The sequence below is a fragment of the Gadus morhua genome, chromosome 16 (genome assembly GCF_902167405.1).
Source record: "Gadus morhua chromosome 16, gadMor3.0, whole genome shotgun sequence".
Classification (NCBI taxonomy): Eukaryota; Metazoa; Chordata; class Actinopteri; order Gadiformes; family Gadidae; genus Gadus; species Gadus morhua.
In genome coordinates, this window is record NC_044063.1 from 5,623,816 (window position 1) to 5,911,194 (window position 287,379).

Here is a 287,379-nt window from a genome sequence, read left to right on the forward strand (position 1 = left end):
AGTTGGGGATGCGAGGCCAGGCTGGACCTTTCCATCAAAGTGGGAAAAACCACTTTAGGTTAAAACCACAGAGTGTGGGCTGCGTTTCAATTTAGCCACAGTACATTTTTGTGAAATAGGGGTGGTAAGTCAGCGGTGTGTGTTTAGCTGAGGCGCGGCGGGTGAACCACTTGATATCTGAAGTCTAGCAGCTCCAGCTGTGCCGCGCACCGACACTAAACTCATCCTCTCTGGAGAGGAGACGTCTCCTTCCCCATCCCCCCCCCCCAGCGCGATGAAAGCCTATCGGCCATCCCTCAGCACGCCGCCATGGCAACCGCATCTCAAAGACATCTCCAAAGTGGTCCAAGGTTCTGCACAAACAAACAAACTAACAAATCACAGCCTCTGGGGGAGGGGGGGGGGGGGGTTTGCGCTCTTATCTTGAAAAACTCCCAGCTTGACCTCCCGCTATCTGAGGCAAAACGGCCCCTCTTTGTTTCTGGATAACGTGTGTGGACAGAGGCAGCCCAGCGGGGCGCTCTCGGACAGGCAGGCGGCCGTTGTTAAGCCCCCGAGGCTCCGAGGGACCATCGTTCAGCATGACAAAGTGCCGGGGTCCTCAGAGGACTGCCAGGACACCGCTGTGGACTCCACCAGTAGGGATCGATGCCATCGTTTCATAACAACCGCCCTGTCCGACTACAAGCCAGCCCTCTCACTGCGCCTTAAACCCTATGAATATTATCGGTCCCTCACTGCATATTAAATCCTCTGACCATCTTGCCCATACTGCCTATTAAACCCTCTGAATATCCAGCGCCAGCTGCATATTAAACCCTCTGAATATCTAGCCCCCGCACTGCATATTAAACCCTCCGAATATCTTGTCCGATCAGCTTTTTAAACCCTCCGAATATCTTGCCCACACTGAGTATTAAGCTCTCTGAATATCTATTCCAAACTGCATATGACTCCTCTTGACATCTAGTCCACACTGCATTTTATAAGCTCTGAATATGTAGCACTGCATATTAAACCATTCTAATGTCTAGCCAACACTGCACATTACACCAACTGAATATCGAGGCCACAGGAAATAACGCCCACTGTGTGTCCAGTCCACTGTATTTGAAGAGAAATACATATCAAGCATCTTTGTAAATAGTGAAAGGTTTGTTGAAGTGAACTGTGGGGAAAAGAGGTTGACAGAGGCCCATCCATTCCTCTACATTATCATTCTTTCTATTTATATTGCTTAGCAGGGTTTTGCTTATAGGGGGTTGAATGATGAAAACAGACGCAAGTTCACCCAACTAACTTACTAATCTGTTTTCATTTAAACAACTTAAAGGAAGGAAATGAGTAGGCAACGTCCAAAGTCAATTTCCGTTTCATGATCTTAAATCTCTGTTGACATGTCCCCAATGCATCCGTCCGTCCGTCCACCCATCCAGCCTATATCATTTGCGTATGGGTTCCTAGTATGGGAATTTTTGCGTCGAGTCTGCTCTGAGTGGAGGCGCCGGAGGGCATCAGCCCCTGAATCTGTGCGGGGATTATCCAGCCAAGACCCTGGGGGTGAAGGGGCAGGCACTCTTTGACTGAAGGCCATACACTTACGTAACGAGCACCAGCAGTAGCTACGGCCATATAGCGTAGCGGACAGGATGCTAATGGTATCAGGGGCAGGAAATTAACAGGTACAGGAAATGTCTCGGAGGGAGCAGTGGGAGAACGTGGGGAGAGAGCTGTAGTCGGAGCGAAGCGTATCACACGACGCTGAGGTTGGCAGAGCCCGTTAAACATATGTGCCACAGTGCTTTTTTACGTTTTTTTTTTTTTTTTTTTCGTTGGGCGTATATAATCTTCTCCCACGTCGTCGGCAGGCAGCAGCCAGTCCTCTGGCGTCGCCACGGATATACGTGTTAGCGAGAAGGCCGGGATGGATTGAAACACATTAAAAACCTGTTTTTATTTAACTACGAAGTTAATAAGGAATGCGTGAATAACGCCCATATTTGAATTTGTTGTTTCACGGAGGTGATATTGAGGTAAATTAAGGACGTTTTATGTGTGTTCCACATTTTTATAGCCAACCAGTAGGATTGAGTTTTAAATCATAATCCTGCTATAAAAATAGCAGCAGTTGGTCCACAAACCATGCTCGTTTTTTTCCCCAATGATTACATAACGGTGTTTGTCTTTTGTTATGGTAATAACCCAGCTAGAGCCTTTCCCAGATTTCCTTAAATCTAACCAGATGTTGACTTTTGTTGTTATTTCCCCAAACCACCGTCCCTGCTCATACTGGGACGTTATGTGATCAGCTAATGAGGATTGATCGATTATTGATTAAAAAACTATTGATGCAGAACAGACAGTGTTTGCTAGGGAGGAATGCCCTTTGCAAAACAAAGCTACACCCTTTCGCCTCTGTTCTGCCTCCTTCTAGTGTGGAAAGTGAATCTAACCTGATTACCCTCTGCAGTATCGCTCTGCGTTAGACAACACATGAAAGAGAATATTTAATTTGCTTTAATATTAATCATGAATACATTACCATGCAGGCCTGAGCGTGTCTGTACTGTTACACATTTGAGTGGAAGCATGTTGGTTCAGGAAGAGGTTACATAACATGGAACACTTTAAAAGGCGGCGTAAAAGGTTCCTCCTCCGAGTAGCAGTTTGTGCATGGATTTAGTTTGATGTTACTCTCGTTGGTCTCTACTGGTGTTAGTCTCCTATCAGGCCGGGAACATAAAGGACCACTGTTTCACTCTTTTCCCACCATTTTCCCTGCAGTTGCTCTGTTAAAGTCAGAGATGTGAACAATACAAGTACAGTTCTTTGGCTTCTGATGAAGTTCTGGTGTAGGAGGAGATGAGAAGGCCTGTTCACCCACCAGCTGAGACGAGGGGTAACAGAATCTAAAGCTCCTAGGACACCTTGGGAAGAATCCATCTTTAATTGGCTGAACTGAAGTGAACTGAGCTGAGCAGATGTGATGGGGTTTGGGCTGTATACATAGAGATGGCTGTGAATTGGACTTGACGATAGCATCTTGGTTTTACCATACATTAGTCAATTACAGCACGGCAACGTTAAAAATAACATGAATGGCAAGTTACGACTTGTGCAAACATGGAATAGAGATGGGTTACATATTATTTTATTTTGATGTTCCTCATCCTCATCGTCATCCGCTTATCCGGGGTCGGGTCGCGGGGGGAGCAGCTCAAGCAGGGGGCCCCAGACTTCCCTTTCCCGGGCCACATTGACCAGCTCTGACAGGGGGATCCCGAGGCGTTCCCAGGCCAGTGTTGAGATATAATCTCTCCACCTAGTCCTGGGTCTTCCCCGAGGCCTCCTCCCCACTGGACGTGCCTGAAACACCTCCCAAGGAAGGCGCCCAGTGGGCATCCTTACCAGATGCCCGAACCACCTCAGCTGACTCCTTTCTAAGTAAAGGAGCAGCGGCTCTAATCCGAGTTCCTCACGGATGGCTGAGCTTCTCACCCTATCCCTAAGGGAGACGCCAGCCACCCTTCTGAGAAAACTCATCTCGGCCGCTTGTACCCGCGATCTCGTCCTTTCGGTCATCACCCAGCCCTCATGACCATAGGTGAGGATAGGAACGAAGATCGACCGGTAGATCGAGAGCTTTGCCTTGCGGCTCAGCTCTCTTCTCGTTACAGTAAAGCGAACGCAATACCTACTTCACGGTAAAGCAAACGCAATACCGCCCCCGCTGCTCCGATTCTCCGGCCAATCTCACGCTCCATAGTACCCTCACACGCGAACAAGACCCCGAGGTACTTGAACTCCTTCACTTGGGCTAAGGACTCATTTCCTACCCGGAGTAAGCAATCCACCGGTTTCCAGCTAAGAGTCACGGCCTCAGATTTAGCGGTGCTGATCCTCATCCCAGCCGCTTCACACTCGGCCGCCAGCCGATCCAGTGAGTGCTGAAGGTCACAGGCCGATGATCCAATGAGGACCACATCATCTGCAAAAAGCAGTGACGAGATCCTCAGACCACCGAACTGCAACCCCTCCCCACCATGACTACGCCTCGATATCCTGTCCATGTTTATCACAAACAGGATTGGTGACAAGGCGCAGCCCTGGCGGAGACCAGCACCCACTGAGAACGAAACTGACTGGCTGCCGAGAACACGAACACAGCTCTCGCTTTGGGAGTACAAGATTGGATGGCCCTGAGGATAGACCCCCTTACCCCATACTCCCGCAGCACCTCCCACCGTTTCTCCCGGGGGACCCGGTCATACGCCTTCTCCAGATCCACAAAACACATGTAGACCGGATGGGCATACTCCCAGGCCCCCTCCAGGATCCTTGCGAGAGTGAAGAGCTGGTCCGTAGTTCCACGTCCGGGGCGAAAACCGCATTGTTCCTCTTCAATCTGAGGTTCGATGATCGGCTGAACCCTCCTTTCCAGCACCTTGGAGTAGACTTTACCAGGGAGGCTGAGAAGTGTGATACCCCGGTAATTGGCACACACTCTGGTCCCCCTTTTTGAACAGGGGAACCACCACCCCGGTTTGCCACTCCTTTGGCACTGTACCCGACTCCCACGCGATGTTGAATAGGCGTATCAACCATGACAGCCCCTCAACACCCAGAGCCTTTAGCATTTCTGGATATTTTGATGTTTAAATCTGAAAATAAACTGCCAAATACAATTATAACATGATCGACTCTATATAAGACGTTTTGGCAAATGGGTAGGTTCACTGATTCGTTTTTTTCTTCTTCTCTCTACTTTGTATTGTACTTTTATACTTCTAGATATTACAATTTTATATAGTATTTTTAAAGATTTCTTTATTTTTTTCCGTTTTATATCTTATACTTTTACCAACGAACCATTTTGCAGAGGGATATTTTTTCCATTTCAGTCATTTTCTAGTACTTTTCCCACCGAGCGGAAGCGTGAAACCTGCTTATTTCCCACCGCCAGTTGTCCCATTAAAAAAGGTAGCGCAGACAGGCAAAAAAAGTCTACAGAGGATGGAGTGAAACGGAAGATAGATAGAGCAAGGCATGTATCAATGCCAGCGTCCTCCACCCTCCGACAGTGTCCCCTACCTCTACAAACCGACAGCGGGGCTAAGCCAGGGCAAACATACTGAAAGAGATTACGCTAATGTACAGACTTAAGTCACCTCCCAGGGGCTGCCCCCCCAAGCCAGCCAGCTTCCAGGGATGGCGCTCCCGGCAGCCACGCACAGCCTGTCAGGGCAGCCCTGGCTCCCGGTGAACGCCGGAGATATTAATCCTCGCTGTAATGACCATGGCTAGTTATTAGCCCTGGCGGCTTCGGCGCGCCGGCATAAGTCTATTTGATCGCTAACACGAGTCATTTCCCAGAGGATTCACAGCATTTTACTGTAATTATTGGAACATAAAATGCTTCATTCTGCCGCTGAGCAATTGCCAGGGGAATTTGCATATTCACCCGCTGCTGTTGATGAGCTGTTTGGCGAAGCTGCACTTTTGCATATGCAATTATAAAAAATACATATAAATAAGAAGGTGGATGATTTGTGGGAAATCACAATTGGGGCATTGTGTAAACAAACATCATGTGGCTGTTCTGTTGGTTAAGGAACATAATAGAGAGTGCACTAAGCCGACACAAGGTATTTGCTAATTTAAGAAGACAGAGAGCTCCTTTGTGTGTTTGTGTGTGTGTGTGTGTGTGTGTTTGTGGAACAAGTAGAGACTAGAAGGTCTCTCTGATATCCGCAAACAACTGGTTGCAGTACAATCCTCCGCCTGAATGCTGACGTGCGTGTGTGTGTGTCTCTTGTTCTTTCTCTCCAGGGCTGCTGATCGGCTCGGGTTGTGCCCTCTACCCCCTGGGCTGGGACAGCGAGGAGGTTCGACAGACCTGCAACAACAGCTCGGACCAGTTCCAACTGGGTGAGTTAACCATCAAATCTGAAATCTTGTCTACCCTGCAACAAAACACAAGAACAAGCTTCCCTTAAACGTCTGACCTCTATTGACCCCCTCCATTAACATACCTTGGTGCTCCCTAGCCCTTTTTGGGCCTAGTACCCCCTTTTAAGGTCTGAACTTTCTGAGACCCAAACCTTTTCCTGTTACCAACAACACATCGTTTTAACCCCATCAACACCCGCCCCATATATCAACATTGCAATGAAAGTGTGTGCATGGTGGCCTACTGTGAACCCGCTCACTGCTGGTATCTACATGACCTTCACGAGACCTTTTAAACCGGTTCAATTATGCATCATCAAATATCCACGGCTTATGAGTCAGCCCTCTCCCGTGACCCGGGGTTGGGGGTCTCGACCCCCCGAGGGGGGGGAAAAACACAGACCCGGCTCCAAGTGCCGCATCCATGCGTCCTCCGGGGTGTGACATTAAAGGGATGAACAGTAATCCATAATTGACTTCTAACTATGTTATTAGGAGTTATCAAGGTGTGAAGGAAGCATCGGAAAATTGTGTCGGGTGAAATCCATTGCAATCACGCGTAATTTCAGCCTATCGATTTCCTTCTATGCCTTCAACTCGATTTAATGGGTGGAGACTATTTCCCTCATGGCAAAAACAAAGCCAAGCGGTCGACCAATTATCATGAACTAATGTGACCCGGCCAGGCCACTCACATTATGGGATCGGTGCCGATTGTCTTTTGATTAGGAATATGAGGAAGTATACCACACAAAACAGCGAGGAGGGGGAGTAAAGACCACACCCCTAAAATCCTAAGGCCCAATCCCATTTCTACCCCTTACCCCTTCCCCTTACCCCTCCCCCTTGTTTTGAAGGGGAAGGGGGAAGGGGTAAGGCTTACCCCTTCCCCTTACCCCTTCAAAACAAGGGGGAGGGGTAAGGGGTAAAAATGGGATTGGGTCTAAGAGTCAGTCCCTAAGTGGCCACTGTATGCTCTCCCCTCTCCAAGACTACGTTTATTAGCTGACTTTGGGATCTAGGCCTTTATCCATTTGACATTTTCCTTAAGAGATATTTGGGAGGCTTGTGTTTTACTTTAAATGGAATAATGGCTAGTGTACTAACCTTTACAACGGTTTTACTTAATGGCTTTCAGGGAACAGATGGATTCGAATAGCTTAATTCAGCGCTAATGTCGGGGTGAGATAATCAATACACGCCTCAAGCTACTCCGGTCATCATTTCCACATTACCAATAATTGTTACCCAGGCATTGAATTTGCATGAGGTGAATTCTTAAACGCTTGAAAGCAGAGACATGGTCAATAAAAACATCCACTGATCAATACCAATGATAGATAGGACGCATGATAAATGATTTTGTCAATATCTGTCAGTTTATACCTCCACTGAGGTGCTCTGGCTTCGTTAGTTATTCTTTATTCATCCTTTTATTGATCCCTGAACGCCACCTGTCTCTTGGTGTAATTGGGGCTGCAGTGATGCCTTGCTCAAGGTGACATGGCAAGAGATTTAACCTTGCATACACACCAGGTTTTCACCTCGGCTCATGGAAGGTCTTATTTCTGTTGAAAACAAAAGTTCTCACTCCGAAGAACAGAGGTATACCCGTGTGAATGTGGAAACATAGTGTGTTTATTTCTCTCCCTTTTAAACATGCCTTTGACCTCCTAACATTTCACTCAATGCCAGAGAACAGCACTTTGCAAGCTGGCTGCCAACGGGATGACATCATCAGTTTGGCATTTTGAGGGAATTTTGGAAAAAGTCAAGTCTGTTTTCACTGTAGAATGTGCTGGATTGCTCCAGAGTATTCTTTCAAAGAGTAACCATGTAGGAGATTTACTTGATTTTTGCTTCATAATCTTCACATGGCTGCAATTCTCTTGGCTGTTAAATGTTTGCCTGATATTATTATGCTACACTGTTATGCAATATCTGCAATATCAGAAGCAACAGAAGTGTTTTGTATTATTATTATCATCCGTTTAGAACTCCCAGTATTTGCACAAACCGTTCCGAATTTGATAAATGTCAAAGTAAAAATAGTCTGAAAAGATTATTTTTGCTAAGTAGAGATAAAGAAGATACCTTATCACAGCCGGTGTATGTGGATGGCCCCGGTGCCAAATAAGCTTTCAGTTTGGAGAAGAAGCTCCACTTTTTAAAAAAATGTATGTGAAGCATGAATACCAAATAGCTCAGGAAGCCATCAGAAATCCAAGGCTGGAGATGTGACTGAAATAGCAGTCATCAAGCCTCTTTAAGCTCTGATAGGAGTCTTTAGGCCAGGGTGGTATCCATTGCAATGTCTGCATGATTTAAACCTCATATCTCCCACAGTTCGAACTGACGATTTAATACCCAGCCTCCTTTCATTCCTCACTTCTGTTTACACCGTCTATCAATATGACCGGATCACACTCTTCACGAAACTGTTGAAAAATAAAATATCATAAAAATCCGCAAATCAGCATTCTGTATTTCAGAAAGGACAGTACTTTACTAATCCTGGTTTGTGGACATGTGCAGCCAAAGTATGAAATGTTCAACAAATTATGGATGGTGTGTGTGTGTGTGTGTGTGTGTGTGTGTGTGTGTGTGTGTGTGTGTGTGTGTGTGTGTGTGTGTGTGTGTGTGTTTGTGTTTGTGTTTGCATCAGATGCATGTTGGGGTCTAATTGGATTTCCGATCCAAAAGAAAAAAGGTCAAAAAAGGTTGTGAACCACTTCAATAAACACGAGGCCTATACAATGTCATATGACACCCAAATGAGATCAAACTCAGTATAAACCTGGATGCTTACAAAATGGAGTCCATCTATTATATTGTTTCTGAAACTTCTGAAACAGTTGTGAAACATAATTAAGGTTGGTTTATAGTCGGGTAGTGACATCTTCTGACATGAGAGGGTATTTTCTTCACCGATGTGTGTATTGGCCAGTAATGTCCAATGACTAGAAGGTTTTAGAAGGCTGTTCAGCGAGGCCTGGCGCATGCTTTCCCCACCTAGGCTTGCCCTTTTTCACACAAGGAAATAAAATGTTGAGGCTCGGAAGGGAAATGCTAAGCAGCTTGCAAGATCTTGGAACACATTCCTAGCATGCCTATGCTAAGTGCTTACTGCTATAGGCTTCTCAGCTAAACGTATAGGTCTAAAGTGCAAATGCTTATAGTTTCTAAGCTAAATGTATAGGTTTACAGCAGCAACCGAGGCCTTCAGACTTAGTTAAATTAATATTATAGTATTATCAACATCAAGTGGAAAGGAGGAAATGGATGCAATTATAAAAAAGTGAAACCAAATTTATGCTTGCATTAATTGACACATTTATATCACAGGACTGCAACAACAAAAACCCACTCGTTCATACACACGCCATACTCTTTCAGCTGATGAGGTTGCTTCAACCTGACCCCTTCTCCCTCTGCTCTCCCTCCCTCTGCCTGCGCAGGGTCGTGTCACATCGGCTGGGCGTACTACTGCACCGGGGCTGGGGCGGCCGTGGCCATGCTGCTCTGCACCTGGCTGGCCTGCTTCGCCGGGAAGAAGCAGAAGCAGTACCCGTACTAGAGAGGCGGTCCCGGGTCCAGAACGACGGACCCAAACGCTTCCGGATTGGAGAGAGAGAGAGAGAGAGAGAGCGAGAGAGAGAGAGAGCGAGAGAGATCTCGGCTTCCTAGGAGCCCGTAACAGAACCGTATAGCACAGCGAGGCCCCCCCCCCCGCAGCACAGAACCCACCGGAACCCCAGGCGCCATGGCAACACCGTTACCCCTGGCAACAGCCGGGACAACCCCTGGATAAGGTTCCCTTGACAACCCTGGAACTCTTTCACAGTGTAGCCCAAGTTAACGGTAATACTCCGTATCCCTGAAAACAAGTTGGACAACCCCTTATCTCCGTTTCTCGGGGAACCGCGGGACTGTGTCACGGTGCAGTGTACTGTAAATACACTCAGTTACCCTGGCAACTACTGGGACCACCCCTTGATAACGTATCCCTAGCAACCCCAGGGACTGTTTAACAGCGTATCATAAATACACAATCCACATCTTTTCCCTGGCTGTACCCTGACACCGTTCCCGTGACAACCCCATGGTACCGTTTCATAGTGTAGCGTAAATACACTAGCTTTACAAAAAAGGTACGACTCCTGAGGTATCTTTTTCGAAAGAAAAACTGAATAAAATAGACGGACCAATCCTCTTTGTATAATGGCTATGTAACTCTTTCTGTTTTTTTCGAAGAGGGAATGATCTTTTAGTGTCGGAGCTGTTGTGGATGTCGTGATGTTGTACCCGCCCTGTGACAAAGCGAGTGCCTGCGTGGCTTCAGAGTCTATGTGTTTCTGCATTCTCCCCATCGGCTCAGCTTTGCCTTAACTACAGACTGAAAAACGCAATAAATCTCACTGATAATCCACCCAGCACACAGCCTGCATCTTAAACAAAGCCATTTGGGATTATATACAAAAAAAACTGATTAGTTTTATTTAACTTTACGTTTACTCTCAAGATGTGAGTTGTGTCTGATATTGTATTTTATCCTATTAGCACATGTTTTGTATTCACACACTATACTTTGACATTGTTTTTTTGTTTTTGTAAATAAATGTTTATGGGAATACTGTCTTGCAGAGTTGTTCTTTCAGTGGGAATGCAAAGGAGCTCTGGGACCGACATTCCTTCGAAGGGATCGTTCCCGTGACCTCTTGACCCCAGGGTGGGGTGGTGTGTACATGCAGGAGCTCCTCCTTCTCCTCCAATATCTTCTCAATGCCTATGGTCACGTTGATGTGTGTTATGTTGTCACTACGCATTATGGAACCATTACATATTGATTTATGTGGGTTTGATATCAGTTTAGGCTACACATTTTGTCCTAGGGGATAGCATGTCCCTCCTTCCTAGTACTCTCAGTACCCCATGCACACCTTGATCATTATAAAACCACGTTTTATAATTGTCATAGTTTTCGAATGAGAGATGAAAGCTGTCTTTTAAAATGTACTAATTCCACTGTCAGGCAATACATGCTGCAACTGGGTTCAATTGTAGCCAATATGCGTTCAAAATATAATTAGAAAATTAGAGAACTGACCGTTGACAGATATAGAGAGACCGACGGATGGATGAATACTTTATATATTCTGTATCCAGAGGCTTCGGTCCAATCTAATGAAAAAGCTTATTTTCAGTAAATGATTATGGTTAACTCCCAAAAGGTGCAGGAAATGAAGAACACATACACATGATTTATTAATTAAAGAACTGCATGTAATGGGTGAAAGTAACCACCACTATTGGTTCTACTGCTTACCAGTGATTCATGGAAACCACTTGACTGACCAGCACTCATCAACAGAACATCAGATGAAGAGTCTGATGCTCTAACATCTGAACTATCCAGGCGCTGGCATGACTTAAAATAAAAGATTATTAAACACAGATCATAGTATATTACAGTGAGATTGAACTTAATACATTTTCATTATTGTCATGGGGATAAATTCAACTGTAAATGAAAGAAAAAATTCACAAGAGTAGTGACTGAAGTTCTCCGCCCTAAAGGCGTTGTTCTAGTATTCTGTGGTGTGTTTACCTGTGATCTTCTAGATCAAGAGGGTAAAGATGGGCTGGGGTTTTTCATCTGCCTTTTCCCTTTCTTTGAGCACTTTGTTCTACCTTGTTTGATCATAATCTTGAAAGCACAGTTCTTTAGATAAGCTTTATAAAGGGCCTTGCTTCCATGTGTGGTGTTGATGAACCTATAGTGACCTCTCGAAGGTGGGCACGTCCTCTCCACCCAGATGTACGACGACAGATCGACGACGACAGATCGACCCATCGGCCCTCCCAGTGGAATGTACCAAACGACCGTTGATCTAGCCATCACACATCCGGGTGGACACTCCCACATGTGATGTCACTAAAGGATGGATTTTGAAATGGGGGGTCATTGTCTCAAGATCACACCTGGTGGGGCAAGTAGGTATGGGAACACAGTGGCAACATCGACGCTGAAAGCTCATCATGTGTGCCACACATGTGTGTGCATCGATAGTGTTGTGCATCAAGGCACGCAGTGTACACACCACTGCATTTTCTATTTGTGGTGTAAGTCATATCTCTCATATCACTCACTCTCCACTCTCCTTTGATGAGCTCACGACGCTCTGCAGTCACTCAAGACGCAGAAGAGTTCAAAGACGATCATAGCTGCAGCTGTTCTCCGGGACAGCCGATGCCATTCGTTAGCGGAGGCTCAGGTTCCCTCAATACAGGGGGTCCTTAATAGCACCCCACCCACGCTGTGAACTAAAAAGCTTCCTCTTTTTCTCCCTCGCTGTCTCTCTCCTTTCTTTCTTCATCCCCCTCTCCTCAAGCACTCCTCCCCGCTTCATCCCCCTCTTCCTTGTCACTCTTGTTATCCTCTTTCACTCTTGCTCTCTTCCTCTTCCCTAAACATTTTCGTGTGCCATCTTCTCTCCCTCTTCTTTTTCTTCCCCCATCTTTCTCTCCAGCTCCCTTTCCCTCCCTCTTATCTATATCCCTCGCTCCCTCCCACTTGCTGAATCTTCCCTTGACCTTGTTTTCCCTCCCATCTTTCCTCTCCCTCTCTACCTTCTCTCTCTCCCTCCCATTCATCTGCCTTCCGCTCATTCTCCTCCACCCTCTCCCTTGTTCTTTCCTTCACTGTCCCATCTCTCTCCCGTTTCCCTCGGCCTCGTCTTTCTCTCCACCTCCTCGCTCCTCCGTCTCGCCCACTCTTTCTCCTCCTCTCCCCTTGACTGTCCGGTCTCTCCCACTCTCCCTCTTCCCATCTTTCACACCATCTCCCCCTGTTCATTCTCCTGTCATGCCTCATCTTCTTATCTTTTCCATCTCCACATCTTTTGCTCCGCCACCTATTCACCCTCCCCTCCCGTAGTTTCTGTCTTTCTCCCCCTCGCCCCTCCCTCCTCGCCTCACCGCCTTATCTCCTCTTCCTCATCAATTCCTTCTCTACCTCCCTCCTCTCCTCCCCCTCCTCTATGCACTGGTTATGTTAATAAGTCAGCGAGGCTGCTCAGTATTCATGGCGGTGTGTGATCTGTGAGGTGCATGTTTATGTCACCTGCAGCAGTTGTTACCCAGATGTCAACCAGATGTTTAATCAGCCAACACTGATGTATTCAGGTCAGGCGGAAGGGGTCGGTTTTGCCCACAGAAGCAGTACCCCAATATCACACACACGCACACACACACACAGGCGCGCGCACGCACGCACGTACGCACGCACGCATGCACGCACACACACACACACACACACACACACACACAAACACATTTGTTTAGTGACATCACAAGTGGGAGGGTCCACTCAGATGGATGATTTATAGATCACCCTACCAGCCTACCAAGTGGACTGTACCCACTGGTAGGCTGATATATTGTATGAAATGCACACATGGTGGGGATAATTTGTGCACAATACTCTACATTTCTGCGTCGGCCTAAATACAATTTCTGGTTTACAACAATTAGGTTTGTATTTTTTCAATTTTCAAAGAGTCTATTTCCATATTCAGCTGTGAAGTGTAATAAAGTTGCAAAGTGCATTCAACAAATTTATTATTATACTATGTTATAGTACTAATGTTGTATAGTAGTATTCTTATTGAGGCTTAGACCAGCTGTTCATATACATGCTGAACTGAACCAAAACAATAGACCCAACTCTTGATGACATCATCGTTCCAAAGTACACAGTCTTAATCATAGCTTAACTATAACCACACCACATAGCTTAACTATAACAACCACACCACATAGCTTAACAACACGTGCCTTGGTGAAAGAGCAGCTTACGTTCACTTCCAAACCACTAAAGTGTATGAAGAAATAAATACTGTCTGACTTTAAAAGTGAGTCAGTGAGAGAAGTCAATGCAAGTAAGAATAGCCGAAAAAGTCAATGACAATATCGTTCGAATTGACTATCAGTTTGTGTTTTAAATTCTTAATACCAGTGTTTTCTGATATTTTTTTGTCTGTTATTGTTATCATCTATTGCTGTTACGACTCCATTTCCCATTGGAAATTAATAAAGTATTGAGCTATCGCTCATCAGGAAATTGTCAACCGCAACCTTCTACATTTAGCCGATCCTAATTTCACAGTGCTTGTTTAGAAGCGAATAAAGGACAATGTATGAATATGTACTGTACAGGAAGGGCTGGATGTACACTGAGTCTTCTGCATAGTGAAGTACTTTCGTGTTCTAAAAGCTGTCCGCCCGAACAGGGACTTGAACCCTGGACCCTCAGATTAAAAGTCTGATGCTCTACCGACTGAGCTATCCGGGCTCCTATTGACCCAAAGAACAGGTTTTTACTTCTCAAATCACTTCTGGAGAAAACAAACAGTATCTGCTGAGTCATATTTACACAGGGCTTCCAGCACATGCAACAAGGCACAGTAACGATTAACATAATTTAACGTGTTTATAGCCGGGGTTGGGGTCAGAGTTAGGGCTAATTGTGGTTTGTAAGAGGTGGGGAGCTTCAAAACCAGACTGTATAAAATAAAACCACTTATTATGTTACATTATACCATGGTCTGGGGGAATACTCAATTCTGAGTAGCTGCAGGGTGTGTATTAACCCATGATATACGGACACCTGGTTAGTAGTTCCAGTCAAATTGTCTGTTCAAAACGAGAGCTGGTAAATTTTGAAAAATGCATGAAACTCTAATCAGAAAACGCGGTTATATGTTATAGACCCTATAGTATCTGTGGTATAAAGGCTTGGACAAATTTCAAGTTATAAATATGTACACTTTATGTTGAAAGTATAGACCGTCGCGATTCCCATTGAAACTAATGGCGCGGTGATTCGGCCTTCAAAACAAGAGCTGGTAAATTGTGAAAAAATAAGTAAACTGTAATCAGACAACGCGGTTATATGTTATAGACCGTAGAGTATCTGTGGTATAAAGGCTGGGACGAATTTCGAATTATAAATATTTACAAAGCATAACGTTAGTACTCTGGCTCATAGCTGAGCGGACTAGAATACCTCCCGTTGCCGAGTCGTAGCTAAGGTCCGTCCTATTTACTGGAGAAGTGAACAACGTTTCCGTTGCATAAGAACCTTACGGGAGGGTAATGATTGTTCCTGGTATTAGTCAAACCCTCAGGCGTTACCAGGGAAACAAAGTTATGGCTCGTAAAAAACTTTATATTTGGATTGTAAAACGCATGATAATATAAATGAATAGTCTTAATTTATTTTCAGGCCTCCGCGTCTTCTATTAATTCCTGATAATGGATAACCTCAAGGGGCATTATCCCTTACTTATTGTTCTTATAAACATGAACTTAGTTCATTTAGAAGTAGGCTATATATATTATATAGTTTTAGTGGCCAGTTTTAGTTCAGCGTATGTCTTTATGCATATCCATATTTATCACATCACATCTTAATACATATACTGCTATATATGTGTGTGTTTATATAGCATATTATTAACTTCTTACCTGCCTAAACAGGTGCACAGTTTTAAGTGTTGTAATACCAAACCAAGTAGTTTACTTTTTAATTTTGTTAGTTTATCAATTCTGCTGATTTGGCTACAAGACCATAACCCATGAAAGTTTTGGCTTAACCCTTTTTAAAGCAATCAAATATTTCCGTCAGACTGAGGAGTTCAACATTTATCCATTATAAAACTTATTCGCCCGAACAGGGACTTGAACCCTGGACCCTCAGATTAAAAGTCTGATGCTCTACCGACTGAGCTATCCGGGCTCTGGAAGTACTCCTGAACAACGGTCATTAAAAAAATCAGAGACCCAAGAAAACTAAGACGTTGTCCAGATGTGTTTAAAACAATCATCAACACGCTTTTTTGTTGCGGTCACGCCCCCCCCCCCCCCTCCACATTTACTTATCTGTGAAGCATCAGCTCGGCGTTGTGTTGAATGCCTTTACAGTCTATGGTTGTCTGGTGACATCTGGTGGTCGAATGAGATGACCACAGCGCGGGAGGGCTCGTGTCGACGCTCTAGTCTAGTGGAATGTATTTTATGATCTTCAACAGAGTTTTGAAACTGTTAAAAAAAATAAGACCGTCAATTAGAGAAAACAGAGGTCAATCCTTGTTTTTTTGCCAGTCTCCTCGAACTTGTTGCATGTGAACGTTGTACAACGCTCCGACCTCAAGCTGCATAAGACACTGTGACGTCAGGACCGGTTTGGTAAGACACAAAACATTTTGATGTATTTTGGAAACTCACCCTTTAACGTGAATTTTGAAATCTACTTACCCAGGTTTAATTTCTAGGAGATATCCTACCCAGCCGGGAATGTTCCCGGAGTAAGGAGGTCAAATAATTCGTTGCACCTTTCTCCATAGCTTTCCAAACAAGGGATAACACACAAGTATTTCGAATTGATATATCACACGATACAAATCTTGTTACAACATGACAAGATGTCGTCGCAACCCTCCCCCACCACCTTTCTCCGCTCCAAGTCCCGTAAATATAACACATATAACACATCATTTCATTTCGTCAGTCAGCAGCAACGTCAACGTGTACATGCACATATATACATGTCAAAATGACCTGTAAGGACAAGAGGTGCAATCTAAAACATATTTGTAGGATTATTGCACAGTTAAAAACATGTTTTAAAGAAAATACTCACCATCGGCCAAAAAAGTAGCACTAATTAACGGTTGTGGACGCGGGATCGTTATTCACGGTGCGCATGCGCAGAACCCATAGGTAGCACAATTTCATAGGTAGCATAATTTGTAGAGCACCGGCGGAAAGGTTGATGAGGCGAAAAAATGGGCTAAACATGATTGCCATCAGAAATATGGGAGAATATGGCAGAAGGTTCCGAGACAGGGGAAAATGCTTACTGTTCAGTTTTTTTTGTCAAATTCTAATGATAACAAGTCATCAACCCTCTCCGTTTTTCACTCTTAATTAATAAGGTCCGTGGGGAAAAAAAGCTTTCTCAGGCTTAACTGAAATTGGTTAGGTAGATCGAATATACTACAGGCCTTTATGATGTATTTTGTAGAATATTAAGTGGGGCCTTTACCAGGGTTAGACTGCCATCTAGCGGCCACTTTGCACAGTGCAGCGCACGATTATTTACTTAACTCACGTCAGATAATGGAGGAAAACTGCTCAGGCAGCAAATGTTTAAGCTTTGTGTCTTATTAACTACAACATACGCATTAAATATTCGACGATGAGGTGTTAAAAGTATAGCATTATTTAACGTTGATGTTAATGCGACTTCCACTCTAAATTCTGATTCTAATCTTTTCCTTACAAAACGTGTTGTTTAAACCCTGACCAATTTGAGAATTCCTATCTCCTATCTACAAGGAGTAGTGAATTTCTTATCTGTGTTTAATGTACGCCCAAGACATTACTAATGTCTGTCGTTTTGTGTGTGGTTGTTTTAATGGGTGAGAAGGCAATGTGTGTGTGTGTGTGTGTGTGTGTGTGTGTGTGTGTGTGTGTGTGTGTGTGTGTGTGTGTGTGTGTGCGTGCGTGCGTGCGTGCGTGCGTGCGTGCGTGCGTGCGTGCGTGCGTGCGCACACACACACACACTCCTCCCAACCACACACACACAAATTCCTTCCACACTCAAGCACACATTTACTATTCATTCTAGTACACTCTTGTATATTTTCTGATCTTCTCATGTAACAATTTTGAAGCTGTCCTATAGAAACATCAGCTGCTATCTCCGCTTCATCCCCCCACCCCGCCCTCTGTGGTTCTCATAGGCTCACATCTGGCATGGTTGTCTGTTTAACTTAGTTCCTAAAGAACCTTATATTCTAAGCAGCAGCCAAAACCCTCTGGCTTTGCAATGTCCTGATATCCTCAAATTGATGCCAGGTGACAGGTCATTTACTATTCATTTTCCTTAGAAACTTTTATCCAAAGCAGTTTACAGTGAATTCTAGATCAACTGTATTAATGAGCAGGTATGTGGCATATTAGAACAAGGAGGCCCACAGGTTGGCAGCGGAGATAGGGGGATTGAACACAGTACCTGGGAATGGAACACCATTACCCTAATACACTATCCTACATCCTGATCATTTTAAATAGTAGCCAAACATCTCTGTCTTTGCATCATCCTGATTGGCTGAAGTTAGTATCGGGTCATCACGCACAAAGTTATGTGCACAATGCTGGGATCTTTGTTTGTTTTGTTGGTGTTTATGTGTTTCACGCATGTTGCATGCGTCACAACATTACTCCCTACTATACTACTGAGTCCCGAGCTAATATTCTGTTGTACTTCATGGAAAGAATTTGGACGCCTGTCATAAGTTATTAAGGAACTTAGGAGGTGAAATGCAAAAATTGTGTGCAATGAAAAAAAATCATGAAAACTGATAATGTTACAGTGGTAAATAATTTCATACAACTGTTGAGAGTATAACTTATTAACTTTTGGCGCATAAGGTAATACAGTAATACATTTCACAAAAGTTATGACATTATATGTCAATTCAAAGATGTTTGCCTTAATAGTGTAATAATTGTATTACATTATTATACAGTTCATTATGAATTGTCAAGGTCATTGATTCAGTAGATGGTAAGAACACAATATAATCACTATTTAATAACTACCTCTCTCAAATTGTGACGTGAATCAGTGTACCCTTTATCTGACTAATGAATGTACCTCACACCTTCACAGTCACGTATCTGCAGTCAGATTGAGCTGCAATGTGCTTTGATTCTTGAAGATTTGGTGGTTGGAGATTCTTAGAAAAGACCATCAAGCCCCTTTCACACCGCCGCAAAATCGGGGCCGGTTCCGGGCCAGTTCGGAGCTAGGGCCAGGGCTTTGGTTTCACACCGCCAAAGAACCGGCTCCGGCCCCTAAAAACCGGTTCAACTCTGGCCCCACTTTAGAGCTGGGCTAGAACTAGAACCGCTTTTACGCCGGGGGCAGGGGGCGGAGTTATCCGTACCTTCATAAACAGGAAGACCAACGAAGACCGGCATTTTTTAAAACACCGAAGTAAACAATGGACGTGAATCCGTGTATGGTTCTTTTTTGTTTTTTCTGATTTTGTTTTAAATCGGAATATTCAAAGAACGAACCATACACGGATTGAATCGAAGACGAAATTGTTGTTGTTGTTGTGTTTGAAACTGGCGCGAGGGTTCTTCTGCGCGCCTATTGTGTGGTGGTTCAACGCGTCAACGCGCCAACGCAGCTAGATGAGTCCATGTCCATGCAAGTGAACGGAGCGTTCCCTCTTCGTCATAACTATCAAACCAAACATCCTTCACATTCACCGAGCGAACATTATGAAAGTAAAATGCACATTTCTCGCTAAAAATGTTTCCATAAACGCATTTGATGGCGTAACTATGTTACTATTTCCACCCAGAATAAAGAAAGATGTCGGCCGTATGCTTCTGTCCAAGCTCACTAGCCGAGACGTTTGCAGTGACGTCATGACGTTGCTCACGCCGGCTCCATGGCTGGCTCTGGCCGGTGTGAAACCAACCGGTTCTTAACTGGGGTAAGGCTGGAACCAGTTTGGAACTGGCCCTAGCACCAGCCCGGAACTGGCTCTCGGTTCTTTTTGGTGTGAAAGCGGCAAATTCTTAAGCCTGTGCAGGCCTCTGGGTGCAATGCAAACCCGTATGCAATTCAAGCAGGCAAGCCCTACACTGCATTAAATAGGAAACTGCTAAGTTACTAGGCAACCATTGTTGGTAAGCCGCAACTGATCCCCCTTATCATACAGCCATGAGTAGCTTTCTAACACGATTTAAGCAAGTGGCACCAAAAATATTTTTAGGTCACAACTCAACTTATCGCAGGTGCACATTGATGCGGATTGTTATTATTTTTTTAATATATACATACAGTATATATTGTGTATCTCCAATATGCTGAAACATAAACACATTGAAGGTACACATTAAAGGTGCAGTAGTGCGATTTGAGAGTTGCAAAGAGAGAGAGACGACTAGGGCAGAAGATAACAACATTTTAAGCTAAACAACAAAAACGGTCGATCTCTGATCCCTCCCTCCCAGTTCTCTCCACCATTGAGGAGTGCTGCATTTTCATGCACTTGTTATTGAAAGACAAGAGGGATTCCCCGAACCAATCATAGACAAGATGTCGTGGTTGGTCAGAAATGAGCTGGGAGCGGACTAAAATCAAATAAGCTCATACAGAGGCACTACAGACCCGTTTTATCTAACCTTTCAGCAAGTTGTGAAGGCCGAAAATATGTTGCTTACTGAACCTCATTCAGATGAGGGAAGGGTCATTATCAGTTTTTATAAAAATACAAATAAAAGTATAAAATCTGAGTTATTCAATTTTGTGTTGTTAAACTGTTTTTAAAAGGCCTCCCTCTTTCGAGACGTTTACCTGACTATCTCTCTACCTGTGTCTATTTCTAATGCCAGCGTAGGCCCTGCGTACTCTGAAAGAAAAACAGGCTTAGGGTAGACACATTTCCCTGGAGGAATAAAGGGTGAAGTGATTATGGATCAAGCCTTCTCTGTACCAATGATACTCTTATTGATATTAACATTTAATTAAAACACCTAATTTTACACCATATTGATTTCAAACAAATTTGAGCGATCAATGTTTCATGTTGCCAGTATTCAAGTATCATCTGTATAAAGGGGGTCGTGACATATTTTGCGTTGGTAGTCACCATGGCAACAGCACTTCAGGGCCGCTTTCCGTTTTCACACTGACATCAAAGGGCCGTGTAATATTGTAAAGGTCTTTATTAGGTTGTGTGGTTGCGTGCTCGAATAAAGTATTAAAACGTGCATCTCCAAAGAGACACCCTACCCACACACGGCACGGGCACGCAATCACCCACAAGTGCACACTTAGGTGTTTAGCTTGTTTCTCTTGGCTGGGTGACCCAAATTCAGAATGAAAAGCAGAAGAAAAAACATTTTTTTTTAAATGGTGAAATAAACACCTAACTATAACAAGTCAAGCAGAAATAACAAGAGCAAAAGACTCTGTACTCAAAGCAGGTTAAAAGCAGGACGTTCTGCAGTAGCAGTAGTCCTTCACTTGAAAACGTGTTTTTCAAAAGGGTAAAGAGATCCTGTGGATTGTACCAACTGGTAGGCTGATATTTTCATACGCATACATCTGGGTGGACACTCCCAGTTGTCACATCACTAGAGGGTTGAAATGGTTTGCTTGTAACCGCACCTGGTGGTGAAATGGGGGATCCTTTAACATAGCACTTATTAATCATCTACAAAATATTCATGTTAGGTTGATTATGAGTTAATCATTAACTAACAGCTCATAAATGAAAGTATGATGATTAGTTCATCATTAACGAAAGGCTTAAAATGACTTTATAAATATAACACATAAAATATAGATGGTTTTTTGGTGCTTGCTCTTCTTTGAATGGATAAGTAGGTGTTCAAAAAATGCAAAATCATTTGTTTTGCTCAAACCTGGCCTAATGACAGACCTTCTAAGTGCATAACACACACAGGGCCCTATTTTAACGGTCTGAAACGCAAGTGAGAAGCACCAAACGCAAGTAGCTTTGTGGGCGGTTCTAGATTTGCGCCCGGCGCAAATCTGAAAAAGGGTTGGTCTGAAGTAGCCTAATTACCCGTAGGTGTGGTTTGGGCGTAATTTGCAATAAACCAATGATGCCGCTTTCACACCAAAAAGAACCGAGAGCCAGTTCCGGGCTGGTGCTAGGGCCAGTTCCAAACTGGTTCCAGCCTTACCCCAGTTAAGAACCGGTTGGTTTCACACCGGCCAGAGCCAGCCATGGAGCCGGCGTGAGCAACGTCATGACGTCACTGCAAACGTCTCGGCTAGTGAGCTTGGACAGAAGCATACGGCCGACATCTTTCTTTGTTCTGGGTGGAAATAGTAACATAGTTACGCCATCAAATGCGTTTATGGAAACATTTTTAGCGAGAAATGTGCATTATACTTTCATAATGTTCGCTCGGTGAATGTGAAGGATGTTTGGTTTGATAGTTATGACGAAGAGGGAACGCTCCGTTCACTTGCATGGACATGGACTCATCTAGCTGCGTTGGCGCGTTGACGCGTTGAACCACCACACAATAGGCGCGCGGAAGAACCCTCGCGCCAGTTTCAAACACAACAACAATTTCGTCTTCGATTCAATCCGTGTATGGTTCGTTCTTTGAATATTCCGATTTAAAACAAAATCAGAAAAAAACTAAAAAGAACCATACACGGATTCACGTCCATTGTTTACTTCGGTGTATAATATGGGTTTCTAAGAGCCATTGCGATACATCCACCGTAAACAGAGCGCATGGTACCGTGGCTACAAGCTGCTCAGGGCCAGGTGATAATATATATTATATATTATATGATATAGATATCTATGTATAATATGGGTTTCTACGAGCCATTGCGATACATCCACCGTAAACAGAGCTCATGGTACTGTCAGTGGCTACAAGCTGCTCAGGGCCACACCCCCACCCCCCTCCTTGACCTGCCTTGACACGCCCACCGTATACAGAGCGCATGGTTGTGGCTACAAGCTGCTCAGGGCCACACCCCCACCCCCCTCCTTGACCTGCCTTGACACGCCCACCGAAACAGCGCGTTTGGGGGAAGCTCAATGTGCGACTGTTTCGGAGTGACTGTAACTCTGCACCACGGCTGAATTTCGGGGACGTCTTTGAATACTGTGTTTGTGGCCCACTAATACCTATATTAAAGCATCATAAAATAGAATGGCATGGGATCTTTAAAATAGCATCGGAACAACGCGCCACTGACTTTGAACCAGCTATTTCATGGTTTGTGGCGGAATTGTTTTTCTGAAACTACAAAATAACACCACGCAACGTTTGCTCAAGAACACGCCTCCTCCTTTCGCCGAACCGCCCCTTGGGGCTCAAGATCATTCCCTAATTTACCGACCCGTGGCGGTGGAGGGAAAAGACGGCTCTGCGCCAGTTACAACAAACTAGCAACGACGCATGCGTCCGTGTAGAAAGTCAATTGCGCCGGATGCAAGATAGGGCCCAAAGTGTCTACACTTCACACAAGACCCTGCCGCTTAAACAGGATGTGGGTATTACATAGTTGAGTCCTCGGCGCCACAGCGATAGTGGGGACATGCCGACGGTTGGAGCCGGGGTCGGCTATTCTGGAGGCCGAGCTGCCCTCGGGGGATGACGTGTGTTTAAAAGTCACAGCGCGCGCTTTATTAAGGAAGCATGTGGCCGGTTGGAATCCTTTATCGGAGAAACACACTGCGTCTCCCTGCGGGTCTATGACTAATAATGAGCTGGCCCCCCTGACAGCATTCAGTTGTCTTCCTAGAATAGGTTTGCTCCTCTTGTACCTTGCAATGCGGCCCTCGTGAAAGGCAGCGGAGCTGTAGATAAGGAGGTCTTGTGGGGGTCTGGGTCCCAGGAGATAGATGGGTCCTCTGTGGCCGTTCATTATGGATTAGACAGGGAGCTCCTGTCATTGAATTAAGCCTTGTAAATAGAGGACTGCCAGTTAATTAAATCATTTGGCAATTCTGCTGTCAGTGCTGGTAGTTTGGTCATTGGGAACAGGAAGGAGAGGATTGGAATTTTAGGCCAAGCACATTTTTTATTTTATTCTTCATTAAAATGAACACAAAAAGGCATAGCTATATATAGTTCTGATATACTTGATGAATGTCTGCGCACGCTTATTGACTTACCCTATTAAGGCAAGTCAACACAGCCTGCAAAATGTAGCAGAACCTAAGGGGGGAAAAAGGAGTTAAGAGAATAGTTGGGAGTGCAATGGGCGCCATCATTCACATATAGTATTACAGGCATTATTTTAAGTCAAAGGAAATAGTTAGAAATGGAGAATGGACATTGTGCGTTGTGAAGAAGGATCAGGATCAGGGACACACAGGGAAGCAGGCAGCATTAAGGGGTGGAGGGGCAGACACACTAAAAGACAGATAGATTACTTCCCCTGCGAACGGACCTGAAGCAAATGTAGCAGCACTTAATGGATATATAATTTGCCTCTAATGTCCTTCTGCTGAAATGCAAAGGAGATGATAAGTAGATTAACGAGCACTTCCTGCTCTTGCAGGAAGGATGGGGGGGGGGGGGGGGGGGGGGCAGTACGCCTACTGCAAAGTATATCAAATAAGTGATGGAAGGCATTGTTCTTACCGGACAATAAAGCCAGACACAGTGACAGAGACAGAGACTTGGAGCAGGGTGAAAATAACGGTGAAAACAAACGGTTCAAAGTCTTTCCAGTCTAAAAATTCAGTATGACAGGATCTTTTATTGCCATGTTCTAACCTCATTTGTTCCAACAGCTGTCGCTTCCTGAAAGAAAACCCCCACGACAGTTGGATTCTGTTATTTTTCGAGGCACGCTGACACGGTTTGAATGTGGGAGATTCAATCAAAACATCTGTCGTTCTCTGTGTCTTGTCAGTTGCATTCCTATCAAATGAAGGCTAGGGTTTCTGCCACACATGTTGTTTTAACCAATATTCGTTTTAACATGCAACATGTACACACACACGTAGATTTGGTTTCATATTACATACCATAATCCTCATTTCAGTGAACCTTTGATCTGGGGAGGCATGCTTGCCGCCTTGGGTCCAAGGAAATGCATAATATACTAATCTTAACAATAGATGATACTCAATTATAATAATTCATATAATTACAAATTAGATAGATTGTTGTTTGTGTTCCTCCCCTCACACGTCATTTAGTTTCCCCCATCTAGTATATACACTCCCCAATGTCTCTATCGGAGGAAATCCCCTTTGAGTTTTGATTTGATCTTTATATTATATTGACCTTGGTTATGTTTATGGTCATAAATGTCCACTACCTTTAACATTTATTGAGGATTGTAATAAACCCTTTTTTTTTTTTTTTTTACCTGGGCTGAGAACTTGTTGCAACAAGCAGGTGTTACTTTTGCTTTAGCCCTGCAGTACTGCAAGAGCCTCACACAGTATACTTTCACCCCAGTCTAGTTCCTGTGTCACTTCCAGACTCCAAAACCAGCTACTTTCTTATCCTGCATCAATTGATTTACCATAACTGCACAGACACTCTGTGTATGTGTGTTGGTGCACACATGTGTCTGAGTGTGTGTGTGTGTGTGCATATGTGAACGAGTGGGTGTGCGTGTTTGTGTGAGTCGTACGCCCTTGCTATCTGTGACAGTTTTAGATTTGAAATTCCCCATTGTGTCTGGCTGTCACCATGTTAAACAGCCCCCTGCCCCGGCTCGCTCCTCCTCATCCTCGCGGTTCAGGAAGCCCCCTGGTGCAGATGCTGACTGACCCCCCCCCCCTATTATCTGTAGTCTGCTCGTGTGAGTCTGGTCCAAACCGGAGTGGGAACGCCCACCGCTCTCTCCTGCCGTGCTGAGCTCACAGTGGCACCACAGACCTCGGCGCTCTGCTCTCTGTTCTCCGCGTTTAGCTCGCGTGACTCATGGTTGAAGTTCAGGGCGTTTCAGTTAAAGGCATGTGTGTCAAGAGACAGATTTGTGGGTGCTATGGCTGGCACGCGGCGGCTATGTGGGCAGCCGTGGATTTGACTCAGTGGGCCTCAGTGTAGTTAATGTTTGTGCGTCATGGGAGCAGTGCTTCCTGTTCATAAGAAAGCACTTGGCCACTGCACTCTCTCTCTCTCCTTCCCAACTCTCTCTCTCTCTCTCTCTCTCTCTCTCTCTCTCTCTCTCTCTCTCTCTCTCTCTCTCTCTCTCTCTCTCTCTCTCTCTCTCTCTCTCTCTCTCTTTATCTCTCTTTATCTCTCTCCCGGCTGCTGTAAACACTGGATTTGAGCGTGTTATGACTATAAAGCCGCCAGCCATCGCCGAGAAGAACATCCATTGTTGAGAGGCCCCCACAATAGAGACAGGGGCCCAAACCAGTGTGGGGTCGGTCGTGGGGGGGGGGGGAGCGATACATCAGGGGCCCCGAGGTGACGCGCGACAGGAAGTGGTGTCGGTACGAGAGACTAGGAAGAGGAGTCACCTCCGGTGTTCTCTGATCTCCGACCCTGTTGTTCTGCGCCATTGACCAAGGCAACCCGGGGTGTCCGCCATTTTACGGGACACAAGTACAGGTCACGGACCGTCTACGTTGACCTGTCGCCCCATAACCCACCGCCCCGCCTCCTGCCTCCCCCTGCTTCCTTCCTTGTGTGGAGTCAATAATAGATCAATAGCAGACAGACCTGAGCAGACAATCCAAGATTACACGCAGCACTGTGAGCCCTGGTGAGATGGACGTACATCCCAGGTCAGGAGTGAGTCACTGATTAGCTTCTTGTTTGTTTGGTGTTTGTCTGTCTTTTTGAGACTTTAAATGGACAGATCCTTGGGAGTTAGATTCGATTTTTTCTGTGAAACCCGCATGGTGCTGACATAATTATGGTGAACTGTCCCCCCATTCCCTGGAACAAGCACACGCCTTTAACCGTTACACGACTCCCTATTCATTCTGCCTGTTATCCGTCTGTGATTAATGGGTGCGTGCATGTGTTTGCCTGCTTCTATGTGTGTGTGTATTCCTTCAGGAAGGGGGGGACTTCTTCATAAAGCATTCTGTTTGGATACGGTTGACAAAGTTGGGAAATGAGATGTTTATAAGTGCAGCGCTTCATCACAATTACCTTGTTAACATGTTTCACGCCTCCTACTTACTAGGCAACTAGGCTGAAGTCTTGGCATTACACACTCGATTTCAGTCTTGCCTTGCCGAAAACCCATGTTCTGAGACCCCTAAACTAGACGACATTCAGAGCCCCCCCCCCCCCCCCCCCCCCCCTTCCGACTGAGTCTACCAAGTCAGATGGCCCTCGTATCGGCCTTTAGACCCCGCCTCTGACCCTTGGGCCACACACCCTGACCCTACAACCCCAACAAGAGCCAGATCCATCTCCAAAACATCTAGGGGTTAGTCCAGAATACATGAGTCAGTAAACGTTAGTCAGTAGTACTCCACATTCCAGACGGAACCACAAGAAGATGTGTGGTATGTGGTGGTGGCCAGTATAGCTTACCGCTGAGCTCTGGGCTAGCATGAAGTAAAAGGCGGGAAGTGGTGAACCACATCTTCACGGAAAGCACCCGATAGCTGATACTGGACATTATTCTGGTGCTGAGGACAACGTTTTTGTTGACCCTACCAAACAGTCACACACAAGAAACTATTGCCATAAAGAAGGCCTAAACACAGAATCAAAAACACTAGCTGCCTTAAGATGCAAAACATAAGCTTTATTGACAAGGCTGCTGACCCAAAGGTGAAGGTAGCTCAGAAAAAGGGCATTCAGCTCTTTTGTAAAAAGCCCTTTTAAATAAATCTTTTTTTAAATAGTGTGTGTCTTGGTTTTGTTGTTTGTGGTTTGAGGGTGGGTCAGGTTGTCGGAGTCAGAGACCAGATTGTTTTCTGTTGAGGAACGTAGGGGAGGGTGGAGTTATCTTCAGGGAGGAACCCTGAGGCAGAATAGGATGACCTCGGCACAACCCTGGGCCTGGTCTCTCTGTGTGTGGTAGTGAAGCCCCCCGTGTCCCGTCCCGTCCCGTCCCGTCCCGTCCCGTCCCGTCCCGTCTCTCGTTGTGCTTTGTTTGGTGTACTCATTAACAGGGGCGTGGTGATTTGGGGACCTGGGCCGGTACATCCCCCCCCACCCAAAAGAAAAAGGTATGGGTCTTATTCAACTAGCAGCCACCGTGGTTCTTATATCCTTATATTATATTCTCATATTGGTTCTAAAGGCTGTTGATTAGTGTTAAGACCCCAATATGGACACTAGGCGAATAGCTCAATAAGTATACATTCCCTGCAGAGCTCTATAAAGGGTTGGGTGTAGTGGTCGGGTCCTGTGTTAATCTACGCCACTCCTACGTAACAATGACCAAATCAAAGTCTGGACATGTCACTGGTCATTGAGTAGCAGTCAGAAACCATGGCCTTTATATCGCCGCTCAGACACTGGTGGTCGGTCATGCTGAAACGCAGCGTAAAAACACAATTATATCCCCCCTCCCCACACCCGCCCCCTGCTTCTTGTTCTAAAGCTGGACTCAACAGCTGTATGGTCCACACCCGACAGATGCACATGTTCTCATATCACCCAGTAGAATGAAAAGGAGTTGGGCGGAAAAGGGGGCTCCTGTTACCCACAACCTATGACCTTTGCTCTAATGCCTCGGTGGAAGGGGGGCGGGGGGTGGAGGAGTTTGAGGAGTGGTCACTTAATTTAAAGAACACAATATTCCTTTGGAAGTCCCCAGTGGCAGTTGTGGCTCCCGCCCTGAAGGAATCCGTTGGCCAGTGGTTACACCCACGCCCTCCCAGGAAACGCACTAGGATTATCTGGCAGGAAAAAGCCATGTTTAAAGCCATGCTTAACGACCTAACAGCTTCACATTGCAACACCATTTGTTTTGTCTCCTGACCTGGATCTATCCCATCGTGTTCAAACAGAGAGCCAGTGTTGTCAGTGGGTTAGCAGAAAACAGCATGTTCTCAATCACTCGATGTCTTCCAGCATGCACAGCGAATAGATCAAGAGATAAGATGTTAAAACTCCTGTTTAGGGGTCCTGGTAGGGGTGTGTCTCCCAAGGCACTCGGGGCGCTACCACTGCGAGACAGCTGTCCAGCCTCATCTGAGCTCGGCCAGACAGCCCTGCGTGTACAGCGAGACACCCGTCGGCCACGAAAGTAGCCTTAGGCCTCTGGTCTCCGCTTTGGAGCGGGATTTTTTATTTTTTTTGGTCAAGCTTGGAGGGTAAGGGGACAACGTTGTTATAGGGTTGCTGTCCTATTATTTATGCTATGGTAATCCTGTTCAGAGTCTGGTTGTTGTTGTTTTTAGGTAAGGTTACCGTGTTAAGAGTCAAGGGAGTCAAGTCTATCGTTTTATGGATGGGGTCACGGGTCTCTAGGCTGCGGCTGGCCATTCTCCCCAGCCTTTGTCAGGCGTCGGGGCCAGAGTCAGACTGATTAGACTCTGGGGATAGGTGAGGTGGCACACCTGTTGTGCATATGGAAATGGTTGAGGATTGTATTCATTGTTAGACAGATAGATGTGGTTTCGCCTCATGCTGTTTCCCCCCCTCCCTGCCAGAGCCCCGTCTCTGACCCCCACTGTTGGTTGATAAATGCCCCCCAGCTCTACCGCCGCTCCCTGCCGGATCTCTTTCTCGGACTCCCAGTTTTAGTTGATAAACATGTTTCACCTTCATCCTGTTCTCATCCTCCTCCCTGCCAGATGTCCGCCTCTAACCCCCTTTTGTTCTTCGGTGACTCGATCAACGAGTAACTGAGGGGGTTGGCATTCGTATCAAATGGCCTTTATTTTGTCGTACAGCCCAACAACAGATCCCTGTCCCTGACCCTCTATATTTAGCTGATTAAATCCCCCTCCCTTTTGGACACTGGTTTCTCCTCCCCCCACTACACTTGAGGAGTTAATCAAACTATTCATGTGTACACACCTTCAACACGGCAAGAATAATGGAAGAATAATGGGAGAAGTAAGGTAGCCATGGAAGGACTCTGGTGGGTGTTTTCGGTATCTTGCGGGAGCCCACGAATAAAGTGCATAACAAACAGTGGCGTCACAAGACTGTTTAATTCGGGGCTAAAGCCCCGGATTTTGTTTAATCAGCCCAGAATCTTATTTTTTTGTAAAGAAAAACGCCCCTCGTTTACCGAATAACACCAGAGCAGGACACCAGGAACACTGCATACTTCCGCAATCCTCCAGTGCTCAGCGGCCAAGTCTGGTAGTGCAGCTGTTTTAGCGGGCTGTGGACGGGTCCCTCGATTCATGGAGTCCCAGAAGTAGATATCCCCATTCACTCCAATACAAGTGGGGAACAGGAATGTGTCTCCGCAAAAAAAATCTGGATATCAATCAAAGGCTCATAATTATCTTTATACCATGTACTAATAAAATGTAAGTTTTCTATTTTCAGAACGCCACCTCAAGCGTTTTATTTTATATATGTATTTTTTGCAGGAGAAGGAGGAGTGGGCAGCTAAAAGGAGTCGTAGTGAAACAAATGTTGTTTCGGCCCGGCAAAAAAATGATAAATACTAATTGTTGTCCAGATGGCACGAGGAGTGTAATTTAAAGATCACATATAGAGAATCATTGGGGGGGTTATTAACTTATACTTCCATGGTCGGTAAACAATGCTGTGCTCGCTCGGACCTCTCGTGGATGATGCTACAATGCTAACAATGCTAGTTAACGAGAACATTTCTGCATCCGGCACGCCATGCACGAGGGAGAGGCTAGGCGCCCATGATGCGGAAGCAAATCTCTCCTTGATGTTCCTTTGCGCCATTGAGCAGTTTTCATAGGAATGAATGGGCGGCCATGTTTTAGTCCACTGTCCTTCCTTTGATAGGACCATGCAACAGAGCCACGGGTGAGTCAGTACACTTCAGCAGTCGGTCTCAGTGTTTACAACAGGTTAGTAGTGAGCACAAGCTCTAGATTTCACTATGTCTTTATTATATGTCAGCAATTCTTAGATTATGGGAAAGTATGAACGGTTTGCCCGAGTCAGACCAAGGAGGTAGGCCTGCCCACTTATGCTCAAAGGACAACGGCCCAAAGAATGGAGCAAGAAACAGTCAGATAGCAACAGGGAATGAAGAAAGGCAATTGCAGAGTGAAAGTAAAAAGTTAAGTGCAAACAAGAAATTAACAAAGAAAGACAATACAAGGTTAATAAGAAACGAATGAAGAAAAACATGTAAAGAATACATACATGACTGTGTGACTCACATCTCAATGTACTTTTGCTGAATGTGAATGTTTGTTTGTGAATGAGGCACCTTCGTGTTTGGGCAAAGGGAAGTTTGTGAAAATTGGTTTACATTTTTTACCATTGGTATTTATTAATATTTACCGGTAACCATGGAATGCATTAATTTCCCCGCTGAGAAGAATCTCTTTGCAGCTTTTTTTTTTTTCCTGTTTCATATCCTGATTTCAAATGAGATGTAAAATTATATAAGTATGATTGCAAGATATGAATAAAAAAACATTGTATCGTATCGTATTGTATTTCAATTCAGACTAGAAGTGAGGAATTATTCTAGTCACTAATGGTAGTTAGTTATTAGTTGGATGTCCCGTGTGCTTTACACAGTAGAAACAAACATGTGGATTCCAGGGGCATCTCAAAATAAAGTAGCCTAGTCCTTCTAGATAGTCCTTCTGGCAAGAGAATAAACGGGTTTAAAAACATAACCAGACTGTTTACCACCTCCAGTGAATTGACCTATCCTATCCCCAGTCATATATATATATGCTACACGTGAACCTCCTAAAATGGTTCAAGTGCAATAAAGCATACAAAAAAGAAATGCCGGGCTAAGCCCCAGATGCTTCAGAAACCTAGAAACGCCCCTGGTAACAAAGTATTGACTTGGCATCTTCCATTACCGCACACACTGGTGGAGGTGCTCTGATGCCAGCATTGAACATCTTCTCTACCTGGAACTGCTTGCCAGTGCCTGATAAACTGGTTGGTACAACAAAAGCCTGTGTGTTAAAGGAGCGCAGAAAAGTGGCGTAGCAAATCAACTTGAGGCCATTGGCGTGTCATAGGGCCACAGCCCCAGTATTCAGTTATGCCTTTTCAATGTAATTGCGAATCTTGTAGCTGTTCTTTAACAAATGGGATTTCTGAGTGATTGCATATAAGGTGATATGGTTTGCGGGAACTCTCTGGGTGAAGTGAAATTAATCAGTTCCTAAATGAAAAGGAATGTACATTTGTCTTGACACGTTTCCTTTTCTGACATTTCCATAATTCCTCAAATAGGCCTTCAGGCAGGCTAATCGTAAAATGATTGGAGTATGCACACATGCAGTTACTTCTGATCTGGTGTTGTGTCACTATTGCCCAACCAGGGACACTCAAACAGGAAGCTGTCTCTGTGAGTGGGCCTTGGGCGGGTATAACAGTAAGGGTGCACAATCCGCCTCTCAAGTTATGGCCTGAAACCGAAACTGATAAACCATCACTTTATTCAACAGGTTTGTTAACACACAAAAACACGCAGACACATGTATGCACCCACCCACCCATACACAGAGCGCACAGCGAGCCGTGTGCCCGCATATCACCTTCCTGTTTGTCTTTGCACCGGCAGCAGCGTTACCAAGGATACACGCCATGCCAATGCAATGAGACATCAACACGTTTGGTCTCACCTTACAATCTTAAACTTTATTCCAATATGTTTCTTTATAGTTTTGTCCTGTTTCAATAACAAGCATTGTGCTGGCTCACCCTAAGGAACAGTATTTCTACACCACAGGGTTTGTTGTGGGAGCACGGAGATCAAGTTGTTTGGGCTTGAAAACACAGTTATTATGTGTGCATATATCTGTAAAATGTAAATGTATTTGTAAAGCACATTTAAAAAACAACAACAGTTGACCAAAGTGCTAAAAAACAAAAACACCAAAAAAACAAAAGCAAAGATAAAAAAAAAAAAAACAACAACAATAAAACAATAGGTAAGATAAGATATATAAGATAAGACAGTCCCAAGAAATGTCTCAGTGGTGAGGTACCCTTAAGGTTGCAGATGGTCAAGTTTAGGGAGCCGGTAAGAGATGGTTTAGTTTAGGTTCTAGGTTGCAAATGGGTCTAGGTATTAGATAAAGGATGGTTGATATTTGTAATTAGACTAGAGATGGTTGTGGTGAAGGTGTGGTGTGGTAAGGGAAAGGTTTACGTTTATTTGGCAAAGCGATGCATCATGGGAAAAGGGTATGTAGTTCTAAATAATGAAACCAGGCAAACCTCAGTCCCCTGTGTAAATAGTAAGTAAGTAAGTAAGTAACATTTATTTATAAGGCACATTTAAAAACAGTTTTCACTGGCCAAAGTGCCGTACATGGTGCAAAGAGGCATATAAAGGAACACATACCACATACATAGACATAGGAAAAAAAATAAAAAAAATACAGACGAGTGGATGATGGAGGATGGAGTGGGCTAGGCTGGGGACAAGAGGATCGGACTTAGTTAGCGCTGTGACATCGTCAAGCCTGTAGTGCAACGGGACATCATCAATCAGTCGATCAAGTCCATGCCAACGGTATGGAGCTTTAGATTTAATTTTTAAATTATGACTTATCACAATAGATGGCTGATTGATTGAGGAGGCATTCATGTTCTTGAACAAATGTGATTCAGGAGTAGGAATGAGGTGACTTGGATACTGGTTAAACATAAAATATGTTTTCCTGCAACCAGTGCAACCCTTAGCGTGTGCACACATGCACACATTGTTCTGATGTTTGTTGTGTCATGTCATTATTTCACAACCAATGGCACTCCACACACCGCAATGTGTGTGTGTGTGTGTGTGTCTGTGTGTGTGTGTGTGTGTATGTGTGTGTGTGTGTGTGTGTGTGTGTGTGTGTGTGTGTGTGTGTGTGTGTGTGTGTGTGTGTGTGTGTGTGTGTGTGTGTGTGTGCCCCAGGGTTTATAACAAGGGTGCACCTTCCACAAGTTATGGCCTGAAAACGAAAGAAAAGCGAACTACGCCTCCCCCCTACACACACACACACACACACACACACACACACACACACACACACACACACACACACACACGCACACACACACACACACACGCACACGCACACACACACGCACACACAGAGACACATACACACACACACACACACACACACACACACACACATAAACATCCACACACACAAACACACACACACACACACACACACACACACACACATAAACATCCGCACACACACACACACACACACACACACACACACACACACACACACACACACACACACACACAAACACACACACACACACACACACACACACACACCAAGCGTTAAACCCATCAGTACTACTAGCCCCACAACCCTAACCACCCAGCGCTGTCCTTCCCCCCCGGCGGCTGTACCTTGTGTGCGCTGTGCCCCAGGGCTGCCAACAGGATTAATGCTCGCCTCTTTATCCAGTAAACAGAGAGAGCTTTATCAACACACTGCCCCACACTCCCTTCACCATTCCAAAGTCTTTATGTAACAGAGGAGAGTTGCTGGTCAAAGTAAGAGTTGCTTACAGTGTGGAGGAGAGACAGCATCAGACAGGGCTGCATGTGACTGGAGCTGTCTGTGTGCCTAGCACTTTCGTGGGCCCTAGTAGGCTCTAGTAGGCGCTAGGGCCTTTGTACGCCATTTAATTGTAGAGTGGTGGAGAAGCAGCGTAAAGACAGCAATCTGAACCACTGACAAGGTATAGGGAAATACAGTTCAGTACAATGCAGCGTTATGAAAGCTTAAAAGCTGACTTGAATGAAAACACGTCTACATCAACAATGAGGCCTAGGTTTGACCCTATGGGCCTTCCATACTAGTGCGGGCGCTAGTGTTAGCAACAGTGTGGGCGCCAACGTGGACGCTAGTGTTTACACTGACTAGTGCGAGCGGTGTTTACGCTTAGACACAAACTCACCGCTGAAAACGGGTTATTAATAATTTGATGGATGGTGTGGTTGTGTTGGTATGAAAAGGGTTGCTATGTTTGATGGTGTGGGACTAAGCGGTTGTATTTGTGTCACTACTGTAGCAGTATTTCATTGACTAGGTTTTATGTGTCTGGGTTTGATTACAGTGGTTGTTATTGTGTTTGCGTGGCTGGGCTTGTGTTTCCATAACAAGAGGCTGTGCGCTCGATTAGTGTTGTATTTGCGCGAATAAAGCGGTTGTTGTGAACCTGCGGTCGTGTTTTACGACTAGGGGGGTTGTGTTTTGTGTAACGAGACGTGTTTGTTTTTTTGTGTTACCGGGACTAAGTGGTTGTTGTGTATGTGTGAGTAGGGTTGTGTTTGTGTGTACGGAGAAGTTGTGTTTGTGGAACTAGGGGCTGTGCGCGTGCTTGTGTGTTCGTGTGTGTGTGCGTGTGTGCGTGTGCGTGCGTGCGTGCGTGCGCGTGTGTGTGTGTGTGCGTGTGTGTGCGTGCGTGCGCGTGTGTGCGTGCGTGTGCGTGTGTGCGACTAAGCCGCAGCTGTGTTTCTGTGGCTAGCGGGAGGCGTGTGTGTCTCCAGAGCATCCCGACCGGCTCAGCGTTGAAAGGCGACGATCAGGGGGTCTCCCACACCGCCCAGCGGGTCTCCCCCGGTCCCTGCCGTGCCCACGGACCCCCGGGGCCGTCGGCACACAGCCAGTCTGGCTTCTCCGGGCCCCTCAACGCCTTTATAGACTAATAAGACATGTTTCAGGAGCCCGCTGGGCCCTCTCCCAATTGAGGGGGGGGGGGGGGGGGGGGGGGGGGGGAGATTAAGAGGAGGGACGTGGAATGTGAAGGAAGTATTATGGGTCTAACGTGTGGGAACAGACAGTTAAAAGGCTCCGATCGGCCATATCGTTCTAATTAACGCTATTTCCTCCCGAACAGCTTCCTGTGAGGCAGAGAACATGGGTGGGTTAGGTACGGTAATGCACACATCCCCCCCCCCTACCCCCCACACACACACACACACACATACATACACACACGAGTGCGCAGACACACATGCATGCACACCCTACATACACACACACACACACATCCGCACACATACACACCCGCACACAGGAGACATACAAGGTATATTCCCTTGTCATGTGATTTAAGCTGTGAAGTCAATTTCAAGTGGAAACCACACACACAGGCATGTGCACACTCACACACACAAACACACACACACACACACACACACACACACACACACACACACACACACACACACACACACACACACACACACACACACACACACACACGTTGGGGTCTAATGCAGGGCCCCGGAAGAGATTGATCCGGCCCCGAGTTTGTGGACGCGCCGGTGGGTCTGTGGTCGGTGAGATCTTCAAAGAACCTTCCAGAAGCACGGTTGGATGATCAGATACACGCACTGACAGGGAACAGCAGGTCCAGTCCAGTTCAGTTCAGTCCGGTCCAGTCTAGGAGAGTCGTGTCCAGTCCACTACAGTATAGTCCGGTCCAGTACAGCACAGTAGTCCAGTACAGACCATGAGTACTGTATCGTACAGTACAGTATAGTACAGTACACTGTATCTAGTACAGAACTGTATAGTACAGTACGGTATAGTACAGTACAGTATACTGTATCCACTACAGAACAGTACAGTATATTACAGTACAGTATAGTACAGTACAGTATACTGTATCCATTATAGTACAGTACAGTACTGTATACTGTATCCAGTACAGTACAGTACAGTACAGTATACTGTATCCAGTATAGTACAGTACAGTACTGTATACTGTATCCAGTAGGGAATTGTTAGAGTTTAATGTATATTTATATATATATATTTTATAATTGTACTTCAAACACAAAAGATTACAGTAAATGGTACTTATTATTGTATTTATGGCTGTGACAACCTAAATAAAACGGACTTACTTGTTTAACTGTCATTGGTGGTGTCATAAATGTAATATTTTGTAAGAATTATAATATTTAAAGCTCTCTGCTACCATCATATCTCTCAAATAGCATACTGATAACAAACGTTAAAGGAACACATCTCCAGTTCTGCCATACATCACACGTAGGTTCATCTGCTACACTCTGAAATGTTTTCGCAGCGCAACATGAGAACATATGCTGGCGTCCTGCGGGGAACGGCCTGTGTTTTCTCACGCAGCGCCGCTAACTTAAAGGTCGCGCTCATTAGATAAGAGTTGTGTATGCACACAGCAAGGAGTCTGCCGGCCCCAGGTGAGGGGCCTTGGGGAACGCAGGGGTCCCTGGGTAAAAAGATACGGCGTGTTCCCCTGTAGTATAGAACTACAACATCGCGTGAGGCGAACGAGCCATAATGAATACACTGACAGAGATTTAAATACAATGACATGGATTCAGTTATGCTTGCTTGATATAAAGTGCTCTTATACGTGTATTCAGCTGCACTGACATAAATTTGTGTGCACTGACATTTAAAATGCACCCATATGGTTTCACTTCAGTATCTAATTTAACTAACCTGTATGCCAAAATGATGTGTGGTTCTTCATTGATGAGGCCCTGTCTCGCATGTTCCTCGTTTCATAAGAGGAAGTGCCGTATTTGAGGAAGCAGCCACTGCCCCTTGATGGCAACATACAGATTTCAGGAGAGACGGAATCATCCGGGTTTTAGGAGAGATGGCAACATACATTTTTTAGGAGACATGGCAACAAACAGGTTTCACTGCCTCCTTCCTGTATTTTGTGAGCCTAACCTCTGCTGAAAACAGCTTTTTTATTGTTGTCATTGTGGTCAATATGTTCCTCGTGAACCTGTGCTACTACTAAAATGTATTAGTGATATAATAATGTGTTCATGCTTGCCTGGGCTAATGTTAACTCGCTACTTGTGTTCGTACCATGAATTCTTGTTTCTCTTTTTCCTTCCCAGTTGGACCTTTGACCCCTAGTGGAGGGTGGACATCATGTTCACGTGATGGACCAGATAACCCGTCTCTCCGGCTCCGAACGCACAGCCAGCCAGATGCCGTCTCACGTGACCACGCTTGTTTGTAATGCAGCCTCTGCATAAGCATAGTCTGATATTCGTTTGCACTCTCTGTCAAAACACTTTCATGACATGTGTGTGACATTGTGAAATTGACCTTGAAGCAAGTGTGTTTAATTCTAGACACCAGGAGTCTCGCACCTATCCCCTTTAGGTCAGCGCTTTGACAGGAGTTAGACGCTGCGTCGTGGAGTCTAGATGTGTGCAGACCGATGGCCCTCAAGCAGATGACTCTGCTGATAGTACATGTCGGTGGTGGAGCAGGCAGTTGGGGGAACGCGACGGGGGGCTGTTTCTTAACCAGACGACGACACGTGAAGAACACGCCTCCACGATGATCACCCGGCAGCTGTGGCCCTGACCTCCGACCTCTCTCCCCGACCCTCTGTGTATCTCCCACCCCATCTCCCTCGCTATCTCTTTGATTTCCTCCCCCTCTTTCTCTATGCCCTACTCTCTGTACTTTGGTTTCTGTCTCTCTCTCTTAATCCCCTCTTCCTCTCTGATTCTCCCTCTTGTTTTTATTCTCCTCCTCTTCCTACCACTCTCTCTCTCTAGTATCCCCCTCTCCTTAATCCCCTCTTCCTTTCTCATTCTCCCTCTTGTTTTTCCTCACTCTCTCCTCTTTCTTTCCATCCCCTCCCTCAAATGGTGTCGAGAGAATGAGAATATATACGGTCTCTCTCTCCATCTCCCCCACCCCACTTCTCTCCCTCTTCCTCTCTTTCCCCATCCCATCTCTTTATCTCCCTCTTCACCAAAATGGTCTAGGAGAGGGATTTATGTAGCCCCTACCTCCCCTCTCTGCCCCCTCCAGAGGTAAGGAGTTGGAGTATGTAGACAGGGACAGGTTTGACCTCCAGTCTGTGTAAATAGCAGCGTAGTGACATGTGCTTCATGTTATCCAGTCTTGGACAGCCGTCCACACAGCCCAGAGCAAATCTTAGCAACACACCGAGCAGCTGAAACGCTCTATTTCAGGGAAATGCAAAAAAAATCATTTATATTTAACACAGATCTTTACCACAAACATGCAAACAGCCCTGCCCACAATTTCCCTGTGCCTGTCAACTGATGTAACTGTCAACTGATGTTTACATCTGATGCTTGGGTTGGGGTGAAAAGCAGATTGGTGTGTTTGTACGTTGATTCCTGCCAGCGTTTTTTTTTTTTTCCTTTTTGCGGCGCAACGACACAGAAGGATCCCCTTCCTTCTCCGAAGGTGCACTTTAGTGTCGTTTTTTTGGGTTTTCACTGACTGCACTCGTCTAGAAGTCGCGGCTCTGTGGAGAAGAAAGCCGTCAAGCGCTGTTTGTTTTGTCAGCAGGGGAGGGGGGCCACCCGGGGTCACTGGGGCATCATTCTGGAGACTTGCCTTGGGTGTTAAGGTACTCATCATGTCTGCTGCTGTAGTTGTACTAGTAGAAGTAGTGTTAGTGGTGGTAGTCGGAGTAGTAGGGGAAGTAGTAGTAAGGAAAGTATGCAGTTTCTCGTATACGCTGTTCATAATTTGTCTGATAGAATCTCCATCATCCACCACCATTCTACAATGTATTTAAGGGTGTTATTTTTAAACATGTGAAAATATATTTCTGTAAGCTCTCTACAGGTTTAGTTTTTGGGAATATTAGAACATATTTAAGGGACCACCAGGGCAGGGAAACCAGTCATTTTGGCGTTTCCTTGGCCATCCACCGCTGGTTCATCTCCCGCTAGTCAATCTCCCGCTGGTTCAAGAACCCTGCCTGGCTCAACAGACAGAAAGGAAGTCAGACACTGCTCCCTGCTTTCACTTCCATTTCTCTGTATTCACCCTCTACCACAACATTCACTTCATGCCCATCCCTCTCCTCTCTGACTCATGTTTTGACTTCCTTTGGAAGAGTTGAAGGAGAATAAGAAGATCGTTGAGCAGGGACAGGGTACTTTGGATAACTAGAAGTAACGAAGTTCTGGCCTCAAACCCCAATCTCTACTATCTACTAGTAGGCATCCGCGAGCAAGATGCCCAAACCCCTAGCTGCCCCTTAATGACATGTATCTATCATAATTCACTGTAAATCAATGAAAAGCAGTGCTAAATTACGCAAGAGTAGGAGATAGGTCTCCTTCCTCATAAAGGGGTGTTGATTGTTGTTCGGTAGCATGAGACTTAAGTCCATCCCGATGACGTGGCAAGTCAATACCTAACCAAATGTAATTTCCATAACTAGCGGTTGATTTACATAGACCTGGTTTGTGTTTAGACAGAACATGAATTTAATTCATTCCAGTGGCATGAGTGCAGTATTTTCCATTTTTATGTCAGTGCATTAATCCGCCAAAAACATATGACATCCAATAAACAACAAAATGCCCCATAATGGGTTCCACATACAAGCCTCGGCATATGAACCCAGACTAATGTCAGACCGTAACATGACATTAATTAATGTTAACTTAAGAAATACTATTTCAGTTAGCCTCATCGCTTACAAATGTACACATTTATACACGTTGCACTCATACAGGACACTGCATGAGTGACATAACACTCTCATTCGCCATATTATTCCATCTTTCTATATTATTCAACAAGCTGGGATTCATGTTATCAAGTGGTCGTTTACACTCAGATCCACTGTGGAAGTTAAGGAGTTCCTTGTCAAAACATGGCTCCATGCGCTGCAGAACCGATCAAAAGTCAGTGCTTTCGTCCTGAGAGGAAGAGTTAAAGTCCTAATACTTCTTTGGAAGGAGGGGCTACGACGGGGCTCCGACATTAAGCAGAGCCCAGGTTGACCTTTTGCAATGGCGTCAAAACAGCAATATTTCAAACGGAAGACTCGTTGTGGAACACCTTGGCCTTCAGGCTGCGCAGGCTGCACTGGAGGGCCGAGCTGGACTCGGACTGCAGGGCCTCTGAGAACTTGATGTCGTAGGAGCGGCCGACCTGGGACTTCCTCTTGATGGAGTTCTGGATGGTCTCCGAGGTGAAGTAGTAGACGATGGGGTCGAAGCAGCAGTTGGACACGGCCAGGCACAGGGCGATGGGGTATATCGTCCGCACCACTGACTCCGCCGGGCAGCCCGGCAGCGTCTTGGTGCGGACGAGTGCGTAGAACACCAGGTTGACGTTGTACGGGATGAAGCAGAAGCAGAAGATGGACAGGTGCACGACGATCATCAGCAGGATCTTCGTCTTGTTCAGCTTGCTGCCCTGGCTGAGCGCTTGAGGCTGGCGCAGGGTCCGCAGCACCATGACAGAGCACACCACGTTGAGCAGCAGAGGGATGAAGAAGCCCACCGTCTCGATGAAGATCACCATCTTGGACAGGTGTGACTTCCACTGTTTGGACGAGAAGTTCTCGAAACAGGCTGTGCGGTTGTCCTGCCTTGACGTGGACTCCAACTTGAAGCCCGTGGGGAGGCTCCCGGCCAGCACCAGCACCCACACCGCCACGCACACAATCTTGGCGTTGCGCTTGGTCCTCAGCCATCGCGAGCGCAGCGGGTACACGATGGCCAGAAAGCGGTCCACGCTGATGCAGGTGAGGAAGAAGATGCTGCCGTACATGTTGGTGTAGAACAGAGAGACGGAGAGCTTGCAGAGCACGCTCTTAAAGGGCCAGTTCATGTTGATGAAGTAGTACACCCGCAGCGGGAGGGTGAGGACGAAGAGCAGGTCGGACACCACCAGGTTCATCATGTAGGTGGTGGTCTCGTTCCTCAGCTTCAGGGAGCACGTGAAGATGTACATGGCGACCACGTTGGTGAGCAGGCCCACCACGAACACTATGCTGAACACGACGCTGTACAGCGGGTACTTGAACTGATCGTTCTTCACACAGTCGGCTGTGCCGTTGTCCGGCAACAGGCTGCTGTTGCTCACAGCCCACGGAGGGGTGCCCTCGCCCCAACGCTGGGTGATGTTCCCCGCAGGCAGAGTGGTGTTGAACATGTTTGGTGGCACGGCGGTGGAGAAGGAGGAGAAAGGTCGGGAGGTGGGGGGGAGTCAGAGAATGGGCATCCGTTACGCAAGAGCAACACAATAACGACAGCTGTCCCACACTGTGGGTCTCTCATGAATAGCCCCCCCGGATGCGTCAATCTCTCCTTTCAAAACTCTGTACTCGTAAGTAAGTCAGTGTTCCTCGAGCGCTACGGGTTCTCCTGCGCTCTGAGCATGTGGTCCGCGGGGGAACAAGGCTCACTCTTGGTGGGCCGGCACGCTGAGGTTTCCCTGAGCCATAACAGGGTGGGCTGATGACAGAGGGGACGAGGGGGACGGGGGGGACGGGGGGGGTGGTGGGGGAAGCTTATGCTCTAAAGAGCCTTCCCTTAGGACTCGGCCCCAGGCTGGGGATTCCTCCCCTCCCCCTTGTCCCTTCCACACCACCCACCCAGCACCCCAGCAGCCGCGGGGCAGAAGCCGCTCTTACTCGGTTCACTAAGGCACAAACAAATCACCTCCCTTTGTGTGCGCGCTTGTTTCTCGTCGCTCCAATCCAATTCACCCGTGGGCTATATCCAAAACAGCAGCCCCAGGTCCAGACTGTGAATCCAATCCACAAATGTCTTTCATTGCAAAGAAAGAAAACCAAAAAAGAAAACACTTTCCTTTGTCCAAACCTTGATCCACAGCTTAATCCGTCATGGGTTTTTTATTCTCCTTAGTATGGTTGCTGAGAAAGCAGCAGCGTCCACCTTGCAGCATGTAGAACTGAGGTCCCAGCATCCAGTGGGCTTCTCCAGCGTCTTCAACACAACTTCTGCTGTGCGTGTCACAATATAACTGTTACTTTTGTCTGTCTCTCCCTCTCTTTCAGGGTCTGCTGCTTCCTGCCCCCCCTCCCTTCTCTCTCTCTCTCTCTCTCTCTCTCTCTCTCTCTCTCTCTCTCTCTCTCTCTCTCTCTCTATCTCCCTGACTCACACCCGTTGGGTACGCACTTCTCCCTGTCTGCCCGTGACAGCCAGAGGGCTTTCTGCTAGAGTGAGCTCTTGAATAACCTCTTACTGCTGGAGCTCTGCGCACCGGCAAGACGCACCGTTTGTTTCAGAGTTTGAGAGGAGGAGGAGATTGAGGAGGAGTAGGAGGAGAGAGTGTAATAACTCCTCCCTCCCTTTCTCTCCAGGTTCCTCCTGGTCCTTTGTGGGTAGGTGTTAAAGGGATAGTTACCCAAATGCTAGGACATTATCTGGTGTGGGTTTTACCAATGAACTGCGTCTTTAAATGCAGTAGATTGACATAGACGTGATACTATGTTTATTTCTACAGCACCATAAGTTTGTGATCAACTGCAATACTAAGTATTTCAATCATATCTAAATATGTGGTAAGATATCTTTTCAACAAAAAAAATGCTAAAAAAAATAAAATACAAAATAACTTTCATGTGAAATAAAATTATATTCAAATCAACTACCTACAAAATGCCACTGGTCAATGGATCAAAGCATTCTTTGATTTTGGTTAAACGAAAAATAACTTTTACAAAACGGAATTAAAGGTTACAGCACAACAATGATGCTGAAAGTGCCACCTCAACATAGAATAGTCTGATATAGTCTGATATAAACATAATAGAAAACATTTTCAGATCTATAATTTCATTAGATTCTATCCTTGATAGGTCAAAGGGTGCAGACATCCTTAGAATGCATTTTGAAACCGGGCCCTTAAATGAGGTCAAACATGACGTTGAATGATGTCACTAACAACATTGTGCACTGATGCAGAATACAGCTCTGAGACTCTGATTGTGTTTGAAAACAATGGTTAACATTAATAATCACAGAGAATGCCAAGTGATTGCTGTCGTCCGGAGGTTGTTGTCGCAAGTTGTGGTTCCAAGCGCACAGAGCAGGCAAACTCAGAAGCCCAGCTGTCACAATCATCAACAACGGTCGGTTTATTATTAAAGAGTCTTTTTGATGCCCACAGCATCACATGATTTATAACGCATTTCCTGGTGAGAGAAAAGCCTCAGAAGGACTCAGAAAGAGAAAGTGTCCTCTGTCTGATCCAACTGTTTCTGTGGCTGTCTTTGTCAGCGCGCTCTCTCTCTCTCTCTCTCTCTCTCTCTCTCTCTCTCTCTCTCTCTCTCTCTCTCTCTCTCTCTCTCTCTCTCTCTCTCTCTCTCTCTCTCTCTCTCTCTCTCTCTCTCTCTCTCTCTCTCTCTCTCGCTCTCTCTCTCTCGCTCTCTCTCTCTCTCTTTCTCTCTCTACATTCTGTCTTTAATGGGTTCTGTTGCTCTGTGTGTTAAGACATTGGGCTCTTTGTGATGAATGAAGCAGGAATTTAATAAATAAATAGACCCGTGGAACCGAGAGGGCCGTCTGTATCTTTATCAGCAGTTCGGCAGCGGAGAACTGTAAACTGTTTAAGTTTCCATCCAGTTCAGATATCACATATCTTTTTTTAATTGAGGGCCCCTGCATTTATGGATCTGTACACACGCACACACACAGACACAATTAATTAACATAGAGAAATATACACGAACACACACACGTAAACATAGATACATACACATAAGTATACAGTATTCTTGTTTTTGTAAATTTGCAGACGTATTCCCGTGTTTTAGTTGAACTCTCAGTCCCAGAACGTTATTGGGCCTGGGACTGAATGTTTTGGGGTTCAGTCCCAGAACTCAAAACATACCTCTGCTATCTCAAACATAACTTCAAACGTAACTTTTTCTTTTGAAAGAAACCCCTCCACACATCCATGTTGACTTCCCCGGTTGGTGCATCAAGGAGACAGCGGGGAGGGCCACCCTCCACGGCCTTGCCTTTGTCGGCCCCGGCGCAACAAAAAGAAACAAACACGAAAGCGCTCGAGGGGGAAAAAAAATGCAGAAAGCACGGAGCTATTGTCTCTCAGCGTTTCCATCCAGCACATAAACATAAGCGCTTCACATGCAAGTATGTGTTCGCTAAACAAAAACATGCCACTGGAATCTCAGGACTGTTAAAGCGCTACAATGCCAGGAAGGAGTTAGCTTCCCTCGAGGCCAACAAGCTGCATGACATAACGACTCGCCGGTCATTAGGATCAGCGTGTAAACTACTGCTGGTAGACGCAAAGAGATCCTGATCTCAAGTGTTAATGACACACAATTACACCAGCCTCAATGTTTCTGCTTATTGGCCTTGTTTGTACATAGGTGTGGGCGGACTTTGGTGTTTAAATATTAATTGTAACTATAGTATACAATTATATGCAAATTCTATAAACTGGTTTATAGGTTCCCTCGTAGAATCATGTACAGCCTTTGTCATATTAAATATATGCTTGGTAAATTGCTGCCTGTATCTTCCAATAATCATGCTCCAAAATTAAATCACAAAATGAAATAGGCTACTTCTGCTGTCAAGAAGAGTCCAAAAATATGTTGCTTATGCATTGGTATTTATTTTAAATGAATCATATGGTTTTAAATAATCTGTTAGATTATACGTTAATACTGTATGAAATATGTTATTACTATTGCAAAAGTCTGGTTTTGTGTGTATAAATATGAAATATAGTATAGGTATGAAAGGTATTTTTGTGTATACTTCTATTCATAAAAAAACTATTACATGAATACAATGAGATTAATCAGAACTGGACCATAATGAGGTAGGACTACTCTCATAGTTTCTTAGTTTATGATCAACAGCAGTTTGTTTTGTTAAACGATGAAGCCGTTGCTATTGCGTAACAGCATGGTTTTCAGTGTTCTTAGGGAACATAAATTATACTATATAGAGAAATTGACGAGCAGCTTGGGGAAAACAGAATTAATTACCGAGGGAAAAAACAACAACAAATACTGGACGGTTCCAGGAACAATTTAGCCGACCAAAGAGGCTATAGCCACCAGCAAAAAAGAGCCAGTCAGTCTGCTCTCCTTGACAACTGTAACCACGCAAAGAAAACTTGAAGGAAAAATGCCCAGAATAACAGAAAAAAAGACAGAAAGAAAGGGAAGGAAGAGGGAAAGAAAGAGTCCATTGGAGGGCCACTTCAGCGGTGGAAGTGTTTCAGCACCACGAGGTAAATCTGGCGGCCTATTGGTCGAAAGCTGGTGGAACACCACCAGACATGGCAGTGAAGCAAAGAACCCCCAGGATCTCTGCAGCTCGCACCAGTAGAACCAGCTCAGGACAGACTGTCTTCGGAGGCTTGGCTCCACTGTTTTGATAGCTGCTGTTTAATTTTGTAATTATGTTGTAAGATTATACTTTAACAGCATATTGACATTTTGAAAATGAAGGATGGAGGGGGGGTTAGGGCAGAGTAGTACGATTTATGTTACTACTCTGTACGACCAGCCGAAAGGCAGTAGGTTTGAACCCCCACTACCTACAGCGTATCTGTATTTCTTTGAAAGCTATGTATCGTGGATTAACTGGAAACCAAGCCGGGAAAACAAATCGTGCAGGTGTTGAACACACCAGAACATACAGCAGCTTTTCAAAGCAGATGTATAACTTAACGTTCAATGAATCAACATCAACTGGTTCGATTTTGTGAAATACAGTATAGAAATCCACTTTTAATCCCAGTATAAAAACTGAATGAGGGTACATTATGTGCCTTCGTTCTGTATTCGCTCTGCCGGTATTTATGCAGTGCATGTTGATCTTATTTTATGGTTGATATGGATTGTTTAGATAGGCCTCCGCAGGGTAAAGGGGAGGTGGGGGTAGGTGGTGTGGTTGGGGGGGGGGGTTCAGATGGACTGATAGCAGGAGGTCTGTCACAAGACCCCCAGAGGTCATGACCCTTACACTACCCACAATGCAGCCTACATGTCCCCTGTGTGTGTGTGTGTGTGTGTGTGTGTGTGTGGGGGGGGGGGATTTTTTGGGAGGGGGTATGATGATCCCCTGGCTATGCTCTTGTCTCCTACTTTTAAATAAAGATATGATCCATTTGAAGCCAACGTAAACACTGGCCCCACCGTTGGTCAGTTTTGGAATGCTAAAAATGTCGTTTCAGATGAAGGTGTGCTGAAGATGGACCGATACATTCTGGAAGAGAACATGATGCTTAAGCTGAAAGTCAGCGGTGTGTCCAGAGTTGTAGCGGGGCCGAGGAGTGGCACGTAACAAGACGCTCTTCGCTAACATTGAAGATCGGTGCATAGAATCATTAACATTGAGAAGTTAAAGGAGAAGTGAACTGTTTCCGCTTGAATAAAAATACTTTACTGTAAGATAAAATATTTAGATATTTTGGAGAGGTCTAAGAAGGGGGGGGGGGCAGGGGGGGGAGTGTTACGACCTACAGCAACTTTGTCATACTTCTTTCTTTGTACTGTTATTCTTTATGAGCCTTATGAGCGATATTGTATATTAAATGCATATAAAGTGTCCAAGAAGCTTAACCCTTTTTCCGGACGTGCCCATCCACCGCTGGCAAGGGGGAGCTCCCTGCACACCTTTGTCGTGACGTCAAAGTGCGTGTGCATGCATAAAATTGTATTGCTTACCCGACTTTTTGGAGTTGGAAAAATATTAATTAGGGGGGGGGGCATGTGCCAACCCAGACCCTACCATGGACACGCCCCTGCTTACAGTTAGCCTGACAGTATGTCATCGTGGGCTAGCAAAGTACAGGCCGTCTGTACATGTGGTTGCACAGCTTGTCTATTGTTAGTAGGCACTACAGTTTGCCTGGCAGTTGGCCTCATCGTGACCTCACAGGTTTCAACAAACAGTCACACTTCAGCGACAAGTTCCCTTTTACTGGCTCTCTTTAGTGGAGGCTAGACAGCTGGCGCTGGTGCCAACATGATTTGTGCTGTGTGATAGGATTCTGCTTAGGATTACTGACTGACATTGTGTGGAAGTGAACTTTTGTGGAAGTGAAGGGAACTAGTTACATCTCTCTAACTTTGTAAAAAAAATCACTGTTTTCTTATAATTAAACTAAGGTTTCCTGTTAATATAGATCCATCATCGTTTCTCAGAGAACCAAACCATACCTTTCAGCGAGAGCTGTTTTTATGTTTATTGGGTTGAGGAAACACAATGTAATTGCGTTAAACTGCTGGATAATGACCTTCAGAGTAACCAAGTGTGGTATTTCCGTGTTGTTTAGTTTGAGAGCACAGGATAATTCCCATGGGAAGGGAACAGGAGATCTCTGGCTTGTCTCAGACCCCAACAGCACAACAAACTTGTCTACGGCTGCCTGAGAGGGTCATTTATGGCCAGGGAAAATTGATAGTGACCATTAGGGGAAAGTTCATAACATCATCAAGCCTTACAGTAAAAATTCAACAGTGTTATTTTACTTACAAAGCCTTGCATTTTCTTTACCTTAACTTTGAATAAATAATGTTCCAACAGACCTAAACAATGGTTAACACACATTCAAAACTTTCCCACTAATTACCTGAACAGGAAATGATTTACCTGAACAGGTACTTTATCGGTTTTAACGGTTTAGACAGACAAGGCCGCCAGTAATAAATCCTGTTGATCTGGTTGAGGTGTTGAGGTTTTGGGGATGGGTTTGATCAAACAGTGGTGCAGGTTAGCCCGGCCCTACGCCTTATTATGGACATGAGGCGTGTGTGTGTGATACATATTGGCAAGAAGCAGACAATGGAATGTCCTGTCATTGAAGAACTCATCATTAAATATACTGATAAAGAAAACTCAACAAGCTAGGACATACAGGGAATGATTTCAGCTTTATCAAAAAGAGACAAAACAAACAACAAAAACACAACATTGGCTGCTTAAAATATATCATTATCTTACATTCTACTTTGTACTATGACTAAAGGGAGGAATTGGGTTTGAAAACACTGATTTCTTTGACACATGGGACAACAAACTGGAAATTCTGTTGGCAGGAACACGGGAGGGGAAGACATTTGCATAATCATAATAATTTGAATAGCAGAAGTTCTAATAAGGAAGTTTTGAGGTGCAGAAGGGTTCACCAAAACAGAATGTTAGCGGAAATTATTCCCCTAACATTAACTGTATGCTAAAATCTTAACGCCTAAAAAAAACAATACACAAATTTGTAAAACCAAATTGCAAATATATTAAATTACAAAAGAAAAAAGTTTGGAATATGGTGAAACACCTCGAATGATAAACAGTAAGAGAAGGTTCTATAGAAAAACTAAAGTTGGTCGTTAGAGAGTGATATCTAGCAATAGGCAAACTGGACGTCTTTAAGAGAGCTCTCCATATCCCGGTGAACCTCTGCAGAATAACCCGCTTACCGTGTAGAAAACAATTAATGAAACTTAATTTGAACTGGAAAGATAGCGAACCTCTAATTTGTGGAAAATTACAATTTCAGTTGGATTATGCTGAAAATATTGTAATCGCCTATATGTTCCCATTAACAAATGGACAATGCTAATTTGGTAATTAGCCTACTAAGGTAGCATTATCGAGTTAGCATCATCGAGTTAGCACTATCGTGTTGGCGTCACCACGTTAGCAATCACTGCGTTCGAACTACCCCATTGGCGTCACAGAGTTAGACAGTGTCACTGCGTTAGCATCACAGAGTAAGCACTACTGAGATAGCATCACTGCATTAGCATCAACGAGTTAGTAGCGATCCATGCTTAGTCAGTGGATAAGTACCTGACCACCCATGGTAACATACAAAAAGGTACATTCAGTGACACTTCTACCATTATTATTTCAGAAACTTTACTTATTATGATTCATCACATAGATTATAAAATATATCCTGTTTACAATTGGTCTGTTCCAGCAACGACAGCAAACAGCCCTGTATTGCCATAAATGTAAACTACTCTCACATGATTAAACTCCTTTTACACATTCAAATCAGACCCTAAGCTCATCAGCCAGTGAGGAAGTCAATTCACTCAGCGTAAGAGGAGCCTATTCGGAGGTGCCTCCCCTGTTTGCTTTCTGCACTCCGTGTGCGAGGAGCGGAACCCAACACCTCCGCCCTAGCCTAACGAGCCGTGTTTGGGTTAGCTTCGGGACACTTGATCTTCAAACCCACCGAAAGAAGCACCCCCCCCCCCCCCCCCCCCCCCCCGACTCCCCCTTTCCGTGTTTCCTGCCTTCACCTCCCCAGCTGCATGTCTTTGAAGCAGCGATTGACTCAATGTTGACTTAGGTCAAAGGTCAACTCTTGAGCTCCGCCCGGGGGGTCCGTGCCGCCGTGGTGCTGCTCAGAAGAGTCTCGGTCCAAACGGCGGTCTCTGCACAGAGCCGGTCAGTTTTTAAAGGCCCCGTAGCGGCTTGCTTTGCTGATGAAGTTCTTGAGGAGTTCGTGGTCCATGTCGGTGAAGGCCTGCGTCTGCGTCACCGCCGTCAGGTGGTTCACGCAGAACTTGAAGCAGAACTCCTCCAAGTCCTACAAAACCAAGAGCGCCAACCGGTAAGTGCCAAGAGCGCCACGGTTATCATGGTCACAAGATGATGTTCTCCCACTGTGCTCCCTGCGACCACGCCCGAGATGGGCGGGAACCATTCTCCCTACACAGCCCCATCGTCCGTGGGTCAGCTGCAGAAAGACCGTCTCATCTCACCGCCTTTACGGACTTCAAAAAACCTTTCTGAAGGTTTTCGGAACGGAATCTGATTGTCGTCTTTGAACTTGAATCCTCCATTTTCATCGCTAGCTGTCCGGCTCTGTTCTGTGTCAGATTTTGCCCCTCATCGTGCGCTGCCTGGATAGTTAAAGTGCTACTAGCGAGGGGCAAGAGTAGGGGAGGGTCGCCGCGGCGGTGACATCATGGCTACGCTGACCTCTGACCCCCGTGTGTAAGAGGCAGTGAGCTTACCCGGGCCTCGTACTTGACGGCGGCCGACAGCAGCTTGACGGCGTTGTCCTCGGCGATGCCCCTCTTGATGGTTTCCTGACACAGCCGCTTCAGACGCGCCTCGCGGTAGTACGTGGCGAGGTCCAGCAATCCTGACGGACACATCATTAGAGACGCTGGCTCACTCCCAGCATTCAAAGCCCAATTATCTATATCAATATATGTTGGTGAACATATTTGGTAGACAGATAATTTTTTGTAATTGAATGTAAAGTGTCCGTTGGTCATGAAATAACCTGTTGGACCTGAATAAAGAAACCTGAATCTACAGACGTCTTCGGAGAGAGACTGCACACCGGTTCACACTTAAGAGTTTGTGCTGCCATCTCCAGGACACGACGTGTAACAACCACAGTACCCTTTGTATAATGACAGACAGGAATCATCGGTCTGGAAATAACTGACCCTCTAGGTAAGACGTTTATCAGTACACCCGGATCATGGGACCTTGATCAAAGCTGTTCCGTCGAGGCTTGCATCACAGAGTAAAAATTCACCCAGTTATCAGTTCTTTGCTTTTAAAATAAGAACTCCTGAAATAAATATATGTAATATGGGTGATTATTATATATAAGACAGTCTTATTTAGGGTAAACTTTTTATGGTAAAAATTATAAAAAGGATGCAGAACAGTCTCAAAAGTATAATACCTGTTTAAAAGGTAATGTTTAGGGTGTAGTGTCTGTGTGTGGCGTGTGTGCGCTTACCGATGGCGTCTTCGGGTGGCAGGTTGATGGCGTCTGTGTACAGGTATTCCAGGAAGGCGCGGTAAACCAGGTAGGAGAACTGGTGAATCTCAATGGCCGCCTCATCAGAGTCGTTCAGCAGAGCACGGAAATGCTCGCACCTGGCAGAGGGGCGAGACGGCAGAGTTTGGGCCTACGACGGCAGGGCTGTCCCTGATGGATACAGCGATGGAGACTTTGTGTATCTGACAGGACTTGTTCTTGGGGGACTGAGCGACACCACCTCTGAGATAACTAACAATACATTAGACTCTTGCTTGTACTTAGTCCTCCATTAAAGACATGAATGTGATTTTGAAGTAGTGGAGAATAGTGGATAGGAGTAGAGCTGCAGAGTACAGTGAAACATTTATAGAATCCTATTTTGATTGAGCTACACAAAAATACCATTATCCCATTTAAACTGTCATCGATGTAGATAATTATAATAGACTATTTCGTGGAACAAGATGCAATGTGTTTTTGTTTTGCAGGGGAAGAGAGGATTTATCTACTTAAATTTCATTGTACGCTTCTTCTCCATTGTCTCAAGCAGGCCCATAAATAAGTACAGAGCCCAGAGGTCAACACCAGGAAGCCCACTGAGATGTAAGACAATAGAGGACACATGGGCCACGTCTGTGAACCTTCAGAACACAATCGGACCCGCCACAGGAAACCCAGTCTAAAACAAGCAACATTCAAAAGGTATGCACACATCACATGGTGGGCGACTTTTTATTATTATTTTTTTTTACTTTAAGCGCAGTATTCTCTCTACTGTGTGTGTAACTGTTTGTTTATCGATTCTTTTTTCTTTGACTCTGTATATCCTGTACGTATTGACTGTTGTGCTTATCTTGTTAAACTTGTGTAAATGTTTATATGTTTACAGGCCTCTGGTGAAATAGTAGATCTGGTTTCAATGGAGATTTTCTGTTTGAATAAGGATACATATTCAATAGAAATGTGATAAAATTAAATTAAAAATAATCAGACGAAAACTGTTGAGGTATAAATATTTGTGCTACATTTTGCGTTTCAGGTTTCAACCACAGTGGATTAATGGAAGACCTATTCCATAAAACACGTTTACTTTAAAAAAAACAACAACTTGTTTTATAAAGACGAACGATAAACGTGACACATGGACTAACCTGGCCTGACCTCACACCTGTGGTAATGTCAGTGTGCAAATGTGTGAAAATTGGGGATATGTGTATGGGGGAAGGGTGATGATGTTTGAACATTTCTGCGAGTAAGCCTGTGAGTACGTATGTTTAGGTGTCGGTGCGTGGTTAGAGTGTGTGTGTGTTTGTGTGTTTATGTAATCATGTAATGTGGGTCTGAATGTGTGTGTATGTATCTTAGTTTGTGTGTGCGAGCGTGTAAGCGCGTGTGTGTGCGAGCGTGTAAGCGCGTATGTGTGCGAGCGTGTAAGCGCGCTCGCGTGTGCGTGTGTAAGCGTGTTTGCGTGTGTGTAAGCGTGTTTGCGTGTGTGTGTGCGAGCGTGTAAGCGCGCGCGCGCGTGCGTGTGTAAGCGTGTTTGCGTGTGTGTAAGCGTGTTTGCGTGTGTGTGTGTGTAAGCGTGTTTGCGTGAGCGTGTGCAGCCAGCCTGGCTCCTTCCTCCTGCCGGCGAGGGGTGTCCGGATACAAGGGGTCTGAGCGTGTTCATAAAATGATGTCGAGGAGGAAGCTATATCTGGGTCTGTGCTGTGCAGAGACAGGAAACAGACGGTCGACTCACAGACAGATGTCCCTCAACAATACACACCAGTGCCAGAAACCCGTGCCATGTTCCAGTTGGTCCACTTCTGCCCTATATACTAGTGCACTATCACAGCTTTCAACAAGGTACTTTAAGATTATTATTTTTTTTACCTTTTTAAGACTATTATAAAAGTTATTCAGGACTTATTTCAGGTCTATACGGATAAATAAGTACAACGGATATAAAGGGAAAAACAGTCCTAAAATGACTTCCAAAGTATATATATTTTTTCGCATTAGAACAGAAAAAGGTCTTTGCAAAGCCACAAGTTATTTGCAGTGACAGCATTATTAGTCAAAGAATAGTTTGAACGTCATGGATATCAGCTAATGTGACTTTGAATGCGACTACAGATTCTGTCCTGGCTGACGACAACTTTCACCCAACATAAGCACGAACAAGACCTCTAAATTGTGTAATAATGCATGACGTCTTGTCCTTTCCACACTTGAAGGCTACAGCGATGTCAGAATCAGGGAACAGTGTTTTAAACTGCATACCCATGTCTTCATTGCTTTTTTTTAATGACCGATGTTTACATTCCATGTGTATACCACATGGCGTCTAACACGGACAACTTGTTTATTTCACCGGTAAACATCACACTCATAGATTTCGGCCGCGTTTCTGAATCCCACTATATGCGTTCCCTTAACAGTAGACTATATAGTGTCAACTCTATAGTGATTAGGAAAGAAGGGAACAAATGAGCCGAATCAAAACACATTCCCAGACTGGAGGTGAAACTCCCCAGCAGCCTTGTTAACAGAGGCTTCCCCATACGGCCAATAAACCCCGTTTAGGCTTCAATCCCCAGACAAAGACCTCGCGCTGGTGCATTGGGTTCTGGGACCACTCGAGGGTCCCGGCTCCGGTACCTTATTTTGAGCAGAGCCTTGTGAACGTGGATGGACTTCCCGTCCACCATGAACTTGAGGTCTGAGATCTCGGGACTGTCAAACTCTCTCTTCAAGGACTGGGCCACCGTCAGGTAGTCGTCGCCGTCTGTAGGACGGTAACCACAACAAAGAGATCAACAACAACGAGACCCGAAAACCAACAAGGGTAACCGTTCTTATGCGTTTTATGAATCACAATATGCAGACCAAAGATACTATAATGGAGGATTCCATAAAATACAGAGACAGAGCGGCAAGAAAGACAGACAGAAAGGAAGGAAGACGACTGGAAAGACAGACTTCAGACAGCAGATGCATGTGCAGAATGTGGCCTGTTCAATCAAGGACACGATGGTCGCTGTATGAGGTCACAGGTCACCCACCAAAGGTCGTAATTTCTACGAGATAACATTAGGGTTAGGGTTGGGCAGGGCGGGGGCGCGGCCCGCTCTTACCTACTGTGAGCAGGTGCCAGGTGACGGCGGGCGTGGCGAAGCAGGCGAACACGTCGTCGGTGGAGCTGAAGTGGGTGAGGTGGGGGCTGGCCACGGCCTGGCTGCGGCACTGCCCCCACATCATCACCTGGCCGCTCTGCGTCCGTGCCGCCGACGTGTGGCTGGTGTGGCACGCCGCCACCTCCACCATCCTGCAGGGAGGGCACACAGACCGGCGCCCGCTGAGTGACGCGCGCACGCAGGGCGCAAGGCCCGGAGAGTCTGACCACCGAGAAAAGCTTTAGGACCGACGGCTTATAACCCCCAGAAGAAATCTCCCAAACAAGCTGTTGTTTTGAAAATGTTTTACGAGCCACTAGGGCTGGGTATTACCAGGTACCTCACAATTCAATTCAATTTGATTCTGTAGGTCTTCATTCGATATCGATTCGATTTGATATTGACCCAATTGCTTCAATATCGATTCAATAATACGTGCAGATGACAAAAATACCTAAATATTATTTAGAATTAACCATTTCATAATGAATTAACCATTTCATTGTGCTTTAACTAGCAAAAAGGGAATACACCATTGTATAGTATTGTTCCTGAGCTAAACTCGCAGCATAAAAGTAATAATCATAATGTAAATGATTATTACTTTACTTTATATTAAAAATGTAAAAAGGGCATGTACATTTAGGAATACTCGCTTCTAGATTACAATGACTGAGTATGTTTCATTTTTTATGGAAATAATCAATTTCAAAAAAATTCTGAATCGAAATTGAATCGATAACAAATAAATTGCAGTGCATTGATGAATCAATATTTTTACCCAGCCCTACGATCCACACTGGTTCAATCCACCCACCATTTGTTGATGACAGGTGTTCATTTGAGTCATTTGCATGTGTACTTCCATGTGGACAACGATAGCTTAGCTCCACAGACTCTTTTCTTTAGCTCTGAAAAACTTTTGCAACAGCAGAGAGAGAGCGCAAAGAGGGTTGAGGGTTGTACTGACGGGACAAACCAGTTCCCCATTGGAGGCAAATGTATTGGCTGTCGTCCTTACTCAGGAACAGCTTTTTTTCCCCCCGGGATAAAACTGATCCTGATTGTTATAAGTTCTGATAAATCATGGATTTCAATCCATGTGTTGGAAAAACACAATGCATACCTAATACACAGGACCGCCTCCATTTTCTTTACACAAGGTATTGGAAGCTGTTGTGCATTCTCCTCTTGGGGGACGGAGAAGGTACACCCGGCATTTCACAGCCCTCTGTGAACCAATGAGGAAGGGTCCCTCGGGTCCCCCCGCCAGTTTGACCCCTCGTGACCCCTAATTAGACCCCGTGTGTGTGGGGGGGGGGGGGGGGGGGGGGGGGAGGGTGGTACTACCAACCTCTCTTTCTCCGTGTTGATGAGAGTGGGCAGAGCCTGGTTGCTCTTGTTGCCCGTGCCCAGCTGGCCGTAGGAGTTGGCCCCCCACGAGTACACCATCCCCTCATCCGTCAGCGCCAGCGTGTGGGCGTAGCCGCACGCCACCTGTACACCGCGTCATCACACAAAATTAAAATCAGGAAACGCCTGAGCCCTGACCAAAGGCTAGGACCACCCTGGGATTGGTTATTGATAAAGCACTGTATGGAGTTATGCAACAATCTGGATCAAAACCTAGTTTTCATGCGTTGCCTCACGTCACAGGGCACACATCGGCCCCGCCGCACGGGGTAGGAAAGAGGGGGGAGGCCGTAGCACTTATTCTGTCATCTGTGGATGCTAGGAGACTTCCGGAGCTACCTGGATGATGCTGGCCCCCTGGAGGGCAGCGATGCGACAGGGAGTCTGCTGGTTTCCGTTGTTTCCCAGCCCTAGCTGGCCGTTGCAGTTGTATCCCCAGCCGTAGATCTGCAGTCCCCAGGGGTCAAAGGTTTAAGGTTAAAGGTTGAATAACTGCCTCGTAACAGAAAGAAGGATATTTTGTTCATCCCCGTGGGGGGATTTTGGACTTAACAGTAATGTAGTTAAAAATAAATGATTATAGATCAAAACGGGAACAAAGTTCACTACATTGTTTTACTACTTAGAACGTGATGGTGATGGCGTTTGTCTTCTACAGTTAATCGACCCTTAAAAGGGAGACCATTAACACTAAACTCAACCAGTGTTTTGATGCCACCCAACAGCAGTGCAATCGCTAGTTCTCATTGGTCCAAAAAAAGCCAGTGACTTCACTTGGCCAATCAGAAAACACGAGTCGAGGATGACTTTTGCCTATTGTGCTGCTGTCCAGCCCCACACTAGTGCGTCATTTCAACAACAACAACCCGCGCTACTCATTTATGAAGAGACCCAGTGTTCTTATGTCCTCCAAACTTCCCAATCCAAACAGGAGGTAAACGTCACCTCGCCGTTGTCCAGCACCGCCATGGAGCACAGCTGTCCGCAGCCGATGTTCACCACCACCTTGTTCTGCAGACAGCTGCTCACCCGCCGCGGCGTCGGCTGGTTGGCCGTGGACCCCGAGCCCACCTGGCCCGAGTTGTTGTAGCCCCACGCGAACACCTGGTTTAAACAGGAGAGGGGGACACAAACACCTGGTTTAAACAGGAGAGGGGGACACAAACACCTGGTTTAAACAGGAGAGGGGGACACAAACACCTGGTTTAAACAGGAGAGGGGGACACAAACACCTGGTTTAAACAGGAGAGGGGGACACAAACACCTGGTTTAAACAGGAGAGGGGGACACAAACACCTGGTTTAAACAGGAGAGGGGGACGCAAACACCTGGTTTAAACAGGAGAGGGGGACGCAAACACCTGGTTTAAACAGGAGAGAGGGACACAAACACCTGGTTTAAACAGGAGAGCGGGACACAAACACCTGGTTTAAACAGGGGAGAGGGACACAAACACCTGGTTTAAACAGGGGAGAGGGACACAAACACCTGGTTTAAACAGGAGAGAGGGACTCAAACACCTGGTTTAAACAGGGGAGAGGGAAACAAACACCTGGTTTAAACAGGGGAGAGGGACGCAAACACCTGGGTGTCACATGATACACAAGTTCGGAGCAGAAAGGTTTCCATCTCCGGCATCCCCAGCTGCATGAACAAGTATTCTTGAGGCCAGTAAGCCCTACCTGCTCCCTAACACATACCAACACACTACTACATGCTACTATACATTGACCAGTCCGCTCTTCATAAATATTCATTGTAGGTAGCATTGGTATTCTGATAGAACAAGCAAGAACCGGTCCTCAGCATCTTTGAGTTATGTTTCCTTTTTTTTTTAATCTTAATCCACAATAGGTTTGATCCATCATTATATCTCATTGATTTGTTGTGACGTCGAGCCTTTTGGGACTCTTTTGAACGGAGCAATGGTTAAGGGGCGAAAGAGTGACATGCCTCTCCATCGGTGGTGAGGGCGATGGTGTGGTGGGAGCCGCAGGCCACCTCCATCACCTTCTTGTTGAGGAGGTTGGTGGAGACCAGGGCCGGTATCAGCCCGTGGTTGGTGGTCCCGTTGCCCAGCTGGCTGTAGCCATTGTGGCCCCAGGCAAACACCTCCCCATCTGTATGGGGGGAGAGGAGCTTGATACACCAGGTTGGCATGGTGGTTGTGGTTAACGTAGTGTAATGTTACACTATATATTACACTTAGATTAGGATAGTGTGGTGTGTCTTTCTAACATTGAAGTACGGATCAAACTCTGGTCGGAACAGGGGATTCCTAAAAGTGTACAATCAAAAATGTATACATCCAAAAAACATTGATATATATATATTTTTTAAAGGCAATAAATAACATACAATCAGCGGACAGGTCCGAAAAAACACTACGCTAGACCCCTGCTCTCTAAACCTCAAGTCAGGAGGACCCTAGCCGGGTCGACCGGCCGCATACCCGAGGTGGCGAGCACCACATGGGGTCCTGTGCCGTAGCTGAGCGACACAATCTTCTTCCCACAGAGGATATCGATCCTGCGGGGCTCGATGGTGCTCTGCACGTCCCCCAGCCCCAAGCAGCCGCTGCAGTTGGTTCCCAGAGCGAACACCTGTGGGTAACATGACAACCAAGCCAGGACCCATGTTAACATCACTGGGGGAGTTATGGCCAGTTCAGGGAGTAGCTGTAGGGGGGACGGAGGTGAGGAGGTGGGGGAGAGGACGCCATTGACGTGGGTGGGTCACATGGGAATAACATGCTACTCCCTAGAGGCCTCCGCCCAAAACACCTTTTTTTCTTTTTTGGATTGAAAGCCTAGAGTTGAAACAGGTGGTTCACTTATGATTTAAAACCCAACAGTAGCTTGACCCGAGGGACAGTAGGACGATGGAGACTGGAACTGATGCGCTTCTTATTTAGACAGACTATGCCGTGATTTGAAATACAGTGAGCAAATTGATATCCTTCCCTTTACAAACCCCAGAGCTACAAAACAATCAGACAGGGAAGTAAGTAATTTGCAGACATATTTCCCAGTGTTTATCAGTACGCTGGTAAGGACATTATGTAGGCTCTACAAAACAGGTGCACGCACACAAACAAACACGCATCACCGACACACAATTAAAGATGAATTATTAATTATTTTAAATCCGGAGTACGTCTATTAATTTAACTCCGTTATGATTTTTTTAATTCATAATGTAGTGCAGTCAATATATACATTTGGTCTTCCCAGAGGCGCCGCATCCCATTAGGCATACCAGGCAACTGGTATGCCTGGGGCCCCGCAATAGTTTGGGGCCCCCTAGAGCCCAAAAAAAAAAAAAACAATCCTCTGCCTAGGGCCCCCACACTACCTAGAATCGCCCCTGGGTCTTCCATAGAACATCTGAGAGTTAAGTATCAGTTATATTAAATGTTGTTATTCTTAAGGACTTGTTATAAGCCTGTTTACACAACACTACGGCGAGGTTAACGTTGGCCAGACGAAAACAGCCACACACTCCAGGTTGCTATCGGATGAGAACAGGGCCTGCCCAGGTATTAGCCTACATGGCTAAATATATCCCTTATATCTTCTTAGCCGTGCGCCTGGGGGAGTGACAGACACTGCACCACTAAACAGGAGCACTGTGTTATGTCTTATGCATTCAAATGACTCTGTAGTCCTTTGGCAGAGGCCTTGATCCAAAGTGACTTACAGGGAATTTTAAGGAGCAGGTAGGGGTTAGGGAATCTCCCTCAGGGATTCCTTAGCAAGGATCACTTCAAACGTTGGGGTTCAAACCCATAACCTGTAGTCACCCTTACCACTATAATAACCTGCCCTAATCATGAATTATGATGAATTATTAAACTTCTACTTTCCTTCCCCCCCACCCCCCAACCACCATGTGATGTCATCTTGTAGAGGAAAAGTGATGTCAGTGGTGGTTACCTCGTCGTTAACGGTGACGTAGAGAGCTTCATTTGCGGCACTCCCGTAGACACATGCCTGCCGGATTAGCCGGAGCTCCTCTGGAGGAAGGAGGGCAAACACGGGCCACTTCCCCACGTCCAGCATGCTACACGGCTAACACACACACACACACACACACACACACACACACACACACACACACACACACACACACACACACACACACACACACACACACACACACACACACACACACACACACACACACGTCAAAGGTTGAGCAAAAACAACATTATGACAGCATGCATTCACGAGCATAGCACTGACTCATTTCTAGTGACTCCTTCCCTGCATCTGTGCAGTGAAATGTAGCGGGATTTAATACATCTGCAGGCATGGTGCTATATTAATGTAGACTGGGTAGCCTCGCCCATTCTACCGGCGAGTTCGCCCTTCTTTGAGTTCGCCCTGCAGAAGGAGCTGGCTTTTCCCCTTGGCGCGCTATTGGCTGGTTTAACACAAGGACTACAGGGACGCGACGGCAAGCAGCTAATTGCGTACAGAGTCATTTGAACTAGGCCCATTGATCACACCTCTCATACTGAAGAAAATGACAGCAGCTTCCCCAGACCCACGTGCAATCTACGATTGAGTTTGATCTGGCAATAGCCAGGCTAATATTATTGATTTATTCAGTGGCGGTTCTACGTCCAGTTACGCCCCGGGCAACGACGCTGAAGTTGGCATCCGATTCACAGCATCCGATTCGGCTTAAAACCACTTAGAATCTTCAAATCGGTCCTGATTGAAAACCACTACACCTAGACTCTTCAAATTTGGATTACATTATCACAGTGAGGCTATACATTATGTAAAACATAGTTTCAGATTCGTGAAACCTTTACCCTATTTGTGAAAATGCAATACAGGCTTATTTGAATGCTTTTTAGGGGTCCAGACCGCATTGCATTTTCACAAATAGGTTAAAGGTTTCACAAATCTGAAACTATGTTTTACATAATGTATAGCCTCACTGTGATAATTTAGTCCAGATTTGAAGAGTCTAGGTGTAGTGGTTTTTAATCAGGATCAGTTCTAATGCGGTCTGGACCCCTAAAAAGCATTAAAATGTGCCTTTATTGCATTTTCACAAATAGGGTAAAGATTTCACAAATCTGAAACTATGTTTTATATAATGTATAGCCTCACTGTGATAATTTAGTCTAGATTTGAAGAGTCTAGGTGTAGTGGTTTTCAATCAGGACCCGTTCTAATGCAGTCTGGACCCCTAAAAAGCATTAAAATGAGCCTGTATTGCATTTTCACAAATAGAAAAAAGGTTTCACAAATCTGTAACTATGTTTATTATAATGTATAGCCTCACTGTGATAATTTAGTCCAGATTTGAAGAGTCTAGGTGTAGTGGTTTTCAATCAGGACCGATTTAAAGTGGACCAGCTGCTGAATCGGATGCTGCGAATCGGATGCCAACTTCAGCGTCGTCCCCGGGCAAGACTTCCTCCAAGGGGTTTGTATCATGACCCTACAGACTTCAGTGGGGGTTTAATTCCGTCTGTGATTTGGCGCCACCCACAAATATTGCGCTATTTCATTGTTTGTCATCATTTTGACAAACAATGAAATAGCCCATCTGATCTGTATGAGCATGTATATGTAGGATTTGTGCAGTGTGCTGTATGTAAAATACTGCAAAATAGCTCGTAAAAATAGAACCAAGCAATAAACATTTTAGATTGTCATTCCCTACAGCTTAAAATAAGCGTGCCTTGAATTTCTGGTTGGATCGTTGTGTGCATTGGCCCCATAAAGGCCACTGATCTAGAACTCCTCCTCAATGATCCCCACCACTACCTCCCAAGGCAGGGGAGTGGAGTTGCTGCTTGTACGGACTGTCGAGAGGGAATCGAGAGGGACACTCATCATCCTGCCATGGAATGCGATCCATGGCACTGCAGTGAAACCCACTGGTCATGCATTTATTCTCGCTCTCTCATTCTTAAGACCATGACAGGTTCTTTGACCCGCTTATAAACAGTACAAGAAGGAAGCTCTATCCTTCATGCATTACTTTTTTTATTTGAAACCCCAACTATTTCAGATTAAACAGTCTCATTATTTATAAATTGCCATCTCTGCATGAAAGGTTTAGTCTAGATACATCAGCACGAACATTCAAGGCACTAATAGGGGGAGGACCAGGCAGCTATTAGCAGCTATTATCAACTAGCCAACATAACATCAATTAAGTAGGCTGAACTGTTCGTCATGCAGCAAATAAAAATAATGGGAAAAGGCAATGGCTTGCTGGCATCCAAGGCACAGTGAACATGATGTGTACCAGCCCTAAATTGTACGTGCATTACTCATTCATTATGCGAGTTATGGTAAAAATACAGAAAAAGTTGGGGGCTGAACTAGGACCCTAGACTTCATTCGTATCCAGATTCCCTTCCACCACACCCTAGTGGTCTGGTAGGAAAGAACCGCCCCAAATCCGGTTTGGATAATTCAGTACGACACGTTTAAAAAGAAACAATATTATATAATGTTATAACTATAATGAACATAATATGATGTCGATAGATAGCAGAGAGGAAATGAAACTTGGTTCTTACAAATCCAACCCCCAATCTAACTGCACGTACTTAAGGTATATTTATCATTCAACACTACATATTTGCCAAAAGCTGCCAAATAAACAAAATATCCTTTAGTAATGGCCCAGATAACTCAATCAATCAATTAACGAGCGCAAAACAGACTGCAACATGAAAAACTACCACTACCTTGTTGTGGTAAGTAACTAACTCGTTATCCTTACCTTGTTGTTGCTGATCTTCAATTATGTCGAGTGTGATTTAACATTGACCTTATCGTTCTTCATCTTGTCATGGTCCGGTTGAACAACGTTTGTGGTTAAACCATCTCAGCCGTGTTGAGTGTGAGCTTCATTTGTGTTGTCAAGCTAACTCGAGTGACTGATGCAGACTAGAGCTAGCCCCCCAGAGCTAGCTCAAGCTAATGCTGCGTTCAGGTAATCAGGGAAATTTCCCCGCTCTAGAAATTCCAATTCAGGACGTCATTTGTTGGGAATACAACATGTATCTCAGAGGGAGAGACCACCAGTTACCCGTATATTTTTGCCTGCTCTTCACTATTCACTACTATTCACTATTCACCACCGAGCAGAAAATATACATCAAAAATAAGTTATTAACCAGTCAGAGGTGGGTTATTAATAGTATGACTGGAAAGCAGCATAGCCATCGAGTCCTTGCATACGCATCGTCCGGGCGAAAATTGCGTCTGGGCTATGCTCGGCTGCGATGGTACCCAGATTATTTTAAAGACAGTGAAGTATTAATTTCCGTCCGTCCATCTGGACGGACGGACCGACAGACTCCATTCGGCGCCGTGGCCTGCGTCAAAAAGTTGAGAAATGTTCAACTTTTCAGGCAACAGCGGATCCGTCAGCCAATCAGATCGCGGAACCTTTTGCAAATACACTCCAAGTGTCTGCTGGATCGATTTTGCAATAACAAGCAGGAAGAGCAGGGAAAATCAGGCGGTCACATATTTTTCAAGAAATGTGGAATGATAGGATTGTTTTTAGACACCTGTTGTTGGTGTCATCTTTTGTATTTTTATCCACAAATTGGCTTTGTAGCGGGAAGTGATTTGATTGGCTGCAGTATGCGTCTACAAAAACTAGTCCCCTATATGTCAGACACGCCCCCGGTCATCCGTCGACGGACGTATGTAGTGTGAAGACAGACAGACAGACGGACGGACGGACGGACGGACGGATAGATATACATATTGGAAATTGTTAGTAATATAACAAATATACCAGGAATGAGTGTGACGGTTACATCTGTGCGCAGGTCCTAGTGTACAGAATGAGAACTATGCAGTAATTACTTGTGGCCACTTGGGGGAGCCAAAATAATATAGCCACTGTACGCTCACCTGACGGACGCCACTATTTGTTCATCGTACTCGTTGATTAGAATAAAACAACGTAGTTCAATGCCACACGCAAATTAAAGGGTCTCTTTTTTGTTTTACATATTTAACTAATTCAGTTATTCTGATTCTGTGGCCACTATTATGGAAGTAAATCTGTGCCATCGGATTTTGAAAATGAAATGCCATTGAATTCTAAGAACTGAATATTTAAAAAATTCAACTTATTTCCAACGTCCCCAAATTCAATATGCAAAATTCAGCTGCAAAATTCAATATTTGAAAATTCAGTGTTAACATCCGGGGACCCAAGGAAGAGCAATCGATCCTAGATGCTAGATCGCGGTCAAGCAAGGAGAGCGGGGGATAAGAGCGTCACTAGCTGGTTCTTTCTTTCTTGGTACAAACGTTATTTCTAAACAGCATTTTACACCATAGCCTATAATAAGAAATGCTCAAAGGTAAATCAACGTCATCAAACACTGACTGTAGTTTTTTTTGTGGGGAGAGAAGCAACAGTGGTGGACCTTGCTCAATGGCCTAACCATTAAATCGGTCTGCAAAATGCTAATCTATCAAATCAAATCAAATGTATTTAAGAACATTTAATAACAAGGTGAGTGTGTGTGTGTGTGTGTGTGTGTGTGTGTGTGTGTGTGTGTGTGTGTGTGTGTGTGTGTGTGTGTGTGTGTGTGTGTGTGTGTGGGGGGTCTTATGTCTTATTTATGTTTTGTTATAATGCACACTGCTTTTTGTTATTTTTACTGCAGTATGAAAAAAACGATGAACTAATGAACTGTATGTGAAGTGTGTGTGTGTGTGTGTGTGTGTGTGTGTGTGTGTGTGTGTGTGTGTGTGTGTGTGTGTGTGTGTGTGTGTGTGTGTGTGTGTGTGTGTGTGTGTGTGTGTGTGATTGCAGTGACTTGGGTGGATTTAAATTAGGCCTACATGCAGCGTAAGGGTTGTAGTGGGTCAAGGAGAGAATTCAATGGCTTTTTATTTTCAAAATCCGATGGCACAGATATAGCCTACTTCCATACATTTGAATCATGGTAAAATGGAGGTACAATAGATGGATGGCCATACACTGTATAAATTGTACATTCTGAAACATAATTCATGTCTACATGTTGAAAGTAAAGCGTACATATACTTTTTCTATTTTTTATTTGCCTAAATTATGTGTACATTTCTGTTTTATATATTTATTTATATATTTTCCCATGTATTTTATTTTCGATGTCTAATAAATCTATACATTCAGCAGAGAAACTAAAGAATAGGGATATAATGTGTATCTGTTCCTTGATCCCCTCGAAATGACTCATCTCCATGGATTTCTCTTTCAATAAATACGTCTGAAATAATAAAGTAAAATCAGGGAACATCCATAACTAAATACATCCTATGAACTATTCCCTGTTGGCTCCTTGGCCTCCCTACCGATGGCCCATAGATATGTCCCGTGGATGTATGTCCCTTGCATGGGATGTATGTCCCTACCATGGGATGCGTGCCACTATCATGTGCTGTCCATAGTCCATAATACATCCATGATGTATTACTATGCCCGATCACCTACTTGCGCACTGAAGACGGAAATCCTGTCACTCGTAGTCTTGGAAGTAATCATGATCTGTTGTGACGCGCATGCGCAGGTGCAAGTCTTGTAAGCGATGGCGACATTCCAGCCTTTTCTGCTCGGAGCTGGCTTGGATGGAAAGTTACTCGATAAAACTGGAACAACAGTCACCGTTGAGACACCATCCCCACTCGGTCACTAGAGGCATTACTTTCGCTGGCTTTAGTCGAGGTTGTTATATCTTTTTCAGGGGGGTCGGTCTATCTATCTGATGAGAGTGTGCGACGTCGTGAAGAGGAAGAAGAAGCTCATCTTAGCATTAGCGGGTTAGCTTTAGCATGTGACATTTAGCCTTCTGTGGTGTTTAGGTTAGGCTATCCCTCTCAGGTTGTGCTAAACAAGTCACTCCTTAAACCCCACTACCGATCACTCTTTCTGGGATAAAGTGTCCTCGGTTCCTACCCTTTGTGAGAGCCAGTGAGGAGCGCTGCAGACTGAGTAAGTACACAGCTCACTGCTATGTACACTCTACATAGCTCTACCAGCTGTCTATAATGTTTACCTTTATCAACCACTCTATTTCGTTTTTAATATGGATATATTTTCCGTATGTTTGTTGTGTTTTATATGTGTTTTATATCCATATATTCTTATATGTATATCTATTTTTAAATCTATTTATCTTATGTATTATTATTATTATTATTATTATTATATTATTATTATTATTATCTTTGTTGAATTCCTATTACATTCCAAACCGTAAGCGACATTTTTGTCTTAATTCCTCCCATTGAGCGCCCTATTCATTACAGGTTAAAGGTAGTCTTATCTGTCAATATATGTCAAGCATTCCGTTGTTGAAAGTGTTAAGAAGTGATTGAAAACTTCACACTTAATTGACAGAAAGTTCCTCTTACAAGACAAACGCACATTTGTCTAAAGAAGAAGGCCCAATGTGCAGTATTGGCCAGTGTATCGTCATTAAATAAAATCTGATAAGAATTGTATGTTCAAGAATAATTTATTCCATCAAATTATGGTGACTGGCGTGGACAGGCTATACAATAAACAATACGTAATCTAGCCTGCTGCAAACTTTCTTCCTGGTTATTTTAGTAGTACATATTCTACCTTGCTCTGCATGTTGGCTGGATTCAAACTCTGGGTGGCTTAAAAACACACCTGCAGAGTAAATATTTGAAACGCAAGATATCAGATGGCTGTCAAGACTGGTAGACGGTTGAGGACATTATAATTAGTTCATTGTCGGAGCTGGCCATTTTCTTGTGTCGTGCTTCTTTTGTGTAATTATTTTATACGACTACATGAAAGACTAATAACCATGAAGACAGTTTGAAGTGACAATCACTGTCAAAATAACAAAATTGTTTTCATGATCATTTTTAATAATGCATATATATAAACCTAAGTGTATTGTAATATCATCTTTGGACACTTGATGGATAAGCCCTTGTTGAAATAGATACGTTTTACTTAAAACACTAGAATAGTTGGTGACACTAAAGACAATATATATTTATTACCTGGGTAAAAAAAGAGAACAAAGTGTCACTTACCATCATCATTTCTAAATCTCTGTGGTAATTCCCCTTCACACCAAAACCGAAAAACATCTGTGTTTCATGTTGTCATTTGCACTTTTAGTCACATACAAATTCGCTGCGCAGTGAGAGGTGCTGTCTTTTAATACTCCACATAGAGCAAAACAATTCAAGTTATTTAGCTTCAATGAATAAGGATTTTTATGGAAGTTTGTTCCTTCAGCCACATGTGAGTATACCAAAAATATTATTTGTTCACTAATGACTTTGAATTTACCAAATGTTAATGATGGATATTTTGGTAACAGCTTTGATAATATCATGGGAATTTGAGTAGAAATTCCAAGGTGTTCAGTAACCCGATACGTTACTTAACACCCGTGAGACTCCTCTTTGTTGTAAAGAATTACAGTAAACTCAGCTGTATCTCAGAATGCATGTTTATCTCCGAAACAAATGTGTATATCATCCTGTAAAGAATTGGCCCGTATTACATGGTTTCTCACCAGACCCACTTGTTTTTCTTAACAAGAGCACCTGCGTTGTTAATTCTACAACGGTGTGTCCCAACTAAAACCTGTTTCTCTCGAGCAACTCTTTTCCATATCCTAAACCACTTGTGGCTACCCTTGGCCCGAGATGAATGGCGGTATTGTTTTGTGATTAAAGTGAGCTGTTTAGTGACTGGCTGTCTCCATGGGCCTTAAGGTAATGGCAAGAGAAGAGCTCTGCTCCACTGGCCTCCTCCAAATGCATCATAAAACACCATGCTAATCTCCCACTGTGCTCCCCCTCGCTAACTGCACTTCAGTCCAGTTCATTGACCACCGTGCTGTAAACTGACTTTGTCTAAGCTCAAAGAGGGGAGTGGCTAAAGCTAGCAGATAAGCCAGATCACAGCCTGACTCCGGAGCGCATGCGCTACCTCCTAATTACCTCAAAGACACGTGTGCCATTTCTCCCTCGCTCACTGCCCTCCCTCTATCGCCTTCTCTGTATGTCACTGCCTCTTTCTTGCTCTGTATTTCTCTTCCATCGCTCTCGCGCACTTGGTCTCTCCGGTGTCGATCAATCTGTCTCCGTTCTTTCTCTCTGTCTCTCTCTTCCTCTCTTACATCATTCTCTCTCTCTCTCTCTCTCTCTCTCTCTCTGTCCCTCCCTCTCGGTTTTCAAAGTAACCTCATCATAGATCTCTGAAGAGACTGTGGTCATGGGGGCTGATGTATTCACCCAGCCGTTTAATGTCCATCTTTGGGCCGTGGCGTTAGACCCACACACCGATACCGTCATGGGGCCCTACACAGGGAGCTGCTTCTGCTGCTGCTTCTGCTGCTGCTTGAGAAAGGGCCGGATGACATTTTCTTCACAATCATTCTGAGTTTAGTCCATTTCCACCCAGCCACGTTCCTCTCCTCCTGCAGGCCCTGTCGCTCCCAATAGTGTAAAACAATCAACACCATGCCTTCAGCACATCGCCTGTAGCCTCTTTATTTCCCTCTGCCTCTCTTTTTAAGTGAGATGAATGGCTGAACCAATCATCTGCGGAGCGGGGTCATTCGTCTTCTCCCACACCTCATTTCTTCAGGCGGTATAACATCAGCTCATCTCCGTCGGTTGATGCATTGCTTTGGGGAGGGCGATTGATTAGTCAGAAACATAGACTGAACTGTTGAACTCAGTATGAGTTCCTATGTCATACTGGAGCATTTAGTGCACTGGGTCCACCTGATCCCATAACGTAGACGGGTGCTGTAAATAATAAAACCAAACCACTACACAGCACGGCAAATGTTGTTGTGCATAGCTAGATGCTAACGATTTTCAAATTGTACACTTTAACAACACATAATAAAGGAGCTTGGCACATGTTTTTCTGGGTGGCCCATTAATTAGTGAATATAAAACATTTCAAACAGTACTACAGAGTATAGCACAGTGTAGCCTACTACTTCCTGCTTCACCAGAAACCGTCTCGGTTGCAGGTTTAAATGGCCCTACGACAGAAGTTGCATAACTCATAAAATGGTGCCCAGGGAAAAACATCTGTAGCAGGAGCACTAATGCCAAATGGATTGTACCCGGGAATTGATGCACTATGTAATATCCTTAATTTCCCATCATGCCATCCAAAATCACAAAGTGCCAGCATGTGCAAGAAAACAAAACGCATGGCAAACCGCATTGGACGAGATTATTTCCCCTTGACAATTCACATTCCATTCCAAAATGAAAAATACATTATTTTGCACTGGCTGTTATATTTGACTATAGCTTTGCACTCCACAGAGATGTGGTCATGGTTACAGATAGACTATATACTGTACTTGCCTCCATTAGCTTGACTAATGTCCTAGCCAATACCAATAGCTCCACATTGATCTATGATTATTCTGTCTAATTAAATTGAACGTTATATTCTCTCTGCGGCTTAGAGAGCTATATCAGGGTTCCCAGTGGCCTAAGAATCAGCAAAACGAATTACAGCCATTGCAAACAAATATCTGTTAGGTTAAAATACCTATTCTCCCCCAACAGTTTTTTTGAATGCATCATGAGTTCCACCGATCATCCATAATAGGGATGGGCAACGGTCGTCGAATAGTCGGAGTCATGTAGAAAATTGATTAATGAATGTGACTATCGTTATTTATTACACGGTTCTTCTCAATGCTGTTGAACGCTCCGTTTACTTGCATGGGCCTTCACAACTTCCGGTGGTGAATACTTTTTTGACTTTTTTTTCTGTCGTAGCACTCCGCAAGTAGTCCGGTAACTTATCAACCCCGGCGTCCTTGGTTGCTAAGCGACGTCAACCTCTTTGGCTGACTATTTTTCTGCTGATCAACACTACGAATGCTGGTAACAAATAAATTGTGAAAAGACACACCATGTGAAGTTATTTTTTTGACCATAGTTTCCATATGCTAAAGATGTGTCTATTTCACCGTATTTCACAGGCTTTAGCGCATGTAGGCCTATACCTAAGCCCACGTTGAAATAATTTTGATGTTGAAGGTTGATGGCGCAGTTGTTGAAATAAACAGATTGATTTCCTACAAATCATAAAAGCCTCCCCCTGTGTCATTGTGTGTGTGTGTGTGTATACGAGGCGCGTGCGTAGTCTGTTCTTGATTGACTGTATTTCGAATATTATTCGAATACTTCTCAGCGAATATCGAATAGAATTTTTGCCAAAAATGCACATCCCTAATGCATACGTTGTTGCAATTTGTCCAATAAATAAGTGGGAAGTCTGCATGCACCATGCAGATGTCCAGGATACAATTTCTATTTTTTTGTAAATTATTTGTGCAATTTATATGGATTGCAATGCAGTATCTGCATTTATTCAGGCAGAAGCTGCAAGCTGAAAATTACTTGAAATAAGTGAATGTACTTATTATTGCTAATATTGTATGTGTTTCACATACAACAGTAGTACTTAGGAGAGGCGTAGATGCTGTATGACTGTTAGGTACATAATACATGCACCTCTCTATTTAATACTTAATCCCCTTTGAACAAGTAGTTTCTACAATTTGTAAAAGGGAAGGGAATCAGAAGGGACCTCACAATAAGTTATAAAACGGAGCTTATACGATAACTATTAGGATTCTTTAAATGCAAATATTCGATAATACATTGCGATTTCATATTTTATGGGATTTAAAGTTTTTAGCTTGGTGTTCTCCAGGTCTGGAGTACTTTTATTTATATGAACGGATGGAACAGAACAAATTGGATGGAAGTCGACTATTGGCAGATAATACACCATTTATATTCCTAGTGCTAACCCGTGTACCTGTGTTCCAGGAGTTCCTGCTCGGTGGTGTGAATGAGGGAGGCATGGCAGACCATACCCCACCTCTGGAGTCCGGCCAGCTTCTCAGCCCTGATCACCCCCTGCTGGGGTCCCCACCACCGCCTGCCATGGTAAACGGAGAGGGCCCTCAACAGGTACGGCCTCCACTCAACGTCTCTGGCCTGCGCAACGGTAGCCGACGTCGTAGGCTTCTTGCGTGCCAAAAAGTGTAACGTCATGTTAGGGTGATGGACGTCCCGCTTCCTTTTTTCTGCTTCATTTTCTGGTTTGTTGATGATATAATCTTTAGCATCAACTCCACTTCATTGAGTTCACCAAATGTCACCGAACAAGGGAAGAGGGACCGATGCAGAAGCATACCTTCAGGAAATGGCACCGTAGGCGTTTATGCTGAGGTTTGATTCATCCTTGAGGCCGTGTCCACACCACAATGGATAAATGTGAAAACAATATATTTGTGCAAAGAGTTTTTCCGTTATGCCACTTTAACCGGCTAGGCTGGTCTGAATCACGATTATGTCATCATTTTCAGAGATGTAAGATTTGATTGTGTATACCGCGGCGTTGCACAATTTATGAACCCAGCCTTTTCCATTTCAATAACCGTTGGAAACTGTTTTCAGTGATGGAAAATGACGTTTGAAGTTTTTGCTGAATTCCAAACGCTGAGAAAATAAATAGCTCATACATTCATCCGGTGTACCCTGGACATGGCCAATAAAGACTCAGGATGTGTCGTGCTTATGAGCAGCATCCATAATAGTGGTGACTTAGAAAGTGTCCATTGGGACAAGATAATGGGAACCATTTTATTGAGTCAGCAGCTGTATTTGCTTCTACGGTGTATCACTTTGACTCAACGATGTTCGTACATGATTTCAAGGAAATTTTAATTTGCGTCGCATACACGCTGGTTCGGGAGTACTTACAGGTAATGTGGCTGTCCAAATGCTTCCAGTGTGACATATTGTCTGGGCAGTGCGGTGGCTTACTCGAGCCAGGATGAAATCAGCAGGGGAAATCTAAAACCATTAGCTGCTTGCTGGTTCCAAAACAAAACGAGCACAGATTTTCCATCCATGGTAGATTCAAATAATAATTGTTGAAAGTATAAAGTATCAATAGTGAAATATACAGTACAGTATAAAAAACATTCAACTGATGCATTCATTTGGTCTTAATGGTTTCAAAGCACAAATACCCACCAGAAGGTGGCGCTCCCGAGGCGACTGCCTGTATGGCCTATGCCTTTAGCCGGCCCTGAGAGCTCATAATCCCAGGTGTGTGGGCATGTTCCCTTTGCCCCTGAGTAGTACTCGGTTCATCAAGACAATAATGCATTTGTCCAGATCGCCCAGCACCGGGTACTGTGTTGTTGGATGCTGAGGAAGTCTGGATGCTCTCTATGATTAAGTGGATATGATCCGATCTCCCCTGGTGTCAGACAGAGAAGTCCTGACATGTCTGTCGCTGTGATGGTCATCAGTGAGTCGGGCCTAAGTGTGCGTGTGGACCTGTGGACCTGTTAAGATAAGACCTGCTAATATTAGCTCTGGCCCCATTAAACTGGCCTTTCCAGCCTGTTTTTTTCCGTGTTTTTTTTTTTTTTTTTTACAGTGGAAAAAACCCAGGTTGAGGAAGGCTTTGTTCCGCACAAAATCAGATTTGGCTTGTTTTGTTGGCTGGCCTGTGAGGCGGCCATTCCTGTGGAATTCGGTTACCTTGCTTCGTTCCCCTGTGGTTACCTGGTTACCCATTGTGAGGTTGTGTGTTTGGAAGAATGTGGCGATGTGATATCGACCACAATACTGCGTCTGTGGTTTGATATACTCCTGTACATTGGGGTTCCAACTGTACAGGTGCCGTATAGTTGTTATAGAACCGCATTACAAATACAACCCAGTTACACAACAAACGCAACAAAAGACCACTATGGTATCAAGTTCATAATATTTAAATGGTCTTTATCTATGCTTGATAAAATCGGGTGTTCTGGCATTTCATAGAGATAAGATATCGTTAAGTACTTGTTGCATAATAAAAATGTCTGCTCTCAAATGCGGGTAAAATAACAGAAGTGTATTTACATTTGGGGCATTTAGCAGACGCTTTTATCCAAAGCGACGTGTACACATATAACCCTTAAAAATTATGTCTCCACGTTTGCTTGAGGTGCGTATTTCAGGTCGGGCAGAACGGTTGTTCTCTCCTTGACCGTGGATTGCAGTGTTGTTTTGGTGCTGTCTGGGATTTGCATTGCTGTGGGTTTCATTAACCTTTCAGCTACTGCCTATTTGTGCATGGGAAAGCAGGGCTGTGAAGAAGCCTCTTCCTGACAGCAGTGTAATGAGAGATTTGTTGAGCTCTGAAAGGCAGATATGGCGTCAGAGAGGGGTTGGGTTACCGTGTTTGTGTGTCTTTGTGTGTGTTTCCCCGAAAGTGTTAAAATACATATTTTCAAAGAAGTCTACTGACGGTTGATCATATTCCCCGCAATGAATAAGCACCTTATTTTGTTATTGTTACTTGGGTTACTTGTCTTGAATATGAATTTACAACGACCTTTCGCTTTTTTTTTTTTTTTTTTTTACTGCCAAAAAGTTGACGCTGACAACATACAACAGTGATGTGGTATATGAAAGGAGCCACACACCGTGGGATGATACTGAGCTTAACTCTCACGCAGATAGCAGAATAAACCGCTGCTCCGATGGAGCCCGATGCATCCACCCACACCGTAGCGTTATGCTGAGATGCCCAACCCTCTCTGGGACGTCAACATCAAAATCAACAGCTGTCCAGAACAAGCCTCACATATCCGCACACTAAAGACTCTTTTAACTTGTTTGAGATTCGCTTTTCTTTCAAAAGATCACCTCTTTCGACGTCAAGCAGGGTCAGAATGATGGAAAATAATGATAGAAACGATAGAGAAATATAACCAACTATTAGCAAGCTAGACAGACGCAGCTGGACAGAAGCTATCAACTATAAGCGAACACACTTACTCCCTCTGTAGGACGGTACCATTAATGTTTAAACTGACGCTTCAGACTTACGTCGTCATTTCTTTAAAGAAATACGTGTTTTGAGTCAACCCGGCGATACAATTAACCTGTAAGCAAAGAATCCAGATGCTCCCATAAATAAATACAATTCTCCATCCCACGGTACCTAGACAATATCACATATGAAATTCCTAGACCTTTATCCAGGGCTTTGTCTTGGGCAGAGCTGTGTGTGTGTGTGTGTGTGTGTGTGTGTGTGTGTGTGTGTGAGAGAGACGGTGACGAGAATTTGCAGTAGTGGTTGACCCCTCTCCTTAGCCGACCCCTTGACCTTTTCAGTGAAGGAAGCGACAAGGACATCCGATTCTTTACTTCCCTTTCTTCCTCCCCCCCCCCCCCCGCTGGTTAGTGACGTTGTGTTGTGTATGATCTATTGGTCTGAGTCAGAGAGGGAGTTGTCATCGGCAGAGGGAGGGAGGGAGGGAGAAGTTATTACCTTGAGACTGTTCGGGATTGGAGATGACTTGCTATCATTTGCTTATTCCATTTCTGTTTAATTCTCCCCACCTCTGTTGTCTGGGTTTCCGTGAGCTCCTGAAAGTTTTCCATTAGCCCTCCCTGCCAATTGTGCATTGATTCCATAGTCAATGTCATGGATCTTTGTAGGATGATACATTTTTGGCCGTGCAAGTTTTTCATTTTCAAGCTCTGACTCAAGCGGTACTTAGCGAAATGGGACGTGTGGTTAGCCGGCCTACTGTGCCCACTCATTGTCAAATAAAACCCATAATACATTTTGTCTGCTGCTCATTTTGAGTCCTTGGATGACATCCACGTCTCATCTAAAGCTTGACAATGACGTGATTTATCGACGTCACAGATTACTCCCACACTGAGAATGCTTCTAAACTGATATTTTAATTCAACATTTATTTTCTTAATTTTTTTTACTTTTCTCAAACACGATTTCGCCTTTGCTGAGCTGCTCTCTTGTGATTCGCCTTGTGTTGATTCGCTGGGCTTAAAGTTTAAATGTTGCAACTTGGAATAACGGAAGACAACGCACTTTTCTGTGGTCGGCCTCATAACAAGTGTAGTTTTCATGTTAACAGTGTTTCCCCTGTATGCATTCAGCAGCGGCTGAAAAATAAAATTGCAACACCATGTTCAAGGCACATTTGCACAATGATCTGGTCTCAGCAGATAGATACTAGGGATGGGCCGATAGTCGATTCTATCGACGATAGATGGATTCCATCGTCGATCGTCTCAAGTTGCCAATAAGAAGGCGATTTTTTAATAATAATCATTTTCTTTATTTGTTTTGAGAAACGGCGCTGTGGTGGCTATTTTTACGACTTAAAAAGCCCTGCAAATTGTAATTGGAGTTAACTGGCACAGGTGGAAACATAATATGTAGCGCTGACCTGCCGTATTCACTCACTGCTACGAGGAGAGGGGAGGAGCTCGAAACCTACTGCTCTGCTGGCACGGCGAAATTACCTCATACCGCTGCACATGTCACTTTGAAAAACTTTGAAAAGAAGAAATAAATAGAAAAAAATCTGCTTGAGCAGGGGAAAATATTTCAAAATTCATTCTCATTTGTATGGGAAACACTGATATGTGTATCTATACTCAAAGCCTGTGTTTTCTTTCACCATATTAGCCTACCCTGCAGCGCAAAGGCAAAGGCTGCGCGCACAGCTTACGGGGCGATATATATATTTTTGAAGTGATTTAGGAGTTGATGATATCAGTTTATATGATCAAACTAATGAAATATTAGAAGAGACAATTTCATCTTATGTCAGTGTGTATTAGACAGTCCCATTGACGTTCACATAAAAACATCCCAGTCAAAAGGTTTCGGGTTTATTTGGAACAGAAAAATAAGACATTTGTTTCAAAGTAGGCTATATATGTAGGCCCACGTACAAAACGCTTTTAAAGAACAATCAAAAACAGAATATTGAACATAACTCAAGTATAACAGATGGCGAAGTCTTCACGAAACTCTTTTAAAACGAAAAAAAAATTCTGGCAGAGCAAATAAAATAAAAGTGAGCACAAAATTGGCTAGGCCTATTGCAGACTGCAAAACGCAGTCGAAAGAAAACCTAATTTGGATTCAAAGGAGCGATATAATCCAATATATGCCTAAAAGCCTATTAATAAATACACATTTTAAAGTGTGCCTACAGGTTTCTGGACAAGTACACCAGCATATTCACCTTTTCTGGCTTCAACCAGCTCCTCAGTGGCGTGACAACATTGCCTGCAGTGCTAAATACACGCTAAGAAGGTGAACTAGTAGCGCATATACAAAGATATTTACTCCTAATCTTGGCCATTAACGGATAGTGGTTCTCGTTTGCCTTCCACCATGCGAGTGGGTCACTGTCCCCATCTAGTGCATCTTCTTGCAGGTAGGCTGTTACTTCTGCCTTTGCCCGTTGCTCCTCAGTGAGTGTCACAGGTTGCTTCGCCTTTCTCAAAAGGCTACCCAGGGAAGGTTTGTTTATCTTAGGTAGGGGTGGTGGTGGAATAGGTGCCACTGGCTGCTCCGTCTCAACATCCTCCACTCTGACCCTTACCTGTCCGGGGTTTACAAAGCCAACATATCGGCTAGTTGACGTCTTTAGGTTCACCTTTCTCATTTGGCTTGAATCCAAAAAACGTCCATATGGGCGAAATTGCTGTCGTCTCACTAACTAACGGCCTGATTCCACCGGACGCGTTACGTCAACGTTACGGCAGCGGCACGTCTTGGCCGCGGTCACCGCAGCAGATAGGTTCCACTCTAATCAATGAGACCATTTCCACCGGGCGCGGCTGCGGAACGTCTAAGCAGCGTCCCAGGAGCGGCGTGCCGCGCCGCAGCGCTATCATTCCGTAGCATTCCTATTTTTGCCGCGAGCCGCTGCTGAACCGCGTCAATTTCAACAGAGCAGATCGATCAGGGCAGGAAGTGAAAAAGTAAAAGCCATAGAGCATTCCGCTCAATTTTCAAAATAAAACACAATAAATAAAACACCAACATTATTACGTCATGACCGGTGGCACCAGGTCAGCAGTCAATCAATCAAAGGGTCTCAAATCATCCTTTTTATAAGAACAATGTCAGAAAGGACAAAGCCTGGCATTTAATTGCAGTAGTTTTGGGAGTGGAAGGTGAGTACATTAGGTTTAGGATTATCGCGGGATCTCGTGATCTCGCGTGAATACGGCTGGCTCGCAAGGCAGCGTTGCGCTGCCGTAACGCGCCCGGTGGAAATGCAAGCAGGGCAAAGTCGCGGCCAAGACGTGCCGCAGCCGTTTTTAATTTTATAATGTGATCAATTATTATAAATTATTATTATTATAAAATTATTATAAAGTTAGTATCGCCGATAGTATCGACTATCGGCGATCACTAGGGGGCGCTATCGGACGATGGAAGCTTGTAGACGATTGCCCAACCCCAATAGATGTTACCTCTGTTGGTTGTTATTAGGGCCCGACCGATATTGATTTTTGAGTGCCGATGCCGATTATTTTCAGAGAAAAATTACGATTACGATTTAATCGGCCGATTAAAAAAAACAAAATAAAAAAAAAAAAAGCATATAAAACGTAGTTTTTGATACCTTAAATATACTTTAAACACTTTTGAAGAATATGTGAATTGAATTCAGACCTTTGAGTGCTTTAGAATACATTTACAGTCAAAAATTAGTGTAATTTAAAATGTAAAATAAATAACTAACTCCCAATGTGCTGTGCTCGTGAGCAGTGACTAACACGTGCGTGCTGAGCAGTATGGTCTCACCGTTAGTCTACAGTATAACAAATTATAATGGCCTGGGACCTAAAGAAAAACAGGCACAACCTGCTAAAACAACGCGTCTTGTGTACATTGGTGAGGTGAGCGCGCAGCTGCCTGAGCGAGCGTGCTTTCATGTTGTATGGTAAAATTCAATCTCCTCTTTTTTACTCCAGCTAAAGTTGTTAGTTAGCTAGGCGAGTAGGAGCGCAATCTGAAGGATACTAAGCGCAATAACATTTCTAAAAAAAAAAAAAATCGGTTGTAATCTGCGTCTTTTTGGCAGATGTCGATTATTTTCAAAAAGGCTATAATTGGCCGATTAAATCGGCAGGCCGATGAATCGGTCGGGCCCTAGTTATGTCTAATTTGGAAGCTCAATCTGTACACTTTTACCCCCCATTTTTCCCCTTCATTTAAAGGATTATTTTTCTACATTTTCTTCCGGGGGGGGCATGCCCCCGGACCCCCCTAGCGTTGATAGGTAACCAACTCACAGCACCACTGCTACAAAAAAATCTAGGGGAAACACTGTTTATAAAACAAATTACCAATGTTGGTAGTAGAAGTGAGAGCTGTAGCCATTCTGGCTGCGTTGTTGTTGGCAAACTACCTTATCTTTTTCGATGAATAAGTGTTGATTAGAACATGTTTATGGTAGAATCTGGGCTCATACTACGTCGATTGACGGGGTGTGTGCGTTGGGAAGAATAGAATCGTTAGTGGCAGCTCTAGACAGGATAAAAAATTATGTTTTAATCAATTTGTATTATGTATAATAATACAAATTGTATAATAATGTAGAGCTGTTACTTTTAAAAAACGCAAAATTCGTATTTTCAAGGATCGTACTCATAAAAACGTACTTATGCATATTATATTCCTTTTCTATCAAGTCTGTTCCACTTGATGCTACTCAATTCTACACACTGCCCCGTTAATGTGTATATAGATGTATTTTCTATAGATTATTTCTATGTTATCGTTTTCAATTATCTTATCTTAGATTATTGGTGTACAGGGCTGTAGAACTTTCTACCTGAGCATAAATTATCCAATCCCAATGCAGGCAAACCTGTAGTCAATACTTTCATGTTCTCCTGAAACAAGAGGGAACACAGAGAAAGGTAAGGGCACAGAGAGATTAGATGCAGCAAATATGGTCCATTGCCCGCTGAGACTGTGGAACAGGCACAAAATGTCAGGGCGCACGATGGTGCACAACGTTCCACAATAAGCATATACATGAGAAACTCTAGACCCAAGGCAGCCCCAATAATGGCCTCTTTTTGTAACTCACTGGAACATGAGCAAGGTTAATACAAAGCCTCATGTCTGCTCTGAATTATACCTGTGAAGTAAGCAGAGTGTGCAGTTAGAGGCAGTGCAGGAGCGTTCAGAGAAAGTTCAGGTCATCAATCTTCATGGGTTTCCAAGCGTACACACCATCAGCAGCTCTACATTGCTTCAGACTGCTGCCCGTTCAATGCTGGCTTTGATGTTATAGAAGGAAGCCCTTTTTGGTAAGCCTTTCAGCTAGACAGACTATACATAGGCTAGGGCTGGCCCGAATTATTGGAATATTCGAATACTTGTTCGGAAAATTAGTATTCGAAGATTAAATCAGTATTCTGAGCTTCTTACTTTATAACACAACATTAGCGGGATATCGGGAGGCAAGTAATACTTAGCAAACCTTAGCTTAGTTGTTTGTTTATGTTCGCTGTACAGCGCCGCGCCAACTGTGATTGGCTTGCTGCAGAGCGTGAGCGTCTTGGGAATACCCGGTCAATATAATGGATATAATATGGAGACATAAGACAATCAATATTCGGTATTTGTTATGGATTTATTGTACAAATTCCCTGAAAAGATGCACGTTCCAGGATGAATTGAAAAGCTCCCGTAAGGGCTGAGATGGCAGAGGATAGCTGATTTGGAACGGAACAGCAGCTGTTCGCTTTCACGGGGAAAAACTAAGGAACTTCAACCTACTTAGGCCTACTAATTAACGTTCAAAAGCTATTAAATCTTCCACAAAAAAAAAAAATCGGTTCCAGGTGTATATAGGGATTATTAATGTTGTTTTTTATGGTGTTTTTTTCTGGAACGAGTATTCGAATATTCGCTCGGAAAAACCAACGAGTATTCGAAGCCTGAAAAATGGCATTCGGGCCAGCCCTAACATAGGCAAATCATACGTTTTCCCCCCCGTGACTGTGTACGTTGCGTGGGCTACAGTCACTGTCGGCGTGAACAGCACAGCGGCGACACAGCGCTCCTGTTGACGTCCTTAACACTGGCTGTGTGTCATCAGCCCCATACATGGGAGACTAAGAGCTGGGCCATGCGATCCCCATCGCGATCATCTTCACGCCTCACCCTCGGGGGTTTTGAGAGTGTGGCAGAGCCGTGGCCTACTCTTCGGGTCTCCGTCTAATCTCACACACTCTGAATCATCCATCACAGGTCTGGGGGCTTCAGTCTGAGGGCCTTGGCAGATGGGGCGTGGATGAGGCTTGTGAAGGTGTAGATAATAAAGGGACTATTTTCAATTTGTATGACACATACAAATTGCTTTGATGGTCTGTTGCTCGTGGTATCAGAACCCATCTCCTTATTAGGATGTTGTCAGTTGAGATGAAGGGGTAAAGATCATTTCCTTTTACTACCATTTAGTTCTCGGCAAAAGCCAGTATCCAAAGGGACCACATCAGAAACAAAATTATAAGTGCTGCTGGTTTAGAAGCGGGTTTTCTGACACACTCCTCTTTAATCTGACATCTGATTTATAGCCAAACTTTCAACACATTTTATGGATGGCTATATTCAAAATGAGTCTACAATTTAGAGGCATGTGGCTGCAGGTCAATGTACGTCATCCAATTATAAATCATTCAATTAATTAACTCATGCTGTCGTCATATTGTATTTTTGGTCTGGCATAAAAATGGATCAGAATTACGTAAGGGATCTTGTATCAAGCACTCTTCCAACAGCGCACACAATGAATTTGAATATGACCTTCAAATGCTTTTATGTTTCAAACTAGTACTTTTCAATACGGTTTGACCACATCAGGAGGAGGAGCAGCAGCTTAGAGAATGATTCTTGATGGCAGTTTCCGGTTTGTGGATTGTACGCAAACTACTCCAAAACCACATCACAGTTGTAACATGCAGGCCTTTGATTTAGCTGGAAACACTAGCGTATGGCTTTCAAGCTTGCATATTTGGCAAGTGCGATGGAGACGTATTGGACGGAGTTTGTGTGAGTGTTAATGGTTAGTTGGAAGCGTTGTATCAGGCGAGGGAATACCACCCTTGTTTGATAATGACGAAACTACTTAAAATAAACAATTTCACTAAACCATTTCAATGCCAGTATAACAAAACTCTGACTGGTGTGATTAAGAACATCCAGTAATAAAATGCAGTTGACATTTGGTCTACACTAAATTTGACATGCAACCTATTAAATAATCAAATATTTATTTATATTTCGTAGCAAATTCCTCGGCTGGCTTGACAACACACAGATGAATGATTTCCTCTACGCTTGGATAAAGTAAAAACGCGCTTATCAAATATCTTTATCATTCAAAGCCGAGGTCCTTGCAGTGTTTCGGAGTGAGTGTTTATGAAAACTAAATTACTCTGCGATTTGAGGCGAACGGATTCGTTGCAGATCATGATCAGATAGAGGGCTAACCCTACAAATTGAACGGTGTCATGGGGTAGCCACACATAGCCATTAGAAGCCCATTAAGCTACAGGGGGCTCATGATAAGACACTCCAGCTTATCAAGCTAAATGTCTGCCCCTCCAAGAGAGGCATTTGAATATATAAATGGCGTACAGTATACAGCCTTGTTTCTCAGTGCTCCCGGAGTTGTCTTAATGTGTTGCATTAGGCGGCGTCTTCTGGATGCACAAAGCAAGGTTTCCATAGAGACCCTCTCTCCCACTGTGTCTCTGTATTCCTTCTTGTTCTCTCTCTGTCTATCTGTCATTGCCTTTCTGTCGCTCTCTCTTCGTCTCCCTCTTTCTCTCTTCCTCTGCTGTGGTTGGGGGTTGGAAAATCAGTACGTATTGAAATCCAAACTGAAGAAGAATGCTAGTTTTGTTTGAAGGTACTTTACCTTGCTTATTATCATAATCCTACCGGTAACAGCATTATGTCTTGTTTTTCGTTCGTAGGAAAGTATACTTAATACCTCAGTTCTGATTGTTATTGTTTTAACAAGAAATTTTCTGGCTTGGTCATTTTTTTCCGTGATCTGTTGGAGCTGTTTCTTGATCCAACCACACGTGGTTCTATCTCGAAACAGAGTCAGGAATGGGGGATGAATCCACCGGCTGCATTGGCAACCATTAACAACAATATTCTTTAGGATGAGAATTTTGAACTGAAATACTGATATGCCTTGTGGAGGTGTACTGCACCGTTATCATTTGGAGAACAATGCCAGCACCGTATACAGAACAATGTAATCGTTCACCGACTTTCGGCCAGAAGAGTTCCCCCTTTTTTATTTCTTTTTTTTCAAGGACCACAGATGCAGTGAGCAAAACACGCCTGTGTTTGTGTTTCCACTGGCAAAACACCAGACTGCGCTTTGGGTTTTCCATTGTGCAAGTGATCCAGCAATATTTACAAGCAGTAAAACCCGGCTCCAACCATCTCTCTCTGCCTCCCTCCCTCCTTCCCTCCCTCCCTCCCTCCCTCCCTCTCTCTCTCACTCTCTCTGCCCTGCTTTCTCACTGAAGTATCCCAGGGACCCAGGAGTGTGGGTCATCACATTTCTTTGACTGGTACAATCGACTCGCTTATGTCGTCAGCTCCCGCCGAGTGACTGCATTAGCTCCTGGCTGGTTCCATCGCTGCCCCCCCCCCTTTCCATTCCCCCCTTTGCCCCCCCCCCCCCATCAAATTGCTCCAGCTTCCTGTCAGTCCAGCTGCCAGGCCCCGCTGGTACACGGTAAACAATTAAAGAGGAACAAATCGTGAGGAACCCGAGCCCTGAGTCACCGGGTGAAAAAGCCAGGCGCGTCGGATCACAGGCCTGGCCTCCTGGGCAATAAAGCAGAGCCCCCGCCGCCTGCCTCCGAGGTGGCCTGCTACTCATCCATGCGCCTCGCATCGACACGGGCAAGGACCTGGCCCGGCAGCACATTAACCCAACGGGAACACTGTTTTATTTATTTTTCTAACGCATTCACTTAGCCTTTCTCTCTGCTTGATTGAGGACAGACGTCATGCTGCCGAAGAGGGGACACCGCCTCTGGCATGAGGCGTCCACTGAATCCAACGTTCGACGGACAGTTAAAAACGGATTGTTTGGATGCATCCAACCACATCATGCAAAGTGGTATTAAGTGAATGAATAACTTGGTGGCTTTTTGTAACTTCTTCTTATGTACACAACTGTTACGACGTACGTGAAAGTGGTCGGGGAGGAATTGATTTGTACAACAGAGGGCCGCAGGTGCTAATGAAAACCGTGGTCACTATAAAGTCTGTTGCCTACGTAGGCCTGGTCGGTACACTAGCGGTTTTGAGTCCCTGATTTATTTTGTGCGTGACCAGGAAGACAGTGCACATAAGACGCGCTCAGCCATCCATGTGATATCTAACCTTTACTGAGTCGCCATGGGGATTTAGAGTCCTCAAATAAGGCTTCATGCTGTTAATCTGTTGCTGCCGGTCCTGTTGCTTTTGCGTGTTCCCTTGTCATTCTTTTGTTTGAAACCACAGTCTTTTCTGTGTGAAAATATCCACCACTGCTGCTAATAGACTTGGCCTTTCCATCGCCGGTCAGCATGATGACAACATCACAACATGTCGACAAGTTCATGGCAATTCTATCAAGAGTTTCTCAAAGACACATAGAAACTGTCTGTTATTCAAGGTATATTTTGGTTGATTTGATAATGTGTTTGTGTGTGTCATTTCGGCATTAGCTTCCATCTTTGACATTATTACACAATTTCAATCAAACATCTTAATTCAGCTCCAAAAGAAGGTTCTGTAAATTTTCTTCAGTCCTTCTCTGAGCACGGTTGAAGGGTGTTTTCCCACTGTATAATGCTCTATGCAGTGTGGTGTTTATTTGGCCATGCAATAAATTCTACAGCCAGTGGACGTCCATCTCTGCAGGGTTCCCGAACAGGTCCTCGTTGGCAGGTTTTTTTGATCTCTACAGTAGTAGTACGGGAGCTGCCATCGTTTGGTGGCTCCCCGTGCCACCAAATGTATGTTGCTTGATGTTGAGGGCTTTGGCATGAGCTGTTGCCAGGAGATGTTATTTATTAATCCATTGAGGGGAAACATTTGAAAGCTCTCTTCCCTGGTATTGGTGTTTACAAATGAATAACCAGGCACAAAACCAATACGTTTGAACGACCGTTCAAACCAAAGTCTCAATAAGTTTAAGTCAAATGAAGTCTGCTGGTGGTATTGGTTTTGTGCCTGGTTATTCATTTGTAAACACCAGTTTGTTAATGTCTCGTATTGTGACATTTAAGAAAAAAAATTGGCAGTTGAGGGGTATTTTCTTTTACTCACGCAGGCAGTTTTCTTTGGAACTCTGTCATGGCTGGTCTCTTGGAATGTCCAACTTTCATTTCCTTTTATTCAGAAAACGTAGCAAGGTAGACATTTGACTCGAATAACTTCCAAAGGTTGTATTGTTTATCTGCGACAAACCATTGACCACAGGAAGTTTCGGTGTGTGATGTTGATCACACTACGATCAACATCATGTTGATGAAAACAAAACGCTTCACGTTTAGTTTTGTTGCGAAGGAAGCTGTGATTAATGTTTAGTAAATGACTTAATTACGCTATAAACTGCAGCAGATTTAATGGTCTGCTGTGCACATTTCTAAGGTTTTATGATATTCTTATGGCTCTGTTGTGTTTTGATCTAGTTAAAGTAATTTCATTTGGAGTAAGTATCATATTTTATGGGAATAGATGTTGAGAAAATTAATTCAGACTGTGGTGTTGAATTCTCATGGTAGTGCATTAGGCAGCAGTGGTGCCATAAGTAGAAATAAAGAGAAATGGCTCTCATTGAGTGGGAGCAAGGGAGAGAGCCTGCCACATCTCGATACGGAAATGCAAATAGTCATGACTCTTGAAACCCTCCCGAAAGTCATTGTCTCTTAAATGCATCTTCCAGTGGATTCCAACACAGAAGGCGTTTCAAAAACGGTATTGTGTAAGTCCGTGTCCATGGGGAGCCTTCTGTGAACTCTGGTGCTCTGTTGTTAAACACTGCAAAGAGGTAGACAGTTTTTTGAGCGAGGCACTTTGAGGGTGAATGAAAGATGACTGGTGTCGGGGAGTGAGATAATACTTGCAACCTCAGCCCTTTTACTGTACTCCCTCATGGAGAAACTCCTCCTCTTGACTTCTGAGGACGCCAGCTGGTCATTGGAGCCTGGAAGACAAGCCTGCAATGTTCTGCTCTTTTTTTTCCTTTTTCTCTTCTGTAATGGTTTTTGAACTGTGCTGTTGAACTCTGATGAAGAATAAATTATTTTTATGACACCTCAGGCATCGATTTAGCTAGCATACAGTCAGTGAGCCAAAAAGTGTACATGATACTTGGGGAAATATCATGCACAGATACATAGGGAAACTTTCACGTCGTGGGTAGTAACAACAAAGGAGAGGGAGAATGACTATCACGCAGAGTTTAGGATTGGCCATTGCTGAAGTCAGCCATAGCGGGAGAAACCAAGTTCATTTGTGGACATGTCTGCAAGGCTGCAAGTAAGGCTGCAAGACGGTTAAAGGAATCGACAACAAAGAAGTCAGTAGATTGGCATGGCCTCAGTATCCAACTTCGTGGCTACGGTGGCAATGCAAATGCAAACTATCATGACACTTTTCAACATTAGCGAAGATGGTAGAGATCTCTAGGAGGAGAAAGTATACAAATTCCTGTTCAATCGTCTAGTATTTTTGTAAACAAGGTTTATATAATTTGAACATAATTTTACACTAGTTATGTTTAATATTTCCAAGGCAAATCAGTATTAATAGGGTATCCCTGTAGCAGTAGAGTATCCCAGTGTTACAAGAATATCATATTCAATCTTTTATCAGGAGTAATAGTGGATGAAGATCAGTATGAGTATAGATTATGCAAATATTCATAGTGTATCCCAATATTCGCAGAGGCTGTGCTAATATTGTAGACGTGTGTTTAATGTAGTAGTAGTCATTTTACAGATGTGTTTTAGAATAAATGGTTCTAGTATTTGTAGGTGGCATCCAAATATTTAAAGGGCATACTGGTATTAAGTGGGTATCTTGACTATTGGAAGATGGTATACGAATATTAGTATAATAATAGTATACTAGATTCGATTTTCTTAGTATTAATTTATCAGTGTTTGTGTTTATATTACAGATAATGTTACGGATTATAGCCGTATTAATAGTATATTGGAAAATTAAACATGCAGTATTTATGTTAACCGATCAGTATTAATAGAATGCATGTGTATCGGAATATTGATAAATTGTTTTTTTTACATTACTAATGTTATTAGACCAGCATTGGCCAGTATTGACATAGTACATCCCGTTATATGCATACTGTTATGTATGCATACTGTTATATGCGTAGTACATACTGTTAATACTGGTGTACCACAGTATTAACAGAGGAGTGGATTGGAGTATTAATAGAGGTGATGTTAATGGAGCAGTGATAAGTGTATCACAGGATTAATAGTGTGTATACATCAGAGGATATTGGAGTATTTATCGAGTTAAAGCCGGTTGAGCAGTATTGCCAGAGGGTGTGTGTGTAGTCTTGTGAATGAGACTCACCTAACCGAAACCATAGCTGTGTTTGTGAGGAGGTGGAGGGGAAGTGGGGGGGTGCCAACGCATAGTCATCGTACATGTCAGCCATCATCAATGCGTGGGATCTTTTGTTGTCTTTGGGGAAGAAAAAAGCAGAAAGAGCACCCTATCCCAGCCCTCCTACTCCTGCGCCCACGTAGAGCATGACACCCCGTTTACCTTCTATTGGTCTCTGGGTTGTAGCGTAGCCACACTTAGCTCCCCCACCACCACCACCGCCTCGGCCAACGCTGCCAGGGCTCTGTAGGCGGCGCGGTGGAGTGCGCACAAACCTATCGGTCACTGACACACAGTCAACAAGAACACAACAAACAAGAACCACAGAAACCGACCGGGGGGATCTCCCCGAGACTTCTCTCGCCCCCTCTCCTAAACGGAAGAGAAAGAGAGGGAGGGAGACGAGAGCCGCGCGTCTGTGCTTTCAGCTTCCTCCTCGACGTCGTTGTCGTCGTCGTCGTCGTCGCAGGGGCTTATTTGTTGAGGGGTTGCCGTGGAGACTGGCGGGGTGGCTGAGGCTGTGGCGGAGCGAGCGAGCGAGCGAGCGAGCGAACAGAAAGGAAGGAAGGACGCGTTTTCACATTCATCTTCCCCGGGAGCCGGCAGCCGTGGTCGGCAGCGGTCGAGGCTCGCCAGGCTGGGAGACCGTAGGAGCCGGACGCGGGCTGCCACTTCTCACCTCCAGCCCCGGGGACCAGGAGCCCTCCGGCCAAAAGTCACAGCGCCGGGAGACTTACCCCCAACTCCCCCCCCCCTCCCCCCTGCACGCCCCCCCCAGAACGGTGCCACTTCCTCCTGGGCACCACGGGTCCGTTGGCTGCCTGGGTCCATCTGGCGCTGGGCTTTATTAGTTTTTTTTTTGCTTCTGTAAAAGCTAGTTTGTGGAAGCAGTGTGGGCAGGCACACGCTCGGCAGCAGTTTGAGCCAGCGCCAGATGTGCTCACATCATTAGAAGGGTCATGTGGTTTCCCATGAGGCTTTGGGAGAGGAGGGAGAGGGACTTATAGACTCGGGAGTGCCGTCTTTTGTTTTTTTTTGTTTTTTTTTTGTGACCGCTTGAATAGCATCGGCTGGATGAGAGAAGGAGATGCGGGCAACAGTAAGTACTAGTCTCATAGAAGTCTCTCTCTGTCCCTGTTTGCTTCTCTCCCTTCTGCTACCTCCCTCCTCGTTTCATCCCTGTTGTAATCGTTATTTATCTAAGGGACAAGAATGGCTTGGTATTGATTTTTGGATTTGAGTTCTGAGTTGGGGGTGGGGGGGGGTTGTGTGGAAGGGAGATGAACAGAGAGAGGGACTGAGAGGGGGGGGAGGGAGGGAGGGAGGGAGGGAGGGAGGGGAAGATGAAAGCAACACAACAAAAGAGAGGTGTTTATTTCACACAGAAACAGGGTGGGGGTAACACAAGCAGCCGGCCGGGAGAGCTTTGACTCTGATTCAATGAGATCTCCCGTGGCCACCCACCCGCCTCGTCCCTCCCCCTCCTCCTGCTCCCCTCACCCCTCCTCCCGCCTCCCTCGCCTCACCACTTCCCCTCCTCTCCCCCACCGCCGTCACGCAAATCACAGCCCCTGCTCCGCCACGCCGGCTCTAGTGCTGCCATTGGTGGTGGCGTGGGTGTGCACTAGCATGTCAGCGCGAGTGTGTGTGTGTGGGGCAGTCAAAAAGGGGGCTCTTCCGTTCCGTCCGCAAGCCTCATGAATAGAGAGCCATGTCCGACATGGAGGTGCTGACGATTGCTGTGCTGGGAGACCGCCGCAGCCCGAGCCCCTCGCCGTGGGAGGCCAGGTGCTACGACGGGGATTTCTACAAGAGCGAGGTAACGGGCGCGGTGGCGGGTGGTCCGCGTCGGGAGCGCTGGGGTGTGCTCAGCGTTGCGCGGATGCGGCCAGATAAAAGCATTAGGATTAGCCCCGGGCGGAGTGGAGAAGCTGCCTTCTGGCTGCCTTCAATTACCACCGGACGGAGAGAATAGGGATTTGATTGTCACTGTGCTGCTGTTGACTTCACTCCCACTTCCACGTCGTCTGGGTCTATGTATTGTTTCTATTTAACCAAGGTTTTCTTTTCTGCTTCCGAGAGACAATGGCTTGGGGATGGATTGGTTGGTTGGTTTGAGGCTGTGTAGCCACGGCTGCAGTGTGGAACAACCTGTGGATTTTCTTCCTTTTTTTTCTTATTTCTTTTTTCTTTCCTCCTCTCCGTTTAAAATCCATACCGAGCTAACGCTAGTGGGGGGATTTGAGTCTAGTACAACGTTTTATTCAACTGATGTTAAAAAGCTTGCTGTCATTTTTATATGCGTACTTTAAAAGAAATGTCATAGCTGAGTGAATCTGTTCTTTTGTGTTGCCTCTTGCCTTCTGTAAGGCGAGGGGAGAGGGAACCACTTGTAGATCTGGCTGCCTTTCTCTGGTAGAAACCGAACGGAGCCTCCATTATTTTAGATGGAACCAGGCAATATAATCATTCTGGAATATGAGACGAAGAGTCCCCTGGGAGCTTGGTTATTGTAAGATGGTAATATAGGTTTATCGTCTGAAAATGCCGCTGTTTCAGTAATGCGATCTGATCTCTGAATGTTATAAGGCTCTTTCAGATGAGTGAGACTGAATGAATGCCTTCTCTGCCTTCCCATTCCCATTTGTAACGTGATGTGCGGCAATATTGTCAAATACCGGTAATAACGTTTGATCCAAATCAACTATAATTTTGTCAATATAATCACTTTCTTCTTGCCTATTATTTGTGTGGAATCATATTTGTATTCTTCGCATCCAAAATATTTCTCTGTTATTATGTATGTATTTTACATATTTCTCATATTGCATTAATTTTGTTAAATACCGTTAACATATCAATATGAAGACACATTTACTTTTTTTTTTACATTTGCAGCGCTGTCGTCACACCCTCGTATTCTTTTCTTCTTTTTTGTTATATGATTGCGCTTTTTGTCATCTGGTCAAATAAAACCTTTCACGAAAAACCAAAATGCCACGTTAAAAAAGCAGCCGGTAAATGTGGCCGGAGAGGGCAGGTGATGACGGCAGCAGCCCGCTGTTGACACGGTGGAGACACACACACACCGTATGTTAATGACGGACCCTGGGCTGCTCCTGTGTTAAAGTCCTTATTGTCCTTATTGCTCCGTCATCACAACTCTTCCCGTTATAAAAATAAGCGAAAGCAGTTAAGAGCCATTTCGCCTTATTGCAGGCAAATAAAGAAATAAAATGATGGAGAATAACCGACCCCTGTGCAACACAATCCCTGGGCTGGGTTATAAAATGTTATATTTTTTTCTATTTTTATTATCCTTGATAATTCATATCCATATAGGGCCATATAGTTTTGCCAGGGGGTTGGTTTTATCAACTACTTATCTTTTTTATCCATCCCTTTTACTATATTTTCATGGCAAATAAAAAGCAGATGCTGCCATGAGTAAACACAGTAGTGCAGTTCCATGTAACACGCGTGTGTGATTTTGAAATTGAGAAATTGGTTTCTTACCTGATTGCTTTGTGTCCACAGGTAATCCTGGTGCAGGTCAACCCAGGGGAAGCCTTCACTATCAGACGAGAGGATGGTCAGTTTCAGTGTATCACAGGTAAGCTACCCGTTTCTTTCTGTACTGACCCTTCTCAATCCGATCTCTACGGATCTCTAAGTCTAACCTCTCTTCCAACTCATCTCTACTGATCTGTCTGTTCTCTCTTCCAACTCATCTCTACTGATCTGTCTGTTCTCTCTTCCAACTCATCTCTACTGATCTCTGTCTGTTCTCTCGTCCAACTCATCTCTACTGATCTCTGTCCGTTCTCTCTTCCAACTCATCTCTACCGATCTCTATCTCTAACTTCTCTTCTAACTCATCTCTAATGATATATTTATCTGTGCGCATCCTTTTGTTCCAACTCATCACTACCTAGTTATATCTCTACTAAACCTTCTCTAACATCTCATCTCTACCTATCACTATCTATACTAACCCTTCTCTTCCAACTCATCTCAACCTATCACTATCTCTACTAACCTTTCTCTTCCAACTCATCTCTAGTACCAATCATTATCTCTACTAACCCTTCTCTTCCAACTCATCTCTACCTATCTCTACCGACCCATAAAGATAAAATATTAGAAAATATTAATCCCAGACAGGAAATTACGGAATGTCTACCTTTTAAAAAGGGTCTTAACGTTGTTAGACCCTCGTTATCTGTGGGAAGCAGACTAATAAACAAAAACGCGATTAAGGTACCATGTGTGTTGTCACTATGGAAACACGTTGAAGCCTGAACAGATGCGAATAAGCTGAATGTCCGTTCGCCCGCTAACCTCCATGCAACTCCTGTGCAATGAAAATCTAGTCGTTAGATTAAATGCACTTGATTAACATTACCTTGCATAACATTAGCATTACCTACAGTACATTAGTAGGACGATCGCAAAAAAGACAAATGTATGTAAATATATACTGTATAATGTCTGTATTGGACCGATAGTCGGCCACTCTGGGTTTTGTGAGCAGTCCATAGCCATGTCTAAGACTGGGATTGTTAATTAGAATACATTGTGACGAGTATGTTTGTCTGTGAATCTCTGCAGAATTATTTTATGTGGTGAACAAAAAGAGAATCCAGGCAGCCGTGACGTTTGTTTTCAAAAAACAACATCATGCTCCTATTCATGTGCCATTCAGCCCTCTGCTCAGCAAACAATATGAATAATAAGCCGACATGATGAAGCCACCATGTCATTTAAACTTAGCAGACTTGGTTATTTATTTATTTAAATCATTTTCCTTTCTTTCCTTTTCTACACTTTATTTTTGATTTTTTTATATGATACTGGCAATATGTTGTCCTTTCCCTTAGATAGAGACAGACAATGTACAGTCACTGGCCGGGGTTTTCTAGAAGCCATTTCGGTATTTCCGATAGTCAATATGCGACTGGGTAATACTAGGAGGATTCTGGGTGGATTTAGGAGCAGGATAGTAGTTGGTGTTAGTTTGACTCCTACCAAAGGGTTCTGGATTTGAACCCGAATGTTCGCATACGTTGCACTTGAGCAAGATGCTTAACTCCAACCAGCTCCTTAAGGACGTGTTTCTATTAGAGCTGTCAAGCGATTAAAATATTTAATCGTGATTAATCGCATTTATGTCATAGTTAACTCGCGATTAATCGCAATTAATAGAGCCTATAGTGCAATTAAACGACTGCTTTGAACAAATGTCATTTGAACATAGCAGTCAGGCTACTGCTTCTTTGTTTTGAGGCAAAGAAAAAAAAAAAAAAAATATATATATATATATATTTTTGTAAATAAAATAATTGCGTTAATCGCGCGATAATTTTTTTAACGCCGTTAAAATTGGTTTGCGTTAACGCCGTTAATAACGCGTTTAACTGACAGCTCTAGTTTCTATGGATGAAAGTTTCCACTAAATATAAGCAAATACTGGCAGCTTCGTTCATTGAACCACCATCTGCTGTACAGACCAGTAATAAACGGCTGATAACCCCATAACAACGTACCATTTACCGTTATCCTTCCATAGCATTGTCTTAATCCTGAGTATACATACACACACCCACAGCCTATTGTGGTTCTTCTTTGGTTCCCCTGCCAATAAATCAGTTTGGTCTGTAGCACCGATACCATCTCCCACTGATATTCAGCCACCACCTATCCTGCGACATATCCAGCCTTCACCGGAAATGCAAGAAAAAGCCAACGCAAATCGGTTCATCTGCCATCTTCGGCGTGCGCTGCCGATAATGTGACTTGGCATGCGTCTGTCGCTATTTAATTTGACAGATGACTGAATAGGAGTCGTGTTTGCCGATATGTTATCATCACGAGGAATCTCTGTTTGCCATAATTACAGTGTTGATTGTGGGGATTCGGCAGACGCCCCGTGTTTTTGACTAAGATGTGTTACACATGCTTATTTTTCCGGATGGCTATCGTTCCCTTTCTGCCCCGCGATTGTTCCTCAATTGGTGATTGCGCTGGCTTTGTGACGGCCAACAATGAGCTTTGTGGATCCATAGCTCTCCAGGCTTTGTGAGCCCCAGACAGCCACAGCAGCAGCAGCAGCAGGAGGTATCGCTGGCAGGCCTGTAATTGTAAATGATTATGATATATTGTGGTCGCCGCAGAAGGGTATCGATCTCCAGCCCAACTTGCTTTGTTAGTATTATGACTTGTATCATTGACATCCGGATCGATAGCCCCTGCAGTTCACTCCTTCACTTCATTTATTCATTTATTTTCACTCACTTTTATTTCCCCGCCCCCCCCTCCAGCCTGAGTGGCAGGTCATTTGATTTGAGTAAGGATGTCAAGGATATGAAAGTCTGCCTACCGTCGGTGTGTTCGCTCTGTCCATTGGGACTGGCGTAGTTGGCAGCCAGGTAAGCCAGCTAGGAAGCAGGCAGATGAACAGGCTAGTTAGCCGTCTAGGTAGCCTTTGTTTGGCTGCCAGCTTGAATGGCTAGAGAGCAGTTTAGTTAGCTGTGTGCTTTGCAGCCGGTTAACAGCAGGGTTATTAGTCTAGTTCCAATTGTGGTTAGCGTTCAAGCGAAGCACTTGCTAGAATCCCACTTGCCAATGATCAATTGTTAAATACCTAGCAGCCTACAAGGTTGCCAATTCTATACTTATGGAGCCTGTGAAGGATTGTAGTCATTCTAGCGTAGCTAGCAGTGCATATAATAGCCTAGTTATAGATACCAGCCTAAATAGTAGCATTTTTTTTTTTTCTACTTTCCCTTTTCTTTATGTCCATGTTGCAAAGGCTGTATATCGCTCACCAATCCTCATGCCCTCAGGTTAATACCTTTGTCTCTTTTGTCACTACGTCTCTGTGATCTAGCTGGGTGGAGGCTTTGACGTAGCGCGTGCGTGGTCTGTGACACAACACTGTGATTAGCCTTTGGTTATGGAGGAGGCTCAGGTCAGTGCCCCGGGAAACACCGCCATCCCTACCCAGGCGTCCGAGCAGCGTCCTCGTCACAAGGCTTTGGATGAAGAATATATGGGCGATAATAATGGACGGCATTACGATTGTTGCATTGGAGGAGGCGGCCTGTGCCACCCCAAGCCCCTGCTTTGGCACTCCCCTGCTGGGGAGAGGGATTATTGTGGTGATACTGGTATCGGGCGCTAGCCATGACGCCCCTGAACCATGAGTCCCTTCCTCCCGAGAACGCGTGCACAGCCTCCTCTCGAAGGAAGACAAAGGGCCTGCCGTGCGCGGCTGTTAACTATCCTGTCAAAGGCTGCTCTCATCCGTCTGTGACGTGAATGGAGAGATGACTCATCGTGGTGCAAAGAGAGGATGTGTGTGTGTGTGTGTGCGCTCTTTGAGGGTCGGCTAGGTGTCTGCTACGCGTGCTTCACTGTGCGTGCGCGTGACGCTGTGCGTGCACGTTAACCCTTAACCCCGGAATGTGTCAAGGAGACACAAGCTGAAGGAGCTGGCCAATCAGGATAAACTCGCTCACCCCGCCCCAACACCCCAACACCCCAGCTTCCCCTACCCCAGACCTATTTGTCTGTTTAGGCATGTATTTTTAGCATCTTGGTGTGCGTAATTGCTACGTGTTAGCGCATGACATCCTGCCCTAATAGGAAGCCACTCTTTAAAAGAAATCGGCGGAAGAAAAAAAAACACATTAGCCTTGGTAATAACCGGCTTGGGGGGGGAGGGGTGGCGAACATCAAGTGGGGGAGGCCAATTAGTGTGTTCATTAAGCACTTAGCACGCCACCCCTCCATGTCGCCCACGCATAAAGAGGGGAGGTCCTAACGCTCGCGGCCACCGTGCCCCCACTCGCAGCCTTCTGTCGTCCTCCATTTTTAATCCCCGGGGGGGTGGTCACGGTGAGTGATGACCTGTGAGATGGGTTCAGGGAGTGTGTTGGACGGGCTCAGCATCAGGACAGTTGAGCTGGTTTAAGCCAGTCCTTTATCTGGCTCCGTCCCTCGTCCGAGTCACTCCGGATGATTCTGCCTCCCCTTGGTAGTCAGGGTGTGCCGTGGAGCTCCTCCAGAGATAGGGTCCCTCTCTCTGCCGACGCCATGACGGGCCCCCCCATGTCATGCTGACATGGCCCTGAAGAGCCAGGAGAGTGTGTGTGTGTGTGTTTGTGTGTGTGTGTGTCTGTGTGTGTGTGGGGGGGGGTTTGGCCTCTGTCCGTTTGAGGCAACAGCGAACCTCTTACGTGTAGATTCTCTATGCAAGATGGTGGTTGTTGTCTTTCTGTGCTCTCTCTCTCTGGTTGAAATCTCTATTGAACCGGCATTCGGACCACACCAAACCTTCTCTTTTGTCCTGGACGTCATGGAAACGGAAAGGGACTAGGTAACTGAATAGCTCTAAAGAATTTGGCGGGGTCTCTAACATGACCACAAGGTTGAAAGCTACTTCTCAATAAGAAAAGCTCCATCGTCCAAGTTTTACCTCGCCTTACAGTGTGAGGTTTTAACTATTTCAAGCATGGTAATCATTTTAAATCATGCAATAATAAAATAATAAGTGAGCAGACCATTGTGATCGTCATAGTGCTTGTGCTGGACACAGCCACTCAAAAACCCCTTCCGATACACCCACGCACATACCAGGGTCGGGAGCTATGCTCAGAGGCACACCAACCCTTTTAATCAGGAGTCGAGGGATTGAACCGGCAACCTTGCACCTGCCAGACGTTCTGCCCTCTGCCATGGTGGCTGAGAAAGAATCGGAGAGATTGATTTTGACAGTGATTTTTATCGTAAGCCTGGAGTCTGTCCCATAGAGAAGAGAACATTGTTGCTCCGTTATACAGCCCCAGATTCAACCTCCTTTCCCAATATTCCCTTTTTAAATGTACCTCACTAAGATAAATGACGGCAAAATGGAAGCATAATAAAAAGCAGCAGGATTTTTGATAAATACCAAAAGTAATATTGAGGGTTTAAATATTGTTGAGCACCACAAGCTGCTCTCAGCTTTCTTTACAGAAAGAACTTTAGAAAAAAAAAACATACTAATCTTTCAGTATCTGTGACTTAAGACGGACAAAGTCTCTAAAAATAACTTATTTAATTTAAGCTTTTTTTGAGGACCCTAAATCTTGCATGAACGCATGAACACGTGCACACATGCACACACGCACAGAGATGTAGATGTTGAATAATGGGAGCTTCTCAATTAACCACTACATGCTGGACAGGCCAGTGATGTACGTCTAATAAATCGGTATGAGTGTGTTTTGCCCTCTCTGGGTCACATCACTTTGCCACTATGCAATAAGCTGGCACTGGCTGAAGATGAAAGCATAAGACCTCTGCTGGTTAAGCCGTTGCTTTTCGGAAACCACACACTGGTGTACATGGTCCTCAATGAGCAGATGCAGCCTTGGTTTGCGTATGTCCGTTTTCTTTGATTCTGAAAACTACACACAGGAAGAATGGTCTTCTTCTTTCTAGAATGACGCCGGCATGTTTTTTTCTTTGGGTTGTGTGTGTGTGTGTGTGTGTGTCATCTGTGGGTGTCTAATGCTTGTGTGTGTGTATGTGCGTGTCTAATGCGTGTGTGGATGTGCGTGTCTAATGCGTGTGTGGGTTTTCCAAGCAGCCATGCCGGGAAGCCCTGCAGATTTGATGAAAAAATTAAAAGTCCACTGTTTACTTAGTTCCCAACCCGTAACATGCAGCTCCTGTTGTTTCCTTGCACCGTTGTTTACAGAACAGCGTCCTACGTCAGCCTCTGCTCATTCACACACGCACGCATCCCTAAAAAGATGTTTAAAAACACACTCACAAAAACACACATCTCTGGCTGGGTAGTTTCTGGTTTCGATCTGTTTATAACGATGCTGAACAAAATGCAGAACAGAAAGCTCACCAAAACAATTCCGCACAGTCGGGGTATATTTTTTTGTGAATCTTCCATTCTTCGTCTGCAGAAGTTTTGTTCTATTACCCCCCCCCTCCCACTCAGTGTCTTGCTGCTTTCGAAACCCTATGCGAGCCATCGTTTTCGTCACTGCGAGCGGAACCCTTTCATGCCTCTGTAATCTGGTAATGAAACCTTAGTCATTGCAAATTACTACCCTGGAGAGAGCCGGCCGAGCTTTTCCTCACCGCAGGACGGATCAAGGAATCATGCTATTGGCGTCCTGCATTAAGAAGAAAAACCAAACCCCCTTCCTACTCCACGCCAACTGTCAGCACCACAGCTTGGTTGAATAAGGATGTTTTGCTTTAATTTAGTGTGTGTGTGTGTGTGTGTGTGTGTGTGTGTGTGTGTGTGTGTGTGTGTGTGTGTGTGTGTGTGTGTGTGTGTGTGTGTGTGTGTGTGTGTGTGTGTGTGTGTGTGTGTGTGTGTGTGTGTGTTCACCTGCCCGGGCGGTCATTGCCAAGGATCCTGGCCTGGCCGCGATGTAATGATTAACCTCTGTCAGCTCCTCCGCCTGTCTATTCTCCCCCTCTTCTCTCTGCCTTTGTGGATGGGGACACTTTATCAACGCTAATTAATAATCCAGGCATCTGCTTCTGCTCTGGCTCAGGGTTTAATGGGGCCAACCTGGCCACCGGCAGCCAGCCACGCACCTCCCCCACCCCCTTCTACAGCTAGACCACCCTGCAAACATCCGTCCCCTACACCCCTCTTAAGCTCTGCTTCTTGGTACTTAAGTCGTTAAACCTAAACCTGCTGATAAGGCATCGTTTTTTTTTTATATCTGGATAATCATAGAAACATATTTTTTGGACTGGTTCACTAACGCTTTCCACGCCTTCTGCTATTCCCCGCCTCATCTCATCCTGTTACATTAATGTTAACATAAATGCAACAGTCTATTTACATGAGCTACATGATTATGTATGTACCTTGATTGCTGTAAACACGTTATGCATATTAGAAAACTATATATATATATATATATATATATATATATATATATATATATATATATATATATATCGTTTTTTAATATAGACGATCCAGATGGATGGTGTGGTGATGTGATGCTGGGAGTCGGCTGCACTGTTTTTCAATCTAATGGGATGATGTGGTCCCATGGTTAAATTGTTCTGGTTTCCTCTGCTCATTACTGATGAGATAATCCCATGTTCTGATCCCATTAAGTCTCCCGTCCCACAAGCGCCTGGTGACGTCACTTGCTCGGTCGTCATGCCTGCATTATTGAATTCATAATGGTGGAATTATCATGCGTAATTATAGTGGCAGTGCATTCATTGTTTTTCTTCGCAGCCCAAGCTTCGCATAGGAAAAGACTCGCCTTTCAAAAGGAGGGCGATGTATTTTTTTTTAGCTAAGAGAATACGCAGGTCACTCATGATACAACACTATGATTTTTTGCATGCGATAGGATATGTATATGTACCGTAAACGTTGTGATTCTGTACAAATGGTGATACAATATTTTGATTTTTATTATTTTTAATCTTTTGTGTGGTTTAATGCTGGAGTTTGGGTTTAAATTTGAACGTAACCGAATGGAATGAAGTTGATGCGAATACAATAGCTGAACACAATACAGCAGCCTCTTTAGGGTGGGGGCACTAGGGTATCCTGGAGAATTAAATTGGTGCTTATGGCTTACATTTCTTTTCTTCTCCTAGCTCTGGTATATTTTCGGATTGAGTCCTGCCTTAGCTTAGTGGGTATTGTCTGTCAAGTGTAGGGGAGATCAACTTTTAACTTCAGGTTGCTTTAGTCTTGGGTTGTTGTTTCTGTTCCAAGAAATACATAAAAATAAGTCACAGAGCTGTCTGGTTTGCTCTGGCCCACGCGATCGATACCTGCGATTAATCTGACCCTCACAGAACACGATTGGAATCTGTGGCAGCCGGGGGACGCATCAATCTGTCCATGCCAGGGCATACTTGCAGAGCAAAAAACAAAACATGTTGTGTTTTTTTGCCAAGGGAGTCGGCAGTAAGCAAAGAAATGCTTAATAACATAAATGTTGTCACACCATTTATTGTCGAAGAGCCGAGATCAATATGTTTGGCCTTCCCACCTGTTCAGCCTTGGCCCCAATTTATATAACTCGTACACATATATGAGTATATATATGAGTAAATATTTCGTTGTACGACCTTGAATTTCGATTTTTGGAGTACATGTGCCATAAAGTTATGTCAGGAGTTGGATGCTGTTGATGCACCGGCTCACCAGAAATCGAAACACAAGTTCCAGGAACTGTATTTCACCCGGAGAGTGGCTAATGAATGATAGCGTCGGCTTCTTTGGCAACTGATGAGAAACTATTTTTTTCACTTGCATTGTAAGATGGCCAACAGATGGGTTCAGAATCGAAACAGGACTGCAGGACAGGATATTAAGCTTATAACATACTTGTGAACCCAGCATCAGCGGAAGCTGCTGATGCATTTCTCCCGTTCCTCCTGGTCAGTCCGGGTTAAACCCTGAACCTGGTGCGCACTTCAAACCAACCGGTTTGTTCACAACATTACAGTACTGTAACATACTTTTGCTTGTTTCCAAGCTTGGAAAGCTCCTGGGAAAACAGATATAGTTGCGATTTGAGTTTCTGTCTGAAATCTGTTTAAGAACATCTATTGTTTATTTGTCAGTTAAATACAAATGGCAGCAGCCCAATAGAAAAACTTCATTGTAAGAGTCAAATGATCGCCTTTTTTATCCCTCAATCTTGACTTGACTTTTTACTGTATTTTATTTAGGTGTGCCCCTACTTTTGTAGCCTGATATCGCCAGACCAATTCGCAAATGAGTACAAGGCTGCAACCTTGCAGTTCATTATTGATTTCAAAGGGGCATTATCAACAGGCGCAGACCCAAATCCCCCTTGACGCAATTGGATATACCTCCAACCAATCAGAGCAACAAATCATGTGACTAATCAGCGACAGCCATCTTGGTTGTGTATGAAAAGTGCTGCTCTGTTCAGTCATCGTATTAAACTGCTGCATAGAAAAGGTCTATTTGTGATTGTGCCGATCCAGGTCAGATCTGCAGGAAATCTGAGTGAACGGCAGAGGGGCTAGACGCACAATACAACATTAGCTTGCATATTGGTCTGGTTCCCAGGACTTTAGTGGCCTGTGGTCCTAAGAAATACAGAGCAAAGTGCTTGCATGGTTAAAAGTCCATAGATCCCGGTCATCCACCAACCTCCCCCCCACCTCCCCCCCCACCTTCTGGACCTTCTGTTGACTCTTCCCAGAAGGAGAGTGGTGTTGTTTGTGGCTATTCCTGTCAGGGAGGGGTCACCCGTACACACTGACCAACTGATGTTTGTTTTCCCCCTGGGGTCGGCTTCCTCTCGAGGATCGCCGTGGTAACTACGTCACTGTAACCAACGCTCCACTTGACACGGGGATGAGATGGGAATACAGAGGGGGTTGGAGGTAGGGGGAGCTGGGGGATGGTCTGTGTTTTTTTTTCTTTTATCTGATCTCTGTCATCACTTGTGCGTCATTCTGATGTAAAAGAGTGGGCTTGTCCCCGCTCTCCTCCACCCCGTCTACCTCTTTCTCTCCCTTTCCCCCTCACTCGCTCTCCTTCTCTTTCTCCCTCGCTCTCTACCTTTCTCTCGCTCTCTACCTCTCTCGGTCTCTACCGCAACCTTTCTCTCTCTCTCTCTCTCGCTCTCTACCATGTCCTCTTTCTCTCTCTCGCTCTCTCTCGCTCCCTACCTCTCTCTTGCTCTCTACCTCTCGCTCTCCACCTCTCGCTCTCCACCTCGACCTTTCGTAACTTCCGTCTATCTTCTCTCCTTGTCTCTCTGTCTCTCCGTCTGTCGGTCTGTTTCTCTCACTCTCGCTCACCTCGACCTCTTAAACTCTACCCTTTTTATTCTGGTTCCTATTTAAAACGTCCTTCTCCTATCCCGCACCCCATCCCCACTCAGAGTCCTTCATATTAATGAACACAAAGCATCCAGTCTGTGTTCCTATCAACCAAGGAGAGCACTACCGGGACGCCGTACAGCCTTCTCGAACAAAACACGTCTCAAGTTGTATGGCGTCTTCTGCTCTATTCTCGTCTGTTTGTGTAGTGTCTCGCCTCTAGCAGTTTACAAGGCGAGAACACCGTGTTTGAAAAGCAATACGTGTCTGAAAGTGACCTTCTCTGCAGTCGTAGTAGGCCCGGGCGTGCCGTCGAATCACAACGTATTTACCGCTCCTACGCCAACGCCGGCTTAGCGCTTTTAATGAGCCACACATCTGAGAGGGAGAGAGCGAGGCAGGGCAAACCGGCAGTGTTTGGTGTACGATTCACGCGTTGAACATGCGTTCCGTTAAATAATGGGATGACCCTGATTGGCGTCTGAGGCGGCTGTGCTAGGCTTCAATCTATCCAATCCAAGTGATACTCTGAGAGCAGTTACGAAACATGACAAACCGTCTGAAGCCTAAACCTGTCGGTGTCCCTGAGCAAGACATTCTGATCCCCTACCAACTCCTTAATGTCTTTGGAAATGATGTTTTAATAAAAAACATCAGCTTTGTATGTAAGCTCTGTTTCTACGTCATCTACTTGTATATAGGGATGCACCGATCCGCTTTTTTCACCTCCGATACCGATACCGATATCTGAGGTTTAGTATCGGCCGATACCGATCCGATACCGATATAGAAAAACAGCGCGAAATTATGGCTACAAACTAAGTTTCATTGAGGGGAAAAGACTGGGATCATGAGACTTGAATTTTTGGAGGTGCTTTATAAGGTTTGTGGTATTAAAGCTAGAAGGTTTAGTACCACCTCTCGGGACATTTACTTTGCATATGTTGCATGTAGCCGTGGAGCTTGCTGGCTTAGGTAAAGTGAAATAGCTCCAGATAGCAGATCCTTTTGCTCGCTCCATTTTGCAATCACTGTAGGCTCCGCACGGCGTGTTGCTTGTTTATGACGTCACTCACAGCGCACAGCATAGAAACTGAATAGATCAGCCAATAGATAGATAGATACTTTTATTAATCCCGTGAGAACATTTTCGTGGGAAATTCAATTATCAAAGCAGCAAGGTAGTAGGAATAGGATTCAAGTATGTACATAAACGTAATTTTTATTTTTATTTATTTATTTTTTTTAAATATGGATCGGCCCATTTGTCACCGATACCCGATCTAGAAATGTCTTCAATATCGGTACCGATACCGATACAAATATCGGATCGGTGCATCCCTACTTATATAAATGTTAAAAGCTTAAAGCTAAGCAAACTCTGAGAATTTGAAACAAAGGATGGTCGCTATGTTCAGTCACCTACCAGATATCTTGGTTCTGAATGCTAGGTGGGTGGGGGGAACTGAATACGGTACTGTGCTTTCAGTTCCCCCCACCCACCAAGATAGAATAAAGATGGGCGCTTGCTTAAGATCGGCCCGTTAAATGATCTTGGTGATGCCCGAGTAGCAGAGAGTCGGTTGGCGGTTGATCTAAGGAGTCAACAGAAAACAGTTTGAACTCCCACTTACTGGTCAGTGTAATCTGAAATCAATGAACAGGGGCAGGTGAGGTGGGCGGGAGGGGGTGGGTCACGTTGGCGTATCGGTCTGTTGGCTCGCTCTCTCTCCGTTGCTTGGTCTCTTTCCCCCCGCCCTCTTTTTTTATTCCCTTGTGCTTTCAGTCACTACTTGGTCTCTTAGTCTTTTGATGGTCTCTCTCCTACGCTCTGATGCTTTCTGAATGTAGATTCCTGTTCTCACTCGACCCGTGTTCTCAGGTCAACAAATGTACCCTGACTCCTAGAGAAGAAATGTCTTGCCGTTAAGATTGGGGAACATAAATATTTTGAATTGAAGATGATATATATTTGAGATGGTGTGATGTTTTCAAATTGCAAAGTGAATCCAAAGATGAAACGATGCATGATCCAACCGAAAAAGGGACCAAAACATATGAAAATTACAAGGAGAATATAATTATCTTGAAAAACGAGTGGAAATGTATTCTGATTGAAATGGAAATACGTGCGTCATTGCTGGGACCAGGGCGACTACCGTAGCAGTGGTAGAGCGATTGGATGGCCTTTGGCAAAGGAATCCTGTATACTAGGCCTATCTTGTTATGCGGAGCGTTGCTCTGTGACTCAGCCTGTGACGCAATAGTCCTGGTCCTGGGCAGACTGACCTGGCGAGGTCACACCGTGTTCACCAGCCCCGAACTGGACGACCACACGGACCGCCTTGGATCTCTTCAAAGCTCTGGGTCACTGTGGTCTAATGGTCACAGAAATACTCACTGAGTTTGGTCCCTTAACACAGTCTTTTCCGATTATTATTGTTTTAAAGTACCGTGACATTGACTTGCGTGCCGTGCTGCCGGTTGGAAATCACAGATTCCCCTGCAACCTTTTGGCTGGGAGCCAAACCCCCTAACCACTTGACCACTCACGTCGCACTGACCAGGCTGCAGTCTATTTATCCATTTCGCACCAAGATGACGCTATATATTCAGTTCACGTCAGTATGAATGAGCATGGGACCTGCCACGGCTGGACTGGATGATGAAGAGGAGTCTGATGATAAAGTCACACTAGCCCCTCAAAATAGCTTTTCAACAGAATTAAATTGACTGGAGGCGATGGCTCTGTCAATCACTCAAACCTCATTTATGTTGCACATTTAATAAAACAGATGCAGCCAAATATGCTGAACAACAGAACGAGCTCTTGTGTTATGAATATGTTTAGAGATTGGAAAAAGGATGGCATCATAATAAGCATATCGTCAACACATTTTTTGGCCAAAACATTCAATAAATAGGTTTGTTCAAGTAACAATCAGTAGCCCTCTTTAATATTTACAAACCAACCTCACCATGCAATACACAGCTTTGTTAATAACAACAAAAAGAACAATGTATGTCCTTGACCCTACTTCCCACCCATTATAGTCCTCTCCCTAGGGAGATTGCTTTTCCTATGAACCCCTTGGTCCATAGCAGGTGTTCCCAACCCATGGCCCGTGACCTTTTAATTAGATCCGAGATTGCTCACAACCCCAGCTCAGAGTTACATCCCGACTTCGTCTCATCCCACTCATCACATGCCTGTAACGTCAATGTTGCGCTGACGTAGTGGATGGTCATTTGATTGTGGACATACCATCCAGTATCTAAGGCTTATCTAGTCAATACGCTTAGTCTAGTCAATGAGTCTTTTAACTTATAGTGCATTAATTAAGACACATCCGATACCAAAAGTAAAAAATAGATGAATGGATCATTCTGAAACGAATCAACCTTCAGTCTGAGTCAACGTGGGCTGCAAGGCTCCCATGGTCGCCAGTATGATGTGTACCTAAGGCCGACCCCTTTCGGCCCAAAGGAAGGGGCTAGGAATTGGACGTGTAGCCTGAGAGGTAGAGCATTGTGTGGGGAGAGCAGGGCGGAGGCTGGGTGTTGGCCGCGGGCCGCCACCGTCCCACAGGCCAGCCCCTTGTGTCTCAAACGGCCAAGCCGCCGGGGGGCTCGACGGGACAGACCGGGTCAGTCTCCGTGCGTCTGTGTCTCTGTGTTGCCCACAACATGAACAGCCAGTCCTTTACAGTGCAACGACCGGGAGGTTAGTGTGAGTCGAGGGCTACTGCTGCTCTCTTCACGGTGCCATGTGGACATTGGCTCGGCCGAGCAGAGGGACGGAGAATGTGTGAATCTGTGAGCGTCTTGGCAACGGACGCTCTCTCTTTCTATCTCTTCTTCTGCTCTCTCGGTTCTTATATTGCCCTCCCTTGTGCGGTCTCTTCCTCCCCATTATTCTCTAATCCTTTCGCCACTCTTCCCGTCTGTCTTTCTCCCTTTCCTTCACTCATCCCCCGCTCTCTTCTCCTCGATCCGTCACTCTGGTTGTCTTATCGTCTCCTTCCCAGTCCTCTTCGTGTCTCACTCTCTCGCTCTCGTTCTGGCTCGGGTTCCCAGGCTTTCTGCTTAGCTAGCTCCTCTCCTCTCTGAGCCTTGGCTTCTCATTGGCCACCAGTACTCTGTTGTTGTGGTTTTCTCTGTTGTTCCTCAGCACTTTTCTCTAGTTCTCTCTCTATCCTGCGCGCACACTCTCTATCTCCGCTCGTGCCAAGACTGTACGAGAGCAAATGCTGTCGTGGATTCAGTCAGTCGTTACTTAAAGGAGGACTGTCACGCACAGCCGGTTTCTAATATAAGAGAGTACTCTTGTGAAACAAGAGTCTGCAACATCCACTCTGTGTTCGCAAAAAAGGACCGAAAAGTTGGACCATTGACCATTGACCATTTCTTTTAATCCGGTCCTACTTTTTCCAAATGGCGAGTGTGACATTACCCTTTAACCAAATGGAAGTATGTGTGGAGACTGTGTTCTTCCTCCTCCCTATTGCAAATAACACAGCTCCCAGTCACCTGAAATCCCCATGTCGTTTGTTATGGATTGTAGTTGTAAATGCACTATGGCCTTGTGTGACTTGGCAGGATTGATTTGAATGTTGCCAAAATCCTTGTCATGTAGTCCTGTTCAAGACCTTCACAGTCCCCATGAATGCGGTTTGAGAGTTGTATTTGAAGAACCCTGAACAGGTGTGGACGGTTAGTCGTTAGTTGTAGGGTATTAAGTAGCGAATTAATAAAAAAAATCAACAGACAAGGAACTTCCAGGGTCAACAAAGTAAAAGTCCTATCAAGTGATTTGACTCAACCAGCTGCACTTACTAATAATTAGCACATTTAACCAACACTTAAGCTAATGTAGACCAATGCAGTTCAGGTAATATGATTTGCCTCCAGTGTTTGCTCATGATTCTTTCGTGTATGTGCTAGGGCTTTGACTTTTGCCCAAAAATCATATTTGAAGTTTGTTTGTTTATTAATATTAATATTCAAATATATTCGAATATTTATGAAAAATATTTTGACCATTAAATGCCTTCAGTAAGACCTGGATTGGGCTTCGCGAGGTTTGTTTACCGGCGTTGCTATGGTTACCGGTCTTGCGTGTTCAAACGGTTTATTAGGTTTCTAATAAATCGCTGTCTAATCAATACTTCATTCACTGCCTCTTCCGTGCATTACAATATTATGAATAGACTGCGTTGGGTTCTCCAACGTCTCTCCCTCTTGGCCTGCCCATAACAGGTTTGAATATTAAGGGCTGCCTAATATTCGCTTGAATTTTGTTTTTTTTTTTGATATTCGAATAACGAAGTTCAAAGTCAAAGCCCTAGTATGTGTGCATATTTTGTATTCATCATGCATCATAGGTGTTTGGCAGTTGAAACAGTGTATTCTACTCTCTTCTGTTCTCAGGTCCCGCTCAGGTTCCCATGATGTCCCCTAATGGTTCAGTGCCTCCAATCTATGTGCCTCCTGGATATGTTTCACAGGTAAGTCCTAGTCATGGATGGGCCACCGGCTTCAGTAACCATACCTCCATGTTTTCATGGCTCCTATTATGCACATTACGGTCTCAGGACTATATAGAGAGGCAGATATTGTTCAAGTAATGAATTTCCCTTGGCAAGGGAATTGGTTTGAAGCCAGGTTCACATAGAGGTAGAGATTTGTCTGCAGATTATGTAAACCAATGTCAAACATCTTAAAAAGATTTTATTTTACATATTTTGATTTTACTGATATTCATAGGGACATGCGTTCCTGACTTTTGTCTGGCTGTTGATGGACTGCTTTCTAAATTTTGGCTGTTGGGACGACTATTGATTGACTTCTGTCTGACTTTTGGTCTGACTGTTACTGCTACTATTAGCCTACTATTGGCTTACTGTTGACCGACTGTTGTCCAACTTTTGCTCCGACTGTTGACCGGCTGTTCATTTACCGTCTGTTTCCCCCCCCCCCCCCCCCCCCCCCCCCCCCTCTCGCCCCCACCAGATCATCGAGGAGAACGGGGTGCGTCGGGTTCTGGTGTTGCCCCAGCAACCAGAGTTCCACCCCGGGGGTCACTCTCCCCTGCACCACCCCCCGCCTCCGCAGCATGCCCACCTGCCTGCCTTCATCCCCCACCCTGCCATGATGCCCCCGCCGCCCTACCTCCACACGGGCATGGCCGGAGGAGTGGGGGACATGGGCTCCCAGTACATCTCCCAGTATCACCCCGCACACATCTACTCCGAGCAGGGTGAGTCCCGGGGACCACTGCAGGGGCGGTCGTGTTTTCGCGACCTTATCGGACAGGCCGTTAAGGAAAGGCAGGGAAGTGGGCCGGCGGTAGCTCAGGAGGTACAGCGGGTCGACCGCTAACACAATCCCCGGCTCCTCCTGGTGCCGAGGTGTCCCTGAGTAAGACGCCTGACCCTGTCTGCTCCTGACGAGCTGGCTGTCGCCCTGCATGGTTGACTCCGCCGTCGGTGTCAGTGAATGTGTGAATGCATGGTTGTAGCTAAGTCGCTTTGGATGAAAGCGTCCCCTAAAATGTAAAATGGAGTGAGTTGAGGGCAGTATCTGAACAAGTAGCAGGATAAACAGTGGGTATGTAAGGTGCTCCTGTTTTGGGCAGCTCTGGGCCCAGTGTCTCAGTTCTTGACCTTATCTGTGACGTGTGTATGCTGACCTGGTTTGTGTTGTTTGGGTGCGTCTTCTCATGGTCCGCCCCTCCGTCTCCTCCCTCAGTCTCCACAGATTCCCACCCCCAACACGGGCGTCCACAGTTTGTCCACCGGGACGACCGGATGAGCAAAACCTACGAGCGCCTGCAGAAGAAGCTGAAGGAGCGACAGGGTGGAGGAGGAGGTGGGGGAGGAGGTGGTGGACCGTTGAAGGACAGCCCCCCGTCCTCGCCGCAGAAGAGCCGCGGCAGCACCCCCACCGCGGCTGATATCCATAACGGAGTAGGGGGCAAGGGGCTGGAGTTTGACGCTGGGCTGGCCAGCGCCGGAGCTGGAGCCAACGGTCTGGGTGGGCGAGGCATGAGCAACCAATCAGAAGGTACGTAATCAAAAATGTTAATGCTTTAATGGCCATATAAGGAGATGGATATACAGGACGTTTACGTGATTTAGGCCATGGGCAAGTTCTATTTAATGCCATCAATTAATTTAACATCAAGCAGGAGCAGTTGACCGTCAACGAACAATGTGTAGTAAATGCAGAATTTCAGTAATTTAGTACACCAAGTTATATACAAACCCACAACGGTGTAAAAAATTTACTTTTATCGGCAGCCAGTAAAGTGATATCGGAATAATATGCATTCAATAGTTTTGACGTCTTGTGGTTAGGTCGGAATTTGAACCCCATGTCCACAGCCTACCCTGTAGGCGTCCTTGTGCAAGATGCCCTAAACCTACTTAGGCCCAATCCCATTTCTACCCCTTACCCCTTACCCTTACCCCTCCCCCTTGTTTTGAAGGGGTTAGGGGAAGGGGAAGGGGTAAGGGTAAGGGGTACAAATGGGATTTGGCCCAATCCCATTTCTACCCCTTAACCCTTACCCCTTCAAAACAAGGGGGAGGGGTAAGGGTAAGGTGTAGAAATGGGATTGGGCCTTAGTCCTTAAAGGCTAAAAAAATCTGTTTGCTTGTGTGCTTTATGTACGCTTTATGTACCAATAGTGCAAACACCAGACAGTTCAACGGACTGAGCTGGCACAATGCTCGAGTGTTTGGGAAAGGGATAGTTTGTCCTGTGTTCCCCAAATAGCCAAGCACTAAAGTCAGTAACCTCGGGGACAAAAGTGATCACAGAAGCAGATGAACAATGCTGTGGTCGGGCTGTCACCTCCGTTCCTCTGCAGGGCCAGTCTACCGACTGGCTGTTCAATCCCCAGCCAAATGGTCCTCTGAGTAGTTTGCCTCTCGAGAACTACAGCTAGTTCTGTGAGCATCAGCGCTGTGGGGGACCGACCAGAATATCACTTTGCGGTATAACCAGCTGCATTGTGGAGGATGTTTATTCTCGGATATAGAAAACGTCACCTGAAAACTTCACTGGTGAAGAATAATACCCGCGGATACGTGCACATCGTTGTTTTTAAATAGGTCCCATCCATACATTTATAGATGATGTGGAGCTATTTCCGCCAGAGACTCTTCATGACTCACGCGCATCAGGGTGAGCCGGGCTGCCTCCGGCTATTATTAACGTGGCTGTAGGGGAGAGTCGCACGGAGCCAGAGCAAGATTCTGAAACAAATAACGCAGCCTCTCTCTCTTCCAATTTTCCTTACCTTTTTCAGAAGTGTTGCATTCATACACCTGCAGCTATGCTAATGCCAGAAATGAACCAGAAGCTGCTCTAAATCTTAGTTTGCATAAAGCCTTTCACGTACCAATAGCTGATGGATGACCAATGCTTTTCTAAAAAATGACACTGAAATAATCGTTCTCAAAGCTTACCTTTGGCATCTTAAGTTGTGCAAATAAGTGAAGGATGACAACAATGACTTGGATTCTCTTGTTATGCAGTCGGAATAATTCATGCAGAAAAGAGGTTTGATGAGGAGGTCAGAACAAAATGAGGGTATTGCAGTGAAAAATGTACAAAGGCAATCTTCGCCAAACTCTCGCTATGGTAATTCTTGCACCTGCCAACATTTCCGCTGATGACAGCAATGCCAACAATGTGTGGAAAAAAAACAAGAAACTGTCATTAATTTTAGCTTATTTCCGTCTCCAAGGAGACCCCAATGGTCTTAACTAATCGAGTTCAGTAACCAAAACATAACCGCATTGAGTGTAGACAAGTTTGCGAAGAACTTCTTCAGTCTCGGACCGAATGAAATGTGATAATTTTGTAGTATTTTGCCCACTTTAGATTTGTGCTTGTTGCTGTCCCTGTGATATCAAACTAAAAAGTGCTGTTTGTGTTTCCTTTAGAACTGGAGCAAGAGGTCAAGGCCCTGCAGACTCTGTTGAGCACCATCAGCAAACCAGTGGTTTGTACCGTCCTATTTCTGGTTGTGTGAATGTTACTCTCTCCTCTCTCTCTCTCTCTCTCTCTCTCTCTCTCTCTCTCTCTCTCTCTCTCTCTCTCTCTACCTCGTTTATTCTCTCTGTCTCACTAGTGCTCTTTCTGGCTTTTGGCCTATCGCTTTCTCATGTGCACTGCACATCCTTTTTCTCTTAAAGGACAATATTATGAAAACAACACTTTTCTTGGGATTTGGGGTGTTGTTTTGGGTCTCTGCAGACCAACTTTGAAAAAAGTCTGTACATGATTTTTTGGAGTGAGATATGCATTTCTGAAAGTACCCCGCCTACAGTTACCAAACGATCGGGTAAGTTTAGGTGCCCCCTCCTGCGTAGGAAGGGGGCACAGTTGAATATTACCTCCCACTTCCCCACTCCCCTCCAATCAGAGCATAGCTAAGATTTTGTGGACCAGCAGACGAGCAGCTCCGGCGGGGGGAACTCGGCGGCAGCCCGGCAGCTCAGCTCCGGGAGTACAATCCCTTTCTCTGCCTGACTGCCGCCGAGCTCCCCCCCCGCCGGAGCTGCCGCCAAAGCTTCGGCGGCCGTTCAGCTCCCAGAGTACACCGCCGGAGCTGCCGGACAGCCGCTTCGGCAGCGGCCGGAAGCGGCCGGACTCCCGGAGTACAATCCATGTCGTGGTTCATGGACATCGGAGAGTCGAGGCTAACGTTCCTTTCCCCCAATTCTTCTCGACCATGGCCGTTATAACCCCCACTATGAGTCTTTACTTGTTGTGGAAGTACCAGAGACGTCAGACGCAGACTTTACTCTATATGATTCATAATATCTTCCGAGGCGCACATAGCTTTTGGCCGTGATATTAGATATAATATTATATAAATGCCCGTATATAATAATATTATTATATTATATTATATTATATTATATTGAGTCCGTAACCTTTAACAATCCCTTCTACTCCATGCTGTGGTTCAGTCTGACAGCTCATTGGTCAATGAGCAGCAGCTCATTTGCATTAAAGCTACAGACACCAGAAACAGCGCATTCTGACGGGACTGAAACAGAGGGGAATAGCGGTAGGCAAGATTCTTTTTCCTAAAAGCTATTTCCAGCAAACAGCTTCAAAAACATGTCTTCTGGAACTCAAATACTATGTTTACTTGTTGGGAAAAAACCATATTACGTCTCCTTTAAGTGTTGCAAAGCAACCAGCATGTTTTCACCTAAACATTACGGACTCTTTTAACTCGGGGCGTGCAGTATACTCCAGCTCAAATGTGAGGCGCCATGGCAGAGTAAGGTGAGGCTCTCAGCAATTCTTTGTGTTTTGCAAACAATAAGTGGTTCCTATTACTAACCATTACAAAATAGCTTTCCCAAGCTGTTGAATCACATTTAGCGTGATCGGGCCTACAGAGTACATACAGAGGAATCAAAATTGCGTTTATCTGCGACCCATGGTGCAATAAAATTTGGTAAAATAAGAAAGGTGATATTTACAATAAATAAAGTCTAAATAGTGCAAAATATAAGGCAAAACAAAGTAGTGTATAAAAAATAAGGAAAGTAAATAAATTGAAATGTGCAACATGAGGAACATTATTTACAATATGTGCAATATGCGGGAACCTGAGTAATCAAAAGTGTACATTTTAAGGCCATTGCGATGTTCTTTCTTCTCTACTCTTCTCTCAAACTCCCTCTCATTTTCTGGAGCTCTCGCCTTATCCCTTTACCCCTTTCTCTTTGTCATTCCATCCCTCTCTCTTCGTGTGCATGTGATGTATGTAGTAATAGTTATGTATTGAGAACAGCGATGGTTTTTAAGCATGCATTGATAGTGACAGTTCTTCATTCTCCGCACAGTGATAACCTTACCGCACCATTAGCTCCCTCGGAGCTCAGCTCCTTTGTAGCGTCTTCTAAAACCCCCCAGCATTATGAGTTGTGATCATCGCGGTGTCGTTTCTTTCCTAAAGCGTCCCGATGCGCCCCTGTCGGAGCCATTAAACATCTCATTACTGTGTGTGATGAATTCCCGCCGACTGCTTCTCAGTGTAATCAAACCAGCAGGCGGGGCCTCCCCATGCTCCGTACCACGGTGGTTCTATCGACTGGTGTGCCATCGGACGCTATCCACAGCATGTGATCATGTCGCATTAGGAGCCTGGTGCTGGAGAACCCGAGACGTTCCTGGTTCTCATCGCTGGTCTGCTTCGGGCTCTGCTGGGATGGTGTCCAGGGAGGCACCGCCACGTTTTGATATCAGTCTAAATATGGAATGTCTGCATTTGTCCCGTACTGTTTTGTATGCAAAACAACACTGTTGGTGATGTCCTGGGGACATATTTTTTATCGATATTGATCGATTGGAACCGTATCGCCCAAAAAGGTCAGGTTGAAGGGGGGGGATTCTAACGATCAACTCCTCCTGTTAACAAGAGATGTGTTGGTTGATCCATTATTTGGGTTGACGGATGAGAAATTCAATTTTAATAGCTGACTAAGTAGCATCCATTACCGTGCGTTTACTGGACACCTGCTGCTCTGGGTTTCACAAATGCAAATCCTTGGTTGCTTTTCTCAGTTTCATACTATAGAATTCGATCCTCAACGGGGGTTTATGCCAGCTGCTTTTAAAGATTTATAAAGCAAGAAACTTCGGTAACTTGTGGTGATGGAGCATTTGCCAAATGATTAATGCATGAATTTATGACTCAAATCCATTTTATTTGTACAACCCTTAATCACAGTTCCGGCCACAACAGGCTTCATAGTCCACATTTGATTAGCCCTTTAATAATCAATCGATTATATGATTAATTAACATTGAAAATAACCATTAGTTGGAGCCTTGAACAACTATAACCCACTCCTTGTATAACATCTAGAGAAATCAGGAATTACAAACGTATAATCCTGTCATTCGAAATGTGTGATACAGTATGGCTCAAAACGTAACGGCAGGAGTGCAAAGCGCCAACCGTGATGTCGCTGTGACGGCCGTCAGGGTTGTGGAAATAAACCACACACAGGATGTCCTTCACCTTAAAGACGGGATGCCTCAAGCAGCTCTGAGCTGCTGCCGCTGCTGCTGACAGGAAGGGAGAACCGGGCCCTGGGAAAAGGTGATGGGCAGCATCGATGGAGCGGCTCTGATTACACAGAGGGACTCTGCTTCAAAGAGGCAAACACTGAGAAGAGGCTCTGTCTCACCGACCGCTCCGCCGGGGGCGTGGGAGGGGCAGATAAGGCGGGCGCGCACGTGCACGCGCACGCTGCCGAGCGCCTCGATCCGTTCGCCGGGACTATGAAGCTACGCTCCATCTTGATTGAATGGCTTGATTGTTCGTGGCCTCACTTGTAAATGTCTTGGGAATAAAGCGTCTGGTAATTGACTACGTTTATATGTCAGGTAAATGTTACCCTCACAAGCACGGCGAGCAGGCCCCATGTTCTAGTGTGAGTTTGATTCGTTTATTTTTTTGTAGGTCTCAATTTAAACAGGCCCGAGTTTCATTAAAGCGCTCTGGTATTGGTAGACGCCAGACTTCAGTGGAGGATGTAAGATTCGGGCCTCGCATGTCATGCTTCAGGCTGAATGCGTGAGGAATGCTTTTATCGTAGGAAAAACCAGAATGGAGTGGAATATACATTATATCGATTGAAAACTCTGTTGGCTGATCTAAATGTCAGCAAGAGCACACCCTGTGGTTTATAGACTTTTGTTTGACATTTTGGGCACCTCGAGCCATTTAACCAAACAGTTTTTGCAATGAAATACAGCTTATGCTTGCAGCATCCCCTACATTCATCCAGTCCCTCTCAGTCTGACCAATAACATGTACCCCCATGGCCCCAAGTACCTTAAGTACCCCTTCATCCTTACCAATCCACAAATACTTTCCTCTGAACTGATGAACTTGATTAATGTAATTATCATTAAGCGTCATTAAAATAATTAATTGGCCTTTGCGGTTTCAAAAAAGTAGTTGTTGTAGGATTCTATTTCTTGTATAAATTTCATCAGCAGTGGAAATTTTAATCGTGATTCTATAAAATAGCTAAATGTTTTTTTTATTTTTTATAATTTTTCCCTCTGACACCCTCATATATCCCTAGGGTATGGTTGCACCCCCGGTTGGGAGTCACTGTTGTATAGGGATACGCGTGAGTTCCCTGGTCTGTGGCGCTGACCCAAGTGTTTTTGTTAATGTTAACCCCAGGTGACAGACATCCATGCCAGGGGGGCGGTGTTGAGCTGGAGCGCCCCTGTCGGGACACCCGATAGCCAGGAAGGAGGTGTGGAGGAGGTGCCAAGCCTTCCAGAGCCAATCAACTACGAGGTGTCCATTTCGTTCAGTGGCAAAGACGGGAAGTACAACACTAGCTACAGGTGAGTGGGAACAGAGACACAGGGTCAATGGGAGTTCAACTTTTAACCTGGGGAGTTAAGGGATAGTGTAGAGGCTAGGTACTGCGTTTGATCCCTTATGTCCTTTATCTACCTGTAGGTATCCTTACGCCTACCCGCTCCTTACCTGCATCCGATTGCACTGTGTGGCGCTTTTGATAAAAGTGACTGGTACTAAATTAATAAATCCCAAACTAATTTTAAGAGGATAGATATCAGGCATCTTAAGCTCAATTAAGGGGTGCAGGATATAAGCTCACTTGGGTAGCCAAAGCGGAAGACAGGTGGATTTACATTCTGCACTGTATCTAATGGTGTTTTATCTTCTCCTCAATTTTGTTTTGGATTCAGTGGTGAAGAACTAAGTGCAACTTTAGAGGACCTCCGACCAGCAACAGACTACCATGTCAGGTAGGTGTCTTCACTCCAGGATTTAATTGTTTTTAGTTATAATTTTTACTTTAAACTGTATCATCTTTATTCAGGGTGTTATTTTAACAATAAAACAAACGCAGAACTAAAATGTATTTGAAACTTATTCCATATAATCATCTTCTTTAATGTATGCAATCGTTAAATTGCTAAAATAACCCCTAAACATAGAAGATTTTAGTTTAAAGAATAAATGATGTATATATTTTAAAAAGCAGTACATCACACAGACATTTCAACTTAAGACGGTGGTCAACACGCTAAAGTGTTGAAGCATTTGGTGTGATTTTAACCTTTTAAGGTGACAGCTCAATCACGTAACAGCTCCAGAGGGGAGCTCCTGTCTAACCTCCCTCCCCTCCTCCCCCTCCTCCCCCCCCCCAGGGTCCAGGCAGTGTGTAAGTGTGTCCACGGTGGCCACTCCGAGTCGGTCGCCTTCACCACGCTCACCTGTGAGCCGGAGCCCCCCAACGCCCCCAGGAAGGCCAGCGGGACCAAGAGTGCTCTCGTCCTTCAGTGGAAGGTAGTCTCTTCATGCTATATGTCTATGGAGGTAGCTCTGTACGTCATCCTTCTGTCTATACAGGGTCTGTCTATAGGGGTAGCTCTGTATGTCATCCTTCTGTCTATAGAGGTAGCTCTGTACGTCATCCTTCTGTCTATACAGGGTCTGTCAATAGAGGTAGCTCTGTATGTCATCATTTGTCTATATATCGTCTGTCTGTAGAGTTAGCTCTATGCCTCATCTTTTTTTATAAATATAGTCTTTCTAGAGGTAGCTCTTTACGTCATCCTTCTGTCGGTCTATAGGTAGCTCTTTACGTCATCCTTCCGTCTATATAGCTGTCTGTCTATAGCAGTAGCTCTATAAACGTCATTCATCCTTCTATCCATCTTCGTATACGTGTCTGTCTATAGAGATATCCCTGTATATAAGTCATCCATCTTTCTATTCATCTTTCCTTCTGTCTATCTACGTCCCATATGATCATCCATCTGTCTTTCTATTTTTAGCTGTGAATAGTAATAATATATAATTGAGATGAATACAAAGTATAACGATTGTCTGTATGGCGGCTCTCCAGACACACGTAAACATATGCTACAGTAATCCTTGGCCGAGAAATGTGTGAAAGGCATAAATCACTACTGTGTTTACATCTACCTTCCCTTACATTAACAAACCAGGCCAGGCTTAATAATGATCTCACAATATGGGGGAGGGGCTGATGCATATTTAGCTTGAGCTATTTCTGCTACAACAACAAACTGAGTCATTGGCTGGAACATAGCGAAGCAATGTCTGACGTGGCTATTTCCGTCTCGGACAACATTATTGATGTCTCTCTTCACACACTTACTTGGTGCGTGAATGCTTCAGATTAACACAACTCCTGCAATAAATGCATCAAAGCTGGCTTTACAAAAACATTGACGCCCTTGACAAAGAAATTACTATTCTGCAATCTAAGCCTGTTTTTGTATTTTATCAAGTCAAAACGCTCAAGGTTAGATGCAGGCTAGTTGAAGGGTTTTGAGCTGAAGTTCCCAGACTGTTTGAGGATAAAATAAGGGAGAGACCTTCAGCAAGGCACTTAACCTCCAGAGACTTCGTCAAAGTTGCATAACTGCCAGGTAAAGGCTTGGCCCAATAATGTCCCCATCTCTCGTTGTTGTCACTGCGAGCAGTGATTGATTGGCAGTTTAATTTAGAATTACAACAGAGAAAACTAATACCGTTTAGTGTAAATTCTGGTTTTGATTTACACAAATTAAAACATCCATCAATTGAATTCAGTAAAACTAAATGACGCGCAACAACTTTATTTGCAAACTATCACAGACAAAATCAGAAACACAAACTAATCGGTACATTTTGGGCCACAATATTAAATGTTACTTTTCGGCCAGTTCACTTTCCAATCACGTTTGTTTATTCACAGGCGCCATGTGACAACGGTTCCAAAATCCAGAACTACATTCTCCAGTGGGATGAGGTAATGTTCATTTCATCTTGAATCAATGAGTCTTAATTATTGAATATTTAATGTGTTTCCTATCAGTTTGCCTATGTAAACAAGGGGTCATGCTCTCAACACATATCATACCTTTTTGTAACGGGTCAAATATTTGACTTTAGAGTTTTGGTTCGGTGCCAGATTCTTATCAACATATATCAATTCATAAATTCATATAGATTCAGGTTCTGTGATAATCATAATTGCCTCTTTTCCTTGAAATCAGGGAATGATTTATGTGACCCCTTTTATTTATCTGCAAGAAAATTCAGGCGTCGAGGCACCCAAGAGAATTATTGTTGACACAAATGTAAATGAGGCAGGCTTTTGAGGCTGTGGTGCTGCTTGCTCCTCAGGGTAAAGGCACCGGCGTGTACGAGCAGTGCTACTACGGGCTCCAGAAGCAGTACCGCGTCACCAAGCTCTCTCCTGCCTCTCGATACTCATTCCGCCTCGCCGCCAAGAACGACATGGGCACCAGGTAGGCCACACTGACCCATCACCGCTCCGGGCTACAGCCAATACCCTCTGTCCGACCAATCACAGCTCAGGCCTTTTGGCCCCTGCCTGTCTCACCATTGACCTCATCTCCTTGCAGTGCATTCAGATCTCATTGCCTCCCTGATGTGGGTGTCTTGAAAGGCGCCTCTAAATTAAATGTATTATTATTATTATGTATTCTCTTACTACTTTATCTCTGATGCTCGTTGCCTCCAGATTATCTAATCCTCTCTCTCTCTCTGTCCTTGGTGCACTCGGCCTCTCTCTTTGCCACCCACACCTCTCTTTCTCTTTGTCTGTCTGTATTTTTCTTTCTCTCCCTCCCTCCCTCACCCACCTTCTCAGTCTATCCCTCCCTCTCGTTCTTCCTCTCGCTCTCGCTTTCTCTATCAATTGAAATTCAAAATAGTGCTTTTGGACTGGCATAAAAAGATGAACATTGCCAAAGCAGCCATGGAATAAATACTAAGTAGTAGAATATAAAAATAACATGCATTCCTTGGTAAATTTATTAACATCCGTTACAATGAATTAATGTGAAGTACTCAGCATTCTGTCGTCCCTCTCCCAGTGAGTACAGCGAGGTGGTGGACCTGTTCACCTCCTGCAGCGTACCCTGCCCCCCCCTGCCCCCCGAGCTGGTGAAGGCGGGGGTCACATGGCTCTGCCTGCAGTGGCAGCGGCCCTGCTCCTCCCCCAAGGAGGACGACGTCTCCTACGTCCTGGAGATGGAGGAGGAGGGCTCGGTAAGACCCCCCCCCCCCCGCAGACCCCCAGAGACTGACCTAGGGCCCCGTGGCGGGTGGGGTGGCGGTCTACTCCCCTGATAATCCAAGGAGACCGCCGCTGAGCATACAAGAGGCCCTGACCCTACCCGCTCATTAATGGCTTGTATCGGAAACAAAATACAAATATATACCTATTGGGTAAGAGTGTCCGGTAAAGGGTTAAGGTGTTTGTTAGGGCTGGGTATCGCCAGGTACCTCACAATTCAATTCAATTAGATTCTTTAAGTTTTATTCGACTTAGATTCGATATTGATCCAATTGCTTCGATATCGATTCAATAATACGTGCAGAAGACAAAAATACCCAAATATTATTTAGAATTAAGCATTTCATAATGAATTAATGATAATAATAGATTCACTTTATATAGCACTTTTCCCACGCTCAAAGCGCCTAACCATTTCATTGTGCTTTAACTAGCAAAAAGGGAATACACCATTGTATAGTGTTGTTCCTGAGCTAAACTTGCAGCATAAAAGTAATAATCATAACATGGACAAATGTAAAAGGGCATGTACATTTAGGCATACTCGCTTCTAGATTACAATGTCTGAGTATGCTTCTTTTTTCTTTTCTTTTATGGAAATAATCTATTTAAAAAAAAATCAGAATCGAAATTGAATCAAGGACAAATAAATTCAGTGCATTGATGAATCGATATTTTTACCCAGCCCCAGTGTTTGTGTCCATCCGTCTCCGTCCAAAGAAATGATAATTGCTTTATTGTCATGAAATTCCACAGTGACAATGATATTGCCAAGCTACTAAATTAGAAAGAATTATTAATGAATAACCATGAACAAACCAAAGAAAGTCTTCCAGTGTAAATCAGGGATATTTTTCCCACCTGTTGGCCAAAAATGTAGCTTAGCATCAGTGACATTTCGTTACACCTTGTTGCATATCCGTGCGGCTGTCAGTCAGTGTGTGGCTGTTTCTATCCGTCTGTATTTTCATGTCCTTCTACATTCAGCTACTTGTAGTATCTTTCAGTGTATTGGAAACACTCCCGTCAAATAAGACTTTAAATGTCTGGTGTCTGGTTGTGACTCCCCAGGGCTATGGCTTCCAGCCCAGCTACGACGGAGAAGACCTGTCGTGCACCGTCAAGAACCTGCATCGCAGCACCAACTACAAGTTCAGGGTGAGTGCTTCCTCTGGGGTGACCAGCGAGTGTGTGCGTGTGTGTGTGTGTGTGTGTGCGTGTGCGCGTGCGTGCGTGCGTGCGCCTAGCTAAGTAATCTGCAGTCTTAATTAAGGCTTTGGCCTGGCTGTGTTCTGGGTGGGTGGTGGAGGGGTGCTGGAGCGACCCAGTGACTCATCCTCTTGGCTGGGTTGGCAGCAGGGGTTCGGTGGGAGGGGGGGCTCCAGGGTGGAAGATAATGCAGCACGCCTCTTACGCTTCCTAGTCAGGGGAAGAGAGGAATTATTCATAATTTGCACTTTGCGTCTGAATGTTTTTTCTGAATGGATTCACGTGTTTTGATGTGGATGCCTGGCAGCAATGCCGTGACACATGCACCGCACAGGAAGAGATGTGTAATGAGCGTTTGACTCCCAGCCTCTATCCCAAATGTCTGCAATCTCTGTAAGCATCCTGGCACAAAACGCACTATAACCTTTACCGTGCTCATTCATGCATCTGAAATGCACCGTAAGTCGCATTGAAGATAAGCGTCCGCTAGATGACTTGATAGTCGTACATAGTGGTACTAAACGGTCAATTGTCCTCGCCTGCCAACTGTTGAATATCCTAGGCTGTATTTCAGCAACAATAGGTTTCCATAAAGTTTAATTAAATGACTATTATACATTATGTGCCATTGTGGATTACGTTTATTTTCGCGACCGAGCGTGGACCGCTGCGGCTGCTGCAGCATTAATTCTATGTTGCAGTCGATAATTTCAGAGTAAAGGCATCAGGTTGTCCCCCTGCGTTTCTTTGCGGTCTGTTATCTGCTGTGTGTAAATGAGAGAGGTAACCAGGTCTGACAGTCGGGTTGTGTGGGAGCTTCCATGGCAATCGATCTCCCCACCACTGTCAAGGTTGTTAGGTTTTACAATATGATAAATCCTTCCTAATGATGACACAGGATTGCAGTTGGATGAACCTGTTGGAGTCCAGTATATTCCCTCCGAGAGACTAAGCAGCAGAGTGCGGTGTGGACTCTCATCAAAAAGCACGGCAATGTCTCACTCGTCTGAAATATGTCTAGTGGTTTGGTTTCTGATTTATTCTTGCTTTATGACTACTATCACACAACCAGTCAGATCACGGATGGGAATGTGTAATTGTGACTCTTGCTGTCGTGCTCCTGCCAGCTCAATTCACTTCTCTAAATTTCTCTCCCATTCTGCTCTCCCTCCCACGATATAAGGGGACAATAGCCTTACTGTTGCAGTTCTCTGGAGTCATCGTTTGTTAAATATTAGTATAACAATAAAGTGTTTTTTCAGTAGCCTACTGCAGTAGTAAAACTAGAATCAAATATATGTCCCTGTAGATCCCATTTCAACACACATCTTTGCATATTTACTTAAACCTTGACTCGTACAGTGTAAATACGGTGAATGTTCTGCCAGTTTTTTCGGAGGCCAAGTAAACACCGCTGTATTCAGAGTACACCCTAAAGTACACAGTAGGCCTACAGTCTTCATTGCTGTCACATTACACATGCTACACTCACACAGCAGTAAACACCTCACTAAAGTACCATAAGCCTCTAAAGGACTGCATTGTGCCTCGGCTAAATATTTCACTGCTTTAGTTTTCGCTTAGCTCTAGTGGTTCTGTTAGCTGAAGTGCTTCTCTTGGAGCTAGTGGTCAGTAAACTCCAGTGATTCAGTAAGCTCTAGTGATTCGGTAAGCTCTAGGGTTTCAGTTCTCTCGTTCAGTTGGGGCTAGTTGTTCATTTTGCGCTAGTCTTTCAATAAACTCTTGTGGTTTGTTTAGTTTCAGTGGTTCAGTTAGCTCTCGTGGCTCAGTTATCTCTCGTGGTTCAGTTAGCTTTCGTGGTTCAGTAAGCTCTGGTGATTCAGTTAGCTCTGGTGGTTCAGTTAGCTCTCGTGGCTCAGTTAGCTCTCATGGCTCAGTTAGCTCTCGTGGTTCAGTTAGTTCTCATGGCTCAGTTATCTCTCGTGGTTCAGTTAGCTTTCGTGGTTCAGTTAGCTCTGGTGATTCAGTTAGCTCTGGTGGTTCAGTTAGCTCTCGTGGCTCAGTTAGCTCTCATGGCTCAGTTAGCTCTCGTGGTTCAGTTAGTTCTCGTGGCTCAGTTAGCTCTCGTGGTTCAGTTAGTTCTCATGGCTCAGTTAGCTCTCGTGGTTCAGTTAGCGCTCGTGGCTCAGTTGGCGCTCGTGGTTCAGTTGGCTCGCGTGTTTCAGTCAGCCTTGTGGTTCAGTTTGCTCTCGTGGTTCAGTATTAGTAGTGTAATACCGGGTATTTGTAAGAATGAGTTGTGCATGGTTTTGTAAACGTACTGTATTGTTGTGTATTTTCCATCTGATAGGGTTAGACATTGTCTGGTTCTACAGGTCCAGTGTGTGAGCGTATACTGGTTTAACCGAATGCAAATTGCAAACCGGCTGTACCGGCAAGACCTGGTATACTGAAGTCGCCATTTCAATGTCACAATCCAACTGGCTCAAAACAACCTGGACATATCTGTTGTCAATGCTTATCGATAGTGATTTCATAAATGTTATCAATAAATAATATCCTAGAACTGATGTGTTTACAAAAATCCTACAAAGGACACAAACCCCTAGCCTGGCAAACCAGACCCATATTGGAAAGATATTGGCTGCAAATTAAATTTGCTGCCGCTAGGGGTGTCTAGATTTCTAGACCAACAAACCCCCGTTCTAACTAGTAATCACAACAGACGCCATGGCAAACAAAGCGAAAGTGGATGGATTTGTAGTCCCAACTCCCGCTGTAATATGTATAGTCCATTTTCAGGCCATGTTCAAAATAATGTTTGTACCTTCAACTAAAAATGACACAATTAATATACACTCAATCATTTCACATTTGATTAGCAAGATAATAATTTATGCCCATTGCCAATACATGAATAGGCCTACATACTTATTACAAACGCCTTGGATGTGGAGGCAGTGGGGTCAGAGGACATCCCCCCTTTCACTCCCACCATCATCGACCGACCTTCGTTATTGGCGAGGGCCAGCTCCTCCGAAGTGGTGAAGGGCGGTGGAGCGGTCCCCCTCCCAGTCGTATTCATTTGGTTTACTTTTTATTTGCTACAGGTAATCAACATGAGATTAAAGGTTGGAGCCTAGGCCATTGCCAAGCATAGGCTAGATTCACCTGAAATTATTCAAATGGATGCGTAGCCTACAACTTACCATTGAATATATATTATTAAATATATGTGCTGGCACCACATCTATGGGGGTAAAAGGCATGATGATACATGATATTTTTTAGACAATATGTAGAATCTTTTCACTTACGAATTAACACGGTCGGCTATTTTTTGCCAGCACGCCACCCTAGCCATATTATGGGCAACCGTGTACCCCTTGGCTGTGATTTGGACTTTGAATTCCTCGTAGGAATTCATAATAATACACTGCTCGTCTGTGGTGAAATACACCGCTCTCGCTCAATTCATTTTGCATAAGGGTGAGTCAAATGACGCGATAAACGCCCCTTTTATGTGAACGCGCATTGAACCTAAAGCGGAGAACCTGGTTCGACTAATTGAATCTAAAGTGAGCGTCGTGGTACCATTTAACTCTGATTGCGAGTTGCGTCTCGGTCGAGCCAGGTTTTCCCAGGAAAGCCTGGGTATGTTCAGCGAGGTTTGTGGTATACCCCCCTGGTATTTCCGGTTTTCGTTTTTTTTTTGGACCACAATGCAGATTAGCGCTGCCTGTTGTTTTGGAGACATTACATATCGCTCAAGCGCAGAACGTACGGCGTCGGCTGTAATCGCGTAGGTGTGTACTTCCCATTTCGATTAATCGAGTCGGCCAGATAAATAGCCCGACTTCATTTACCGACGGGAATCGGGCAGTTGTATCGCTGCCTTAAGAACCACTGAAATACCAAAAGTTACATTGATCGTCATCTATCCTTCGTTAGTAGTTTCTATTCTAAATTCAGGATATAGTCTAATGTGTGACGGGCACACAGAACTCATTTAACTGCCTTTTGGAAGCGCGCCATCTTGTGCTAAAGATCAATATCCCGGTGCGATTTGGCGTCTGTCTAATTATCAAACCTGTTTGAAAAATCTTACACTGCCCAAACCTAATGAGTGATATGTATTCAGGAGCAGATCTTGCTCTCTGGGATGCAAATGTCATTCAGGGCACCCGTCATCTATTGGCTGGTGTCGCTGTGTATCCGGGGGCAACGTATGGATGACGCATTCTATTGGATATGTCTATTTGCGATGGGTAATTATATGGAGAGAGGGTCTCTCGGATCCCTTCATTACCCTCCATGTCGGTGTTCAGTCAGAGTTTGTTATCTATGACCTTTATGTTCACCGTTCCCCCACCACATACACACACACACACACACACACATCTACACCGACTCACCCACAGAAGCATAGAATTACCCGTACATATGCATACACAGATCTTCACACACATAAACAGACATGCACATTGATATTTGTATACTCACACACACACATGTAAAGTACACATCCACACCAACACACATCTACAAATATCACACAAACATACATTAACACGCTCACAAGCAGACATGCAATCGCACTTTCACACATCCACACAGTAGTCTAGAAACTAATTGACTCTCTGCCTCTGATTCATTCACACTCTTACTTGCACACAGACACAAACACACACCTTCTCCATTACACACACCCAAACCCACATGCTCTTTGCCTCATCGACACACACACTCCCTGCCCGCCAAGCCGAAGCAAGCAGGGGCCGACCATTCCAGTCCACTCAGACCCTGTGGTATATTTCTGACGGATGGTTGTTCCTCTCTCTGCCTGCAGGTGGCAGCATACAACACGGAGGGGAAGAGCAACCCTAGTCACGTGGCCGAGTTCACCACGAGTCCAGACCGGCCCGGCTGCCCCTGCAGACCCCTAATCAGAGGCCGTGTGCTACCCAACAGCTTCAAGATGGCCTGGGGTAAGCCTGGTTCCCGACCCAGCCCTAAGCTGCCCTCAGAGTTCATAATGGTTGTGTTCTGATCACTGCATACACTTGCTTCTAATGAGTACCCCTGCTAGCTGACACATGGTAGTTGAAGTGTTGTCACAGTGTATTTCTGTTGTATACCCTGTGTGTGAATATGAAAAAAATATATTTATATCTTTTTTTTTTTTTTATTCAACAGAACCTCCCAAAGACAACGGTGGATCGGAAGTCACTAAATACGTGGTTGAGCGGTCAGAGGGTTTGAGCGGTACGTATCCACAACCACATCTATCCCATATCCCATCTTTAGTCACTGTCCAACCCCTACCAGTGTCTAAATCCACTGTCTAACCCCTACCTGTCTATATTAGGGGCGCAAACGTATTAACATCAAGCTAATTAGAAATAAAAAAGAAAGAAGAATTGTTGTTTTTTTTTGCCATTTTTCTGACGATATGTTTATGTAATTTTGGCAATGTTTTGAAGCAGGATATGTCATTACGTGTTCAAAAGCACAGTCATGCATTGTTGTTGGGAGGCTGTATACAATAGGTTAGTTCGCCAACGTTTAGCAGCCAGCCAGTCTAGGTGGGGTTATATATTTCACAAGCTTTGGAAATAAGGGCTGTTGCCAGGAAGGTCCTGACATCAAAAGTGAAAGTGAAATGTATAGCAGCACAGCGCTGCTGGGGTGGTGGATTAGAAAAAGCAATCATATATCAATAGCATTTTATTCAGTTTGAAAGTTCTTTGTTGTAAGTCAACAGATATTGGATCAACAGATATACCAGTGTGGCTAGTATCCAGGTGTGGCTCGCGGTGTTTACCTGCCCAGGGTTCCTAACAAAAACTCCTCCAAAACCACTACTCTAGTACTCGTTCTGGACCTGGTGTTTGTCTGTACATTTTCTGTGGATACACCGAGTCTGTATCCACTGTCCAACTCGACCTGCCCCTTTCTAACCCTTACCTGTGTTGGTTTTAACTGTCGACCCCCTCCCTGTCTCAGTATTGTCTAACCCCTACCTGGCGCTGTATTCCCTGTCTTACCCCTACTTGTCCCTTAATGACCTAGCTCAGTATGAACTGTCTAACCCCTACCTGGCGCTGTATTCCCTGTCTTACCCCTACTTGTCCCTTAATGACCTAGCTCAGTATGAACTGTCTAACCCCTACCTGGCGCTGTATTCGCTGTCTTACCCCTACTTGTCCCGTAATGACCTAGCTCAGTATGAACTGTCCAACCCCTAGCCGTCTCTGGACTAAGCGTCTGACCTCCCCACCGTGCAGGGGTCTCCTGGGAGCTGGTGTACACGGGGCCAGCCCTGGAGTACGTGTGTGAGGGTCTGAAGCCCGGCTGTTCGTACCAGAGCAGGATCTACTGCATGAGCGAGGGGGGCCAGAGCCTGGTGAGTCATCATCTCACACACACCCTAGCTCGCAGGGACACGCACACACACGGGTACACACACGGGGTACGCACAAACATGAACACGCTGGCATTCAAACACAGACACACAGGTGCAGACACAGGGGTGCGCACACACTCGTGCAAACGCACTTGTATACATGCAACCGTGTGTGTTCAGCCGTGCCTGAGATGGATACACAAAGATGAGCGCACAAGCACATGCAAATGGAGTGCAAGCACTCAGTTGGATACGCAAAGTTACGCTGACGAATGCATACAGCCCGCCCTACTCACGATGTAGAGGAAGAGACGCACATAGTGTGCATGCACGCAGACAGACAGATACGCAATTACAAACGTTCGTACACACTTATAAAAAAATGTACACCGTCTCCTACAAGTGTGCTCGCATCGTCATATCAGTGAGCACAGATCGAACCCCAGTCAAGAAAGACCAGCAAGAGGACTTCCTGTGACTTTCTCCCGCTCATCCTCCCCACGCAATCGTGTCGTGTTTACAGTCGTACCGCCGCACCCACCGCCAGCTAGCCTGGGGGGCTCGCCGCACCGCTGCTGAGCTAGCCGCGTCATCCCCGAGTGTCGGGCAAAAGCAGCGATAACGACGTCTCAAAGCCGCGCTCCCTGCGGCATTCACACCCTCGAGCCCCCCCCCACCCCCCCCCTCTCCACCGGGTGACTCTGACAAACTCGACGTGACTTCATTCCTCATATGTGCTCTATTGCTACAGATGATAGTTGTCTTTTTTTTTTCCTTTTTTTTTTTTTGTGGAAAAAAGCGGAAATTCTCATTCAGCCGGAGTTCTTGAGAGACGGCAGCAGTTGTTTTTTTTGTTTTTTTTGCAACACTTCCTGGCGCATAAGCATACACCAGATGCAAAAAAGGCAAAACGTGCTGTTCGATTAACCCTCGGCACGGCACGAGGCGGACGCCAATTTAGTCAAATTAGCGGAATATTTTTTGGTGGCGTTGGCTCATTAGCGTCTGGCGTGTATCGCGGGTGCCTTCCTATTCAGGGCGGAGTACAGCTGGGGAGGGGAGGGTGGGGTGGCGAGGAGGGGGGGGAGGGGGGGGTGACTCATGGTGTTCTCAACGTGACTGAGCGCGCACATGCTCGCTGATTCCTCTGCCAGGCAGAGAGTCTGCCATTTAGTTTTATTTATTCATCTCCGCGGAGCGGCTCGCCGGTCACATATGTTCCCGTTGCGCTTTCCCAGAGAGAGGCGGACGACGGCGTCATCGTGGTCGGGCTCTCGGGGTTTGATGGACAGGGGGGAGGGGGGGGGAGGGAGAGAGGGGGGAGAGGGAGAGACGGGGGAGAGGGAGAGACCGAGTGGAGGAGACGGACACGAGCACGAGCGCCACACGGACACGCTCAATGAGACACGCACACACAGAACACACGTACGCGCACACACAGATAAACACACGCACAAAAAAACACACAGGCGCAAACACAGCACCCGCACGCGCACAAACACAGAACACACACGCGGACACACAGAACAACACACGTGCGCACACACAGACGCAAACAAACAAACACAGAGAACAGAACAACGCACGCAGCTATGTCGTTTGTTTGTTTGTGTTCTCATGTCTTTAATTGGGGTGTTGTTGTTGTTGTTGTTGTTGTTGTGGTTGCCAGCTGTCGGAGACCCTGCAGGTCCAGACGCCCGCTGTCCCCCCAGGGCCCTGTCCGCCCCCCCGGCTGGTGGGCAAGGCCAAGGCCAGAGAGGTGCAGCTGCGCTGGGGTGAGTCAGGAACCTTGGTCCCCCACGGCTCTCTCCCCCGTGCCTTTGTGTTCGGATAAATGGACAAACTGGAATGGCTGTATCTAGATGGAATGGTGCATGCAGACGGTCTTCATCCTAACATTGAACTCTATAGCTCAGCTATCCAAATTGCGAAAAGACTGAGAAGTGGCTAATGGCATTGAGTATCAGTTATACAGGCGTCATATTAGCGTTTGATTTGGTTTGTTTCTATCTACTGTCAACCAAAGTAACCCGAAACCTAAGCAACAGCGTCATCTTTTGTGGAGCACATTGTTGCGACTGCTATTCCGTATCAGCCAATCAGAGAGCATTTGCGATGGACTTTGATCCTCGCTGCCCCTGTGTTTGCACTCTTTGTCCATATTTCCTGGCCTACATTGAATAATGAATAATTGATGGGCTATTGCTAGGCTGACCTACACCATACTACACAATGCCGCATGATGCTACGCAACAGCAGAGTACACTCTTCCACATATAATGCTACACAACACCACATAACACCATCGCACATGATGCTACGCTAAACCATATTAGAGCATGCTACATGATGCAATGCTACACCATAGTGCACGACGCCACATGATGCTACGCTACACCGTAGTGCATTATGCTACATGATGCTATGCTACACCATAGTGCACGATGCTACATGATGCTACTCTAGAACGTAGTACGCTATGCTACATGATGCTACGCTAGAACGTAGTGCATTATGCCACATGATGCTACGCTACACCATAGTGCACGATGCTACATGATGCTACGCTACACCGTAGTCGCTATGCTACATGATGCTACGCTAGAACGTAGTACGCTATGCTACATGATGCTACGCTAGAACGTAGTGCATTATGCCACATGATGCTACAGTACACCATAGTGCACGATGCTACATGATGCTACGCTACACTGTAGTCGCTATGCTACATGATGCTACGCTAGAACGTAGTGCACTATGCCACATGATGCTACGCTAGAACGTAGTGCACTATGCTACATGATGCTACGCTACACCGTAGTACGCTATGCTACAAGATACAACGCTATACCAGACATTCACACAGTGATGCTAAGCTATGCTAACGTGTGTGTGTGTGTGTGTGTGCCCGCTCCAGGCCCTCCCCAGGTGGACGGCGGCTGCCCCGTGTCCTGTTACAGCGTGGAGGTGAGCGGGCCGCTGGCCGAGGACAGCCGGGAGGCGTACCAAGGGGCGGAGCTGGACTGCACCGTGGGCAGCCTGCTGCCCGGCCGGACCTACAGCCTCCGCCTGAAGGCCGCCAACAGAGCCGGGGTGAGGCCACACACACACACACACACAGACACACGCGCGCGCGCGCACACAGACACAGACACACACGCACGCACGCACGCACGCAGGCGCGGGCGCACACGCACGTTGCTCGCCGTTGTTGCCATGACAACCGAGCAACCGCGACGGCCGCACCACCTACACCGCCGGCACCGACCGCCAGGCAAAACAAAGGCAGCCAAAGACTCCCGGAGCTGGGCGGACTGAAGAGTCGAGCTCGCCGAGCTGGGCTTTGTGGTGGTGGTGGTGGTGGTGGTGTTGTGGTTGTTGTTGTTCTTTCTTTGTGTAATGTTCTGAACACTTTGGGATTCCGAGTTAGTCATCGCCGCTGACTAGGCGCCCACGCGCTGTTAGGTCATCACGCGCGGCGATCACCGCGCACCGAAGTCACGTATAGCAAATTGTTGATCGTGCATTAGTCTTCCCCTGTAAATAATTACAGATGGATGGAGGGCTCTGAACCTTTTAACTTCGTAATTCTCATTCCCAGGTTAGGATTGTAATGCGTTAGCCTGGTGGTTCTGCTCTTTGACTCCTGCCAAAAGGTTCTGGGTTCGAACCCCAATGTATACACAGTCTACCTGTAGGGGTCCGTGTGCAAGATGCCCGGCCCCTAACCCTTCCTGCCCCTTAATCTGAAGAACCTTCACTAGGTGAATGGCTGACGGCGTGTTACCTGTTACCTTATGCTTAGTGTGTGTGTGTGTGTGTGTGTGTGTGTGCGTGTGCGTGTCTAATGCGTGTTGTTCTCCCTCCAGTTCGGCCCCTTATCGGAGTGCTGTGAGGTGACCACAGGTCCCGGGGCCCCGGAGCCCTGCAAGGCCCCCAGCACCGTCTGCAGGTCCCCCAGCTGTGTGGTGGTCAGCTGGGAGGTGAGACCCCGACCGACCCCGACCACGCCTCCATTACCTTTACAAAGCCATCACCTTCAATTACCAAACCATGACTTCAATTACCATGCCATTACCGAAACCAGGGGCCAAACTAACATACAGTTATCAAACCGTGACCTTAATTATGTTGTTTTTTTTCCCTGCGAGCACTTTGCTCTAAATTTGACATTTTTAAAGGCACAAGCCACATAAGTAGTATCCTGGCAACCAGATAAATCTGCGAGCGAGTGTTTTATTTGATCTTGTATCGGGGCCCCATCCCGTTTGGACTGGTGGGCCTGGATCACAACCCTTTATCTATCACGGGTTGGGTTTAAAACAATGCCTGTACAGTAGCAGGAGCAACGTGGAGGCATTTGCATGAATCACCAAGATAACCAACCATGACCTAATATATCATACTGCTACCAGACCATGACCCGAAGCAACCAAACCATGACCTAAATGAACGTACATTCCCCCAACCATGACCTCGGTCGTCCTCATTCTCAGATTTTACGAATCTCGTAAAAGAAGAAGTCCAAAAATAACCTAAATCTATAAATGAACATATTGCAGACATACGTGTGATTACCCGGTGACCCGCAGAGTACAGGGTCCAGTCACAGAGTGCTGATGGGTGTGTTCTCCGTGGGGGGTGTTGTTCAGGTGCCCCTGGGGAACGGCGCCCCGGTGACAGAGTACCGCGTGGAGTGGGGTGCCGCGGAGGGAACCATGACGGTGTCCTACTCTGGCCCCGCCCTCAGCACCGAGGTCAAGGGGCTGCTGCCCGCGACCAACTACTTCTGCCGGGTTCAGGTGAGAGGAAACAACGTCCGTCCGTCCGTCTGTCCGTCTGTCTGTCTGCGTGTGTGTCTGTCTGTCTCCGTGTGTGTCTGTCTGTCTGTCTGTCTCCGTGTGTGTCTGTCTGTCTCCGTGTGTGTGTGTCTGTCTGTCTCCGTGTGTGTCTGTCTGTCTCCGTGTCCGTCTCTGTGTGTGTGTACACCTGACGGGGGGCGTGTGTGCGTGCCTGTGTGGTTTCAGTTTTCAGCTGTATTATTAGGAACGATGAATTCTATGTTGTCAGTTTTGCTTTGCCTGTGGATTTTCATTCTGAAATCCGGGGCTGCTGACTCATCACACCTTGGGCCAAGTAGAAATTCTTCCAGAGTTCTGGAAGCTCTAAGCAATTTTGATCTGGCGGCCAAACAGAAAAGTCAATGCCAGGTTTTTTTTTACCAAAAAAAAAAAGAATGGTACATATATAGAGAATGAGACTGCCACCCTCAGGACAGTAGGTGCCACTGCATCATGAATAACATCAACACTGCCCCCTTGTTGTTGGTACTATTCACTACACGCGTGTTTTATCTTTGTCAGTGGAGAGCTGGCCAAGCAAGGCCGCAGCACATCGAGTAACAACGTGCATGAAGCACGACATACAAACACAGCAACATGACAGCGGGCGACCATCGAGAACACCTCTGATCTCCTGTCCTTTGTGCGTCGCTGCGTGTGTGTCTGTGTGCGTCCAGGCGGTGAACGTGGCGGGCGTGGGCCCCTTCAGCGACGCCGTGCGCTGCCAGACGCCCAGCTCGGTGCCCGCCGCCGTCACCAACGTGCACGCCCTCAAGGAGTCGGAGATGCGAACGTACGAGGCGACGGCGCACGCACGCAAAGCCCGTCTGGGGGACGACGACGACGACGAAGACGAAGAGGAGCCGGAGGAGGAAGAGGAGGATGATGACGACGAGGAGGAGGCGGTGTCGTCGCGGCGGGCGACGCGGTACTCGCCGTCCACGTGCCTGGGCGTGCGGTGGGAGCCCCCGTGCGACCACGGCGCCCCCATCACGTCCTACCTGATCGACCTGGGGGACCGCCAGCCGCTAGCCGTGGGCCCCGTCACCCGGCACGTCCTGCAGAACCTGCAGCCCGACACCAGCTACCGGTACACACACACACACACACACACACACACACACACACACACACACACACACACACACACACACACACACACACACACACACACACACACACACACACACACACACACACACACACACACACACACACACACACACAATAGGGCTTTGACTCCGAACTTCGTTATTCGAATATAATTCGGATATCAAAAAGTAAATCAGAATTCAAGCGAATATTAGGCAGCCCTTAATATAACATCCTATGGGCAGGCCAAGAGGGAGAGACGTTGGAGAACCCAACAGTCTATTCATTATATTGTAATGAGCACGGAAGAGGCAGTGAATGAAGTATTGATTAGACAGCGGTTTATTAGAAACCTAATAAACCGCTGGAATGCGCAAGACCGGTAACCATAGCAACGCCGGTAAACAAACCTCGCGAAGCCCAATCCAGGTCATACTGAAGGCATTTAATGGTCAAAATATTATTAATACATATTTGAATATATTCGAATATTATAAACAATCGAACTTCGAATATGATTTTTTGGGCAAAAGTCAAAGCCCTAACACACACACACACACACACACAGGGGAGGGCTTGCCCATCAGCCCTTCGTCCACTCGTACCGTATATGGGGGTCAGGGTCAGGAGGGTCTATGGGTCGACGGTGTTTGACCCCCAGTCGGAGACCTTTGGGTTTGAGAGTCAACGGCCACAGTGTACCGGCAGGCATACAGGCCCTGACGACCTCCGAGCTCACTTCAAGTGTGTGTGTGTGTGTGTCTGTGTGTGTCTGTGTGTGTCTGTTTGTGTGTGTCCGGATATTTTAGTCACAGAAATAAGAAATGCATGGCCACTAATATTGTCCTCGTAGACAGAGCTCATTAAACATGAGTAAATGTGAGGGCATTATCCTCTTTACGTGCCTGTGTGTGTGTGCGTGTGCGTGCGTGCGTGCGCGCATCGTTCCGTTGAAACCGATTGGACTGCCATAATGTGTACCGTCCATACAAGTATGTCAACGTGTGTCCATCATTTGCGTTATCGTCCCCAAAAGTGGTCTGTATTGTGATATCGTCCCCAGACGTGTGTTAACGTGTGTGTGTGTGTCCAGGATCCGGATCCAGGCCCTGAACAGCCTGGGGGCGGGCCCCTTCAGCCACCCCTTCAAGCTGAAGACCAAGCCCCTCCCGCCGCCGCCGCCGCGCCTCGAGTGCACCGCCTTCAGCCACCAGACCCTGAGGCTCAAGTGGGGCGAGGGGCCCGGCAAGGCCAGCGCCTCGGACGCCCTCCAGTACCAGCTGCAGATGGAGGACCGCAGCGGCCGGTGTGTACACACACGGGGGGGGGGGGGGGTCAGCAACGAAAGGCTGCTGGGTTCAACAAACAAAGAGGTCGGAGACAACCAAACGCTTGCTCTCTCTCTCTCTCTCTCTCTCTCTCTCTCTCTCTCTCTCTCTCTCTCTCTCTCTCTCTCTCTCTCTCTCTTCAATGATCCCCTTCGAAATAAAACACAAACTGCGTCTGGCACTCTGAGAGTGTGTCAGACTCAGACCCGACGGAGTGGGGGCCCCCGAGGCGGGGTCAGGGGCCCCCGAGGCGCTGACACCGCCTCGGGGGCCCCTGACACCGCCTCGGGGGCCCCTGACACCGCCTCGGGGGCCCCCACTCCGTCGGGTCTGAGTCTGACACACTCTCAGAGTGCCAGACGCAGTTTGTGTTTTATTTCGAAGGGGATCATTGATCATTGGAGAGAGAGAGAGAGAGAGAGAGAGAGAGAGAGAGAGAGAGAGAGAGAGAGAGAGAGAGAGAGAGAGAGAGAGAGAGAGAGAGAGAGAGAGAGAGAGAGAGAGAGAGAGAGAGAGAGAGAGCGAGAGCGAGCGTTTGGTTGTCTCCGACCTCTTTGTTTGTTGAACCCAGCAGCCTTTCGTTGCTTCCGTCACAATCAGTTTACCGCAGTCCTTTTTTCCAGAAGCATGTTCCGAGCCGTCCCGTGTGCCTTTCTTTTTCGTAAACAGCAGATTTTCACACTAATGGTAACCGGTGGTAGCAGGGAATGGTAACAGGAACCAAATTCAATCCGTTCGACCTGAGGATTGGACCCATCCATTTGTGTGAAAACTGTAACCGATCCACTCCTTTTTACAAAAACATCTTCAGGGAAACTGAGGTCTTTGACCTCGAAAAGAATGCGTCTGTTGTTTATAACGCCTTTCCTGCTCTACTTGTGCTTGGGTCTCTACTTGTGCTTGGGTCTCTGATCGTGTCCATGTCTCTGTCCCCCTGCAGGCTGGTGTCCCTGTACAAGGGGCCGTGCCACACCCATAAGGTCCAGAGGCTTAACGAGTCTACCTCGTACACCTTCCGCATCCAGGCCTTCAACGAGGCGGGCCAGGGCCCCTTCTCCAATGTTTACACCTTCACCACCCCCCGCTCCCCCCCGGCGCCGGTCAGAGGTACGGTCTCTCTCTCCGTCTCTGGCTCTGTTGGTCTGGGTGTGTGTATCGCGCTCTCTCACACTTTATTTAGTTCTTCCTGCCTGACTCTTCAAACATTCTCCCGTCTCTCTCACTAGACTGGTAAGGGTTTAATCTCTCTCTGTCTCTCTCTCTCTGTCTCTCCGTCTCTCTCTCTCTCTCTGTCTCTGTCTCTCTCTCTCTCTCTCTCTCTCTGTCTCTCTGTCTCTCTGTCTCTCTGTCTCTCTGTCTCTCTGTCTCTCTCTCTCTCTCTCTCTCTCTCTCTCTCTCTCTCTCTCTCTCTCTCTCTCTCTCTCTCTCTCTCTCTCTCTCTCTCTCTCTCTCTCTCTCATGGCCACCAAAGCACCTTTTACTAGCGTTTTCTTCAGCAGCTAAGAACTCGGCCATGTGATTCCCTTTGTCAGTCCATCTATTTGGCAACGCTTTAATGCCCCCTTGTGTACACGTTGATGTGACACGGAAGTATAAATGAAGGCAGCTCCGGGAAAGATCTGCGTCGAGTCTTTTCCTCGTGACGTGGATCTATGCAGACACGCTGTAATTCAAGCTGAAGTCAATCAGCCAGTCAATCAGTGTCATTTAATGAAAGTGCTTAGTCGACTCAGAAGTGCCCATACTGTCTTCTCTCTCTCTCTACTCTCTACTCTCTCTCCCTGCCTCCGTCTCTCTCTCTCTCATTCAGGCCCCCGAGTGGAGCACCTTGAAGACCACGCCTGTGAGGTCTCTTGGGAGGCCCTGCCCCCCATGAAGGGAGACCCAATCATTTACACCCTGCAAAGCATGCTGGGAAACTCTGACTTCAAACAGGTGACAGGCTTTTCTCCCGGTGTAGCTTATCTTATTCACGAGAGGGGAGGATGGGGGTTGTGTGCATGCATTGTATTAGTCACCCTGGGCCTTAATGACTCATCGTTTAAAGATCATTGATCCATAGGAGGGCTTCTGGGAACGGACGCATGCAAGTCCTTCCTTTTATATGTCTTATGTTTTCTATGTAAATGGACTGCATTTAGATAGTGCCTTTTATCCAAAGCATTTCACAATATTGCCTAATATTCATCCATTCATGCACACATTCAAACACCGACGGCGGTGTCAGCCTTGCCAGGCGACAGCCAGCTCGTCAGTATGGGTGAGGCGTCTCGCCACTCGAGCCAGGAGGAGCCGGGGATCGAGTTAGTAACCTCGCGGTCACCAGCCCACCCCGCTCCACCTCCTGAGCTACTGCCACCCTATGTTGGCCATGACCACCACCCCTCCCCAACACTCTGCCCTCTCTCTCCCCCCCCCCCAGGCCTACAAGGGTCCCTCCACCAGCCACGTGCTGCACGGCCTGCAGCCCAGCAGCGACTACCGCTTCCGGGTGTGCGCCATCCGGCAGTGCGCGGACGCCCCGGAGCTCAGCGGACCCTACAGCCCCACGGTCACCCTCTCCCCACCGCGCGGCGAGGCGCAGGGGGGCGGGGCCGGCGGCGGCGGCCTCGGCGCGGCGGGGGCGGGGCTCCGGGCGGGCGGCGCGGAGTCGGCGCGGCCACGGCGCAGCCTCAGCGACGAGCAGTGCGCCTTCCTCCTGCTGATGGCGTTCGCCGTGATCGCCATCCTCATCGCGTTCGTCATCCAGTACTTTGTCATCAAATGAGCACTTTTCTCTCTCCGACCCCTCTCGCTCGCAAACACACATACGTGCACGCATACACGCACGCGCGCACACACACACACACACACACACACACACACGGTCACAGCTTTACTTTCTTTGTCGGTTAGTTCATTGTTGATTGTTTGATATCTGTGTTGTTTTGCGCACCCTCCACCCCCCCCCCCCCCCCCCCCGCCCCCCCACACACACACACACCCTACCCTCATGGTTAATTATTCATAAGAAGTAGAAAGAGGATGGGACGGTTTCAGCTCCTTTCCAATTGGCCGTCCTCGGGAGAGGGGATCATGAGAGAGCCGTGATTGGCTGAAGGAGGGAGTGGGGCAGAGGGGGGGGGGGGGCAGCGGGTAGATACTCTTACTCATGTTCTTGTTGATTACAGTATCTGTATAAACGTATATTTATAGAAGTTATTATTTATATTTGCATTTCTGTGTCCAGTATAGAAGCGTTTCTGTTTTTTGGTTTGTTTCGTAGTTCCAGTAGGAGAAGAGAATGTAGATGTTCTGGTAGCCGGTGTGTTTATGGAGGGACCTAGCATGGCCAGTGTCTGCGCCAAGCGGTGCAATCCGATGCTTTCAGAGTGGTGACTCACCCCCCCCCCCCCCCCCCCCCCCCCCTCACTCCCTACCGCCGCGAAGAAAAACGCGGTTACACAGACGTGATGAATCATGAAATTGTTGTGCGCGCTATAGAACATTCATTTAGCACTTTCCAAACTTTTTGATGTTCAGAATGTCTAAGGATGCAAAAATGACTGGAAGATATGTTAGTATATTTTTGTACAGCAAGACACAAAGTTTGACAGAGGAAATTCTGGATTATGCTGGTTATAAAGATTAGGAAGAAAAAAATATAGGAAAAACCAAACTAACACAACTACTTGTGATTATTTTTTACTGTCTTATGGTTGAACTGTAGCTTTGTTGCTATGGACATGCGGCTGCTTCACTATGAAATCATGTTGTTCTGCACACAAAATGGACGCTTTCACTTTCGGTTTATTTTTCCTTTTCAGTTGGGGGTTTCCCAGCTAGCTGATTTTGCACCTTAGTAAGAAAAAAAATGAAAAAAAGACAACCCTTTGACTTGGCTGTGACTTGGTCTTGTGGCGCGTTTTTAATCCAACACGCTTGTGCGATTGTGCGAGCCCTTCTTGTGCTTTGGGTGTTTTTAAAGTCGCCGTACCACAGGGTGTGTCGGAGTCTGGAGAGGCAGCCATTTTCAAAGGCTCCGGAGGGAGAAAAATCAGGATGATAAAAAAAAAAAAAAAGCTAAATAAATCACATCAACACGACGGCATAGAAGCGTGTTCTGCTGTTTCTATTTGTTTTTCTTAGTTCCTATTTATTTTATTTTTTTTAGAAAAACACTAAAAGAGTGTTTTATTCCACTTTAATTTTTATTAGTTATCTTAAGGAATTAATTTGTTCATAATTTGATATTAGTTCATAATCATGAGATAATTTTCTTCTCAATCCTAGGTCTATGTTTTACTTCTCTTTTTATCTTGATTTCTTCCGTCTGGTCATATATGTGTGAAGTATATTTTTTTATGATATTGAAGTAATATAAGTGAATACTCTCCAGAGAAAAATACAACAGGAATGTGGAAACGCAAAGGCGGCAGATTCAAAAACGTGTTATCTCATGTACTTCCCGTGAATTTAAATTTGCCTTCTTTCTCTCTGCGTGTTTGTGTGTTCGTAAAACAAGTTCTCTAGCGCTGCTGCGTCGGTCCTCTAGTCTGTTCTTGTGTTCTAGTGTTGGGTTGCGGGCAGGCCACTGTCCGTATGATATACAGGTACCTTGCAAAAACGTCTTGGGGTAATTACATGATTTGGTCTTTTCAGGCATTTCGCAAATGTCTTCTCTTTGTCCTTTAAAGAATTCAAATTCCTATTTTTGATAGTGATTGCAACGTGTGCCATTTTAACACCTCTTCACCCCGGGGTCTGCTGCCCTCGACTGGAGAGATTAGCAAAAACGCTACAAAAGAAAATCATAAAATATGCACAAAAAAGACCATTTTTATGTAATTTTAATGTTTGCAGTTACCTCATACACCGTACATTCCAAAATGAAAATTTGTTATACTATACATACTACCAGACATATCACTTTAAGATGTTGGTTATGATGAAAAAAGTATAATCATAGATATGTATCTGTATAGCCATGATATCTACAAAGAATCCATGCACAATAAAAGATTTATAATTCTTTATCGTCTGTTTGTTTTTGTTTGTATGGCTGTCTTAATTTTTCTCAGATTTAATAAAGTTGAAATCATTGTGTCAAAAATGATATATATTGGGGGCCCCCACAATGTGTAACCAGATGAGGCCATAAAGTAATTTTACTCCCCGTAGGGCTGCTGTTTTGCTTGTGTTTTGTTCAGACTTCGTTTCAAGATAGGTCCATTCTTATCTTTGGATTTGACTTTTATATCAACCACCACCGAAATAAGTGCACTAATCTGACACAGACTATAATAAAAAATAATATAGAGGGATGGATTGACTCCATATGGGCGGGTTTTATTTTTGAGAAACATTTAAGTTCAAGACATTTAAGTTTTAAATGGAGTTAAGTTACCGGGGGCAGGTTTTACTCTTGTTTAAAGACCCATTATAAAGGATGTGTTGCAGGAATACTGACAGCCATTTGGCTATCGTTCACTTTGGGGATGCGTCCTTCAAACGACAGCCAAACAAAACCACTGTTAATCTGACATGGATAAACATGCACACACACTGTATGAATTAAAGTGTATGGGTTTTTCACATGGTTGTATTATAACAAGGTTTTCAGGTGGTTTGTTCTAAAGATAGGTTCGTTTCACGGTTAATATGTGCTACATCTACAATGTGACTGACGATCCGCTTGGTATTATATAAAAGCCATTCATATTCGTTGGTTAAATCAATAATCTCATACACCATACAATCTGCTCATATACACTATTGTTTATGAGCAGAATGGTTTTAAAACCACTAGCATTGACAGTCGAGAAATCTTGATAAATTGAGGTTTAATCAAATAAGCTATGCCTGTTATTGTCAAATGGCTTTTAATTGAGATCCAGTTTTAATAAACTTGACAACCATTACATCACTTGTGCTGTTTATAAAGGATAATTGGCATCCATCGAGACTGTTTTAAAGCTTTGCTTCAAATAAATCATATTTTGGCCTTTTATGTTGGGCATATTTAAACCTAATGTTAACTATCTTGAAAGCGATGGTCTGCATTCTCTCGTCAACTAATCTTGGAGGGGGAGTTGCTCCCGTTCTAATCCTGCCATCCATCACTACCATCATTTGGTTAGAAATGTAATTATTTTAAAATTACATGGCACCCACATGTAGGCACACACACACACACACACACACACACACACACACACACACACACACACACACACACAGAGACACACACCCCCACACACACACACACACAGACACACACACATACACACACCCAGAGCCTTGGAGGAGGAGGAATAGGAGGTGGTGGTTGTGGAAGGGAAAGAGGAGAAGGAGGAGGAGGAGGTGGTCTCGTCATTGTTTGACTGGGGACTCTCAACACACAGGACCGTCTCTGCCAGCCTCTTCATTTAATCGGCGTGCTCCCACAGACACGCACACACCGCAGAGGACATCACCAGCACCACGCACAGCTTCTGTCTCCACAGGTAAACCCCCTTCCCTTTCTACCCTGCGTAAAGTTAGTATCATTTTGATGACGTTTTTTTTACATAAAGGCCACGTACTATACTAATCATTTAACAGAAGGTTTTATCCAAAGTGATTTAGAACAAAGAAGATTATGGAGATGTTGAAGATGAATAATGTTATAATGTTGTGGGGGACGGTAAGGATAAGGGGCATGATAGTCTTGTGGTTAGGTTGTTTGAAAAGCAAAAAGGTTTTAGGGTTGAGTCCTAATGTCGGCATTCTACCTGTAGGCCATTGAGAAAAATACCCTAGCTCCTACCTGCTCCTCAACAACTTCTGAATACACATTAAAGTCATGTTTGGATGAACCATTGGATCAGTAATTCCTAACCGGGGACTTGGGTAAGCAAAGGGGTACAGTAGCAGGTTCCAAGGGTGACTTTGCTTCATTAGACCAACAGAACCTGCGTAACATCAAATATTAATATTTGTTTTATATTATGCTGATTGATCAACTTAGTGTCAGTTATGGTTATGGAATATACAATATAAATAACAATCCTAAATTATATTGGTAAAATATTAGTTGAAGGGGATTAATCTGTAGTTTTGTGTTGGTGAAGGGGTACACGAGACATACTGACAGGGCTGTGCTGGTCCATAAGAAGAGGTTGGACAAAACTGTGGCAAAAGAATAGCAAGTCCAACAATCTTTTTTACCAATTTATCCAAAAGGTTTCGTAATTTGTGGTACCTATTCATTCTCGTATCATGTTAATGTGTAAGTTCTGTTCTCATATGTATCCATATTTCTTTGTGTGTTTTACTCATTTTTTGTATGTTTTGTTCGGGCGGGTCTAAAGCCGTCTGTGAGTGTACAACGTCTACCTCTATCTACATTTCTTAGTTTTTATGTTTATTTAGATTTTGTGTTTTCTAGTTCCAGGCCTAGGTCTAGACCTTCCTCTAGGTCTCCGGGTGCGTCCTCGTGGAAACCTGAGCGTTGCCTCATGGTTCAGTCCTCCGGCACCATGCCTTGGACCAGACCCCAGGTGGAGCCCCACGAGAGCGTGGACCAGTACCCCGCCGACCACCACCACTACGAGGGCTCCCTGTTCCCCACCTCCACCCTGGTCCCCGTCACCGTCATCTGCATCCTCATCTTCGTGGTGGGCGTGGCGGGCAACACCATGACCATCCTCATCATCCAGCGCTTCAAGGACATGAAGACCACCACCAACCTCTACCTGTCCAGCATGGCCGTGTCCGACCTGCTCATCTTCCTCTGCCTTCCCTTCGACCTCTACCGCCTCTGGAAGTACGTGCCCTGGCTGTTCGGCGAGACGGTGTGCCGGCTGTACCACTACATCAACGAGGGCTGCACCTACGCCACCATCCTGCACATCACGGCGCTCAGCGTGGAGCGCTACATCGCCATCAGCTTCCCGCTGCACTCCAAGGCGCTGGTGACGCGCCGCCGCGCGCAGTACGTCATCCTGGCCCTCTGGGGCTTCGCGCTGGTGTCGGCCGCGCCCACGCTCCTCCTGGTGGGCGTGGAGTACGACAACGCCTCGCACCCCGACCTGAGCACCGGCCAGTGCAAGCACACGGACTGGGCCATCGTGTCGGGCCAGCTGCACATCATGCTGTGGGTGTCCACCACCTACTTCTTCTGCCCCATGCTGTGCCTGCTCTTCCTCTACGGCTCCATCGGCTGCAAGCTGTGGAAGAGCCGCATGGAGATGCAGGGGCCCTGCGCCCTGGCCCGCGAGAGGGTCCACCGGCAGACCGTCAAGATCCTGGGTGAGTGGCGAGCGGTCGTTGCGGAGAACACGGTTTGCCGAGTATGGGTTAACTGCCCTCAGAGCCAGATTGATCATCGGCGTGTGTGTCCGACCGCGTCATGTGACGTGCATCTCTGAAAGGGTGCAGCTCTGTGCAGACATAGTGTCTGGTCGGCGCCACCACAGCAACCTTACTGCGAAACGGTGACAGTACATGTCACGGCTTGAGGTGTGGATTACCCACGCACTTCACTAACGGCACAACACAGCGTCTTTAAATTCAACTTATCACCTTAAACAATGATACACTACTAACCCTACTCATAAACCAACACATTAACCATTAAAACCCTCGATCCTATCTCTATTCCTAATACCTCTTCATTCACTTATTTATGCAATGCCATTAAGATAATTAAGTGAACTAATTTAAATGTCATTAGATGTAAATAAATACTTCTGGTTGAACACGTCACTGTCTCAGTAAGTCTTAACAAACGCACTTAAATAGCCTACCAAGGTTCATCACCATAGAAACAAGCCCATGTGGGAACCAGAGAAATGTTGTGTAACTATCCCATGGTAAAAATATATGTATAATATATATATTATATATAATATAGGCTACATCCCAACTTTATCCACCGCCTTTATAACACAGTAAACAGCTTGAGGCTGTTGGCAGTGGAGGGTTTCAGATGTGACTGCTACTTCCACGATGCTTCCTCGTATAGTCCTGTTCCTCTGTAGTCGGAAATGATGGAGCGACGCCAGGCTTGTTTTGAAGCCGCTTCGCGTCTGACGGCTCTGATTCCTTCCTGATGAAGGATGATGTCATTCCCGGCCGCAGAAGCACAAGCAGATTGTCATCATTGGATGGCTCCGCCAGCCCGCGCAGAAACCACAGTTTAAAAGGCCGTAACCACACTAATCCGTCTAGTCCAAATATGTCATGTCGGCGTGCTCCGATTAATCCTGTTCATTAGGGGGCCGCCGGAGTCCATGTCGCGGGCCCCGCTGCCTTTTTTTGTTCATGTTTGTCGGCTCCCTAATTGGATTCTCATCGAAAGCCATCATACATCAGCGCTAATGGAAGTGTGCATAGCCCTAGGGAACCGCCGCTTTTTTTTTTATTCTGTGTGGTGCCACCCGTCTGCGAGGGGGGCTTTAATTCCAGCTTTCCCCACAAGCGTGATACGTTGTGATGGCAATTCTGTCGTCCAGGAAGCCCTTGTAAATCCTAGTCAGTGAGGATTTTTTTTTTATTAACTAATTAATTATTCATCCGATTCGCATCGAGTTGTAGTTGACATTTTACGCCTCTTCCCTCCTCTTGCCTCGTGTTAATAAGATTGCCAAAGCCCAGAATCCCGGGAAATAAGCCACAGGGACGGGAGCTGGGGTGTAATAATGGACTTTCATTGAACATATGTTTTTTCGAGATGAAAAGGGTTATTAGTTTAATATATTGTTTATGATAGCTGTTTCCACATTTGGACCATGTTATGAGTCATAATAACCCCAACATTTACATTATAAGGTGAGTGCTGCATGCAGCGCTCAACTATTGTTCTTCATACGTTTTATTCTTTCTTTCTTTCTTTCTTATTCTCTACAAACTTTGGGACCTATCTCCTTCCTCAAATTTTCACCTACTCCATTCAAATTGTAAAATAAATCTGAATAGTTTGGAGTCGCGCGCTTCTTTTCAGATTTTTTAAATATTTTATAGGCCTACTTTTTAAAGGTTGGGTTTTTGAAAATACACAACTCAAATGGTCCTACCCCCTCTCCTTCAACGCTGACTCTGACTCCACCCATTCCAAGTACCTGGACGCGCAATCATGCACGAGCGCAAACACAGACGCGCGAGAGAGAGCCAGGCTAGCGTAGATTTTCGTTAAACAACATGGCATTTGGCAACATTAAAAAAACAACATGGGGATGGTGGCGTCTTGTCTGCCATGGAAATTGTCTTCTACTGCTAGGTCCAAATGTGGATTAAATAGTTCCAGTAGCTACCGCAGGATAACAACAAACAGGAGCTTGCTCTGGGTCACGAGCTCTGGGTCACGAGTACTGCACGAAGGGGTCGCGCGCGGGGGAGGAGGAGTGCAGTACGACCGTTTGATTGACGTACTTACTGTCCAATGCAACTCGGTGGCTCTGGAAATCATTGGCTGTAGTTTTTCGAGCCCTGCCCGTTCCACAGATGATTGACTTGTTTAATTTTCATGTCAGTACTTCTAACTCAGTGGCTGTAAGTGGGTTATGATAAGGATTTCAAGTAATTCTGCAAAAATGGCCAAAAAAGCGGATTCCATACCCAACCTTTAAGATATTCTACTTTTAAAATGTTATCATTTTTTTTTAACATTGGAGTCAATGGGAGGACGGCAGAGACGTCCTCTGGTACTTCAACTGTTTAAGACGTACCTAAATCAATTTTCAACCGTTTTACCATTTAAAAAAATCTACACACTTGTATCTTCAATAATATCCAAACGGAATTTCGATATCATACACACTTTATTCAGAATCACAGTTTTAGTTTAATACCGGCTTCGTTTTCAGTCGGTCTCATTGATTTACGTTGACGTCTGAGCGTGATGCGCTCAGCAGTGTTGCCAGATAGGGCGATTTTCCTCGACGGATTGGGGTACCTTTGGAGGACGTTCAGGCAGTGTTGCCAGATTGGGCGGTTTTTCCCACTCTATTGAGCTACTTTTAATCACGCACAGGCTCGCCATGTCTTAAACACACACACACACACACACACACACACACACACACACACACACACACACACACACACACACACACACACACACACACACACACACACACACACACACACACACACACACACACACACACACAGTGCAGGGCAATACATTTGACGTTTCAGATTCTTCAGTTCAATTCATTTTACTTTCTGCATTTTTATCTATGCTTTGCGCTTTTCGTTCAGCGGTCACTTTATTTGTTTCAAACCATTTACTTTTTCTTAAATGGTGTGCATGCTTACATTGTTTACTCCATTAGACTTTGAACTTTTGTTCAAATCCCTTCACTTGATTTAAGCCATTTAACGTTTCTTTATGTCTTAATATGTGCTTTATTAAAAATTATTTTCAACCTCGCTTTGTACTACAGCACACCGCATTTTCTGCAGGAAATGCATTTTCTAGTTGTCAGTTGCCAGTGCCACATAATCGAGTAAACTCCCATTAGGGGCCCTAAAACAGTCCTAACTTTTCTCAATACGACTAAAAGGCGTTTAATTTTCTCCCCCTCTTGTGCGCTACAGTGGTGGTGGTGCTGTCCTTCATCATATGCTGGCTGCCCTACCACATCGGCCGGAACCTGTTCGCCCAGGTGGACGACTACCACACCGCCAAGCTGAGTCAAGACTTCAACGTGGCGTCCATGGTGCTGTGCTACCTCAGTGCCTCCATCAACCCGGTGCTCTACAACCTCATGTCACGCAAATACCGCGCCGCGGCCCATCGACTCTTCCTCCTCCACCGTCGCCCGCGGCGTCGAGAGCTCTGTGGCCAGCCGCAGCTCAGCGCCATCGACGACATCACCACCCTCCACGAGACGCTGACCGGCGTCTGAGAAGAGATTGTGGTTAATTTGGAACGGCTGCTTTTTGATGGGAAGGGGCTCATCGGTTTCAGAATAGTCTAAAGGGGTGTCCGTTTTCTGTCCAAATAAGGGCATGGCGGTTCCGCTTGCCGAAACATCAAAGGTTTACATAATCTAAAAAGAGTTAAAAGTTGATTGGTTTTATTTGTTTAATGCATAGTGTAGTTAGCGATACTGGTAGCTATGATTGATTCAGCTTCGTCATCAATTGTACTCGTGTTTGAAAAGTTTGATTAGCGTTTTGTAGCCTACTCGCAAAGTCGTAAAACAAAAACCGTAGACCTACTGCAAAAAATATTTGTATAACATAGGCCTACTCGGCAAAGGTTTGTTTCGAAAGTAAAAAATAAGGACAGTTGCTTTTGGTACTTTATGGTCTAGTTCTAAAGACTCCTCTGTTTGTTTGTAGCTTATATTCTGGCTACAGTAAGCCTTTTGTGAGACTATTTCACGATTAAAGATTGGGTTAGGGTTAGGGTTAACAATTGATTATTATCGCTTGAGAGTAAGGAATTCCCTTTGTGCATTTAGAGCGAATATATCCGTTTGATTAGGTTTGAATGTATTTATAATTGCCCATGTGTCTGTTGTACCAAATATTCCCTGCTTCACGCTTTAATAGCTACAACAACGGGGGCCCCTTTCACAAATGAAAGGTGCTTTGTTTAAATTGCCTGATTACTTTTTCTGTGTAGCTGTAATCGTATTCTGGGGTTCAATTAGTGGCGTGGTTATCAATTGTATTGCTGAAGTGTTTGGTTGTCATTTGTCTTGGGGGATATGAGAGAAAACATATTAACTGTTACATTTATGTTGCCTCGGCTAGAGCCCTCTTGCTGTGGATTTACAATTTGGGGTTTGTGTGTGTGTGTGTGTGTGTGTGTGTGTGTGTGTGTGTGTGTGTGTGTGTGTGCGTGTGTGTGTGTTGCTAGTGTGTGCACGGGCGTGTTTGTTTTTTGTGAGGCTATTGTAGTCTATATGTGTGTGTGTACACATTTGTGCATATTATGTGTGTTTCATTGTGTGGTCCCCCCCATCTCTCCAGATAACTCCCATTAGGCAAAACAGATTTCAATGAACACAAGGTAAACTCTGTGTCTATGCAGGTCTGATGCCAGGACCACCTGAGCCCTGCGGTTGTCAGGGTGCGTACGTGCCTGCCCCCGGATCTAATCGGACGCTAATATTACATTACCTGCCTTGATCCCTACAGGACGCGTCCCGGCATCACCATATATTCAAAGTAATTGTGGCACTAAGCACATTTCAGGGACATCAGGAGAGATTGCCTATGCCAAGCGGGTCGGCTCTTCATGGACGTTATTACATCCTCTGCTACAAGAGACCATTCTCCTCACCTGAACAAGGCCCTCTTAATGTTTTCCCCGGTTTAAAGGTGCTGTAGGTAAGATTCAAGAGCAGTAATTTGAGGATAATGTGTTCGAAAAGGCCTAGTTATCTATCTGCTGTCCATGACATGTGCTGTGAGAATACCCGTTTCGAATGGACCTCGCCTCACTCTGTATTACATCGATTCTAGAACATTCCCGGCTAATTTCTAACCAATCAGGACATCTCTTCCCTGATTATCTTGGGGGATCCATCTTGCATGTCAATCACAGCTTCGTGGATGCAACACTTCCCAATGACGTGTAATGAAAGGGCATTGGAATGTAGGGATGGAGAGGGCAGAGGGGGGATACATTTTTGGTTGTTTCGTTTCAAAACATTGCTCTCTTCTGCTTTTTCCTGCTCTCTCTATAACTCTCAAATCTTACCTACAGCATCTTTAAGGGGGCACCCACACTAGGCCATCTGGCCGTGGCCGTGGCCGCCAGATGGCCTAGTGTGAGTGCACCCTAAATATGCAAAAAAGCAATTTTTGTACTATCTTGTGCCAAACATAATATTTGATTGTCTTCATCCAAGTGGATGACTCGCAGATGAGCCTTCATCTCCCGATCGTGTCACTTGCGTGTTGTCCTCCCATATGTTACACCGTCGGAATGGAGGCTGCATGGGACACAGCATGACTCACCCTGCCTCTAGCGTCTGCACATCGCTGTGTCTCCTGTTGTGAACCCAGGATTGGATAAACAAACTAGTAGACCGTGCAATGAAGTCTGACATCTAATCTTCTGCTCTCGTGACGCTTCCCAGCATCCGGCACAGTGACATGTACAAACTCTTCTTCTGCGGCTCTTAGTTAAGCACAAACTCCATCAATAAACCGAACTCACCGATCAGTCACCGATATCAAAGACTCCCTGACCTCTCTCGCTTTGCAGGATATTTGATATTTTATGCAGGTTACACTGGTTTTCTTTTAATGGAAAATTTAGGACCAATTGTTGTGGTATGTTTTTACTGTTGATTTGTGTATATTTATGTAGTGCATTCTCTGTATGTTTCTTAAAATCCGCAATCGGTTAATTCAAATGGGAAAATCATGCATACCCAGGAGTCCAGACATACTAAGATGGGGTGGCCTAGGAGTGTATAGTATAGTATGCATAGCAAAATAAATAATGTCACTCAGGGTGGCCAATTATTTGTTTGCGGGGTGTTTCCCCCAGAGCCCCTACAGATACGGCCCTGCTACCCCAGCAAAAACATCACCCCTGTTGAGTCCCTCTTGCTATGTTTTATATCTGTGTTTGTATCCATCCATATAAAAGAATGGTCAATGCAAGATGAATGTGTACATGTAAGATAGATAGATTGGGTAAGTTGTAATATTTGTATATGACTTTACGTTTTATTTATAGTTCATTTTAATTGGAGTGACAGACAATACATTTACATATTAAGTTACTAAACAGTTTAATAAATCTTAACCTTAAAATCTTGAACATAATATGGACTTCAGCAGCATTAGTCGTGCTTCGGGCATCATATTTAGACCTAATCTACACAGGCCAACTGTCTTGAGTGAAGTAGGATATGCTGTGAGATAAAGACAACCAGTAAACATCATATTTATTTTTGTTTTAAATGGGCTTGTGAGACGAGACAATTTATTTTGCAGGTTCTGCATGCTGGTAAATGAGTGTGTGATGGATTTATTTTCACCAGAAGGGAGAGCCAAAGTGTAACGTTGAGAAGGCATATGTATTGCAAAATACGATTATTTATAGCACATTACACGTACATACTATTTTACGTTTAATTGTTTCTTTTCAAAATTGAGTGACCCTGTGAAAGGTTTTTAGAGAGTTCAAGGCCTCTTCCACTGTTATCCAATGAAAACATAAAAACTTTTTGAGTTCTGCTTTTGCTTTGTGATGATGTTACAAAATAAAAAGACCTATTTATTTGACAGGTTATGTAGGTTTGGTTTTAATGGATGCTTTACTCAATGAATAGGTACTCTAATGATTTAAAAGCAAACAATAATTCATGTAATTAACTACAGTCCTAATTAATTAATCAATTACAGCCGCAATTAACGTCATGTCAAAAGAAGATGCTCTGAGAGGAGTCGCGTGTGACTTTCTCCGAGTTGAAACTTCCAGCGCGCGTCCCCGCGGCATGCTGCGCGGCGGCGCGGTTCTCCACTCCTCCAAGCAGTCTTGGAGCCGTTTGGCTCCAAACATCCAAACAGACCAGCCCCCCGTCTCAACCTACCACTCCGTCTGCCTCAGAGCAGGGACTTTAACTCCAAGTTGAACTCCTTCCAAAAGAATCACCATAACCACTTCGTCTCCCCAGGATGGAGGTATGTAGCCTTGTCTGCCTGTTGTTGAATTCCTTAAAAGTTCTGCTTTTAAGGAATACAAGGAATTAAGTATTTCCTTTGCGCTTTTCTAAGTTTATTTACAGCTGAAACAATGCACCATGTTAGTGGCTGGCTGCTAGCAACATCAACAAACAATGGAGTTACTACTGGTCACACAAGGCGGAGCACATCACAGAATGGTTCTGCTATGAGTTGTTATTGTAATTGAGGGGCAGCGGGTGGTTTATGTCTGCTGTCATCGTTGCACTTCAGTGCGAGTGAGAGGAAATAGAGATGACGGCCCATCTGTCATCCGAACCGCTCCGCACAAACCATCAATCAAACCCTTTAGTTTACATCGTGGATAGTCGTTAAAAGGGACGGTGAAAGGATGCAGCCTTGCTTTGAAGAATGTTTTTTTATTTACAGTAATCAAAATAATAATTATAATAATAGGTATATTAATATTAATTTATTGAATTTGCATATCGCAGGTAGGCCACGCCGAGTGACCACTCAAACTTCATGATATAAAAAGACAAATTACAGGAGTAAAAGAGAAAGAAAAGATCAATAAGAGGTTACATTTAAACATTTAAAAGCATACGAAATAATAGGCAGAAAGAGGGAAAGATAGAAAGAGAGAAGTAAACAGTCAGAGACTGTTGATCAACTTCATATCGACTTAAGTGAAGGGTAAATCTTTGACAGCCAAAACCAATGTGCTGATTCGAGACATGTGTGTGTTTCTGCATGACTCGAGGTTAGAGTTGCAGAACATACTTCACCCTGTAACTTTCAAACGAGTCTCAAGCCACTCGTGTGTCACGTGGGGAGAGAAGGAGGAGGAATGTCGATTTTTCCGTGACTTTATTTTGAAGTGAGCCAAGGCGCGTAATATGAGGTTATACATAAGCAGTGGAGGACCTTATTACACATGCATCCCTGTTTCAGAGAAGGGCCCAAACGATTTGAGCACATATGTGTTTATGTCTGTGTGTTTTAGAAACCCAAGAACCGGCAGACAATCGGTTCAGCCTGGGCACCTTGTAGACAGGTTTGTCTATTGTGTGTGTGTGTGTGTGTGTGTGTGTGTGTGTGTGTGTGTGTGTGTGTGTGTGTGTGTGTGTGTGTGTGTGTGTGTGTGTGTGTGTGTGTGTGTGTGTGTGTGTGTGTGTGTGTGTGTGTGTGTGTGTGTGTGTGTGAGAGAGAGAGCGAGACATGGCAAAGAGAGAGCGAGAAATATATACATATATATGTATATATATATATATATATATATACATAACATATATATAGAGAGAGAGCAAGAGAGAGAGAGAGAGGGGCAGAGAGAGAGAGAGAGAGAGAGAGAGGGTGTGTCCATGGTTACACACATTTCAATAAAACTGCTTTGTAAAACCACATAGTGGAGGCAGAGGGTTGCATAAGTCTGAGCCATATGGCATACAGATTGATCGATTATGTAATGCACGGCTAGGAAACTCTGACACCACTGCGTAGTAATGACCTGTTGTTTTCCTGCTCTCGGCCTGCCACACATCGTTACTATTGCTGTCATCGGTGTTGGAATATATGGTGGTGTAGGCCTACAGTAAGGGAGGGGAGAGTACAGTGACCATTTCAGATTACTACCTCAGAAAGGCAACATAAATCTTGTGATCGAGTTCCCCGAATTGTTCTATAACCCATCTGAACGGTGCATTAGGTACTAATCACTAAGTAATGCACCTTTCAGGGAGGTTCCTGCAGGCTTAATGTATATGGGTGACCTACCTGTACCGTCATACAGGCTAAAGCATTGGGTTGAATGGTTTCAAGTTAATGTCTCTTGCCCACACAAACCATGAGGCCGGACCCCACCTCTCTAGGATAGTTTCTTGTGTTTGGGCTGTTTGAGTCCCAATAAAGGTTCAGTTTTCAAACCACAATGTCCGCAGTGAGCAAGAGGCTCCCTAAGCCCTATCTGCTCGTAAATAGCATTTATCAAAACCATTTCACTGTACGTTTTTTAAAGTAAAAGCATCTACTCAAACCAACAAAATAGTAAATAGTGTTTGTTAGGTTGATCCCTCTGTGGCTGGTCTACTGCGTGTGGGGATTATCTCCTGCCTGCCAGCCGCGTCGTCCTGCTTCCAGCGATGAAAGTCGTGCCACGTCAAATGCTGCTTCCTGTGAGGGATAGTGCCCGGTACAGGCCGATAGAGAGCATGTGGGACAGGGAGATAGAGCGTGAACTGGACAGGGGGAGAGGGTGTGGGACACGGAGATAGGGTGTTGTGATCTTAAGACGAACATTGTTGTCTGACCGTGTTGCAAGACGAACATTGTTGTCTGACCGTGTTGCATCGGCTGCTGTTTTGAGCGTTTTCTTACAACCGCTCCTAAACATTGAGTACAGAATACACACATTTTAAAGTGTTAAAGTGTAAAATCCTATGTTTATGCAAGTCTCCGCGTACCAGTATGTGAATGTTCTAGTTTGCTACGAACTCACGTCATGTTCTCATGCCATGTTTTCTTGAAGAAGTGAAAGTTTCTGTCTGGCTGCTAAGGTTGTTGTTATGGGGTCAACATTAAACGTCATGAACGTTAGAACTTTAAACGTTAGAAGGTGACTTTAAAACAGGTCTGCTGAAGTCACATTCTTACTGAAACTCACCTTTGCCCTTTGACACAAGACCCGAGGCTCTCCTGTAACTCACAGTCCGATCAATAGGTGGATCAATGAGTAATAGGTTTTACTAAACAGAACCTAAAGCTAACTGTTGAACATGATTTCATGTGGCCAAAATACTAAAAACCTTTCCAACATTTTCATGTCTCAAACTCTCAAAATGCATGTCAAATGATATTTAGTTCTCCATTAAACCTTTTTTAATAATCTACTCAAAATGTCTTGCTGAGACTGCCAGAGTATTGCCTAAGAAATGCACACCTCAAGTGCTTCAAGCGCCACGGTAGACATATTTTTCATATTAAAATTAATTAAGCAACAATTTCAAAGCAAGGGTAGGCGATTTTTTTTTATATTTCACTCTTCATATTTGTTTTAATTATCTTTATATCAAATGATCTGTTTGAATGTTCTCATGATTTTTCTAATAGATTATTCTTTGGTGTGGGTATGTTAAGATTGTATTTTACTTTCCAAAACCTGATCGGGGCAATAGAGGCCACTGCATCTCTCGCTGGTTTCTCCAAGTTGCCTACCCTTTTTTTTTTAAAATGCATTTAATTACTTAATAATCTTCCTCCTAGATTAAAGTAAAAACATTTCTATGTAGTGTTTCTGATCCAAGTGTGTTGATAATGATGTTGTTAAAAGCCTGCAAAAAGTTGTGGTCAGTGAATGGTCAGTACATTCCAGTCTTTGATATTTTCGTTTGTTGAGCATTTTCTTTATTCGATTATTTTAAGACTCCTAACATGACGCAGCGAATCGTAGCCGAGACTCACAAATGATCTGTTTTATTGGATCCTAAAGAGAGTACTCCACCCACCAAATAAACACACGCACAGATGCTCCAACACATACACTCATACACACACCAAATAAACACTCACGTACACACACACGCACACTCAGTTCTCCCCAGACAGAACGCCAGGGAAGCAAGTGGAAAATTTGATTTTTCGGATCACATCATGGTTTCCTGAAGACACCGTGTGAGTGTTTCTAACAAGTGCGGCATAGAGCCTAGCACCTGTAGCTCACCCCCGCAATCCACCCCCAGGGCCTCCCTCCATAGCCTACTACCCTCAGGGCCCAACCCTGAGGTGACCCCCCTGTAGCTAGCCACCTGGAGCTCCTGGCTTAGGGACCATATCCCCAGAGCTCTTGTTGGACTTCTTATGGATAGCTCCACTAATTGAATCAGAGCAATATGCTGAGATTATCAATATCTTATTCTATGTTTATTTTATTTTATTCATTCATTTGTTCCTATTTTTCATTTGTATTGCTGTGTAAAAAAAATATGCATTTGAAAAAAACGTATATACGATCGTATAAATGTCTATACAATGTCTACTTTTTTAAGTAAACATAGATCACCGCAGGGCTTGTTACAGCACTGACTATAACAGCACTAGCTAACCCTAGCAGTAGTGCACAACACCATGCACTATCGGACCTTATTACACGGGTCTTTTCAACGATCCGTTCACTTGCATGGGCACTTCACAACTTCCGGCGGTCAATTATTTTTTGATAATTCATTGGTAACGAATGAATAATGACCGCTGTCAAGGTAAACAATATGACTTTTTGCCTTTGGTAACACTCCGCACGAAGTCCGGTAACGTCAATGTAATAAGCGGGATATGTATCAACCCAAGCGCTGTCGGTTGCTAAGCGACGACGTCAACGTCTTGGGCGGACTACTTCTCTGCTGATCAACGCTATGAATGCTGGTAACAAATACATTGTAAATAAATTGTTTCGTTTTGGCAATTAGCCGTGTAATAAGCGGGATAATGTATAGAACTTTGCCGGTCATTATCGTAAAATAAGCCCCTTCATGGCGAAGCAAGACACCTCCGCTGCGCGTCGGTGTCCTGTTTGCCCTGTCGGGGCTTATTTTCTCGATAATGACCGGCGTTCTATACATTATACCTTACATAGCCACCGCTAACCAACACAACATGCTGTCTGACCGTGGCGCTGGCTCACCCTAACTAACCCTTTAACTGAACAACTGCGGTGCTAGCGCTCGTGGTGAAGCTGTAACAGGCGGTTACCGGTCAGTTCTCAAAGACGTGTCGGAGGGCGTGTGGTCAACGTCACGTTCAACAGCTCTGTGATAGATTACACAGCCTGGTGCTCCTCCTCCAGCTGCTCACTTGATCCCCAGTGGTGTCATGTGCTAATAGGTTAGCATGAGGCCGGGTCAAAGACACTCTGAAACGAGTACACAAGAGCAGACATCATCTACAGCAGTGTGGTTATGTTCTGCTTTAATTCCATGCCTGTTAAAGTGCCACTGAGTGTGGATGTATGTAAACCGCTTTCTGTCCGTGCAGCAGCGCCTCAGTTAAATATTTATATTTAACCATAGTTTTATTGTTTCATGGTAAAGACAAATGACCGTTTGATTGTATTTCTCTGTATGTTATACCCCTGTGAATCACAAGTACATGTACTGTTTACCCACTGTGTACTGATCAAGTACTTAGCCAAAGAGCTGTTGACATCTGTATACATCTGTACACAGCCTCTATTAACAGAGGCATAAGGAACAATTATATACGCACATTCATCTAATGGATGTAACACGTTTGACCTGACTGATTGACTTCCAAGAGAGGCTGACAACAACAAGAACATCACTCCTGTTGGAACCACGGTATTGGAATCACAACGTCTCCTCCCAACAACAAGAGCAGGATTTGTAATTATTATATCAGGTGCTTGTGACTTGATCTTCAACTATTGCCTAAAAGCTTAGCATAGAAGCGGGTTAGCGGATCAAGCCATTCCAAGCCAGCCAGCCAGTCGCTGAGAGGCTCCTGGAATTGATGGAGTTGTGTTTTATGATCATTGTAATAACCAGGAAGAATTTTACACAACATTGATACGTTTATCACCAATACTTCACATTTACTGTTTAGCACACTTTTAAAGTGTCTTCTCACTGACTAAGAGTGAGGAGGCATCTGTGTCAAGGATGGTTAGGCCTAAAAAAAAAAAAAAGTTTGGTTCCTGTTGGTTGTCAGTTGAGGCCATGGGTAGGTAGGGAATTTATTTTATTACTTTATTTTATTTTTTCCAGCGGCAGCGAATGATAGGTAGGTTGTTTTCATTTAAAAACGAGAAAATTTGCTCATCCTTGTACAGAATGAAGAGGTGCTGTACAAAAACGTAATTATAGTTTGCATCAAAAAAAAAAAAAAATATATATATATATATATATATATATTTTTTAAAGATCCTAAAATAATTTGGGTCGCACATAAATTGACAGGGTCGGTCGGAAACCGGAAAGAAACTTCTTCTTTTTTTCGGCCTTAGGCTAGACTTACATACCCACAATTTGATTTGTAGCATTTGTATTTGATCTACTACACATTTACAATACGTGCATGTACAGCCCATATTGTACATGTATATGCATGAGTGTATACTACACATGTAAAGCATGTGTACTGTATTGTGTATACATCACATGTTTACATAAGGAGCCATCTTCCTAGTTCTCAGTCGCTGGTGCAGACTGCCCCAGATGTTCCTCAGGCTACACCGAGGGGGATGTCAGTCCCTGGTTGGCTGTGTGTGGATCTGATTGTCTCTCTATAGCTCCAGGGTGAAAGCTTGAGTGGAGGAGCACCCAGGAGGTCCCTCTGTCTGCCTCCAGGCCGGTTCCCAGGCCTGTAGCCCCAGAAATAGAGCCCAGCCTCTCCCCTCCCTGCCCTGGAATCCACCCCCACACTCCCCCCCCACACACCCCTGGGGTCCCAGTCGAGTCTTTCACGAACATAACTGGTACCCAGGCCTGGTTTCACTCGAAACATCTGCTGTGGGACTCTGGAGAGATGCACCGAGCCCTGGTGGCTGTTTTGGGAAAGTTGTCCCGTATAATGCTCTTTTCTTATGTTGTGTTTACTTTTCCTGTCTCATCTCATCTCATCTCTCCTTATTCAATCTTATTTTATCTACATCACATCCCATCTCATCGTTCATCTTAATCCATCTTATTTTATCCGATCTTATCTAGGTTATAGGGAGCCGCACTAAGATTTAAAACAGAACAAAACAAACATTTTTCCATTCTATGTCATCTGTTCGCATCTTATAATAATTGACAGTGTTACTAGATTGCACCATCTTGAATATACCCAAAGGCCCAAGTTGTGCTTTCATTGAAAGAGCAACTTCCACCTATTCTTGTTTCACTATGTAGTCACTATGTTCACCGTCATTCTTTTGAGTCAGTTCGAAGGTTATGTGAACGAAAGCATTGTTGCTCACACTTCCTCTCACTCTGTCTCCAAATATACATGACCTTTAATTTTAAACCAAATAAGGATTACGCAACACTTAATAATTGGCAAGCAGGGTTTTTGTGTGCGTGTGTTTTTGTGTACATGTGTGTGTGTATGTGTGTGTATGTTTGTGTGTGTGGCACACAGTCCTTTGTCATCGGGAGAAAAGGAAGCAGGTATATTTTTCGCTGACGTCCAGTTTGTGAGAGTTGATTGCTCCTGACCAGGAAGAGCTTCCTCCGTAGGCTCAGCCCCGGCCAGGGACCCTGGCCACTGGCCACCATGCCCTGGTTTCAAAGGAACAGGAAAGAGTTAAACAATTAGACACCTCAGCAAATAACGGCTGGGTGGTCTCGGGCGAATTCACCATTGCAGATCAGAGGAGATATGCTTCTGAAACGTTGTTTGTTCTCACGTCTTTCCATGTCTACATACAAGGACATTATGTAGACGTCTTTACACGCTGAAATCATACAACTAATATATACATAGGAATACTCCAACCACATACACCGTATTTGCTATGTGCAGGCTGTGTACATGCTACACGTCATTTGATCTCAGTGGTGGAGAGAGAGAGAGGGAGAGAGAGAGAGAGAGAGAGAGAGAGAGAGAGAGAGAGAGAGAGAGAGAGAGAGAGAGCGAGAGAGAGAGCGAGAGAGAGAGCGAGAGAGAGAGCGAGAGAGAGAGAGCCAGCCGCCAGCAGCAAAGAGGGCGTTGAAAGTAACGCGTATGGAGCAGAACTCCAGAAATGTTGGAGCTGGTGGATGTTGTCATACTTTAGGGTGGAGGCGAGAGAGGGGTTGAGGTCATCATGGCAGTGTTGGGGTATATAGGGGGGGGGGGGGGGGGGGTCTGTGATTAAAATGTGGAATGCCTTGAGTTTGGTGGTAATATCGGTGGAGTGCGGTGGTTCCCATGCTCTGGAGATGAAGTCCTGCAGCAGCAGCAGAGAGGGGGGAGTGGGTGGGAGGGGAATATCTGTTGCACGTACACACCAAGTTAACGTTGCAGGTTTTCCAGCTAAGGCCTGATATGTAGGATGTGAGAGAGAGGGAGAGGGGGAGGGAGAGAGAGAGAGAGAGAGAGAGAGAGACTGGAGGGCCATCAAAATAGGGACCCCTGGTTGGCTAGGCTTTGAACCAATTCCTTTTTTCAAAAGCATAGTTTCCCCCTGATTAAACCCTTAACCTTACCAGTCTATTTGATTTTCGTCAAATTAAATGTCCATAATCCAAAATAAAGACATTTGGTTTGGTTGTCTCTCTCTCTCTCTCTCTCTCTTTCCCTCTTGCTTTCCCTCTGTCTCTTAACCTCTCACTGTATATCTTGGTTAAACGATAGACATTTCTTCAGTCCGTCTGTGTACACAGACTGTGGGAAAGTCTCAAACCACACCAGACCCTTCGGAAACAGGCTTGCTATCAGCTCTGGTGCTGAGATGGTGAGCTAATGGTCATAGGAGAGGAGGGAGGAGGTTTGGAGGAGAGGAGAGGAGAGGTAGATTAAGAGGATGGAGGAGAAAGGTAGTGAGAGGACAGATGGAAGGAGGGAGGAGTTGGGAGGGGGGGGGAGGGGGGAATTGGTGAGAGAAGAGGATGGAAAGGAGAGATGGGATGGAGGAGAGGAGGGGGAAGGAGGAGAGTAAGGGGAAAAGAGGAGAGGAGTGAGGAGGAGAGAAGGGAAGAGAGGAGATACCGGAGGAGAGGACAGACGACAGGACGAACGAGGATTGTAGCGAGGAGGGGTGTGATGAGGGGTGGCGGAAGAGAGGAGGTGGGGAGGAGGAGAGGGAGGAGGAGGAGAGCTGGGGAGAGAGGAGAAGAGTGGAGGTGGTAGGACAGGGAAGAGCAGGAAAGGAGAGAGGAAGGATAGAGAAGTTGGGAGGAGGTAGAATAAAAGGGAAAATAAAGAAGGAGGGTTAGCGGTCGTAGGGAGGAGAGGAGGGAGGTGGGAACAAGAGGGGAGAGTGAGGGGTCAGGGGGTGATAACAGTGATAAGGACAGGCCACCTCGGGGGTTGTGACGGTTAGCAGCTGTGTTAGCATTGGGGGTGGAGGACATCCGGTACCATATCTTCATCTTCTTTGTGTTTTTTTGTGGGCCGGCGACAGTTCCCCAGATGTCTGTGCTCTCCACATTACCATGTTGGGTATATTTCACAATCCCACAGTCCATTTCCAGGCGAGATAAGGACGTGAAAGACTCTCGCTTTTTTGTATTTTAAAAACACGAACGTGGTGATACTAGAGAGCGGTTGAATTAGGACGAGGGTTAAGGCCAGGGTTAGACTTTATGATGACTTCTTCAAACATTGCAGTACATTGTCAAATGCATAAATCTTGGATTGTGTTTTAGTGTGAAGACTCATGGGAATTGTAGTTGTTGCATGCTGGATTTAGGTTCAAACAGAACAGAGATGTAGAACGATACTATGGAGACTATAGAACACAGAATACAGTAAAAGGGTCTAGCACAGAGCTAAGAACAGAATACACTATAGTTGAACCAAGACTAGAACAGAGTCTAGACCAGAAGAAACTATAGTAGAACAGAGTCTAGAACAGACACTAGAACAGAAGAAACGATAGTGGAACAGAGACTAGAACAGAGTCTAGAACAGAAGAAACTATAGTGGAACAGAGAGTAGAGAAGAGAGTCTAGAACAGAAGAAACGATAGTGGAACAGAGACTAGAACAGAATCTAGAACTGAGTCTTGAACAGAAGTGACTATAGTAGAACAGAGTCTAGAACAGAATCTAGAACAGAGTCTAGAACAGAAGAAACTATAGTGGAACAGAGACTAGAGAAGAGAATCTAGAACAGAAGAAACGATAGTGGAACAGAGACAAGAACAGAATCTAGAACTGAGTCTTGAACAGAAGTGACTATAGTAGAACAGAGTCTAGAACAGAGTCTAGAACAGAAGAAACTATAGTGGAACACATACTAGAGAATAGTCTAGATTCTAGAACATAAAAAACGGTAGGGAAACAGAGAAGTTTATAGAGGATGGAAGAGGGGCTTTATTGGGAGTAGGAGTTTTAAAACAAAACAAGAGTTTTTCAATTCTAGTGAAACATTAATTTCTGTTTTACAGGAAGGTTCTCCATTCAAGTCTGTGGCGGAGCTGGCGGGAAGGTTCCGAGGTCATACCATCGCATCGCCGACCTCCAACGAGGAAGTACGCTCCTCTATTATTCCTCAGACGACCAACGTGTTGTTATATCAAAGCATTTAGAGAATCTGATATCCTATAATACTTGATGCAAATTGATGATTCTAATTTGTTGCACATTCTAAATAAGTATTACTCCGGTAGTTTTGGGATTTTGGTTATAAAGTGTGGTTCTAGGGTTTGGTTCCTGGTTGTGATATATAGTACTATATCTTCTGGTTGCGCTATAGATTGTGGTAACTATCTCCTGGTAGTGTTAAAGTGTCTATCTACTTTCTGGTTGTGTTATACTGTTGGACTAATTCCTGGTTGTGTTATAGAGTGTGCCACCTGGTTATATATAGAGTATGGTAACTCCTGATTGTATTATAGATTGTGGTAACTATTTCCTTGTTGGTTTAAAGAGGATTCATCTAAGGAAAGTACCATGCGCTCTGAAGCTGAGCAGCCCGAGAGATGAGAAAGGGGGGGAGTCCCAGGTATGTTGGGTTAAATAACATGACGCCAAACTATACCATGATATATTGAAACACAGTATAATTCAAAACACTCTCTGTTCCTTGTGTTTATGCAGAAACCTGTGATTCTGTTGCCGAAACCTTTCAAAGTGAAGATAAAAAAAAACTCAATCATTGAAAAACTGCAGGTAAGCGAAGCAATCAGGGTTTGATTGCATGATCAGGGTGATCGGGATTGTTGCAGTGTATCCATGTCACCCTCTTATAACCCCTATGTCTGAGTTAACAACATGAATATGTTAAAAAATATACTATTTTTGGGAGGAAAATAAAGTCTGAGAAAATTGCTTTGAATTTCGAATGAGTTGTAAAAAATAAAAAACAGTACCATTATTTTCAAGCCCACAATAACAAATTTGGATATATCTAAGATTTTATTATCGCTTGACAGGATACAAGTGCTGTTATTAATTCACACACACACACACACACACACACACACACACACACACACACACACACACACACACACACACACACACACACACACACACACACACACACACACACACACACACGGCGGAGTCTACCTCTGAGCTAACCCGACCCTGCAGGTCAACTCCCCCCACTGCTGTACCCGGGCCAGGGCATTAACATCTTCATGTAGATACCGTCTCTTAACCTAAAGGTGTTCCAAAATCTCTCCTAAAGCAAACTTTTACCTGTTTGCCCAAGGAACCAACTGTACCTGCTTTCAGATAAAGAGGATTGAATGGATGACTGTGGGAAAATATTAGTTCCAAAACTTTAGCCTTGCAGTAACATAAAAAAAACTCACTTCCTCTTTTTATCATATCTCAGTTGCTGAGCATAAGGTAATGTTTCTTCAAAGTTCAAACTACTGACAAAGATGTGCATTTCTACTTTTAATTCAAACACAAAAACCAAGCTTCCTCAATTATCATTACAATTATAAACATTATCATCGTATAATGTCTTACAATCACATCAACATAACCGTTCAAACAGAGTACAAAACTTGAATAAAAAAAACACCTCAAAACAATCACAGAGAGGCGGCTTTAGCGACCCTGCTGCCATCTGCTGGTGGAATAGTGTCACTGCACTGGGGACTGCGCTGTAATGGTAGGGGGCGGGGTTGTTCCCTCATTGCGGGACAACCTGCTCAGAATGACGGACTTAATGGGATCAGGGCCCGCTGATCCCCTGGACGGATGGTAGCTCTCATCAAGCTTTATTTAACCAGTCGTTCAGCGGACAGCCATGGGACAGAAAGGCTGCCGTTTTTCACTCTTCTTCTTCTCGCCAGTGCAGGTAGGAGGGGGGCCGATTATGAAACTTTGCCATGAGATTTGCGAAGGAAATTTGATGGGGTGTTGCTCGGGAGACATGGACTGTGTGTTGTCATAGTAGCTGTGAGGGCCATAGGGGGCTTGTATGTGGGTAACCAGCGTTCAGGAGGCGGCAATAATCTCTGTGACGCAGACTAAACGGTTTAATGCGCATAGCTTTTTAAATAGATTCAGCTCGTGTTGATTTAGATATTTTACTTTATTCAAAAAGGTTTTACAAAAACACATTTGAAAAAATCGGTCAGTTAAATAATGGTAAGGCCTATAATTTAAATAAACGTCCCTACATGCATAGCTATCGGCTAATTTATGGTTTTATAGTTACATAAAAACAAGTAACATTGTAAAGGCCTATCTATGTTTTGGTCATTTTAATTTAAACTTAAATCGTATTCATATTACTGTCCAATTCTTTCTGCTGTGAGCTGTGAACAAGTTTCCCATCAGTTATCAATTCAATTCCAACTCAAGTCGACGGATCAAAGTCAAGTTTCCAGAATATTCTCACAGTCCGTTCTCTCTCTCTCTGTATGACAGCTATACTATCTCTCCTTCTCCATCCAGGCCAACCTCGCCCTGTCCCCCAGCTCTCTGTTTCCCTTACCGCGGACCCCCGAGGTTAAGCTCCGGACGGCCTGCGCCCCCTCGTCCCCTACCCCGGTGCCCAGTTCCCCTGGCACCCCCCGCAGCAGCCCCCCACCACCACCGCCGCATATCCGCCAGTCCAGCGAGGAGGAGGAGGCGGTTTGCTTCGAGTCCCCGCCAGAGGGCAACCCCCTCCCCAGCTTCAACAAGGTAGGACCTCGGCCGAGCCTCCAGGCTGGCAGACGGGTTGAAACGGGTCGAGAGACCGAGTCGACTTCCTTCCCTTTTGTAAAGCCCTTCATCACAGTTTCGGAGGGCTAAAGATCCCTGTGGAAAAAAACAACAATTGGTGTGTCTCAGAGTGATACATTTGGACCACAGTCTCCAAAAAAAACATTTATAAGATATAAAGACCCAAGGATGACATGGTTTCAAAGTATTCTGAAGTGAATCGAACATCTTGATGATTTTATAGATCTGCTCAATGACATAGCATTATACAATGCCACAATATCCTTTGCCTGGATTTACTATTACTATTTAGTCCTTCCGCAAAAGCGAATCACAGTGAGTTCAGATACGACAATATGGAGCAGGGAGGGGATACCTAGGTTGAATGCGGACATTCGGGCAGAACCCAGTACCTTTCAGCTGGACGTCAAACCGCCTAACCACTACTGCAACATCCTGCCCCCACTTCCTAAAAACCAACCTGCTTTAGTTTCTCTAGCAGTGTTTGCTGTTGGCGGCACGCAGGCTGTGAGCGAGGATAACCCTCAGTAAGTGGAGCAGTTGTCACACCATCTCCTCGCTGTGACATCACGCTGACATCACACGCTGCCGTGTCCGTGGACACATGTGGCCCAGCAGGGGGGGCCCTGCGTCTCTGAATAGCTGCAGATAATCTGGCAATCTGAGGCCGCCACTCTACCGAGTGCTAAAGGCGCTAAAATGGGTGTTGGGAGGTCGATCAATAATCCTGTTAGCCTTGTTAGCCTACAGGCAGGTAGCCTCGTTCTGCTCCACAGAACCGTCACTGGACACTGACCATTACTCACTGTTCCCTGTGGTCCACCAGAAAAATGACAACAACTCAGGGTTGAGATTAAATGAGTTTCTTATGTTATTCTGACAGCCTTTCGGCATGTTTGCGACAACATATATAAAGAATGGAAACCAATGCTAATTCAAATATATATTTTGTAACGTGCACAGTAATGTACGTCGACTATAAATTCAACGTAAGATACGCGAAAGGTTTACACTGACGTACTAGTGACGTCCTTTATTAAGTAGCAAATACAATTTTAAATGATCCAGTACTCTTGTTGCCAAGTTACATAAACATTTTATGTTTGTAGACGTGTGAATATTTACACAAATATATTTTAAACTACAAACGTAGTGTTCACTAACCAGCCATTTGAGATCTTGAAAGTTGTCAGTATGTAGTTAGGGACCATTTTTGATGAAATTCTAATAATAATTATAATTTTCCTTCTGGTTCACCCAGACACGTGCACGCCTGTCCGTCAAGAGGCGCCCGCCCACCAGACGCCACCGCCAGTCCCAGGGAGAGGAGGGGGCGCACGGCAACGGCCTGACTCCATGGCAACCGGAGCCGGCCAGTCCTGGACCGGAGCAGAACGAGGGGAAGGAGGCGTCGGAACGCATGTCACAGGACCCTACCGCTCCCCTGAACCAATCAGAACGCAGGGAGGAGAACCATGCACAGAGAGTTGGGGATGAGGACACGGCTGAAAACGCTGAAGGTCGCGAAGCAGATCTGGCAACCCTGGGGGGTTCGGATGCTTCGGAGGATGAACGGCGACCCACTGCCTCTGCTGGCATTTGCAGTGCTGCGGGGAAGGAGGAAATTACTGCCAAGAAAGCATTGCAACAGGAGGAACGGGAGACGGCCTAGACTGCATAAATGTTTCCATGCAGTAAAGGAACAGAAAATACATCAGGGTTAATAAGTTATTCGATAGTTCAAAGATCCGTACACAGATGACAGAACTACAGATTACAATATTCAAAGAGCATCGAGTATCATCAGGCAAAACTATTTGTTGAAAAACTAAAATATTGGTTTGTGTTTAAAACCACTTGAAAGCCTTAGGTTTTGATGAATTTGCCCTGAGATTAAACTCTTATTGCCTTTGTCTCCATCTACCGGTCTTGTTGGGAAGAAGTTTGTTTGGAAATACAATCGTGGGAAATGACACGGAATCCTGTCAGTCGTATTGAACATTTCCAAGAAACATTGGTTCTTTGCGCGGAATAAGGAGGAGTTATGATACAGTATACAACACATTTAGACTTAACTTAAACAGACATTAATGTACCTACATAAGTCTTGAACACCAGAATCAATAATAATAAAAAAAGTTTATAACCATTTAAAGTAATTTAATAAAAATGTCAATTTTCTCCTATATCAAAGATTTATACATGTGTGTGATAGGAGTCATATAAAACAGAAATGAAAAAAACATCGCAACTTCTCGCTTTTCCTGTAAAATGAATGGGTGATGTTCGTTGAAATGATTTCTTGTACTGTCGTTAAGAGGGTATTTTAACATGAGGATGACATTATTTTGCAAGGGAAATTAATGCGCGCGCACACACACACGCGCACACGCAAATAAGAACATAGCGTTTTGCTTATTTGTGTTGAACCGTCCAAATAGCGGCAGTTTGAATAGATAAAGGGTTTATATGGTCTTCATAACAACACTCAATTTAGTTTAGATGCAAAGTGTCACCTTTTCTATTCCTCCCCGATTGACCTCCCCTCACCTCCCCCCTCCTCCACTGGAGAGACAACGCCTTTGACGTAGTCAGTGAAACTTAAAGGAATTCACCTGGCTGACCTGAAGTGTGAGAGGAGTGCTCTGTCACCTTCACAACTTTACTACTAAAACAGTGTCAGAGGCAGGAATTAGAAACTCTGAACATCTGATCGACGCGAGGAGCAGAGCAACAGCCATTTACCTAACAATGCTGTAACAATGCCCTGACACTTCTGGGAACTTATATCGGTGACTTGGGCAACAGGAATAGCCTACTTTCTCGGGGAGTTCCGGGTTTATGTAACACTTCAACCAGCGTATCGCCCGAAGCATGAGCATGGAACTGCAGTCCTTAGGGACGAATAGGAGCAATGGCGATGGAGCAGATCATGTGTCCGCCAGTGAGCAGGTGGGTCCAATTGTCCTCATCTGTATACAAGTGCTATCGAGAGGGGTCAAACCATGGGCCGAGCGGTGCGCCGCTCCACACGCGTGTTTGGGTGCACTGCGCTGAATAGGCTGTTCAACCCTCGGTCAGACAGTATGGACTCATAGTTTAGTTTGGCAAACTAGTCCTTGTATATTTATATTTACCCTCTGTCCGACAGTTTGTCATAGTTTAGTTTGGCCTGCAGAATAGAGACGTATATTTACCCTTGGTCCGACAGTATGGGCTCATAGTTTAGTTTGGCTTCCAGACTATAAAGACCTTTTATATTTATTCGTATTGGCCTACTCGATGCCCCCGTAGTGTAGGCTACTCAGGCCACGCTTTAGTGGATTAATTTGGTATGATGTGTGTTGGTTGTTTTTGGTTTGTTCTAAGTAATATTTCGTATTCCAGTGGCAGAGGTTTGGTTTGAACATTGAATGTCTGGTAATTCATCTGGCGCGTATGAGGGTCTGGTTTCCCCCCCCCCCCAAGCAAATATTTGAGCTTCATAATTTCCTCTAATGCTGGAAATGACTTTAATAGGTCTACGTAAAGGGAAAAGGCCAATGTTCAGCCCCCAGGTTACAATACAAAATATAGCCTAATGGAATAATCTGCAGCAAAGCTGTCAACACACCTATAGGCATTTTACTCGTCTACTCTGTCCTCTTTGTTTCTTTCGTTTTGGGAATTGTGCATGTGTGTTTTTGGGATTAAAAAAAGGGTTAGGTAAAGACCCGCAACTGTCGGGCAAAGCTGTCAACACACCTATAGGCATTTTACTCGTCTACTCTGTCCTCTTTGTTTCTTTCGTTTTGGGAATTGTGCATGTGTGTTTTTGGGATTAAAAAAAGGGTTAGGAAAAGACCCACAACTGTCGGAGAAATTGTTGAGTCTTACGTGATAGTAACGTTTTAACTTTTTGATTGGAGGGGACAAATGCACGGCTTCTAAAAAATGAGTGCGCTTTACCCAAAAGTAAAAGTTTGCTTGTTTATTTCTCCACACTAAGGGGTCGGTACCTCACACAAAGAAGTGAAATAAACATGTCGCGCATATTTTCTTGTCTGCATCACACGCATACACTTATTTGAAGTAAGCAATGTTTGGATATGGTGTTGGAATGAGACGTAATTTTAATGGCGTATTTTTCTTTCCGTATGTAGGTTCAAAATGGATCGACCCCTGCCGAGCAGAATCCACTGCTCTCCCCGGTGAGCTGCTCATGCGTCATAATAGTGTAACATATTCCCCCTCATTGTTGTAAAAAATGTAAACATTGGTGTTATTGAAGGACAATCCCTGTCACGTTGTGTGTTGTTATTGTTTTGAATGAGGAATGTTCACTTTTCCGTTTAAAGGAGACTGGAGGAATTTAAGGCATTCATTTCGTTTCAAGCTTAGTAAAGACATGTAGGAGTCCAAGGGAAGAGCTGAGCACATTTTAGTATGTTGACTCTTTCTCTTAAGGTTATACTTCTTATAACTTCTTATCTTGTTGAACCCCCTCTCTTGAAATCCGTTTTGTTCATGTGGACACCAAAGAACACACTCTTTATTTTCTAATGTGTTGGAGACAATCTACAGACAACTGTGGAAGAATCTTTAGAGAGGTTGTTATGTTCTGGTCAGTGACCCAGACAATATCACAAGGTCTTGGCAACACTGCACTCCCTCGGTGAGCGAGGTCAGACCTCAGCCCGCAGTTCCTCTGAAACCATGTTGCTCTGTCTTTAACCCTAACAACGAGGGTCAGCTGTGTGGGGGGGCGGAGTCATGTGACGCGATTGCGGGGAAATTACCCGTTTGTTTTTTCTTCCTAAGTATCCTGAGAACAATGGAGACACCATCATTCAGGTCTCAGAGGATGTCTCAACCGAGCGCCGCAAGAGAAAGAAGAAAGTGGTCCGTACTGACTTTTTGCTTCAAGTATTAAGCGGCCTGCTATTAATATCAGGGCAAGCATTTTGCATGTTTGGCGGCTTGGGAGTCACCCGAAATTGTAGTTAACAAATATTACCCCATTGTTTTTTTTCATTTGTGTAACAAATAGTCTTTTAATTTTAATGAAGACTGAATTAAATTTTTTCCATTGAATGCGACAGCCCCTGTTTATATTCTAGGGCCGTAGTAATGAACGGTTTGTTGGGGGTCAGTACGTCTGAATGTTGTGTTGTGACGTAGGTTCGCGAGGTGGAGCGGTTGACGACAGCGCTCAACGCAAAGGTCTTCTGGAAGTGCAGCGTGTGGATGACCATCCTCTTCCTCCTCTTCTTCATCGCCGCTGTAATCTTCATCTCTATAGTCCTGTGCTCAGGTAGTTACTCAGTTGATAACTTCTTTAGAGTCAAGGGAGAAGAAGAGGGTGTTTGACTCCCGGCCTCATGGTTCTGGGGGTCGAACCCCAATGTCTGTGAGGATACCTGTGGCTTACCCACATCCTCCACTCACTCCATTGGCTTCCGGTTTCCACCAGGATTGAGTACAAGGTTTCCCTCCTCACTCACCAATGTATCCATGGACATGCCCCCCCCCCCCTACCTCAAAGAACTTCTCAACCAACATACCACAACACGCTCCCTCCGCTCGACTCACTCTAACCTCCGCCACATACCCAGAACCAAACTGAGGACCATGGGAGATAGGGCCTTCAGTGCTGCCGCCCCACGCCTGTGGAATGCCCTCCCTGACACCTTGAGGGCACCACAATCCACTGATTGTTTTAAAAAAGGTCTTATTTTTAAGAAAACCTTTGGCTCCCACACTTAGATGTTTTTAAACCCCCTTTTTATTTTTTATTTTTAAAATAAATATAGATTTTTTTATTTTTAAACAACACTGCTATTAACCTGTAGCCCTTTGAAATCTTCGGAAATTGTATATCTTCTAAAAAATTTCGCCGCGAAAACGCTACACTGACTTCTCGCTACTCCTACCACAGTCAAATCCTTTGTATCCACAGGTTCAGGGTAGCGTTTTGAACACATCCTCCGCGTTGTGCCGGCGAAATGCACATTTCTTGTCGCGTTGTGCCGGCGAAATGCACACTTCTTGGACCCCTGCATAACTGCTTGCAGTTCTAGTTATTATTAAGATGCCTCAGTCATACTGATGAAACTCAGGGGCTGATTTAGGCTGCACACCTGGATTGGGAAATCAACGCATTGGGAAATAAATGCACATACAGGAGGTATCAACTTCTCCTAAAGCTGCGCTAGCACAGCTCTGTAATAAACTGGTTTATACATCCTCAATATTCACACACTCCATAGATAGACCTATATGTGAAATAATAACTAATGCATTTTGAATAAGAAAGTCTGATGGATTTTGTACAAGGGTGAAGGTTTTGGGTTTTGAAACTTGATTTGTGTCTTCTCAGTCTTCCGTAAGGATCCGGACGATACATTTGACCGTTCATCCTATCAGATTCCTCGAGACTTCAATGGATCCTTTCGGCTAACCAATCAGGTGTCGGCAGAGGAGCTCCTCACCTCCTCCAATCAGAGTCAAGTCCTGGCCTCGCAACTTCAAAAGAAGGTTTGGCCTAACTGTACAACAAACAGTTAACATGAATATCAGTCACACTTTGGTGTGACTGATGTATAAAGAGATTTCTATCTGTGTAGATTGATTTCAACCGGTCAACAGAAACACTATCGGTTTGTTTGAAGCAGTTGAATTGTTATACCGGCTGTAATGTAAATATTATTATGTGAGGAAAATGAAATTGCACCTGTTAAACCGGTTTCACGGCCTAACAGTGTCTTTGTGTTTGCCACAGCTCTATGGTCTCTACAGCGACTCCCCTGCTCTCGGTCGATACTTCTCCAACGCTGAAATCTACGACATCAGGTGAATGTCTCACAGCTCTTCAGAGCCAGATTCCGTATCTTGCCTTAAAGTGTTTGTCTCTGTGTGCTGTGTGTGTGGCGGTCTTTGTCTTTTTCTGTGTGTGTGTTCGTGTGTGTGTGGTTGTTTGTAGGCCTATGTCATTGCGTGGCAGTGTCTTTGTGTGCGTCTGTGTCGTTGTGCGCGCCGTCTACGTCTTTGTGGGTGTCTGAGGTGCGTGCGTATGACGCCCTCTCTTCCTGTCCACCAATAGGAACGGCTCGACGGAGGCCGTGTTCGGGCTGAGCTTCCTGCTGCCCCGCGCGGACCAGGAGCGGCTGAGGAGCTTCACGCTGAGCCGCCAGCTCGTCTACAACGTCCTGCGCCAGGCCCTCTACGACCAGGACACCAACCCCCCCGGGGCCCTGTACATAGAGCCCGGCAGCCTCCAGATGAACTGAGGTCTTCAAAGGGGGCCCCAGGAACACCACCGAGACTACTGTGGGTGTATGTGTCTGTGTCAGGTTCAGGAGAGATCGGCAGCCAACAGCTTCTCGTGAAAGTGTGAAGGTCATGACATCACTCTGCTTCGTCATGTTACTGTGGGTGCCTTCAACTCTAAGGAAGAGGAGCCTCTCTCTCTCTCGCTCTCTCTCTCTTCTCTCCCCAAAACTCCCCCCACACACTACAGGGTCGTATAATCCCAATTGGGGCCGACTGCCTCACTGGATTGCGACTTCAATAAATGATGTAACCACTACGCCATGTGCATCCATACGAATGGTGGCAAGGCCGGGCCTAGTAGCCCTTTGATTTGATTCACGTGATTGTAGTCAATGAATTGGACGTCAAGTACAATGCAGATGAATTGTGTTTTTGCACCATGTTCCCGACCAGATTGAATGTTTATGTTTGACTCTCAACCCAAGTTTCTGGATTTGATCCCCAATGTCCACAATCCTCCCGTAGACATCCTTGAGCAAGGTGTTCTACCTGCACCTTAACGACAAGAATCGGAATACACTGGACGTCACCTTGGATGAAAGTAGCTGGGTTCGAAATTGTTCCCTATCACGGATATAATGCAATATATAAGGTGCTCGCCATTTTGCAGTGGTGTTCGAATTCTCAGTGGTTAATTTAATTCACTATATAGCAGACAATAAGATACCCAGAATTTAAGTGAACATACAATGTTCCCTACATGTTACTCCCGTATACCACAATGCAATGTGGTCGGTTCTCTAAACGCCATTCACTGACGCAAATGACATTTAGAAATGTTTAGCGTAGTGTCCGAATTCTTGTTTGTTCATTCACTATATCATAAACACTATATAGGGATTAGTGAGTGAGTGAATAGAGAACGATTTCGAACCCAGCTAGTGTCTGATAAATGTACATTGGTAAATGTAACATGGGTAAATGCAATGAGGCTCAATATTTTATATTAAATGTTTTATACAAGAAAGCGTTGTGTTGAATTGTTTACATTTTCTTACAAGAGAAGAGAAACAAATGCAAAATATTGTATCTATTTTAAATATAGCCATTTTATTAGTCTATCAAATTATCGTGCATTTTAGAACCAATACTTTGGTTTTTTTAAAGGGCTTACATAAGCGTGTTCTTCTTGTGCATTGTACATTCTTACAGAAACCAATGCGTGCCAAACTAAATATGGCTTCCAGTGCTTAGAGTTCCTTCAACAAGACAGCAGTGTTTCTAATTTGTTGGGGCCGTTTTAATGTATTTGGTAAAGGCAAATTTCAAGGAATGAGGAATGCCGCCATCAGGTGTCAACCAGTGGTAGCGACCACGGCCGTGTATCAGGGTAATAATTACATGCAGGTGGGCACAACGAACAGTGAATGCCAGAGAGCCCACGGTCTTTTAGTACTCCCAACAAACTTTGAATTTTTGAGTATCCAATCCACACAGCCTACCGGACAGACTGCGTCAACTTCGACAGGCCAAATGGATGCAGGAAGGAAATTGTAGGCAAGTACAAGAAACCCTCGAAGGCATTAAGGCTGTAGCATGGACCTATTGGGCTTTAGCTAGCACCAAGCCAAATAAGCTTCTGACATAACATATTTATTGTATATTCTTTAGACCAATTCGATTATGTAATTTTCAGTAGCCTACTCACAAATATTTTCTTATCTTTATCTCCTTCAAAACGAACAAGGATGAATAAACGAACAAAACTGTTAGTAGGGAAGCTTGGAGCAGCTGTTTTTAGGGTGGTTGAAAGGTAACTTTGAACCACTTGTTCATCCAGACGCAACCTGTGGTACCTACCCGACCGTACCACTGGTGGTACGTGCAGGACGTAATGCAGGTGGTGCGAGTACCGCTGGTGGTGCGTCCAGGTACTGCAGGTGGTGCGTACAGCAACCGCAGTTGATACGTGGGATTTTATTCTTGATACATATGTACAATACAAATGTACAATAATTAGGTATAGGTAATACAAAATACATATATTATAAATAATGGATAATGGATTGTTACTATTGAAAAAAATAGTTATGGTTTGTACATTCTATCGCGGTTTCCATTGTAATGTTTCCCATTGATGTTTTGTATGTTATTTTATGTTATAGTGTTATTTATAGTGACCATTAGCAACGTTTCTGAATTTTTTTCACTGTTTCCCACTGGTCATGGCCTTCCTGCAGTAATTATTGCGCATAAAGGGGGCGTTACCACTCTCCATTGGCATTGGGCGTTGAGCCAATGCCAATATTACAAATATATTAGGGTCTACATCTATCTGTCTCTCCAGCTTTTCTGGCCTCTTTGCCCCATGCTTCTACACATTCAGGTGTTTGCATGGTTGGTTTAATTTTGATGGTTGTGTAGACGTACAAAAATAATCATAATGAACTTATAAACTAATAATTAATAATAAGATAATTAATCGCAATCAACTCATAATTGATAGATAATGAATAACATATTCACAATATATCCTGATAGACATGATCAATAACTGATGTATCAACTCCAAATCAATACCTTATCAATAACAGATTCACTAGATCCTACTGGGCACAATGCCCAATAAACACCTGAGCTGTGATGTGACTCTGGCTGAGACCGCCTTAATGCAGGCTTCAGACCAGGTAATCTTCTGTCGTTGGCGCTGCTAAAACGAGCATGCTAATCGTTTGTGGGCTGGCTGAGTTAAAACGCTGTCCGCTGTGTGCGGTGGAAAGCATGCAGGGCTTTCAGGGCGTGATCTCGCATCACGGGTCAGACAATCAGGTCACGGAGGTTAGGATAAAAGGTAGAACGTAACCAGATCGTAATCAAAGGGAGACACCGGGCCAAGCCGATGCTTCACAGTTCACGGTTCACGTTGCTCAAATGTCGTGCTGTGTAGAGAGCGGCAAGAGAGTGCCTTTTTTTTGGGCTGCCTATTTTCTGCTCTATCTCCTTTGACAACTCAAATTAACCCATTTCTTGCATTTAGTTGCATGAAATGTGCGTTATAATATTTGATTGAGAATCTGGTGGCTGGAGTCAAGGCTCGTAACGGATGTAAAATAATCATTCAAGGTTTTAACCCCTGCAGTAAATTATAATTGTTGAAGTTGTTTGTATGACTTTCTTATCGTCAAAAATGACCCACTAACATGAACATTCAGTGAAGCAGACTTATAAATTCAATTATGGAGCAGAAAGGTGTTGGACAGGGTTCGTTGGGCAGTGAGCACAGGTCACTAAGGAACAAGTAGGTTGTTGGATAGTGAATACAGAGACGGGTCACTAAGGAGCAGGTGGGGGCCACACCCTGAACACAGACACGTATCACTAAGGAGCAGGTATAGGGGATTAGATAGTGAACACAGAGACAGGTCATTTAGAAGCAGGGCGGGGTTAGGCGGGGCATACTCCGATGGTGGAGTATGCAGATAAAGGGATGCCTATTGGTTGCCCTATTTAGATGGCAACCCAATTTGACCCTATTGGTTTGTGAGTGCGCTTCAGATGCATCTTTTTAAATTAGTCCTCCAGTAAGATCAGCTGAGGCAGCACGTGTGGCACATGGTTTCACGTTCGAGTATTTATTAGTTTCTTAAATTGCCTTAAATGTTTATCATTTGAAAGAGTGAGGCCATTACAGAATGATGGAAAGACATAACCTTTTGACAGTTTTGTTATTCCTAACCAATCTAAGGTCAACCACGTCTCGTTTGTTGTGGTTCTACCGGTCAGGTTGTTTCTACAGATATCCTCCTCCTTCCTCTACAAACATGATCCCTGCCTCCACAAACATGATTCCTTGAAACAAATTAGAGGCAAGAGAAAATGAGCTGCTCCGTTCACTCCGATTTGAGCTTGTCGGCCAACGTACTTTAGCTGTTAATCTAAAGTCAGATTGGTGAGAAAGACTTAATGTAAGTAGAATTACATTCTAATGATGATTACACACCTGTCGTACACAGAGTGTTGCTTGATGGTTGATGGTGGGGCTCCTCCCATCCCCTCCTCCTCCCCTCCTCCTCCCCAGATGATGTGAGGCTTTGGGAGGGATTACACTTTAGAGGAACTCCCTAAATACCTTAGGGTTTCCCTCAGATCTAATTAAGGCACAGTGGTTGTTGCTATCCATATCTATAATTACAGTGTCAAGGAAAGTACGTTAACATTTTGGAATTAAATTATTTTCTGAATAAATTTGTCAAAAAATGTGATCTGATCTTCATCTACGTCAAGGGTATTGACAAACATTTGTCTAAAGATAATACAAAAAAAATATTATCTTTCATGTCCTTATTGAACACACTCATTCAACATTCAAAATGGAAGTGGAAAAAGTAAGTGAACCCTATGCTAACAATCTACAAATGGAGAAACTTTGGCATTGTTGCTACTCTACCAAGAAGTGGGCGCCCCTTCAAAATGACACCAAGAGCACAACGAAGACTAATCAATGAGGTAAAGGAACCTCAGCTGAAACTGTGTAGAAGTTGGGTGATAAAACCAGTTATTCATAACTGTTGACTGGTGAATTTCTAAAGTCTTTGAAATAACTTTGTAACCCTTGCCAGCTTTATGTAAATCCACAATTCTTCATCGTTGATCTTGTGCCGAGCAAACTCGAAAAGTTTTAGTGTTTTTTATCTGTCAAAGTAGCTGTAGTCCACACCTCCAAACTTATTATCTTAACAAGACTCCATTTGTGCTTAAACCTTACTCCAATTAGCTTTCTGAGTTCATTAACTCAAGGGTTCACATACTTTTTCCACAATCACTGAGTTTTTTTTGGTTGTTCTCAATAAAGACATGAAAGTTCAAAGAAATGTGTGTTATTATTTTAGACACATTTTATTTGTCAATACCCAATATTTTTATATTTGAAGAAATACAATAGAACATTTGAAACATAACAATAGAACATACAAACTTTGGGCTAATTTAGAAACGTAACCCTTAAATCACTGAAGACTTTCCATAGTATGGATCGAGTTTGAGCAACCCATCCACACATACATACAACGAATGCATGTGTGAATGGGTTTATACAAATGGCTCTACAAACAGTCACTGTTTGGAGGAGCCAAAGGTACATACAACCTGGCCTGGTGCCCTTCCTCCAATACCACGTATTCTGGAAGTGGTTCCCACCCCTGAAGCTGCGTGCCAGGTAACACCAAGGCGTTCCTGGAAGACTTATCCCATTAGAGGGGTTTATTTCCCCCTTGAGACGCTAGAAGACTAAGAGATCATGCCAATGACCCACCACCGGCTTCTGTCAGTCCCCTAGCACTCCCTCTCAGGTGATCTCCATCTATCCCTCCGTCCCCACCGACCATCCCACCCTGGTTCTGCTGCCGCCGCTGCTCTCCGGGGACATCCTCAGCTACCGCCGTCAGCAGAAGAAAGGTGTTCATCGATCGAGAAGCAGACGATATGGGTGCCCACGGCTCGAACCTGGACGCCATCTTGGAGGAGGACATGCACCACTGGTACAACAAGTTCATGCGAGAGTCGCCGTCGGGTCTCATCACCCTGTTTGAGCTGAAGAGCATGCTGCAGATGAAAGGCATGACCGAGGAAGCCAGCAGCTATGTGGACCAGATCTTTTTAACCTTTGACATGGATGGGGTAAGAGGACCACGTTATACATGCTTGGGGGGCTACTCTATTCTGTAGAAGGCCCTGCACAGGTGATGGTGAAACACTCATCGGATGTCTATGGAGGTTAAGGAAGAGCGTGGAGCAGCTAATGTCATGATCTAGCGGCGTGTGTTTTTCACTTGGAGATGATAGCCAATACTGCAGGTTATTCCAAAAGAAATTCATATATATATATATATTATGAAACAATTTTTGGAAAAGTTCAAAAGCAAGTCTAGTGTAGAGTATATTAAAGGTATAAAGTGTATTGCAAGGCTTCACCGCAAAAAAAAACAATACTTTTTTATCTTCCAGTAGTCAAGTTTCATTGTGCATTCCCTGCTTTGTCATTCTCTACAGGACGGATACATAGACTTTGTTGAATACATTGCAGCAGTAAGTTTACTGCTCAAAGGGGAAATCAACCAGAAACTCAAGTGGTACTTCAAGCTCTTCGATCAAGATGGGAATGGAAAAATCGACAAGGACGAAATGGAGACTATATTTAAGGTGTGTGTCCTATTCAACGGTGTGAAGAGACCCTCAGGTGTGAAGTGCAGTTCTTTGTCGGTAATCCTTCGCTTGTGAAGCTTAACGTACTAAACGGGGGAGTTAACCTGTACATGAACTAGACTATTACGTGTAATCTCTGTGATCTTGGGTCTTCTTGTAGTTATTTATAGCTTTACTTTCTATTGCTTTCTTGCGGAAGACGACTAGGGGACACATGCGATGTGAATAATAATTCAACTTTGTAGTCCGATTCCGAGTTTAAAGTCACAATTATTGATGGGGACCACATGCTGACCTACGGAAGATAGAGAGGAGGAGTAGGGCACACATGCATTTTCTTTATAGTGCTGAGATTAAAGTCAGAATTCTGAGAATTAATTCAGATTTTAATCTCAGAATTCTCAGAAAAATCACATGTCACCTACATTTACATTTAGGGCATTTAGCAGACGCTTTTATCCAAAGCTACTTGCAATAAGTACATTTGTCATAAGAAGTGAAACAATATATCGCTGTCGGTACAGAAAGGATGTTCAAGTACAACAATCGCTAGGCTAACCAATTCCCTGTGTTACAGCAATGATAGCATCTACTGCAGTTGCTACACAGTTAAGTACTATAATACAATACAATACAATACAACACAACACAATACAGTGTACAATGGTGGCCAGAAGGGGGAGGGTGGCTATGCAGAGTCGAGGTGGACTCTGAACAGGTGAGTCTTGAGTCTTTTTCGGAAGATAGTGAGCGGAGCACCTAAATCACAGATAGGAAAAAAGGCAGCTGATGAAGGCCTTTAGCTTGCATTTAAGTTACCTCGTCATGGGGCGTGATCTGCTTTTAAGTCTTTGTATGTGATCTGCTTTTAAGCGCCTGTATCATAAGTGACAATCAATGGATTCAGCGACATGACTTTAAGGTGTAAGGGCATCTTGCTCCAAGTTGCTTACAGGTAGACTGGAAATGGGGTTCGAACTCAGAACGTTTTGAGTCCAACACCCTAGCCACCAGCGACTAAACTATCCTGCCCCCCATGTGATTCATTTTAATCCTCACCATGTTGCAATGGCGGTTCTCCAGCTGAAAAGTGGATTTACTTGCATCAGTGATGCTACCGCTAACCGACGGTGTGGTTGCTCCTGTAGGCAATTCAAGACATCACTAGGAGTTACGAGATCCCACCTGAGGACATTGTGACTCTTGTTTATGAGAAGATTGACATAAATGGAGAAGGTAAGCAGCATGAATGCGCTTTAGAACAAGAGCAAGCCACACATATTGATGTTGGCCCAATTCTTATTGGCACATGTATATACGACGCTGAAGTTGGCATCCGATTCGCAGCATCCGATTCGGCTTGAAAACCACTTAGAATCTTCAAATCGGTCCTGATTGCAATGCGGTCTGGACCCCTAAAAAGCATTCAAATAAGCCTGTATTGCATTTTCACAAATAGGGTAAAGGTTTCACAAATCTGAAACTATGTTTTACATAATGTATAGCCTCACTGTGATAATTTAGTCCAGATTTGAAGAGTCTATGTGTAGTGGTTTTCAATCAGGACCCGTTCTAATGCAGTCTGGACCCCTAAAAAGCATTAAAATTAGCCTGTATTGCATTTTCACAAATAGAAAAAAGGTTTCACAAATCTGTAACTATGTTTATTATAATGTATAGCCTCACTGTGATAATTTAGTCCAGATTTGAAGAGTCTAGGTATAGTGGTTTTCAATCAGGGGACCGATTTAAAGTGGACCAGCTGCTGAATCGGATGCTGCGAATCGGATGCCAACTTCAGCGTCGTCATGTATATCATATTTATACCTGGCACATATAACAAGAGGACTGTAGACTGTAAAATTAGTCTAGTGTCTATAATTTTCTTAAAGCCAGCTAGTACAGAACCTCACAAAATGTATGGCAACAAAGGCCTCATCTAAAAGAAGACACTGTCTATACACGTGCATATCTTGTATAGCTCACATGTATACAGAAAGTCACCAATATCTAGATTGTTCGAAGGAACAGGCATTAAAACGCATTGACCGCAGGAATGAATAGTCACATCACGACGAAACGAAGATGACTATTAACGGTATCTTTCTCCCTGAAGGGGAGTTGACCCTGGAGGAGTTTATCAGCGGGGCCCGGCTGCATAGCGACATCATGGATATGCTCTCCAAGATGATGGACCTCACCCATGTCCTGGAGATAATCGTCATGGGGCAGAGGACCACAGCTGTCAACTGACAGACCTTTGTAATTCCCATTACGGGGGATTAACCAATGGAAGAGAGAAGGGTTTGGGAGAGCTGGAAAAGGCTGAATTTCGAAGGCAAACTGCATTGTGTTCAGAGAGCTTCAAGTGCCAAGTTTTGTTTTTGTTTATCTCTGGAGATGGATTTTGGATGAGTTGACTTTGATCAGTAGTCTGAAAGATAGGTCTCTGTTTGTCTCTGAAGTTTGTAATGCAAAGCATCCGGGACAGCTTCAGTTCTTTTTCAGGTTGCATTGATACCGTTTTAAACGGTAGTTCTTTCAAAGGTACGAATAGATCCAGTAACCCATGTCTAATATGATGACGCACAAGATGTTTAGTAGTTTTGATGAGGTGTTATTTCAAATGGACGAACATGTTGCCTTATTCATCAATACAATCTGTTTTTGATTTCATATTCACTGCAGTCTTGTGATCTTTCCTCAAAAGTTAGATGGGAACTATTGGCCAACGTATTCCCTACCACTTATAAATTATAATGCTAGGGAAATACACTTTTGCCATCGCAGAATGTTATTTGGCTTTCTGTGACGCACAACAAATGTACTTTCCTGAAGTATGAGGCAGCTGTTAGGCATACATTGATGGTAAGCCGTCCTGTGTGAAATGGAATATAGCATATGATTTATTGAGGTAGGAGATGTCACCACATTTTTGGAAAAACAAGTGTGCTTAGTGTTCAAGACGTTACATTAGATGAATCTACCTATCTTAGTAACCCTAAGCCTCTTATCAACAGCTTGCTAAATGGTTTAACATAATGTCTAACAAGTCGAGGAAAGGATTTCATTTATAGTGAGCCTGCAAAGGTTAGTGTCCATGCAAAGGTTAGTTTCCATTAGTAGTTTGCAATTGATGGCAATATTGCTAAATACACACGCATGCAAGCGCACACACACATCCAAATAAATCCTATTTATTCCCAGTTTTCTTTCTCACCCTGCAGTATAACAGCGAGATCACCCAGACCCAACAAGTGTTCTGTATTTAGATTTCGGAGGGCTGCTGAAGTTCAATCTACCCAAGTTCAAACAAGTTATCTGTGCCATGTTTCATGCAAACATGTGAGCTGAGGACGTGCCATTTTTAAAACATCATGTTCTGGGCATGCCCTTTGGTAAAGACCGAGCCAAGCCCCCCTCTAGACGAATCCCCACAAAAGGAGGTAATTTATGGAAATGATCCATCTGTGTAGTTAATGATTTAACGAGACATGCAGTGAGTTGCTGGACTTTCAGACACTATTTCAAGCCTGGAGAAAGTTCAAATGAAGTAAATCAAATATAGATAAGAACTTGACCACACATACCCTCCACAATGCACCCCAACATCTAATCTGACCTCAAGAACCACTCCCAGAACAGGCCACCTTCTGCATCCTATAAAAGCAGCGCTCTGTGCCCTTGATGCTTTGCACTGCACGCAAGCTTTCCTTCACCACCGCAGCAGCAGCCAAGCCAACCGCACTCACACCGTAACCATGCAGTCGGCCGACAACAGACTCAACAAGAACAGCATGGTGCTGGCACTGAGGAGGTACAGTGCTGCCGTGAACCACATGGAGCACACGGTCCTCCTGCCCACCCTACTGCGGGACGTCCCTTCCGACGACATCTCGGACGGAGAGGTGGAGGAGGAGGCGTCCCAGGACCTGTACCAAAACTATCTGACCCTGAAGGCCATCAAGGTCACGGTGGAGAGTGGACTGATCCCGCTGGACGACCGACGGTCGGCCAAGAGCAGAGCGGCGACCCCGAGCCCGAGCCTGACCTCAGGGTCCCCGGTGGAGGCCGACCAGGAGGCCCTGTTTCACTTCCACCTGAGCGGTCTTTTCTCTGTGCTGGGTCACCTCACCAAGAAGTCCCAGAGCCTCACGGAAAAGTACAAGGAGATCATTGGAGTGGCGTACTGAGACGATGAAATGTGGACTTTGACGCACCTTGTCGAAAAGCCTCAGAGCGGGGTTCATATGTTGCATATGATGTAGAATATAGCTCAGAATGTCTCGGAAGAAACTGTTAAAACTGTTTACATGTAATGGTAAAACTGATGCCGGCGGAATACGGAAACTGAATAAAAAACGTGACCAGAAATGTTGTGCACTGTATTTTGTGGGGCTTTTGATTTATACCTTTTCCCTCTTTGCATTCAATGTCGCAATATCTGTGTCATCTGCAATTTTTCCATATTATTCATGATGTAATCCAAGAGCACACTAAATCCAAACTAAAAGCAATTTAATGTTTAGTTAGTAGCATGTTTGTATATTTGTCTTGATAGCCTATTTTTTCCTAACTTTTAAAAGGAATAATAAGTAGAAATTAAGAGTACTTTTTAAATCAGATTTTTTTTAATTTATTTACATAGATATTTCACAACAAGTAATAGAACATGTTAGCATCACAGAGTGGTGGGTGGGAAGGTGTTTTTCAGCCAACTGTTCTGCCTTGTCCTGTCCAATCGATCGCCGGTGTCTAGCGGACAGGGTGGAAGGGCTCCATGACCTCGGCTAAAGTCTTCTTCTCTGATGGGTCATAGAAATCAAACACATGAACAGCGTGATTACTATTTAAATCAGTAGGCTGCTCAATGCTCCCTCGATTATTCATTTTAACTCCATAGCACTACCATTTTATTCAACCTTTAACTGAATGAGGGTACGATAGGTATGAAGTGCTGTGTAATCCAACTCTAGAACAGGGGGCTAGATCTACATTAGACCATTATCCACAATTGTATGGAGGTCACCGCGTAGAATTATGACTTAAAGTGCAGAAAGACCTGAAGGAAGACACTACCTTCTAAAAAAAAAAATATATATATATATATATATATATGGGACTTTTTTATATTGCTAAATCACCATAGCAACAGCATACATGATAAACCGAGGAATCCATCTTACATAATCAATATGTAAAGTAAACGTTGAGTTTCTTTTTTTAAATATATCCTGATTTCCCATTTCCAAAATTGTAGACTTGCAATGGATTATCTTAAGCATTCAGAGAGGACATTTCGCTACACTAGAGTTAGAGACATATTGGTTGAAGTGAGAACCAAAGCCTTAATATCTACCTGCCCTGTTAAAAAAATATCCTTAAAATTTGATTTGAGGGTTGTGATTAATGTCCCAAATAAGGTAATGTGTGTAATGAGACCACTGCTGTATAGTTTTGTGATGTGAAGAAATGTTCTCAATAGCTTCTATTCGATAATAACATGTTTGTAACACGTTTGACTTTTTTCTCTTAATTATCTTTGGCTTCTCTACACTAGCTGTAACTGGAGACCTAACTGGCATTTTAAACACCATTGATTTACTTTAAGGGGTAGGTATGCTACTTCATTTCTTCTAGAGTAATTAAATAATGGATTATCCTTTGCACTAACAGGACAAACAGTTTAAGTGCAAAGTAATGTGTTATAATAGTACATGCACTACTCAGGCCCAACCAATAGGATAAAGCTGTTTACCACTTCTTGGAAAGGCGTCTGGGTGCAGGCTGATGTACTTGTACATGTCTCGGTCGAGTTTAGAATAGATGTAGTTCTCGTATTTGGAGATGTGGTAGCCAAGGAACCAACCAATGGTCGAAAATAAGACCTGTCGATGGACACCTTTAAAAGAGGAAGAAAATGTAAATTTAGCAATTTTGCGATGAAAACATTGCTGTTCATGTCCGCAGGTTGAAAACAGATCCTTGTGTGTTGTTGTCGGATGTTCCCAGTACTGCGGTAACCTTTAGAGTTAAACCAATAACAAAGGCCATTCACACGCCTGCTTGGTAAATTATCATTATATGTACATCTGGAGGACTTCTGTTTTCAGTGTCCAGAATATATATATATATTTTGCACACTGTAGAAAACCGAACAGACGTCTCACCTGATTTGAGAGGTGGCCTGTGGCAGAAGGCGTTATGAAGCATCGCTGTACTCCAGCCGACAAACCCCAGCCACACCGAGTTCCTGTTAACAATGGCAGGGGGCGGCAGGGCCTTGGCCTCGTCCGGTACCAGACCCATGTTGAGACGATAACCTCCCGGTACCGAGTTATTGATATTAGAGTATGATCTCCTCTCCCGGTTACAAGCTCTCGACTCAAGGGCAATAGGGTGCAACACGGAAGCTTCGCCGGCGTAAACACGCAGCCGCTTGATGGGTTCCGCTCGTTTATTGTTTGGATTTTACTTTATGCGATTTATCTTCTTCTCTTCTCTATCTACTGTGTGTAAACGTGTATATTTATGAAATTAATTCAATTAATTACAGCTTCTTTAAAACGGTTACATGAGTATGCCACTTGCATATTTAGGCTATTTCAATTAAATTGCTTCGGGATAGCAACTTTAAAAACAAGAAACATCATCTAAAAATATGGCGAATAAATAAATATATCTGAGCATAATTTGACAATATAGCATAGAATCATATATTTTTTTAAATGACCATATTTTATTATCTATCTGATCAGCACAGTCTAGGCAAATCAGGGACTGATGACATCATTGGAAACGCAGTCCTCGCTCTCTGACTTCGGAGAAGCTGCAGATGATGAGGGATACGCCAAGCCCAGCTGTAGCCGAGCCTTCTTTCATGTTTTCACCGATGCATACCAAGTAACGTTACAATTGGGGAGTGTCCCCCTTGTTTTGGTGAGTAAAAAACGAACGATTTACTGTTGAATCCGCCCAGGGTTGAGGTTTTATGATTTCTTCTCTTCATGCATTTCATTTTCTCCTAGTGCCAAAATGGCCAGTGGGACGGTAGCTCTCTAGTTCTTGCTCCAATTGCTATCTCCGTGGCTCTTCCACGCTGTATTAGACAGATTAGATTAAACATAAAGAGTGGAATAACTACAAATATTTCCCTGCATGAATGTGTGCATCCTCGTTTAGATTCTAAGTAACGCCTCGTCATGAAATTCACTTAATTGGGAAACAAGGGGTTTAAAGGCGATCCTAAGAAAGCCACACATTTCTATAGGCATACGTTAGATTGCATAGATTTTTCAATCTACGTTAATGTAAAACAACATAACCCCCCTTCGGAAATGTAAATTTATTTATGCTGTTTTATCTGTGGTGGAAAATTCTAACTATCGCTATTGTCATGTGATCTGGTTCGGTTATTGATTCGACTCGATGGATAATGTCATCATGATCATGTGTCAGAATAACAGACCTGGATTTGTTTTCACTGAATCAGACCCCGCATTTGTCTTTACATTGGACTTATAACGTTGTTATAATGTTGCAATTTTGGGGTGTTTTCTCTCGAAGCACCAGGTGCCATATGCAGCCCTAAACCACAGATATAGTACACTCTCATACATTCGTTAAGCATTTGCGATACAGCTTTGTCATTAAAGTCAGAACATAAGTTTGTTGAGCACATTGTTATAGTTGGGAGAAAAAAAGGAATGCTTTAAGCAAGGCTGGATAATAAACGGTAGGAGGCATTATATACTCACATCAAGCTTATTTCTGACTACCAATGTCAACGGCCGGCAGTTGGTGAACAACTTACATATATATTGTAGATGACTAATACGATAGTTTAAATAATGCACAGTAAATCTAGAATAAGTAATGCAGATTGTAACATTATCAAAAATGTATTGCATTAGTATCACTGTAGAATATCTGATACCATATCATAACAATGTGATTGTTAATGTAAGTCACAACCTCATATTGCTAATAACAGACTAACACCTATCTAATGTTATTAATAAACTAGCTAATGAACTTGTTTCTGAAAAAGACAAGGTAGGCGGTAGGCACTGTTTTGCATTATTTGATATGGGTACCATATAGACTGGTTAGACTGGGTTGGACTGGCTGGATTATTTCAATTAGAATTAAAATGTATTTTTTCATCAGATGGTGTGCGTCCAATAGGCCTATATAGCCAACCCGGCCACCCACAGAGATTGTTCACCCTCACATTACTGTAAAGTGTTTTTAGCTAAATGCATCTGCGAGCATATTATTATAATGGTAGACAATATTACATGGCTTTGTCATTTCGATCTGTGTTGTTTTGAGTTCTGAGAGCTCTTGCTGTTTCCTTGGTCTGCACTGACTCTGTTCGTCTCGGTTGACGCAAGCAAAATGATTCGTACACTAAGAAGCTAAGATCGTGTGGCGCTGTCTCAGATGTGAGGAATACAATGTAAAATGCTGTCCACTAATCATGCATATTCGAATGGCAATTTCAGATGTTAATGCATTTTTGCCTAACTACTACCTGCTAATAAATGATCTGTGTCTGTATTCACTGACTTACCCCTACCTGCTCCCGAATGACCTCTCTCTCTCTCTCTCTCTCTCTCTCTCTCTCTCTCTCTCTCTCTCTCTCTCTCTCTCTCTCTCTCTCTCTCTCTCTCTCTCTCTCTCTCTCTCTCTCTCTCTCTCTCTCTCTCTCTCTCTCTCTCTCTCTCTCTCTCTCTCTCTCTCTCTCTCTCTCTCTCTCTCTCTCTCTCCAATCAATACCTTAACCTCTTAGAGTCGGACCAGAGGTGCTAACATGCTGCCTGAGCAAGCAGCCTGAGTGTTAAATTGAACTGAAGTGACAGCTTTCCATTCAGAGGTTTTCCATTACCTTTGTTAGGAGCAAACATCATATGTGCTTGCCTCTTTTACATAGTTATTCAATGACGATAGTTAACAAGACGGAAGATAATCGACACAACAAATCCATCTTGATAGTGAATTTGTGATAACGTTGCATCATTCCAGCTCCATCTATTCAACATCTGGGCCCTCAAGGCCATTGATCTAAAATGGCTCTTTAATTCACCAAGCGTCCTTTCTGTGTTTCTATCCCTCCTTCCCGCCCACAGCCCCTATCCCTCTCCCACCCACAGCCCAGCCAAGATGAGCATGGAAGACTATGATTACCTGTTCAAGATCGTCCTGATCGGGAACGCCGGCGTCGGAAAGACATGCCTCGTCCGACGCTTCACTCAGGTCGGTATCCGTGGCAACTAGGGCTCAAAATGTAGAGGGTAACGTAAGTCAGTCATTCCGGCTGACTGGACCAGGTTGCCGGTTAGATTCCGCTGCCCCTTCTACTGCTGTGAGTCCTGAGGTGTCCTTGAGCTAGCTGTGCAATTGGACCCCCGATGAGAAGGGTGTCATCTTGAATAACTGTCTTCTCTGAGTTCTAGTGCTACATGGCCAGTGGCCACATAAGTTATGACGGGCTTTGGGTGATCCCAGCGGTTCGCTCTAAAAGTGCAACTCACAAGTTGTACTAGATCTGAAGGGCAGTTTTACCACAAGTTGTGATGTTGATCATCCATGACAAGCCTTTTTAACCCTATAGTGACATAAAACATGGGAGTGTATGATGTCACCATATTGTGCGATGGACAGGTTGGGATTCACCAGTTGGTACAGTCCACCTGGAAGGTGACTGGTTGGTCTATCCCATCATATGTCAGGGATGAAATAGGGAACCCTTTATGTTCCAACCCATCTTGAATGACCCAACCCTTCACACGCAATCATTTCTCTGTGGTTTCCAGGGTCTCTTCCCTCCGGGCCAAGGTGCGACCATCGGAGTGGACTTCATGATTAAGACGGTCGAGATCAAGGGGCAGAAGGTGAAGGTAATAGAATCTCAGATTGCTCCGACCAAAGTAATGCCCAGTAATGCCAAGTGAAGCTCCTTCGGTAGTTCATCATCTGACTCTTGCACTTTGTTTTTTTTGGCTTTTGGAAATTACTTTGTTGCTATGCTTCGCTTTGATACACTACAAGAGTTAAACTAATTGTAATACAATAATTATCAGAAATTTGTGGAATGGTAATAATAAGTATCTATTTTATAATTAGCCTTGACTTTCTGGTTTTCTACTGTGCACCCTTGTCTAGTTAGAAAACTAGGTTGTTTAGCAATACTCCAATTTTGGTCGTGGTTGATTTTTTTCCACATACTCACTTGTCGGTGGCTTTGGATAAATGCTGCGTGTGTGGCTAAATGTGGCTGAATGTCAAACGCAAATCTCATTTCATCCAGGGTGTCCGCGACTCCTTAAAAAGTCTTAAAAAGTCTTAAATTCATGTTTCTAAATTTAAGGCCTTGAAAAGTCTTATTCGTTCCAAATGTTAGATGCTGGTCTTAAATACTGTAACTCAAGGTCTTAAATTTGTCGGGGCATTCTTTTTCTCGTTGGACTTTTCAGGAAGGACATATAGAGAGGCTTCTTTCTTGCTAGCTGCATATATAAATGATTATCTGCGTGCTTGCTAGCTAATCTGCGACAATGGGTAGGTGAATGAGGCCCCGTCCACACAAAGCCGATTTCATGGCGAAACCGCAAAGGTCTTGTACGGTTCGGCCTCCCGTCCACACGAAGCCGGCGAATCCGCTGACCGAAACCGCAAACTTCTGAAACCACCCTCGGAGGTGGTTTCAAATCTACCCGGTTTCGTTTTGGATTCGTGTGGACGCCTGAAACCGACTGAAACCGTAAACCATGACGTCATCGCCCCACCCCTCGACCCTCTAGCCAATGACTGTTAAGCCCGCGGAGTCTCAGAACTCACAACAACAAAGATTTCAGTAGCAGAAGCAGCGCCCCTTATGGGCCTGGAATGTGTACTACAGCGTTTCTACAGATCTACCCGGTTTCGCTTGACTCCGTCTTTACGGAGATACTCCGAAACCGGATAGATCGAAACCGTAACGGTTTCGCCTGTTTCGGCTTCGTGTGGACGGGGCCTGAGTCTCATTAAGTGACACACATGCTATGCTTGGGTTATAATACAGCAGGATCACCCCCACCATCGCGTGTTTTGGGTCTTAAATTTCATTCAAGGTGGTATTAAAAAGGTCTTAAAAAGTCTTAAATTTGACTTGCTGAAATCTGCAGATTTCCCTGATTTCATCTCTCTCTTCTTCCTCGACGTCTTGGCTCCCAGCTGCAGATCTGGGACACGGCGGGCCAGGAGCGGTTTCGCTCCATCACGCAGAGCTACTACCGCAGCGCCAACGCTCTCATCCTGACCTACGACATCACCTGCGAGGACTCCTTCCGTTGCCTCCCCGAATGGCTGAAGGAGATCGAGCAGTACGCCAACAGCCAGGTGGTGACCATACTCGTCGGTGAGGAAAGCAACGGCAGCGCTTTGGTACTCTCTGGTCTCCTGGAGGCAGAGTTTCAGTGTTAGGTCAGGGGGAACAGGAACAGGATAGGTTGTTTACCTCCCGGATGAAAAGGTCCCTGGTCAATGTTGGCAACCTAACCAAAGATAAGATGCATTTTTATAAAACATGACATATTACGGTGGTGCAGCATAAACACAGATGCATAAAAGCTACAAGAAATATAGAGAAAATATGAGCATATACAAAATAGGATAAGTAAAGGTGTAGATGCAAAATTGTACGTACATTATATCCAGAGTTGAAGTAGCTAATACTGACAGTATATGCTACATCACTGTAACTACATTGTAGTGTAGTTTAGGGATAGTGTTCTCGTTAAGGTGTTTGACTCCCAGCTGAAAGGTACTGGGTGTGATTTCTGTCCACAATCAAAGCTGTGGGAATCCTTGAGTAAGATATCCTTACAAGCCCTACCTACTCCTTAATCACATTAATTAAATTCACTTGTGAGTCACATTGTGATCAAAATGTAAATGTCATCATGAGAAAGATGTAACGTGAAGAACAACGGGCATCTGTCTTCTAAAATAAATACCTAATTAAATGTAATCAAATGCATTGCTCACAAGAACGTATGATCCTTAATGCGTACTGCAGATTACAGGACATTAAAAAAAGATTTTTTTAGCATGCATAAATAGAAAAGCAACCGTGTTTTGTTCCTCTGTATACGTAGCTGTCCCACTTTAGGGACCGATTTAGGGTGAAATAAATGGAGCAATCGTCAGCAGCTGAGCTCTCATGATGATGAATGCAAGTGGTCATTAGCTAATGCGCGCTGAAGCAAACAGCTAGAAAACATGGGCAGATTTAGGTTCACCTCACCAGGTAAAATAAGTTCCAGTCCCATATGCACCCACCTCAAAATGTATTGGGAGATGGCATTCAGGTGTTATTTGTAATTTCGATGGGATTTCTGTGAATGGATTTGTTCCCTCCGAATGTTCAAAATACTTGATAGCACAATGTAAGTTTCATATACAACATTCATTTGAGGTTTTGCCTCATACGAATGATGTTTGAATGTTGTGCTTAACGCCAAATGTATTTGATTCATTCAAATTATATGTATTGTTTTATATTATAATCATATATGATAATTATATATGGACGAGGATGAAGGATGAAACAACAGCCTTTTTGCTACAGAACCGACCCAACCGATCTACAGAGTGTAATCACCCACTTCCTGTCCCCCAACAGGGAACAAGATCGACCTGTCTGAGAAGCGGGAGGTGCATAGACACCGGGCGCAGGACTTTGCCGAGTCCCAGAGCATGGTGTACCTGGAGACCTCGGCCAAAGAGTCGGACAACGTGGAGAAGCTCTTCCTCGACCTGGCCTGCGAGCTGATCCGGGAGGCCAAGCAGAACAAGCTGGACAACAGCGATGCCGCGCCCATGCTGGGCGAAGGCAAGAACATCAGCTACCTGAGCTGCTGCAGCATCAACTAGCAGCCCCAGTACAGCCCTCCTCAGGGGGTCGGCTGGAGGACAACATGGTCTGCCATGGAGCAGTCAAAACACGCCCACCAACAACCGACTCCTCCCCCCTCCCCTTGGGGGCGAGATGAGGCTTGAAGCATCTAGGTGTTATTCTATCGCTATTAAAATCCCACCCTGCCTTTTCTAGAACCTCCAAATTCTACCAGGGATTGCTGGTGGTCTTCGATTGGCCAGCCCGGGAACCAATCTGTCATGGTTTCCTCGTTGGGGAAACAAATTGAGTGGCGGCCATTTTGGATAACAACAATGTGTCTTGAACTGCAACAGGATGCAAAAACTTCAGGATAATTTGGGGTTTCTCCGCATGATGCTTCGAAGGTTTCATGGTTGGACAAGGTTTACAGACGTTCTGTGCGTGTGCATGTGTGTGTGTGTGTTTGTGAGTGTGTGTGTATGTGTTTGTGTGTGTGTGTGTGTGTGGTGTAGGACGATTCTCTGGTGCTGCGGCTGAAATACAGCACCTCTCTACTGTAGTTCAGAACCAATCGCAATGTTCACCAGCAGTGTTATGAGTGCTAAACGCAGGGGAAAGTATCATGTGGTTGAAGTGTTTTGATGGGGGATGGTTTTAAACTGGGACGGCCATCAGTTTATTCTGACCTTCCAGTCCTTGGCTGTGACATGTCAAGCAAGATTGGGATTCAAAAAGCGAACGTTAAACCTACGCTACTTAACCTTTTCGTCTGTAGCCAACATCTTTTGTTCGACGTTATTTTAGATTATGAGCATCGGAAAAAAAAAACGAAACCAACAAAAGATTTTCTTCTCGCTAAATTAATGTGTGGAGGTGGTGTAACATTAGGGGGGGAGAGGGTGTTACATTAGGGGTGGAGGGGGTGTTACATTAGGGGTGGAGAGGGTGTTACATTAGGGGTGGAGAGGGTGTTACATTAAGGGTGGAGAGGGTGCTACATTAAGGGTGGAGGGAGTGTTACATTAGGGGTGGAGGGGGTGTTACATTAGGGGTGGAGGGGGTGTTACATTAGGGGTGGAGAGGGGGTTACATTAGGGTGGAGAGGGTGTTACATTAGGGTGGAGAGGGGGTTACATTAGGGTGGAGAGGGGGTTACATTAAGGGTGGAGAGGGTGTTACATTAGGGGTGGAGAGGGTGTTACATTAGGGGTGGAGAGGGGGTTACATTAGGGTGGAGGGGGGGTTACATTAGGGTGGAGGTGGTGTAACATTAGGGGGGAGAGGGGGTTACATTAGGGTGGAGGGGGTGTTACAGTAGGGGTGGAGAGGGTGTTACATTAGGGTGGAGAGGGTGTTACATTAGGGGTGGAGAGGGTGTTACATTAGGGTGGAGAGGGGGTTACATTAGGGTGGAGAGGGTGTTACATTAGGGTGGAGAGGGCGTTACATTAGGGTGGAGGTGGTGTAACATTAGGGGGGGAGAGGGGGTTACATTAGGGTGGAGAGGGTGTTACATTAGGGTGGAGAGGGTGTTACATTAGGGTGGAGGGGTATTACATTAGGGGTGGAGGTGGTGTAACATTAGGGGGGGAGAGGGGGTTACATTAGGGTGAAGAGGGGGTTACATTAGGGTGGAGAGGGTGTTACATTAGGGGGGGAGAGGGTGTTACATTAGGGTGAAGAGGGGGTTACATTAGGGTGGAGAGGGTGTTACATTAGGGGGGGAGAGGGGGTTACATTAGGGGTGGAGAGGGGGTTACATTAGGGGTGGAGAGGGGTGTTACATTAGGGTGGAGGGGGCGTTATATTAGGGCTGGAGAGGGTGTTACATTAGGGGTGGAGAGGATGTTACATTAGGGGTGGAGGTGGTGTTACAGTAGGGCTGGAGAGGGTGTTACATTAGGGTGGAGGTGGTGTTACATTAGGGTGGAGGTGGTGTTACATTAGTGGTGGAGAGGGGGTTACATTAGGGGGGGAGAGGGGGTTACATTAGGGGGGGAGAGGGGGTTACATTAGGGGGGGAGAGGGGGTTACATTAGGGGGGGAGAGGGGGTTACATTAGGGGTGGAGGTGGTGTTACATTAGGGTGGAGGGGGCGTTACATTAGGGGTGGAGGTGGTGTTACAGTAGGGCTGGAGAGGGCTTACTTAAGGGGTACACCAACCCCCTCTACCTTGTAATGTCGCCAAGTGAGTTCTAATGGTGGATGTATTTTATTATTGCTTTTCATCACTTCAAATGATTTTGAACTAAAGCGACGGGTGCAGTGAAAAATGCCATATTCAGAAGAGCCGGTTTTGAATACCTTAGCATTACATACATTGCACAATCATTGCTATTCCTACTTAGGATACTAAGATTTGTATGATGATGATTCACTGAGTATGGTGGACTTTTCTAACGTTAATTTAGATAGTTAGCTGTTAACTCCTCGCCCACACGCCATCACAAACTGTGAAAGATGTATGTTATCCCAGTAGAAGTTGTTAATTTTTTTGGTTTAACCTGCTGCTATAAGACATTAATTTGTTTGGCTATTATGCTTGATAACGTTGACTGAAACTAATCTGTCAGTATGCTTAAAAAAAACACATGTGACGTTGTTGTAAACAAGCTCCCCCTGTGGAGCCTGTTGGTAGTGCAGACGTTGGCGTATACATATGAGAACAAGATCAACACTTTTCCTCAAAGTGTTATAACTGAAATGGAATACCGTTTTTAATCAATTAACATGTACTTTTAGCTGCCATTGGTTTAACTTATGCCGAACCGCGTGTATCCCTGCCTTTTATCTTCGCTGCCTAGCCATGGATTCTTGATCCTCAGTTGTTTTAAAATAGGTGAATTCATATAGTTTTGTATGAAGGTCGTGTCTGTGTTTCAAACGCGTTCTTCGTGAGGAATCCTGATTGTCCAGCATGTTCTGCCAATCTCTTAACTCTCTCCTTTATATATTTGCCATACCTGTACCGTACTGTATTGCACAATGCCATTTACTGCACACTTTACTGTAGTGTTTACTTTATCAACTTATTTTTTTTTTGTACTTGACTCGTAGTTTATCTTGGCACTTTGCTGATAATGGTGTTTTTCTTTCCTATAAGCTCTTTTTTTTTTAAAAAAACTGGCTGGTGAGTTACTTTGTTTGCCTTCGACGATAGATTAAATCGTAATTATTCGTTCATTGCTAATCCCTTGCATTTGTTTGGGAATCGCAAGGGAGAGAGAGGTAGGATTTCGTTTGTCTTATGCAAAGTATTCCCTAATGCTACTCTGTATAACATTAAATAATAATTACACTACATGACTCCGTGAATGCCTTTTCGGTTTATATCTTCACTCTTGAGATATATTATAATTGTTTATTATTAAGGATCTTTATTTATAAGATTCAATTACTAACTGATTTTACTTCAATCATTTAGATGTATCACTTTGTATTAGTCTAACGAAAGTATTGCAGTATTCGAATGCTTTAGCAAAATATTGTAATGTCCTTCTAATAACCCATTTAATTGAGAGTGAAGGGAGGGGTGAGCGAGATACAGTATATTAATCTCTGTCAGTCTCTCTCTCGTGAACTCAAAGTACCAGCAGCACTTGCAACTCAGCTGGGTTCATCTGCCATCATTCTGTTCAACGTGTTAAAGTTTACAGCCCGCAAACTGTACGGACTTTAAGAAAAGTACAGAAAACGGAATTATTGAAGACTACTGAAAGGTATTCAGCTGCTTTAGGCACGTGACCCTGTGTCTAAATGTACACCTCGCGTGACGAGTCTGGATTTGGATTTGCTGACAGGCAGGTTTGACTTCCTCTTCTCCGCTGAGCCAGACTCGTCCCGTCTTCACGCCACGGCAGAGACATGATCCACAACCTACCTCATTGTCTGAGAGGATCACCATGGAGCTGAACCTGAAGGCTGGGAGTCCTGGAGGAGGAATGTCAGCCTGGAAGGTGGTGCTGTTGTTGGTCGGGGTGCAGTGTTTACATGTGGTCGCCCTCAAATCGCAGCTCTTCACCCGAGGGGACGCGTTAGATTACTCCTCCAGAAAGGCGGTCGACTATAAAACCTTTTATTTGAACCAGAAGGTGAGTTTTGTGTACATATTTTGCACTTTTATTTCGAGGTTTAAACTGTTGGATACATTGTTTGCATGAACTATATTAACATGCGCTTTGTTTACTTCCACCCCCCCCCCCCATATTGTTTCGTTAAGTCCCCTCTTAAAAGAATAAATATGCATTTTATATTTCGAAATAAGCCTGTGCAAAATCTTGCCAACAAAACCGCCGGCTTTTGTCTTCAAGGTAATTTGAGAGTAACTTAAACCCTTTCACACTTTTTCGCGTATTGTCTGCTAGACAATAGGTACTTCCCGCCGGACTTCCGTTAGGGAGACCTGACCGAGCGTCCCTGGCTCCGAGAGGGTGTTCTGGGGTGGTGTCTCTCATCATCATTGCTCATCGTCGGTTACACCGTTAGCGTTTTCTTGCAGCTGTTATGTGTTTGGTTGGTGCTCAATGTGTGGCTCTTGTGATCATTGCTCTTTCAACAGCATATCTTCTGTCTTGGTTGGTTGGTTGGTGCTCAATGATTGGCTCTTGTGATTGCTATTTCAACAGCAGGTCTTATGTGTTGGTTGGGTTGGTTGGTGCTTAATGTATGGCTCTTGTGATTGCTCTTTCAACAGCAGGTCTTATGTGTTGGTCGATTAATGTGGTTAATGTTTGGCTCTTGTGATGGCTATTTCAGCAGCAGGTCATATGTGTTGGTTTGTTCGGTTGGTGTGGTTAATGTTTGGCTCTTGTGATGGCTATTTCAACAGCAGGTCATACCCCATGTGCTACGGTGAGCGCAGCATCAGTCACCATTCACAAGACAAACAGTCAGCTGACACTAGCTGTCATAGTTAGATATTTTTTGTATCTTAGTCAGTTTCCTGGTTAATTCCCTGTCGTAGACTAGGCCTTAAGTTTACTAAGTCTGACCTTTTGAGAATGTATTGAGTTATTGATATTGTTGCATTATAGTGAAGGGCTTTTAGGCATACTGTAAAGGCCATTTAGAATATAGTATAATTAACATTACCTCAGTATGTGAGTGGGCCCACCTACTTGTAGCTGCCCTGTACTAGTGTAAACCCAACACTGATTGTGGTTACATTTGAATTTCCCCTGTTTTATTAACGCATGTACCTTGTTCTGTCTCTACCTCAAGGTGCATTAACAAACCATCCTTCTGATCCTGGATAACAGTTCACTTCCCCCCCAAAGTTCAATTCATGGCAGGGCCGTTAAAGAAAATACAACTGAGAAGTGAATGCACTTGAAAGACGGTGCACACGATCCTTGATCTAACAACCAATACATTTCAACATGTATGTACTGGCCTTAGGTTATACGGTTTGACGTATTTAGGCTCTCTGTATTGGATACAACTACTAGCCAAAGGGATGTAAGCCACACCTGATGCTATTTAAATAGGGGCACATTGAGACACAAGTGTCCCCCCCCCTTCCTTATCTAGTGTCCGCCCTCTTATCTAGTGTCCGCTATCTGCTACATCCTTCCTGCCTCATCAAGATAGTGATTATGTGGGCTTCAAACACGGCTTCCTCTTACATAGTCCCACATTGTCTCCTGGAGTCTGGTCTGAGCCAGCCAATCAACAAATGAGGATATATTTGTGTTTAAGTGTGCGCCTCATATCTATAATAGGATATATATTCAATGTTAGATTTAGGCCTTCATCTATTACATTTTTACTCATCGATTTCTCTTAAATGTTTCTCATAAATATGTGTGTACTTTGGAGATGTTCTGCTTTGCGTGTCGCAAGAGCTTAGCTATGTTGCAGCTGTTGGGAGGAGGAAATCCTCTGCTCTGCAAATGTCTCCCAGACAATGAATGTAAATCTCTTTCGTGATCCTTTCTGGCAGTCTGTCAACTGTAGGGTGCATCTGCTTGCTCTCTGTGCGGTTCTTGTGCATATTAGAGTTAACGTGGATACTGTAAGGTAGATGTGCAACAAGTCGATTGCTGTCGTCGTGCCTGTAGTGGCCGCAAGGTGGCACTGTCTCGCATGGTGTAGATAGTCGTGTTATTTTTAAGACGATCTCAGTAGCAATATGCAAATTGAGAGGCTTATATGTATTGCAGTTCAGAGATTGATTTTTAAAATATTTTTTTCAAATTATTATTATTGTTTATTGTTGTAGCTGTTTCAACAAGAAAACATTTGCAACAACATTATATAGGTGAAATATGTTTTGGCTTGACTAAAACAAGACAAACAAAAAAACACAACATAACAAAATATATTGATCAATAAATATATTACTTACTTTAACCTTTAGCCAAACTAGAATTGTATTCTGTTGTCTAATTCAAAATCATTTGTTATCTGTTACGACTACAGCATTATGCAGCTGAAAAAAACAAATATAACTGTCGTGCTGCCAAGCGCCGAGGCTCAGAGAGAAATGAAAGAGCACATTCAGGCCCCAGAACGCTTTAGCTGTCATTGGCTCATAAAATCGCCGGCTCTTTTGTGCGGGTTGAGAAGGGGAGCCAGTGGGAACGACAGGGGCACAGAAACAAAACACCCAGTGCGTTTCAGCATTAAAGTTTTGGGTCCGTTTCAAACGACTCTTGGTGAGACTGTAGAGCTGGAGCTGGTTCCGAACGAAGGCTTCCTGGCTCTTCTGAACTCCACCTCTTTCCGTTTGATGGGGAGAAAAGAGAGAATGGACGTGAGGGTCTCTGAGGTTCGGTGAAAAGATTCCCCAGTTTGCCTGATCCCGGAACTAATGGGCCTCTTCTTCCGTCCCGAGTTCTGATGAAACTAATTGAGGCTATAATTACTGCAGTGGCGTTTCCTTTTAGGTTGTGGGTTGAAAAACTGCAGGTTGGCTCAGCGACATGTCCCCGTGGATGAAACCCGACTCAACTCTGACCGTGCTGTGCAACTCGCTTTACAGTCTCACATGGCAGATTATGATGCTTTTGATCAGGATAATTGAAGTATTTGCCCTGTTTTGGCATTTGTTCTGCAGTCTGGTTTGTGTTTCAATGAGTTCCAATAGGATTTCTTATGGGAAACATTGTTCTCAACAGCTAAACGAGAGGGTCGGGTCGGCACCAGTTGTGAGGTTGGAATTCGAACTTCCTCAAATATAGTCTCACAAATCAGATTTTAGTTTAGCATCCATACATTAATATATACAAGCTCAGATCTGGGTGAACGGGAAATTCACTTTTTTATTTCATATTTGTTGCCACCATCAAGGTTACTTGTTAAAATCCCATTCTGAAACTTTCATCCGGTCATGCAAATTATTATTATTTTTTTGATAGAAACTAAATAGGGCCCTAGGCCTAACATCACCTCTTGTCGTTTTTTATATTCAACCCAGGCTCTGTGCTGTCTCCCCCCAAAAGTTCTGATATAACATAGTAGGACTACTTGATCAGAGATTACCTCTAATGCATCAAATCATTTTATGCCAACAATTTTTTGCTAATGGCTACTTACTATAATAAGTACTTACATTGACCGAGGTAATCTTAAAGTGGAGGACAAACCCTGAAAATGTAATATGCTCCCATATGATGAGATGGTCACAGCAGGTGTTTCCTCTGAAGCGTATCTTTCTAATGTCCCAGCTGAAACGATCTGATTGGTTGCACTCTACCTAAATCCTTGAAAAAGATAACCTTACCTACTCCTTAATTACGTGGGTCTCTACATGTCACTCTAAGCCAACTTTGGTTATAAGTGTTTAATGAATTATCAGTCAATACGTTAAATACGATTAAAAAATGCTACCCTATGTGATCACACGTAGATGATCAAAAATACGATTTGTGTCTGTTTTCCAGATTGATCATTTTGGCTTTTTTGAGAATGGCACCTTCAAACAGCGCTACCTGGTGGCCGACCAGCACTGGCATCAGGCAGGGGGGCCCATCCTGTTTTACACCGGGAACGAAGGCGACATCACCTGGTTCTGCAATAATACTGTAACTACTACTCATACTCATGCTACTGCTCATATTGTGCATTCAGATATTTCTTCTGTACTTATGTCTTATACATTTTTACTCTTAATCGTATTTTATAATACTTTGTTTTTTCAAAGGTTTCTCTTTTAAATGCCTGCTTCTCTCCAATATTTTTGGAGACATTTTTTACACATTTCCTGGCTTGTATTAATACAGTGCCGCGTTATATTACTTTCATTGGTCCTCAGTTCTGTTCCATTCTGGCTCTCTCCGTGACTGGTTTAATTGGGTTTGATTTCAGGGCTTCATGTGGCAGGTCGCCGAGGAGCTGGGCGCCATGTTGGTGTTCGCGGAGCACCGTTACTATGGAGACTCCATGCCTTTCGGTCCAGACTCCTACAGTGTAAGTGGTCACATGTTTAAGTTATGTATTTATCAAAGGGTTTGTATGTTACTTATCTCTACTGAAATGATGCCTCAAGGGGATTATTTTAGAGGTTGGAAAATACCGACCTACGGTATAACATTAACAGCAACATTATCATGAAGTGCGTGAATATTTAAACATAAGATCAGGTAAAGGTGATGGTGTTTCGACTCCCAACTGGAAGGTTGTGGGTTCCATCCCCGATAACTGCAGAACTCCTGTTGGCCTCCTAAGACCAAGTGCCCCTAACCAGTACCTAACATAACATATCCCATATGGTGGACGTTTTTATCCAAAGCCGAAATCCTTTCTGCGCCCTAATCTTTTGTTGTGTATCCCCTCCAAGTCGCTTTGGATAAAAGCACCTCCGAAATCTGTTGGGTAGTAAATACCAGTAAATAACAACGCATCACATGATCCACGACTGACCCTCTGTCCCGCCGTCACGCCCCCACAGGACAGCAAGCACCTGAACTACCTGAGCTCGGAGCAGGCCCTGGCCGACTTCGCGGTGCTGATCCGGGAGCTGAAGGGCTCGTGGCCAGGCGCCCGCAGCAGCGCCGTCATCGCCGTGGGCGGGTCCTACGGCGGGATGCTGGCGGCCTGGCTGCGCATGAAGTACCCCAGCGCGGTGGTTGGGTAAGAGGTCACTACTATGGATACCGTAGAGGCTAGGGTGTAAGAGAGGTCACTACTATGGATACCGTAGAGGCTAGGGTGTTCGATCCAACCGAAAGGTGCCGCGTACGATGCCCTATGTACAGTACACACAAGTACTGGTATGTATCCTTGTGTCCTCGTCTAGTACTCACTCTCTCACTCACTCACTCTCTCACTCACTCTCTCACTCTCTCACTCACTCACTCTCTCACTCACTCACTCACTCACTCACTCACTCACTCACTCACTCACTCACTCACTCACTCACTCACTCACTCACTCACTCACTCACTCAGGTTGAAACCCTGTAGGTTGGCTCAGCGACATGTCCCCGTGGATGGATCCCAACTCACCTCTGACTCATCTCTCTCTCTCTCTCTTTCTCTCTTTCTCTCTTTCTCTTTCTTTTTTTTTTTTTTTTTTCACTCTCTCTTCCCCCCTCCCTCCAGAGCTCTAGCAGCTTCAGCCCCTATCTGGCAGTTCCCTGGCATGGTCCCGTGTGGAGACTTCCACCGCATCGTGTCCCAGGACTTCGCCTCCTCCGGGCCCAACTGTGACGTGAACATCAGACGCTCCTGGGGCGCCATCGACAAGATCGCCTCTACAGGTGAGAGAGGGAAGTGCATTCTGGGCAGCCTGGCGGTAGACTGACGGCAGATGGGGGAGTGGGATTAAGTGTGTGTGCGTGCGTGCGTGTGTCTGAGCACATGGACTTGAATTTGGTTTCTGACAGTCTGCCTCCTGTTGCATTGAGCTGAAATTATCGTTGATCGACATGGATTATTATCTTCATATCTACTGTTATGCTGAAAGGTGCACTGCTGTCGAGATAGTTCTCTAACTGGTATTTATTTTCATATAAAACTATTTGGTTATAGTCCTAGGATGAATTATTAAAATCCTTTAAAAATGACTGAACCCTGATTCGAAATGAACAATTTTAAACATCAGTGTTTTTAGTGTTATTACCGGTAATTGTAAGTGTATGATTCTCATTATTTTAAAGTGGCCTGTATTGTTCCTTCCTAGCTGAAGGTCTTGCGTGGCTGTCGGGGACGTTCAGTCTGTGCGCTCCTCTGAAGAGCCGTCCGGACTCTGTGGCCTTCAAGGAGTGGCTGCAGGAGACCTGGGTCAACCTGGCCATGGTGGACTACCCCTATGAGGCCAGCTTCCTGCAGCCCCTGCCCGCCTGGCCCGTACAGGTACGCACCGGCCTCATGTAGCCCCGCCCCCTGGTCCATACAGGTACACACCTGCCTCATATAGCCCCGCCCCCTGGTCCATACAGGTACACACCTGCCTCATATAGCCCCGCCCCCTGGTCCATGCAGGTACACACCAACCTCATGTAGCCCCGCCCCCTGGCCCGTACAGGTACACACCAGCCTCATGTAGCCCCGCCCCCTGGTCCATACAGGTACACACCAGCCTCATATAGCCCCGCCCCCTGGTCCATTCAGGTACACACCAGCCTCATATAGACCCGTCCCCTGGTCAATACAGGTACACACCTGCCTCATATAGCCCCGCCCCCTGGTCCATTCAGGTACACACCAGCCTCATATAGCCCCGCCCCCTGGTCCATTCAGGTACACACCAGCCTCATATAGCCCCGCCCCCTGGACAATACAGGTACACTGCAGTAGAATCAATCAATCAATAAGATGTAAACCTGTGTGTATATATAAGAAAATTTCATTGTGACTCACTCATAAACATTTTCAATCCACTACCCAGTACCCAGTACCCATCCAACTTTTATTAAACTCAAGATATGATCTAGATAGATAGCCTTGCAGCCCATATTAAATGAAACCAAAACTCAACATATCAAAATGTAGGTAAACATCAAACTCAATTTGTGGTTCATTAAGTCACGTTTTCCACGTTTTGGATTTGTCTTTGGTTAATCGGGCGTTTACTCCCGTTGGCCTTGCTCTTTGAGGACAAGCTGTTCATTCAGAGGACTGCCCGTTCAAAGTGTTTGTTGTGGACTCCCAACCTTTAGTCGCCGACGACTGTCAAATTAGCTTCATCAATATTCATCAGGATCTACGTTCCCTTTTTTTAAGGATTTTCTTTAGTAGGGACGCCATGCTGGTCTTCTGTCGGACCAGAAGTCCTTTCATTCGCACGCTCCTTCAGATCTCTGAGGTGTTCCGGTGGCGCGGCCCGTCTCATCGCCAACATCTTGGCCGGGCTCCGGCTCACGAGGGCTCTGCGCGAGACAAAGCTTCCCTCAGCTCTCCTTCCTCTCATTTACATCCAGACGCCAGCCCCTTCTCTCACTCCTCAAAGAAACTATGGAGAGCCCGGATTTACAAAGCCTAAAAGAACCTCTGCAGAACAACCCGCAGAATCGTTATGCGGTGTATGAATGTGTTTCCGTTAAGGGGCGAACAAGTCTAGTGGGTAGGGTGCTTCACTGCCAGCCGAAAGGTTCTTGGGTCAAACACCCGGCTCACTGTAGGCTTCCCTGAGCAAGACGCCCTAACCGCTACTTTGGATGAACTCGGCTTCTGAATGACTTAATAGTAAATAGTACTTAATCCTACCGCATGCGCATTAAATGACAGGACTTTCTCTCCTTCCACCACTCTGTTCTTCTGTAGTCGTTGTCGCCGTTCTTCACTTTACACATCTCTTTTGATATCCCCAAGAGGAACGTGTGTGTGTGTGTGTGTGTGTGTGTGTGTGTGTGTGTGTGTGTGTGTGTGTGTGTGTGTGTGTGTGTGTGTGTGTGTGTGTGTGTGTGTGTGTGTGTGTGTGTGTGTGTGTGTGTGTGTGGCACTAGGTTCCCAGGCACATCACGTGCACCAACCAAGTGCCACTATTGACCCACACCCTCTGTCTCCCAGTCCCCCATCCCTATCCCCCTCCCCCACCCCTCATAATACTCACTACTGTTCACTAACGCGATATAATCCAGTTAGTTTCATTTTATCAATTTCCTCCAAACCCTCTCCCTTGTGTTAGTGCATCCCTTGGGTAAAGAGCGTCTTGTGGTGCAACAGGTTCACGGTGGATGACCATTGTCAGCCATTTTGGAGACTATGGGTCCGGGATCCTTAATGTATACGACCCTATGGGTGGTGTAAGCGGTTTAGGCGAAGGCTGCAAAGAGGAGCTTTTTTTTTTTTTTTTATGACAAAGCTAATGTGATTATGTGAGTGAGTGTGACAATGGGACTATTGAGGGCTTAGAAGGGGAAATCTGTTGGCAGAGATGAATGTATAAGCCTAATCCTCTCTCAAAAGTAGGGAGAAAATGTTTTGGAGCAATTGGAGTTTTTTTTTTTTTCTTCTTCAGAGTATAAATCTTTTACTTGGACACGTCTGTGGCCTAGCCCTCCCCATCCATCCACCCAACCACCCACCACCATCTCCTCCACTACCTCCTCCTCCATCACCACCACCACCTCCTCCTCTATCACCACCACCACCACCACCACCACCACCACCTCCTCCTCCTCCTCCTCTCTCGCCACCCCAGGATGCAGACAAAAGCCCTCCTAGGCTGGGGTGTAAGCGCGGTTCCCCTCCAACGACAAACAAACAGCGCCAGTTTCTCCAGCTGCACAAAGGAGGCAGAACAAGGCCCCGGGCCACGGCAGCCATAACAACAAGTGCTGTAGTGGAGGGGGACACACTGGAGGAATACTGAGTGTTACACAGAAACCAACCACGCCGCGAGGCGGTGGGCCGCGGCCCGGTCGGGGAGGCCGAGGGAGTACCTCCCACGTTCAGAGAGCTGGTGAATCATTTTGGGGTGACTCCTAGGAATGTGCTGCCTTCTGACGGCCAAGTGAGGGCCCATAACTTCTGGTTAGTTCTCCATTCCTGCGATTCTTCACATGCAAATCAGCCCGGCACTGACACTGCTTTACGACTCTGTACGTGGGGACAACAGCCCGTGTGTAGGCGTGGACGCAAACGTGCCTCCATGGGACGCACACACATCCATGTGCAAATGGGTGCACCCGTGGATGCATTCATGCATGTGTGGTGGTTTATTGTAATTCCCTGGGCTAGTGGGTATCAATACATATCAGACGTTGTCATTTTACGAATGGAAGCAGTTGTTGTACATGACCACATTGCTGCTGTGGTTTTTTGAGCCGTATCGTATGGAAACTGTATCTAATAGAACACACATCGGTGTCCACCCACAAGACGGGTGGAAACCGTCTTGCGGATGACTAATATCTTCGTTTTATATAAATAATTGTACTATGTTATACTTCTTTTTTTACAATTCTCTTTTGTAAAAAGTGAGGCTGATGACTAATGTCTTAGTTTTATATAATCCGATACTTATTTTTTTTTACAATTATCTTTTCCATGATTGTATTTTATTGTCTTTTAATGAGTATTGGTTTAATGGTTTTATAATGTGATGCCTGCCCCATGTGAAGCCCTACAAATGGCCTTACGTCTGAGCGGGGGCAGGTGTATATATACACCTGCCTTGCCGTACGATCCAGAGTTGAGTAAATGGAGCGAATGCAGAGCAGCCCGGAGTCCCACAGCACCAGGGCAGCAGAACACATCAACACTGGCTCCTTAATGTCCCCTCTCCAGGCGGTGTGCAGGCATCTCGGGTTTGACTCCTCCGTGTCGGACTACCAGCTGCTCCAGGGGGTGTCTGAGGCCGCCAGGGTGTACTACAACCACACCGGGGCCACCGCGTGCCTCAACACCTCCTCCACGGCCACCGGGAGCCTGGGCTTCCTGGGCTGGTATTACCAGGTACGTCACCTGCAGCCTGGCAGGAGATAACGCCAGCTGGGTTCCTTCCCTCCATGTCCTCAGATGACCCGTGGTCATCCTTGGGGATCGTGTGTGTGTGTGTGTGTGTGTGTGTGTGTGTGTGTGTGTGTGTGTGTGTGTGTGTGTGTGTGTGTGTGTGTGTGTGTGTGTGTGTGTGTGTGTGTGTGTGTGTGTGTGTGTGTGTGTGTGTGTGTGTGTGTGTTTGCGTGTGTGTCCTTTGTTTTGTTTGTTACTTTGGCTTCAAGTAAACCTTTGCTCCTTTCATTGAAAGGTGGCGTTTACTGTTCATTTTCAATGTTGAGGTGAAGCAGGGAGAGAGACCCTGAGTTGGAGTGTGTGGGTGGGAGAGCCAGAGGTAGAGATGTCTGTTGTTATGCAAATCCTTAAGAAGGAAAGGGTGTGTGTGTGTGTGTGTGTGTGTGTGTGTGTGTGTGTGTGTGTGTGTGTGTGTGTGTGTGTGTGTGTGTGTGTGTGTGTGTGTGTGTGTGTGTGTGTGTGTGTGTGTGTGTGTGTGTGTGTGTGTGTGTGTGTCTAAAATTCAGGATAAGTCGCCTGCCTCCAGATTAAAACTAAAAAAAAAAAAAAAAAAATTTAAACTAAAACCAATCCTTGTCTAGTGGAGCTTCCTGGAGGGTTCATCATGTCATGGCCTCCCCAGTCTGAACCATGGCCCATCTCCAACCCCCTGAATCTGACCCCCAGGCGTGCACGGAGATGGTGATGCCTCTGTGCACGGACGGGGTCCAGGACATGTTCGAGCCCCAGGCCTGGGACTTCCAGGCCTTCTCGGACGAGTGCCAGGCCCTGTTCGGGGTGCGCCCGCGGGCGTCCTGGGCTGAGACCCTGTATGGCGGGAAGGACCTCTCTGCCCACAGCAACATCATCTTCAGGTACAAACTAGCGCTGCTGCCCTCCAGGTTCCCAATGCTGGCTTCTGCCTTTCGTAGCTCACTGCAATGGAAGTGAATGCTGGTTTTGAGTATGCATGCATGATTGCGCAAAGATGAATTTCCACAACAGTGGACAGTAAAGATCTCAATCAAGATCTCAATCAATCACCACAGGGAGCATACAGAGGATATTGCATTTACTTCTGATTTTTTAGTTGTGGCTACTCTTTAATCTAGGGTAGGCAATTTGAAGAAACCAGCCAAAGTAACCTTGATTTTAAAACTATCCAACCGAAAAATCCCAAGCCTCTCTCCAAAGCAACTTCCCCAACAAACATTACTAGCTTGCTAGCTTTAGCAATAGGCCTGCCAAGCCTTGTGCAAGACTCCAATCATAGTCAATGTGTGCCCCCGGGTAGGTGAGTCAACAGACCAGGCCACACAATAATTTCTTTAGAACTGAATGAAATGATTGTACAGGCTTATTACAGGCAATTTTGTTATTGCAACAGCTCCAGATATCAGACAGTTATTTGTTTTCTCTGCGCATTTGATTATTGATTGCTGCTTGGATGTAAGAGAATTTCAACAAATATAAGAAAAAAAGGGTTCTAAAATGAATCGTCTCCCCTGGCTTTAATACTAGCTGATGTTGAACTGATTACGGTCAATTGGAAAGCCCGGTTGCAATACTAGCCTCACCCCAGAAGTAGTGCTGCTGGTGGTTGGTTTTTGTGGTAAAGATCTTCTGATTGTGGATAATCCAAAGATGGTTAACATTTGAATAAAGAGGCAAACATACTTGTAACCATTGACATATAAACCTTACCATATCAACAACGGGTTTCGTTGTTTTAATTGTAGAACCAAACATACACGACCATAGTCGTTTAACTAGAGAGAGAAACTTTAGTCAGTCCCTCCAGAAAAACACGATTATGCGATCGCATAATTCAACGCATAATCAGCCAAAGTCTGCATATTCATGCGGGGGTCGCATTTTTCCAAAAATGCCGCAATTTCACGGCATAAATTGCAGATTTCTGCGCAAAATATGCGGGGCTTGCATGATTTCATAATCCCCGCATTTTCGTTGCAAAAAGTCACATATATCTTAGCAGAAAGTTGAAAAATGTTGCGTTTACTTCACACAAGAGCAGCAATTTCCCCCTGTTTCCATGTGAACGTTTTGAAGTGACGTAATAACGCGACCTGAACGTCATCGAAAAGCTGCATTTTTCGCAAGTTCCCGCATTTTCATTGCATAAAATTGCATAAATATGCCGCATATTTCATCGCATTCTTTAAGGAAACGTGCCGCATAATCAAGGATCTTTGGCCGCAACAATCACAAAAAAACGCAGCATTTTTCTGGAGGGACTGTTTAGTAGAACGGCCGTCCTCCATATAAACTTCATGTGTCAGCTGGAGGAACACCTGCGTTCAGTGGGCGAGCGAGAACATAATCTCTCTCTCTCTCTCTCTTTCTTTCTTTCTTTCTTTCTTTCTTTCTTTCTTTCTTTCTTTCTTTCTTTCTTTCTTTCTTTCTTTCTTCCCCCCCCCCCTTCTGTTGAATTTTAGCAACGGTGGCCTCGACCCCTGGTCCGGCGGGGGGGTGACGCGCAACATCTCCGACAGCGTGGTTGCCATAGTGATCCCGCAGGGCGCGCACCACTTGGACCTGCGCTACGACAACGAGCGCGACCCCCCCGCGGTGCGGGGCGCCCGTGCCCTGGAGGTAGACTACTTCAAAGCCTGGGTCCGGCAGGCCCGGAGAGCCCCTTGAACCGGGGTCGCGCGGGGGGGGAGGAGACCCACGGGACGTTCCTCATCGCTGACGAGGTGCTAATCAGCCTATGACAAAGTGAAAGTGAAATTCTTTCTCAGTATTATTTTCACAGTCGTGTCTTTTGGTATTGGTGGTATTTTCTCTTTTCTATCTTTTTTTAATGCCCTTGAAACCTAAGAATGTATCAAATATGCCAAATCTTGTTTTTTAAGTTAGAACTTAAATTTGATGTGTCGTTTTTTTTTATACTCGGTTAAATTTGGGTTGATTCCTGTGGCAAATGAGCAACTGAAAAGAAAAAAACGAGGCCCTTTTAATATGTAAGCTAGTACACATTGTCTTTATATTTGTGTGTTTACATAAATACATATTAGTCAATGTGTGTTTTTCAATCAGGAAAGAATGATTTTAAACGTGTGAACACCAGGAGCGGTTAAAACAGACGGGCCATCTGTTTCAAGCTGGGCTTTAACGCGTATTTGTTCAACCATATGATGATGGGCCTTTTAAAGGGTTCAGGGAGCTTTAATGGCTTGATTACCTCAAAGAGAGGGGACCCTCTCTGCTGTATAAACCTAAGAAGTTAAACAACGTGTTTTCGTGGTGTGACAACCAAACTACATCACAGATTCACATTCCATAAACACACTTAAAAACATTGCACACCTGAAAACAAACATAAGCCCACAGATATGTACTACTCATAAACATGCATTCCGATTGAACCTTTACAACACGATGTCTTGGAGGCCCGGAGATGAATCAGGCGTTATTGTGAAGATCGTTCCTCTTAATAAAAGCGATTACGGCCATTTTTTTTTTTATCTCGCTCAATTTATTTTCCATATCATCCATCAAGACACTTGTTGCCTCTCCTGACGTTCAAGATCAAAGCGGGCGATTCGACTCGCTCACTCTTTTAATAACACGGAGGGGGTTTGGCAACTATTGATTTGAGGAGAACATTATGTCTTTCTCTCGTGCGAGCGTTCGCTTCGGTGGAACCGCTGGCTGCGTGTGAGTTAATAAAAAAACGCTGATGGGAGGAAAGGCAATAAAGAGCCCAGCGGGGAGTGTGTGTGTGTGTGTGTGTGTGTGTGTGTGTGTGTGTGTGTGTGTGTGTGTGTGTGTGTGTGTGTGTGTGTGTGTGTGTGTGTGTGTGTGTGTGTGTGTGTGTGTGTGTGTGTGTGTGTGTGTGTGTTGGAGGGGTTCTCGAACCTGTACTCCAGTGTTCGAGCACTCTGCTGGCACCCCACCCGAATCTTACAGCAGCGAGAGGGGTCCTCCTCCACCCCCACCTCCACCTTTCCTCCACACCCCCCCCTGCTGGTATTATTAATAATATCACACACGGGGGGGGGGGGCACAGAGAAAGAAGCATGGGGTGTGGGGTAGCATTCAACTGGGTGAGCGAACGGGTCCGGCGGGGGGAGGGGGAGGTAGAGGGGGGGGGGGGGGGGGGGAGGTAGCGGGGGTCGCTTGTAGTTCACCGTGAAGTCGGGGCTGTTTAATTGGCTGGAGAATGCCAACGGTGTGGTTTCTAAAGAAAGGGCCCGTGGGTTCGTGTCATATAAAGATCCCGGGGGACTGGTTGAAAAAAAAAAAAAAAAAAAAAAAAAAAATACACGTTGGGGCAACAATGACAAAGCACCACCGCCAACCCCACCTCCTCCTCCTCCCCCTCCACCAACCCCTCCACCACCTCCTCCTCCTCCTCCTCCTCCACTGCCCCTTCGCAGGAGCGCCAATCGCTCCGTTTATTTCCTTGTTTATGCGGCCGTAATTCCTCGCCATGACTTCACTTGGGAGGATCCCCCACGCCGGCAGAGTTATGTGGATTGATTCCACTCCCCCCCCGAGAGACACAAAGTCCGGACTTCTCACCCCCACCCCTCCTCCGAACCCACATTGTCAGTCACATGGTTGAGTGAGTTCTGCCCCCCCCCCCATCCCCCGGTCCCCACAACGCCGACACACACTAAACATGGGGGAGGAGGTACGTGGGGACACTAAAAGTCCCTCCTGTTTTAAACCCTTCTCAGGACTGGGAGGTCATTAATTTCGGCGAGCCTTTTCGGAGACGCTGACACGGCCATCAATCAAATGTGTTGTTACCACCCGGGTGACCCTGATCACCGCACCGCTACGCACAAACGGACCACACACACATGCGTGCCTACGCACACACACACACACACACACACACACACCTCGTACGTAGGAAGAGGCTAAAGCCTGTGTTGCCAGCCTAGAGGGTCCTGAGTGGCCTTAGGGGGGGGGCTTGGGGCTGAATAAGGGAATCCTCAGTCCAGAAGGCGTGGCAGACATGTTTAACAATGTCGAACAATATCGGAACAATATCGAACGGTGTCGTTGACGACGGGCGGGCTGGGGGGCTCGCACTAATACTAATACGAATACGAATTTGAATTCCCATGTTTCTGAATTTCTGAATCCTAAGCTTTCAATGCGGTCTAATAAAAGAGGTGACATCTTATCATTTGTAGCCTAACTTTGCAAGGTGGTTTCCTTTTGTGAGTTGTAAGGAAGTCATTTTTGATGGAATACTTGGAATAATAAAACAGATCCGTTCATGGCTCATGGCTCATGGCTCATGTCTAAACACCGCTCCTAACCGTTCACAGGCTTCTCCTCCGCTCTCATTATGTGGGTTTTTCCGGCGTCTCTGTCGGCCTCGGAGGAACAAAAGCGTCTTGTTTCCGGGATCGGAGTGCCGGCGTCGGCGATGTGAATGACCATCGAGAGCACAAGCCAAAGCCCCCGTGACGGGGGGGACGGGGACGTGGTGGGGGTGTCTGGTTGCCATGTCTGTGATGATGTCACTTTGCCAAAACTGAAGCGAAACCAAAGAGTGGATTTAATGAGTTGAGCGATGGCCGCCGTTAATCTCTCCACAAACCCGCCGTCGTCCCGCAACATTTCTGCTTCAGTTTTTTTCAGCTTCGGTTTTTTTCTACATCTGTGTCTTTTGTGTGCTGTCGGCCCAATGGTGTGTTCTCAAAAGATATTTGTTCTTGATATTTTTTCTGAATATGTTGTTGCTTTGTAAAAAGGACGAAGTAGGTTTTTTCACCCCCTAAGTTCCCATAAATGTGTGCGTCATACCTTTTGTGTAGCACAAGGTGAGTGGCTATCTGAATAGAAATTAAGAAACACTGAAATGTAGCTTGTTTTGTAGCCGTTTGTTGTGGCTGTGTTTTGTAGCTTTCTGGGCGCCTGGATTTGGGCGCTGGTTTGGGGGGGTGGGGGGTTAGGTGGGGTGGGTTTGTGTTAAGCTAGCGCTAATTAGATCAATGCTATCTGTTGCACTATCCCGTTGCCTTCTGGAATTAGCATAAGAAAACACTTTTATGGTCACCCCCCCTCCCAACTCCCTCCCTCCCTCACACAAAACTGACCCACTCGTTAAGTCTCTCTCTCTCTCTCTCTCTCTCTCTCTCTCTCTCTCTCTCTCTCTCTCTCTCTCTCTCTCTCTCTCTCTCTCTCTCTCTCTCTCTCTCTCTCTCTCTCTCTCTCTCTCTCTCTCTCTCTCTCTCTCTCTCTCTCTCTCTCTCTCTCTCAAGATGGACAATAAACAGTTGAAAAACCCCACCACTCTTTAATAAAAGCAGCAAAAGTTTACTTTACGCCAAACTAAGAAAAGGAATGGAAAATAAAATCATTATCAGTGATGGTAAACTGAAAAGCCAAACCCCAATTAGTTGTGACTAAACAGACACACGCACATCTGGGATAATATCAAATGCACACCAACATGCGTGTTTGTGTTCATATAGGAAAAAGGAATTACAACAAGTGGTTATGTGTTTTAGATCCAACAACGGATATGAAGACATTGGTCCGTGAACCAGGACAAGATATAGCCACAACCCGCCTAGATGACCCAAAACCCAAACATCATGTTTAGAACAATCTGTCAACAGTCTAACAATGGCCTGATTCGCCTTAAGGTCAACATATCTTTAACCATGTTGGGGCATTGTCTCCAAACTTCCTCCGCCTTTTAATTGAACCGCTCGGGGCCCGGGACTTTCTGGTTAAATGGACTGTTCATTATTGCGAGGTATTTTACTGCGAGCTGTGAGGTGAACTTTAATGAATCCCTGGCACAAAGCGCCCCTTTCACCACCCCGCAAGAATGGAGAGCCATTTAGAGGCTGCAGGGCTTTATGTCAAAGGCAGACCATAATAGTCATCAGGCCAGGGCAGAAGTTCCCACTAGCCCTGGGAATGCACCAGAAATAAACTTGGTGGACTGGCTTGAAGATTAGAACGAGACAGGGATTGGGTTCTGCTTCGTAACGTCGGCGGGGCATCTGTTGGGGGCTGAGAGATTTTCACACAGAAGAAGAAGCGCTTGTTGTTACTGTACAACCCCGGCCCGCTCGCCCCGCGGGCCGGGGTTTAGCTGTGTTAATGGAATATTAATGAGTTGAGACCAGAGCACTGGTTGACGGGCCGAGCGAGTTGTTTCTGGATGGGAAGGTTTAATGGTTGACCGTTTTCAGGGCTTTCTGAGCAGAGGCGAATCAATAGAGAAAATAAGCTTTTTTTTTTAAGTGTTGTGAGTTTATTCCAATTCATCAAACGGAGTCTCGGCATGTTTACTCCGTTTTGTAGCTCCTTTTTTCTCCACTTTACGTTTTTTATCAAACCGCTTTTCAAATAATGTTGAAAATAACACGGATGTTCAGGAAGAGCTGGTTTTGAAGGGTTTTAACGTTGGGGTTTATCCAGCCAGGGTTTTACAATAATATCCCCTAAAGCTCGATGCTTTGGTTCAGAGGACACGTGAACCCCTAGCATCACATCTCTACGCTCCCTTGCCGCGGCCATTGTCTTTCACCCAGCAGGGAACATCACAGAAATCCCTTCTTGGTTTGCAGGTGGTCGGATGGCAGCAAAGAGTTAAATCCCTTTGGGCCGTGTGCCCCCCGAAACCCCCACCCCTCCACCCCTCCTCCCTTCTTTTGGATGTTGTGATGTCACAAGTCCCTCCCCTCGGCTCAGCCCTCCTCCTGTTGCTTGCCTCTGTGTGCAACAGTTCCTCTCCGGACTGTTTACGGAGGGACTTCCATGACGGCGACCGGAGCTGCCGTTGTGTGAGAGTGTGGCCGTGTGTTTTTTTTAGTTTACCAGGGACAAGAGTTGGTCTAAGGAAGCTGCTTCAAGGGTGGACGATGCAATGAAGGGTGAGGTCTGAGTCCGTCTCGTTGGTGTTTTTGATCCGACGGGAAGGGGGGGTGGAATCTGGGCAGATGCCTGTGAGCTCCGCAGCGTGATGGCTGTCATGAACCCCCAGTTCATGAGTTTCTGCTTCCCGGGTGGAGGCGCGACGGTGGAGTACAGCCCGGATCCAGGGGGTCTGGACGGCGTTCTCCATGCTGAGCAGCAGCAGCAGCAGCAGAACCACCACCACCACCAACACCACCACCACCACCACCAGGACCTCCACCAGCACCACGACCGCCACCACCATGACCACCACCAGCACCAGCAGCAGCAGCACCAACCCCACCAGGAGGAGGACGAGGAGGGCGGCGGGTACCGCGAGACCACCCGGGACCTGCTGAGCTTCATCGACTCGGCCTCCAGCAACATCAAGCTGGCTCTGGACAAGCCCGTCAAGTCCAAGCGGAAGGTCAACCACCGGAAGTACCTCCAGAAGCAGATCAAGAGGTGCACCGGCGTCCTCAGCCCCACCGCCAACGCAGACCCGCAGCCGGGGAAGACCCCGCTGATGACCTGCTCCCCGCCGACGCCCCCTCTGGCCCCCGCAGGGGGGCTCCAGGGCAGCCCGCCGCCGCCGCCCTGCCCCGTGCAGGGGAAGGCCCTGCCCAAGCGGGGGGGGGTGGACAATGGCGGCGGCGGCGGCGTCCAGGCCAGCCTGCAGAGCAAGAGCCTGGCGGCGCTCTTCAACCCGGGCCAGGACGCCCGCGGCGAGGGCAAGGCCAACCGGAAGCCCCCGCTGCGCCACCGCAACCTGCCCCCGTCCTTCTTCACCGAGCCGGCCGGCCGGCACGGCGGCGGCGGCGGCGCCGGGGGGCCGGCGTGCTCCACGTCGGGCGTGACCCTCGGGGAGCTGGAGCGCGGGGACCCCGACGCGGCCGAGTTCTTTGAGCTGCTGGGGCCGGACTACAGCAACATGGCGGCGGCGGCGGAGGCGGAGCACGGGGAGCTGTTCCAGAACCTGCCGCCGGCGGAGATGGCACTGAGCTCGGAGGCCGGGGCGCCGTTCGACGCGCACCACGGGCTGGGGGGGCTGCTGTACCCGGAGCCATGGGGCGGATGTACGGCGGCGGAGTTCAGGAAGGGAGGAGGAGGACATGGAGGGGGTGGGGGGGGGCAGCTTCCGTTGTACAGTCTGGGGGACGGCGTGTGCGGGGACGTGGAGGAGGGCTCCCTGTGCGGCTTGGCGTTCCCCAACTTCTTCTCAGACTCTGCCGGCGCGACCCTGTCCTACGACCTGGGCGGGGGAGGGGGCTACGGAAGAGCCCACTTCTCCTCCCTATGAGACCTGGAGAGAGTGTGTGTGTGTGTGTGTGTGTGTGTGTGTGTGTGTGTGTGTGTGTGTGTGTGTGTGTGTGTGTGTGTGTGTGTGTGTGTGTGTGTGTGTGTGTGTGTGTGTGTGTGTGTGTGTGTGCGTGCGTGCGTGCGTGCGTGCGTGCGTTGGTTTCACATCTCTATTAACGTATGGAGTTTTTTGTGTGTGATGTTTTCCTATCTATATATGGACATCTCTTTAAACGTGTGTGTGTGTGCATGAGTGTGTATTGGTTGTGTGGTATGTTGGTTTCACATCTCTATTGACATCTCTATAAACATGGATTTGAGTGTGGGTGCGTGCTCGTGTGTGTATGTACTGTTGTTGAGTATGTGTGTGCGTGTGCTGTGCGTTTGTTTCTGTGTCGATGAACTTTGACCTTGTGGCGTAGCATGTGACACGTTGACCTGTCTCAGAAAGTGAGCCACAAGTTTTTAATCTGGTGTAAATTAATGAATTTTATATCATCCTTTTCTTTCAACACTGTTATGTATTTTGGTATTTTGCTAAAAAAGAAGTTTCGTACACTTCAAGAGCCTAGAGATATCGTTAGAACTTTTGTTTTAAACGGGTTAAAATGTTATTCCATGAATATTATATCTTTCAAAACATAAAATACAGGGATTTCTAATAACTGTGTGTGTGTGGATGTGTGTGTGTGTCCGTGTTTAATGCGTGTGTGTGTGTGTGTAATGCGTCTGTGTTTGAGTGTAATGCGTGTGTGTGTGTGTGTGTGTGTGTGTGTGTGTGTGTGTGTGTGAGAGAATGACATCACACTTACAGATCCGTGATGATTGCGGACTGATTTAATTGGACAGATAAGCCTTGATTACGGACCGAGAATGTATTAACCGAGCGAGTTGTTTAGCAGAGAATGTGCTTCTAGTTTTAACAAGATGGAGAAATAAAGCTGGTCTTTATTCTGATTACAGGAACTCGTCTTTTATTTATTTTGTATTTTTTATTTTAAATCCTGGTTGTGAAAATATCTTAAATAATTTGAAAACGGTTACCATAAGATTATAAAAAGGGGCTTATACACCCTAACATCACCAAGACCTGGCTGGCCCATCATCATCTCATTCGGCTGGACTACCAATGACCAATGCATTCATATGGGCTATTATTTCGATAATTTCAGATTTTCCTTTGCTGTCGAACAAGAATGATTTGCCAAAGAGAAACTGTGTTGTTGAGGGAAATATCGTTCCCGGATTTTTTCTGAAGAACAGGAGTGCAACGTAGGATTTTTTAATGTACAGTCACCAAGGCCATTAAATTAGGGCGACGTACATGGTTTTAGTAATGGGAGTTTACTGCCCCCTGGTGGAGGAAGTGGTCATTGCATATTCTTAAATTGATATTTACTGAGTTGTATTGCAATTTGCATTCCAAAAGTGGAAACCGTCACTCTATTCATGCTCAGGGACAAGCTGTCTTCAATTTTGGATGGCCATTTTCGGATCTCTTATTATTTGATATACTGAAGTGTTTCCTGTTTTGACCGAAAAATCAACAACAAATATATCCGCTAAGTGGCTCCTCTAGCTCCAGAGTTAATGTATTATCCCCAATAAACCAACCACTTGACTAACCTTGGAATAAATTCAAACAACTTCACACCAACGAAAGTTGTTCATAATGATTTTATATATTCCGCTGACCGATAATAGGGACCCATTCTGCCGCTAGGTGACAGTGTTGCTCCATTAGGATTCGCCTTTAGCTCTTTCGCTGTGTTGGCGCTGAGCAAGTTTCACACCACACGAAAGTCACCATGCCATTATATATCAATTATTTTGTCTTGAATGATTTTTGAAGATTAATTATTATTAATGATTTAATAATTATTTGATTAATGATAAAGCTGAATTCGTGAAATGAGTGATTTTTATACGACAAATATAGACAACAAATTATTCATGGTTTTATTTTGCAGTGTTCCTGTAAGCACTGGTTCGCGTTTTCATTGCAGGCTAATATTGTTCTCCAGACAGCATTGATTCGCTTCAAGGCGGTCAATAATAACCTCTATGTTATAGGGGCCAATAACAAGATCTGGCCACACATAACATGCAGCAAAATGTGAGCAAGACATCTGAACACAGAACTCGTATATATTTCCTTCTCCACTCTAGGCCTGCTGGCGGATTTTGTATCAGATAAAGACCCAACTGCCTGCCACGGCGGAGCCCTGCTTTGGTTTATTGGACATTGGAAGTGTAATGTTTATCAAGGCGATTAACGAGATCTCTCCTCCTGGCAGGGCGGCGAATTACGAATCAAGCCAGATTCCTCTGAGTCAACCAGATAATCAACCGGTCGGTCTCCAAGTGCAACCTGTCTCTCAACTCAAACCAAACACACACACACACACACACACACACACACACACACACACACACACACACACACACACACACACACACACACACACACACACACACACACGTGTTTGTCAAGACAGAGGGAACAATCCTCTTGAGGGAGAAGCAGCTTTTACATCAGTTATTTGTTATTTCTTTTTTTAATGCTTCACCGGAGAGCTTCCATCCGCACCAGCCGTCCTCCCGGTGACCTTCTCGAGCCCGGAGTAGAGGCCTACTATTGTTTTTCACTCCACCCCAGTGGAAGCGGGCGGTAATCCGATAGTTACAACCCGTATGCCCCTCTCAGTAAACTCTCTAGCAAAACGCGAACGCCTTCCCGATCAATCCGACGCCTTTTCCATGTGAGGCCGGCAAAAGCTTTTGTTTCAACAAAACCTTACGTGGGCACCTATAGGACATCACTTAGTGTGCATTTAACAATGGCCATTGATTATTGCTCCCGCGCAGAGAGAGAGAGAGCACCTTGACAAGCGGATGTTGGACTCGCACCACACCCACATGGCGTATTAAACCCGGGGCAACACATTTCTGTATTCAGGGAGTCTTCACGTGTTGCTACCCATACGGGTGAGTTACAGGGACGTGCAGAAAATATTGCTGAATATATGGAATCTAATGCATCGTGTGTGTGTGTGTGTGTGTGTGTGTGTGTGTGTGTGTGTGTGTGTGTGTGTGTGTGTGTGTGTGTGTGTGTGTGTGTGTGTGTGTGTGTGTGTGTGTCCTAAGCCATGGCCTTGATCTGTGATCGCTGCAGATTTCCTGATCGACTTACAACTTTAAACAACGCCCCCATCTTTAACATTCGGCTGTTGTAGCTCCATGGCCTGTTTGCCTCTCAGTTCATGTCTTTCATTAATATTCAGCATTCTGGGGAAGTGGAAGGCCCGACAATATATGCTGCTACACATTCTGGCCACAATGATCGATTCAATGATTGACCTCTGTCTCATTACAATCACCTGTTTGCCAACTGAAATCCTAACCATACAGAGAAATGTCCAAAGTTTTCATAAGTCATCCTTGTGAATCGTGAGGTTATGTTTTGGGTGAAATCCCTGGACCCCCAAATCCGTAATTTCCCTGATTAAGGTTTGTTTTTTGTGTTTTTGTGGTCCAGTGGGCATAGCTGGACATTATCGGGATACCTCCAATTAGGACATAGAACAATTAGAAGTGACCTCACACTTGGTTGACCAATGGCACTAAGCCTAAAGATGACCAATCACAAGCATAAGCCCAAACTGGCCCCGCTAGTCCCACTCCATTTACGTAACATAAAAACATAACGTAACATACGTACGTAACACCATTTACGTAACATAAAAACGGCTGGCTTAATGGACCATTTTAACAGAGGAATCATTATAGGATAAACACAGGTGTCAGACCAATCATCATAACGCTAATGATTGGTCTGCTACTTCTTTGTACCAGGGCCCAGGTAATAGACCAAACTATTGCAGATAAGTCTACTACCCACGCCCCGATACATACAAGTAGCAGTCCCTTAATTAGCATCATGTGCGACACCTGTGACAAATGGTGCTTCAATAAAATCAACAAAATATTCAATGTCCCCTTCCTGGTGATTCCGACACATTCAGAACTGCTTCGTTAATGTCTTTATAAGGCAGCCTGCTTTGTTGCCCTTGCGCTTGTCAAAAGGATATGTCGCACGTTTCTAATTTGAAATAGTGTCAGGGACAATATAGGATGCTGAACAAAGCGCCCGTGACAGGAGCTTGCACAGCAGTGACATCCTGTTCGATCCCTAAAACTGCTCATACCATAATACTGCCACGCCTAGGCTGTGGCCATTTCAACTTAACCCTCCTTAATCGTACACCTAAACTTTTGACTGGTGACAGTTTATAAACTTGGTTCAATAGCTGTGCCTCTAAACCAAACGTGAAGGTAGTCTGTGTGAAAATGAATCAAACCTCGATCCCAGTTCATCATAAGAACTTTAGCAACAACTGTCTGCCACTGGTGCCCATCGAGTCCTTGCTCTTGTCTACGTATTTGGTCTAGCTATTAAGAGTTGGCCTGCTCTTTAACCTGCCTGACAACCAATTTGCCTGATCAATAATTCCAACCACTGTTGCCAAAGCAATAATCAAAACACCCGCTACATTCATGGGAGATATGTTGCTTCTGAAAAAGATAAAAAATCTAAACAAGATCAAGTCTTTTCCAATTCAATTCATGTCCCACTATTTGCCGCTCTGATGGGCTGGTTCTCCCTAGCTCGTGTCCAAGGATATTTTTTTTGTGAGATAACAATTGTGACTCGCACATTCAAGTCTCAGCCAGACTTTCAGAATCCTGCCTTGGAGGTTGAGCTGTTTTAATCTACAGATGCAACCAGAACGCATACAATAATCCGTCATGCAAATCACCTTCATTAAAAATGATGTAAAAAAGCATTCCTGTCAATCTGAATGAGTTCAGTAATTGATGGTTCTGTTGTGACTTTATCTTTGTGTGGTGTGTGTGTGTGTGTGTGTGTGTGTGTGTGTGTGTGTGTGTGTGTGTGTGTGTGTGTGTGTGTGTGTGCAGGAGCGATCGATTATTATTATTTATTTTTTTTTGGCTCTAGGGGGCCCCCTAGTAGTGGCCCGGGGCCCCAAGCAATTGCGGGGCCCCAAGCAATTGCCTGGTATGCCTAATGGGATGCAGCGCCTCTGCGTTTGTGTGTGTGTGTGTGTGTTAAAGGGTCAGACCAAATGCTAAAATCACACGGTAAGGACAGCACCCTCTATGGGAGTAAACAGGTTACTGTAAGTGATGTCACGGGCCATAAACCTTTGGCCTGGGCTGTGACATCAAGCATGTGTGCCGGTTCGATCCTGTGGTTTTGATTTTAGTGCTTGGTTATTCTTGAGAAGTGCAGGGTAATCACCCATTTAATGTAATGGTGTAATTGTATAATGGTTGGCAGGGTACAACAATCATTTTCTGATTCATTAACAGATTTACTTTGTAAGAAGAAGTATCTTAAAGCAGGCTAGATAATTGAGTTTAAAAGTAGTAACTTTAAACACGTTTAAGTGTGCCAAGGCAAATGCAAGGGCAGCTGTATTTTTTATGCATCAATTTGGTAGAGCGTCTTTTTATCCTTATAAACCAGTTTTTGTTTAGACAGAAGGCCAAAACTGAGGAGAATATATGTGCGTTTTATGATCTTCATTATTGTGGACGGTGGACCTCAGAATGCTCTCCATCCCATTTGTGGAGAGGGTAATAGTGAGCAGAATAATTTAACATTCAAAGATATTTCTCAAAGATCGTGTCATGGAGGTTTCCAGTTGAAACCAGTTCACACTGCCTGTTCTCTGACGCCATTATTTCCCTGCGATAAATGCCAGTCATGATGGAATATTTATTTATTGCTCGGTCACTTTGTTTCGTTGTTTATTTGGTTAAGTTGGTTAGCAAAGCAGCTCCAGGACTGCTGCCTGGAAGGCTGGTGTGAGCACAGAAAAAATACACAGCGTTAATTAATAGTAGGCCGACATCAGAGGCATCCATCCCAGAGAGAAATAAATAAATCGGAAAGCAAATACATTTGGAAAGCAAATATGTTGGACTTAAACTGTCGAGTGGTTAGATCAAACAAACGACTCGTTGTGGGAGGACCTCGGTTGATCAATGTGCGATCGGCAATCTGATTCAAATTTCAGAGGGAAATCAGTTTCACTATGAAATTCCAAGCCGAATCCGCTCTGTCTTGAACACTTGTTACAGAACCTGATAGTGAACCATGAAGTGCCAGACTTGCTGGTTTAGGAAAGTTTTGAAATCTATACTAATGGGAGATTGGAGTGAAGAACTACAGCAAACTGCCCAAAAACATGAGCCCCAACCAACCTTTAACATAGAGGAAATGGAAGGGAAGCAGAGGGTTAAGAACGATAAATAAGAACAGCTAATGTAGAGAAGGAGAGTAAGATAAAGGGAGGGTGGACACGGATACTGAGCGGGAGGGAGAGGGCGAGAACGAGACAGGGATACAGAGAGAAGGCGAGAGTGTAAGAACGAGAGAGAGTAAGATATAGAAAGGCAGAGAGATGCACATCTCTCCTCCGGATGATCTTAAAAGAAAAGAGAAAGCGGGCACAGGTGCAGATGAGTAGAAGAACTAATTAGTGACACCTGGAGAGAGCGCAATTGACAGGAGAAGAACGGAAGAGGAGGAGGAGGAGGAGGAGGAGGAGGAGGAGGAGGTGCAGAGCTTAACTCTAATGACTTCTCTACCAGAAAGCCTGCGCAGTATCCCCTGAAACCCGGCTCAGAAAGTAGTGTGAGTAGAGATCATCTGCCAACAGGGGACTTATCAGAGGGACCTGATTGGCTGAATCTTCCACTGTTGGAAGACCATTAAATTACATATTCGAAAAAAAAATCTAAGGATAATTGTGCCCCTTCGATTTCTTACTATCATTTCTTGTCTTCTATTTCTTATCTGGCAAAAAAAATATGGAAGAATTTCGAAGTGGATTGTACCTTGTTCGCTTGATTCAGGTGTTGCTCTTTTATACGATTTCAAATGTCAGCGGAGATATGAGATATGAGATCGTTTGTTGTCTACTAATGGAGTTGTTTGTTGTTAGTGGGGTGTGTTTCTACATATTGCTCATATGCCTTTTAACTCTGTATATCACAGCAATCCTTCTCTCTGGATCCAACCGCATGCGATTCATGTATTGGCCTGGCAATTTATTCCCAGACTAAATTGGATAATATATATCCAGGTCATGAGGGATCAGGGAGGGGGTTGGGGCATCTTATCTTAAGGATGTCCACAGGTCCAGTGCAGACATTTGGGGTTCATACCCATAACATTCGGGCTGGGAGTCGATAAACTTAGCCACTAGGCTTTCCTGCCCACTCATGTGTCTACCTGGGGGGTCTAATTTATCTATAATCACACTCTTTTTGAGATTGTCTCACTCCAGCGATGGAGAGTACTGACTTGGTTCAGAACAAACAGAGGCACACAGTGAGAGGCTGAAAGCATACACTCCATCGTGGCTTTGATTGACTTCTCATCTGGGAAACCCATGGCACGATGTGGATATGATATGCGTTTCCCTTGATTTGGGAACCATATAGTGAGCTTCTGAAAGGCTTTTTATTCTCTGATCGACTTTTGATTCTCTGATCGACTTTTCTTCTTAGAAACCACATTGTACGGCCATGACAAACTTTTCGTTATACGGTAGACTTTTAATATTCTGACATGCTGTTGATTCCTTGGTACACTTCATTTGAGTACTCTTCATTCACTGAAGGAGCTTTATAGCGAGGCTATGATATACATTTCATTCTCTGGTACTTTTTAATTAAGAAACCTGTAAGCGAGGCAGTGGTAGCAATTTTGATTCTCTTATAGGTGTCATATGAGAGACAACATAGTGAGGCTATGATGGACCTTCCATGATCCGTCGACTTTTCATTGTCTGTTTGTCTATCCCTAGAAACCACATAGGGAGACTGATGGAGTTTTCACCTGAGATACCACATTTCCTCCTAAGCGCCCTGGTCGACAGTGACAATATGACGCCGACTTGTCAACAATACGGTGAGATATCTCCTTGACCACTATCAGGAGGGGGAAGGAGGGGGGGGCGGAGGAGGGGATAAGAGGGAGAGAGAGAGAGAGGCAGAGAGAGCGAGAGAGAGGAGTTTGAGGTGTGAAGGGGCTTTATCTGCCTCTGTATCTCATCGAGGATCTGATGTACAGGGGAGTGAATGACGGGGCCGAGCAAGTCGTCTCATCCTACCTGCGGATCCCCGCCGGAGCCCTTCATAATCTCCCAGAGAGCCCCCCCCTAAATCCCATTCCGGGGTGTGCTCTCCACACTCATAACGGCTGGAGCGTTTCCTCTTGATGGAGGGGGTGGGTGGAGGCACTGGAGGAGGGGTGAAGGGCACTGTATCGGCTGTTTGCAGACCATCTCGAGGATAAAGCATGAAGAGGGTCGTCTATTTTGGGCTTGTCGTTTCTGTAACGAGGTCTGGACTTTTGTACGAGCTGCTGCTGCTGCTGCTGCTGCGGGGGTGGAGGAGGGGGAGGAGGAGGGGGAGGAGGAGGGGGAGGAAAGGAAGGAGAAGGAGGGGGGTGAAATGTGTGGCAAAATGTCTGCCAGGGATAGAAATTGCAACATCATCTACCGCTAAAGAGATGGGAAGGGAAACGCACACACGCACGCACACACACACACACACACACACACACACACACACACACACACACACACACACACACACACACACACACACACACACACACACACACACACACACACACACACTGTGAGTCAGTCCTGGTAATGGGGCGAGAGACACCAACACTAGTTGTTACAGAAATCCACAACAGTCTGCATTCAGTAAGATGCAAGACTATCACTCTGATAACTTCCTGGTCTCTGGTCTTTCCCAGTAGGGTCTCTGGTCTTTCCAAGTTCCATGTCTCTAGCCTCTACAAGGTCTCTACTTGGTCTAAGTTTCCGGTCTTACAGGGTCTTGAATATCTCTGGTCTCTCTAAAGGGTCTATGTTTCTGGATTACAGGGTCTATGTTTCTGGTCTCCCTAAAGGGTCTAGGTTTCTGGTCTTACAGGGTCTTCAATACCTCTGGTCTCTATAAAGGCTCTAGGTTTCTGGTCTAGGTTCCTGAGGTCCCCAAGCCCCTCTGGGGACAGACAGTCTGGAGAGGTCTGTAATGGGACCAGGTTCTGGTAACACCTATGTGCAGAGACTCTGTCACCCCATGCATCAGTTCTGTCTAGACTGTTTCACTTATTCAAATCCAGGGCTGTCAATCAACACCGCCGTCTATCCAATTACAACATGTGTCATGATGTCTGCTGTTTCCCTGCCAGTAATTATATCGAGTTGGCAGATGGAGAAATGCTCCTGAATCTCTTTGGATTGCTATTATTATTTCATTTTTCGATCTACAGTTGGAAATAACAAGGTGGGAATTCGATTTACAAGGCTGGACATTTCTATGAATGTGTAACTATCCGCGATCGCGGCGTACTATGTAATATGACATATTACTGTTGTGAACATTATTTCCACAGAAAAAAAAAGACTCATTCAGATTCCAGGGCGCAGATACAGACCAAGATTACTGCAAGCTCTGGTCTGCCTTGACAGCATTTCTGCTATACTATACCATATAAACTATAATACTGTTCTTTGTTACTGCTTAGTCAAGCTCACTTGTTGTTACCATGTCATTTATTTTCTCTGTAGTTTCGTTTCTTTGTATTTTTTAACTACTGTGTAGTTCTGGGTCTAGTTGTGGTATTGCGTGTTGGTTTAATCTGTAGTTTTGTGTGTATAGTTTTCACACTGTAGTTGCTATCAATATAGTTTCTCTTGTTCTTGTCTCTCTTGTGTGTTTGTGTTGGTATAGTTGTCTCCAGCATCATTACCGTGAATGAAAAAGTATTTATTTAGTTTCTGGTGCTTCCTGCAAACGCTCTCTCTCTGTCTCTGTCTCTGTGTCTCTGTGTGTGGAGTTTGAATGATGGAGGCCTCGTGTTTAATGAATTGTTTTCCTTGTGTCTAAATAGAGGCAGAGTTTGATTCACAAGAAGAGAAGGTTTTTTGTGAGAGCGGAGTAAAACTTCACCGCATGATATTTTGGTTGGGAGTTTTCGTCTCTGCAGGGAAAAAAAAACATTTATTCAGAAGGGGAGACGGCCTGCGTTTTGTTTACAGTGAGCCATGAAACTGTGTGATAGGGTATCATAAATAGAGGGAGCATCATAAAGAAAATAATTGGAAAAGGAAACATGGTATTGCAACTGTGCAGTGCCTGTTTTCTGACTCTCTCTCTCTCTCTGCTGAACAAGCATAATGTCACGTGTGTGAGGAGGCACTGCTGAAGATTGTACATCATCTTGTTTTCTAACTGAAGTGTTTTTCAAAGTCCTCAGGCACATGTCGATTATTCTGGTCAAATCTGCGCCAGTTATTTTAAATCGTTCGACATGCTGTTGTTATGGTGTTTTCTTTATCAGATCATTTTATCCTAAGTACGTAAAGTAGAAAGTTGATACAAAGACCGGTCATTAAGGAGCAAGTAGGGGTTGGACAGTGAATACAAGTGTCGTTAAGGAGCAGGTAGGGGTTGGACAGTGAATACAAGTGTCGTTAAGGAGCAGGTAGGGGTACGAAAGTTAAGACAGAGACAAGCCATTAAGGAGCAGGTAGGGGTTGGACAGTGAATACATAGACGTGTAATTAAGGAGCAGGTAGGGGTTGGACAGTTAAGACAGAGATAGACCATTAAGAAGCAGGTAGGGGTTGGACAATAAATACAGAGACAGGTCATTAAGGAGCAGGTAGGAGTTAGACGAATACTGGTACATGTCTTTATGCAGCAGGTAAGGGTTAGGATGTCTACACGTAGCGGACGTAGGGGATCGAATCCAGGACCTCTCCGCAGTTAGTCGGCCGTTTATTCATTGTGTGCAATTTCGAAGATTTACCAACGTTTGGTGCTTGTAATGGTATTATTTGTTCAACTCCCCACCATCGCTGCATCCTATTTTCCAATGCACGTTGAGCTCAGCACTTCCTATAAGAGGATTAGGCCGTGTGTTTATCCATCAGCAAACTAAACAATAATGGAGTTGCACAACACCAGTGCCCTGCATGGCTATTGCTCCACAAATCGGCAAGTAACAAAAATGTTTTTTTTTTACAGTAATATTTCCCTTCAATAAAACAGCAGCCCTTGAGCAACAAACCTTGTGGAAAGTGAATGCGTTGCAGAAACGTCTTGAATTAGAACGTTAAAATCCCATCATCCCATCACATCCGCCGCAAAACAATTACATGAGAGATAATTGAAAAATGGTTCGTTACTAGGGGGTTCAAGCCTGAAAGGCAATGTGTTCGATCCCCAAAGTCTACACACAATCTACCCGGAAGCTTCTTCCAACAAGATGCCTTAGCCCCCCAGCCTGCTCCTTAATAACTTGTGTATGACTTTACTGTTAATCGCTTTGGATTAAAACAGCAGTATTAAATAGTAATATACTCTGCCGTTCAATAACCTTAAATGTTTTCTGTGCACACAAAGACACATCGCTCATTGTCCCCTTGTTAGCTTCCATCGATGCTAAGAAGGTCTGACGTTAGCGTTAATTTAGGTGTGCTAATGAATGTAAGAGTTAAGATAAAGGTGCTCTTAGTGCTTTTTCGACTGGTTGAAAGTAAAAGATCCTTATCAATTTTAATTTGATTACCACTCGTAATTGTAGAATCAATAACTTTTAGACGGCAATGGAACCCATATCTCTCTGCTTTCTTTGCCGGGACTGAAATATTGGAGCATTTACTTGAACCTTTTAAGGATTTTATGAAGAGGTCGGACGAGGATGAACTCAGTGATAATCTAACTTAGCCACGGCCACATTTTATTATACTTTTTGTTTTATTTGATCGTATATGACCCACGATCATCAGACAATGGATATCTTAACCACAAGACCACTTTTTCTTGTGCCTCCCATTTTGACTTCTCTGTCGGCTGTGAGGTTCTTTGTGACCCCCAGGTTGTTAGCTGTACCTGTGGACGACTGCCAGTGTTTGAGCGTGTTTACTCTGTTTGTAGGGTGTCTGCTGCACTGTCTACCCAACTGGATCATCCTGAGCTCTGGTCTGAGAAAGCTGCTCCGCTCTAACGAACGTCTCCCTAACGATCCCCCCTGTTCCCTCGGGGGGGTCCTCCCCCCTCTCCGAGGCCCTGCCTTCCTTCCTCACGGATGTGTGAACTATTGAGAGACCATCGTCGAGATGAAACCCTGTGTAGCAACAAACTTCTGACTTCTCCTGACTTTAGTTTGAGAACTGAAAAGCAAAAAGCTCTCTTGCTATTCTCTCTCCGCATTGACTTTTGTACTCGAGGAAGTCACACAATTCCCGTCCTTCTCTCGAAACTCAAGGTATCTCCTCAGGAATGTTTGGGGAACAACTCAGATTTTTCTTTTGTTCCCAGTGAGTTTTCGCAGGCCGTTCCCAGCCACACTGGGTAACAGATGTGAGTTTAATACGTGGAGGGTCCTTCTGGAGCAGCTGCTTCTGTTGCTGCTCCACTGGCACTTCGAAGACAAATGACAAACAGCTGCTTGCCTCTCATCAGACTCCATCTTCCAAGATGGCCGCTGTGTTCCCTCCCTCATCTCCTTTATGGAGCCCAAAGGACGCCAGGGCCTTTTCCTCTGGCCAACCAACAACCAACCAACAACCAGCCAACGACCAATTAACAACGCAACGACTAATTGAGCCACCGAGCCTTCTTCAGCGGACTGGATAATGATCCCCTGGTTACTGGTCTCATAGCCTGGCACTGGGTCATACCTGGGTTTAATAAGAAAGGGCTGAAGTCAAAATAATTTTTTTATAGTCCAAATGGCACCAAACACAAAACTTTGAGTGCCTGGTGACTTTTACGCTAACACATGACTCACCGCGGATTTCTGTTGTTATTCCTTAATTGAGGATATGGATTCTAAATGAAAATGTGACAGATGGCGTATACGTCCTATAAGTAACCTAGCCGTTTTCCAACGGTAACCTGTTTAAAATCAACAATGATGAAATGAGTGCACAACCGTGGAATGTCCTACACACACCCTAAACCCAGCCAGCTGATCACCGGTGCATGAAATAACATAGTCCAGAGAAAGGCATTTGCTGTTATTTGTGTGAGTGTGTGTGTGTGTGTGTGTGTGCATGTGTGTGTGTGTGTGTGTGTGTGTGTGTGTGTGTGTGTGTGTGTGTGTGTGTGTGTGTGTGTGTGTGTGTGTGTGCGTGCGTGCGTGCGTGCGTGCGTGCGTGCGTGCGTGCGTGCGTGTGTGTGTGTGTGACAAATGAAGGGCAAACTAGGTAACTGTAATGGATAAGCGTGCAAATGGTTTTATTCTGAAATAGCCTTTTACTTTAAACATAAATTATTTTTCCACAGTATTGGATGAGTACTTGCACCATATTACTTCAAACATAAACAGTGTATAAAGTTAGCTTCTTTGTGAATTAAAACAGACATTCGAGAAAATGTTGTGAATTAATTCCAAAACATTCAACCATATAATCATGTGTACACCTGACACACAAAGTCGTTAAAACATTTCCTTCAACCAATCAAAGGACGGCGTGTGTTGCTCCAACTTTTTGTCACCCTTTCAGACCGCTTGGTACCCCAACAGAGGAGTACCGGAAAACAGGTACGGCTAATCGCAGCCAAGTCCGCATATTTTGGGACCCCGCCCACTTTTGGCGTTGGAAACGCAAACCGTAGCGCACCTCATCGCACCTTACCGTACCGCACCGCTCGGTGGAAACGCGCCACTATAGGGTGCTCGGCTCTCCGATAAGTCCACTGTTTGACAGTCGGCATCCTTGAGCTAGAGAACGAACACTATTTGCTGACTCAAGTTCAATAAACCTCTTGTTTGTCGTTTTTTTTAAACAGCATATCTCCACCAAAACGTCCTCTCAAAAAGTGTTTCACACTTTTAGAGTGAAACACCCCCCCCCCCCCCCCCTCCCCCAGGCAGGGTCACCGGCACTGTAAACGCACGACCGGCTATTTTAAGCGGCGGTGAATCCGATCCCGTGATTAGCTTGTCGGTTTTGACGCACGCAGACGGCCCGAGATTATTGACCTATCAATAAACTCTCATCCCAATCCTGTCGGAAGATTAACCAAATAAAACCGGAGACACTGGAATCCATCTGCCGGCCATGCGGGCGCATTAATGAGCGGCATTGACATGCATGGGGACCGCGGAGGACGTGCTGTACCCCGCGGCCCGGTGGATCCGGCCCGCCGTCCTGGCCTCCCGGCGCCGGCCGCTACCTCCAGAGCAGTCAAACCCCTGTCTTAAAGGATGTCCCTCAATATCCCAATGGATATACATATAAACGTATACAGCACACACACACAGACACACAAACGCACGCACGCACGCACGCACGCACGCACGCACGCACACTTTGTTTAAATATACATTTATGCAAGCTGCTGATGTTAAGAGCATGTACAGAATAGAATAATGTTGGCCTATAAACACACACACGTTTTGTTGTATTTGTATCTTAAGCATCGGATCAATCGGAATGATTGAATATCATTAAGAGTCAGCCCTCAGTGACCTTTTGGGATCGTGTTACAATCACCGTGACGACGAGAAGGTCAGTCTATCTCTCTTCCCACACCCCCACCCCCCAACTCAAAACAAGACGGGTCACGACAACAAAGGGTTTGGCGGTGTGGTTAAGAGGTCAGAGGTCGCGACCTTACCACTTTCATACTGTGGTGAAGAAACTGCAGGCTTTAACCGGCACACTAGCTGCTAATTAACAGCAAGTTTGTATAAAGTTCCAGCACTTCTGCCGTCCTTCAGAAGCAAGGCTGTTTCATGTCCTTGTGGTGTGCTTCTGTTTCATCCTCTTAAGTATTTATGCAAGCGCTGGTGGTTTTGATTATCCGTCGGCTGTTTAATCAGGGAGGCGATGGATTTTTAGAGAGATAAGATTCTCATCTACCAGGGGTGTATGTTTAAGACCACAGCACATGAACAAACTATCAGAAAGTAAAAATAAAACAATACAAGACATAGAAGAAGCTTTATTGGTTAGCAGTATAGGCTGAAGATCATGCGATCTGAAGTCCCAGGAAAGAAGTAACATTCCGCCATCTCAATACTTATAATACAATAACCAAACAACCAGTTGTTATTGTAGTGGTTAGAAAGTACCAAAATGGCCTTCAAAACGGCCATCTTCTCGGAATGTGCTATCGTGAAATCCTCCTATTGATAGAATCACAGATAGAACGGTGTGTGTGTGGATGAAGGCTGGTTTGTGCTGCCTAACCTGGACTGACCGTGCGGCTGGCTGAGGCTGCACACCTGTTGCACATTGAGCAATCAGTGTGCAACATGTTAAACCAGCCGTCACCACACATCTCCTGCATGGTAACCCGGAGCCCCATGTATCTCATAGTCAGATATCGTTGTCTGCAACCTCACAATGAACCGGTCTTCCAACACCACTGCTCTGCGTCCTTGTCTGGAGGAGCTCAGCTTAAGTTACCTAGGTGGAGTGTGGCAGCTTTGTTACAAACTCGAATGCACCTGGATACATTTCACTCAGGTAAAGCTGGCATGAGTGCATGTGCTTTGCTTTATGTGTATGTCCTTGGAGACCTAAAATTGATCTCATCAGTGCGTGTTTGTGTATGTGTGTATGCGTTTGTATCCGTACATGTACCCGTGTTACGTTTAAATGGATTTTTGTCATCGAATCTTAGCTAGTCTTCGCATTAAAGCTGCATTACCACTAATTAAACCTGAGGATTTTTCAATTTCCTGAAATTGCCGTTTTTAAACCCATTTTGTCATTGCCTAATTTTCCCCGCCACACAATTATTTGGAAATAGATTGTTACTGAAAAAAACTACAGATATGTAATCTACCCCAGAGTCTAAATGTGATGAGATGTGTTTGGTGTCATTATACCTAACAATTCCCAGCCAACAATAACCCCAGTTCACCTCAGTTTTCCACCATTATTAATATTTTGGTGGGACTGGCAATGCTTACCCACTGTTTAATTGTCGAATTAACGTGCATGCATCTTAAGCCCATCTTAATTGTCTTTTGGTGATTTTTAATTAAGGGCTATTCCACGGCTGCAGTGGCAGACAGGCCTGCCTCCCTCTCTGATAAAGAGAGGAAGGGATACAGTGGGGTTTAACACGCTCTCCTCCTAATGAAAAACCACAGGCCTGGCATTCAAGCTCCCTATTAACGCTGGTCTCTGCTGAACACATTCACTATAACAAGAAAAACATAAAAATAACTTATTTTGTATTGAGCTTTTCGTGATTGACTAAATGACGCTCAAAGACCGGATCTGGATCGAATGGTTCGATTTAAAGACTGAAATCGAGGGTTGGGGGGGGAAAAGTATTGTATAGGGATTTACAAGACATGGAAACACAAGTAAATAATTAAAAAGAAAATGCTGTGTGTGTGTATGTGTTTTTTAGTCTGGTAGTACTTCCTCAGTTGGTTCAGATAAGGATACTTGTATGCCAGGTTTGTGACTCACTCAGTCTGTCTCTCCCCCTCTGTCTGTCTCTCTCTCTGTCTTGTAGAGAAGTAAGACCTAAGGAAATGTTGGTGGCCTCATCTCATGGTATCCCGCCGATGTATTTTGAACCTCTGATGCACGCCTCGCGCTCCCTCTGTAGAGATGGAAGCTATAAGTGACACTCTGACATGTATGGCTACCTCCTCCCCGTGGGTTCTTGTGTACAGACTGCCGACTGTAAGAGGTGCACATGAGAGGCGTTGTGCACGGATATGGCATCCTGGTGCTGCCTGGCTGTCATCACACTGTCGCTACGCTACGTGGTCGTCATGGTGTGCTCACCCTGTTCGCTGTTGTCGTGGTGTCATCACACTGTCGCTAAGCTACGTGGTCGTCATGGTGTGACCACCCTGTTCGCTACGTGGTTGTCGTGGTGTCATCACACTGTCGCTACGCTACGTGGTCGTCATGGTGTGACCACCCTGTTCGCTACCTGGTTGTCGTGGTGTCATCACACTGTCGCCATCACACTGTTGCTACGCGGTCCTCATTGTGTCAGCACACTGTTGCTACGCTACATGGTCGTATTGTTTTGAAGCCCTGGAGTTTATTAAATATGGCACGGGATGTTGACCCTTCACCCACAGCCGGAGGTAATGGGGAGGGAGGACCCCCGAGGTGTGTAGATGGGGGGGCCCCCCTGCCAGCCGGGTGGGTACTAGACCTGTACACTTGAGTGGAGTACAGAGTTCTTTATTATCCCCACAGGGGCCGATCATATTGCAGCGAGCAGCTGAGGAAACCACAAACATAAAGGCACATGAGCATAGAAAACCATCATTGAATAACAGCATCAGCAGTGAACAGTCGGTCTCCGCAGACACTCCAGCTCCACGGTTAGGCTGAGGTTAGCCTCAGGGATGGAGGAGGGGATCGAATCGATGACCACTGCCACATCTAGGAATTCCCATATCTACACCCTGCGGGACGAAGGGCAGACTGAATAGAGTGTGTGTGTCTAGTCACTTTTCTGGTAGTGACTGGATTAGTGTCATTTCTGAACACATCCTCACCAGTAGTGAAGGGGTAGCATCAGTTAGATTTGGCCTGATTTAGTCTATAATGTAAGTAAAATTGGATATTCTCAAGTCACAGGAGCCTGACAAAATGAAAGAGGAAAGCACATCAATATTAGCATTTCTGAAGCTTAAATTGCAAATTTTTGTATTTTTGACTTGATACATTAACAAACTAATGAATTATTTATCTAAATTATATCTGTTAATCCTAACGGCACAAGAGGGCTACAGCTTTAGAAGTGGAAATTACGCATGGTGAGATTGTAGTGCTAATAATTAAATGCTATGGCTGCAAGTCCTCTGAAACTAAGAAAATCAACTTTAACAGTTTTGTATCAACATTCATCTTCCTGTGTTGTATTTTGTCTGTTTGATTTGAACCTGCACTATTAAACTTCTGCTGATTATTTTTGCTACCGGTAAATAAATATCTGAAGCAAACATTTCTTAAGAAAACGTGCCAATTATTCAATGCATCCAGTGAAGTTCTCTATTATTCATATTATTCTGGTCCACTTTTGCCCTTCCCCTGCTATTGGGTGCACTTGCATAGTGCCAGTATAACCAGGTAAGCAAATTGGAAGTTGGATATGTTTAACTTTATATTTTGAATACTTTTCACAGTGCAGCTTCCAACCCAAAGTGAACATCTTCTCTTGGAAAAACAGTTATGTTCTATTCAAGGAAGTGAGTGAGAAAAGGCTGGTGTTTCTGTAATCTCTTGTCTACCATGCCAGTCGCTATGGCGACAACCTGCCTGGATCCGTGCTGAAAACCAAACTAAACAAATTACAGACTTTTGTCGATTTTATTATTCAATGTAGATTCTAAAGATAACAGTTAAATAAGTAGTTATTTTAAGAGTAGTTATTAAAAGACTAGTTCATAATTATGTTACATGACCTGAATTTGTTTTGTGTTTGTTCACCAGATGTTCCGTGATCTCCTTCACAAACCTTCCATGACCTGAACTTCCTCTATTTAGAAGGTAAAACATTTCCAATAAACCTTTGTTATATTGCACCTTTAGAAATGTGGAGAAGGAAAAACTAAAGAAATTGTTAAACTGGCATAAAAGTAGAAACTCAAACCAATAAATATACCCAAGCAAAAAAGCTAAACCAGCAAGAACTGGTATCATAAATGACATAAATATAAATAAGGCAATATCAATCTTATATTTTCATCAACTGTTATGCGTTCACTGAAGGCGATTTACTATAAGAGTTGTGGATGTCTTCAATATAGATTATACTGTCATATGTTTAATGCATGCAGTCTCTCAACGTGCTTCACACTGCATGCTTGGATGTGCAGATAACGATGTTGGTGCTTTGTAACCATCCTTCACTCTAATTAGTCTAATGCGATGGCTGCAGCTTTTATTTATTATTCTAAAAATTATAGCATGCAGTACGTGGTACTTTGTGTGGCATGATGTTTCCAGCTCATTTGTATTATTTCAATGAAACCCCTTCCTGTTCCTATTTCTATACAGAGGCGCTGACAGAAAAAAAGCTAAATGTACAATATTTCTTTTTTTCAACAATTTGGGAGGCCTGTTCTTGTATATTTCAGCGGCAATCACACAGCAGCTTCTCCAGGCCATGTTTTTGATTGGTTCAAATTGGGGCACGGTGATGTCAACAGCTGTTGGGGCCATCACTGGCCAATTAGAAGCATTGTTTACTGAAAAAAATAAAACCTATTCTTGCCACTCTAAACCAACCAACAACTTATTCCCTTATTCACTTGTTGGCAATTAAAAAACAAGTTCCGCTTCAACATAGAGAACTGGATGCCTGTGCCTTAATAAGTCCTGGCATCTTCATGCAAACACCTTCTAAAATCATGGTCATTCTGCTGGCCTATAAGAGGTCAGAACCCCCGTAGCCGTATTAATGAGTTGCTTAAGAAAAGAGACTTTCAGATCACTAACACTATTATTTGTCTGCATGCTCCCGTGATATTACCTAAACAGCGTACCTCAAATAATTGCAACACGATTGTTTGAACTACCAACGTTGGAACATGTGACGATCTTGCTTTTTTTTTTTTTTAAACCCCTCTTCCTCCGAGCTCACGATTTCCGTAACGACAAATGCTATGAATACTAATTAAACGGCTGCATGTGGGTGCATGGATCATTGCTCTCCGCTGATTAAGGAACGATAGGAGAGACTATATAAATCAAAGACAACCTACCCATCTAATTAGCTGGCCCAGCCATTAAATCCACTAACAAGCAACCGAGGTGATTCTTCCCCACATAATCTTCCCCGTGATTACATGATGCCGATGCGACCGTCGAACTCTCTGTTCGTCTCTGTTGTCACGGTAAAAAATGAAAAGCGGACCGTGAAAGTAGGGTTGGACATAAACGACTACCCCATCTCTGAGTAAGGGAACGCAGTAGGTAGATGAGTGGAGGAGTCGTTACAATTTTGTGCTCGAACAACAGCCATAATTCATACTTTTTTCTTCACTTGTTCCCAAGGGCATACAGGGGACCTGGTCATTTCAATTACAGAATTGTGTTACGCAGTTTTGACCAATTTTAATATTCCTTTTTATATCAATTAATTATCCCTGACAGCAACATTATATCAAGGTATAAACCGTGAGTATGAAGGACGGACCATTACCTTATGTTTTTAATTACTTCCGCATCATTTATGTGTCGCACCCCCCCCAATTTGCACATCAGCTAGCTAACCCACAACGCGGACAAACTACAGCTCAGCTCAAAACCGTGGCAGCTAGCAGGCTAGCGGCTAGTCCAGGACTTGCCCTCCAGGCACATCGACTCCAGGGTTAATGGCTAACATGCTAACATACTGTCTCTCACAGAGGGGAAGATGCTCATCAGTGTGGTTGTTATTTTTGTACCTTGGAGGAAAATGTGCTGACTTCCCAAAGTAAGAGCGTGTGTCGTCACCTGGCAGCGGCTTGATCTTGGACCCCCTGCCCGACTTCCTGGGGATAATCGTGAGAGAACCAGCAGGAGAGGATAATGAGAGGGGGGGGTGGCTTAGAATAGCTTTATTTATTTGTCATTGTGTTTGCTCTTCCCTTTGTGTTATAATGAGCCTTAAGTACTCAGAAAAGCATTGTTGAAATCCAAGCTTGTTATCAGTTTTTGTTGCATGCAATTCATTATGAATCATAATAAAATAAATCGCAATAGGCCTATCCTTTTCAATATGTAGCTTATTATTATGCATTGTTGTAACTACCACCGCCAGAACGGCCCACACTACAAACCTCCCTGACTAGTGATGGAGAAATTATTATGAAACAATTATACTAAAACATATTGTTATCCTGATATGCTTGTTTCATAATCGTTTGGATTCAGACGAAAATTTATGCGAGGTCTCAAAAGATTCCTAGCTCTGCATGTTTTTATTCAACGTTTGAAGGAGCAAGGTCCCATGAGCTCAAACAAGACAGCCTGCTGAATCCTAGCCACCAGTTCACTGCTAATGGTGGGACAAAAAAACCCATATGGACTAGCATCGTACAGTTTACCTCCGCATGAAGTCAGTGGTAAATATGGAACAATATTGGTTTGAAGATGGATCGTAAAAATGTACGGAAATAATTTATCCGAGCCGTGATGCACTACTCACGGCAATTCTTCCTCCTGACAGTGGCTTGCGTTAAAAGTGTGCTAAGCAGGCGATCCTCCATGCATTAATGTTCATAACACTAATTGCCTCATCTGTACCCCCCCCCCCCCCCTCCTGGGGGTACAGACCAGCCTCCCCCACAACATAACTTGACTATTTTTCAGGGACAGGCTGGAGGAGGAAGAGATGGGTGTGTGTAGCATGGTTCTATCTCTGTGCAACACTGATGCGATTAGTCTCTCTCGCTCTCTCTCTCTGACGTTGTGGGCAATCTGTCATTCTGAGAAGCTGTGGCGAATCGGGAGTAAATCGTGAAGGAGCCAAGGGTGTCACATCTTGCGCGGGGAGGGGGGGGGCTGAACCCAGAAGCGATGAGAGATCAGACTCGGAGGGGTAGACGTAAAATTGTGCTTTACCTCATGTAAACAAACCAAGAACCGACTAACTGGCTGATACCTAAGGAACTTGAATATCAGCAACGTATGTGAACAAAATGACTCATTAAAGACACTCACGACAATTGTTACAGTGCCCCCCCCCCCCCTTCCCCCTCAAGGAATGCCTCCTGGCTTTCCTCCGGGCTACGCTGGAAGCTTGGCTGCATCGGCAGGCCGTGTCTGAGGCACCGCTGCCCCGCCAGGCTTTGTCTGAGCTCTGCCTCGCCCGCAGGCAGCGGAGGAGACTGCTCAGGCTCAGGGCAAGGAACCTCAGGCTCAGGACTAATAACAATACTCCATTATTATGGATGGCATTTATACAGCGCTCTTCTCGCTACCCAAAGCACTTTACGTGTGTGTGTGTTCAACCTTTTGTAGATCTGTGATTTAATCGGGAGAAGGATGGACACTATGAGATGAGATGCCGTCGGATGGGAATGCATGGAGCGACCCTTGCTCAATGTTGGCTGGGCAATGGCCTACTCTGACCGTACGGATAGGCCAACTCACCATATAGATGGCTGAATTCAGGCCCTCCTTTATCGGTCTCGGAACCCTCCAATGAGCCGCGGCTAGAGCCTGGGTTTGAATCAAGGCCGGGCCTTGCGAATTCCAGACAAGCCGTTTGCCAGAAGCAGCATTGGAGAATGTATACTGCCTGGACCCCACACACTCGGGTGATATGGCTGCCCCCACAGGTTTGGATAGGGTCGTCCCTTGGTCAGAGGGAGAGGATTAGTGCTTGAATCGCAGTAATCTCAGCTGACAAGGTGTCTCGCCTGGCTGCCAGTGGATCCTGCCTGGTCCTCATCCCAGGCGGTAACCTCGAGGCCTGAGTCTGTTAAAGCCTGCCCATGACTGCTCCCTCCCCATCCAGGGAGTTAAGCAGGGGGCCCCGATCTGAGCCAGTGGAGGCCTTCAGGTTCAGTGGCACGTAGGAGCAGTTCATACAGCCGCTGTCCGTCAAGCCACGACTCAAATGATCCACAACCAAATATCCAGGACATTGACAACTGTCTTCATCAGGCGGGCCAACTGATGCTATCAGCTAGTTACAATTAATGGTACAGACCTTGCTAGCTTGCTAGCCAGTCACTATACTGGTCGGTCAGCAACATTTAGCTTATTAATAGGGGAGCTGACGATGCTAGAGTTTTGGCGAATACAAATAATAAATAGTTTTCTTAGCTATCTGTAATTATCAGATGTGCTAGCCAACGTTATGATCAGCTAGTTAACCGATCGGCACTGTGATTGCGCCATGCGCACTCACAATGTGGACGGTTCCATTGTGGAGCGCTGCCTCTGGTGGTCAGTATGAAATGGAACGGGGAGTGAGGGGTTGGGGGGAGGTTGGACCAGGATCATTACCAGAGGGGGAGTGGGTGGTTTATGTGGGAGGGGGCGATGGAGTGGCCACCACAAGTGGCAGATGCCCCGAGTTGGGGGCCAAAATGGGCCGTGCAGCGTGTCATTAAAGACGACCTGTGTGCGTGTGTGGTGTTGGCCTCCGCTGGCTCCCTGGCCTTGGCCATCCCCCTCGGCGAGATGAAACGTCCAATCAGAGGGACGGAGACGTGTGGCTCAGGCGTTACTGGCGCAAGACAAACAAATATTATCAAAAAAAAAAAGGCTTGATGATGAGACCCAAGGGGGGGGGGGGGGGGGGGGGTGTGATGATATTAGGGAAAGGAAAACAGTTTTCTGGAAGCAGCAGATTATGAAAACATTAAGCAACAATTAGTGTAATGAGAGTTATTGAAGCAGGATGGTAACGGGGCCAGCTGTGTGCATCTGGTCCCAGCATCTGGCTGCCGTTGGAAGGGGTGATGGGGGTGGGGGCGAGGGGGGGGCAGAGAGGGAGGAAGGCCTTCATTTGTTATGAGGTCGGCATACTGCCCCGTGATTGGGCGAGGCGCCGTGGCACTAATGTTGCCCCACCAGATACGACCTCGCGACTGATTAATGAGCTATCCTTGTCGTGTGTCACTTCGCGTTGCTCTGCCGCGCAACGCCAGGGCATCTGGGAATTGTAGTTAATATTCCACCTGTCAGTCACACAGCCACACCGGGGAATGGTTGCCATGGGGATGACTTAACCCCCCCTCCCCCCCCTCTGCGTTGCTGAAAGATGTGCGCTGCGTTTGTATATGGATTAATATATAATGACTGCTTGATGATAAACTCATAAATAATACAGCTGGTATTTATTAAATCCAAAAATAATGACAAAAAAAGCTTGCTCTTAGAACAAAGCTGGTTTTCTCGCCATAGAACCTACCACACCCTTAAGCAGAAACAACAATAACAACAATAGGCTTTATATTGATAACAATGTGGTCACCAATCACTTGACCTCGATTACATTTTATATTTGGATTCAAATGAAAAAAAAATAAAGATAGAATCTGAGCAAGCCAGGAAAGTGCTTTAAGATGCTGTGTAGACTCCGGCTGAGAGCTATTTGAGTGCAGTCCAATTAATCTGTATTCTCTTTCGACTTTCCAAGCCTTTAAAACACAATAACAACACGCATGCGACAGCAAAGCAGGAAAAATAAATTCATATTACCAGCATGATTATCGTAAAAACGTGAACATTACCCTCTTTCATACATGTGCAAAGAATCCAAGAATCCTTCACACCTGGGGCAGGTAAACTGCCTTGTGGTTTGACGGTTGGAGGTAATGGAGAAGGTCTGGTTATTAACCACCTGTCACTCATCTGGTCGGATCATATCGCCAAGCAACCCACGCAAGCCCTGGCATGAGAAAAGTACTCCTTTCTTAAGTCAAGTAGAATTCCCCTCAGAAACATTCTGCTGAGTTTAAAGGATTAACTTAACTATATATAACTTTTATGCTATCTCTTTTTATTGTTAACCCATTCATAGAGGGCCGAATCCTTTTGTCGTCTACGCATGAAAAATTATCACGCTGCATAAATGGAGGAATAGTTAATGTGACGCTTGTATGAAATGAATAAAAGAAGTTGGGTATCTAGGTGAAAGATAATAGCAGATTACAATTTAGAAGTGATAAGGATGACTCGAATGATGCCCAGCAATGGCATGACAGAACTTGAGATAAAGTACTGGAGTAGAGTGTGGACTACTGCATCAACAGTACATGTTCTCAAAAGGAACGGTGTAGCTAACGACTGTTGCTATGGTGACAAACCGGGTGTGCCTGGTTTGAAATGATCAACGTGCAAATTAAATATAGGCACATTCAAGTAGTTACTTTTACCTCTTCTCACAAGGCATTGTTATTCGTTAAAAGGCATGAAAGGCATGGATGCTGAATAGCTACTGATTTACGTGTCGTCGATGATAATATGGTCATTGTACATCCCTCACATTCATTAAAAGTTTACCACAAGTACTGTTCGGTCCATTCTCGAACCGTTCAGTTCAACATGTTTAATTTAAGTTCACCCTCTTGAGGAAATGGCAGATATGACCGCCTTCACTTCACCAAAAAATCGTAAATGACATGATTAAAAAGAGAAGCTGCGACCGCGTCACCGCGGCATCAATCCCAGATAACAACGCTGCCGGGTAACACCGCTTTCTCTGGGGAAATTACTTTAAGAGGCTGCTGTGCATCACCTCCAACACATTTACAATCACATCCGGCGTGGCAGGGGTGTGAATTGTACTCACCCTTCGACCGCGTATTAGAAGAACCCCACAACCATCGCTTCCGGCTGTGTGGAAGTAACCCTTTTCTCCCCGGAAGCTCTGGAGGCTCAGCTGCTCCGGGGGACCGGGCCATGGAGAGGATGAGGGGGAGGATGAGGGTTGAGGAAGAGGGTTGGGGATGAGGGTTAGGGAGGATGAGGGGAGGATGGCCCGGGTTCAGAGATGGATGGACCAGACCGGGGGGGGCTGACCGCGGACGGCGCTATTGGTCCACTGGGTTCCCAATCGCCTCATCCATCAGAGCTGTGACGGCGTTGGTGCTGGGGGGGGGGTGGGGGGTGGCCTTGGGGTGTGTAATGATGCGAGCAGCATGCGGCCGAAGCACCCCCCCCCTCCCCCCACCACCACCCGGCGCTGCCCAGGTGGTGGGCGGCGGGTCACAGGTCCGGCCTCGTCCAGCCATGCTCCAGAAGGCTTCTGTTGTCCTTTACTGCCCCCCCCCCCAACCCCGCACCACCACCTCCGCCAACCCCCACTTCTTCCACTCACCCCCCCAGGTATCCCATCATCCATCACTGTCCGGGTACCAGATAGCTAACTACAGGCTACAGTGCGCTGGCTGGCAGCAAACTTTTGTTTCAGATGAGTTATTTGTTGTTCCATTTTTCAAAGGTAGGGCCGTCTTGAGGCGGTTGAGGCGGTCCTACCTGTTAGGCTTAGTTGAGCATGATGATCTACACCTACCCCCCGCCCGTCCTTAAAGACATGGATCTGAATTGTCAGGTGTCAATTGTCAGTGACACAAGACACAAGTTGGATGTTTCCCAAACGCTTGTTGCATCCGTGTTGCGTTTGTCACATCTAATGTATGAGCAAGAAACCCTGCAGGGAAGCTCCAGCCGGACCAGAAGCATTACCATGGCAACGGCATTCCCACAACTCTGCCTGGCTCTGTGGTTATGTCTCGGAACTGCGGGTGTCCTTCGACCCTTCACAATGAACGGTAGAATCTGCGAAACAGGTGGTCAAAGCTGTCGCTTGGTTCGGTTTTGCTATTTTTTTTATCAGACTGAGCGACAGTGGCATCGGCTTCCCCGATTGGCTGCATTATCCAGGCCAGGCGCCATTAGCTGTTAGCTTTTATTGTACGCATCGTCCACCTCCTCCTCCTTCGGCTGCACCCGGGGTGGTTTAGCCCCCCCTGTCTCCCCACAGAGTTCATTAAAGGACAGGTTTTATAGCGCATGATGTGCTTAATGTGCCCTCGCACAAACAGATTATGCAGGGAGATGGAGGCGTTCTTACGAGGGCCGTATAACACTGTTTATGAACGGGATTGTAAAAACGGCTGAACTCAGACTCAAGGTCAGCTGGCTTGTGGACATGGAGGGATGGGGTGGCTTATCAAGATGTCTTCTACTTCTTATTGTTTCAGATGGATCTTAAATGTAGGTTTTATTTGGTTGAATTCCTGCCCTGCACTTTAAACTGAATTACCTGTTAGTTGTACATGTTATGTCACCTAAATAAAAACAACAGGATTACAAAGCACCTGGTTCAAAGCAGAAATAAGAAATGCCTTTCTAAGAGAGATGGATGGTCGTGGAAGAAAACTGCCTTCAGCGGAGTCTGTTGTTTCCACGCCAGACACCCTGATATTGATAGTGATGTACCCTTAAAAGGACTTCCTTCCCCTGTCCTGTGAACTACATCATAGTTATACGACACCACGGTGCCCAGCTCTGGTCGGATCTGGCCACTGAAGCTAGGGACGATGGTTCGCTGGTCAAGGTGTATGGTCTTGTGCTGTGATTACACCTTGAATTAAATTGACTCTACAAACAAGCCATCAGACTCAAGGTAACTTTCAGGTGCATGATGAGGCGATGATCATTCACTTCTGAATCTCATCCTGTTGCCGGTACTCCTGTCAGTTCATTAAAACAGTTCAAGACCTTTTGGTATTTTCGTGGCCACGGAAAAAACCAAGCAGAGAAGTATTTTCCATTCCTCCGATGTAGTCAATGCAGGCTGATTCAGAGCGGCAGCTTGTGTGAATGAGTGATAATTGCTTTTTGCGTTTAACTGGTGATTCACTAGGTTATAGAGGCATGGCAAAGTTTGATTAAACCCGCAAATTGGATTTTCAAACTGGAATTTAAGGTGCAGGCAAGAGGGTTTTCACAATGATGGTTCTTGATGCAGGGTTTTTCAATTCTTTCTTGCAATCATCAACAAAATCACCAGCAAGGAGTCTTAATTTTCAGTGTGTTTTATCAACACTAATGGCAAATTCACAATCAGCGTTGAGTGCAGAGACGTGAACTATTTGACGAAACCCAGCGGAAGGAACCTTTTATTCATAGCAAATATATCCAATCCACACCCTTCTTGCAAATGTACAACAGCCACCAGAAGTTTATTCAATAATAACCTGTTTATCAGACTGAACCCACCCACTGCAAGAGGGCCATCTCCCCTATGGCGGTATGGCCTCACAAACAAGGTCCCTTGACCCCCCCCCACTCAGACCCTGTGGTTTTGTTTTGTATCTGGTATCTCTGTTCTTGTATTGGACCAACGAATCAGAAACAAATCCTAGTATGCTCGCATGCAAAAAAAAAACGTATCTGCCAAGAACTTCTTTATTATTATGATGATGTGATGTGTTGCAACGATTTATTAGCCAATTAGTTATTCTCATTAATTGGTCATGACGACTCTTACTTAATTACAAAAACAATAATAACAAGCAGAAATCGTCCACCGCTTGCCTTGGTACCTCGTTACTCCTTCCTCCAGTCGGTTATTCCCCTGTTCGGGATCCACGGGCTTCGCTGGCCACCTTGACGGTGGTAACTAGAGGTCACACGCGCGAGCCTGTCCTACTGCTTGACACAGCATGGAAATTACAGAAATGTAAATTGCGCTGATGCTTCATTACCGCTCGCAGCAGTCCTGCGGTCCCTTGCACAGCACACAGCGTCGTGTGTGAAGTCATAAAGGCTATGAACACTGTCATTCCATGCTTAATAGTCGTCTTTTAAAAAGCTTGGTGAGGGGGAACACTCGCTCTTTTTTTTTTTTCTTTCTTTTTCTCTCGACCAGAGAGGACAAGCGTCCGGGGAGTATTATGGGACGTGTGTATTCCAGACCATAATAAGGTTCCGGCACATTACAGGCACCTCTCGCTGTCATTAGCGTCGGACCACTCGTTTGACTTGTATGCACCGAGCATCCTTCATCGCTGCGGTAACGATTAGAGGGCTCAGGACGAATCAAGTCATCATCACTTTCTTGGGGGGGATGGGGGAGGTAGAAGGGGACTGGCGTTGTAAGGTAATGGCACCCTGGGTGGCGCTGTTGAGTCACTGCCAGCCCAAGAGCCATACGGTGCTTTAATTAAAGGGCCCCTAGTCTCAAAGAGCCAGCCAGAGTCCAGAACACGGCGTTGATTAAGAGGGCCAGGAAGAGGTTGTTTTTTTTTTGATTGACATGCGAGCTAACCAACCATGGAGCGTACACCAGGAATGATTACCTCTGGACCGAAGGACCTGTGGTGGGGACACACTTGATGTGATCGACCACTTTGTAAATTGCGTAGCAGAAAAAAAAAACCTGTGAGGCACAAGAGTGACGTTCAAATTTATGTGAGTGAGGTAAACATTTATCTGAGGGACAATGATCACAGCCAATCAGGGGAACCTAGAGGACGCTGAACGGCTGATCATCCGCCATGTGTCCGATGGTGAGGACGAGTCGCACAGTGACGTACTGCAAACGAATGGAAGGGGCGGGGACTAAAAGCCCCGTTTCTACCACCAGGCATGTGTTTATTAGTCGCAATGAGTTGGTCATAAATCCAGAGTGATTTCACATGTGGGATGGTCCATCCAGATGTTTGATGGGCGGATAAGCCTACCAATCGGTACAGTACACTGTGTAGGATGGTGGGCTGATCCTAGCATCCATCATCCATCAGTTGTATGATGTCACTATTGGGTGACTTGTAATGGCTGATCAACAGCATTGATTTGGGATTTCAATTGTAGCCCTTGAATTGAACAATATCACAAGGTCAAGATAGAATCCCAAGGCTAAAAGAGACAAGTGTGTGTTTGTGTGTGCGTGCTTGAGACACGTGAGATGATCAGGTTTCATCAGGGGGTGAGATGCTTGGCTCATCTGTCTCTATCACGTCGGCTTTATTTAAACCAAGAGAAAACAGACAGGTTTGTAATGTACAGACGCTGTGAGCTCATTACCTGTCTAATGGTGAATCTATGGAGCTTTTCAGATGCTCACGACTAAATTATTCGTACGTCGTTCACCTTGACAGGCCTATTTCCTACTGCTATTCCTTGTGGGCAAGTTAAACATCGTTATGTGCATGCCTTTATCGCTGCGCAGCATGCACATTTAAATATATGCATTGCATTTGTGTGTGTGTGTGTGTGTGGGGGGGGGGGGGGGGGATGTCTTCGTATCTGCATGATTGAAAAAATGCAAATGTATTCATTCAACGCTTTCTCAAATGAAAGGCTTATATTTTGAAGACATTGATCTCGCAAACATGTATGAAGCATCAATGATGTTTGTTCTCGGACGATAACTATGGATGGAAATGTCGTTCCAGGTGTTAAAATGGTCCCTTCATTCCCTATTCTTAAATATCAATCAATGAAATGGTATGTCTATTGCGTTTTTTATGCAAATATAAAGTGTCTAACAAGGACAATCAATCACTTGAGGATCTGAATCCCAGAGACGCATTTGAGAGAAAGATGTTAACAAAACAAAAACATTTCTTGTTAAGATAAATGTGTTTTTGCAAGAGCCTTTGGAATCCAAAGGCTCTTTGGATTCAGAGAAGCTGTTCCAGCAGAACTCCAGCTGAAGGTGAAATAGAAGGGTGTTTATGGAGGACCACAGCCAACACATATGGCATCATGTGGGCTGTCACCAGGGATGATTAGGTGGACCAGGCTGGTGGGTCTTTAGTTTGATATAAAGGGGGGGGGGGAGGGAGGGAGGGAGGGAGGGAGGGAGGGAGGGAGGGAGGGAGAGAGAGAGAGAGAGAGAGAGAGAGAGAGAGAGAGAGAGAGAGAGAGAGAGAGAGAGAGAGAGAGAGAGAGAGAGAGAGAGAGAGAGAGAGAGAGAGAGAGAGAGAGAGAGAGAGAGAGAGAGAGAGAGAGAGAGAGAGAGAGAGAGAGAGAGAGAGAGAGAGAATAAAGTGGATGATTGGGAGAGATGGGGGAGATGTGTATGGGCAAAACGGAAAAAGGGAGGGATGGGAGCAGAGGGGGAGCAATAGAAGAGAGTATGCGGCGTGGGAGATATTCCTTTGTCCTATTGCATTTGTCAATTTTCTTGGCTGAGTGACTGGTTGGTAGTTTAAGTCTGTATCTGTCATCATGCCTCCTTTCACTTTGATTTTTGCCTTTGAGACAGCGTCTACTGCGACCCTTGGCCGGAGCTATTCTTGCGTCGTCTTTTCATGTTGTTAAAATTATTTTGCCAGCTGTCTTCAAAAGTTGTGAACGTCGCTGCATTGCAGCAGCTAATGATGAAATCACCAGAGAACCAACTTTATCAAACCAAAGGCTTGATAAAGTTTCTTCTCTGGATCCTTTTCAGGGTTTTCTCTCTCATCTGAGTGATCACAGAGAAGCGAGGAGTTTTAGGCTTTTAGACTTGGACTCTATTTCTCCAGACTAGTTTAATTCTGTATTGTAACAACATGGTCAGGCAATTGCAGCAGTAGGTGGTCTTTTTTTCCTTTTCAATAGAAAAAATAAAGAGACATTCATTTTATTTTTCACATCATGAAGAACACACATAATATATTGTCAAAGCCCTTTTTGTCATATTTGTTGATTCTCTTTGCATCGCAAAAGCAAACGATAAATCATATGCTCTATTGCTTTAAATAATAGTTCTTATGCTCCTTTAATGCCATTTTTGTATTCAGGGTTATTTAAAAATAAAAATGTACAGCGGAACAATTCTGGACAAAAACAACAGTGCTCTATAAGCAGAATCTATCTAAACCCCTACATGCTCTTGAACACATGTAACTTGATTCAAAATGGGTCACTTTGGTTAAAGGTGTCTACGTTTTTTCTTTTAATGTAAGTTGACAGGCAGGTACCTTCATATATGTGGTCACAGGAGGACAGGGACCTCACTGTCTATGGGATGCCCTGGACCATAGGAAAGTTGGATCACACACACACACACACACACACACACACACACGCATACACGCACACTTACTTTAGCTCAAGCTCAATCCAAAGTATCGTATCAATTCAAGCCTCAGTTAAGGCTGTCTTTCTGCCGGCTGGAGATGTCTGGAGTTTCAGGACCATTTGGAGATCCTGCCAAAGTTAATGTTTGCTAACCAGCGGTGGGTTGGTAGTCAATCGGGTTACGGTGATGTCATTTTATGGATTATACCACTTCATCTCACGCCAGCGGCTCTATTCCGTACTAAACAAATGAATACAACCCTTCCTATCGCCGTGGCCGTAATTTGCGGGGATCTCGACTGTGTCTCGGTGAAGCGGGAACCCGAGCTAATCAAATGGAGTGGGATTGAGTTTATCAATCATGTGGAATCCTCCAGGAGGGTCCGTTCTGTCTGCCAGAACATATGCCATCTTTCATTTTCCTATAACAGCCAATTCACTTGATGAATAAACAGCCCCCGCTGCCGCCAGTGTGGCAGACGTTTTTGAATTTACATAAATCTAATTTCGGATGAAATATTCAAAGCTCACCTTTCACCCTGTTGGCTTGCTGCGGTGGTTGGTTTTGTTGTTGTTGAATAAAAGCGGTTGGGGTACTTTAGCAGAGAGCACGCAGGGCTGAGTGCTGAGTGGGAATGCCGTGCATTTAGCTTAGTTGTTCAACAGTTAACTGGCGAGGATTAGAAGCGCTGTGAATCAGACACAATGGGGTTGGAGGCATTAATCCAGAAGCCCATGCAGCACACATTTCGGTTCATATTTGTAGCGCGACCCACAAGATAAATAGAATCATGATTTTTTTTTTTCGGAGGGAAGCACAAAGTGATTGTACCAGGGCTGTGTTCTTTCGATTCACTTATAGGACTCAAACCTTATTTGTACACGGAAATTCAGGAACATTGGTTTTGCATTCGTCCCGACACGGCCTTGTATTCTGGGCTTTTGGTTAACTTCACTATATAGACGTATATTTGTATTCATTTATATTCAAAAGTATTTTGAATGGGAAATGGATAAGTCTGTGTCTGTGTGTGGATTTAGACTGTCAATAAGATTGACTGAAGCTATTGGATGTGTGTGAAGCTAGTGGATATTTGTGAAGCCTTGGTTAGATTGGTCACCTTGGACTATTTCCAGCTTCTAATTCAGAAGAGACACTTCGCGAGACACCACTGCCGCCATCGGCTATTGCTCACCTTGAGTGATGATGTAACACTTTGCACTAATCTATGATCAACACATCTCTGACTCAGCCAGGAGGAGAACTAGTAAACAAATGTCATTATGGTCAAGTGGGTCACCGTCAACCCACTTTGTTTAACAAAATAAAAACGAACTTAACTGACTAATGGGCGTTTGATTGTAAAACACTCCAGCACCCACCATAATGAAATATGAGGGTTATGTGGGAGAAGAGGCTGCACCATGAATATCAATTTCAATTTCCGACCAGGATGAAAATAAAACGAGCACAAGACTTTGCTCACGTTTAAAATCAGATTTAGTCCCTTCAAGCCAAATATCACTGATGTGGAATAATCATGGATATAAAACAGTCAGACTAACCTCGTTCTCTGAGCCAGCGAGCTTAGCAGTTAGATTTAAAATGATTGTAGAGGATCAGAGTAATTGCGGCACCACCACCTCATTATTTGCATACAGTATTGAAAAGGAATGTTCTTTGTGGATTAGTAAAGCTCTAATTTCCCAAAGCTACTCCCAAGTTCTGGCTGGACCACTTTTATTTTTTGTGCTGCTGTCTTTATTTTAATGTTTGTTTCCTTGCATATTTTTATGTTTGTTCGTCCTGGAATCGCCACATAACATAGCATGCCTACGACTTCTGCAGTCGTGACACGTTCGGAAAAGCAAAACAGATGTACGGACTATAATGAGTTCTGTAATACATTTATAATGGATGCCACCTCCATGAATCCTTTGAGGTGTGTGTGTGGTTGAGATATTAATGTATAATTTAGCAGGCAGATGCTTTGCAGACTCCTGTCATTAAACTCGGTTATCACATTTCACGTCAGATTGACCTGTCCTTCCGCGGGTCAGTGCCCTGACCCCGCAGAGTGTCTGTGAAATCAGCTTTGATGGAGCGCGGCATTGGGAGATTTTCTTCCAACGGCCGGCCTTTTTGGAGCGGAACTTTGTCTGAAGGCTTGTAACCTTGTATTTGTTCTGTGGTTTGAGTTTTCACTTTTCAGGTCTGTACATGAGGGAGAGAACGTCTGAATGCTGCAGTCACCTGGTCAGATCGACTGAGGCTGCTTTTAAATATATATATGACATGCGGGTCTGATTTAAAATTGCGGTCTTGTTGTTATTCTCCAGCTTCTGTTTTGAGCCGGTGGCGGACTCAGAGGCGAGCCGGCGGCAGACTTGACTGAGACTCAAATTGTCATTTGGAAAGTGACAAGGTGCTGATTTGTCGCCTGGCGATGAGCGATTGGACATCACTGTTGACAAATGGGCACTGGAACAAACCTGACAGCAGGGTAGCGATGACAAAATGCCTTCAGCCAGTGCTTGTCTTCTTTATTTTTATCTATTATCATAGCTCGTCACAAGCTGGTTTAAATTCTTATAGGCGAAGGATACGCTGACTATACTACTCCCCAACACATGCTTCAGATGTTGTAGCAGTATATTAAAGCTAGGGGAGGCAATATATTGTCAAAGCCTTTTTTGTCATATTTGTTGATTTTCTTTAAATCGCAAAAGCTACCGATAAATCATATGCTCTATTGCTTTAAATAATAGTTCTTATGCTCCTTTAATGCCATTCTTGTATTCAGGGTTATTTATAAATAAAAATGTACAGCGGAACAATTCTGGACAAAAGCAACAGAGCTCTATAAGCAGAATCTATCTTAACCCCTACCTGCTCTTAATACATGCAGGATTCATTCAATATAGGTCACTTTGGTTAAAGGTGTCTACGTTTTTTCTTTTAAAGGTAGAACGTGTAATTGAATGTCCAGTGCAAATGGTGTGTGTGTGTGTGTGTGTGTGTGTGTGTGTGTGTGTGTGTGTGTGTGTGTGTGTGTGTGTGTGTGTGTGTGTGTGTGTGTGTGTGTGTGTGTGTGTGTGTGTGTGTGTGTGTGTGTGTGGGAAACTCTGCTAGAGGGAAGGTGAATAAATGAACCGGATAAGAAACCTGTGTGTGTGTGGGGAACAGCTATACTGATGTCATGGGTGTCGTAAGAAGACGGCAGTGGAAGAGAATTAACCCAGGAGATGGAAATGAATGCAGTTGTCTCCAGTGGGCTCCTTTATGGCTGTTGCCTTTTAAGGGTGTTGAGGATCTCATTAGAAGTAACTCACCATGAACATTTCCTGTTTCCTCTTACACCAGCTTTCTCTTTCAAAAAAAACAACCGTTGTTTGACTGTAATTCGATTAAAATAACTAAAAGACACGTGTAAATGGAGTTGAAATTACTATTTAGTTACTACTGAATTATGCAGCACAAAGTTTTTTTATAGAAAGCAGCTGTCACATCTAATACAGAGACGGGTCACTAAGGAGCAGGTAGGTCGTTAGGCATTGACTACAGAGGCAGGTCACTAATGAGCAGACCTGTGGTTAGATAGTGACTGCAGAGATAGGTCATAAGCGGCAGGTGGGGGTTAGACAGTGAATACATAGACAGGTAAGGAGCAGGTAGGGGTTAGACAGGTCACTAACGAGCAGGTTGGTGGTTCGATAGTGAATACAGAGACGGGTCGCTAAGGAGCAGGTAGGGGTTAGACGGGTCGCTAACAAGCAGGTAGGTGGTTCGATAGTGAATAAAGAGACAGGTCACTAATGAGCAGGTAGGGTTTAGGTACCTTGCTAAAGGTAGGCATTGGGGGATCAAATCCAGTTCCTTTTGACAGGGCGAAAAACACCCTAACCGCTAGACTATCCTTCCCCAAATTCACAATATGTGTAATACTTATCGCAACACCATTATTGCAAGCAACATAAAGTAAATCCTATTACTGCTTCGATTCACTTTTTTTCCGAGTCCACAACATCATGGATTTCGACACATTCCACTCTTTGCTCTCGAAGTAGTAGTTTACATTTTCTGTGATCGAAAGCAAAGGCGCAGATTTAAAATGATTTTAATTATTTATATTTGAAAAACGATTTTATATTTGCCATCCGTTGTACTCGCTGCCTCTGCAAAAACACGGTCGCTGATGCTGAAACTGTAGCTCCTCACTCACTCAATCCTATTGTCAGAGATGTTTGATCTAGTTACCCGGAGGAGCCGAGAAATCCTCCTTTGCCGTAGCCATCATCAGACCCTGGTTACTCAGACTAATTGTACAGAGTCTCTGAGCTCTGGGCTCATTCGTCTTACTTTGCGTGGTAATTCAATATCGCATATACATACTCCATCACCTGGCTGTCTGCCTCCATCTTCATCAACATCAGCAGTATGGATATGGAGACCTGGACTCATGCTAACGTGTTGTTATTGATAGTGACGATCCTCCTGAACATCAGACGTGTTTTTAAAATAAAAATGACCAGAGGTATCAACTTCCATCAGTGGTTTCTTTGAATAAAAACAGACCGGGTAAATAGACCGTTTGCTACAAGCTGGCCAAAAATGCACAGCAAAGAGCAAATTGTCTATGAATAGCATATAGCTATTATATCGTAAGCATTACCTATAGCGACCATAGCCTATAACTATTGTAAAATATTTAAATCCTAGCATAAACCTCATATCTATCATACCCTAAACCTCATTATTGCGTGTAATAGTGCATTGATTTCGTAGCGTCAACATCTTGATAGCATATAGATATGATAGTGTTTCGTTTTTGGAGAATCAACCTCTTAGCATATTGCCATCGTAGCCTAAACCTCATGGCATTTCTATCATCGCACATTGCTTCATTGCGTTGTGCTGTGATCCCATTATGTTCTGACAGCAAGCATCAAGTAGCGTCACGTAGTAATGTAGCCTTCTGAGCGCCAGCGGGGCGTCCTCCATCAGGTCTTCAACACTTGAGAGAAGGAGGCTATAGGTGCCGCTGACCTGCAGCTGCTCACCTGCGCCAGTGAGAAGCTCGCACCTCCCATACGGGTGAGAGGTGAGAAACCAATTACCTGAACATGTGTCTCTGGGCCCAAAATATCATTGTCAGCTTGTCACGCAGTGAGCTGTGATGTAGAGCCGCCTGGTGAGGACGCGGCAGGTATCCTGACAGACGGGCTATCGCTTCCCCTCTTTAAGCTGACACACGGAGCTCGGTGAACGACCCGCCTGATGATGGGGCCTATTCTTTTGTAAACCTTTTATTCTTCAAAAACTCCCATAAGCTTGTTATTGTCTTGTCTTTTCCTTGTCAGCGTGCTGAGGCTGCGCCGTTGCTGGTAACAAACGCTTCCAAGTTATTGTTATTTTTGTTATCTCTTTGTAATTGATGGATATGAGGGGTCAGACAGACAAAGATTATGATAGGACAATAAGCTGGATAGACGGACAGAAAAAGGATGACAGAAAGGTTTGTGGAGGGACAGATGGGAGGCCAGGCCGATTTGTACAGACAGACACAAAATGGGTAGACATACAGTATCACAGACTAGGGTTGCTAGCCTTCTCACTACCAAATGCGGAACAAAAGGTGCTGTCCTACGGGCCGGCCACCTTTTGTTGGCTTTGCTATGCCACGGCGGTGTGGCTATGGTCTGAATATAAAGTTTATATTCAGATAGTCAGATACTTTTTTTGCAGGTGTATCTAAATCGGCAGGTTATCCCTATTTGTGCATACCAAACCAACTGAACAGTCCAATACATTTGTTATATTATTTTTGCAGTGTTTGTTGTATTTACGCAATATGTACAATATATGCGCTTCTGATTGGATCACAGAGAGATCTCACCCTTTGCGTGATCAGCACATTACATCTACTAGGGATTTCTGGTGAGCAGATTCGATTTGCAATATACGAGGGAAGTGAGGTCCAATATAGGATTTAAATCAATATAGGGGACTCCCGGCTTATATGGGACAGTTGGCAACCCTTATACAGACAGAGATGGATATTAAGGTACCAACAAATAGCTAGTCTGTTAGATATACCAGCCACGTAAGGTTACATTAAACAAATTACACACCAAAGATTCTTGCAGGCCTCAAAGTTAATGTGTTCTATGACATTAATAGCGTGTCTTTGTGGAGTCTATTCGCCCCTCAAAGTGGTAATAACTATCTAATGGTCTCAGATAGTTTCCACTTGTCTCTCCTCGGTTACAATAGTTTCTAAGTTTCTGCTAGATTTGTCTGGTCTCAACTGGTATCAGCAAGACTGACAATGAAGCCTTGTCTGTTCTGGCCTTGGCTACTTTCCTCGTCTGAAAATCGCAGTTGGCGTATAGACGAGAGGAACAAGATGTCCCTGGACTAGCTGACATTTTCGACTGCGGTTGCCCGGCTCATCTCAAGATGGCAGATCTTCAGGTAACCATTTGATTGCGACTGGATGTAATTGTTTGCACTCTGAGACGGACAGCAGAATTTTGTCCCTGACACGGATATGGATAACAACCACCATCACTCCCCGAACACTCTCCCTCCATACAACACCCTATTCTGCCTTCCTCCACCAACGGCTGCAGCTGTTGACTACTATCACCAGTTGTGTTATTACGAAAAAAATGCCACGCTCTTATATTCTACCGATTTTCACAGCCCTTCCCCTTAGCATGTCAGATGATGAAGAGCAGAGAGAATTCCTTTGAATGATAGAAGCATGGGCCTCTTCACCTAGCGGCCAATTTGGTTCCACTTGATATATTAACACTAGCAGGTTGAGGGGAATTGAAGGCAGAATATTGCATTCATGTTCCCCTCTCCCAGCTAACATTTAGAACCAAGAAAGCCGCTAGGTGAATAAGGCCCATTGAGATGTAAAAATGAGTGCCGGTTCCATTAGTCATGGTTGTGACATGGTAAGTCATGCAGTAATGACCTACTCCCACTTCAGAATAATGGTGTCATTACAATGATGAAGCTAATGTAACGTTAGACAGCATTTAGTCCCTTGTCATGTATTGTTATGTCTAATAAAGAGATTGGCTGGGCCCCTTATCTTAGCATTGGGCCGGACAATGTAATGTTTCAATAAAAGAGTATCTCTGTCTGTCTTGGCAGGCTAAAACTGGGAGCAGGAGAACAAACTACGATAGTATTTGGTAATTTTATTAGCAATGTCAGAAATAAGAATGTAAGTGGAAGTTATCATGACTGAGTCAAGTACATTATATTTGTCTCGCATATTCATCACAGTTCCAGTCTCAAAGGGCTTTGCAGGCCCACATTTTACGACACCCCCCCCTTAACCCTTAGCCCACTAAAGGGCAAGGCAAAACTCTCCAAAACCCCGAGGGAATAAACCTTGAGAAGAAACACGGAAAATGGATCCATACTCTCAGGGATGGTTGGGGGTGCAGCTGCCAAATGGGCCGACGTAATGGCTGCATAAACAAGCAAACAAAGGTTAAGTACGATTAAGTTGTTGGGAAATAGTAGATTAGTAATGAGTTAAAAATCAATCATGAACGTGGGCTAGTCTGTTTATCTGGCACAGTCAACAGGGTAATCAAAGGCTTAATTTTCTAGGCGGTTGCTGTTAGTTTATGGGGCTATTCCAGCTGTCCGGCCCGTTCCATCAGATCACCCACTAGTCTTTGCCCGCTGTGAGAGAGAGACAGACAGACAGAGAGAGGGAGGGAGGGAGTGAGCAAGGTGGAGCCTGGACCTACCTGGCTTGTCTCCCAGTGCTGGGTCTAACCGACTGTCTTCTGGCAGTCGTGTTCTGACACGGCCTTTGTTCGCCGGACAGCCGCCTTTGCTGAGATCCGAACCTGAGGGCGAGGGGTGGGAAGGATGTTCCTCCCGGGAGAGAATGCCTTTTAACCTCGCTGCAATAAAGCGCCCGCTTTCTCCTCCATTCGGCGGCGGCGACGGCGGCTGTAATCTGTTGGGCCATGTGTCACTGTCACGCGCTTTCTATGGGCCATCTCGCCGGGGTGCTGTCGTAAATACTTCAATCACCGTGTGTCACCCCGACCCTCCCCCTCCCCACGCGGTGCTCGGCCGCTTTCTACGGTCCAGAGGCCAGCGCACTTTTCACTTCCTGACAAACATCTCATCCATCTCACAGTATACAACATTGCTGTTTTTAATGAGACTTTTTGGGGTTTTATTTATCAAGATGCAGCAATACCTCTTGTACTGATTCAAACATGATAGTGTGAATCCAGAGTAGAAAGAACAGCGAGGAAAACTTGTGTAAAAGTGTGGGTAAAATCTGTCAAAATATCATGATGTCGTTTCTTATCTGCTGTGTTTTTACTAGCGTAATATTTCAGTTGCCGTTAGCGGCAGCGGGGGATGAAAGGAGTATTTTGCGTTGACAGGATAGTCTTGGCCCTGCCGCTGAACTCCGCTTCAAGTAACTCCCACCATGGATCCTTGAACCACCTCTGCAATGCCCATGGGTAGCTGCTGGGTTTTATTGCAAAGTGTTGTGCGTGACAGCCCCCAAAGCATTAGCATTCTAGCCGTGTGTCAAAGTAGCGCACTCCAGATGGATGGCGTACATACACCAAAAAAGGTCATCTGCAGTGAACGTGCATGAGTCAAACTATGTATTTAAAACTGTGTGTGTGTGTGTGTGTGTGTGTGTGTGTGTGTGTGTGTGTGTGTGTGTGTGTGTGTGTGTGTGTGTGTGTGTGTGTGTGTGTGTGTGAACATGAGGTAATATGAGAGTGTGTCAGTGAGTGCGAGTGGAGGTATTTGCATAGTACCCCATCTGGAATGTAAAAAAAAAAACATTTTCAGCAACAAGTCTGAAGAGGTAGAAGGAGAGGAATAGAAGGGTTCAAATGGAGGTGTCACTCCTACTTTGGCCTTTGTGACGAACGAGCAACAGTACAATACAGAAAGGCAGACGGTGAGTCACTTACGCTTCAATTTAGGAGCCCGGGAACAATAGTACCGCTATTTTCCCGATTGTCACTTTGAAGAGCTGCAGGCACTCGTAACGGTGCAAGGTTGTTGTCAGTGGAAGTTGAAGAGGTATTTGTTTCTCGGGCACCCATTTATGCAATTTCTTTCCAGAAATTCTTTCCCCGGAATAACCTTTCCAGCGAGTGTCTGTGAAACGTCACAGATAAGGAAGGGACTGAGTGGTCTCTCTGGTTCATGCAAAATGAATAAAAAGGCAATTAGTGTGCCACATGTAAACACATGCCTGTTGTTCATTTTCCTCCAACCAGCTTTTGACACATTGCCAAATTAAATCAAAATGCTAATCGATTTCTCTTTGTGGCCATTTGCTCTTTATATCATCCACCATGCTCTCTATTATCCACCATGCTCTCTACTTCTCAACAGATGTCTGACCTGAGTAAAAAAAAACCAACATTAAATGATCACACTGTGTGCCCACCGATTTCTCATGTTCATGTTCAGTTCAGAGTTTTCATTCCAGTGAGCATCAGTACAAAACAGGGAACTGACAGTCAACCAATCAGGGCCCAATCAGATTCTCTTCCTGTCCCAGTTTAGCCCTGATTGGAGAGGAGGGCCCCATCATGCATGAGCAATCAACTCTCAAGGATCATCAAGGTGGTTCTGATGAACGTCACAGTATAGCGGGTACGAGTTCCGTTTCCTGACCACAAACCCATTTGCTTTAACAGTCATTTTTTTGTGTTTTAACACAGGAACGCACATTAAGTATACTTTATGGTTCCTAGGCTATCGATCGAATGGCGATACATTATGCAGTACCACGGCCACGATTTCCCGCGATGAAACTCTGCTACAACCATTAACCTTCCTCAGACCCGAGGCAGATGTTCTCGTCCAACGGTTAAAAAAGCATTCATGGTCAGATTTAATTTAAAGAGAACAATTTTCTCCCATCATATTCTAGACACCCAGCGGACTTTAAAAAAACTGATATTGGATTGCCATTGCGGTTCCGGTGCGCACTCGGGTTGCGTGGCGCACCTGTTACTTGTTTTGAGCCCCCAGAAACCACCTTGAATACCTCGACATGTGTTGCCATCGGCAACAAGTGAACCAGCAGTCCAATTTGGTAGAGACAGTGTTGTGTAAGAGTATGGAAGCAAGTCATTGGAATATGATTATACTTTTAAATGGCATGAAGTAACTGAATAAATTGAATTGCATCTTCTTATTTTTGTTATGTTTTGGATTCATCGTTTAAGCGAAGTTCCACATATGGTCGAGGTAAAGCGTAAACAGAACCATCTCTTTATCTCAGCAATCAATGTTCAGAAGTTTTTTGGTCTTACTGTATGCATACCTAACCGTGAAATAAGTCTTTAGACCTTTTGATAGGCAAAGTCATGTAACACAAAGATCGGAAATTAAACGTCTCCCTGGGAAAGCAAACAACGATCCATCACCACATTCCAACCAGGCACTTGCAAACCGAAAGTGGAGCAGTCTGCAGACCTGTTGTCGGACCTATTGTCAACAACACGTCAACAAGTTCAGCCTCAACCGAAGAACAATGTTCCTTTTACACAGCTGGCCTCCATCGCTTCAAATGGATGCGCTCAACAGAAAGTATCTTTGGCTTTGCCCCAGGCCTCATTGGAAAAAAAGGACAATATTGTTAGGAGTTGATTTAATTCACATTACTTTTACATTCAGTCATCGGACAGACGGCTTTTATGCAAAGACACTCACAAGTGAGGCTGATAATAGTCAGAGGACCTAGTTTGAATGCTTTGCCAGGAACAACATACAATTCAATCTACTTCCTGAGTGTTCAACCAAACATAATTCTGTTTGGAAGTGGGAGCAAGTTACAACACTTTCCTGTAGAGTGCTCCGGTAAATTGCAAAGCTCTCAACTGTTGGTTAATTAAAGTTTCATGGTCAGTTTATCGTAAGCGTAATTTATGATTGGCTGATTAATGTGAGGAGATTGGACGTGGGCTGGTTTGATTAACGATCAGCAGGTACTGCACCACAACACAGAGCCGCTACAGAGAGATATCAGTCAAATGTAGAAGCGACAACCGCTCGTTCGACCACTCGCTACCGCAATCTGTTGGTATGCAAACCGCGTTATGGTGACAGAGGTTCTATTCTGCCCTCCAGCACCGTTCAGTCGTTCCTATACTCTTGTCCCTGTCCGTCTTCACTATCCAGGCCACACAAAAAAAATAAAAGAGATCAGAATTTACGCTCTAGCCATCCATTTACTTTACAGATTTAGATGAATAAGGAATACCATTCTGTTATCTGGCCTTTAGATTCAAAGGGACGTGGCCCCCTTGTGGCTCGGGGGCCTTAAGCCATCGCTTATAGCAAGAATTTGCCCTGACCGCTCCTTGCATTAAGTATAGCGCTTTTATTACTGCCAAACATTGACACATAAGCTATGTAGTTTGGATTTCCTTCTCAGTTGGGGGTCACAGCATTAGTGGTTAGTGGAAAAAAGTGGGGGCGGGATTAGTTGGTAGGGTGTGGTCGACACTCAGTTGGATGGTTCTGGGTTAGAATATCTGCGGTCTATCAGTATGCGTGTTTGAGCAAGATGACCTAACCCCTACCTGTTCTTAAAGGACCTAAGCATCTACTAAATAACTTCATCGATTTAATTGTTTATAGGCCCGCCGCCGTACCTGGGGGCACCAAAAATTAAGGTTTGTAAAAAAAAAAAAAAAGAAATGACATTATTGAATTAAAAATATATATAAATTAGTTATGAAGAGGCCCACCGTTGTTTTTTTCTTAATTGTACAACCTGCACTCAATTTCGGCAAATTAGATGTTTTTACCTAATATATAAAAAGAGGCTCCGCCCCCACCCAACGACCAGCAGCAGCCCTGATTGTTTAACTTAGTCAGCATATGAAACAGCCGCTAACTAATGCAGTGCTTCTTATTCTGCTGTATAAATCTTTAGCAGTGATGACCACCGTGACATTCATTACGTTTCAAATGAGCAAGAAATCTTCTGTTTTTTTCTCTACGTTCATGTTCAATGAGTGTAAAATGTATGGGATGTTGTTTCCCATACACACATTGAAGCATTCGCCGAGAGTCCCACAGGAGGAAGGAATCATGGTGTTATGCCACACTATTATGTTACGCTGTAGGGTACCGTCGTAAAAAGGCAGTATAGGTTTGATAAATCTTCTCTTGGCGACGTGAGCGGTGTCAAATGTCTAGTTGAGTATGTTTTTAGTTCTCATGGAGGTTCCTACTGTGGATGTACTGTACCGTACAATGGCCTATTCACCGTGAGGTCTTGGGAAAGGGATTAAGCATCATGTTGGTGGCGGTGGGTGGCGGGTGTTACTATGTGGGGGGTAGAGGGTTGTGATGGGGAAGCTGGTGTGGTGAGAAGTTCAGTTCAACTTTAATTACTATGAAAAGGTAATGGACAGTCACACTGAGAGATGAACTTTAATGATGCATGTGTATGTATGTATGTATGTATGTATGTATGTATGTATGTATGTATGTATGTATGTATCTATGTATGTATGTATGTATGTATGTGTTAACCCAGTACAGAAGCAGCTAAATCCGTGGTTCAGGAGAGAAATACATGGTTTGATGTTTGTAGAAATGTTCTATCTCTAACCTTTTCACTACCACTTATAAGAATATATAGTTTGTTTTACTAGAGCCAGTTGGCCGAGTGTTGTGGTGTCCCTGAGCAAGGCCCCTCAACCTAACTGCTCCCGACGAGCTGGCTGTCGCCGCCGTCGGCGTGTGAATGGGTGAACGTTAGGCAATGTTGTAAAGCGCTTTGGGTGGCCACTTGCGCCATATAAATGCATCCATTTACCAACAATAATATAATTATATGAATAGGTTTTTGTTAATTTGATTGACAAACGTAACGTCAATGTTAATTCAAGTTAGCAAATAATAGAATGAATAATTTATAATATGTATATTGTTAGGCTTTGTGTGTGGGTGTGGGTATGGGTGTGTGTTTGTGTGTGTGTGTTTTCACACAATATGGTTCAGTTGAGATTTGAAAGTGCATAATTAAAGGGCTTCAAACAACGGCAGATTGTCGCAACAGTTGGCACTTCAAGTTTCATCCCGTCCTGATTCTTGCCCAATCAGATTGGGTTTCCCACTGGGAATATTCATGGTGGTAAAATCCCTATAAATCTGTGTTAGACATATTTAAATCACCCTTATACTAATACCGTTGTTTTGTGTTTCAACGGATTAGAGATAGAGAAGTTTAGAGATAAACTTAAAAAACGATATTTGTATTAATGGATTGTCCCCATCTGTTGATATGCAAACTTTAAAACCAGATCCTGAAATCAGGTATTATACCAGATAACCATTGTACATATTTGTTAAAAATGTATTAAATATAATCATGGTATAATAGTGAAAATTAAATAGTACCTAATAAAAGTATATCTTAGTTCCAGCTTTTATTTACATTTTAAAGTTCAAACTATCACATCAACATAAACATTTAACAAATTAAGAGTAAACTATCACTCTCAATTGTACCATACAAAACGTATTTAAAAAGTTTGAAACCCCCTTTTTTTTATTTAAGCTTGCAATAACACCTCTTACCACAGAAGGTGCTGTGGCTGCGGCTTTACATCTGTGTTTGGCTTGCTCTTTAAAAATACACCCAATATTCCCACTGCGCGCACGTGTCCGCACAAGGTGGTGAAATGACCTACATCTGCAGAAATAATTAATGGCGTTGGCCTATATAACCCCTTCATCAGTGATAGTTCATATTGTCCTCATAAATGAAGCTGACATACTTCCTCTTTCAGCCTTTTAACTGAAATACGTGGACAATTTGCCCCCGCACTGACTGTTGATTACCATGATAGATCAATAACAAACCACACAGTTGGTTGGTTGGTTAGTGAGGTCCCCCCTTCACTGTAGGCGTCTTTGAGTGTTATTAATTATTATTATTCTTCATGTTTAACCTGTTTTTTTTTTGAATGATGACTATATGCTCTGTAAGGTGACCTTGGGTGTCTTGAAAGGTGCCTCTAAATTAAATGGATTATTATTATTATTACAATCCACTGTGGCCACAAAGTAAATTGCAATAAATAGGTGCTGCATTTAAATTTTGTTTTGTGGTGTATGCATAGCTTTCATTGCTGTGCTATTTTATCTTCTTTCGACCAAGGTGGAGTCGTGGTTGCAGTGTTTAACTCCCAGCCCGATAGACTCTGGGTTTGAACCTCAATGTCCTCAGTCTACCTGTGGGCATCCTTGAGCAAGACACCCTAATCCCAACCTGCTCCTTAATGACAGGCATCTAAAGTTCTCTGTGAACTTTGGAGAAAAACTCTCGCTAAATGACTAAATCGTAAATAAATAATAGCGTGCCAGGCAATCTTCATGCTCCACATCGACTGTATCTCTGCGTTTCCCCTATCTTTTGATATGAAACCCAGATGCATTCCTATAAAACACAATAATTACCTCCGGCAGCCTAGATTAGTGCGTGGTTTAGCAGTGGGCTTTGCGCGCGGCTGATTTTATTAAATCGGATGAGTCTGTTTACCCAAAGTGCATCGCAGGAGTGACACCGCCATCTTATCAGCGCCAGGAGACGTTAAACTAATGCTTTCAGAGTCGGAAAGCGCGCCTGCAAGAAGAAACAATAAGACGGACCCCGACACGACCAACAACAACCGAGCGCAAATGTCTTCTGTTCTCCCGCTCCTTTATTACCCGATATTTATTTACATCCGCTCCCTCGGCTCCCACAGAAACCCAATTCGATTCCGTTATTTGAATTAATAAAAAGGCAATGCCGTGTTCTATTTGTGTCCTACAGCGCTTGCTGTGCAGTTGATGGAAGTGCCTTCTCTGAGACTGCATTGTTAATGGCATCCGAGCACTAATTAAAACAAATTGAAACATGGCTCACTTGGGCCCATCTGCTAATTATGTTTGAGGGGAGTAGGATGAAGGACGTATACACAATCTCTATGATTAGCTTTCATTATTTTAAGAGCCGAACTAAAGTGACTCCAACCGCAATGGAAACGTGTAGATGTGGACCTCCGGTACCATTGCGGTGGACACCTGAGCCTCTCATGGTTGGTCTGTAGACAAAGCTATTGTCGACTTTTTCTTTTTTGAATAATTCTTCGCACAGAAAAAGGGCAGAAAAACAACCAGCGTATTTCCTGCGTATTAAACTCCTAATAAGAAAAATGACAATCAAAACCATGATGTTGAGCAATGTCATGAGGGAGCTTCTGCACTGTATCAGACCTTAGGTGCCCCCTTCCCTTCATCGCTTTAAATATACAAACCCATTGTTGAGGAAGAAATCACTTTCTTTGTGTGTCCTTTAAGTGTAAAAACCCTAGTCTAATTCAGCCCGCGGTCAGGGGAACCAGATGTAACAGCTGTCATTTCAGATCTCGCAGACGGAGTGGCTGTCGGCTGACCCTGTGAACATATTTAGCGCCGCGAGACGTGTGAATGCCGTCCAAAGACGACGGGGACAATGGAGGCGCGGGCACTCGCGGCGTTTCTTTTGCTCCCCCCTCGCTAAGCGCATTGTGGCGGCGGAGGCAGGCGCCGCACCTTGTCATATCCTGTTTGAGTGACTGGTCCGGTCTGAGCCCGGGTGACCTCTCCCCCACGTCTCCTTCTAGGTCTGGGGAAAGAGAAGGGGTGGTGGGGGGGAGTGTGGTTGGGGGTCTTAGTTTGACACGTCGACTGCCCCTCATTTGGTTTTCAGCCCCCCTGTTCTAACTGTCAACTCTGGTTCTGGTTTCAACCAACTGCCAGGTTAGTTCCAAAAGAATATATCTTGGAAGCAATGGCAGATAACACGCATAAAATCCAATATTCAAACTTGAGAAATTCATTTAAAGGGGTACTTTTGTGCCATGGCAACCACGGATGTTATTGCGTGGCGGAAAATGTGATCTGATTTTATTCAATTCTATATTAGCCCGATGCTAATGAGTCACTTTCTTGGGGTTCATTCTTGCGCATTAAGCAGTCATTCAATTTACATGCTGTCAATGTTGTGAAGCAGAATACTACAGTGGGTTTACAAGAAGGGTTTTCATTATTTTGCATTACAGGCATTACTGTTGTATTGATCTTTCGTCTCGATAGATGAGCTTGAGGGGAACAATGAAGGATTTCATATCTAATAATCTGAGTCTGCCAACGTCTTTGAGGAACTAAAACCATTTAATATGAAGAGCATAAAATTCCATCGATTACGTTTTTAACTACACTCTTGCGATGCAAGTCAATAACAGTCTCCTTCTGTCTCAGGGACAAATCTTTTAGCCAGATTCATAATGGATTGTTCCAACCGGCCTCCCCAGTGGACTGTACCAAAGGGCAGGCGGGTCAGTCCATCCCACACATGGGTGGACACTCCCACATGTGATTTCACAATAGGGTCGATTTTGAAATGGTTTTCTAATGGCTGATCAACTTCGCACCATAGAGTAGGGCTGAGCGATTTGGCCTCAAAATAAAATCTCTGATTTTTTCTAACCAAGCCCAATTATCAATTTTATTCGATTTCTTTTTTATAACGACAAATATATAAGAAGAATAACAATGATTAACAAAACCAAAATAAATGATACACATCTCCGACTCTGCTTTAAGATGTTGGAGTAAATGTGTTGGCCTTCTGCTTTTGGTTTCCAAAGACTTTAGTCAAAATGTACACACTCACTTTGATATTTTACTTATTAAAAAATAATCGATTTTAAAAATCGATTTTCTTTTTAAAAAATCGTCCTAATCAACAAATTCGAATTACGATTAAAAATAGATTAATCGCCCAGTTCTACCATATAGCCCCTTTTGTACCATAGTCCCTACTCTCCTCCCCTCTGTTTCTGTTCATGGCCATTAGGGGAGCGAGAATGAAAGCCATGTTTGGATCCTTTTCTGTCTGGCTTGTTTGGTTTTTCGGCTGGTTGGTTGATTCAGCTGCGTGCTGCCATATCTGTTGCCATGGACGCCTCACTGAGAACTGAGAGCTGATTTGTGCCATGAATGCTAATTTACATTCGTTAACTTAATGCGTTGCAGAGGTCAGGGGTTGTTTTGATTTGCTGAAAATAAACATCTGAATTATCGGGCGGATATTTTATGCACTCAATTAACAGCCCCTCGCTCTAATTGATGTTCAACAGCAGAACACCTTCAGGACGCTGTCATCATGGCGGGGCCTTCAGAGAGGGTTTTTACCGTGTCGGCTCTTTGAACCAGATAAGGATAATGGGGCACAAAGAACTGAGCGATGGCGATCAGAAGCCACGCTGGATATGAATCTCGCCGGGGATAGACGGGGAACGCGGCACAGTGCAGGGAATCGTATACTTTGGTATTCTGGGCTGATTCCCATCGAAGCGTGGTGCTTAACATTGTGCCGACTGAGAGATGACATTTTCTTCCAAGACTCCCCGTAAATCCTGCCTGCTCCTTAATGACATGCCTCTGAATTCACTCTAAGGCACCATGGATAAAAGCGTGTTCAATTACTTCTTACTTGTAAATTGCATAACGGTAGTGATTTTTCAGAATCCTTTGACTGTTTACCTGTGCACAAAGAAAAAAATACATTATGCACAATACATAACCCTCAAGTGATAATGTGAATAGATTTTCTAGCTTTTCTTTCATGCGGGGAATTTCTCAGTTAAACAAAATGATTTAGTTAACTGTGGTGATGAATAAATATGTCAGGAGAGAGTTGGTACTTAAACTAGAGCGCTAGAGGGAGGGACTTAACGTGGGAGTCTGGGGGGGGGGGGAGAGAAAGAGAGATGGTGAGAGTCGGAGATTGAGAGAGCTGGAGAGAGAGAGAGAGACAGAGCGCATGCAAGCGCCGTCTCCATGACAAACTGACAGTGCTGTCAGCTCGAAGAGATGACACGCACACGCACACACCCACACACGCACACACGCACACTTTTCAATCATAGTCAGGTGTAAGCAATACTGGAGTTAATCATTGCAAATAAATAATGTGTGACTGTAGGAAGGAAGGAATCTTTATTGATGGTCTAAAAAAAAGTTCAGGTGGTGACTGTAGACAAGGTTCGGCCAGGATCGACGGCTTAAAAAAACAGAAATGAATTTGTTCTTCTAAAAGGAACGAATGTTTTTGTAAGATTGGACCTCGAGCCTTTCAAAACATAACTCTGTAGGCGGGTGCAAACGCAAAACAATTTGTACAATAATGGTTCTATTCCTACGAAAACGTTAAAAGCGCTCTTTTTAACCTGCTTCCCCCTACATCACGCATTGTCATGCCAATCAGTCGCAAGCGACTGTTGATAGTGGTACGATGACAATTTAATAGCGCTCCAGATAAATACAAGAAGAGCGTGAACTGTTAATTATCTTTTTACAGAATAAAAAATAGGCTTTTACAAATCGATATTGTGTTATGCTGTCTTTATGTGTCCAACAAAGGTGGTATGAGTCTGACAGCATGATGAAGAAGCCACGGCAGATTTTTATTAGTCATGGAGGTGTCAGGATTTCAAAATAAGAGCCTGTTAATAGGCAGCAAATTCATCATCTGGCAAAAGTTGCATCGCTAACTGTAGTTTACTGCAGTGTTATTAGTTAACTTTCTGTTGAAGAGCTCATACCTGTGCCATGCATGTTAGGGAGCAGGGTAGCTAGCATTGATCGTGAATCTTTGGCCTTTGGCAAGGAGCTAGCTTTGAGCCAAGAGCTAGCCTTGCACGCTAACAATTTGAGGAGTGATGCTTACAAGCCCAGACAACCACCACCTGTGATGCGAGGAGGAACAGACGACAACAACTCATCAGTCAACATAGATGTACAAACAAATTAGCGGTAGCGCAGTTTAGCTTGCTTGTGTACATCAGGGGACGTAAGCGAGGTGTATTCATCAGGGACTTGAATGCGCACAGAGCACTAGGATGTCTGTGCATCGTTTTTTGCATGAAGATGAAGAGTCTGGATCAATGGGGAGTAGGCTGATGAAATATGAATGCAAGTCGAGCAGGACCTGAATGGAAGCCTTGTTAAAAGTGGCAGCTTGTAAAAGTGCTTCACATCATAGCGATGTCCCACTGAGAGTTGTTTCAGTGAGTAACTTCGATCCTGACTATCCGGAAGAACTTTCCCGCAAATTTGAAATTACCGTCAAACGGTAGCAGAACACCGTTCTAGTTAAATGCCACAACTGTCCGAGTTGTTTTCAAGAATAGAAGCATAAACTATAGGTGGCTGGGTGGGTTCTGAAGAGTTTCAAAAGATGGATTGTAGAGAGAAAAGATGGAGCAACAGACAGATGGTGGCTTGTCAGGGTTTGAGAGAGAGAGACATACACACGCAGAGAACAGTGGTATTAATCTTGTTATCGATCCACCACACGTAAATAACTCTAAACATCTCCATTTGTTCACTTTTTGCACGTGGCTTGCATATTCATAGACACGCTCTTCAAACAGGGGACAATAGAGATTATTATTATATCGGCAGGATTTTTCATTTGTTAATTTAGTTATTTTATGTATTATGAATAATAATCAACATGATGCAGAGTGTTGAAGAAGATAATAATTAATAATAATGAAAAAAGCAGTTATCAGGTTTTTTAATTTGTTGTTAAATGTTTAATGCCTTAACAACAACTAAAGATAACAAATACAATATACAGGAAGTTGACGCAGATTATAAAATTGGAATACATATATATTTTAGAATGGTTCTGATGTGTTCATTTTGTTATTTTTAAGTTCTTAAAAATACATATATAATATAGATAGTTGAAGCATATTCGGGGGGAGAGAAGAGACACACGGTGAGATCAGTGGGTGTGCAGGAGAAGGTAAACATAAAAGCCGTAAGCTTTGATTCAACTGACGTGGGTTTCAACACGGGTTGGGGGGGGGGATTTTAAACACTGTTTATCGCATAATGACCTCCCTTCAAGATGTATGGCTAGTAATGAAGCCGAGGTTCCGCTTCACAAAAAAAAATTGAACATATTACACCGATTCTTAAATCGTTACATTGGCTTCCTTTAGGTCAGAGAATTGATTTTAAAATCATGTTGCTAACCTATAAATCCCTACATGGTTTAGGCCCAACATTTTTAACTGATATGCTTCCACTACATAAGCCTTCTAGACCACTAAGATCCTCTGAGACCAATCTGTTAATTATCCCCAGAGTAAACAGGAAACATGGGAAAGCAGGATTTAATTACTATGCAACAAATAGCTGGAAGAAACTCCCAGAGGATTTATGACTTGCCCCAACTCTGAGCACCTTTAAAACAAGACTGAAGACTTTTATGTTTGCTTTAGCTTTCTGCTAAATCTTAATTACATTGCACTTTCTAAAAAGCTTTTTTTAACTTTGCCTTTATTTTCTATTTTAATACTAAAATGCCTTTTTAACTTTCTATTTTACTAATTTCTTTGCATACGTTTTATTTTACTTATCTTTTATTTTAGTTTATTGTATGACAATGTTTATATGTGAAGCACTTTGAGTCTGCCTTGTGTATGAAAAGTGCTATATAAATAAAGTTGCCTTGCCTTGCCTTCGCTGGGTAGGACCTCTATCCATGCTCTTTGGCCTACACCTCCAGCCCTCCACACCACCCTCACCCACCTCCACCCCCACTCTACTCCTCATCCCATTGCCGCGGTCCACTGATCTCATGCAGTACTGGATGCATGTCCCGCTGCATGGCTGCTTCCGGTAATTTAATAACTTATGATCGTGGAGCGATTCGTTCAGTGTGACAGGTGTCGTAACAGGCGGTACGCTTCGTCAAATCAACACACTCTACATACACTGGCTGTCTTGTGTTTTTGGATTTAAACCACTTAGACTCTCAAAGAGCTGTCAATGTGAATACAGTACTGGCTAATTCACAGTTAAGGGTTTTACGGATGGAAAGTGTGAAGAACGGTATAGGCAAATGCAGTAAAAATAGAAAGAACTGCAGCTCGTCGGCCGTCCGTGTGTGTATTGTCCGTGTGTGTATTGTCCGTTTGTGTGTGTGTTGTCCTTGTGCATGTTTGTGTGCATTCTGGGTGCGTTAATTTCAGTCAGCACTGTGTGTGTGTGTGTGTGTGTGTGGGGGGGGGGGAGATTTCTGTGTGTATGTTTGTGTGCATTCTGGGTGTGTTAATGTCAGTCAGCCGTGTGTTTGTGTGTGTGTGTGTGTGTGTGTTCTCAGTGTGCATGCCGTGTCTGTGTCTTCTGTCCTGGACAAATAGAGCTCTTTATTGTTCTTGGCAATAATGTGATTCTGGCTGTGACACGAGGTCACTGCATTGTGCTCCCCCGGCCCTGATGATTGACCTACATGTTTTATACCGTCACGCCAGGGACGGGCCTGGTGCCCTTTCCACCGCTCTGTCTCTCACGTCTGTCAGTGCGCTGTGCATTCAGGAAGGCTGCTACTATGGGCCCATTCGTTTATGGAGCTACGTACACCTTGCCTAACAATAAACTGGGCCAGCGATAAACCATGAGACGAGATAAAAAGGACTTTATGAATCCCAGATGGGAAATTAGAGACGCTGGATACATAATGCTAACAAGTAACAGTGTGGATCCTTATGAATATAGAACACAGTGCAGAGGACACATTTTTATGCTGTATTAAAGTTGTTCCCATACCAACAAGTCATGTAAAAACGAATGTACAGTAGATGGGAGATTCGATTTCAGATTTGATTTCACTTTATTTTCATTGCACAGAATGACGAAATGTGATTGAGAGCGAAAAGTGCAATGTAGAGGTGTGTTTTTAAAGGTGACATATTATACCACCAGGTGTAAGTGTTATTAGAAGAGGCCAATTTTCCAAACGGCTTGTAACGGCTTATCATACTCACACCTGGTGGTACAATGTGTCACCTTTAATGATACAAACAAAGTATGCACAATTATACTTGTAAAAATGAGGTTATTACATAGATAGGTATGTTGTTCCCAGCAGAGAAAGTGCTTGGGGATATACCGATATTCCCTTGCTGGCATCTGATGGTGTCCTATGCTCAGTTCACGTCCCACAGCTGAGTATAACACTAATAACTAACAATTCAAATGTATAGCATGCTATGCACCAGTTAGATAATGACAAATGTTACAGATGTCTGCATTACTTAAATTAATTTGGACGAAATCTGCATTGAATAATCTCCTGATATAAGTGGATACAAAGATTTGAATATTGTTCCTTCATCCCTCATAGTTAATAGCGTGTGGCAGACCTTATTAAGAGTTTATTTCATTTCACCTATACATTTATACGTATAAATTACATTCACCAGCCTACCTACTTGGAGGTATTATGGGGCTTACAGTCACAGAGTACCATTACACGCGTAAAACGTTTCAATTCAGGGTCACCGTTGCCGCGGTAACCTCTTTTTTAATAATCTCTCGAGTAAGTAGCCCATGAACAGAAAACTGAAGTGATCAATTCTGGGAAATCTGCCGTACAATTCCATTAAATACGTTCCTCATTAAATGCAGCGCCCTCGTTAACATCAGCCTCCTCGTTATATTCTGGTTCCCAGTGAAGGGAGATGTGCACTGGTTATTCCATTGAGGGCAGGTGAAACCCCTCTGTTCTTGATGCTCTCATATCTCTACTAAATGAGCGTACCTTGTCTCTCACATGTGAATCCTGCTTATGTTGAGCACTCTGAATGGCCTTTGAGGTTTGAAGGGTGCTATATACGTATACGTACCCTTGCCTTACGGTGCCAAGTGCGTGTATCCTGTTCCATGGGACACGCCTCACTCAGTGTCTACCTTCACGGTCATCCATCTCCTCACACATTACAGTTAGATCCAAATTGACCAACTATACGGTCCTTTTAACTTGGGATACTCGGACCGCGGTATGAATCCAGCACAGTGATGTAGAATTCTAAATTTAGGACTTCTGCTTGTGGCAAATAGTTATTTAGGTATTTCTCCTTGATTTCAAGGACAGGATGGTTATTGTTGTTGTTATTGTTGCACTTTATTACGACCAAAACAGGTAATTAGAAATAAGAAGTTAATTTGAAGGGTCAAATATTTTTTTAATATATATATATAAAGAATTACTTTTAAATTAAAAGTTATAAAAAGTATCTCTATTTCTAATCGTCCTCAGGAAGAGGAGTTATCACAGTAGTGTCAAAAGAGGTTTGAAATGTCATGTGACTCATTGGTATGAGGCTTTTTGCCGTTTTTGGGGTGCTGTTGGAGTTGCAAGAGGAGGGGGCCGTCTCTGGTGCCGTGCCTTGACCTCTAAGCGTCCTTCACCCCCGGAGAAGGCCTGAGCGACGTCAGGGTTCTGGTTGATCAGTTTGACCCCCCCCCCCTCCCCTCTGTCCGGGCGCTAGGTTAGGAGGATGCTCCTGCGTCTGACAATGCCGTCCGCGAGGTCACGGGCCCGGGCGCCGAGAGCAGCCTTCGAACCATCCATCACGGCTGACGGCGGGCCGTTGCTAAGCGCCCGCCTCCCACCCTCACTGTCACACTGGTAATAGCCTTTAGAGGTGCGAGGGGGAGGAGACGTTTCACCTCCTCCTGCCCTCCTCCTCATTAAGGAGCCGTGATTACAGACACCGAGGAGTAACTGAAGGGGCTGGTCGAATAATTGAGACGTGTGGTTTTTTCGGCGAAGAAAAAAAATGAGACCCTGGAAGGAGAAATGCTTTTTAATTGGCCGGCAGAGATTTTATTCCCTCAGTCATTTACAGTTACCCTCAGTCGCTTGGCAGACGCTTTGGTAAGTGTATAGATGTGTGACGTAGGGAACTGTGAAAGCATACCTCATCAATATTGGAGTGGCATCCTAAATGTATTTTTCAACGACTAGACAGCTAAAGTGAAGTGGAACAAGGGCTTAAAAGCTTTTTTAGTTTTGAGAGATAGTTCAGAGAGAGAGTGTGTGTGTGTGTGTGTGTGTGTGTGTGTGTGTGTGTGTGTGTGTGTGTGTGTGTGTGTGTGTGTGTGTGTGTGTGTGTGATAAAATAGGATCAATTAATCGATGAAACACACAGAAACATAACCACGTGAACATGCTTTAATGATGCATGTATGTATTGGTGTAGTCCACGAGAACACAGAGGCAGTCACAGGGTTCAAGATCTGCTGGGCCGTAGAAACTTCCCTCACCACACACTTTCACCCTCCAGAAACAAGAAAAAGCTTGTTTGGATGTCCGCAGAGCAATTCCCAAAACGGGAACACAGAGAGAATATAGAGCAGTGGAAATGATTGTGTAGTATGTTGGCAGAGGCTACACACAAAATTCAGACTCAGAGGGAAACCCAGCTGGGAAGCCGACGTCACTAGCTGCCTCCTGGACCCCCCTCCAGAATAGTTTTTACGCCCGTTTAGAGGTCAACCTCCCGGAGAAACAGCCACGCTCTGGTCGTCCCTCGATGCGTGCAAAAAGCCAGTAACATGCTTAAATGACTGGTGTCCCAGTGCCCTCCCTGCCATAGTGATCCAATGCTTTAAGAGGCATGTTATAGAGCTAACCTATTGCATGTTTAACCAGTTTCCGTAGTGAAACAACAGCTCCACAGATGATGCCGTAGCAACAACCACACAACCCCCACCTTCCCGGAGAAGAGGAATGCTTATGTGAGGGGTGTGCTGGTCGTAGATTATAGTCCCCCATCAGCGCCATAGCTCCCTCCAGAATGAACTCCTCAGAGTGCTACACAGTGACGACAGATGACCCATCTCTGCATCGCTCAGACCAAGACGCTGGAGTATAGACTACAGCAGGAGATGTGAGAGGCCGGCCCCATCTTCATCAACCAAGGGTCACACATCAGACATCCTCACCTGGGACATGCACCCAACGGCCATGGGGTGATAGAGGAACAACGGCGCCCCCTCTTCACCTCAGATGGCTGAAAAAGTTGGACGTGGCCCCCCCGAGATCCTCCAGGCCTTCGGCAGAAGCACAGCGCTGAGCATGCAGCCTGGATGCATCGCTGTAGGGTCGGGGAGCTTCTCTGAACCCCCCCCCCACCGCAAAGCAGCCTAGAGGGCCGTGCAGACAGCCCCGCGCCACAGCGCCACTGAGCCTTCCTCCATCCAAGGATTTATAAATCGGACCGGGTGCCAGTAAAGCCTGAAGGATTATCAAAGACCCACGCCACCCCAATCACGGACTGGTTCAGCCGCTGCCGTCTGGCGGGGCAGCAATCGGCAGCCTCGAGAACCCTGACCTGCAGGCTCCGGCACAGCTCTTTCTGCCGGGCAAGCGGAGCTCGTGCACAAGTGACACACCCTCGCACCCCACGCAGTTATAGCTGTGCATACAAAAAACATACATCAATTTAAATCATGCATTTTTTTTTTGCACTTTACACACACTACACATCTTTTATATTTTAGATTATTTGATTGGATGTTAAAGGTTGGGTATGGGATTCTCTTTTTTGGCCATTTTTGCAAAATTACTTGAACCTACCTTACCTTATCATAACCCACTTACAGCCACTTAGTTAGAAGTACTGACATGAAAATTAAACAAGTCAATCATCTGTGGAACGAGCAGGGCTCGAAAAACTCCAGCCAATGATTTCCAGAGCCACCGAGTTGCATTGGACAGTAAGTACGTCAATCAAACAGTCATACTGCACTCCCCCTCCCCCGCGTGACCCCTTCGTGCACGTATTCAAAGCTCGTGACCCAGAGCAAGCTTCTGTTTGTTGTTATCCTGCGGTAGCTGCTGGAGCTAGCTAACTAGCTAATGGCTCGCTCTCGCGCATCTGTTCGCTCGTGCATGACTGCGCGTCCATGTACTTGGAACGGGTAGAGTCAGCGTTGAAGGAGAGGGGGTAGGACCATTTGAGTGGTGTGTTTTCAAAATCTGCTGGCGTTTCGCAAATCCCATACCCAACCTTTAATATATATATTTTTTTACTGTTGCAATGTCAAAGAGCGCAAAACAAATAGTTGTAGTCCCTTTTACCTGCATAATGGGATTCAACCTTAAAGCGATCTTGACTCTTGTAGCGACGCGCTGGGTGTGGGTCAGGGTACTGAGCGGCTGCGTCGGTCCCAGCAGGAGATTTCTGTCGATTCGATAGAATTCCTTGCATCGAGCCATCCAATCGCACGCGTCCAATCATGCAAATACGCAAACACACAAACACACACACACACACATTAATGCGGAAAAGCCAGCAAATATGCATAGATACACTCAATCACTCACTCGTGACTAATTGTGTCTTATTTTCTACCAAGTTGGTTTAGATATTATGTTGGTAGTGTGGAGGGCCGTTAAACACTGCCACTGCTGACATATCCATATGCAAAAAACAATCATCAGTGCAGTGTAATTAGCTCATATTTTTGTTCTAAACAAACATCTTTGTCGATTCAATGTTGTGGGAGAAGAGGAGCAAGGATTCCAATTTGCAGACTATATATATATATAGGGGGAGAGTGAGGTAAAATGAGCCAACTTTTACTCATGTTTTCCTCTAGGCAAGGAAAAATATGACAGACGTATAATGAAAACATCTACTTTTATTTCAGGATGTCCCCTGTCAATCCAGATGATAACAATGCATTGGTCTGTGAAAATAGGACTTCTCAAAAATAAGTGGCGCTGATCTTGCCCCCGCGTCGGGTTAAGTTGGGCCATCTGGCGCTAGATTCAACAATTTACTTTTTAAAGTTGAATGCATTTTACTTTTCCAAATAGTCTTATATATATATATATGCTTGAGGTAACCTTAAACAATATAAAACCTGTCAATGTTTCTTTATTTTGCCCCTTCTCTGATGGATTTTCACCCTTGACATCAGTGACTGCTCTCCATCTCCTTTCTCTCTCTTTCTTGGTATTTTCCACAATGTTTAAAATATAAAAACCAAAGCAGTTGCCTAAATACATGGGGCGGGTCAACTTAACCATTTGCTCATATGACCCCACTCTCCCCTATATATATAAGTATTTATTCATTTTGTTTACAAATGTTGCAACTTTTAATCGGGACCACCTTCTGTCCGGTGACGAAGTAGCGCCACAACAATGCCGCAGGACCTAAGTTGGTCACGGCGTCTTGGCCAGAGGGCCGCGGCGGCGGCTCTATTTGAATAATTGGAGAGATTGAATTAGTTTGATTGCTGCTGACGCCGTCCTGCTTTTATATTCAAGCCCACGCTCTCCGGCAGGAAAAGACAATACACCCATGTAAGGAATAATGAAACACAGTGTACTTTAAAGTTACCTTGAAAAGCTCAGCGAGGGGTATACCAGGCTTCTTTGCTAATAATGCTTGGAACGTTTAAGGATGTAATTGGCCGTATAGGAGTTTGAACCTTTTATACAGGCCTGCGATTGCAGATTTCCCAAGGCTGTTTAGGCTCTGCTTGTTCATGAGCTTGTATACACGGCGGCGATGTTTAGATGTGGCTGAACCCTAATCCTCAAAAGATAGCCGACCGAAGCTGCGTTAAGTTATATTAGCGCTGCTAATATTTCTCCTGTGCTGTGTAAACAAGCCTCTCGCGTCCACCGGCCGGGTAAATAGTGATTTATACAAGCGGAGCGCAGGCTCCCTGGAGGAAGGACGACGAGGAAACCCTCAGCGCACTCACCTTCCTACAGACGAGAGGGAGGGACGTGGAGCACGCACGGAAATCAGCAGACCAGGGTCTGTGTTTCGGAGATGGAGGTCTGAAAAGAGAGGGAAAAGCCGGAGGAAGAGAGGAAAGAAGGGGGGAGGAGGAGGACAGGAGGGCAGAAATAAAAATAACAAACCAGGAAATTAAATCAGCAGGGTGGCATGGGGGTGTGAGGGTGTGGGAGTCTGGTATGGCGGTGTGGGGTGTGACTTGTGTGTGTGCTTGTGGTGGCGCTTGGATGAATTAGTCCATGTGTGTGTGTGTGTGTTTGTGTGCCTCTGCGTCTGTGCACGCGTGCGTGTTTGAGTGTGAGAGAGGAACAGCAAGTGACACGCAAACAAGGTGTCGCGTCCGCGTGTAGGCGTTCTTTGGCGTGAAAGGGTGTGTGTTGCGCGTTGGCCTTTGCATGTGCGAGGATGCGAGCATGTGTGCAGGCATCCTTGTCGTGTGCTGGTAAGGCACGGAAGAGGAGCACGTGGGCCTCTGAGAGTAACCACGGAAGCATCGCGTTCGCGGGAAAACGATAGCGACAGCGACTGCGGCGTGCCCGGGTTGGGGCCGCTCGGCGGCCCCAACCCGGGCACGCCGCAGTCGCTGTCGCTATCGTATCCATGTTTGTGGATGCAATTACGCGGGCGATCATCACTCAGGGCCAGGCGGGCGACGCCCTTGGTTTCATGTTACGCTCGGCTCGCTCTACTGACTCCACTGGGTCATGTGACTGCACCGCTAACAACCAACCCCATCCCCCCCCCACACACACGCACACAGTTCCTCAGTGTTTTCTAATCACTCGGGTGTACGAGTGTCATGCTTTAACTTTGAAAGGAGCACGGAGGCATGGAAAAAAGAAAAAGGAGTGCTGAATTAGCCCCAGAGGGCTATTGATGAACAAATCAAAGCGAGAGTCTGGGTTTGGGGAAGATGTAGCTTGTAATATGACCCAGCTTTGGTAATATCACATTTAGTAATCAGATGAAGCATGGATGGATACAATTAAGACTGCGCTATGTTCTTCAGAAGCTGTGGTGTGTTCACTGTGCTCACTGTGGTGGCATGCCATACCCAAAAGTACAACTTGATTGGCCATCCAAATTGCCACCCCTGCTTAATTGACCATAAACATCAATGAAGCTAATTTATCCATTCTCGTTTCAGTCCTTGGCCCCCGACTCAATGGGTCTTGACGCACCGCTGTCTTTTATCGATCGTTCTGCTAGTCATGTCTGCCATCGCCGCATCTAGCCTGTGGCTCTGTGTCCCCCAGTCATGGCTGTGGTATTGTGTTGCCAGAATACAACGCAGCCCCGCCGCTCCTGACTGCCCTGTGATATCAGGGGTAAACTCAATGTTTATTTTCCTCGTATTTCAATTATTCATGAGGCCCCCAGTAAACATAGTTTTGGTAAATAATGATATCGCTCGAGGCGAAGAAATATCACACGCACAAAATCCCTTGCGTCGGGCCGGCAGATTTTATTTTTCCACGCACAAAACACGGCGCTGACACGTTTGTTTATTGACGTGAGAGAGGGAATGTTTATCGACACACCGCTGGGTTTAATACTCTTAAGAGGTGCAGAGAGGAGGAACTGTCGACTGCCATTTTGGCTCTGTGTCACTCTCCCTCCCTGTGTGCACTTTCCTCCCCGCGAAACTGTGGATCCAGCAGATCCAAACGAGATGGAGGACCTCCTGGGGTCTTGAAGCCAGTTTCAGTTTCATTTTTGTGTATAAATCATGCATGAGATCATCGTAGATAAGGCCAAGGTCAGCCGATAAACTGACACTCCCTCTAATAATACTACCTCTCTCCGTCCGTCTGTCTGCCTGTCGTTCTGTCTGTCTGTCAATCCCCCTCTCTCTGTCTCTCTCTTGCCTTCTCTCTGTGATTGATATGATGATACGATTATGGCTGTAAATTATTATCCACATCATTATTATTAGTATTATCCTCATTGCGGTTGATTTTGACTTCAGTCTTTATATAGGTAGTCATTTTATTTAAAGCTATTCATTTCATAAAATGAAAAATTTTATAGGGTTTTAAAAGGTATCCATTCAACATCCTCTGTTTATTTCTACATTATATCTATGACTTGTTATATAAAATGTATAACTTGTGTTCTTACAACTAGTATCTACATGATAAAAACAAATATCTTCATGATTAGTATATTTTATCTTCATTATCTATAGATTATATTCACATGATTCATGCATTGTATACATGATTTATACAATGTATCTAAAAAATATATAGATTGTATGTACATGATCAATACATTGTATGTACATGATCAATGCATTGTATGTACATGATCAATGCATGTTATCTATATGATGAATACATTGTAGTTACATGATCACATTGTTTCTACATGATCAATACATTGTAGCTACATGATCAATAGATTGTAGCTACATGATCAATAGATTACAGCTACATGATCAATACAATGTATCTACATGATCAATACATTGTAGCTACATGATCAATACATTGTAGCTACATGGTCAATACATTTGTTACTTGATCAATACATTGTAGTTCCACGATCAATACATTGTAGCTACATGATCAATAGTTGTAGCTAAATGATCAGTACATTGTATTTACATGATCAGTACATTGTAGCTACATAATCAGTACATTGTAGCTACATGATCAATAGATTATAGCTACATGATCAATAGATTATAGCTACATGATCAATAGATTATAGCTACATGATCAATATATTGTAGCTACATGATCAATAGATTATAGCTCCATGATCAATACGAGTGTTGTCGCTGTCTGTCCTGAGGCGCCTCGTCATACCTAGAGGTCACCGGAGGTCACGGCAGCCATGCTGTCCATAGTCACGTCCACTCAAGAGGCGGTGGACAGACTGGGGGGACAGTTGGTGGGGGTCACGGGGGTCACCCGCCCTGACCTCTGCTGGCAGGGGGAAGCACCGGCAGCCTACCGACCAGGTGGTGGTGGGGGGGGGGGGGTGTACCCTCCCTCACCTCAGAACAACGTGGAGATGTGATGTGAATGGGATGATTTGTTGCTTTGTGATTATTACATGTGATGTGTACATACACGCACGCATCCAGCTATAATGCACGCACACGGATCAGCACAATAACATGTAAATGTGGATCCAAACCAAAAAAAAGGGAAGCTCATTTAAATGGCATCCCCTCAGATCCCGAACCTGCTGCCAGATAAGTCAACCCTGTTGACGTTGTACACCCGATGGTGGCAAACAAACGCCCCGTTCTCTCCCTCCCTCTGTCTTCATCCTTCCCTCTATATCTTCATCTCTCCCTCCCTCCCTCCCTCCCTCCCTCCCTCCCTCCCTCCCTCCGTCCCTTCCTCCCTCGCTCAATATCTTCATCACTCCCTCCCTCCTTCCCTCCCTCCCTCCCTCCCTCCCTCCCTCCCTCTCTCCATCTGTCCGTCCCTCCCACCTTTCCTCCCTCCTTACCCTCGTCCCTTTCTCTCTCCCCCCCTCTCCTCCCCCCCTGCCCCAGCCTAACGTCCGGCCGCCTCATTCTCTTTCCAATCTCTCTCCCTCACCATATGGCTGTGATTCTATCAGGACCGCAGTCCCGTCGGGGGCAGAGGGGGGAGGGCGAGGGGGCAATTTCAGCAGCAGAATGAGGCCCCTGGACCCGTTTACCTGGGGGCAGGTGCCCCCCCCCCCCCCCCCCCCCCCCCCTCCCAATCTATTACCGACCACCCGCGTCAATATCTCTATCACCCCCCTCCGTCCCTTCTCTGCCTGTTCCTCTCGATGCGGATTAATGTTGTGGTTTGCTCATTTATCCATCTATCTATCTGTCTCTCTGTCTATCTATCCACCTCTGTCCCTTCTATGACTCCACTGAGAGTATCTATCTATATATCTCTATCCGTCTCTATCTGTCGGTCCTATCCAAGTCTCTCTCCCGTCCGTCTCTCTCTGTAACTCTGGCCCGTCAGTCTTACTTTGCATCTGTTTATGTCGCTCTTTTATTTCCGTCGCTGTGATCTGTCCTCCCCCTTTGTCATGCGGCGTCTGCTCGTTGAGCAGCAGCGCCCAACGACAAGCACTGATGTTTCCCTGGCTGTACCGCCCTGCTGCCCGTTGAGCAGCGGTTCAAGTCCTTCAGGTGTGGAGGGTGTTTCTGGGCTGCACCGCGAGGGGACGCGCCCGCCTACACAGCACTCCCATGGAGTACATAATGACGTGGAGCACTGTCCGAAACACCACCCTGGCTGGAGTATGTGGCCTGTTAGGCGCCTATACCCTGGTCGAACTCATCCTTGCTAAAGGAGACATTCATTGTGCTGTGCTTGGACTGATTGTCGTGACGACAAAGGGGCTTGAACATTTAATTAAACAGCACTAATATACAATATATCTTTCATGTATATATGTGTGTGTGTGTGTGTGTGTGTGTGGCTAAAGTCGTAAAACTGTGAAATAGATTGTAATGTTCATTTCAACCCATTCGGCACTATCATTGCATTTGGAACAAGTTGCTGATGAAGCGTGGATGGCTGATGTTCCACGATCAATGTGTTTGGTAGTCTAGGAGGGCTCCCAGGAGCCCACGGGTCCAATTGGACCCCTAAGAAAGTCAAATCAGATCCTAACACTAATACTCACTGTGTGTGAGTGTGAGTGAGAGAGAGAGAGAGAGAGAGAGAGAGAGAGAGAACCCCAGACGGTGAACCATACCCCAGCTGTGGTTTAAACCCATTCAGGGCATCTTTATTTAACCCACGGCAGTGGAACAAAGGGGGTGGGGGATAAAAAGGTAACAAAGGTTCTCCCCGGACTGGAGTACCTCCTCTCTGAGGGAGTCGCTCCTTGGATACGGCCTGGGGAGGGGAGAAAATGAGGCAGCAGACGTGCCCAGATCGGTTGCCATCCCAGGGAAAAGGGGTTAGCTGCGGCTAGCATCTTTAGCTCCTCTTCTCTTCTTGGAGTCCTTAACACCCAAGCCGCCTTCATATAATCCACAAGGTCCTTCATTCATAAAAAATGCTCGGGCAGAGGCCGCTTACCATACTTTGTGTTCTACTGGCTCCCATACCTCTCGTCACAATAGCCGCCGGCAAGCTTAAGTGGGCCCGGAGTCGATTGTTACTCCCAGGACCGCAGGAGCTTCGAGTGAAAACAATCAAGTCAATCACCTTTCCCAACTGCATTCAACCGCTGTCCCTCCTCAGCCCTTTGGGGGAGCTGAGGTTTTCGTGGTCCTCCAAAAAATCCACCCCAACAGACACCCATCCCTGCGTGACATGACATTCTTGTGGTACTTTCCCAACCAGTTCTTACACCATAACGTGGAAGTCCTGGCGTTCCAGGAACCATCGGATCCACCTGGGGTTCCTGCTTTTGATTAAGCACATCCATTTCAGTGGTTCATTATCAGTCACAAATGTGAATCATCTGCCCAACGGATGGTACCGTAGCTTGTGCACCGGCCACTTTACGGCCAAGTTCTCTTTCTCTACTCTGCAGCTTACGGATAACATACATACTAGGGCTTTGACTCCAAACTTCGTTATTCGAATGTAATTCGAATATCAAAAAATAAATCAAAATTTGAACGAATATTAGGCAGCCCTTAATATTCAAACCTGTTATGGGCAGGCCAAGAGGGAGAGACGTCGGAGAACCCGACGCAGTCTATTCATAATATTGTAATGACCACGGAAGAGGCAGTGAATGAAGTATTGATTAGACAGCGATTTATTAGAAACCTAATAAACAAACCTCGCGAAGCCCAATCCAGGTCTCACTGAAGGCATTTAATGGCCAAAATATTATTAATAAATATTCAAATATATTCGAATATTAATATTAATAAACAAACAAACTTCAAATATGATTTTTGGGCAAAAGTCAAAGCCCTAATACATACTTGGATGCTCCTCTCTCTCACCACTTGGGACAGGCAGTAAAAGCCTGGGGTCCGCCATGACGGGTTCCGAGCAGAGGTCTTCTCTCAGGGTGGCTAACACCATCTCTGCTACCTCTGTCCATTTCACCCGCTGGGGGTAACCAGACTCTCAAGCACGGTACGAGTCTGGACCATTCATGCTGCTGTGGCATCGATGAGTTTAACACTGTCCATTGTTGGCAGATCGGACCGTTTGTGAAGATTCCAACCGAGAAGCGAAGGCTGAAGGCCGCGCTGTATTGATGTGGACAAGCTGACGCTCCAGCCTACTGTGTCCTCTCCCTCAGAAGTGGGCAAAACGTCAGACACACAGACTGCTTTCTAATGCTGACTCTTTCTCACGCTGGAATCGGTTGAACTGACGTTCAACCTCCACTCGTGGGTTACAGGGCGCCCGCCTGGGTCCGGGCTGGCTGAGTCGGGGTCACGCTCTCAGGTACGGGGCCTCTGAGCCCGGATCAGGACAACGAACCCTAAGCGCGGGATAGTCGGCCGCCTCTGGACTCTGTGGACGTACTGGGAGAGGATTCCCGCCCAAACACCGCAGGCCATTTTCCTTCGACGGTGGGTTTTTAGAAGTTTTGGCTAGGCTTCCACATGGCTGCCTGCCGCTAACCCTTCTCAGCCCTTTGGGAGAGCTGAGATTCTCCTGGTCCTCCACAGAGCATGTGTGTCTGTAAAACAGGCCCCGTGTTTCTTTCTGCCACCGCTGGACTATACGCTGTCTATTTTTGCCTACCTTAATGCAACCACATAAGTCCAGCCGAAAACAAAGACCTCTTCCGAGAAAGACCAAGATGACAGTTGTAGAACGTTACATGAACATTGCATAGCAACAGCATCTTAGACAACACAATTTGTTTCAAGAGTTTCCTAGCAGTTTCTGTGATTTTTCCATTTCGTTTTTTTACGTCAATGCAAATTTTAAGGGTCCAATTGGCGTCAAGTACCGCCATGGGTAGTTTATTTCTTGTGTGTGTGTGTGTGTGTGTGTGTATCTGTGCCCTTCACAAGTGGCCCCTGTGTGTCTCAAAGAAAGCAAAGCCCTTGAACAGACGCTAATATTAGATGTTCCTGTCAATGTTTGGAGAATTCATTTCTCTCCAACATAATTACATTCAGGCACGTCGCTCAAACAAGCAGTCCTCCCACTTTGTTCTATTTGAATGTATTTGGTCAGTTCAATCATAAAAAGAAAATACCTACCGCTCTTCAACCAACCCTGGAGAGCGTGGGGCTCTGAACATTTTCGCTGTGATCAGTTTGGTGTGGAGAATAATAAAAAGCCCCCCCCCCCCCCCCCCCCACCACCACCCTCAAACTGAATTTAATACGCCTTTTAACACTAGGGTGCACTCTACACACACCTACAACTCCATTCAGAGAGTGTGTGTGTGTGTGTTTTTCGGGGGGGGGGGGGGGGGGGGGTTTCTGGCCGGTGAAGTGTGCTAAAAGCTTTGGAGGAACAGCTAGGAACATCAAGATTAAGATGAACATGAAGTGTTCTTAATGCGTTTCATCACCCGGCCTACGCTGATAGTTTCTCTTCATCAACGTTCCTCTTTTTCCCCCCTAGTAGCCGCCGTCCTTACGGAAAACGTCTTCAGTCACCTCCGTCTCCCATTTAAATGCAGGGATTAGCCTGCGATGCTAATAAGCGAGTGTACCGTATCATCAGTGGCTGACATGAATGGAATGAACACTGTGTTCAGCATTGCACTGCTTTAGATGTCACTTGTGCTGTGCAATACATTATCGTGCTCTACTCTCTCACTGCTTCGCTCAACCTTTGTGTGTGTGTGTGTGTGTGTGTGTGTGTGTGTGTGTGTGTGTGTGTGTGTGTGTGTGTGTGTGTGTGTGTGTGTGTGTGTGTGTGTGTGTGTGTGTGTGTGTGTGTGTGTGTGTGTGTGTGCCAAAAACCTAGCTCTAAATATGTCTGTCAATTAAACGGCAGGCTCCATGAAATTGGTCAAATCCAACTTCATACCGGTCTGGGTTAATTAACTCATGCTCAAATATCAGTTTAAGACTTTTCTGTGTTTTTTTTATTTAGAAATCTCAGACTCAAAAGCTTTCTTCCTCAAAGCTGCCATCTAATGTTTCCAGGTTTGGAACCGCTAAACCATTTCCCTGGCGATGCTGTGCTGTCATTGGTCCAGGGTGGAAACCAGAGATTACACCACGCTACACAGGAGGGGGGGCTTATAAACCCTTAAATCAGGGACTTCTGTTATTACAGCTGTGGTGAAGTGAGAGGGTGTGTGTGTGTGCGTGTGTGCGTGTGTGCGTGTGTGCGTGTGTGTGTGTGTCTGTGTGTGTGTGTGTGTGTGTATATGTGTTTTTGCCTAAGAGGCCTGTCTGTCTTCCTCCACATTTTTGTTTTGTCAGCTGCTTGCTGTGAGACCCACATGCACCCCTCCACAGTCGCCCCCACCACAGCGCCCCCGAGCCCCGTCAACCCCTCCCTTGGCCCAGGCAGCGGACGAGGAGCAGGAGCCTGTAGCGCTGTAGCTCCTGGTTAGTGCGGAGGGTGAGTCACGCACATGGAGCTCAGGCTGATTCAAACGTGCGTGTGTGCGTGTGTGTGTGTGTGTGTTCTGTAACTCCATCTCCTCCATTTCATCCACCATCACCTCCTCGCCCTCCTCCCTCCTCTATTCCCCCTCCACTCTGCTCTTTCTGCTACTGGTTCTCCTCCTTATTCCCCCCCCCCCCCCATCCTTCTCTTCTTCCTCTGTGAGGAAGACCTCTGTGTGGTGCTGAATAGGCTGGGCCACATAGTGTGGTGTGTTTGTACCCGCGCACACACACAAACACACACACACACACGTCAGATACACACACACACACACACCGTCAGGTACACACACACACACACGCACGCGCGCGCACGCACATACACACCGTCAGATACACACACACACGCACGCGCGCGCACCCAGTTAGATACACACACACGTACAGAGGTGCATGCACACACACGTACACAAACATAGACACCGTCAGGTACACACACACACACACACACACACACACACACACACACACACACACACACACACACACACACACACACACACACACACACACACACACCCCCCCCCCCCCCCCCATGTGCAGTGAGTGCACATAAAGGACAGCAATATGTTTCAGATGCTGTGGTTTCATCTCCGGCCTTCTGCAACAATCCCTTAGTTGTGGTGGGGCATGGCTGTCGGTTATCCCGGTGACTTAGCACCACGTAGCTTTCCCTGAAATAATCAGATTAAATATTAAGCCCTGGAGTTACTCTAAACTGTTCCGAGGAACACCTCCATCTCTCTCTGTTTAAATATTTCTCCATTCTCTCTCTCTCTCTTCTGCTGATGTCTGGCCATTGTTACGTCTTAGAAGCACTTCCGAGGATTATCACACTTTGGTAAAAATAGACAGAACCTTTTATTATGGTGTGAAAAGCAGAAGCGCTGCTTTGGCAATAGTGTTTGATTGGTTCTAGCGTGCGCAGACTTCTAAAATGTGAAACTCTCGGAGCATTTAATGAGCATCAATTTATAGTATAAGTATAGTATAGTATAGTATAGAAGATGCAGACCCTTTAATTTTCGCCTTTAATGCCTTTATCGATATACCACCGTGTTCCTATTGCTCGAAAGCAGTGCTGAAGATTAAGAAGAAAATAAACCAAGAAAACAATTCACAGGACGCAGATGAATACTGCTGCCAACGGGACACCTTGAGAGAAGAAGCATCCCATAACTCCGCCAGACGATACAAAATGACTGCCAGGACCTTCCGGAACTTTCCCTGCTGGCCGACCCGCCTGCCGTTAGAGCAGAAGGATCACCGTGGTTACGAGGACAAGGTCAGGCTGGCTGAGCTTGGCGAGGTCTTTAGCAGCGCAGAGACTGAAGAGGAACTGTGAGGGGGAGATAAGATGCACTGGACCAGAGGAGTGCTCAACAGAGACACAAACACACTGACTCTTATATGTGGCAGCACAGTGAATACCTAGGGACTGGATGCAATGAGAGATCGGAGAGAGCGGTCAGCTCTTAATAGTTTCATCGCATTAATAGTTTTGAACTATCTGAATAACAATATTATACATACAACAAGCATTCATATTAAATTAATTTTTAAGGATTCTTTCAGATAATATATTAAAGTAACCAACATAACCTGGATCACGCCTTTCCAACACCTGAGTGATCACCTGGTTTTGATCCGTTGCAGTTGAACAAATAGAGGCCATAATTCGGATTACTGTTGATATAAGCAGAGTCTGTCTACATTGTTAGGGCTGCTTTTGCTCCAAGCTCCTGCCTGTATCGGACTGTATTCCTAAGCCTTGAGGTGATTAGGATTCTAGGCTGACATTATTAAAATAGGTTGTTTGTTTTTCATTATAAAGCCCCTAGTGAATTGAAAACATACTCTTATAGCGCTAATTATCCTGTCCATCCAGATCTATCTCGGTCTCTTTTGTCTCTGTGATCTCACTCTCTTCCCTCCACTATGTCTCCAGCCTTTCTATCGACCGATTATCCCCTCTGTTTATCCTCTTTCTTGATCTCTCTCATCTATGTATTCTCTCTCTCTCTCTCCCCCATTCTCTCTCTCTCTCTCTCTCTCTCTCTCTCTCTCTCTCTCTCTCTCTTTCTCTCTCTTTCTCTCTCTCTCTCTCTCTCTCTCTCTCTCTCTCTCTCTCTCTCTCTCTCTCTCTCTCTCTCTCTCTCCCCCGCTCGCCTCTCTCTTTCCATCCTTCCTTCTCTCCCCACTGACTCATGGAGTACAGGGAGTATGCCGCCAATATTTCACCGCCATCCCAGACGGATCTTCCTCATGCCCTCCCCCTCCATCCCCTCTCCCTCCCTCCCCCCTCTTCCAGAGTACAATAGCCGCCAGTGGATTACGGCCATGACACCTCCCTTTTTGATTGATCAGGTGTGTGTGCTTGAACAGCCCGCGCGGCCTCTGCAACGAGCCGCCGTGCGCGGCAGCCACCCCTGGTGCACGGTTCGCTGCGTAAGCTCTTTTGTCGCTGCTTATCTTCCCACACGCACCGAGGACCTGGCTGAGACCGGCGCCACCGCCGCAGCCTCTATGACCCCCCCCCCGCCACCCCTCCCGGAAAAACTCTACACCCCAGTGTCCGGCGCCTTACCCAGAATGCCTTGCTGCCGACAGGTGGGGATTGATGCATGTGATCTCAGGCCAGATTCATGTGTTTTGTCAGGTCATCGATCAGCACCCACACCCCTTCTTTTTATTCGCTCATTCTTGTTTGTTGGTGTCACGCTCGCTGCCACACCGATGCGTTTATCGCTGCCGACCGCGACGGTTCTGAGCGGGTTCGGATCACCTCTGGTTTCTATGAGTCAAGCGCACACAAGCCCCATACATTATTCAGTGTGCATTTTGCGGCTCTGCACACCTTCGAGATGTTTTCCGAGGGGGTTAGAGCAAAGAGTTGTCTTCCCCTCTTGAATTGGAAAGTGTATAATAAAATGAGTGTGTGTTGTATTTATATCCTTTTTAACGTATTATGTAAATTTGTACTTGAGAGGTTGGAGCTTTGAGCTTCAAGCACAGAGACTTCTAACACAAACAGCTTGCGTTGACCTTTTATTTGGAAGCTCTTGGTGAAAATGGATTCTCAGCCACTTCCATAAAACAACTAGAAAGTCATACAACCGCTGCTGTCGTGTGTGTGTGTGTGTGTCTGTGTGTGTGTGCGTGTGGGCGGTCAGCCACGATGTCTGTGTGCGTGTGTATACTGTGTGTGGGTTTGCCTGCGTGTGGGTGTTGATGTGTACGTGTTCCGTGTGCAAATGTGTGCATGTATATGTGTGCGTGTGTGTGTGTCTGTTGGGCACCTGCAGGTGTGTTTGGGTATCTCAGTGTTTGTGTGTGTTGCAGATGTGTGATTGTGTATGTGTGACTGCAGGTGCATATGGCTGTTTGTGTGTTGTGTGCTCCTGCCTTTGTACGTTGTGTGCCCTTCTGTGTTTAGTGTTGTGCGCCTGTATTTGTGTGTGTGTTGAAGAAAGGGGTGCAGTGCGAGTTATTGATCATGCGTTCCTCTGATGGATGTGTGTGTGGGTTTGCTCCAGTCTTCTATGTGGTCTTCATGTACACACTCCTCTCTGCTCCTACACATCGCCTCTACAAGACCTTGCTGGGCTATTTGTAGAGAACGGATAACTTAACACATTTATAACTACACTGTCCACAGGAGGAAAGGGAAGGAGAAACATTGCGAAAAATAATAACAAATATATTGATATTAGGATGTAAATAACAAAGGTATAGTATGTAATGATTTATTGAATATACAAGTATATTATCTTCAATAATTACGGCTATTACCACTTCTACAACACGTAATACTGGTAGTAGTGGTAGATGTAGTAGTAGTATCTGATCTAAAATCATTATAAGATGAGACAGGGTTCACATAACCAATGTACACAAATTGAGTATGATTGTTAATATGAATGGCTCACTAACAGAACTCCTGCACCTATGGACAGCCATACATCCCGATCAGACTAAATGAACCTCTCAGACTGAATCACACTTCTCTCCTCTCCTCATCCTGCGTCCTCCTCGTCAATATCGAGCTCGCCGATCGAAAAGGACAATTTCCCAATTCACCTCAAGTCCGAGTCAAAATTAAACTTGCGATCAATGAATCCTTCACTGTGACTCTCCCGCCCCACAACCCCTGAGGCTTTGGAGCCACACGCAGCGATCAGACGCCACCACACGGGCTGGAAACCCGTGTCCTATTAACACTGACTGAACTGCGGCACGGCTAATTAGAGAGAACACGCCTCCTGTTCTCCAGATGAACAAAGACCACACAAAGCCCTGCTCTTTGTTCCAGTAATCTTACCATCGGAGCTGCTGCTACCCATGATTCCTTGCTTCACGGTGTGCGTAGTCACCGGAGCGCTCCAGCGCTAGAAGTTCAACGCCCTTGGGGTTGTCCCTAATGGCCAGGGGGGTGGGATGGGGGGGTGGTGGAGGGGGTGGGGTCTACCCAGAGGCGCAGACTGTCTTACATCCTTAAAACAGCTAGAACCAGGGAATAAACCACCTAGATACAGGAAATAAACACCCTACACCCAGGGACTTGGACCCCTTCACCCAGGGATAATCATAAGACCCCTGAGATTCAAGGACTAGACCCCCTGGAGGCAGAGAAAATACCTCATAGAGCCCCTAGATACATATACCAGACCCCCTAGACCAGTAAACACTCCCAAAAACTCCTCCTGGTCCCCACTGGGCCTCTTAGTTCCTGGGTCAACATTCCTCCACTTTCTTCCACCTGCCTCCACTGTCCGGAATCCTAAATTGATGAGAAGACACAAGTTTGGCCTCGCAGTAATTACCCTCATTAGGTTCACCGAGCGTGCCCAGGAACGGTTCCCGTGCATTAGCAATGTGGGGGTGTCCTTGCCAAAGATTCACTTCCAAATGGGGTCTGGACCGGGCCCCGGGCACGCCGTTTAGCACCCTGATGCCCCCAGGGCGTGTCACCCTTCCAACATTCAATAACCTGTTGAAGGATGTCTTTGATGAACTGCTCTGTGCCGTTCTAGTGTCGTAGTGTAGGGGAGATTTCCCCTCACTTTAAATAATTTCTCGTTCAAACCAGGTTAGAACTTATAAATGTGAAATGACTTAATAAAAATCCAAATGATAAAAGTAAAAAAAGTTAATAAATAAAACCTTCCCAGCAAGATCCTGACACTACTTTGATGTGTGGAGTCGTTTTTCAGGAGACGTCTAATTTGACACTGCAGACGTTGAGCCTGGGCTTTATTCTATTTGTATTATGATTGTGTTGATTATGATTGTGTTGATATAGTTGGATGCTTCTTTTCTATTAGCTATTACCTTGTTTGTCCCAAAGCAGATGATTTTATACAGTGACTTACATTGAGTTGAGATGGATGTCATTCAGGAGCAGGTAGGGATAGATAGTGAATATAGAGATGGATCAATAAGGAGCAGGAAGGGGTTTGATAGTAAATGCAGACCGGTCATTAAGGAGCAGAAATTGATTAGGCATCTTGCTCAAGAACGCCCGTAGACCAGGGGACATTGGGGATTCAACCCATAACCTTTTGGCTGGCTGGGAGCCAGGGTGCTATCCTACCTGGGGTTTTATTATTATTACAGCCTTATACAGACGGAGGAAAAAGGTGGAAAACCACACACAAAAAAAACGTTTTCTCTGCATAATTAGAGATGTAAAACCCAGGGGGAATGCTCATTTCAATTTTCCATGGCTAAATTGCCACCAAATGTTATTCCCTCCAAATATTTTCCTGCATTTTCTCTTTCAGACCTTTCCATTACCCTTTCTGTTCTGCCGGGACTTCCATGGCAGTGGGTGTTCCTTTATATTCAAGCGTGGAGATCACATGATCAGATTGATCAGTGACATTTCACGGCTTTCTCTGAGATGCAGATCTCAGCGGTCCACAAAGGATGTTATTTTCATAGCCTTCACCAGCCGCCTCCCGTCCTGCCTAGCGCAATACCCCGACCGGGGCAGGCGCCCGGCTCACCCCCGCACGCCACCCCCACTGCTTGAAAGATGACATTTTATCCAGACCATCTTCGACTGGGGGCACGGGTGAGCGCAAACAGTGTTTGGGTCAATTGTTTCCCGGTGTCTATACACGGGCTTCCTGATTCCCGGGGCTTGTGCACAGATTGAAGTCATTCCCATTTCCTTCCTGGTCGGACCCCCCCCCTCCGTTGCGCAAGCCCTCATGCATAAAGATAGAGATGTGTTCAGACCCGGAGAGAGGAGGGGGCGCTGTGATGCAGGATAATGGATGAGGCGCTGTGATTGTGTTGAGGATGATGATGAGGATGGATACACATATATATATATATATATATATATATACGGATTACATTTTTGGACGACCACATGTTTCTTTAGATGGGTGTTTTTGGATTTGAAATCTCATTTTCTTTGCTCGTTATTCCATCTCACATCGCGAATGAGATGTGAAATGCTCTGGGGAAAGATCCTGACACTACTTTGATGTGTGGAGTCGTTTTTCAGGAGACGTCTAATTTGACACTGCAGACGTTGAGCCTGGGCTTTATTCTATTTGTATTATGATTGTGTTGAAAGAAATTGTGTTTGCCTCCCCCCCCCCAAACACCCGAACAACGAGTAGCGCTGAGCTGCAAGAGAGCAGCAGGAGGAGGAGGTAGAGGAGGAGGTCAGTATCCAAACCCAAATGATCGATTTTCTCCTCCTGACAACATGACCTTTCGTCTGTGCTTACCGGGCGTTCGAGGGAGACGGCGCTGCACCAAATTACAATAAGAGAGTGGACCGTGGCCCTACTGACCGTCCTCTGACCTTCCAGCGACTTGACGCCATCGACTTGTTTGTCAGGAGACCCGGGCCCTCGATGGAAGGAAGGGACGGTGACGGAGGGCGGGGAACGGGGCTGTGGTCACATGACATAGCGGGTCACGGCACTTGTGATGCCGCCATCGCGGGTCAGAGCGGGACTGGGATGAGGGTCTTCAGGCTCGCCGCTGATCGGTCAGGTGCTGTTTGAGTAAGGGGGTGGGGGTGGGGTGGGGGGGGGGGGGGGGGGGTAGATGGAACCATTGGACTGTTCATAAAACAACAGAGATCAGAACCACGGGCCGAGCCTCCTTTCATACTAAATCTTCGCTAATATATTACTCTGGAACCAATACATATAACCATGGCGAATATAATGATACTAATTTCATAATATAATTAACAGTAATACCTTTTCATAAAGAACCACCGCCTATTAATAGGCCTACCTATTCACCTCTAACATGTTTAGATATATAGACGTATTTTAGACGTATTTATGTCATGTTTAGACGTGTTTTACTTATATTTGAAACGGCTATTACCGAAATTATATTAAGTGTCAATTTGATGACAATGTCGAATGTACTTTTTGTCGCCTTGAATTACAATGCAAATTCTTTTTTTGATACTTTATCTGTACGTTTATCCTATGTGACAGTATGTATGCTGTGCGTAATCAAAGCGAACCCGTCCAACCCTGCATTGTCCAGCTGTTTAAACATTTGTTTTTCCTCCTTGTATGCCAGCATAAACAACAAGCAGGCTGTTTAGAATGAGCATGTTTCTCCCGTCAGCTTCGCTGGGAGAATAAGAATTATTCATCAGTATCTGTCAGTGCCAAACATTCTTATGGTGTTTGAAAATGGTCGAGAAATGTAATAATTGAAATATAGTGCACTGCCCACAGAAAGCTTTCAACTCTGTGTAAGTCGGATATCGGAAAGCAGGCACCTGTTAACCCTTTCAGACAATTGAATAGATTTGACCATTCCTTATGAAGTATATGTGAATATATATGTATTCATTTTAACTGGGTTGTTTCTTTAGTCCAAACCACAGCCTTACTGTGGTCTATTGAATAGCGAAGCTACTATAATCAATTGTCAAGCCCCAGTGGAAACGTACCTCATTGTGACCGTATTGCTACGATACAATACAACATCATTGAGCATTGTTTCGATCACATCCATTAGTGCCTTCTAAAGCATGACACCATTCACAGCAAGCCGTGGAGGACAAACAAACCTCGGCAAATGGCAATTAATCACTCAGAACCCGACAGAGACAAAAGTGTTCTTTTTAGCATTTTGGGGCTCTTTTTAGCCTTAATTACGGTCATAACTGACGGGAATGATAATTAGCCATGGCTGCTCACAGTTGGAGATTGTGGTGGGACGTTCAGGAGGTGGTGCGTGTTCATCACAGAGCTTTGCCAGTATTGTGAGACCCTCTGCACATCAGTTCCTAGTCGATGTCGGGGGTTTTTAGGTCTTTGAAACTTTTGATGATAATGGTTGCTATTATTTATTTTTTCCGCTCCTTGCCCATTTTGCCTTTGCATCTGTCACTAATTAGTTTAACTGAGGGCCCTGGTGGCTTACAGAAGAAGATAGAGGCTGGTTGGTAGATTATTTAATTTGATTGTACTTTTAAATGTCTCACTTTTATTTTTTCCCACACTGATTTCCATTCTCCCTTTGGTGAGTTATCGGTTCGTCCAAATAAATATTTCCCCAAATAATAATGAATGATGGTTAAGTTCATGGCAGAAGAAAGTGCAACACGTAAATATTAATTGTGAAAGATTAGTGTGAAATTAGTAATTTTCACTCATATTTTCCGGTCCTCAAATCAACACGACACCAAGTAACTTAACACTAGACCTTATCATAGGCCTACTGGGTTCGATCCCCTCTGAGCCCACCTATGCAAAGAATGTATGGACACTATTGTAGGACCGATAAAAGCGTCCACCAAATGGCATACTTTATCCATTCGAAGACCCTTTTTCAGTTAACGTCAGTGTTGGATCACAGAGTTTGCTGGTGGCAAAACAAAGCAACAACTGGAGGCAAATATGAATAGAAGGCAAAACCATCTATGTGTTATCTATCTGTGTTGTTGAGTATGAGGAATTATAGTATTTTCCGTTGTAGGTATGGATATGTGACTGGTCCATCTAATAAGAAATATGGGGAACTAGGAGGAACCGGTGAATGATCTTGTAACTCTCTTAGCGAATTAGCCAAGAGATTTATACTATGACCAGAGACAATCCCATAGATAATACTACTATCATGAGGTTAAGTTGATGCAAAACAAACAAAACGTTTCAAATATTAGATGCCAGTTCAGTTGGCTGTCAATATGTGCCGTTTGCTCTATTTATCATAGATAAAAACCAAAGCTCAGCCTCAAATAATCGTACCGTTTTACTTTTCTAATTGGAGTCCGGCGACATTAAATCATTTTGAAAACATGGTTGGAATCCTTGCAATCTCATTGCCATTATTTGACGGGTGATACAGAGAGCAGGTCTTCGTTACGACTCAATACCACCACTGTCATTTGAGGTCAAGAGATGCATTTTATTTATTGTTTATGGGTTAGAAAAAGTGTAACTGGGTTTATTTGATTATGTGTTTCCTATAACCTCAATGAATCGTAAAAATAAACACTGGTAGGATAGAAGACCATCCAAGTCATGGCTGGACCGTTTAAAGAAAGACCTAATGGACA

At 45.0% G+C, this 287,379-nt stretch overlaps 13 protein-coding genes, 1 long non-coding RNA gene and 3 other non-coding genes across 27 annotated transcripts in view; 12 read left to right on the forward strand and 5 right to left on the reverse strand.

The window, feature by feature from the left end:
• The window catches only part of LOC115561389 (LHFPL tetraspan subfamily member 6 protein), a 53,716-nt gene extending 43,129 nt beyond the window's left edge, over nucleotides 1-10,587 (forward strand). The window contains exons 3-4 of the mRNA XM_030381424.1: nucleotides 5,830-5,928; nucleotides 9,408-10,587. Coding sequence (XP_030237284.1) covers nucleotides 5,830-5,928; nucleotides 9,408-9,526 — 218 coding nt within the window. The 3' untranslated portion in view covers nucleotides 9,527-10,587. The remainder of the gene's footprint in view (nucleotides 1-5,829; nucleotides 5,929-9,407) is intronic.
• A 3,642-nt stretch (nucleotides 10,588-14,229) lies between these two features.
• On the reverse strand, nucleotides 14,230-14,302 carry trnak-uuu (transfer RNA lysine (anticodon UUU)). Its single transcript has one exon. It is a non-coding gene; the product is annotated as a tRNA-Lys (tRNA).
• A 1,373-nt stretch (nucleotides 14,303-15,675) lies between these two features.
• Nucleotides 15,676-15,748, reverse strand: trnak-uuu (transfer RNA lysine (anticodon UUU)). The gene has a single exon. It is a non-coding gene; the product is annotated as a tRNA-Lys (tRNA).
• A 1,674-nt stretch (nucleotides 15,749-17,422) lies between these two features.
• Nucleotides 17,423-17,624, forward strand: LOC115529015 (small Cajal body-specific RNA 2). Its single transcript, XR_003973442.1, has one exon.
• Nucleotides 17,625-39,850: 22,226 nt separating this feature from the next.
• Nucleotides 39,851-42,660, reverse strand: lpar6a (lysophosphatidic acid receptor 6a). Its single transcript, XM_030381578.1, has one exon. It carries the CDS (start codon nucleotides 41,553-41,555, stop codon nucleotides 40,428-40,430), a length of 1,128 nt encoding a protein of 375 aa, XP_030237438.1. The 5' UTR covers nucleotides 41,556-42,660; the 3' UTR covers nucleotides 39,851-40,427.
• Nucleotides 42,661-48,272: 5,612 nt separating this feature from the next.
• On the reverse strand, nucleotides 48,273-65,348 carry rcbtb2 (regulator of chromosome condensation (RCC1) and BTB (POZ) domain containing protein 2). Of its 5 annotated transcripts, none has more exons than XM_030337261.1 (12): nucleotides 65,219-65,348; nucleotides 59,668-59,794; nucleotides 58,185-58,335; nucleotides 57,686-57,852; nucleotides 56,678-56,836; nucleotides 56,072-56,179; nucleotides 55,674-55,816; nucleotides 54,281-54,471; nucleotides 53,805-53,931; nucleotides 51,138-51,277; nucleotides 50,392-50,522; nucleotides 48,273-49,961 (listed from the first exon to the last, which is right to left on the reverse strand). In XM_030337261.1, exons 2-12 carry the CDS (start codon nucleotides 59,791-59,793, stop codon nucleotides 49,821-49,823), a joined length of 1,584 nt encoding a protein of 527 aa, XP_030193121.1. In that variant the 5' UTR covers nucleotide 59,794; nucleotides 65,219-65,348; the 3' UTR covers nucleotides 48,273-49,820. The 5 variants fall into 5 exon arrangements, 4 of the variants coding, with proteins under 4 accessions (XP_030193121.1, XP_030193118.1, XP_030193119.1 ...); XM_030337258.1 differs by having other exon boundaries at nucleotides 59,668-59,802; nucleotides 65,219-65,347; XM_030337259.1 differs by lacking the exon at nucleotides 65,219-65,348 and adding an exon at nucleotides 62,492-62,796 and having other exon boundaries at nucleotides 59,668-59,802.
• On the forward strand, nucleotides 65,306-137,162 carry fndc3a (fibronectin type III domain containing 3A). Of its 3 annotated transcripts, none has more exons than XM_030337255.1 (26): nucleotides 65,306-65,716; nucleotides 70,597-70,740; nucleotides 89,840-89,915; nucleotides 105,593-105,669; nucleotides 106,175-106,421; nucleotides 106,913-107,227; nucleotides 109,117-109,175; nucleotides 113,400-113,569; nucleotides 113,939-113,998; nucleotides 114,404-114,542; nucleotides 115,963-116,016; nucleotides 116,394-116,518; nucleotides 117,110-117,284; nucleotides 118,384-118,470; nucleotides 123,332-123,470; nucleotides 123,679-123,747; nucleotides 124,770-124,888; nucleotides 126,558-126,663; nucleotides 127,806-127,981; nucleotides 128,758-128,871; nucleotides 129,541-129,690; nucleotides 130,407-130,819; nucleotides 131,915-132,127; nucleotides 133,090-133,256; nucleotides 133,960-134,084; nucleotides 134,572-134,916. In XM_030337255.1, the coding sequence occupies exons 2-26, from the start codon at nucleotides 70,630-70,632 to the stop codon at nucleotides 134,914-134,916; spliced, it is 3,831 nt and encodes a 1,276-aa protein (XP_030193115.1). In that variant the 5' UTR covers nucleotides 65,306-65,716; nucleotides 70,597-70,629. The 3 variants fall into 3 exon arrangements, with proteins under 3 accessions (XP_030193115.1, XP_030193114.1, XP_030193117.1); XM_030337254.1 differs by lacking the exon at nucleotides 65,306-65,716 and adding an exon at nucleotides 66,921-67,012 and having other exon boundaries at nucleotides 134,572-137,162; XM_030337257.1 differs by lacking the exons at nucleotides 65,306-65,716; nucleotides 70,597-70,740 and adding an exon at nucleotides 87,375-87,401.
• Nucleotides 137,163-139,565: 2,403 nt separating this feature from the next.
• On the forward strand, nucleotides 139,566-144,964 carry mlnr (motilin receptor). Its single transcript, XM_030381546.1, has 2 exons — nucleotides 139,566-140,420; nucleotides 143,712-144,964. Exons 1-2 carry the CDS (start codon nucleotides 139,628-139,630, stop codon nucleotides 144,020-144,022), a joined length of 1,104 nt encoding a protein of 367 aa, XP_030237406.1. The 5' UTR covers nucleotides 139,566-139,627; the 3' UTR covers nucleotides 144,023-144,964.
• Nucleotides 144,965-147,578: 2,614 nt separating this feature from the next.
• Nucleotides 147,579-162,749, forward strand: zgc:153184 (capZ-interacting protein). 2 transcript variants are annotated; one of them, XM_030381239.1, is made up of 7 exons: nucleotides 147,579-147,770; nucleotides 148,777-148,827; nucleotides 157,855-157,938; nucleotides 158,337-158,411; nucleotides 158,507-158,578; nucleotides 160,328-160,558; nucleotides 161,862-162,749. In XM_030381239.1, the coding sequence occupies exons 1-7, from the start codon at nucleotides 147,765-147,767 to the stop codon at nucleotides 162,270-162,272; spliced, it is 930 nt and encodes a 309-aa protein (XP_030237099.1). In that variant the 5' UTR covers nucleotides 147,579-147,764; the 3' UTR covers nucleotides 162,273-162,749. The 2 variants fall into 2 exon arrangements, with proteins under 2 accessions (XP_030237099.1, XP_030237100.1); XM_030381240.1 differs by lacking the exon at nucleotides 148,777-148,827 and having other exon boundaries at nucleotides 147,582-147,770.
• Nucleotides 162,750-163,170: 421 nt separating this feature from the next.
• c15h3orf52 (chromosome 15 C3orf52 homolog) lies at nucleotides 163,171-168,878 on the forward strand. The gene is made up of 7 exons (XM_030381241.1): nucleotides 163,171-163,552; nucleotides 164,743-164,790; nucleotides 165,401-165,481; nucleotides 165,761-165,893; nucleotides 166,959-167,116; nucleotides 167,361-167,431; nucleotides 167,682-168,878. Exons 1-7 carry the CDS (start codon nucleotides 163,475-163,477, stop codon nucleotides 167,866-167,868), a joined length of 756 nt encoding a protein of 251 aa, XP_030237101.1. The 5' UTR covers nucleotides 163,171-163,474; the 3' UTR covers nucleotides 167,869-168,878.
• Nucleotides 168,879-169,260: 382 nt separating this feature from the next.
• On the forward strand, nucleotides 169,261-176,730 carry guca1c (guanylate cyclase activator 1C). 2 transcript variants are annotated; one of them, XM_030381308.1, is made up of 5 exons: nucleotides 169,261-169,408; nucleotides 173,179-173,527; nucleotides 173,900-174,049; nucleotides 175,201-175,288; nucleotides 176,169-176,730. In XM_030381308.1, exons 2-5 carry the CDS (start codon nucleotides 173,333-173,335, stop codon nucleotides 176,303-176,305), a joined length of 570 nt encoding a protein of 189 aa, XP_030237168.1. In that variant the 5' UTR covers nucleotides 169,261-169,408; nucleotides 173,179-173,332; the 3' UTR covers nucleotides 176,306-176,730. The 2 variants fall into 2 exon arrangements, with proteins under 2 accessions (XP_030237168.1, XP_030237169.1); XM_030381309.1 differs by lacking the exon at nucleotides 169,261-169,408 and adding an exon at nucleotides 171,161-173,066.
• Nucleotides 176,731-177,730: 1,000 nt separating this feature from the next.
• Nucleotides 177,731-178,426, forward strand: thrsp (thyroid hormone responsive). Its single transcript, XM_030381310.1, has one exon. It carries the CDS (start codon nucleotides 177,814-177,816, stop codon nucleotides 178,243-178,245), a length of 432 nt encoding a protein of 143 aa, XP_030237170.1. The 5' UTR covers nucleotides 177,731-177,813; the 3' UTR covers nucleotides 178,246-178,426.
• Nucleotides 178,427-178,661: 235 nt separating this feature from the next.
• ndufc2 (NADH:ubiquinone oxidoreductase subunit C2) lies at nucleotides 178,662-180,469 on the reverse strand. Its single transcript, XM_030381311.1, has 3 exons — nucleotides 180,223-180,469; nucleotides 179,811-179,954; nucleotides 178,662-178,857 (listed from the first exon to the last, which is right to left on the reverse strand). Exons 1-3 carry the CDS (start codon nucleotides 180,359-180,361, stop codon nucleotides 178,808-178,810), a joined length of 333 nt encoding a protein of 110 aa, XP_030237171.1. The 5' UTR covers nucleotides 180,362-180,469; the 3' UTR covers nucleotides 178,662-178,807.
• A 365-nt stretch (nucleotides 180,470-180,834) lies between these two features.
• Nucleotides 180,835-187,695, forward strand: rab30 (RAB30, member RAS oncogene family). Of its 2 annotated transcripts, none has more exons than XM_030381307.1 (5): nucleotides 180,835-180,991; nucleotides 183,184-183,310; nucleotides 183,871-183,948; nucleotides 185,270-185,453; nucleotides 186,720-187,695. In XM_030381307.1, the coding sequence occupies exons 2-5, from the start codon at nucleotides 183,218-183,220 to the stop codon at nucleotides 186,968-186,970; spliced, it is 606 nt and encodes a 201-aa protein (XP_030237167.1). In that variant the 5' UTR covers nucleotides 180,835-180,991; nucleotides 183,184-183,217; the 3' UTR covers nucleotides 186,971-187,695. The 2 variants fall into 2 exon arrangements, with proteins under 2 accessions (XP_030237167.1, XP_030237165.1); XM_030381305.1 differs by having other exon boundaries at nucleotides 180,837-180,991; nucleotides 183,871-183,954.
• Nucleotides 187,696-190,513: 2,818 nt separating this feature from the next.
• On the forward strand, nucleotides 190,514-204,300 carry prcp (prolylcarboxypeptidase (angiotensinase C)). Its single transcript, XM_030380790.1, has 9 exons — nucleotides 190,514-191,027; nucleotides 194,820-194,960; nucleotides 195,244-195,345; nucleotides 195,827-196,008; nucleotides 196,479-196,636; nucleotides 197,059-197,231; nucleotides 200,610-200,777; nucleotides 201,501-201,688; nucleotides 203,270-204,300. The coding sequence occupies exons 1-9, from the start codon at nucleotides 190,839-190,841 to the stop codon at nucleotides 203,472-203,474; spliced, it is 1,506 nt and encodes a 501-aa protein (XP_030236650.1). The 5' UTR covers nucleotides 190,514-190,838; the 3' UTR covers nucleotides 203,475-204,300.
• An 831-nt stretch (nucleotides 204,301-205,131) lies between these two features.
• Nucleotides 205,132-210,727, forward strand: fam181b (family with sequence similarity 181 member B). Its single transcript, XM_030380791.1, has one exon. It carries the CDS (start codon nucleotides 208,780-208,782, stop codon nucleotides 210,010-210,012), a length of 1,233 nt encoding a protein of 410 aa, XP_030236651.1. The 5' UTR covers nucleotides 205,132-208,779; the 3' UTR covers nucleotides 210,013-210,727.
• Nucleotides 210,728-224,984: 14,257 nt separating this feature from the next.
• Nucleotides 224,985-230,833, forward strand: LOC115528922 (uncharacterized). 2 transcript variants are annotated; one of them, XR_003973404.1, is made up of 3 exons: nucleotides 224,985-225,616; nucleotides 228,569-228,625; nucleotides 230,534-230,833. It is a non-coding gene; the product is annotated as an uncharacterized LOC115528922 (long non-coding RNA). The 2 variants fall into 2 exon arrangements; XR_003973403.1 differs by lacking the exon at nucleotides 230,534-230,833 and adding an exon at nucleotides 229,136-230,527.
• Nucleotides 230,834-287,379: the final 56,546 nt, after the last annotated feature.

Excerpts from the sequence above, each read along its gene's own strand:
- lpar6a (XM_030381578.1), bottom strand. The coding sequence starts at position 41,555 with ATGTTCAACACCACTCTGCCTGCGGGGAACATCACCCAGCGTTGGGGC.
- rcbtb2 (XM_030337258.1), bottom strand. The coding sequence starts at position 65,269 with ATGATTACTTCCAAGACTACGAGTGACAGGATTTCCGTCTTCAGTGCG. Across the intron at positions 58,336-59,667 it reads ACGTCACCGTTAACGACGAG|GTGTTCGCTCTGGGAACCAA; the intron begins GTAACCACCACT and ends TGTTACCCACAG. Across the intron at positions 56,837-57,685 it reads CCCTCACCACCGATGGAGAG|GTGTTCGCGTGGGGCTACAA; the intron begins GCATGTCACTCT and ends TGTTTAAACCAG.
- fndc3a (XM_030337254.1), top strand. The coding sequence starts at position 66,971 with ATGAATAAGGATTTTTATGGAAGTTTGTTCCTTCAGCCACAT. Across the intron at positions 118,471-123,331 it reads GCACCAACTACAAGTTCAGG|GTGGCAGCATACAACACGGA; the intron begins GTGAGTGCTTCC and ends CTCTGCCTGCAG. Across the intron at positions 123,471-123,678 it reads CAGCTTCAAGATGGCCTGGG|AACCTCCCAAAGACAACGGT; the intron begins GTAAGCCTGGTT and ends TTTATTCAACAG.
- mlnr (XM_030381546.1), top strand. The coding sequence starts at position 139,628 with ATGGTTCAGTCCTCCGGCACCATGCCTTGGACCAGACCCCAGGTGGAG. Across the intron at positions 140,421-143,711 it reads GCAGACCGTCAAGATCCTGG|TGGTGGTGGTGCTGTCCTTC; the intron begins GTGAGTGGCGAG and ends TGTGCGCTACAG.
- zgc:153184 (XM_030381239.1), top strand. Across the intron at positions 158,579-160,327 it reads CAATCATTGAAAAACTGCAG|GCCAACCTCGCCCTGTCCCC; the intron begins GTAAGCGAAGCA and ends TTCTCCATCCAG. Across the intron at positions 160,559-161,861 it reads CCCTCCCCAGCTTCAACAAG|ACACGTGCACGCCTGTCCGT; the intron begins GTAGGACCTCGG and ends TGGTTCACCCAG.
- c15h3orf52 (XM_030381241.1), top strand. The coding sequence starts at position 163,475 with ATGAGCATGGAACTGCAGTCCTTAGGGACGAATAGGAGCAATGGCGAT. Across the intron at positions 164,791-165,400 it reads AGAATCCACTGCTCTCCCCG|TATCCTGAGAACAATGGAGA; the intron begins GTGAGCTGCTCA and ends TTTCTTCCTAAG. Across the intron at positions 167,117-167,360 it reads CCTCGCAACTTCAAAAGAAG|CTCTATGGTCTCTACAGCGA; the intron begins GTTTGGCCTAAC and ends TGTTTGCCACAG.
- guca1c (XM_030381308.1), top strand. The coding sequence starts at position 173,333 with ATGGGTGCCCACGGCTCGAACCTGGACGCCATCTTGGAGGAGGACATG. Across the intron at positions 174,050-175,200 it reads AAATGGAGACTATATTTAAG|GCAATTCAAGACATCACTAG; the intron begins GTGTGTGTCCTA and ends TTGCTCCTGTAG. Across the intron at positions 175,289-176,168 it reads GATTGACATAAATGGAGAAG|GGGAGTTGACCCTGGAGGAG; the intron begins GTAAGCAGCATG and ends TTCTCCCTGAAG.
- thrsp (XM_030381310.1), top strand. The coding sequence starts at position 177,814 with ATGCAGTCGGCCGACAACAGACTCAACAAGAACAGCATGGTGCTGGCA.
- ndufc2 (XM_030381311.1), bottom strand. The coding sequence starts at position 180,361 with ATGGGTCTGGTACCGGACGAGGCCAAGGCCCTGCCGCCCCCTGCCATT. Across the intron at positions 179,955-180,222 it reads CAGGCCACCTCTCAAATCAG|GTGTCCATCGACAGGTCTTA; the intron begins GTGAGACGTCTG and ends CCTCTTTTAAAG. Across the intron at positions 178,858-179,810 it reads AGACGCCTTTCCAAGAAGTG|AGAAGAAGACTTTAGCCGAG; the intron begins GTAAACAGCTTT and ends ATGACCCATCAG.
- rab30 (XM_030381305.1), top strand. The coding sequence starts at position 183,218 with ATGAGCATGGAAGACTATGATTACCTGTTCAAGATCGTCCTGATCGGG. Across the intron at positions 183,955-185,269 it reads TCAAGGGGCAGAAGGTGAAG|CTGCAGATCTGGGACACGGC; the intron begins GTAATAGAATCT and ends CTTGGCTCCCAG. Across the intron at positions 185,454-186,719 it reads GGTGGTGACCATACTCGTCG|GGAACAAGATCGACCTGTCT; the intron begins GTGAGGAAAGCA and ends GTCCCCCAACAG.
- prcp (XM_030380790.1), top strand. The coding sequence starts at position 190,839 with ATGGAGCTGAACCTGAAGGCTGGGAGTCCTGGAGGAGGAATGTCAGCC. Across the intron at positions 191,028-194,819 it reads CCTTTTATTTGAACCAGAAG|ATTGATCATTTTGGCTTTTT; the intron begins GTGAGTTTTGTG and ends TCTGTTTTCCAG. Across the intron at positions 196,637-197,058 it reads CGACAAGATCGCCTCTACAG|CTGAAGGTCTTGCGTGGCTG; the intron begins GTGAGAGAGGGA and ends GTTCCTTCCTAG.
- fam181b (XM_030380791.1), top strand. The coding sequence starts at position 208,780 with ATGGCTGTCATGAACCCCCAGTTCATGAGTTTCTGCTTCCCGGGTGGA.